Source organism: Hippocampus guttulatus, chromosome 3 (assembly GCF_054856545.1).
Source record: "Hippocampus guttulatus isolate MCC_2025c chromosome 3, RoL_Hgut_1.0, whole genome shotgun sequence".
Classification (NCBI taxonomy): Eukaryota; Metazoa; Chordata; class Actinopteri; order Syngnathiformes; family Syngnathidae; genus Hippocampus; species Hippocampus guttulatus.
In genome coordinates this window covers 21935335-22185931 of record NC_141263.1, presented here as the reverse complement: position 1 = coordinate 22185931, position 250597 = coordinate 21935335, and the positions used below count along the sequence as shown (strand labels likewise).

The 250597-nt window shown below is 43.0% G+C and overlaps 2 protein-coding genes and 3 long non-coding RNA genes across 8 annotated transcripts; 3 read left to right on the top strand and 2 right to left on the bottom strand.

The window, feature by feature from the left end:
- Nucleotides 1–44733: 44733 nt before the first annotated feature.
- fto (FTO alpha-ketoglutarate dependent dioxygenase) lies at nt 44734–179421 on the top strand. 2 transcript variants are annotated; one of them, XR_015100485.1, is made up of 11 exons: nt 44734–44901; nt 71977–72054; nt 72520–73528; nt 76217–76339; nt 80511–80590; nt 82156–82299; nt 89809–89928; nt 106861–107003; nt 176944–177084; nt 177697–178434; nt 178817–179421. XR_015100485.1 is itself a non-coding variant. In XM_086107438.1 (10 exons), the coding sequence occupies exons 1-10, from the start codon at nt 44860–44862 to the stop codon at nt 177701–177703; spliced, it is 1887 nt and encodes a 628-aa protein (XP_085963564.1). In that variant the 5' UTR covers nt 44734–44859; the 3' UTR covers nt 177704–179421. The 2 variants fall into 2 exon arrangements, 1 of the variants encoding a protein (XP_085963564.1); XM_086107438.1 differs by having other exon boundaries at nt 177697–179421.
- On the bottom strand, nt 157421–170154 carry LOC147207858 (uncharacterized). Of its 2 annotated transcripts, none has more exons than XR_015100487.1 (6): nt 169941–170154; nt 167877–169864; nt 165200–165269; nt 164652–164837; nt 163652–163726; nt 157421–157820 (listed from the first exon to the last, which is right to left on the bottom strand). It is a non-coding gene; the product is annotated as an uncharacterized LOC147207858 (long non-coding RNA). The 2 variants fall into 2 exon arrangements; XR_015100486.1 differs by lacking the exon at nt 157421–157820 and adding an exon at nt 159846–161116.
- Nucleotides 179422–207152: 27731 nt separating the features above from the next.
- Nucleotides 207153–230961, top strand: LOC147207856 (uncharacterized). Of its 2 annotated transcripts, XR_015100424.1 has the most exons (3): nt 207153–207760; nt 221790–221914; nt 230652–230961. It is a non-coding gene; the product is annotated as an uncharacterized LOC147207856 (long non-coding RNA). The 2 variants fall into 2 exon arrangements; XR_015100423.1 differs by lacking the exon at nt 207153–207760 and having other exon boundaries at nt 221032–221914.
- Nucleotides 230962–238173: 7212 nt separating this feature from the next.
- irx3a (iroquois homeobox 3a) lies at nt 238174–241469 on the bottom strand. The gene is made up of 2 exons (XM_086107704.1): nt 240980–241469; nt 238174–240080 (listed from the first exon to the last, which is right to left on the bottom strand). The coding sequence occupies exons 1-2, from the start codon at nt 241238–241240 to the stop codon at nt 239037–239039; spliced, it is 1305 nt and encodes a 434-aa protein (XP_085963830.1). The 5' UTR covers nt 241241–241469; the 3' UTR covers nt 238174–239036.
- LOC147207854 (uncharacterized) lies at nt 241350–247772 on the top strand. Its single transcript, XR_015100525.1, has 3 exons — nt 241350–241383; nt 246898–246998; nt 247162–247772. It is a non-coding gene; the product is annotated as an uncharacterized LOC147207854 (long non-coding RNA).
- Nucleotides 247773–250597: the final 2825 nt, after the last annotated feature.

Genomic DNA, 250597 nt, shown 5'->3' with positions numbered 1-250597 from the left:
GCCTACCAGCTAACCTAGCGACCGACCTAAACTGTGCCGCCTACCTAAACTGCCTGCTTACCTTCTTGGCTACCTACCCACCTACCGATCTACCTGCCCTACCCGATCTCGATAACAAAGCTACGTACAAAACCTACCGACCTACAAACACAGTTCAACTCCATTACTAGACCACTTTAAAAACAAACACCGCTGAAACAAAGCATTGGAAACGATGCAAACTAAAAAGTGAACAAAAAAATCAAGTTAAGCTCATAGCAGGATTTACCAACAACCTACTTGTATTAACCTGCCTCCCAACATTACCTACTCCATATCCCCTTGCTGACAAGCTATATTTGAAACTTATGAACAGGTACATCCTCATATCCACCCAGCAAGTACGCTATTATTTACCATAGCAGTCGAATGGTTTGCATACATCATGAGTTGTTATGACACGACTCAAGTGTTGTGTGCCTTTTATTTAAAGTGATCTCCACATTGGTCACAATCCCAACTTTGTCCCCCCGGCCACCTCTCTGCTCCATTTGTTCTATTAACCTTATCATCAGTGACACCCTAATGATGGGTGTGATTATGCATTCGGACGGGGTCCGTGAGCGACGGCGTTGACACGGTGTTGACAGGCTACTGCGGTGGCGTCTCAGGTGGGCCGCTGCACTGTTTGGCGCAGGCTTCATTTAGATTCGATTACAGTGATGTACGCCTTATGGGTGTCACTTCTCTTCCGCGTCACAATTTAGAGTGGGAGCCCGTGTGCAGTAATTGTGCTACCTGGGCGCCGCAGCCCTGATGGCAAATCAAGCGGCGGGGCGTTTGGCGGCACGTCATGGCTGCTCCTTTATTTGCCTACACTTGTCAATGCAGGAAGAAAAAAAAAATCACTCTATTAGAATAAGTTCGCTGAACACTTATTCAACCGCCACCCAGTGCAAGGTTGCATGAGCATAACTGTTCACCAAAACACGTTTCGACAATGGTTAATAATAATAATCTCTCGCTCATTTGCAGTTTACTTTTAGTGAATTCACTTCTTCATGTTTTTTTTTAACCAACCCTTTATTATTAGTAAACTTTCTGAATTTAATTCATTTGTGACCACACTTAACTCTAACCAATTGTATCTCAAATCAACATTTCCCACCGAAATGAATAGAAATACCAGCGATTTGTTAGCCCCCGCCCAAAACACAAACACATTTAACACAATCGCCTCTTCTGCTGGCTCCTGACGGTGCACTATCAAGCATATTTTTTTTTCATTACATAAGTTTGTGATGTTAATTATCATCTTGGAATGTTTTAAAAAAATAGTGTTATTCAGGAGAAATTACACTACTCCAATATTTTGCACCACTGTATAAGAGTGGCCATGCATTGGATTGTGCAGTTGTTCCTCATGTTGTGAGTGCACGTTTATAGTGTACATCCCATGTAAGCACATGGGTCTCTTGTGAGCGCACTTCCAAACGACACTTGTCATGTGACACTCATTCCCGCAGCTAAACAACATCTACGGGGAGCAGCAGAGCGATCACAGCCTCTTCTCTCATCAACATGGCGAACGCCTGTCTTCCGCAGCTGCAAAGCCTACTGGGTATTGCATATTGCAAATAGCCTCAAGCGGTGCACTTATATGCGGAGGGATGCAGAAAGAAGCGCGCTCATTTTGACTTGTCGATTTGTGTGCGTGCGTGTGTGTTTGCGTGTGTGTGTGTGTGTGTGTGTGCATGTGCCTGCATGTGTTTGTGCGTTGGTGGTCCACACATGAGCACCACATTGCATCAATAGCGGCTCTGGTGATTTGTGTGCAGGCATGGTGGCTTGATGGTGGCCGCTTTTAATCACGTCACTCCCACTGATGTCACAGTACCTGAACAGGAGGGGTCTAGGCCTAAGTCAGTACAATACAAACACAGCATACCTTTTTTATATAATGGAATATACCATTGGACCCCCCGTGGCTGAAGCTAGAGGGAAGCCATCTTATGTTTCCACTATTACAGATCTGTTTTCGCCCAAAAAACTGCAATCTGTGCATGTTTTACGCTAGGATCCCTTTAGTTGTTTCCTGAAGAATCCCTACCACATTAACGTTGGCACAAGCCAAAACCGAACAGTCCAACAAACTGCAATGACAGACCTCCGCCAATGACGCCACGGCCAAACAATCCTCAAAACGCAAGTAAAAATCGATATTGGTACACCCCATCTGTTGGGTGACTGCCCCTCTTGGCCCCAATTCTATTGAGCTGTAATATTCACTATACACTGTACCGCGTGAAGGCCTGAAGCTTCAGCCTCGGTCGACCACATGCTTCCGCTTAGTCTTTGTCTTTTCTCCGAGTGTGTCTGGATCACAGCCCAATTGGCAAAGTGTTGCGTGAACAAAGGCGACATCGGCGCACTCAAGTTGACTTTTTAGTTCCGAGCCGCCACGGAAAAAAGGAGACGAGACGCGTTCTGCTAAAACTGCTGACGCCTCATTCCCGGTTCTGTCGTTTTCTTTTGTCATTTCATGTTTTACCTCTCATCACTCATCGCCGCATTTTATCTCTTTGTCTGCACCCTTGTGTTTATCCCCAAATGCACTTCCTGCACGGCAACAGCGACTGTTACTCCGACTGGCTGGAGGTGGTGTGATTGCCGCTCTCGCTATTCTTTTCTTCCTGAAATGTAAATCTCATGTTTTAAAGATTCCTTTAATGGGAATCAAAGTCTAAATATTTCAATGGCGCTGGTTTATTATTCAGGAGACTCGCAGGCGTTTGCAGACTGTGAGGGCGAGCCACGTGGCTGCCGTCTTAGCGTGTGCAGGTACACGGCTTCAGCCGGCAATATTACAAGGATTAGCATGGCGTATGAAATATTTAGTGGATTTCTTCTCCCCTCCCTCTAAAACCCAATAAATCAAATGACTGCCAAATGTCATTACGGTGATGGTCCTTGACTGCTCGGGAGAGAGCGGGAGACCCCTTTTCATATTCAAATTTGGGGTCGGAAAGAAATGAAAGCACGAGAAGAGGTTCCGCACTTGACGGCGAGGCAGGAATCGGGGGTCTTCAGCTCGTGCCAAGAGGCATGGCGTCTGGCCTGTTTATTTTGGACTAGCCAAAGACTTTTTCTCCCCAACTTTTTCGGGAAAGGACGACCAGCTGTCACCAACTGTCGTTGGCATTGTCCCAGGCTGAACAGCAGAAAGACACGGATGACCACAGCCCCCCCCCCCCCCAACATAAAGAAACCCCTCCCTTGTTTGTGTTTGGACTCATTCATATGGAAATACAGAGATAAAACAGAAACTGCTAATTTGCAAACAAATCAGCAGTGGCCCCCGCAGCTGATCTCTTTGGGTTGTGTTGCTCTTGCGTTTGAAGCCTCATTCGTTCCCGATATGCGTCGGCAAAGGGAGTGAACGTAAAGGCACAGCATGCAATTTGCATTCAACATGACAAAATGATGTCAAAGCAAAGATTTTTTTTTTTTGGGGGGGGGGGGTGCTGTCCCAGGATTTCTTACAGAAACACAAAGACAGTGAGAGCAGTATTTATTCACACATACCTCTGATCGGACGAAGCATCCCTCCGCCTTCCGATCAAAGGCGACATTGTTGGATGCCGCTAAAAGATTCTCCTTAACGATGAGCCTGTGTCGGTTGTAAATGTTAAACATTCTATATTTATAATCAAAAACCCTTATGTGTTGACAACAGCGAATTCGACCAAGCCACAAACTCAAGACTTTTCTTCATGTGTTCACAAGATGTAATCATCGAAGATCTAATCGAAGCTCAAGACAGTCAGCAAAGGTCTGATTATCGAAGCTAATTGTTAGCTGTTCTGATCACTACATTGCTGTTTAAGTCTTGTCCTTGTCATTTTGTGTTGACTCACTGTTGAGACGCATCCAAAGCAGCGAGTTGCTCTCTCGTTGTGTCTGGCAACGCCGAGAATATCAGGTCACTTTCCTGCTTGGCTTTTGGTCTGTTTTACATGACAATTAGGGAGTCTCTGGCTCCCAAGTGCATAATTACATTTACGAATGTCAGCGCGAACAATTTTTTGAAGAGATCTGGGAGAAAAACAACAACATAGAAATCGATCAAATTTGAACTGATCATTGGTACATGCTTTCCAATTATTGATAAGAGTTGTATATGCTTGATGTGCTCATGTTGGTCATCTGGAATATAGCACACACCGTGTCGATAGTTTCTTCATCCTGTGTGGAGGTACATTTTAAAAATCAGTCATCGGTATGTGTGTTCATGGCTTATAATAAAACCAGCCAGACGCGTCAAAGATGAATCGCAGCTATCCTGTCCTGTCGACAAATGAAAACATCTGGATTCAAAGAAAAACACAGTTGGCAAAGCTAATATCCATTATACATCAAATTGATCACTTTGAATAAGTCATAGGTGTGAAATATTCATACCAAGCTGTCCAAACTTTTTCCTCCTTCCGCTCTTCAACGTTGACTTGACTTTCTTCTCCATTAATTATCATGCCCAGGAGGTTTTTTTTTTTTTCTTTTGCAGCCATCAGGCTGAATCATCTTGACAAGGCGGCATGGCCCAATTACACCACAGCTCTGCAAGACTTTGATGTGGCGGAAAAGCTGGGAGATAGGGGGCAAATCGCACCCGCCATTTTATGGTAATGATCCGACGGAATCCATCCGCTAAACTTTGCTTGTCGCTTGTTTAAAGGAGATGCTAGCGCTAATTACAGAGGTGCGCCGAGGTGGGACCGGGGGAGTGAGGAGGGCGACGCCCGAGGGCCCCCGCGTGGCGGCCGACGCCCGCCTCGCTAAGAGTGCAGCTCATAAATGTTGTAAATGAAAACGAAACAAAGTGGACTTATTCCCGTTTAATTATACATCCAAGACGGGTGAACAGGTCAGGGGGTCCCGTTGTTAATGAACACATCTGAGGAGCCGCAGCAGGTTGGGCAAGGCGACCGGCGTCTTAGGAAGGCGGTGTTACAAGGAACCCGCGATAATATCAGCCTGTAATTAACTTGTCACTTCAATTACAGACCCTCTGATTGGAATTGTCTTGGGTTATGACGCCAACCAGCCCCCTCCTTTCCCTCTGCCGTCTGTTTGCTTAATTAGTCTGACGAGTAGCCGCCACGCCCGCGGCCACGGAGTTTATTGTTGCGAGTGATTGACTAGCATGAAGCGGCGACGTGATCAAGGAAAAAAAAAAAAGAGCATGACTGATTGACTGTCAGACTTTGAGGAAAAACAACCCAATAGCTACCAAGATGGGTTGTTTACTTTTCGTGTATGAAAATATGAATACATGGGAAAATGTGTTTGTTCAGTTCATTCCAAAGTAACATTAGGCTTAAAGGCCGTTATTTATATTTTTTTCTTTAAGTTGACAAGAACTTAACATTGATGTACTTAACTCATTCACTCCCAAAGACGTTTTTAAACGTCTTTTCAGAATTGGCTGGTACTGAATAAGTCAAGTCAAGTCAAGTCAACAGTATTTATAGAGCACTTTCAAACAGCCATCGCTGCATACAAAGTGCTGTACATGGAGCAATTTAACATGCACAATAAACAGTAAGACAAATCGGTAATAAAGGCAGTAGAAAGCACCAAACAGTAAAACCAAGCACAAATCTAAGTCATGCTGAGTCGAATGCCAAAGAATACAAGTGAGTTTTGAGGAGGGTTTTGAAGATGGGCAGCGAGGAGGCTTGCCGAATGTTCAGTGGGAGGTCATTCCAGAGAGAGGGACCAGCAACAGAAAAGGCTCGATCCCCTCTGAGCCTCAGTTTAGTTCTTGGTACTTCTAATAAAGTCTGGTCCACAGACCTGAGGCGCCGGGCAGGTGTGTAGGGGCGGATGAGCTCAGAGAGGTAAGGTGGCGCGAGATTATTCAGAGATTTGAAAACAAATAAGAGGATCTTGAAAATAACTCTAAAATGAATGGGGAGCCAGTGAAGAGATGCCAGAGTAGGAGTTATGTGCTCCCTCTTACGAGTACCAGTCAAGAGGCGAGCAGCGGCATTCTGGACCAGCTGAAGGCGCTTAATGGAGGACTGGCTGACTCCAAAGTAAAGGGCATTGCAGTAATCGAGCCGGGATGTGACAAAGGCATGAATTACTGTCTCAAAGTGTTCATGTGAGAGGAGAGGTTTTATTTTGGCCAGCTGTCTAAGGTGAAAGAAGCTGGATTTAACAACGGCACCAATTTGCCGATCGAGTTTGAAATCAATGAATAAGTTAATGAGACCTCAGTTCAGCGAACGTCAAAGTCAGGCGTCCTCAGCTCACACTTGCGTTCCATTCCTATTGTGGCGACGTAACCAAAAGCAAAAATGATGACCGTCATAGTGATTGACATCCCTCTTAGCTAATGAGACACAATCTGGTTGTGGATGGTCATTTTATAAGGTTGGAATACTTGGAAATGCATCGATTGTGTACATGAGATTTCATCGAAATGAAAGATAATGAAAGATAATTCGTATAAATGTTATTATATTGATGCAAGCCAACGGGAACATAAAAGCAAATATAAATATCCCAGAGACAAATTGCAGTCACGGAGATTGCTTGTAAGAACAGGCTGGTCTTTGATAGCGCCTCGACTATTCATAAGGAAAACTTTGTCTGCATCAATAGGCATAAGAAAGCAAACATAATTATCTGTTTGCATTACGCTCAGAAGCAGATCAAAGATCCTCATCAGGCCTCAGATAGCGTTTTAAACTTTTTAAATGCACGTGAAGCTCTATAAATATACATTAAAGGCGAGCGAGAGCGGTTTGTCCTCGGCGTTACCTCGCGAGGACATCTCCTGGGAACGCTGGGGGCCTCTTTTTGTAAAGCGTCGTCGCTTACACTAGCGTCCCGTGTTCTATCACAGCGCTCGCCATACTCTTGGCTTTGAAATGGCAGCTTGCGAGGGACTTCTGAAGGCACGTCGAACATTTTTGACACAGGTAGAATCAACGCCGGGCCACGGCGGATTTGCGTTTGAGATTGTTTTATTTTCCTTGGAGGAAACATTTAGAACGAATCGCGGTTTCATGTGCAAGGCAAGGCGGCGTAATTCAGCTCAACACACTGAGCCTCATGTCATGTCGATGGTATTAATTACATCTCGTAAATATCGCTTTTCCGCCTTCACCGATGTCATGTTTTCTTCAGCTTGACGATGAGCGCAAACAGGGAAACATGATCGCTGCTTTTCCCGGTTGATTTAGCCTTTTAGTGGTTTACATGCCTACGTTGGTATTTATGATGTAGCGTGAGGTACGAGCAATGCATTCGTCGACAACCGATGAAGTAAGTCACCCTTTGGCTCACTTTGCGCGTCTCTATATTTTAATGGCGGCATGAGAGACGGTTAGTTAATTTTGTTTCTGGACCACAAATATGACAACAACTGGAAAATGTTCACATTTTGAAAGAAGATGTTGACAGTCGTGATTTAACTGCTTAACAAACTTGGGGTCGAGAACCCGAATGGGTCGCGGGCCAAGGAAAATGCTGTAATCCATGTAATTGATCATCAAGCTGGCGCACAATTTCTTGGAACATTCTTAAATTCACATTTCGGCATCGGTAACCTAATATATTTGACTGAATTTGAGTTCCAGGGAGGAACCGAATGTCAAGTAAGTTTAGGTCTTGAAGCATTTGGAAACCCTTTATGATAATCGTTGTCAGGGCAACAAAACCCTAATGCAAATTTGGCCCTTCAGTAGAAGGAGCTGGGGGTGAGCAATGGCTATGAAACTTGAGCACCCACTCAAAATGGGAAAATATGGCTGAAAAGAAATCTGATGTAATGTGTGTTTTTTTTTTTTGGATCGTTGAGGTATGTTGATGAAATATGTGTGATGTTATTAAGACACCAGGCAAGTTTGAAAGGAGATGTTGATAGCAGTGATTTAACAGCTTCATCTAATGAACCATTTGTTAGTTTGGCGAACCAAAATTGGTCCCTAGCCAAGAAAAATGCTGTCAGCTATGTTATTGATCATCAAGCTGGCACAGAACCAGGCGCGGGTGGAGGGTGGAGCCGACGTGCGGCTCAAGTGTGAGGCCATTCCACTCCCACTGTCCCCTTACCTAGTATGTTCTTTGTGTGAACTTTTGTCTGTCTCTGGATCATCTTTACGAAAGCTCATAGTGAGAAATACCAAACCGGTACTTGTACCATTACACCTGTACTCGTATATAAAGTAGTACAGCTGGGTTGCCTGCTTGTAGAGTAATGTTTGGTATGTTAATCATTAAACAGCCCGATTGTAGGACCCTGCTACAATATTTTTTTGCTGAGTAGTTTGACGGGAGTAAAAAGGAATCGCAAGTCACGTACACCAATCTGTTCAGGACATACCGAATACTTTGCTAAGTGTGGATTGTTATAATTAAACTTCACCATGATGGCCGTGTGCTAAAGCAATTAGCGACACCCCAATGACCATTTAAAGGATCATACTGGTCCACAAATCCCAATGCAAACAGTGGACATGTGGCTTTGTTTTCCACCGTCAGACTGAAGGCACTGCAAAGGCTCAATGATTTAAAAAAGGGGAGAAGAAAAAAAAAAAGAGAGCGCGGTTACACCCTTGTATAAAAACAGCGTTTTTCTGTGAGCGCCTGCCACGGGACTATGTCATCCACTTGAGGTTATGCTATCCTGGTCACTGAACACGTCTTGGCTACCAAGGCCCAGGGGTGGCGGTGGTGGTGGCTGCGGTTGTGCAGTCGTGATGAGGGTTCCTTGCATGCATGTGTCACTTTGCGGTCCAGGAAGCTTTGTGGGGGCCTCGTTGTGCCTGACATTGTCATTACTGGACAACGTACAATCGCTGCGGCGTAGAGCGAGCAAAACAAACCGAAAAGGTTTGCTTTCCCCCCCCCCGTCTCACTTTGGGATAGCAGCATGAGTGTGCACATATATATTTGAAGCAAAATGACTTTGCAGTCAAATCAGGCAGATGGCAGGGAAAAAAAATACTAATTCCCTTGCCAAATTATGAATTTAAGTTATTTTGTATTTGTTGAAAGGGAATCTTTTACAGTAGTTTGTAATGAGAAAATTGAAGAACAATAAAATAAACTGCATTTCATCTCTCTTTCTCTCTCTCTATATTTTTTTTAAAGTTACATGTAAACTATTGGAGGCATATTTTTATTTTTTTAACTAGCCATCAAATATAGCATACGTCACTGTTAAAAATCATTCGAAAATCAAATTGTTCAAAAAAGCAAAGAAAATAAAATAAGTCCAATATACTCCAATGCGTTTCACTCAAATATATTAAAGTTTTGACTCTTCGTCTGATCCGGCATTACATATTACATAACCTTAGCCAGATCAAATGCAACATGAAAATTAAGTATAGACTCAAGGTCAGGTTTAATTAGGCGTTCATTATGTCGATACACGTAACCAAATGACAACATTCGGGTAAAAAGATGTTCTAAAAGGAGGCCGGCAGCCACATAAGTCAATTAAGGCATATTTTCACACAAAAAAGTGCAAAAATCAACAACAAAAAAACTGTTCGGAACTGATTTCAATGGCCGAGAAGTATTTTGTAATGAACTATTAAAAAAATGCTTGTGAAATAGCCTCACATGCTCAGCCCTGCCCGTGAAGAAACGAATCCGCTGGCAGATGGCAGGAGAGACGCTGAAATAAAGGAATTGCATTTGCGGTTACTTGTTTATTTCCTGTATTATTCATCCTGTCTACATTCTGTTATTAGTTACAGTGTACTGTATTTTAGTTTGTAGAAACTCTCTCTGGCCTCTTTGGTTGCATATCAGCTCCACCACAACAGTATCAACCATGACAACAACAGTCAGGAATGTGCACTTCATGAATAAGGTGGCATGCAAGGTTTTATTTTTGTTTTTTTACGAGAAGGCCCCATTCAAATGAAGCGTGCGATCATGCTCCTCTGTGGGGCAATCCGGGCTGGCATTCAGCAGTCCAGGTTTATGATGGCTATTGTAATAACCCAGACCAAACTTCTCTTGCAGTCCTCTTTCTCCTGGTTTGGCAACTTTTATACACACTGCAAACATGCCTCCCTCTCTCTTTGCCGCTATCAATCTGTTTAATTTCCACCGACAGCATGCTTTGGCCCAGTAGCACGCATTACACAAAGCTTTGGAAAACTCAAGGAGTGTTCAAGGTAACAGGGCAAACTTAGTCAACCAAAGAACTTTTTTTTTTTGTGGTGTTAACTTATTCCTCAACACTCTGTCGTTCAAATGATGGAGGTTCGGCTATCTTTTGGTACCCACAGTGAAGTAACGAGCTATCACCTAGCTAGACTAACCTAGCATAACTGACTCACTATCACAGTCTAACTAGTTCTTTCAGTCATCCACCAACTCAGTACTTTGTAAGACATGTTTTATCTCGCTTTCTACAATATCGAGCTGTCTCTCTATCTAGCTCTCTATCAAGCCTCTGTCTATTCATCCGTCCATTCATGAGCTAGTTAGCCTAACGGTACCTCGCGCGTTAGCTCCTTGTCCTCTTCTGGTAACCCCATACCATTTATAACCCATCTCTCCACCTATTCACCTACAGTATCTTTCTACCTACCTACCTACGCTTGTGAATATTCTAATTAATTCAGGTCAGGTCATGGTCAGGATATTGATTTAATAGCTGGATTGTTCAGGTTGTCTTGGAATATATTCCCCTCTCATACCAACCAGAAGGCTTCAGTTCACAAACAACGCCTCTGCCACAGTCACTGTCTAGGTACTTACCCACTTAGAGTATCTGTCTAACTATCTACTTTCACTCTATCAGTCTATCTGCTGATGACCCACCCTGTCAACAATATCGAGATATCTTATGATATACACAAGCATTTTAGTCCATGCTTGAATTCTATAGCATTAATGTTACTATTGTGCAATAAGAAGTTAAAACGCTACCTTAAAGGGTCCAAGAGATGCACAAACAAGGGCCGAGTCTTAGCCCTATTGCAAGTGACATTGTCGTGAATGCACTGACACAGCATCCGCGCTCCACCGGGGCATGAAAATGTGCTGCTAAATAGGCAACGTAAACACGCTGATACATTCCATTTATAAGCCATCAGGCCGCAACGTTCGCTGACACCTGGAATATTTGCCCGAGATGTTGGCTCTCATTATAGAGCTTGTTAATGGCAGCATACACAGACGGTGACCTTTTGTTGAGAACTTTTATTCCATTCTCCGAGTTGCCGGGATGCTGAGGAAGATGGACGAGGTTCGGGAGGTCACCGCGGTCGCGGACTATCTTCCGTCGCCAAGATTTACAGCTGCAGACGGCTGAAAAACCTCAGCCCCGAGTCCTCGCCCGCATGCTTGGAACGACTCCTTCAAGAGCGCTGACAATTCTTTAATTTTGAATGCTTTAGTATCATGTCTAATGTCTTAATCATCCCACAAGACATAACAAATATATTGCTAAAAAACAAAAAACAAAAGAACAAACGCAGCAGCATTCCCAGAAAGCGTCATCCTTAGTCGACTCATTAGGCGGTGGCTAATGACCTTTTTTCCCCCCAGACGAGGTTTATTGGGCAAAATCAAGTGTTCAATTAAAGTAAACATAGGTGTGTCCAGAGGCACAATCTTGCTTGGTATCCAGAAATGCAAGCTACTCGTTTTGTGGTGCAAACTTTCAGGGTGCAATGAAAAACAATTAGAGGATTTACAGTCAAGTATGAAAGGAAACCGCCCGTGAACCTTTTGGGTTCACTTGGCTTCTCTTATAATTCCTTTCGCCAGAAAGGATTTACTGACGGCCACTTGCTACATGAACTTGCTGAGAAGTGATGTGGATCATGTTGATGATGTTTGCATCATGTTTGTGCTAGCACAGCTTGTTAGGCTCCTTTGAATGTTGCCTGCTGAAGGGTCAACACAATGACAGTCACTAATCAAGATGTGCAGTTTTAATTGAAAGGTAATGAGTCTTTTAGAGGGCTCTCCTGGAAGAAAGCCACACACCACTAGAGTGGTAGAATGATTAGCCTGATACTGTAGATTAGTGGTGTCAAAATTCATTTTTGTTGCGGTCCACATTGTGCTTGCAGTTTTCCTTGGAGGGCCATTATGACTGTGAAACCGTACAAAGGTTTAGTCGCCTCCTCGTATTTTACATATAAAGGGCACAGTTAATGGATAGTTTTGAAATTAAGAGCCAACCATAGTAGTTTGTTCAAATGTTGCTCAAGTTACTGTAACGCCATAGGAAAACGCTTACAATATCTCAACGTTAATATTTATTACATATGACAATTTGAAATTTTGATATGGATTTTAGGAAGCATCATGGAAGCTGACCTGCTTGATTTGCTTTCACGGGCCAAATAAATTGATGTGGCGGGCCAGATCTGGCCCCCGGGCCCTCAGTTTGACACCTATGCTGTAGATGGATAGACAGATGGATGGGTAGATACTTAGATGGATCCATTTAATGTATAATATTTCTACAGTTACGTGCTATACAAGTGGTAAAGAAAATGGATGTCAATAAAACATTTAACGAAAGAGAAGACATTTGATGCACAAGAAAATTGCGTTATGAGCTTGGTTATGGAATGAATTAAACTCCTAATTGCAAGTATTACGCCGAATCATTTTGGACCAGTTAAATGAATTTGATTCCCCCCGTCAAATATTATAACAACAAACTAAATTGTAATAACACTGTTTGGGAATCATTGCTCTACTCTTGACGGAATACTCAAATTCAGCTGTTCATTGTGCCACTTTCCTGGATCCTTGACGAGCGTGGGGAGGACCCGTTTCCTAAATACAGTGTGGCCCTTAGAAGACTTTATAAAAAATGATAATGCCCCTTCCTCAACCTAAAACATCACGAACCAGCACTCTTCCACACATCTGGACCTCCCAGCAGAAACAAACAAGTGTATAAATGAGTCCACTGTCGGCCCATGTACTAAAAAAATGATTTTTTTTCTTTCAAGTTCCCTTCACCCGAACAGGTGCCCTTTCTCACGCTTCCCGCCGCGACCACATGGATTTGTCCCACCTTGCCATCCGTCAATGTCCCGTCGCACCTGAGCGGCAGTGGATCAAAGCACCGCGCGCCCCGCCGACAACCTCGCAGTTGCCCTCGTGCGGACCCCCGCCCGCCTCCGTTGTGGCTCCTCCCTCGCTTCCCTCACACATGTGCTCCCAAGGCTGACCGCAAATCCTCCATTTATGTGCATTACGGCGTCTGGAGAGTGGAGTGACAGATCTGGAAAGTCTCTCCCATGTCCTTGTGGGCTCGGCGGCCGCTTTGTTCACTTTTGTTTGCGTCCTCATCCGAAACGGTGCAAAAAGCACGTTCGCAAACTTACGCAGAGGCTCGGGCCAGAATGTTTTGCAGCGAGGCCTACTTTGTCAGTGAGAGTTGCGCTTGTTGAAAATTGCCTACAGGGTCCACGAACAGCTTGAGGAGATGAGCGCTTGGTTGCTCTTCCATGCTGGAACCGGTGGCAGGAATTTCAGTTTGCAGATTTATTGAAACCCTGCATGTAAACTAAAGCGCGGTTGGGTGGATATGAATGTTTTTCTCCCCTTCATATAAAAGTCAGCAAAAGTCTGATTATCGGATGCCTCTGAAAGATTATCCTGAGAGGTTGTGTTCCATATGATACGCATTCCTCACAAATTTTATGTTGCAAAATGCTATTGGCTTCCGGAGATGGATGTTTCCAAAGCAATCTGACAAATTCTCCAGGACAAGTTTGTCTTTGAAAATGGCCAAGATGGCAATAAAATGGCCGACTTCCCAGGCCTTATCGGACATGAGGTTTTTTTTTTCATCCAGGACCACTTTTGAACGGGAATTTTCACCAGCATGAATGGAATGCCTTTTTAATTTTATTTTTTTTAATGGGCCTTTACTGTAATTGCCACACTACCATACATTCTCTTCTTTTAATGTGACGTCACATTACTTCTTGGTTATATTCAAACATGCTTCTCTCTCTTTTGGAATAAGTGTCACTGAACTGAGGTTTCTGTGTGTTACTCTGAACTTGTGATTTTCTTGGAAAACACCGGACACCCACTTTAAAAGTATGATATACCAAATGTATAATGATCTTTACTGGGCCGGGCATTTCATTCACGATGCAGATGCTTATCAAGAAAAGAGTTACTGTACTGCTTTTATAACCATCACGTTGCATAATGCCAGGTTGCAATGTCGCACTTTCCTCATGGAACGTGATACCTTCTGACGTACGCTGACGCTCACGGGAGGATGTACCCAGTGATTACCTTGGCGATACAAGACGAAACGCTAAATACGGCGAGCCAACGGCTAACTCGATTTGGATTATATTGGGTCTTATAATACAGAAATCTGCGCATATGACGTGGAGGAGAGCGTTACATTGCATTTCTTGTCAATTTACAACTTATCACTTCTTCGGAGAGGAGCCGAGCAGCCATTTAATTAATTTATTTTTCCCTGAAAAAGCAGCACAGCAAATGCCGCAAATGTTAGCAGTGAACATATGGGATAGAATCAAACATGGACGTGTTGGGAATTTCTTTCCTTCTCAAAACTCTCAGGCATGAAGTCCAAAATGTCTCTCATTTAGCCAGTTTAAGCATGCCAATGCTTTTTATTTGTGCACTTATCTTATAAAACAGGGCAAAATAATCAGCTAAAAGACATGTTTTTATGGGGCATAATAATTTTAAATATATGCATTGAAATATTCAAAACCGCAAACAGCTCTCTCGCCGGAAAAACTGGAAAGGTCTCCATTTTTTTTACAGCATTGTTTTTCCATGACTCTTGGCACAAATAACATGGGGCTGTTGTTTTGTGGAACACTTTTGCTATCTGTCAAATAATGTGACACGTCATAGGATAAATTGTTCTGTGCTGGGTTGGGTTTTGCCGACAATAATTGTGATAGAATCGCTCTATTTGGGAAACAGTGTTAGCTTTGTCCACATTTGTCATCTTACTTATTGTATGCTGTATGTATATTCAAATGTTAGGTTGGATATTGTTAGTAAATACAGAATATAATTTTCACATGCTGTAATTTGTATTCTTTATCATAACAACTTTAAATGATACCGCCAGAAACTTACTGTTGTCAATATCCCAAACATTTACATTTGTATTGTTGATTGTGCATTCCATATCTATTTTTATGTATGTAATGCAATGTCATATTTAATTCATGACATAGAGTAAAAAATACATACTATATGTGTCCATGCAAATATTTGTACAGTATTATATTTTATATAGAATAATTTAAAAAAGCCAACTCTCGAACCCAGATAATACTCAACATTTCTACACCTTAAAAAATTCCCAAGACGTATCTCTTCACACGTTTTATTTATTTGTACTACATGTGCAATTTCACTCATACCGAAAAATTTGTTTTCCACTATGTTTTATGTGTTTTTCTACTCCAGTAAAAAATAAATAAAAAATCAAATACAGTAAAAAGATGTCATCATATTGTAGTATTTGCATTAGCCTATATACAGTACAGTATGTATCCACATAGTTTTTTCTTTCATTGTATATTCTGTAATTCTAATTTATATTTATACATGACAAGACTTGCAAATACATTTGCTGTTCCCTGTTTATTACTTTTTTTTTTGCATTTTTTTGTATTACAGGTATTTCCATCCATAAGTAGTAGTATTATTATTTACCACTTTCTTTAAGTAACTCGAGCTAGTCCGAGCTGGTCAATCACGGGTACGGTACTTTTTATTTCTTTGATCGCAATCAGCTCTTACTCGTTCACAAATGTCTATGCATCCGTTCCTTGACTGAGTGCCCGATGTGTAATTGGCCTTGAAGAGACGAGCAAATATTATTGATCGTAAAATCATTTGTGGCATTTTTACAACAGTTCCTATGATATTTCATTTGGTTTTTGAATTGCACGGTGGACCCGATGCAGGCCGCGTGCTGCTCTCACGCATAAATGAGGCACTCTCGTCATGCCGACCGCAGTGGATTTAAGGGTGGCAGCGTTACACAGTTGTTCAATCCCTCACATATAACTCAATAAGGATCAGTTCCTCAGCAGAGAGCGTCAAGGCGAAAGGAAGCCATTGAGGGGAACACATTGTCGAAGCGTACAACAAAAGCTTTCCGTTTTTGCTCGTCATGAGCTTTTTGTTAAAAAGTTGAGAGCAGCTTGTTCTGTCGATTGTTGGCACGCTACCCCGGAATGGGTGCCAGATGTCCCGGTGACCAGTCAAAAAAAAAAAAAAAGAAGAGAGGCTGAAAGTAGCACCATTTAACGAGTGGCGCATTTCAAAGTGAAATTAGGCCCATTTAAACTTCGACATCACACAGAAAAAGGACCTACCTTCAATTTATAGGCCGATGTTAACCGCTCGAGACAAAAAGTGGGACATCTGCAAGATATTAAGGATACACTCCATTCTCGTCCATGATGAGAGCCGCATGTACAAATGTGTGCGTGTGCCCAACATATTTGTATGATACCACACTTTGAAATGGAAAAAAAAAATCAAAGGATTATTTTTTTTTTTTCTGTGAACTCTAAAGCAGCAAGCCTGCACAGCATAAAAGCTCCTAAGATATTGCAAATGATCGCAGGAAGACACGGAGCCCTTTTCCACTGCACACCACTTACTCGACTCACCAATATGTTTCCATTGTCAAAAATAGCTACTAAACGGGCACTGCAGCAAAGTGGAGACTATGGACTACGATACCGTAGCATTTACATCCAACGCGTGCAATTGTCATTTCTAGCCGTGTATCCTCATAGGTTGACAAATTCCTACGAGAGGACACTGAGGACGGCAAGAAAAGACAGCAAAATAGAGACTGTCACGTACAGTGCTTCAGCCTGTGTAATTGTTAAAATGTGACTTAAATAGTATTCAAGAGGAGAATGAGCGCAAGACAAAAATAAATAAAACTTGCCACTGCAGCAAACTGTATCCTGTCAAATTTGCATTTCGGTAGGACCACCTTGGCCTTCTACAACAACAAGAAAGTTGCCAGCAGGTACTACTAGTTAGCCCCAAGGATAACCTGAGTAGCCCATGCCTTTATGCTAAAATTTGCTCACCAGTGATGGGACACTGTGATGTACTAAGAAGATTTAAAACAGAAAAAGAATGTTAACATTTACTTTTTTTTTAACTTAAATTGAACATGATATGCATTTCAAAAAAGCTCATTTCAGAGCTGTAATTTTGATACCGTGATATTGCAATATTTTTGCTCACGGTTCGTGTCTTGTCTAACGGTTCCTAAATATGATTAGTAAAGCATTTTTTTGGGAGGGTGGGGGCGTTGCTGCCATTTGTCGCAATTCAAATAAAATTGCCATGACTAACATTTAACCATACGCGAGTAGAAATGACAACAACAATTATCCATGTTGGCTTGGACTCCTCTTGGCTAGCAAACATGACTTTAGAGCCAACATGCAAGATTCACCCCCCAAAAAGTACACTCCTCCATCTTTGCCCATGATGCTTACGCAGCCCCTCTGCTGCTGCACGTCCCCGCTGTGACAGAGGAAGAAGTCTAAAAAATGTGCGGCTATGCGCTTGATATGACGTCTGGCTTTCATGTCAAGCGGCTGGGTAAGGATGGTGACTTGAGTTAAGGCTCAAATCCGGACCTTAATACCTTCCGTGCCTCCAGCCTGGCTGCATTGCACTGCAAAGGAGGAGGAGGAGGAGGATGTCACACCTGGTTCGCGCAGGTGCTACTTCCATGCTTATCGTATCCGTCGTTGTTTTGCATACGATTCACAGCCAGGGTCTCATGAATAAAAGCTCGCAAACGTCACATGACCAAACTCAGAAAGCAAGGTGAGCCGTGATTGGTCATAACCTGAGCCCTGAGCAACTGTGATGTCATTTTCCGTGGACAGCAAGTGGCAAAATAAAAAGGCGTCGATTTTGCCGCTGTATTCATCTTCCACAAATGCAATATTAATCAGAATGGCGTCTTGAGACGAGTATGGACATACACTTTTGACTTGACTTTAAGACAGATTCTTGTAGAGTTTGCTTTCAGATCCGCTGTATATTCATTCTTTAAATATGCAGTTAATATAAATAACTTCTGGCAATGTATCAAAGGAATACTTCATCCATGTGAACAGAAAAATCCAGGCCAGTGAGGTGGCCAGAGAATGACCCCACCACGTACCTCCGCTCCTGGTTGGATATTATTCGATTGCGGTGGTGTGGTAGGTGATAATGAGGCACATTGTGCTATCGTGCCATGACAAGCACTATAGAAACCGACATTTTGTCAGCAATAAATCATTGCAGCTCTTGAATTGAATCCTATCTGCAGGTATGCTACACCTAAAATTGTAGCTGGTGAGTGTGTCGGCTGATGTGCCTCGAAATACAATGGAGAAGCGTGTAAATGATTCCAAATTGTTGCAACCCGTGTTCAAATTGAATGAATTCTGGGTAAATTTTGCATCACAACGAGCTACGTAGAACCTGATAACTTGTCACAAAGATACCGTTGCGGCTCTCGTATTAGATTCTGCGACCATCCGTAATGTAGCCAGTAAATGTATGATGCGTTATGTTATCATGCTACAGCAAGCGACGTCGGATTAGGTGTCACCAGTAAATCTTTTTGGTCCAGAGCATGTGCTTAACACAGGCAGCCGCAATGAAAAAGAAGGATTTTCAAAAACACATGCATGCATGACATACATGTTGAAATATTTGATGGCGGACCATATCATACACATGCTAGCACACGCCGAACGTGGCGCGTCGACTTCACAGCTCTTCTCCCGCTGAGTTTTAAGTGGAAACACGCCGCCCTGGTTGCGGCCCCCCTCGTCCCACACATCTGGAGGGCTTCATCCACCCACCAACTACCACCCCCCTCCCTGCCCCATCCTCCTACACGGTCCTCATCATCATCACCCGCCGTTGTAAATCTCCCCTAACTGTACTGGTAATTACGCCACACATGCTTACGCAACAAAGCGGTAGCCAAGCCCAATGACAAACAGAGCGTTGCTATAAATTAAGACGTTTTTTGCTCTAATTGCGCTCTCATAATGTCTGTCACTAATTGTGCGAAGGAGAAAAAAAAATGCCACAGTGCACTTTTCTTCCGTGGCAAACCTCGGTTAGGTTAGTCACTGGATAAAGTGATGGCTTCAAAGACCGATCGCGCAGTATTGTTATAATTAGCCAAAGCTCCACGCGCAGAAAACCAAAATCAGTCATCGGCCAGGAGGAAAGAATGATCTTAGACTGAGTGGTGGCGCTGTAAATCCATATCAAGTGTCAAGCACTTGCTCAATTATATTCAATTACAGCGTGCCACATAAATCCTCTCCGTCACTCCCTTCCGTTACGATGACGTACACATCGTGACAATTTCCAGTGCTGAGCTAGCCTTTTTGTCTTCGGCTAACCTCTGACTCTTAATATGTCGCAGCTTGTGACACGTCATGTAGCAGGCATGCTTCGGGCCACGCCGCCCAAGAGAGCGCACACGTGTCGTGGGTAAGGCTGATTTAAGACCAGACGGATGCGGCTGCCCCCGCTCGACGTGTTGTTGGCATGTTGATTTTGATGATCGGTGATGACCCCTGTTGGGCTCAACCCAAAAAACATGATCTCTTTTGGGGGTTTTCCGCCACAGACATTTTATATATTCACCATGTTCTGAAAAACCCAGAGAAACAAATCGTAAAATCATGTGGTCACTTGTCACTGGTTTATGTTAATTCATTGATATTTATCCATTTTCCGAACGGCTTGATCCTCACTAGGGTCGCGGGGGGTGCTGGAGCCTATCCCAGCCGTCTCCGGGCAGTAGGCGGGGGACACCCTGAATCAGTTGCCAGCCAATCGCAGGGCACACAGAGACGAACAACCATCCACGCCCACACTCACACCTAGGGACAATTTAGAGCGTCCAATCAGCCTGCCATGCATGTTTTTGGAATGTGGGAGGAAACCGGAGTACCCGGAGAAAACCCACGCAGGCCCGGGGAGAACATGCAAACTCCACACAGGGAGGCCGGAGCTGGAATCGAACCCGGTACCTCTGCACTGTGAAGCCGACGTGCTAACCACTGGACTACCGGGCCGCCCCATTGATATTTATTGGTGACAAATTACCTGATTTTACATTGATCCTACTCCATTGTGTCGATGTGTCTTTTAACGAAGAGTGAAGTCCATTGTGTTATCATGATAGGATGAGCAAAGTGTAAAATCAAGTGGCCTGTCAGAAACTTGTTGCGGTTCTTGATTTAGATCTTTTTAGTTTCTGCAGGTGTACCGAATGCTGTGGCCAATGAGGGTGTATAATTTGGGTTACCATGACATTGGGCTCCCCAATCGTTACAGCGCAGGTGCTGTCAAGCGTAAAAACGGTCGCATCATGAAGCCTCAATTAGCGTGCTGGGGAATTTGGCATTCGGCTCTATGCCATGCTGGGCATTTCGAGGGCATTTCTTTTGACACGCCCCTGGCACATCTGACAATTTGGTGGCTAAAAATGGACTTAACGTCGCCTTAACTAAGAACAGTCCAAGCATGCAACGGCTTTTCAACCATTACATTATTTCCTGTGGGAAGAATCGAATCCTAAAGATTCCACTGCAGAGTAATCTGCGAGAAACCAACCAAAACAGTTTTTTCCTCCATTTTCCCTCTATCCATTCACACCACTATTAAGGCAAGACAAGGCGGCTTGATTTGTAAAGCGCAATTCACATACAAGGTAACTCAATGTGCTTGACATAGTTACAAACCAACATTTAAAAGCCACATTTGCAGGCAAAATAAAAAAATTCCACTCAAAAGAATGTAACATGAAAAAAAAAGTTCTTTAAAAGCAAAGTAGATAATTAAAAAGTAGTTTAATAAAATTATTAAAAGAAGCTAGAGCACAAGAACATGATTTTGGTCCTGTTGAGAACCGGAGCTGCCGCATTCTGAATGAGCTGCAGCTGGTTGATGCTCTTCTGAGGGAAGCCACTGAGAAAACCGGAACAATCAAGTCTGCCGGAGATAAAAGCATGCATAAGCTTATCGCTCACATTCATATAAACGGGCAATTTCGAGACTTCAGTGGAATGATGGAGGCAGCCGAAGAGACGGGGAGAACATGCAAACTCCACACTGGGAGGCCGGAGCTTGGATTCAAACCCCCAACCTCACAATTGGGAGGCAGCTGTGCTAACCTTTCGTCCGCTGTTTTAATTCCTGGTAGATTTTATTTATTTGTATGTTGCCTTTTACGCCTGCCTTCTGCAGTTGTTTTTATTTTTTATTTTTGTTCTTACACGGAGGCTGCTCATGGCGTTGAATGTGTACAATCAAATGGACTTCTTGACTTTAGGAGCCAATGGACAGCCTGACAAGTGTTCTACGGAGCTGCGCATCTATTGAGGATGTCTTTGAAATGTACACTGCAGAGTAAGAAGAAAGCCCTTTGAAACGCTCGCTGAAAAAGAGACGGACCGGCGGGTTATTGAATGACGCCGGTCCGTATGTAAATCCTCGCCACCCACTTTTCCCCGTGGCTTCCACTCCCCGGCGAGATATCGTTATACAGAGCCACTTTATTGCAGACAAATCCTCTTTAATGTCCTCGCAACAGCTGGAGCGGAGATAAAGAACGAGGAAGCGGTATGGCACCAGCTGTTGGAAGTATTAATACAAAAATTAACTACTGTGTGTGCGGGTTAATTGCTTTCTGCTTAATGTGCTTTCAAAAAGCCTTGATTCCTCTTTTCTGTTACACAAACGGCATATCAGGAGGCCTGTGAAATTAAAGATCCCATTTAGTGGAAGCACTCCAAAAGCAACCCCCCCCCCCGCCCCCTGCCGCTCTCCGTCCTCGTTCTTCTCACGGCTCGGCGGCCATAATGGAGTCATGTGTTGAATCGCCGGAATCGTCGCATTCGACAGCTGCCGCCGGGCAGATTGAGGAAGAAGATTTTTTTTTTTTTTTTTAGGCAACACAAGTGCCGTTTATCCATCAAGAGCTCATGCAAAACATTTCCTTGAGGCGTATGTGTAGCAGACCGTCAACATCATACGCCCACGCCGGCAGTTGGGTGAAGACCACCCGTTTCGAACATGGGAGCTGGCATTCAGGGACCGAGCGCGTTGAGAGTTATTTTGGCCGTTTTCAAAGACCCTCTACTCCTGCAGCGATCAAAATGTTGAAAATGAAGCCACCAAAGCTAGTTGCATTTTCTCCTCAGTGATTTGGTCGTTGTGCCCATCATAAAGAGACCCGCCAAAATGTCTGCCATTTTGGTCCGAAGTGAGCATTTGCAGGTCTTTTTGCCCTTTTCAAAAATTAAAGGTCTCCCCGAGACTTTTTCTAATTGATTCAAAATTTTAATCTTGAAGACTAGATAGATGGTAAATGGTGAATTGCGGCAAGCCATTTTTAGGTTTGTCATGGAAAAGTTGGAAATGTAGTCGCTATTTGAATTTGTGTCAGCAAGAAACAAAGATTAAGTTTTGATGTGGATCACATGGAAAGAGTTAAGGAAAGAACAGAGTCACTGCTCCTCTCGGACATGCACAGGTCACGTCTCCGCCACATTTTAATTCCACGTTGTAAAAGAAAAACAAAAAAACACATTAATCAGAAGCAGATGATGTGGGAGGAATTTTAAGATGATATGTTTTTATAGTATAATTCTAGGGTTATTTATGCAGGACAAGTGCGAAAACACAAATCTGGACAGACAGACTCTGCCGTTGTCCTCTAGGTGGCTTAGTTGCACCGCAATCAGACGGCGTATCTGTGGCGCGGGCTCTTCTTAGTTCACGATCGGGCCACATCTTCTACATCCTCCCAAAAAAAACGAGGCCGGATCGGACAGTTGTTTGACACATGAGAGGTCGGCAAGAGGGCTGCCACTCTGCTCAGACGGGGCCAAAAAAGACGAGGCACAGGGGCCAGTTCGACTCTGTAAGTTTTGCCTTCAAATGTCAGAAAATAGTCGACATATGCCGTCAAGGTGTGTCCTGGAGGATTTTGGACAGAGATGAGAGCAAAAGCGAAGCAGTCGGGTTTTTACATTGTCCTGCCTTTTCATGTTCTTAAATGGCAGTACAACATTGAGTTAGTTTTCTTTTACACCGACCACACTTTCAAAGTACACCGCATTTCGAAATGAGCAGCGAAACTGATAATGCAAATAATATTGCGGGCAGTCTGTCAGCTTCACCAACTGTCTCCAGAAATTGGAAGTGAACTCGGACAAACGATGCTAAATAGAGGTGACAGATTCGAGAAGTACTGTACTGCTACGTCAAAGCAAAGCAAATGCTCAAAATAATCAGGAAATGTTGATGCCGCCCCCATTAACTCATTCAGTACCAGCCAATTCTGGACCAAGTCTGAAAAGACGTTTAAAAACGTCTTTGGGAGTGAATGAGTTAAATGGTTTGAACCAAAAAAAAAAAAGCTTTGTGTGATTAGTGCTCCTTTGGACGAGTTCCCGAGGAGTACTTTGCTGTGTCGCGTTATGGTGCCCAACGTTCTGTCCATTTTTTTGAACTAGGAGTGAGAGAATATTCTGTTTAAACCGACAAATCATCATACAAGAAGAACGGAATGTACAATGTACTTTTGGGGGGGGGGGGTTATTTGGCTTTTTTTGTACTTGTGACGGCAAAAAGGGTTTTGTGACGACTTTAGAAGCAGGTTTATGCTGTACTCTGAGTACAACGAGTACAATGACATAAATAATAAGCTACAATTACAATTGACATTAATCATAATGTGGTGACAAAACCCCCCCAAAACATTTGCATTTATTCTCATATTCTTAATATGAGGAGATTTGCCTCCTAAACACAGAGCAATGACATGTTAGCTTGTCCAGGTGAATTTTACTGCTTGGAGCGCATCAGCAATACATAGACACAAAGGAAATTGACTCACAGGCATTCTCTCTGCCTAGTCTTTTTGCTCTTACTGTAATTACATACTGCATCTCATCCAGTCGATCTCCGTACTGCCCGTCATGTCGTGGCACGGTGCGCTGTTGAACTGAAGGCGTGCAACTCCAAATTTAGACTTGCCTGTTCTTTAAAAATCCATAAAAAGAAAACGCTTAAACATCTGAAAAATGTTGTCACTTAGGTTCACGATATTACCTTTTAAAATTTAACAAACCTAGCTTATTATTCCTTTTTTTCCCCCACACTTGTATGACAGTCAAGAATGTTATTTAGAAAAATCTCTTGTAGCATTAAGAATAGTTCTATGATAGTGAATGTTTGACCAAACTAATTGAATGATTTCATAGGGGAAAAAAATGTTTTCAAAATGCAAACAAAGCAGCATTTGCGTTAGAGCTTCTCGATTATGTAGTCACAAACGGTCTCATCACACTGGACACATGTTGTATACGGACCCCATCCCCCGGACCCCTCGCATCCCTTTTGATATTGCATGTGTTGTGAACATGGAGCGTGTGTCAGCGCTGCAGTGGCGCCACCTCAAACTGTCATCGAAGCGCATGTCCTCAGGTGGAAAAACGACGTGTGTGAGTACGTGCGGCTTCCTCGATGATGACACGGCTTTGCTCTAAAATACTTTTCTCACAGCGCCGTGAATAAGTGAAATGTTGATGAAAAGCGCTCCTTTTATTTTTTGCTTTTAAGATGCATATTAAAACATGCACTGATGCATCTCACTCTGCACTAAATGATGGAAGAAAAACACTGAAATGTCCCGGCTGCGTAAACAAGTGTGTTTAAATGTGTCAGGATCAATTTCCGGTCAGAATTTTGATTCTGACGCTCTCAAGGTCTCTCAGGAGCGAGCCATGGAAAGTTAGAAAAAAAATACAGTCTCTGAAACTAGTTAGTTGGACTGTATTTTATTAACTTAAAACACATTTGACTTCCTTGAAGATAACACATTCATTTTGAAAATAAAAATACAATCCAGAAAAGAAGTGCACTGAAGTGGAGACGTTTTATTGAATTTTGGCATCATACATTTTATGTTCAGACAACTAACTAAAACTACCCAACTAACTAACAATTATAGAAAATATGTGTAAAATCTTAAATGAGCTTTCGGGGTTGATTTCAAATATATTTATTTCGGGATTGCGGTCGGTCAAACAGATGTTTGAGAATTGTAGTTTAATTTATGACACAATACTTAACAATCTTTTTTTATCGAACACTTAAATACTTAATTTATTTAAAAAAACTAAAAGTAATACTAAAACCAATAAAAACTCAACTAAAACAAAGCATTTTCAAAAAAAATAAAAGTGAACAAAAGCTAGCAAACTTGCTCTAAAAAGTATTGAAAAATAACTATATTTAAAAAACCAAAAGTCAACACAACATATAAAACTAAGAATAAAAAAATCCAAAACCCCTATTGCCCTGGTATTAAGTTGATCTTGTTTCAATATCCAACACTCCGGTTTTGCCCGACACGAGCGTTTGCTTGACTTGAGTGCAAATTGGTTGAATAAACCCCGCATGATCTTTTCATTTCCTCCAATAATCACCGTTGCTGGGAAGAAGAACAATAAGAAAAGGCCCTTTTGGCCTCGGCATTGATACATTTTTCACTCGAGCGCTGAGAGGATTAAATCAATTATGCTGATTTGCTATTTACTGCCCACCACGGCAGCTTGTAATTAGCTTATTGCTTTTGATCTGATGTAATGCAATGAAATGCCTGGAAGCTATTCTGGGAGACCCCTCCCCCCCATTCCCTTCCCCCGGACGCCATTGTCCGAACTGTTGACTCGGGTGAGTGGCCTCAGACAGAGATGCCCGTTGGCTGAAGAGACCACCCGCCGAAAAGGCCTTTACATACATGCGTAATTAGAACGCTCGACACACCTGATACCTGCATTGCGGGCGGGGTCTTGTGTGGTATATAAAGCGGCCCACCCACATCAATCACACACTCTCTTTGGAAGAGAAACAGAATAGCTTAATTGTTGCGCCTTGCCAATCGTCTGTATCGCAAAGCTAAGCCCAAAAGAATGATGCGGTGGGGTGGGAGGGGAGTGGGGGGTTGGGCAAGGATTTGCCCTCAAAGTAGTCCCAACCTACAAGTGGGGGGCCCAAAAAAAATTTCTTTTTGACAGGCCACTACCGTATTTTCCACACTAAAAGGCGCACTGGATTATGAGGTGCACTTTCAATGAATGGCCGATTTTGTAATTTTTTTTCATACATTGGGCGCACCGCATTATAAGACGCAATCTACAATGCATCCACTAGATGGAGCGACGCTCAAGGAAACGCCAACAGAACGATCAGATGTCAGTCAAACTTATTGAATCAAGCAGCGACACAGTTCACTTAGCCAACAGCAAGTTATAACATTGACTCGTTAACGTTGAACTCTCTTGCCGCTGCTCTATTTCCGTGTTCAACTGCGTAACCGATCGCCTTGAATTTGAACTCTGCGTTGTCAGCGTGTCTCGAGCACGGAGCCATTTTGGGGTCAAAATATTACCGTAATGACCATACACAAGGCGCATCGGATTTTAAGGCTTTGGAGAAAATGGAGGGCTTTTAGGTGCACCTTTTAGTGCGGAAAATACGATACTCATATAAAGATAAGATAAGATAAGATAAGAAAACCTTTATTAGTCTCGCAATGGAGAAATTCCCAATTCACAGCAGCAAAGTTATGAAAGGAAGAAGTAGCGGTACCTCGACTTAAAAGTTGAATTCTACTACTTTTGTATTAAAACTTTTGTTCTCACATAAATGAACCGAAATTCCATAAAATCGTTAATTCGTTCCGGCCCAACTGCAAAACACTGTTCCATGTTTTTAGTCAAGAAAAATAGTTCCATTGTCAGCGGCCGTTGAGAATCCCTGGTTTTAATGCCGTCTTTATTGACATACAAGTCTAATTAATTAAATGAAATAAAAGAAGAAGAAAATAAAAATAAGCTAAATGGTTTTGAATGTTGCATATGGAGGTCATAAAGCGTTCCATCTGCTTCCAACTTCGATTGCACACTACAATTTAGTGAAGCGTTTGATCCCTGATCATTTCCAAGATCGTCCACTTGTATCTCCTCGACTTTATCTGTCACGCTTCCAGTCTCTCCGTTTCAGTTCAGTGGCCATTTCCCTTTTTCGGAACATAATATTTGAAGCTGTTGTTGATCAATTACTGTCGTCTTGGTCCATTCATGGTTCAAACACCTGTTGTGAATTTTGCCCTAGAGGTCCTTGTTAGAGAACGGCAAGTTGTACCAAAAACATTGAAACATTGTACTGTTGGACACGTGCATATAAATGTGCATATAAACATTTCGAGAATGTCCCAATTAAGTTCAACCTGACACTATCCGCCGATAGCCGATATCGGATAGTCGATATCAGATAACATCCCCGAGTTTGGGGAGTCGTACGCTGATCGTGTTGGTGGATCAAGGTTGTCTTTGCGCTAAGGTGTTTGATTCATTCCAGTCGCACTTCATTACACATTTTCTTTCTTCAAAAGTTAATTATGTATTTATCATTATCTGGGGTTATTTGCACCCGAAACTAAAACAAACACTACTGTAAATGAGTAATGGGCAGTCAAATGGTGAGTACATTTTTTGGGACACCCTGTTTTTGGCTGCGCTTGAAGGCACGGCATGTGTTGCCTGACGGTTTTTTAGGACAGGGAATGCTTTCAAGTGAATTCCGTCAACCTTCTGGCGCACAGACGGACGGAAGCCTGAAACAAGAATGAGTTGGACCCTCCGTTCATTGCGGCAGTTTCAAGTGCTGCCCGTCGTTTCCCTCAAAGGGGGAAAACGGATCCAACATGACTTCCATTCAAGATGCAAGCCCCTCACCCCCGCCATCATCAACCGCCCTTCCTGATGTTATGTCCCAAACGGGTGCATCAGACAGTTCTGTTTATGAAGGAGGTCACGGTGCCACATATGGCCGCCGCATTAGAATACACAGCTGCGGCGGGCTAAAAATGCACTGTGGCTGTCTGTACTCGCAGCAATAAAATAAACGCCGAAAATGGCACGACGGACTTTGGAATGATGGTCGCATTTGTACATGAAAAAAAAAATCTTACGATAGTGAGATGGGGGTGGGGTGGGGTGGGGCGGTGGCGGTTGTTTGACTTGGCAGTGAAGCGACGCCCGGGATAAGTGTGTGTCACGGGGCGTTTGGCGGGGGAATGAACGTTGGTAAGTCGTCGGAAACGAGTGGTGAAATTAAACACGTGCAACGACAGCCACAGGCGCTCCACCAAGCCATCCATGTGGTGTTGAGTTTTCGACGGAAAGGCAAGCATGGCTACTTAAAAGTGCAGGAAAAAAGTGAATACATAGTTGAGGTTCAGCATCGGCAATTTTTTTTTATACCTTACCTCTGTTATTATTATAGATTATATATTATTCTATTATAATAATATTTACAACATCATGCGGAAAGGATCCACACTTTATCGATATGTGCCGCTGCTTTGGTTAGCAAAAGTGTTGAAAATAGCTCAGTAGTTAACTCAATTTAATAATGTGTGACTACTACTGTCTGTGACTTGAAATTGTGACAATTTTAATTTTTTGGAACCTTTTCTAAAAGTAAATGTAGTTGTAATGTTTTATATTTTACATATATAATACTGCAAGTATATTGAAGTGTCAGTATATGTCCTCCCGTCTTCCAGTCGACTCTCCCTGTGCTTGTGTTTCTGAGTTCAGCCTGTTGCCAGGTAAACCAAGTGTTGGATTCACCTGGCGCTTAAAGAGGGGCGGGGCTGCCACTGACAGGTGACCATTCGCGCGACGTATAAAAAGCAGCATCGCATTATGTTACGTTAGTGAATACAATCACTTCGTCGTCGGCATCGCCCAATGATAAGCTACGTGTGTGCTTTTCTTTACCAGATATGTAAAGTTAGCTTTAGATTCGATCGTGATCGGTTGCTTTGTTTGTCTGCTTTGCATTGTGTCCCGTTGTACTTTATGTTTGCCGCATCGCTATGCAATCACAGTCGGTTACCGTTCGCAATCGGCAATTTAAACAGCGTGGGTTATTCAGCTCATTTTTGCATAGTTGTCATGTTTGTCCAGCTGCAATTTGATGTTTAAACAAAGCAAATTGCGTTGCAGCTGGGCTTAATCATGCCGGCGCTCCACTTCCGGGTTGGACCTTTGGGACTTGTAGTTCTTTTGTTCGAGTCGACTTGATATGTTTGTGATGTATGGTTTCTTACGTTTAAAATAATGAATAATGATGACGATAATAATACATAGTGAAATCATGGTTGAATAAAGTATTTATTAAATGTATTGTTAAAATAAAAGTATTAATTGTCAATTCTATACATATTTACATCGTGATGCAGAAAGATAGATATATTCATTTTTTACTGCATTTATGTGTGCTTTAGGTCATTACCTGCAACTACTTCTGTTACATCTACTACTACTTCTGCTGCTAAGTGCTCCAATAAATGTGTCAAAAAAGTACAGAAAGAGTGATCCTTCCATGCTGACCGACGATCCCTATTCAGAGGGCTGTGAAAAATGGAATTAACTAAACACCAAGTGATATCACACTGAAAGCTGTTTCTAATAGTCATACATATTTGAATAACATCATAACATTTTTTTTTCTGGACGGGTTCTTTAAAAATGAGTGCTGCGTCACATGACTGTAAAACCCACTTGACCATCATCATGTAGTGAGTAAAGGAGGTCGGAGGGTCCAGCAGCTATCAAGTCAAATGTTCAGTTCCTGTTTGCAACCACGACTCAACGCTGTAAATCACGGGTGCTGTACATGGTTCAAAAAGCATTTACCGGTACTTCCCTTCCAATTAGTCATGTTGGCCCGAGAGCTGAAGATGCACTTGTAACAGGGAACCAGAGTTCACAGCCGAAGGGTCTCTTGTCGACGTGGAAAATGTTTGATTGGCGTTGAATGACAGCATGTCGTCCAGAACTTTTTTTTTTTTTGTAAGAGCGTCAGGCGCCGAAAGTGAGTGACAAAGTGTCGCTGTTTGACGATCCTGGCGGGATGTTAGTCCGGTGCCTGACCTCCATTATGCTGTTCTTCCATATCATCACTCAGACAGCATGAAACTTAAATATGTGACAGTGGCACCACAAAGTGTGAAAGAAAGTTCAAGCATGTTTATTGGGTGTATGTCTTTCATTGGTAAAATTACACTTTTGGAATTATATTTTATATATTATATTTTTTAAGACAGCCCAGACAGAAGAACATGGTCTATTTAATGGTAGCGTGTCAACTTGTGATGGACGAGTACAGATACCATGTATCAGTATTAGGCCGATACGACACTATTTTAAGGTATCGGATTCTGTTGGAGGCCACCAATACCTGCCACTCATTCTGAAAGCGAAAAAAAAAATCTGCCATTGCGTAAGTCCCCCTCGACAGTAGCTGGTGCTACACAGCAACAGTTTGAACCATTGGTCAACCATCATCTGCAACAGAATTAAGGTCACAATATTTTATCCTTGTGTTCAATCAAATTTTATGGAACAAAAGTATGAATGTTATTGGCAATTGGTATTGGTGAGTACTCAAAGAGTAAATACTCATACTTCATACTTGGAAAAAAAGCTGTATCGAAAAACCCTTAGTGTCAACAATAGTGTAGCATTTAAATAACTACTGCTATTTACTGTCTGGTTTTTTTTTCTTCCTGAATTACTGTTTCAAAATGGTTTATTTTCATTTCATAATTTTAATGTACAGTTTTGTCCTCAATTTTTGATAAATGTGTTCCTGGTGTCTCTCCATGAATTATCCATTGTGTTTCCAAGTTCATGCTGTTGCTGAGGAAACTACATATTCTTTTTACTAAGGCATCAAAATGGGCCAACGGCGCATTGTTTGGGTTCCGGCAATTCTGCCAATTATCTTAATAGGAAAGTAGTACAGTCGCTGTCAGGTGAATATGTTGAAGGGGCATCTTGACTAAAAGAGGAGCTTTGTAAGTGAGGGGAGGAGCAAAGCTTAGCCTGGGTTATTTGTAAACGGTCGAGAAAGCACATCAATTAATCGCAGATTGTCACTATTTGCAGCGTGGTATAATAATTAGCCCCCACCACCCAAAAAGCTTTGTAATTGTCGACAGATGACACATTATGGCAGCAAAGTAGTTGTATTCTCTATTATTTCCTATTAAAATCAGCAAATCACTGATAAGTTCTCCCTCAAAATGAACAATATTGTGAATGTGCATATGTGTCAGTTCATTGTGACTGTGTGTAACCTCAAAAGTGGTCAGTTTTTTTTTTTCTCTTCTCACCACAAATCAGCTGGAGCATCTCACACCTTGGGGGGATAATGGCCAGTGGTGCCTCTATTCTCCGCTGAGCCATGAAAACCTTCCTTCTTGTTTCTTCTTGCCCATTTCGGGTCATTTGCTGGCAAAGCATTTTGGGAGGAGAGGTGTAACCGAAAAAAGTTTTAGGGTTACCCATGAAAACGTGTAATGAGAACACATGTGCTGTGTAAGTATTGGAAGTCGTCAAGAGCAGAAAATAATAATTAAAGTGCAGGAGGAAAAGGAGGGTGTGGGGGTTTGGGGATAAAAAGCCAAGCTGTCTTTTCGCGGGCTGGGAGACCACTGTCATCATGTCTCAGGAATTAGGCAAACACATGCTGGTCTGCTGCTGTTGAAACCGAGGCGCCTCGCTCCGGCTGCGGTTTTGGGAACATGAAAGGCTCTTGTGGGACGAGCAAGGGAGAACTGGCCCTCGTTCCGGGGCCTCATTGCCAGGGGAAGCTGGCAACGCGCTCTCATTGTGGGGACGGGGAAAAGGAATTTGCTTCCATATTTCCAAGGGAGGATCGCAGCTCCAAACACAGCAGAGCAACAGGCTGCTGAGCAAACGCTTCTGAACAACGTCCCCCTTCCCCAACACCTCATACCCCTGACTTCGACCTGACTGAGCCCCAAAAACCCGAATATAGGCAGTCTGCTTTAACTTGGCGCCGCTGTCGTTGCTTAAGAGCTTGGCAGCTCACTCCCTTATTTGGTAAACAAAGCTAAATATGATATCTCTATTTTGGAGGATGCACAGAGGTCAAGAACCCCTGTACAAGCTGCAGTCTCCTCTGGCCTCGGGCCCCACTGTCCTTTTTCCAGCCACAGCGCACACACGCGCGCACACGACTAAACCAGACCTCCAGAGTGCTCCAGACATTCTTGGTGTGTCTTTAGACAGGCAGGGATTAGGTTTGTCATGTCTGTTCGACAGGGCACATGTCATTATGGTCGACTGTTTACAAGCGGCTCCTACCAGGAGATGATGGCAAACCTGGCGAGTGACAAAAAAAAAACAAAACTACAGAAACAATAAAGAAATAATTGCTATGGAATAGCAGCACTGGTTTCAGTTGTGTCGGAATGAAATTTCTCTTCATGTCTTTGAGGTCGACTCCAAACTTGGTGACTGGTGAGCTAATGGGTGTAGAGGTTTACAATTAAATGCGCCCACTTTTTTAAAGTGTTTGAATAGCCACTTTTTGGAGAGCCTATCCCAGCTGAATTGGGGCGAGAAACACACCCTGGTCTCGTCCATTTAAAAACCTGGCATACTGCCTACTATTAACAAGAATACAAACTTTGTGCACGTTTTTTTTTGTTGTTGTGTATTTTTAATGTGGTAGGCACAACCCCAATACACCTTCTACGCGATACAGATACTGAAAATTTGGTATTGATTTGATATCATGTTGAAAGCCGGTATCACCAATACTGGTACAATTACTTTTTTAATAATTAAAATTGATACATCATCAAATAGTTAATGTCATCATCTTTGTATTTAAAAATGTCCCCCCTACTGAAACAAAAATACACAAACATCAGTTCCAACACTGGTATCAATATTATAATACTTGGTAGGTTTTCACTAAACCTCCTTATATAGTGAAATAGAATTAGTTGACTTCTTAACTTACTTAGGGACAAGTTTTTGTTAAGTACATTGCTGCTTGTTCATCAAATAAAATAAACTGTATGAATATTATCCACTAAGTACATTGAAACTTGTCTTTCGCACTATTTGGTATGTACCAAACAACCAAGTGAGAAGTACTGTGCTGAGCAAAGTTTTAAGACCCGCACCAAAATGTTTGCATGGAAATCTGCGATGCATCAAACACAACATTCAATGCGTGTGTATTAATTATATATACCTGTATATATATTTAAAATGTCCTTTTATTTTTTTTAAGTATTTCAAAATACACTATTTTAAAAAAAAACAATCAAAAAAACCCCACACACATTCTTGAAGATAGTGAAACAGAGAGCTCACTCAAATGAAAATTGTGTTAGGGTCATCCTCACCAATGCCGTGAGAAAGACGAACATATGATGGGTGTTCCGATAAATTTGTTCAACAATTTTGTCAAAGTCAACTTACTTACAGATGCGTTATTTGATTCACTAACTAACTCATTCCGTAGCCACTTAGTGATACCCTACTTAGTTACTACACTGAAACTAAGAATAAATAAATAAATACACTGCATTGTGAGAGACTTACAACTACACACTAACAATGCAGTCAAGACGTGCTAACGTAGTGAGCCAAGAGGTACTGTATACAAATTGACCACAATAATGGCCCGGCCTGTAGGGGGCAGCATAGACTGCAGGATAAAAATATATATATGACAAGTCCATACATACAGGCACACGTTCTATACATGCATGTGCACACACAAGGTGACCATCTCGCTGATCTTGGGCTGGAGCACCCCACAACAATTGCGTCGGTTACGTTTGGCCCGCATGTGGCGTACAGAAGGTGTGTCTGTGTGTGTGTGTGCGTGTGTGTAGTCCTCCGGAGACAAATGTTTGCTTCTGGTTAAAGGCAGCCATGTCCCACATTTGCATGCACTTAATGACAATGTAGAGGGCCAAACTGTTGTACTCATTTGCCGACAGCATGTCGCTTTTCCAGTGTTTTTTTTTTTTGTCATTAACGACAGCGCGCGTGTCACACAGAGGCCCATTGGCCTGTTTCTTATTCATCAAAGCTGTGTCTCTAAATATACTGTACATACATTTTCAAGCCCACATAAAGACGTTTCAGAGATAAGCCACACGAAAACCCCCTCAAAAAATGCCCGTGCAGACATTTTAGTGTGCTATAACTGTTAATGAGGCAGATAGAAAAGCGGCCAAAATGTCCAGGAAGCAATGCTCTCTTCTCGACAATTTTGCAAGATATGTGCCACTGTGTCCAATAGAAATAAATAGAGCAACTCGAAATCATTTCTAGCGTTAAAAAAAAAAAAGTCCTCTATATATGGATGTGTTCTCAATGCAATCAAATACCATTCATGTGGTCAATTTACCAAAACCACCACTTTGCATGATAGAAAATACAAAGTACAAACAAACAAAAACAGAATACGCAAAATAATCCACAGACTCAAAAACAACTCCTCCTCTGTTCACTTGGCCATGCACAGGCCTATGCATGCACTTTACCCCATGTGTCACGATTAATATCATACTTTCTCTTGACAGTTCTTCATGACAATCACCACCTTGCCCGACCGAAATAAACAGGATGGCTAGCAATTATCCAGAGTTAATCCTTTGATGCTAGAACTGAGGTCTCGTGAGGTACCTACTGCAGTTTGCATGAGATCATGCATAATGACGTTTCAACTTACTGGCTAGTCCCCATATGTTTTGTTTATTTCTTGAATTTGGTGGTTGTACTGTCAAGTATTCACCTACATCGTCACAATTCAGCTATTTGCAGTTTTTTTTTGTGTGTTTTTTTTTTTTTGGGTGAAGGCTATCCTTCATTTTTTTGCTGAAAAACTCACCTGTTTGCTGTTTTTTGCTTAGATGAAATGCAGTGGGAAAAAGTCTTGCTTTAGCTCCATTTTATGGCATCTTGGTGGTAAGGAACTATGTTAGGTGCAAGGAAGCACTTTATTTAGTCAGGCCATAGCCCTGTCTAAAAAAAAAAAAAAAAGTGGGACTTTTCTGACATCTTGTGTCATCCCCGAGACAATTATTGTGGATTTTTGTTGCCTTGTCCCGTGACTAGGAAGATCCTAAAATAAATAAATCAATAAAATCCTGCACATTTTTCCAATTCTCTGACAAAATTTGCCAAGTTGTTTGCTTGGCTCAGCCCTCAAGAAAGTTGCATGGACACTTACCAATTATTCCTGACAACTACCATATTTTACAATGACCAGAAAAAAATGGAACAACGAGAAATAATCCAGTCTCCCCCTCAAAATGTCCCCAGCACAGGCATATTGTACGCTTGCACAATGTGTCATGATTAATGTGATCATTCTTCGATCATTTTTTTCACCAGTTATTAATGATAACCAGGCCCTTTGCACAATGGAAATAAAGGAAATGGAGGTTCCACTCTGTTCTTCAGATTTGGTTTTTCCCCAAACCTGCAACGAAATCTGATGTTTTTGGTTTTGGCCTGGCTCAAGTTACAAGTACATTTTAGAAGTTTTTTTTATTTTTAGGAATCAAAAACAAACCGAGATGAAAACATAACCTCCTTGGCAATGAAGCTCTGATGATCACAATGGAGTATCTTCACTGTCACTGCAGTACACTTCCAGTGTGCAAATTCAACGAGACACAATAGAGCGAACGCACGTCATGCCGCTTGCCGACGTTTCCCGAGAGTTTTACTCCTTGGCAGCTGCCGTTTCAGAACTCCTAGAAAAAGATAGTGAAAAAAACCCCCTACATAAATGCTCCATTGAAACCCCCGAAACGAATCTGTCATGCGTTGATTTTGAAGGTCTTGCACGGGGAGATAGGAGCCGTGCGTGCATGTATGTGCGGGGGAGCGTCGATGATTGGCGTTATCAATCACTCTTGCGTGTGTGTGTGATCTGCGAGGCCATGGATGAAGAAACCTGACAAGGTGCCAAGCCTCCATTGATGTCTGTGCGCGTCAAACACCCCAGGTGACTCCATGGCGGCGCTGTGCTGTGTGACACGCGGTGGTGTGTGTCTGTGTGTGCATGTATTTAATGCCTCTGTTCATGATGAAGCAGCGAATTATGAAGACAGGGTGTGTCATCTCATTCTCTGCAGCTTTCATCACCGCCATGTTGAGAGAAAAGCTCACTGGAGGCCTTCAGCCTCAATTCCAGCCTGGAACGGCGGTGCACGGAAATCATCCACAATGGCCTACTTCTCGTTCTCCATCAAAACACACACACACACACACACACAAAATGTGTGCTCGTTCGCTGTACAAATCCAGTATGTTGTCCTGCAAATTGCATTATAGCATTACTGTAATTGTGGTTGGCCAAGAAATATTTGGGGAAAGTCTGATTGGTGTGATGGTTGGGCATTGAAAATGACACCAGTCTCGCGATGTTTTTTGGAATTAGTCTGAATTGGGGCAGAGTGAAAATTTATGAGTTGCTGATGTACCTCCTTAAAAAGGTTTATAATTGCCTGTAGATTCATCAAGAGGGCAGCAAAGCACAACTTTTTTATTAGACAAGGCTGTGGCCTGACTAAATGAAGCTCTTCACTTGACTTCAACACAATTCCTTGGCACCAAGAGGCCACAAAATGGAACCAAAACAATGTTTTTATTTGGAAAGCTGTATACGGTAAAAAAAAAAAAAAAAAATCAAAGTAAAACTTACGTAACACAGAGTTGCCTATCCAAACATTGGAGGTTATTGAAAACATTCTGCAAAAGGTTCTTGCTGGCGTTAATGGTGCATTATGTGCTTTTATGTCGTTATTAGGGTTGGATCCCGAATCCATCCTACAACAAAATAAAACAAAGTGGCCGCAGCATTGAATTTCCATGCTAAAAAAACAACAACAAAAAGCCCTACACCGCTTGTCAACACACACTGTTGGCTTTGTTCTGGCATGTGGCCGTCATACTGTATCTGTGAGCTCAGCCCACCATCCATTACAAGGCAATTACGGCCCTGCCTTTAAAATAATTACACTCGCCGCACTTTGATTTCACTCTTGGAATAATAAAATACTTCCAACCACAATCTCGCCGCTATAGCGACAATTAAAGTTAAAAGTTGTTGCACAATAAGAGGCCACATGCTTTGGATTCTGCCCTCCCTTCACACACACACACACAAACCCAGCCTACAATGGGGGTTTATTTATTAGGAATTACAGAGGAGAAGTCACTTATCTGGTTCAGATGGAGGGCTCCTGACACACACACACACACATCTGCGGGCCAGCTGAGTTGGGAGCGGTCGTGCTGTCAGGCATGCATTGCATCGAGATACTTGTATTTTATTTTTTTTTGAAAGACAAACAAGCTCAGGGATGTGTTCCAGAACATTTTGTGTTGAAATGGAGGCCTGACTTGGTCTGGCATACACATGTTTTGATTTTTTAAATTTTTTTTTAATTGCTTGTGTCGTCTGCCTCTTATTAATTGTCCTTAATTCTTCGCCGTGACATATTTTGTGGTACAGCAAACCGCCTCCTCAAGTACCACCAATCAGTACCAACATTGAAATGCTGTGGTGGAGTAGGCTTTATCTCTAAAATATTAGTGAAATATTATTAAAAGCCATTCTGGCATTAGGGACAGTTTGAACGTTAATGTTGAGCTGAAAAATGAATGTTGTCTCATTACCCCAAAATATTTCTACCTCCTCTCACCTCACTACTTTGGACATGAGATGAGGCCCTCCATGCGAGACGTTATTTCCTGAGGCATTGTCCCATGTGACGTCGTATGTATGTACTGTATGTATACGCACACACCCACACACACACACACACACACACAATTGACGTGTGCCTTGAAGCGGTGCAACTGCAGGAACTGTAGCCAACCAGGATGTTTCCCTTGCCGTTACTTCAGTCTTGGTATCTGCCCACACCCTTTGCAAGTGCTTTCATTTTGCATTTCTGTGTTCGATCGTCTGTCCCATTCAATCAACACCTGAAAGTTTATTGGCACAGTGGCTGTCTGTTTCTTTTCCACTTGAGCGTAACTCAAATTATGACATGCAAAACAAAGCATAAACGACCAAGTGACGGCCCCTAACACGTACATTGGCGCACTCGTAAATTAAGATACCGCTCTACTCTCCCGCTCTACCAACAGAATCCATCGACGCCACTTTTATTTTTTCAAACTGGCTTACAGTTTGCTGTCCGGAGCACGTCTGTAGCCGAGCCGGAGTGCAGTACCTGTAGAACATCGGAACAAGTCGGATTCCCAGCATATAGGAGCAAGGGCCCCGTTTGCATCAAAGCGTCCAGTAACCAGAAGCTGCTGTGCGCCTCACCGGCCAAAGCAAACAGACATGCAAACACACGTGGCGATGCATCCACTAGATTTCCTCCCCGCTTGCTAAATGAAAGAAGCGGGAGGAGGAGGTTCAGCGGCGACAGTTTACTCGCGGGTAAAAGTCTCTGCCATCTTTGAGCAAAAAAAAAAAAAAAAAACTCAGAACAAACAAAAAAAAAAAAAACCACCGTGGCCTATGCACATGTTCAAATCAGACAGTGTACTTAAATAATGATGATCTCAATTTGCACACAAATTTACCACAACGTATTTCTAATTTTTAACAGCTCAGCCTGATGAATCGTGGCCACCTACCATCATGCATTTTTTTTTTTTAATCACCTGGTCTCGGCTACCTTTGCAAATACGTGGTGTACCTTTATGCCCCAAGAGCATCATAAGAATGAAAGTCAAATTCACGAGATGTCCTGACACTAAACATGCATTTCCACATTAAGAATGAGTCAGGAATGGAGATGATAGAGGGCGTTGAACCAACCTGTCAGTCAGTGCGATGCACGTTGATTTGAGGCAAAGTGGGCCTCGGCAAGAGCGCACACTAAAACAAAGTTCTGTTTATGACAAATTCATTTATATCTTTCAGCCTGTGTTCAACATACTTGTCACCATCTGCACACTCCTTCATGTCAACTCATTTGCAGAGTGGCTGGATAAATAAACATGTTTCAGCCTCGGGTTTTTTTTTTTTTTTTTTTTGGACGTTCCAGAGTTCAGTTTGGATGGATTCTTGATCGCCCGCCAAACTTGACTTTGCTTTAACATTCATCAGCGTGTGTCCCCTGAACAGAATCATGCGAGCGGTCACACGGTTAGGCCCGCGAACACTGAGTCAGCAGGGAAAACATGCACATTAAAAAGCAGAAAATCCCCAATAAAAAAAATAATAATAAAAAAACCCTCTAATGTGAAACAGTCCCCCATCAAAGCAAACCTTCACAAATATTTGCTGAACTTGGACATTTTGCTATTAATGCCGCTTGAGACATCGCTCAGTCATGCTGCACTTGATTTGCAAGCTCTCTGCAGCTTGGGGGTGGGGCTGCCAATGAGAGTTTGAAGAGAGAATAGGAGGCAATGACAACGTTGTTGCAGCCAGGATCTACGCACTTGGATTGGTCACTTAAAGACCATAAAAAAATTAAGCATATGACGCCAACTACATGGAAGCGCTCTATGTGAATCATTTGAATAGAGTGGTCTCTTAACTTTTTATTTGGTGTTTGACTATTTGTCCCAGTTAATAAACGGTTGAAAGCACAGTACACGGGTCAATGTAACTTAATGTTTGGCCCACAACTGAAAGCAAGAAAATCAGCGATGCTTATTACCCAAAAAATGAGTAAGTGTCAGCATCTGTAAGTCAAGGTACAATGTGTACATATACCCGTCACACCCTAAGTTGCCACCTTATAAATCTGCATCATTTCTCGACTCAAATGTGTTGAGCTGGACCACTTCCGGGTGACTTCGAGACACCAGATGATTTCCAGCCACATTTATTCGTAATTCATTTTGAACTTTTTGACTGAATTGTATCCAACACACTGAATGTGTGATTATTCCGAAAAGTGTGCAATAGCTGTCTGAGCCATTCCGACTAACTCTTGATGGTCTTCAAAGCAACTGCACGTGATTCTGTCTGGATCCATGTCGTTTCTTAGCCTGACATCGTGTGTGAGATTTAAACAAGAGGTTCTTTTGTGTGTCAAAAACCTCAAGTTTTTCAAGACGAGTGCTGAAGGATCATGGTATTCAAATCACGGCGAGAGCAAAGCACTTCATGATCCCGCCGTCTGGAAGCCATCCCGGGGAAGGAGGCGTACCACATCTTAGAATAAGACTGCACGTTCTTTGTGTTCGCTAACCAAAATGCTCCTTCCTGATCATTTTCGTCCATCGACATGCATTGAACATTGTACGCACGGTCTGAATGCTTTTAAAAGGCCCTTCCGTGCACTTTGAGCCTTGGCCGTGTGGTTGCGAGGGTTTTCAACAATATTGCAGCTTAGCGCGGGAAGCTTTTCATGGTGGTTTTGAGTCACTGTGTGTGTTATATAAACTAGCAGGTGCTGCTCATTTGTGGCACTTTGGAGGCTTGAGAAAAGCAAAGTGACGAGCAAGCTCATGTGGTAATGGACTTGAGCCCAGTGTGAGACTTCCTTTTAAACTAGGACAGAGTTATAGGTGGAAATCACCAAAGGCAAATACATGAATCCTCAGGTTTCAAACTGTTATAAAACTATAAAGTATGCAGAGGTCCAGAAAGTGAAAGCATCTGGAACAAAAATTATGACTTCTATTTTTTGTTTTTTTAATGTTTTCATTCTCTGTCTTACCCGCACTACCCAGTTTGAGTTGCATTTTAGTATTGATGCAAAATGACCATTACTCCTTTCAAATAGTGTGGAGGTTTTGCGAACCGACTCGATTGTTGAATTATACATTTGTTGTTTGATCGAATGTACATTACGTGGTCCGACTTGGTGACAATCAAACAGCGACACTTGGAAGAAAACTTTATCATCAAAAAAAACACTTTTGTGTTCTCAATCTCTATTTCAAGGCCAACTTTTATAAGCTAAAACCAAGAAGCCACCGGGCATGAGGCGCACAGGTAACGTGGAGCTACAAAGCGACCAAACGTGGGTGTGCTTCAAAGGCCCCAGACGAAGATTGTAGACAGGACATAAGTTTGAAGCATGGAGAAAAAAAAAAATCTCTTGGATAAGGACGTAATTGTTTTGCGGGGTCCCGCACATTAGCTCCAAAATACAATACAGGTTTTGATATATACTATATGGCTGCCTTTGATGTTAATGGAAACCAGCGGGCAGCAATCTGCTTCATGGCTCTGACAAATAACAGTTTCCTTAAGGCAAAGAAAAAGAAGAAGCATGGTGAAGGTTAGCATGAAAATGTACATATTTGCCCCATGTGTTCACTCCCTTTGGATCAACATCAAAACTTGTCGAGTGCAGTTACGGCGCTAGTTGTTAGCATGATTATGCGTAAAAATAAATAAATCAAGTTCTAAAGACAATTTTCACTCACGTTGTGGCGGGGTCGCAAGTACCAAGAAAAACAAACATGATGTTTCAGTGAAGATCCGGATATACCGAAATTGTCCAATGAACTATTCTCTCAAAATTATCGATCAACAGTCGAGGAAGATTTGACCTGGTAAGATTCTTAAAACAAATATAGCTGGCTTCAAGCCATCCGAACAATGTCCTAGCATATTTATACTACATACAACGATATAATTATGGTATATGTCTTTGTGAATTTTAAGATGAACCCACTCTTAACTAGTTGTAAAATCCCAGTAACATTTTATCATTTCTTATTAGGAGTTGTAGCCTTAGCGAAAGAAATGCTTGGAGCAAGTGACATGTTCTTGGACATAAAAATGCTAAGTGGTAAGAAAAAATACCTTGGCAGACGGTCACTAAATCACGTAAGGAATCCTCATCACAGGGTCATCCGGCAATGATGAAATGCACAATAACACAAAACATACATCCCGTCCTGAGCGCTAAATGCTTTGGCCAGACATTCATTGGCAAGACATTGTGTATCCATACCACACATGTGAGCGTGATCAGAACTGACTTTACCGTACAGTGAACCCCCGCAGGTGGAACTAGAGCACAGCTTCATGTGTCGAACCAAATGGACAGATCTCGTTAAAGGAGGTAATCAGCTCGTTCAAATCACTCACAGGGCCTCTGATCGAGTAAAAAAAAAAAAAAACGACACCGCCAAATGTCTCCATGTGCCTGCTGATTGACAGCGAGAACAAGTGAATGATAGTTTGATGTGCACTTGAGGGATTGTACTTCAGAAAGATGCTTTATGGATGGAGCAAAGCGGTATGCAGTTAACAGGTTTCAGACATGAGAGAAACACAAAGAACATTGCAGTTAAGCTTGCGTGTTTAACCCCAAACAAATTATGACAAAGAGATGAAAATAACATTTGGGAAATATTACTTTTTTTCCCCTCATGGCTCAAGAAAAATAATAGCCTGCTAGTCTGTACATATGTGCCACTAAGGCACTACCAGATGTTGGTTAGCTTAGCTTAGCTGCTTCGCCCTGCATCATGAAAAACAACAGACTGACCTGTGGCTTCATCTAATAATTCACAGTTATTAATTTACATTTCCAAAACTTTTACCTTTTGGGGATTTGTGCTGTTTATGTTTACAGTACAATATGTCCACCTCATGAGGTACCAAATGTATGTTAGCTTAGCACAACATGCTTACATTACACTGGTTTGCATCGAAAAACAAAAAATGGCAAATACTTTCGAGAACAAAAGTGTAGATATTCCTAATATAGGACAAGAATTATTACTATTGCTGTCATACAACATGCTAACAATCATGGCTGCGAGCCCTGACCGGATAACTACAAGCCTTTAATCTATGTTTTCATTAATAAAACCCATTAGCGTTTCCTCCCAAACGTACAGAATTTACACTTTTAAAAATTAGGCTTTTTTTTTTTAAAGCAATCCACCCCAATTATGATCAAAGAAACGAGGCTCAGGAATAAATCCCAAAACCTCCGTCACTGGGGCCTCGTTTACACCAAGTGAACGTTTTATTATACACAAATAATTTTACATGCCCCATAGTGCATGCGAGACTTTTCAGCCAAACCAGGCCAGCGTTGATCCACAGAGAATTTTTGAACACCAGAAGCAATGCCACGAGTCAGTCTTAGTGAAGAATAGGAAAGTAGAGATACACCACTCCCACTCGTGAATTGCTTTCTAAAGGAGAGGAGGAAATGTTGGTTATAAATAGGAATCAAAAGAACCCTGCTTTCTGTTTTATCAGTAAAGGCATGCCGGACATCTTTGAGAGCTTTTTGAGTGTTTTACTAGACAGGTGAAAGAAACATGTGCATTGCATCAACACAGCAACCCTGCTTGCTTTGGTCAGCACCAGCCATAAAAGAAGAGCGATTACAAAGCGACCTAATGAAGACGCTGATCAAAGTGTGTTATGGTAATACGTAGCAGGTGGTTCAGACCCCCCCTTTCTCTCGCTCATGGATTTCACATGTGCTGCCACAAGAACAATGCACAGGGCACGTTTCAGGGCTATTTAAAACAAGTATGGAGTCAGCTGGATGACCCCTCAAAGGGTGCGTTCCAGAGCAGTCATATACTGTATGCCAAAAAAGGCCTGATGTGGTTCAAGCAACAGTGACTGGATTGGAGATGCCTGCACATTTTGAAATACAGTTGGCAGGATGCACAAAAAAGGCTGCATATATTATTCAGATCCACTACTTATTTCTTTTTTTAAACATCTGTATGGAACATCCCACAGGTGAACAAGCTAACTGGGAACAGGTGGGTGTTTTGATTGGGAAGAAAAGGAGCGTCCGGGAATAGCACAATAAGACAATGTCACATTTTCATTGGAATTGGGTTTGTAATTAATTAATAATAGCATATAATATTACTTTGTATATTCATTTAGGTAAATACATTGATCACTGACACAGATTTCCTGATTATTATTGCTTACAAATAGGAAACTGACAGATATAAATATGCAACACATTTTCATAAATCTCTGCCGGTGTTCACATTTTCAAATGAACAATTAGGAAACCGCAATGTTGCCAAAAAAGAGTTGTAATGTTTCAAGAATAAAGTAATACTCTGATGAAAAAAACGAACAAACAAACAAAGAGTGGCGTTGTGTTGTTGTGAGTAAAAAGTTACAAGAAAAATATTGTAATATTATAAGACTCAGTGCAATAAAAAACTTCAGATGAATAAAAAACTGAAAAGTAAAGTTAGGACGTCATAACTGAATTGGAGGAAAGACAGTGCTGGTTTCCAATTCCAACCCTCAAACTCAGAACTGTGAGGCAGTTGTGCTAACCAGTAAGGAAATGTGCTATGATATTCTTTTTTATTTAATATCCTGCATTTTAATATCTATAAATGCAAATTAAATTTATACATTTATATAAAAAGACTACTACAAATACTCTTACTAGTACCACTACTAATCACACGTTTGCAGTCAATACACATAACACGCATCTTACTACGTATTTAACTTTGAAACATTTTTAATGATATTTGAGGTCAGTTGAGTCGGTTTCACATTGGCACAATGGTCGGCGTTTATTTGGTGAGTTGATTTGTACCCGCACTCTCACCGGTGCTAAGCAACATCTGGACCGTGCCGAAGCGACTTCCGCCTTGAGCGAAAGTGCATTCTGGAACTTGCAGTTCTCTTTGTTACGCCTTTGCCTCGCTTTTGGCGAATCCCTCACTAAAGCAAGCGTATCTCGGCAAACGTGAACGATAGCACCTAATCAAAAATAACCAGGCACGAGTCACGCGTGTGGCGTTTTCAGAAAGCTGAGAATCGACGCGAACGTAAGTCCTGACGCACTACAAGAACCAGCGTAGCTCCGCACGCTAAGTCAGGCGGCGTAAACACAACTCCAGGAACATGAAAAGATCGAGTGACAGTGAGGGGGAGAAGAGAAGAAAGGTACTGATAGCGTTTTATCTCCATCGCGTCTGGCACATTTCTCACGGCTGCGCGCTCGATGAATGTCTAACGCTCCGAATGTGACGCTACTCGCTGCTTTGTGGAGGCTAGCGAGGGGCGGGAGCCACCGCATACCTCACCTTGCCTTTCTGCTTTATTATTATTATTATTTGTTGTTGTTGTTTTTTTTAACTCCACTTGACGACCCCAACTCTCTTCACACACGACAACCACTATCACCAGTCAGCACAATGAGCTGCGTTGAAACGTCTTTTTAAGAATAACAAGGTGATGGCTAGCTAACTGACGGATACGTGCAACATCCTTCATCCTCCTCCTTCTCCTCATCATCATCCTTCTTTAGACGGGGAAATATGACACCGGCCTCAGTCAGCTTCAGGGAGAGAGATGGCATGAAAACAGTCTTAGAAGACAGACGATAAACAACCAGGGAGATTGTGTTAACGTATAAAAGAAAGTGTACAGAATGAACCAGGTGATTAGGGAACTAAAGCAACAGTTGAGTTCAAATGAAAGCCGTGCTTAGCATCGGCTCTTCGGGAGTTGGGGGGGCACTGCATTAAGCATGCTGACCCCTAAGTTTGTTGCAGTTTCCCTTGCAAGACGTCGAATAATATTCGAATTCAGAAAAATATACTTATCTGGTGTTTGTGCTGTATAAATTTGTGTACTTAACATACACCAGTCCACTTATTTGACAAATGGTAAAAGTTTCCTCTTGCCCTTCTGTGTTTTTTTCCCCACAGTCATTTGGTGGTCACTTTTAAATCATTATTGCCATTTATTTGCAAAGGCAATGTTTTGAGTGTAAACTCATTTGAATGTCAGGCATTCTGTATTCTCCCCTGTTCTTGGGTAAGTTTTCCTTACGGTACTCCTCTGGCTTCCTCCCATATTCCCCAACCACATAAGAAACCGGGAACGATAGCAGACGGCCAAGCCAATACGCGAACCTCACCTTGGTCTATTTAATTTTTCATGTGTTAAGAAAAATCACATTGTCTTGTTTCAATAAATTGCTTTGTGTGTAGATATGGTATGTAAACTTCTAATTAGGAAAAACACATTTTAAAACATAAGCAGCCATTAAAATTACATCTTTACACTTAAGGCATTCTAACATTAATGTTGTGCAGTAACCACCAATTCATATCCACCATTAGTAGTCGTGACTCCCAAATAATGGGAAATATAATTTTTGAGATAATAATGAGATGTGTTACTTGTCTACAGCTGTTGTAAATGCAGTACAAAACGATAAAAAAAAACAATTGGCGAATATTTTCCTGATTATCTTGGCTGACGTTACTTGGGTGACGTTACTTTTTGTAGAAAACTGCAGAAGTAGACTGAAGTCGGCAAGCAAGCAAAAAAAAAAATATATATATATCTCCATACAAAGTTTTACTTCTGTTCCCCTGGCCCTGAATTTCTGGATCTACTTCTTGCTTTGCTCAGATAAGACCATATGCTTAATGACTGCTGCCCACGTGCTGTTGATTCAATGACTAATAGTTGACGGTTTCACTCCTCTCAAGTACCAGCTGTGAGTGTGATTTTTCGAGGCTAATAAATGAATATGGCTGATATCATAATAACCGCTTAGGACCGCCTGTAGCGTGTGTTTGTGTGTGCGCGCACTTATTTCACAAGCAGTAACTTTGTCGTTTCATGAGATGAGATAAAAAAAAAAAAAAGAACGGCCTATAATAGTCTATCTTGTCTCTTATCTCCTGACTAGACTGTTCTTCTTTGCCCACATGTGTTTGGATTGTGAAAAGTATGTCGGACGCGCTTCCTCCTGTTTACCAAAAAAAGCCAATGGTGGCCAGATGAGCCGTCGGGGTCAGAGCCAGAACTGGTTCCAGCTGGCCCTCAGGCAGACCTTGAGGCTTCTCTTCCCCGTCTCTTCTGCTCGAGTGTATTTGCTATCAGCGGTTGTATAACGACACGGGCAGGATGCTCTTTAATAAGTTGGATATTGTGGTTGTCATATGTTTTCTTTCACTGTGAACTTTGTGCGCTACCGTGGCCCGTTGTCATTGTGAGTTTGGGAGCAAACACACAAGCCGAGAAAATCCCACCAGACCAGACTTCCTGTCTACATTTTTATCAGCTACTTTGGGAATGCTTACAAGTCAAAGCTGCTGTACAGTCAATATGTAGTTAGACACCTCCAAGTTTCAGGGCTCAATTTTATCCTCTAAGGGGCTATTTATCACGGAAAATGAACTTCATTTGTGGCATTCCTGTGCTCCTCAAGTGTGAAGTTAAATGACCAAGTATCTGTTTTGTCAGCTGTTTTGTTTCTGAAAATGTGTCTCGAAACAACCCATTGTAAATGTTGCTGGATTGTGATGTCACAGTTGGGCAAATTTATATTAGCTTATCAAGAGACTTTTGCTAGCGTTAGCCCTCATTAGCATTGCATGCTTGGCAGGAGTCATAACTCTTATTATTAAAAAAGTAATCTTTTATGATTATATCAACGTATTATGGTGGACACAAATTAAAAGAGTGAAATTCCTTTTATGGTTATATTACACACAGTGAAAATCTCTGTTTATTTCTGTTAAGTTACTGTTTGCATACAATGAACACCCCAAATTCACCATCTTTTATTTACTTATCTCAAGAAATTGCCAAAGAAGTGATTTCAATGTTTTGAATTAATTAGTATGTTGAATTAATCTGCATAATATCAGTGTGTCACTTTAGAAATAAACTATTGACTTTCCGATGAGTTTCTCATTTATTAATATGCATTTGTAAATATGAGTTAGTACAGTACTCAATATTTTATATTGATTATACGTCTATATGTACAGTGGAGTAAACACTTCAATCCTCCTCATTAGTCCATAAACAATAATACATCAAACCAATATGCATTAACAATTATTACAGATAAACAAAATGGGTGCAGTTTAATGCATGACTTGATATGAACATTAAAAAAATGTTAATTTTGTTTTATTTTTGGTTTGTTTTTATAGTAGAATTGCACCTTTGCCATTAATGTTGCGTTTTGTTTTTTTACATTCGCACTGGCTTTCTTATTTCATTACACTTGACAGCCAATCATGTTAAATATTTACAATTGTTCATTTATTGATTCAAAAATGAGCATACACTATGCATGCAGTTAAAAAGTGAGCAAAGTATTTCATTGGTTTTTTTATCATTATTTTCAACACGAGGATGAAGAGGGTTGACCTCTGTTCCTTTAACCCAATGTTCTGATGTTGGTTTTTTTCCTTTTAAATGTAAGTTGCCATTCGGGGCCTTGATGACAAGTGTAATGTGCGGCGTCCAAACAGGAAGTGTGTGCATGTGTGTGTGTGTGTGTGAGCAGCAGGCTAAGTAATGCTCGCACAGGGTCACCAGATGTTCCGAGGTCTGGTCCTCCCTGCTTAGATCAGCCTCATTGGTTTGCTCGGGTTTGCGGCAAGCTGTTTAGGCTTCTTTTTCTTTTTTTTTTTTTCAGTTTGCAAACTCTCATTAAAACGGTTTGTGCTTCCCTCGGCACTTCTGTTAAATTAACAACTAGCGAGGTAAAAGCTGATTATGTGGCAGTGCGTCCCGGACACGGTTAATCAATTCTCGCCGCGCGCAAAACGCTAGCCGGTGAATTAGTGTAAAGCGAACGATTTACGGCGAGTAATGCTGACGTCCTGTCATGTCGGACGTGGTGTTTTAGCAAGAAATGGCGGGGGGGGGGGGGGTTCTGATTCGGCTCAATCAGCACTTTTGTCTCTCTGTCCACCATTTTTCCCCCTCCATCTTGCTCGCTTTATTAATGAGCCTGTAATGGAGAAATAGTGTGAGCTGGTGACATAAAAAAGGCTAGCATATAAGGTCCCAACAGCGCAAGATTTACACCCCGGCTTTTTGTGGAATGGCAAAAAGGGGAACAATTCGACATGGGGGGGGGGGCTTCATCAGACCCCCACTGGTTGAACTGTGGAAAAGCCGGGCCTCCCGAAAAATACGGCTGTGCCAGATAATGACACCATTACACTAATGGAGCTGGCAAATGAAGGAGAACCTTGATGCCCTACTTTATTACCGGAGGGGGTCGTTTGCTCGCTGCATTCCTAATGGCCCTGAGCACACAGTATTGATCAGGCTATCATGCTGCTAATCCTCCACTGAATTACTTATCACCTGCAAGGTGTCGATCCGACGCTATGCCCCGTTCTGGCCTTGCCGCCGGGAATCCAGCAGGGGACCCAGTGGGCCATTTATCCACTCTTGATTTAAGGCCGAACGGGGATGGTGTCCGTGAGGTCTTCGACGGGCCGTGGGCCGGCCAGCTCAATTACCATCCCAAAAAATAAAAAGAAAGGCAAGCAAATGAAGCTAACAGCTTTCATTTAATTAAGGAGAAGGCGATGATGTGGTTTCCCTCCCCTTTATGGCCCCGTTGGCTGCTGTGGAAGCTGTGAGGTTGGATGTTGTTCTCGCTAATTGCGCTGTAAATAAGAGTGAGGGCAGATGCTTTGCACCAGTTCTTCGGTCAGCGTTTATTACAAAGGGCTTTACATCCATAACGTTACTTCCTGTTCCTATTTTCAACCACATGACTCTGGAAAGAAATCCGATGATATTGCAGAGTGCTTGTCAGTCAATCAAAGAATTGGTTTGAACCGCTCAGAGTCACAGTGATCTGCAATCGATCCGACTCACTTCGGCCAAAAGGCACGCCGGACTGGTCGCCAGTGAAAAGTCGAGTTTGTTTTAAGCAAACCTGACACGAATGAACTGAGCCTCACACTCGGTTTCGAGTTTAATTAGGTCAGCATCTGTTCTGTTCAGGGTCGAGGTGATGTGTAGTCTGTCCCAGTTGATTGTGAATGAAACGCAGCTACACCTTGAACTCGTTGCCATTCGATGGTAAGAGTTCGTTTTAAGCGTCGCACACTTGGCAAGTGTGAATGAAGCCTCAAGTTCAGTTACAATTCTGATTACATCAGTAGTTCTACGGGAGAATGGAAGATTGTGTGGGATTGACCATGGGAAGGAGGCAGCGAATGGCGTAGCCCAGGGGTGTCAAACTCATTTCACATTGTGGGCCACATGCGGCATCGGTAGATGTCAAGTGGGCCGGGCCACTAAAATGATAATAAATAAATAACCAAAATGTCATGTATTCCTTTGTTGGCAAACGCTTGTCCCTTCTCGCGACATACAAGTTCAGCCGCCTTCATCATGCATCGTTTAACAAAGTCACTATCGGAATATGGCTTTGATGCTAATGCTATTTCTGCAGCTTTTACTGCTGTGTTGGGTCTGTCTCAGTGACAGACTGAGACTGCTGTTGTCTTCTTCTCTGATCAAAACAATGTTGTCTTCTACTCTGATCAAAACAGTGTTTCCCCTTAGCGGATGATCTATGAATTGCTGCTTATTAAGAATATTCATTCCGTGTCTTCCGTATTTTTTCACTTTTAAATTATCCTGCGGGCCTGGTTGAACCTCCTTGGGGCCGGTTCCGGCCCGCGGGCCGGATGTTTGACACCCCCGATGTAGCCCGAGCCCACCGTCATTACAAATGAAAAGGAGGGTCAGGTCAGAAGCCCTGGGTGTGCGACCTGTCATATCCTTGGCGCCTTTACAAGGCCCTCGTGTGCATTAGGAACCATGGCATCTTCACATCCGCGGAGCCCTCCACGCACCTTTGGCCTCGGCTAATCAAAGGCTTTAGCTTAAGGGGGGCATTTAGCCCCCTGTTGGCTCGAGCCACTCCACGAGAGTTAAAGATATATTTATATTTTCCCATCTGAAACTACCTGGAGTTATTGATCCAGATATTCAGTCATTTCTTTCAGCACCAGCCATCAATATTGTGCAAACATCCGTCCACGCGAGGCTTGACCTCAGCCGCTCCCCGCCTCTATTCCCCCCCCCCCCCCCCCCCCCCCCCTCACTCCCATTGGAGTTCAATGATATACTATTGTGAAAAGTAAAATCAATGAATGAATTATGAAGTTTTGGTGATATAATATAGTGCGAGCCCGAGTCCTCGGGCCTTTCATTGATCTCCTCAGTGAGCGTTGATTAGTCTGCAGCTCATGTTTTCCTCTATGTGTTTTTACCTTGTCCTGCTCACTTTGAACCTTTTTTTGACAGCGAAGTTAACAGATCGAGTTGATTAGTCAAGCCTGGCGAATTTAATTCCGCCGCCACTAAAACCAGGACGACATTTGGTCGTTGGGTGTAAGGTCGTCATATCTTTTGTCGGGTCGTGCTAATCAGTCGTAAGCCAGCTTTTAGAGCAAGAGCGGTAATGGTGGTGCGGATCATGGTGACATTTAGAAATCCGTTAGACAATTCCCGAGAACAAAAGGAGCCGCTAAGTTGGCGTTTATGAGGCGTGTGATGAGTCGCCGGCGATGACTTCTTGTTATCAACTCGAAAGGGTCAGGAATAGCTTCCCGTGCTCAAATGTGGGAAACCATGCGCGTCGTTCCTTCATTTCCTGCCACTTTTTTTCTTCTCCTTTTAATGCAGCTTATCCATGTTGGACGCATGACATTTCAAAGGAATCGTGATGTCTACATTTGGTTTGCATCTGGAGAGATAATAATCAGCTTTTCAAGGCTCCATCTGCATTGTTTTGTGAAGATGGTCTGCCACCATCTCCCATATGCGCCTTTGAGGCTTTGTGATCAAACCACACTCTTAAATGGAAAATCAGATACCCCGTGCGAGGGTTTTTTGTTGTTTGGAGTGGTTCTGCCTTGGTGAGATGTCACAGTAAATCAAAGTGTCGTCTGCCAGCAGTGATTCTGCAAACATTTTACGACAGCCGCTTCATCAACTCTTATTTGTTTAAAAAAATTAGTAAATCAGTGGTACACGAGCAATTTTCTGAATGTGCTGAACTCCTGTTTTTAATATTATGCAGAATAATGCAACCCAAAGACAAGTTATCTCAGTGCTGGAATATAAGCTCCGTTTTGCCTCATGTGCTTCAAAGTCGTACTTGATCAAAATGAACATAATTTTTGACAATCGATGAATCAATGACAAATGTCCAAGAGAGTGCAATGTAGTCTAAAATACATGATGTCCAATATTTTCAACAAACATTTTTGTACAAAAAAAAGCTTTTAAATTGAAAGGGGAAAAAAGTCATTTGCTGTGGCTAACCCTTTTTTTTACAATTGTATGACATCAAACCATAGTCATTATCTTTTAAGTGTTTTTTTTCCCCTAGTTGCTTTGCGAGACCCGCAACACAAGCAGTTGCTTCTCTCTCTTTTTTTTTTCCCACCTCAATGTGAACCGTAGTGCACACGGATTGATGATTGTTTTCAAAACACATAAGGGAGGGGAAAAAAACTTAACACACATCAGAACAAGATTTATCGTTCAGAAAGCATCCATGAATCTGACCCTAAAGCAGTCTCACAAAGTCCATTTGTTTTCTTTTTGAAGGACATATATATATATATATATATATATTGTCACATTGTTTTCTGAATGTGTGGATATGTCTACCTGAAGGAAATGCATCACGTACACTGTACAATCATGCGAAAAAGATTATAACGTGTTTTTCGTTTTTCAGAACGACTGGACATTTGTTGTTTTATTTTCACATTTTATTTGTGGATCACAGTAGTTGCTCATGTAGAACTCTGGGGATGGGGTTGTAGCTGCCAGACAGAGAACCTTTCTGCTAAATTGTGATTTCTTGCCTGAATTGGGAAAAAAATATTACTTTAAACTTTTACTCGTGAAGAAACATTCGTGATGTCATTTTAAATTCTGAGTGTACCTTTACCTCCTGGATGGTTTCCTCCCATAGCAGTAGTCAGTCTGATTATCTAAACAGCTCTTGACAGCTTTTGTGTCTGACAGCCCCTGCCGAGCACCTCCTAATGGTGTTGAGACATTAGCCACACATGTCAAGAGTGTTGGCAAACAAGGCTGCGACGCGGCTCCGGCAAACCGGCCGACCAGATCAGCCGTCACATTCGATGAGATTACGTCGAACGTGACCCGCCCGCGTCGGGGTTCATCTGTCATGCGCGTGTCCCATCACCGCAGAGACACGGAATAATCAGTCTAATCAATAGATGGCAGTGGCTCATTGGGCCGCTGCTGAATAAACATGGGACTGACCTGCTCACCTCCTACAAAGACGCAAGAGCCTCCGGGGGGTTCATTAGCTCGCCGAGGCTATGATCCGCCTCAGACGTTACTTTCCATTTTCTGTTGGTCTGCCAATCTGATGCCGGAGTTTTGACATCCGTAATTGTGAGCCACGGGTTTGGACGGCTCTTCCAATGCGTCATTGTCTGTCCATATTTACCGATCCGTTGGACAGAAGCCCGTTCAAAACCGCATGTGTTAGCAAAGACATCGTCTTACTTTTCAAGCTATTTTCCTTACTAATGACTCACCTTTCCAATGAAATACACTCTGCTCCGGTGATGCCCGACATGTGGTTTTAATGGAAAACGCGAAACGCTGATTGCCAAACGCCGCAGGAGACCATGTTCACGAGGCGGTGTAAAGAGCAACTGTTAATTTGTACATCATAACTTCTCGTCCATAAACGTGAGCGATGAAAGCGTGTTGAAATACCTGACGTTGGACTCGTCGTCCCAGACTGGATTCTGATCATGAGAATTAGCTTTGCGGGTACCGTGGCATTGTTTAAAAGCACCACAGGTAATTGTTGAGATAAGAAGGATATGACTGTGAGGTTATGCCGGTGTAATGCGAATACTTGCCAGGATTGTTGGTTTATTTGTTGAATGGGTGTTGTCACTGATGGTATTGCGGTTTACTTATTTGACTTTCATGCATGCAGCAAGGGTTTAGTGACTGTGTTCATGCGGGTGTGAAAAGTCGTCAAAGTTGATGTGCCCCGTCATTGACTAGCAACCGGTTCAGGGCGTACTTTACATTTCACTACACGTCAGCTTGGAAAGGCTTCGGCTCCCCGCGTAATTGCTGAACGTTGAATGAAAAACAAGCATTGTAGCCACTTTTGCTGCATTAGCTCTACAGAGTTAATACAAGGCTAATTTAGTCTTCCTTTACATCTGGCTTTTTCACCTTGCTTTTTTGCATTTGAGAAGTCTTTTCCTCCTGCGTTCAGGTGGTCTCGTTGCATGTCTCAGTGATTCTTTGTCTCTGCTTCCCCACCGTGTGTTTTTTCCTCATCAGTCTTAAGTTCTCCTTGCATATGCGCAAGGGCCAGTGACAACTTGACTGGCACGCTGTCAAGGAAAGGTACTGCCTTTCGAACGGCAGAACATCCGATCGGCCCTTTTCTTTGAGCATGTGTACGTGCGTAGCTGTGTGTGTGTGTGTGTGTTTGTGTGTGAGAGAAAAAGAAGCATGTGGGGGAGTGGGGGCGGATGGGCAGGGGGTTGCGGGGGGGGGGGGGGTGTTGGGGCTTGACCGGCACGCTTTGCATGTTCTTCTTGAGACAGGTGCTCCTGGGTGAGCACTGGTGCATGACAGTTGCCTTTCATCGCTGTCTTCTCTACACTTAACCCTCTGACCAGCCCCCTCCTTTCCTTTTTCTTCTTCCTCCTCCTCGTCTTTGCCTGACCTCCTTTTATTGGCACTTCCCTTGGCCCGTCCTGAGTGATGGAACGCTAAGGTTGGCTGGTGGGTGACCGGGGGGTGCTCCGTGTGAGGTTTGGCGCACCCGGTGCGGCGCCGACACTGTCTGCCCGATCCCACATAGACGATAAACATCCACAACTTTTTTTTTTTCCTTCTCAACTGTCCGTAATTCCGTCCACCGGCGCTGTCAAGCATTTTATCAAACGTGCATAAGCGATGAGTTACCCTCCCCGATATAAAGCAGGGAGATTTTTTTTCTTGAGCTCTGTTTATTCAGATGAGGCTGACTTGAGAGGGGGCCAAGCGGGTCACATCCACTTGCCTGGTTCAAGCGCTCCTGAATTGAGGCTTGTCTCCAGCGGCATGCGGAAAGAAAAGAAACACAAGGCGGGGTGAGGAGCGAGCATGGCAGGCCTATTTGTGTGTGTGTGTGTGTGTGTGGTGGGGGGTATGCGTATGCGTGTGTGGGTGCGAGTGCGCCATGGCAGGGGCTGGGGTTAGGGAGTGTAAGGGTTCACCTGTCAACCCCTGCGTCATGCTTGCCTCAGCCCCGTTATGTAGAGGGCATCTTGGTCGCGGAACTTTTTGAAGCGGAGTAAGTGTGGCCACTAGGTTGGCCTTGACTCCTGAAACTAGTTGCTTATGTTATGAAAATTGACTTTTTAATTGCTTGGACACAGAAGGTTGGGTCTCTGATGTGCCTGCTCATTCATCAGTTTTAAATGAAACTAAACAACATAGTCAATCTTTTTTATCGACCTATTTCTGAAAAGGGGTCTGCAATGAAGCGGTTGTGTCTGTCTGCCCCACTGTGGCGTAACTGTAGGGCAAACATACATAATTGGCATCCATGTGTAAAGGGTTAAATTAGCATGTGATTGCTTTGGGTACGCACAATTCATTTGCAGTCTGGACAAGGAGCAGTCAACATCTCCTGCTCTAGAGAAGTCTTCCAAAGTCCCTCTGTAATAGTCACTTAAAAAAAATAAGCGCTCTTGTTTTGAAACACTACCCATAATTTCTTGGAAAAGCAAGTAAAGAATTTCAGCATTTTTGGGGGGTAGGATATTGTCAGATTACAATGGTCAACACATTTTTACTGAACGTTCTCATCAGTGATGCAAGTGACCTTTTTACAGTTTTTTTTTTTTTGCACTGATTCCAAATCTGTACGTAAGATTTTCATAATGAAAAAAGAAGCACTACGACTACCACTATTACTGCTAGTAGTACTACTAATTATATACAGTCAAACCTCGGTTTTCCAACGTCTCTGTTCTCGACCAAATCGGTTTTCGACCAAAAATTTCAAGTTTTTTTTATGCCTCGGATTATGACCGAAAATCGGTTCTCGACCAAACTGAGCGCACTTGAATGCGCCATTTGACTCCTCCCGCTTTCCTTACACGAGGAAGTGACGTTTCCTTGGGTAGACGAGGAAGTGACGCTTCCTCGTGTCGCGTTCTATTGTGAGCAGACGTCTTCAATAAAGATTTTTTTTTTTTAAAAAGAGCGTGGTTTCGGTTTTCGAACAGCCTTCTGGAACGGATTATGGTCGAAAACCGAGGTATGACTGTGTATATATATATATATTTCACAGTTTCCCTACAACAGAAGTTTCACAAGTCACGTATAATTCAACTGACACAAAGTGGGAGCCGCATTCGTCGGCATTTAATAGTTGTTCCACTTGTTGTCAAGAGTGTCAGCGACGCCAGGAGCTTAATCCAACAACAGCGCCGCACCGTTCCCGCCCTCCCTGTTATCTTGCCGACGAGTGGACTGCTTCGTCGCAGTCTTTGTCACGCATAGGGGGTGGCATTGTCGCATATGAGATGGACTCACGTAAATGCGGTGACAGGCTAGTGTCTTGGCTGAGTGACAGCACGGCGGGATTGGGCTAATCTGAACGACTGACTGTCCCCGTAACTGGTGCGGAGTAGTCAGCTTCAGCGGAGTTATCGGTGTTTGTAAGTCCTTCTGCTGCGCCGGGATGACAATAGGGATTAGTGCCAAGGTTCTTTAAACTGTTTTTTTTTCTTATTTTATATTTGAGAGGAGGGAAGCCCCCCTTCCCCCTTCTTATCGTGGTCTCTGCAGGATGCTACTGCGAGTTTTTCCTTGACTGTCAATTAAAGAGGGGATCATTAACTTCAAGGGTATAAATGTTCTAACACTGGTATTACGTTGCGAAGCTAAGTCGCTGACAGATGTTCCAACTTTAATTCTCCGCTTGTTTTTTTTTTTTGTCCTTTAATTAATTTATGTATCGCTTCTCTGGGCTTTTAAATATTCCTTTCCCCCTGCCTGCTCTTTTGTTAGCCTGTAATCTTGCTTGCCGCGCTCGTCACAAAAATGATTGGGCCCTGCCGGTGTTTCACATGTGGTTCAATCGGCTAATGTATTCATTAACTGCAGAAAACCGAAAGGTAAACAGTCACTGTGTGTGTGTGTGTGTGTGTGTGTGTGTGTGTGTGTGTGTGTGTGTGTGTGTGTGTGTGTGTGGTAGCCGAGGGAGGATGAAATAAAAGCATGTTTGCCTCTCCTGGTTCTCCAACAAGAGGACCGCACTACTTAAGAGTGGCACTTGATGAAAACAAAACACCTTGTATCCCTGTACAAGGTGTTTTGTTGTTGTTGTTGTTTTGTGTGGAGGTAAACAAAAGAAGCACACTACTTTTGGGAGTTTGACGCACGAGTGGGAAGGCAGTTGCAGTTCTTTTTTTTTTTTCCCTACTCTGATGGGAAGTGCGAGCGACAGGAAACAGTCGGTAGCGGGCAGCCTCCTCGTCGAAGAAGCAAATAAACGAGGCGAGGCTATCGGGGGAAGCGGAAGAGACTGCTAATGGGCAGACTCTTCATCCACCGACGTCACCCTCCCCGTTTCTCCCGTGACAGCTCCTTTCCTTTGTTCTCAACCCGCGGCGGGCCGCTCTCTGCCGGGGGATCCATGACAAGTTTTAGCGGGATGATCAAATGCAGCGGTGACACCTGATTAGGCTATAGCTCGTGTTTACAGTCCCCCTCCCCGCTCCTTCCTCGTCCTTATCCCTCCTTCTTAGACAACAAGGGAGACTTCACCTTGACTAATTAAATTTGCACCTGCAATGCCAGCTGTGACAGCCACTGGAGGGCTGCATGTATTTATGTCACTCCATACATACTTCCTGTGACGCTCATGGAGGCTGAGTGCGCACTGGTGTGGGTTTCTCCGATAGCCGTCTTTATTGTGCCATGTCTTCGCCGTGATTTGGGGCAAAATAAATAAATAAATAAATAAAGGAAGGTTATTACACCGGTGACGGTGGTATAATAGGGAGCCACTCCAGAGGGCACTGTTGAGCAGCCTTGTGGAAAAAAAATGGGAGTGCATAATATCATTACAAATTTTCCTATCTGCATTACCCGATGTTTATATTATATTATACCTTGTATAAAACACAATGAAACATAACGTGAGAGAATTAAAAGAAAACCTGGCTTTATAAAGTGCAATTAAGCTCAGGTTCTCCATTTTCCACCCGGTTAGTTGAATGTTCCCCTCTTCCATGCTCTTTGCGAGTGTTTTCATTTCATGTTTGAATCTTTGTCCCATTCAATAAATGGCTGAAAGTGTATCGGTAAGGGGCGGCCCGGTCGTCCAGTGGTTAGCATGTCGGCTTCACAGTGCAGAGGTACCGGGTTCGATTCCAGCTCCGGCCTCCCTGTGTGGAGTTTGCATGTTCTCCCCGGGCCTGCGTGGGTTTTCTCCGGGTGCTCCGGTTTCCTCCCACATTCCAAAAACATGCATGGCAGGCTGATTGGACGCTCTAAATTGTCCCGAGGTGTGAGTGTGGGCGTGGATGGTTATTCGTCTCTGTGTGCCCTGCGATTGGCTGGCAACTGATTCAGGGTGTCCCCCGCCTACTGCCCGAAGACGGCTGGGATAGGCTCCAGCACCCCCCGCGACCCTAGTGAGGATCAAGCGGTTCGGAAAATGGATCGATGGATGTATCGGTAACTGTTGTCTTTTTAATTTCACTTCACTTGAGTGTCAGCATGCCCAGGGTATCATATTAGCCTTTTTGTGAGGTGCATCATGAGTCAAGTTGGGGTTGCCCTGCCTGCTGGCCCTGTTTTCAAACAATACTTACAGTAAATTCTTGATTAGATATGTCGGCCGACCGCTGGACAAAGTAGAGAAGTGCAGCCGCTTTGTGGCCAAAATGCACGAGTATGCTGCATCAGTGGCCAATCAATGTACCAGCTTAAAAACACACACACACACGCACGCACGCGCTCCATTGCTCAGTGTATAGAAATTTTGATTGAAAGCAAAACTAATTATATATGTAGCGGATGAAATAGTGAAACAATAATCAGTGGCCAAAGAGCACTTAGGTGCGTAATACTCAATGAGTCCGTGAATGGGATCAATCGAATGTTCACAGTAGGAATAAAAAGAGCAAAGATGATTGATCAGTTTAAGTGGATAAGACTCAAAATATTGAACATTGAACATTACCAAGCAACAACCTGTTAATTTCATCACATTTATAGATTTTTTTTTTTTAAAACAAGTAAGTCAGTGAACTTAAGGTGGCGCAACACGGTCACGTGGGCGTGCTGAGCCATCGGGCCACCGGGACACCGTTCATGTCGAACCCTGTGGATACCTGCTGAAACTTGCTTGTGGCTCAAATTTTGTTCCACAGCACAAAACAAACCAATGAACAAACAAACAAACAAAAAAATTAATCAAGGGAGGGTTTCTAACACCAAAAACTCAAAGGTTGGGACCCTCCCAAATCGAGATACCACTGTACATCAAACTAGACTGTGCTTTAAGATGGTGAAATAATAATGTAAAATTATTTGGTGGTCTAATGGTTTACGTGTCTGCCTTACAGTTCTGAGGTTTGATGTTTGAATCTCAACTCTTGTGTGGAGTTTGCATGTTCTTTCGGTTGCCTGGCTTCCAGTTTCCCAAATATCGAAACGGCAAACAAAATAGATTTTTGCATGACTATACTTTCAAGCTCAATAATTATAATAATTGAAAGCGACACAACTGAACAATTCTCTCTCAAAAGAATGGAGTTTATGTCTGAATTATTCTCATCAGGTCATCTCTTATGGGGCAGAGATTGTCCAGTTGCTTTCCATAAAACTTCATACACATGTGACAACTGATTGCTTCATTTGATGAATAAAATATTTGATGGTGAGTCTGAGTGCAGATCCTTAACGCGTACGCCAATACCCATTTACTTTTCTGAAATGCCAATATTGGCCCACTTAATCGGCAGCCCAGTATTCGACTGTATATCGCTCAGGCTTCTGTTTATTACAGCATTGCAATTTGGGATATGCTATTGCTGACGATAACAAATACGTAATTGAGTCTTATAACTTGCGATGCCTTTGAACCCCACAGTTAAAAAGAATACGTGTCTTCCTTCTCGCTCTGGGGGCTGTCATTTGATCGTTCATTAACATGGGCACGGACTCTGTTTGTGTAAGCGCGTGTGTATCTGTCTAAAATCCTTGTTGCGAATAGATAGAAGCCACCCACTGAAGTGAGTGGGACATCAGTCACCGTGTTGCTGGAGACGGGGCTGGGTAATTTGTGGCTTCTCTCACCCATCTATACCCCACCTCGCCCCCTCACCTCACGACCTGCCTCCCCCATCCTCAAATTGACCCGGCCCGACTGCTGGTCATGCTGTATTACATGGGTTAGATGAAGTAATTATTTCTAGGCCACTGACTACAAGCAAGATTAATAGTTTTTGAAACGGCCATAATGGAGGGCTGACCCGTCGTGCCATAAGCATTATTTCAAGCTCACCTCCACTCTCATCCCTCTCACCTCTGGGCACCGACCGAGTGTGATTTATACCTTGGCTAATGACTAGCGCGGGGCTGCAGCGGGCCCCGCCCTAAGAGTTTTACCGTCGCTCCAAGAGTGCATTGATTGTATCAGAGAGAAGATGCCGTGTCATTGTAATAATTTTGTTGACAGAAAACGGTCCAGGATTCAGTCTGAGAACAACGGACAGTTTAAGTGGGGTTTGAATTGCTGCAAACGGCATTGTTGTCGAATGAGCCACAAAGGGACACTTTCTCGTTACACATCAAAGTGCCGTCTTCTTTGCTGTCCCGCGTGAAACGTACCAAAACAGAAATGGGGTGTTGAAGTCAACTCACAAATTTGCCGACTTCGAAGTTGAATCGGAAGCGGGATGACAACCGTGCGTAAGGGGATTGAAGTTTCCCACCTCACTCATCCCAGCGCACCATTTTTTGTCGAAAGCCATTGCCCTTAAATAAGTATCTGTTTATGACTTAAGCACAAAGTGTGATTACTTTTGCCACCTCAACCTGGGATAGTTAACAGCGTCTTCCATAGTAAGATAAGCGCAGCTATTAAAAAATAGTGCATTTTTAAATCCTTTCATGTTTTGAATGTGATTTTTGATAATGAACCAGCTGCCGATTTTTATTTGGACATCTTCATATCCTTCATTTCCACCTTCTGTTCCAGTGTCTTGCCTGCTCTCGTCCCATTCCTGATGTTCTTAAGCTTTGATGGCCAGACAGAAGCTCCAAATTGACACTAGGTGGCACTTGGACATCATTCTATCACTTATGCCCTGCACCCCCTAGCCCCCTCCCACCACCCTTTTTTCCACACTCCACTCCACTCTATCTCTTAAGTACACCTCACATGTCAGCGTGTTTTATTTTTATTGGATAGAGGGCAGTGTGTAATGCATTCACCTCCGTTCCTGCCAGCTGTTAAATGCCCCAGAACATGGTCCGGCCAGGCTCCGCCCCGTTAACCCCTCTGATTGGCTGTAATAATTAGCAGAAGTGAACAGTAACTGAGGCGTTTGGCGAGGGACAGCAAGAGACTCGTTGAAGTTGTACGTGACTGAAAACCCGGCGCGGCCGCTAGTCTGCCGGACCCGAGCATTCATTTTAGGCTTTAATATTAACTCTCAACTTATAACGCATGCATGCAGTGCGCCACCAGCAATTACATTTTCAAATGGCTGGGTTTGTAAACCTCCAGCGTGTTAATCTGTCACCATTCAAGCTACTGGGAAAGAGTGAAAAGAGGATTAAGCCATTCAATTCCTGGTAGAATATTTCCCTTTGTTCGGAATGAGTGAAGGAAAAATAAATAAAGAAACGAAGTGGCTTGTCAAGCAAGACGAGCGGCCCCGCAGCCTGCTCCGACTTTTCCAGCTAAGGCCACTATGGAAAAATTATCGGCTTCCCGAGTTCAGGAAGACGACGTGCCGGCCGTGTAAACAATCCCAAATGATCCTGGTTTGTTAATTCAATATTAATCTTAGATCACATCATAATGCCAGTCTATCTGGGTCAAACATGGGATTGAATCAGACCTGTTTCGGCTGGCTCTGTTTTGAAGCGTATTTATTTTTCTTCCTAGAGGCTTAGGTGATTGTCAGCAGCTGCTTACTTGGTAATAATCTGCAATAAAAAAAATAAATAATAAATGCGACAGAACGGGGCTCATAGTAATAAATAATTCAAGAGTTTGTCCAAGCTGTCCCCGTGAAACAGGATATCAATGATAGCCGGGCGGCTTGTCACAGTTTGAAAGATAAGCAGCTCAACAATGTTCTTTGGCAAATTAAGTGAGACCACATATATCTTTATCTATGCATCGTATGATCTTCCAAAATATGCGTCTCCGAAATGGCCTTTTTATATCGTAGCATAAGGGTAAAGTCTTGGAATGTTTTTTTTTTCAGACGGCACTGAATAAAATCTGGTGTTTAGCATAAAGTTACAATCGAGTGTACAATAATTGTTACAGCTGTCAACCAGTCTTAGCGCTGCATTTACCCTTGACTTCCAACCTCTGTTGGTTGGATTGCACATTATCTTTATCCGAGATGAGGTACTTGACTGCGCGGTGTCACACAGATCTAATACGGAGCCAAAAGGACAGTGAGTCTGGAAATCGTCATTTGAAGAGGTTGCTTGTCACATGATGGGTTTGATCAGGCAGCAGTGCAGTACGCAGAGCCGGGTCTTTGCACTGTCTAACAGTGGTACTGGATTAGAAGCACAAGCCACTTCGCCTGTGATCAGTCACTCAGACCCAGAGACACATGGGGGGACTGAAATCCCACTTGCTCGCTTCATCCGCGTCGTTTTCCGGCTTCCTCGTCAAACCTCGTCCATGGAAATTCACGACTCATCTGCTGACAGTTGATTGTCGAAGACAGTAAACTGCTGCTCTTTGGTATGATAAGGTATCGTCAGTCTTGCAGTACCCAATGTGCTACTGTACTGTTATCGAACATTTTCAGAATTTTATTTTTTATTTTTTTTTCGGTTGACAGTTGGTAGATAAGTGCGATGTATGTTTTACAACATCCACATTGCAAGACGTGGTCTCGTTCTGCCAGTAAGCTTCAGTAGAGTAGTGCTTACGTATGTGCAATGGAAGCTAGCAGACGTTAGCTGAAAGCAGACCGCTTTGGGCTAACCTTGATCGCCGCGGGTAGATTCATACTATCGGCAGGGGGGAGCGACACTGTGAAGCGTCATTGCAAGATAACACTGTCCAATAATGCGTAGACAGCTACTGTGTACTTATGAGAACTTTATTCATCAAAAATACCACGACACTGAACGGCACAGTGTTAATACGTCACATGGTCGCGGATCATTGAAGTGTAGCTAATGGTGAGTGATATTTATGATCTGACATACTGCAACAATGGCCTCACTCGCAGTCCCAAAGTCAGATTGATTTGGGAAAAAAAAAATCACACTACGTACTATTGCGACAGTCACACGACTGAGCGAACTAAATTTCCTGCAGCACTGATTGGACAAGCGATGTAATGTGATCATCTGGCGTGGGCACGTCATAACTAATTGACATGTTGAGTCGGGTTTGTCTTAACCTCCAAGGCAAAGGCTCCGTCGAACCCCCGAGACCGGTTCGATTGAACCCAGGTTGAGAATCACTGCCCTAGACTGTTTATTCTGCAATCACGCAACGTCAACTTCTTGAGCAAACGCTCCACCTGCTCGTTGTTTTTCTCAGCGCCCGTTTAAAGTCACCAAGCCCGGGCAGTTGACTGGGCAGAGAATGTGAGCTTTGGATCCGGTGACCTCTGTCCTGTGGTCCTTGGATCTGTCCTTGACCCTTCCTTTGGGCCAATCCTGGAGGACACCTGTCACCCTCGCTGCAAGGCCTGCATCTCGCCGTAGCCAATTCAGCCCACCCCCCTGGGCCCGGGCTCCACTTTGCACGACCGTATTGATTTTTTTTGGGGGATGCTGGCGAGAACGGGAGTGGAGGAATCGAGTGAGCTCTCTAAAGGACTGACTTCTCCTTGACACCCCAAGGCGCGACGGCCCTGCAAGAACAACTCAGTGGCCCTGGTCCCTCGTGGAAAACAGCTAATCACAGTCTTTCAATCAACTCTCCTTTTTTCTATCCCATTCCTCCCTTGATCCCTCTTGCTGCTTTCCGCCAGACATCCCCCCCACCCCTGGATCCCGCCTGAATACCAAGGGACTGTGTCTGCATTAAAAACGGCCATTCCACATGGAAAGCAGCTGACCTCATGAAAGCATGCTGTAATTCGAAGGTGAAAACTAAAAAGCTTTTACCCCGATCGACATAATCCTAATGGAAACATTACGGCCTGGCTGAAAAGTAACAGCAAAACAGATACTAGGCAGGGAGTCGCTGTTAGGGAACTCCTAGAAGTGGCGCTTGTTGCAACTAGGTTATGAGTTTGAATCTCGTCGACTCGGTGAAATATCGATGTCGGATATATGCCATTTTTATCTCTCACTGTAAAGCATTGTACCAGGATAAGATGGAGCACGATTGCTGTCTGATCTCTGTTGGCTTTAAAGTGCAAAAAAAAATTTTTTTTTGGATGGTGCACTGTATTATGGATGGTTTTCTTCCGTGATCAAAATCTTCATGCACAAAATGTATCATGATATTGTTATTGGTAAAATACCAGAACAAACATCCAGACACAACTGAGCAGCGGTTTGTGTGAATTTGTGCATGCATATATGTAGTAGGATAGAGACAAAATGCTGATTTTACTACAATTTTGATAAACTCATATTTGATATTGATACTGTTGGTGTACATTTTTTTGTTTTTTTTTTGCCTTTGTTGTAAAAGAGGATTGTTTTCTCTCTTCATCCATCCATCCATCCATTTTCCGAACCGCTTGATCCTCACTAGGGTCGCGGGGGGTGCTGGAGCCTATCCCAGCCGTCTCGGGCAGTAGGCGGGGGACACCCTGAATCAGTTGCCAGCCAATCGCAGGGCACACAGAGACGAACAACCATCCACGCCCACACTCACACCTAGGGACAATTTAGAGCATCCAATCAGCCTGCCATGCATGTTTTTGGAATGTGGGAGGAAACCGGAGCACCCGGAGAAAACCCACGCAGGCCCGGGGAGAACATGCAAACTCCACACAGGGAGGCCGGAGCTGGAATCGAACCCGGTACCTCTGCACTGTGAAGCCGACGTGCTAACCACTGGACCACCGGGCCGCCCGTTTTCTCTCTTCAATTTCATAAATTATGTATTATGGATGGCTTTTGCTCTCGATCATGAGCAAACATAACATTCTGATATTATCCATGGCCACAATAATGTATTATTATTATTATAATTACAATAATGTTGAATGATTTTGAGTATTCAATTCAGCTTGGAAGTATGTTGATCACTTTTGGTGTACCGTAGGTGTCAAGCATCTCATCGTCATGTTTTTGATCTAGAGCATCAATGAAAAAGTTCTGTAAAGGAATACGTGGTCACGTCTCTTAAATCGCCATCCGCTCTCTCCATATCTCCTCTCCAAATTTGACACTAGCGAAAGGTCACATGCAACATATTTCCCCCTTTGAGGTGTAGATAAGTGTGAAATAGATGTTGACACAGTAGTCACAGTGAAAAGCACTTAAACGGAATGGCCATGCGGCAACAGCGCCCGCGTCTGTCTTTGTGTATTTGTATTTATGTTTGAAAGATCTTCTGCAAGGCTGTTAGGTGCGGCGTGTTCAGAAACGCACAAAGTACGTGTAAGAATAATAACTTTGTTCATATATACAGTATGTGTCGTAAATGAAACAAAAACATATCATATTTAATCAAAATACATCATATTCACATCAGACGTTGATTATGAAATTATGTGCGAGTTGAAATTGTACGGCTCTGACCAACCAAGGATGGGAAAATGCTGACGTTACTCTGGGACAGCTCGCTGGCCCTTTGAGGCAGATTTGAAAAAAGTTATTGATCCTCAGGTTTGAATGGTTAAAGATAAAGTCCTATTGATAGTGTCGTTCAGGTTACATCGACCGGGTTAACCGATTCTAAACACCCCCGGCAGATTGGATTAACATGGCTGCACAAACCGGCTGTAATCTGATTGGACCCAAAATAGAAAAATAAATAAAACCGGCTGTAATCTGATTGGACCCAAAATAGAAAAATAAATAAATAACAGGAAGCAGTGCAGCCCAAAGAGACATTCTGAAAGTATTAGAATAAACTGTTGGTAATAAATGACTGTTATTTAATGGGACAAATATTAGAATTTAGTTCCGGAAATATCGGTCAGAAGTTCGGATGTCATCAGAGCAGGTCTTGCTTGCTCGTCTTGCGGATTCACCGTTTTATTGCACTTTTACCGGCCCCAAAAGTCATTTAACAGAATTGTTTATTTTCTTAATATCCAGTGAACAGCATCAGCGGTTTTAGTCGGGACGAAGTTACAGAGGTGGGTACAGTGGTGCCTAATTTTCAAGGGGTGTCACTCAAGGCAGATTTTTAACCAAAAGACTTTGACGTGCCGTTCCATCCTTGCGTTATTATGAAGAGCATTACATAGATGACACGGTGGCATTATTCAAATTGACTAGCTAGTCTGAAAAGTAGCTAAATCTAGCAACAAAAGTTTGTAATTTATTTTTTGATGTAGGACACATGAGGTCGGACAAGATTTTTCCCACTCATGCCGACTAAACTGGAAGGATCTTGCGATAATGGGAAAAGCTGTAAAAAGCAAACACATGGCTAAGGAAGAATGCGAAGATGTTTGATGTTTATGGCCCTTTAATGAGTTAGCTGTAGCATGGGTGACCTTTTTTCAAACTGGAGTGGGCGCTGTACTTGTGGCAGTCGCTACGTGTGAGGTTCCATGAGTGGGAATCTAATTAATGACCGGCAGTGGTCCCCCGCCCTCCTGCTGGTCCGGTAATGTGCGCAGATTGGTGTTATAAACAGCACGTGAAAGGTCTGCCCAGCGTCGGACGGAATGACTGGCCCTCTTGTTCAGGGAGATGGATGGAAATGTTCTAATATTAATGATCACGTTTCCCTCCGCCGACGAGCGGAATGTTCAACGCGGTCGCCATCCGCTAACAACAATTAACAGTCGGCCTGTCTGCTATTTGTCACCGTGAACCTGTGCTACCCGTGTTCATAAGTGAATTTAAAAATGATTAACCCTACTTCTTTATTGATTCGCAAGCGCTGCTCGGGCATTCAGCTTAAAAGGAACATCTCGTATTCATATTTATGGCTGTTGTTTCAAGTAGCGAGTTCTCATCATGTTGTATGTTTGTACGTCTCACAAACATGCTAGCTTTGGTATAGTATATGGTTGTTTTTCATCAAGCCCTTATCACAACGTATGGATGACTTTTAACTTTTATTTTAGGCCATGAAAACAGGACGTGACAATAATTTTGCATGATTAGCATTAGATTAGCATGTTGCTAATCTAATTTCCAGTAGTATTCAAACACATTTCCTGAGCTGTACAGATTGAACCAAAGTAAAAAACATTAGAGATTGCTCCTTTAATTACCTTGGTGAAATAATGTTAAGCATCTTTGGTCCCCTAAAAAGCACCATCTAAAAGTAACTTATGAATAATTTTAATCAAATGTCAATCGTGTTTTTAAAGCATAATAATTAAGACTGTTCAAACTGTTACTGCCACACTTGTTATCCCAAAAAGACAAATTATTGCTGTTTCACTTCCCTGAAAAATAAAGATTTAAGCCTGTATATATAATTTTATATAATTAAAAAAAAATTATATACTGTACATAGTTGAGCATTTTATAACAAAAAAAAACCCATTAAGAGGGTGTTGAAGAAAATAATACTTTGAGGACTTCTGTGAATTTGAGGAACGCTGGATTGTAATTGCACTGCCGTACTGCAATTCAACTAGTTCTAAACTACTATTCTATGAATGATCTGCTTTGGTTGAAAAAAAATATTGATAAAAATAAGTACAAAAGGTTAGCACCCCCATAAACTACTATTGATATTCGCACCAAGTTCAGAAGCACTTTTTTTGTTTTCGCAGATCAACCTGGACACATCCATCTGACCAGCCTATCGCACTGGCAGTGTCATTCATATTCATGAGTTGGTCCTGGTCTGGGTTATGCCGACAGTTAGTTACACATTACGGGGTGCAGGCGGGCTCAACACCACCACATTCCAGTGAGTCATTTATCTCTTTGCCAAGTTACCCATCACACCGAGCTCTAAACTACCTGCCAGGAATTTTATAGCCGAACGGTTGCATGCAACATTGTTGACAACTCTCCGTTTTGGGTATTCCGTTGCTCGATCTCTAAATGTGTACTCCAGAATTACTACAGATGTTAGATCTTTGTCCCAATATGTGGCCTGTGTCTATTTGTTGGCACATCAGTGTGGCAGGCCCATGTTTGTATGTTAAGCAAGTTCTAAAATGTCTTAGGTCGTGCCCTACCTTCTAAACAGCAGACTAAATGGACACCCTTCATCACACATTTGCAGCTCAGCAAATGTTTAATCCTGCTCAAAATTCAACATGTGCACATTGTTAGGTATCCATTGCAGCAGTTAAAGACTGAAACAAACTCGTGCTCACGTGTATTTGTCGTTTCAGGGATTGTTGTGCCATCTCGGGTCTTTGTCATATTAGCAACATGTTTTGTTTTGTTTTTTAAATTTTCTTGAAAAAAAATCACACAATCACCAAATGACAGAATGGTTTCTCTACTGTGAATGTTAAACATGAACCGTAACCTTTAATGTTGAACACAGTGCTTTCCTGGAACCTATTGGTTGTGCGCTGATTTAATCGGATTGAGAAAAAAAAAAGAATTGCTTAGTGGTCTGCATATCGTTCTAATGGTGTTTGTGTGAATTTTCCTCTGGGTACTCCAGCCTTCTTCCAACATCCCCAAACCACGTGTGCTAGGTAAATTGGACTTTTGACTCTAGAGGGTCATTCGGGTTCCACTTGATATCATCCCTTATTTATTTCTAAATTCAAATATGGAATCAAAGCTTCAAGAGACTTTCGTCACACACACAGAAATGTGTGCAGATGGCGGATGACCACTGACATTCTCTGTTCTCCCAGTTGCTTCACACCGGCTGCCTACATTCTGCCAGCCGGTGCCAAATGGACCCAGAAGGAAGCGCCTTTGATGCGAACGGGCTGCCCCTCTGATTCATACTTGAGTTTTTCAGCTCACTTGTCAAAACTGTTGATTCACCGTCACTTTTGCACAAGATGAGTGCTTTCTGAAACGGGTGCCACACAAGCACCAATGGTGTGCTCTCCAAACACGGAGTTCCTTCATGAAGCTGACTCTCAAATCGCGTCACCTCTCGAGCTTTCTTTAGATGTGTTGTTGGTCCAGGGTGACATCATCCCTTGGTTGCGGGATTATCGTCTATTTTACTGAGAGGTATTTGGACACCAAGGTGGAGCTGGAGTGGCGTAAGGGCTAGCGAGAGCCAAAGACTATAAAGTAACAAACCCAACATCACGCTGTGATGAAGGATTTATGCCTGGCAAATACCCCTTTTTTTTTCCAGTTGATTTTGACATCTAATGGATAGTTGCCTCACAAGAAGTTCTGTAGTTTATGCTTGCTTATTCTCCACCTGCGTTGGGCTTCCTTTCATCGACTAAAATCATTTCATTTTGGTTATCCAGAGTGTAAATTGATGTTGGTGTCAACGTGTCTTAATAAAGCAGGATTAATGAACCAGTGTGTCAAATCAACGTATGAAGTCATCCCAGGCCTCACTCTACCACGAACCTGCAGTTCATGATGTATTAGTTAGATCAAGGGAAGCCAGATGAGATTGACTTCTCCTCCCTCAGAAATTACACAACATCCAGCGTGTTCAACCTTACCGACGACTTGGATACGAAAGGCTTTTTTTTTTTTATCCTCTGAGGAGGCAGAGCTATCTGGCTATTCTCAGCCGCCGATGCCAAATACCGGACATTTATCTACTCTGAGAGCTTTGAAGAAAGTGTCCACTTATATGTCACAGATGGGGAGGAAAAATATTAAATTAATATACTGTATAACCGGTACAAAATGCGATATCTCTTATGGGCTAGGATCAAAGCAAACCAATTGAGTCCTATTCTACCTAATATGTTTTTCTGTGATAAACAGTCCGTCTGAAGGGATAATCCCATCAAGCAAGCGAGAGATTAAAAAAGGAGGGAGGAAAAAAAAATACATCTGATATATCACTCAGCGCAGAGATGGTTGGCATGGCTACCGTGAAGCAATATTATTATTGGATTGGTAATCTTACTTCTTGGGTCCTTTTTTGTGTGATTTTTAAAAAAAAAAATTCTTTCACAATCAGGTGCTTACACCAAGACTGCGCAGACAGACATGCTGGTTCTCCAGTTTAAAAAGTCCATCCAGTGGCAACGTCTTTCTGTTGCATGGAATTTCTGAGCGGCTTGATGTATTTGACGCTCGTGTGACAGCCGCGCTCATATGCGATCGGGGTTGAGGCACTGCCTCGTCTGCCAGCCCTGACCTCACGTTACTTCTAAGTCGCCGAATGAAAGCACACGTTGGTGCCTCTGTACACATTTCACAAACTGAAGCTATATATGCGTACAGTATATTGTGCACACAAACGGATACACATGCAACACTGGCTCACCGCCTCACCTTGATACCGCCGGCTTCTGTTATGAGGCGGAATTTGACATAAGACGAATGTGTGTCAAGTTGTCAGTTCTCTTCCAACCGGCCTTTGAATCTGTCTTGGCCATGAATAGTGCATGTTGTTTTTCAACAATCAAACTGTCTTCAAGTCGGCTTCATTTTTTTGCCCCCCCGACCCCCCCACCCCCTTCGCCCCCGCACACTCATGTGCATCCTTTAAGAAAACTGTCAGCATGCGTTGCGTTGTTCAGCCGTAAAGTAAAGACTCAGCCTTGAAGGTGAATTCACCAAACCGTTGAAGTAGCCTGTCATTTTCACAGGTGTCTTTTCAATGTGATCCATTTGATTCATTCTAAGGCAATAGATTCATCTTTGCAACCGTTTGCAGAATGCGAGTGTGATGGTATTTTACACTGAAATGTCCAAAGTTCAAAATTATACTTGGAATTAATCACGAGTCCAAACTGCTGCCACCATATTGACTGTAGAACATGTCTGTGAACAAAATTTCATTAAAATCACCCCAAAAATCAAGACTTTTAGTACCATTTTCCTAGTGTTGCTAGAATTAGCCTTTTTTGACAGTGTATCTCATCTCATGCTAATGAGCCACTGCTCATCCGGTCTCTTCCGCCAATGCCAAGTATATGTTTTGTTACCTTGACAACGAGGGCCAGGGCTCGGGTTTGGAGTGTATGGAGTGCATGTTACGCAACATTTTTTCTTTTGGTGAAAATTCTGATCGAACTTTTACTACCTTGAAGATGCTGCCCTGCATTTCATTCTTACATGAGTACATGAGGTTTTTGCCAATACCAGGTCAGATGAAATGTGAACCAGTAGTATAAATGCAGATGAAAAACACACAGGTTGAGTTTTCCTTAAACTGCTTCCAAGGCTCAGAGATTGATGCGTGAGCCTTTCATGTACGACCCACAAAAGATGTTAAAAGCCAGATGAGGAGCTGTAGGTCATGAGTGAGCTCTGAACCCAACCATGAACATCATGTACACACTTTGTATATACTGTATATATATATATTTCATCCACATCGGCGTCAGATTTATGGGTTCAGAGAGGAATGTGAACCAATGAAAGGTACTTTGATTCATTGAATCGTTTGGTGTTTTTTTTATTTTTTCTGTGGATGTTGAATTGAAAAATGTTCTGCGGAGCTCCACTGGCAGCCTTCACTCAATAATAAAACAAATTCACTTGTGGATAAAAATGTTTGGTGGCTAGTTTGTGATACAATGACGGCCATTTTCAAATTTATTTATTTTAATTTGTTTAAATCTTTAACTTCTGGAAACTGTATTTTGTTTCTGTCGTTCTTGACGAGCTCAAAATATATCCAAACTTTCGATTGGTCCTGCAACGTAGATACCTAATTCAAATTGTCTTCTCCTATATGGTCTTTTTGTTTTACAGAAGAGGAGGTTATTACAGGAGTTGGGAGACCAAAAGATCCCCTTCAAAGGACCTTCCAATCAGGGCTTTCAGCAACTGGTGAGTCAAGAACATGGCTTTCTTATACCGATGATTATAACGGCACTTTCCGTTTCCCCGGTATTTACGCATTTTCAATGAATTGTTTTATATGCCATGCCGAGAACTTTTTTTTTTCAACCAGACATCTAATTATGGCTCTTGTGCACTTGTTAATAAAAGACTAGAGTGAGTTCCGACCTATGCACAAATTTGAGTAGGAACGGAAATTCCTTGTAAACCGAGTACCCCCTTTCCACGTAGGTAAATGTTGACTATGCTGTTTATAACACACTTCTGATGCTTCAATAAACTTTTTGAGGTGGGTTACTCTTCACCTCTGACTGAATTGCATTGAGGTTTTTGCATGGACTGATATTTACTTCGTAGCATTCTGGAACACAGTATTATGACTCTGTATTTATGGTACGGGATTGGATAATATGGACATGAAGCTAATCTGAATTTTTCTTCTGTCTCTCTCAGTGGGACTCCAGTTACTCCGGTCTGGTTCTGAGGAGAGCCTGCTCGTTGCCTGCTGAGCTCCACTGCAGAGTCCAGGCCGCTCTGCTAACCTTGCGCAAAAAGGGCTGCCTCTTGAGGGATCTGGTCCGTGTCCGAGACCGGGACGTCTTCACGTCCGTGTCGCGGGTTCTGCTGGGTGAGCCGGGCCATACCTACCGCTACCTGGACACTAGGCTCTTTGCCATCCCCTGGCACAGCGAGGACTCGGAATTTAAAGGACAAAACTGTTGCGACCCTGGTCTGAGGGCAGCCTGCAAAGCCTTGTGGGAGCTCAACAGCTTCTTCTGCTTGGACGTGTCTCAGTTGAAAGAAGGAGACAGACTAGCACAATGTGCGAAGGTGGTTCAGGAGACAGAGACCAAGGCAAGCGATGAGGCCGATGTGGAGTCCAAACACAGCGAGGACTCCAGGAACAGTGAAGTAGGGGACTCGGAGTCCAGGCAGAGCGAGGAGGGGGATACAGAGTCCAAGCACAGCGAGGAGTGGGACGTGGAGTCCAAACACAGCGACGAAGGCTGTCCGGCATCAAAAAGGGAAGGCGAGTGGGAGACGGCGTCCAAACACAGCAGCGAGGAGGGAGAATCCTCACAGGGCAAGGCGACCGATTCCGGGTTGGAGCACAGTGAAGGAAAATGTCCCACATTGGCAGTCAAGACTGCCGGTCTCCCGCCAATAGGCGGCCGAGGGGAGCTTCATGTGGCTCATCTCAAGCACAGCCTGTCCGATTACCACTTTGAGGATAAGGGGGAACCTGAGAGTTGCTCTGAGCACAGTCCTCCGCGGGGATTCACAAGATCAGCTAAGTTCAATGTCACCTTACTCAACTACATGGACCCGGCAGCCATGAGCCACCTCAAAGAGGAACCCTATTACGGCATGGGGAAAATGGCCGTAGGGTGGCACCACGATGAGAACCTGATCAGTCACTCGCCAGTGGCTGTTTACAGCTACAGCTGCCACGACGACAAAGGTAAGTGTCAACTGTGTTCTAATTAGACAGGACACTTTAATCTACATCCCATCAGGCCGGCGATGAGATCCATCACAACAATAACCCGTCAAGTTATCGGCGTCGCTTTCAAGTGGATCAAATGCTGCTAACCTTATGTGTTGCGGCGCACGGCAGCATCTGTAGACGCGGGCCCCTGGCGCAGCCGCCATCGGATTCATCTGTGATAGTGTCAGGGCATTAGCAAATGTCATCAGCGGCTTGCTGCTGACAGCCTTATCGAGAGATCACAGACATCGGTATCTGAGTTCAATGGCGCAGCCTTAACAAACAGCCCTTATCACGCACGCCGTATCTCATCTAAATCATTTCCCCGAGAAATGATCAATGCGCAATTATCTGATAGGGAATAATGAACCGCGCTTTGATAAGTGTTTCTCAACTGTACTGGATGGATAAAGTCACATCTCCTAACCAAGGGATGCGCGCTATCTAAGGAGCTGATAGAATTCGCTGATTGACTTCTCTGAGCGTCTTAGCCAGACAAGTTTGCTTTCTAGAGCACACGCAAAATAATTTACGGATGAGCAGGGCGGTCATGGCGAAAAGTACAATATGTAGTTCAACACCTAAAGTTGCCGTGCAATTCTATACAATGTTTAAATTCCAGTGCAGGGTTTCCCGGTTTTGCAGCACTTCCATTTCTATGACGCTGATGCAACCACTATTTGTCAATCAATCAGAATGGGCTAATGTGGGAGTAAAGGCCTTTTCTAGCTCTAATTTACGGTTGCTGTTGTTTATTTAATGACCTTCTCCACCTTTTCTTCGTGTTTTTTTTTTTAAATATTTTTTTAAAGCCTTTAATCGTGTGAATGTCCCCATAAGACGTTATTAGACATTGCACAAGTCTGAAAGGTCGGACATACAGGTGTGTGCGCAAGTCGAGTCAAACTCAGGTGGGACGTCAAACGTGGTCCACAGCTGGCTTTCCTTCGCTGGGGTGTCGTAAGCAGGAACACCTGCCGGAGCGTTCCGCTATAACCATTTGCTACGGGCCATTTCAATTTAGACCTTCAAAACATTGCGGCCTAACACCTCACCGCGCTTTGCAGCTGCGTCTCTTCCAGCCTGCAGAGACCAAAGGCTAACCAGAGCTTTATTCCGGTGGTTGACTCAAGAGTGTTCCCAGGACCAAGATGAAGAAATTAAACTCTTTTAACCATAAGGCCTCTCCATGTTCAGACGGCTGGTTGCCTAAGGGAGCCATACTGCAGCCTTGAGATCCAAAGGAATCTGCCGTGGCTGTGTTTTAACCCGCACGGAGGCGGATATTCCACCATTGCCGAGGCCTTTGGGAATTCTGTCATTACTCGGCTCTCAGAGCACAATGGAGGGAAATTAAGTTACTATTTATCCGTGCTGAGCAAAAAGGAAAAGGCAGCTGCGGGGCAAAGAGGCCCGAAAAGACTTTAGTATCGATTGGTGCTGAAGGGTGTCGGCCATCCAGGTTAAATCTTATTTTCTGAGCATGCCGTCGTAAGAACAGCGAGGAGAGGGGAGAACAGTGCAGGCGCTTACTGTGAACGGAAACGGGAACATCATGGCCTCGCCGCCATCCAATAACACCCATCGCACAACATCAAGCCAAGGCTTTTATCCAACAGTGTCCAATTGCACGCCCTAATGATAGCCGAACGATCTTGTGCAGACAGCCAGAATTAACCCGCACTGCATTCTGTCCAGACTTTCTCGAGTTATTGCGTGGTGCTTGAGTTTTGTAGGGGATGTCGCGCTTCAAAAGTGTTTAAAAAACAAAACAGCATTCAGGTTAAACAATTGGCTTGGTGGAGAAATCCTGTTAAAATCTGCATAGAATTAAAAACAAAAATGTGAACAGATTTTGATTTTTTTTGGGAGCAAAATGTCATCGTTCAATTAAATCGTTTTGCCCTGTTTGTGTTTTTTAGGTTAAAATCAAAGAAACGTCCAGCATATGGTGCTTATCAGTGGACAACGGTCACAATCACACATTTTGATTTAAAATATTTCAGCAAATAATGATTCATACTTGTTACATGTTTTTTTTAAGGGATATCATGAAAGAAAATGTATACATCTGAAAAAAGCCTTTTTGTATGTTCCTAATTTTTCTCTGAACCGATCTGATCTGAACACTCACCCCGACCAGTCTGAAACGCTCCACATTCATAACTCTACCATTGCAGAACATTCACATAGCCTTTATTAAATTGGATTGGACTGAATTTGCATATTTTGAGAAAGCCTCTGAATCTTATTCGGTCATGACCTTTTTTTTTTTTTTTGTCACAATGTAATAAAAATAATATAAATGTTTCTACTTCCTCATGCCAGTTCCAACTCCAAGACATAGAGTCACCAACTAAAAAAGTGCCTTAACTCAAAATTTATCCTTTTCAGCTTGAAGGTCTTCTTAAAAAATGTGCTTCACAAACGACTTGAATTTGAACCCTGACTGACAGTCCTCGACTTTTATTTATTGGGCCCGCCTTTACTCTTAAATGGTCCTCGTATTTTGATTTGCATTACGTTTAGAGTGGCTACGATAACATTACAAAACACCAGGCTGCGTAAATGTGCCTTTATATTTCAAGTTTGACACTTCTCACTGCCTGAAATGCGAGCGTACTTTTGTGTCGTAATGTCGGCCTTTGTTGTGCTTGACAGGCGAGAGCGGCGAGGGCAGCAGCGAGAAGGCGAGCTGGAGAATCGGGTTGAAGGTGGCCTGGGACATCCACACACCTGGCCTGATGCTGCCTCTCCAGTCTGGAGACTGCTACTATATGAGAGGTACTAAATCTCAACAACACACACACACACATATATACATGCACCATGCAGCCACATTCAAAAGCATTTTTCATATTTTTCATTTCTTCAAGCGTTCACTCCCTAATGACCCGTACCGGCAGCCATGACCGTGTAATTCACTCGCTTTTTGTTCTATTCTCTCCATTTAAACTTGACTGCCTGCCGGTGAAAGGCATCTGATGTGTTGTGAATGTGTGCGGGAGCAACTGCGAACTTAAGTTCCATGAAATTGAGTGTATTAGCGGAGGTTAGGGAAATGCTATTTGCTGAAGCCAGACAGATGGAGTGAAAGTTTCAGGGTGTAAATCAAAGTTCAAGGCTCGGGTCAGATTGCTGTACTGGGTAGTAAACACATTCACACATATTAGACGTCAACAAAGCCAAAGCCAACTGTTTTTTCTTTTCTCAGGAGAATTTTCTTTTCTTTTCGAACTACAAATTAATTGAACACTTACATAGGTGTGATTGATTGGCGACTTTTCCAATTTGTACCAACAACCCCTTGCCAAAATTCAGCCAGGATAGGCTGCAGCTCACATGTGAAATGAATGAGGACAAATGGGCTTTTGGACACAAGGCAGGAACAATTTGTCTGCCAATCGCAGGGCGCATCGACATACAAACATTCACGTTCACACCTACGGACTAATCTAAAATGTACCAGTAAGTTCCATCAAAATCTTTTCTGGTTTGCCTTGGTGGAGATATTTACTGTACGAAGTGCATCTTGACTTCTCAATAAAATACATCCATGCGTTATCTAGCAAGTTTTTAAAGGGCCCTAAAAGGATACAAGAGAACTTTTGGGTATGTTGAACTTCCCTTAAATAGAGGGCTCCTTTTTATCCATCAGGAAATTTAAATGGGTTACAACTGTGAATGGCATCATGAAGTGCGTTAATGTGTACGCTTCACGTTTTTCCATTTTCATTAGTATTGGGGAATTTCTAACTAAATTCTCTTTTTTGTACCCAAAATTGAGCCAGAAATGAGAAACATTAAACCAATACCCCCCCCCCCCCCACCCTCAACAATTCTGTTCAGTAATAGAAATAAATAATAATTCATGAACAATTTTACAATAATTTCACATAATAATGAATAAAACTGTTTCACTATTTTGTTTGGGTGGGGGGTAGTCCATCAAAATTAATGGACAACAACAATTACAATTATCAAGACAAACATTTTACATACGACTATTATTCTTTCCATAAACAGACAGTCACATAATATGTGTGCAATTAGCAATGCTGTTCATTTAAAGCAGCAGATGGAATAAACCTTACATCGGGTGCTGCTCTCATACCTTTGTTGATCACTATACCATCAAAAACCAATAATATTGTTCATTGTTATATTAAAAATAAAATACCTCACCCAAGAAAAAGTCTCAGCCACTATTTGCATCAGTAACATAATCAAATTTGCTTGTCTTACAAACATGCCATGATACATAGCTCATATTTTTTTTTCGACAAGCAGGAAATATGAATTGAAATGAATCTGTGACTCCTTGAAGCCACCACATTCGCACCACCGCCTGTCCCTCATATTCGTCTTGACAGGGCTCGAGGCCGACCTTCTTTTTGCAGCATTGAGATTTACAATAGAACCGTCAGTTTCAGGCCGGGGCCCGATAATAGAGTGATGGGCCGTTGCGCAGACCGTTCTAATGGGACTTGACTGTCGCGGATCAGTGGGGGATTTATGCTTCACTCGGTGAGCACGCCCTTGAGAGGCTCCGACTGCTTTGCGCCGATAGCGGCTCGCGCCGGGGGGGCCTCGGCCGTCTGTTGCTTTGTCGGCCCACCTGAATTAACTTCTTGGCACGAGCCACACATGCAAAGGTTGCCGGTGCTTTTTCATTCGAGACAGGAGTTCTCGGCTCTCCGTGTAAGAACCGTTGGCAAACTTGGCGTTTAATGTATGTCGCTCCATCAAAAGACAATGCGATGAGTCCTTTTTTTTCCTGGTGTTGGATGGAAACGAGGCAGGGGACGAGAGGAAGGTGGGTAGAACTTGGTACATCTGGCTCATAGCTGAGGGGTTCATGGTTCAAATCTCGGCATTGGCCTTCGCGTGTGGAGTTTGCATGTTGTCCTCTGCATGTTGGGTTCATCGAAGACATTGGTAGGAATGTATAACGCAGGTCATTTGTAATTCTTCTCTTGAGAAAGAAGACTTCAGATAGGTGTCAATTGGAGCAGTTGTATATTTGAATGTATGTCTAAATATAAAGTTAAATAGTAAATCTCCTGGCATGTGAAATGATTGTGCGGCAAAATACTGTCAATTGAACCCAGTCAAATTAAAGTGTTTCGAATTATTTGGGCCATGGCACTGGAGTGCTGTTGTCGTTACTTTGTGTGATTTTCTACGATGATTGTATTGAATTGTTTATTGCATTTGATAAACCCACAGTGAAGCAGTTTGGACTAGTGGTTAGCACATCTGCCTCACAGTTCAGGTTTGTGCTTTGAATCTCACTTCCAGCCCTCCTGTGTGCAGTTTGCATGTCTTCGCCGTGCTTGCTTGGGTCCGGCTTACTCCCATATTCATCGAAGACCCTAAATTGTTCATAGGTCGGATTGTGAGAATGAATTGTTTTTTTGTCGATACGTGCCTTGGTTTTGGCGACCACTCCAGAGTGTAACTGGCCTCTTGCCCATCGTCTGCCGGAATAGGCTCCAGAACACCCGTCATCCTAACTTGTACGAGCGCTTTAGCAAATGGATGGATGGATGGATGGATAGACAGAAATTGACGGACACCGCGATGCCTTCCCTGCACCATTTGTCTCCCGGCGGCCCCTTTTCAACCGCTAATGTCTGAACCACTGGAGGCAAATTGAATCACCATCATCTCCACCCAAATGGAATTTAGGGAGTTAAAAAAGGAACAATGCAAGTCTTGACACCGGGCCTGTTCGATAATCAGATTCCGGGCTCCCAATGCACAGAGGAGGGTGGGGGTTGAGTGCAGACATGAGTTGACCCAATATATTTAAAAGCCTACTTTCTGGAAAAAGGAGGACAAGTGGCAGCAGGCGCAGGGGTTGAGAGAAAGATAAATACTTATTACAGTTATTGAGTTTGCCTCAACTCCCCTCCTGATGCCGCCAACGCATCCGGCGTGCCAAGAAAAGAGCAGATTGATGGAGATAATTTGTTATTGGATATAAACAGTTTTAAAGACGCCGAGTAATTCCGCCTGGGGACCTAATCCGTCACAATCTCATCAGAGTGAGGGAGGGAAAGAAATGGCGGCAAAGTTGTTTTCTTTGTCGCCGTCTTTTTCCCGCTTCCTCTGTTCCTACCACACAATAATATCGTCCTCCCAAAAGCACTCGCCTGTTTGACTTTCAAATCGCAGGCATTAGACGGTGTACTCCCCGCTCCAGGCGGGTGTAAATACGCACATGTGCCGCCATCGACAGCCCTGTCGTGGCTAAATTAATTATTGGTCTATGAGGCAAATAACAGCAGTAGCGAGGAACATCTATACTCACAAGAAACACATGGCGGGATAGGCGGGAAACAGCAGTAAGGCCTCCCTGTAAAGCTCCCGCGATATTGGACAAATGTTTGTCGGTATGGCGCTGCCGTTTTCGACAGATTGAGTGTGATCTGCTGTTGTTTGCTAATTAAGCGACCGCAGTATAGTTCTGCTTGCTCCTTGTGGACCCAACACAGTCTGTCGCGCAATACCCAAAGATTTGGGCCTCTTTGATGCAGGTGTATTGCACATTTTGTTCTATGCATTGTTTTTGTACTTTTGCACCACGCTCAAACTGAGTTTGCCACTTTCCAAAAGTCTCGTCTAAGTAACGTATATTATCTCTCAACATCAAACCCCAACCGAACTCCAGAGGTTTGCTTTGTTCCCACAGAGCAGAAAGAATGTATGCCTGTAAATAAAAGGGTCCAGCTACCCTCATGAAAAAGGTTTCTTTTTACTCCTGGCAATCATTACAAATTTAGGATTTGACGCCCACCCAAAAGAAAAGTAATCAATCACTGGGCGCTTATCTATTGCTTTGTTTGCCAGCTACAATCATCGTCGTCAGACAGCAGTCTGAAGAGAGTATCACATCGTTTTCTTGATATTAATTATGAAAGTCTTGCTTGTTCTTTTGTCTCTTTGCCAGATAACCTGAACAGCACCCACCAGCACTGCATCCTTGCCGGTGACGCCGCTCGCTTCAGCTCCACCCACAGAGTGGCTGAGGTGAGACCCCCCCACCCCCTGCCACACTTCAAACCTAACCTCAAAATAAAATCAAAAGAGGCTTGATTGTGATTGCAAAAAAAATAATAAAAGGAACATGCAAACAATCGTATCACGTTTTCACAATGATGGGACATTTTCATGATACTTTCTTTGATTCCATACCAACTATTTGTTTTTTTTGTCTGTCTATTGTTTCAATAGCACAATCTCATGTAATAATGAGAATATACTGTATCAGTCCAATGATTACTGAATGTGAAATGACATAGTACCTTGAGATAAGAGCTTCATTTTTTTCTGTGACCCAGATGGTAATCAAATTTTCTTTTTCATATATCAAATCAATTTTGCCCATTCTTCTGCACTGAAATGCAATTTCCTTGTTCCAGGCACCCCAAAAAGCACCATTATTTGTTCCAAATTTTTAAGAAAGAAAAATGGCAATGCATCATACTGTATATTATAAAAGCATAACAGAAAAAGAAAAAAAACCTTTATAACGTGTAAATTGAATATGAAGGAAAAACAATGTTTTATAAAGTACAATAAAGCCAAAAGTCAGACATTGTTTTGTATTTGTCGATGTGTGCTTCTTCAGGCATGCCTTGATGAGTGACGTCAGGAGCTCTGCCACGAGCTCCGATTTGCCATTTACCATCTGGTTAGCTCAATATGAGTGGCTCCTCCCAATGAATGTTTGCATTTTTCATTTGTTTGACAGTTTGTTCCGAATTAAAGTGCATCAGAGGCAGTGACGCTTTTTATTTTTCACTTTATCAGAGTGGTTGCGTGTCTGAATCTTGTTTGTAATAAAATTTTGGGTCGTAACGTGACTTGATACACTCATAAATTGGGGCACTTGTAAGTCAAGGTACCACTGTAAATTGGAAACTCAAAGTTCCGACAAGTTCCATTCAGCTTCACTTGCTTAATCTGTGTCACAGACAAACTGTTGTCATCCTCAAACATATCCGTCCAAACAGTGGGCTTTCGCTAACATGACGACTTGTAGCTTTGTGAGCTGTGTGAGCAGCTACGTGTTCTCAAATAGACCAGACTCAAAAGAAGAAAGCGAGCCCCTGTAAAGACAGATATTTTCACTCATGGAATCAGCACTTCATCACCAAACCACAAAAGTAACACACTGATGGCGTGATGGAACTTCCCACACTGCAGCTTTGCTTACCTCTTAGCTTTAACATCATAGTGCTTCACTGTAGTTGTGGAGCTGATATCTTAGATCATTGTAATAACCAACTGGTGGGTGCCATGGACGTGTTATTTTGTTAATCAGACCCACTTTTAAATCACAATGGGCAAAATTCAGCACTGCTTGCTTCAAGAAACATTTTCAGAGTGGCAGATGATAGATATAAAAAAAAAAATCTACATGGGTATTTAATCTTGATAGTTGGGAATGCATACCAGAGACTCAACCATTTGTATACAAATAATATAAAGAAATACATGTTGCATAATACTGTATTTCCCCTTTAATGACTTAATTTGTCAATTGTCAACAGTGCTTGTACATCACATTGTCTCTGTACCCACCCCATCAGTGTTCCACTGGGACTCTGACCTACATCCAGTCACGATGCCAAGAGGCCCTGTGCAACCTGCACGCGGATCCGGAGACCGGCTCCCACAGCCTGACGACCCTGAGGCCGGCCACCATGCAACACTGCGAGGAGATCCACAACGAGGTGCGTGTGTTCTTTAGTGGCCCCCGCATCACATCACAGCGGTGGAAAAAGTGTCACATTTTTATGTGATTGCAAAGCCGCCAATGTCACCGGTGTCGTATTGTTTCGCCACATGGAAATCAAAGGAGGCTGTTTAGTCCAGGGGAAATAAGGCTCTTTTTTTTTTTGAAGTCCAAGTGAAAACAGAACACTTCAAAGTTGTCAAAATTAATAGCAAACATAAAATACATCTGTTTTACTCATAAAAACATAGATTGGAAAATAACTCACTAAAGCTGTCTGAGTGACGTATGTTTGTTGTTTGCACATGATTTTGTGTGTGTGTGTGTGTGTGTGTGTGAGTGAGAGGAGGGTTGGGGGGCACTTAAACCACAACTTAGTCCTTGAACTGATTAGCAACAGGACATTTATTTCGGTTTATTGATTTACTGTGCACCGAATACAATTCAGTCCATAAAAAGTTGGACACATCACATATAAATACACATTTGTTGATTTAGCTTTTTTTATTGTTCATATTTCCATGTCTATTTGTATCCGTAATTGTTTTGATCATTGTGTATTTATTTCTGAGGTGATTCTGTTGGTGATAATGGTGGTGATAATCGTTAGTAACTGCTTCAAGGAACGGTCACGTGCGTTACGGTATCTGACACGCCTATCTTGTCCTTGTTTGTGATCTCGACTTTGAATTTGTGGATTACTTCAAGCTGCACTTTTTATTTTTATAGTGAAAGGCGATGATGTTTCTAAATAACTGCCGCAAAGAAAGATCACATGCTTTGTCAAGTCCGATGCTGAGCAAGAATGTGTGGATGTTCAACTTGTGTTCCGATTGTTGGAGGCCCGGTGCTAGCATGTTAAAGCTGCCAAAACAGAACCTTCTCGCTCTCCTCCCTCCACTTAGCTGCTTGTTTCCCTTCTGGGAAACAACGCCTCAAAGTCCAGTTTGTTCTAATTTTCCTCGGCCTGTGATGAATTGTATGGCAACAGCCTCTCCATATGTTATCTAACGATGGAGTCTTACCCCGTTGCTCCTCGCGAACCGCCTTTCACTCCCAGCAACGAGCACCTCCAACTCTGAGACCCCCTTTGTGCTAGCTCGCCACAGGCGAACAGTTAATATCGCACTTCACCTCTGCGCCTTCCACGCCGCACCCCTGAGCTCCCCAGGCAAACGCATCCTAGCCAACGCTAGCATCCCGAGACCCTCAACGGGACGGCATGACGGATGAGTCTGCCGTGAGGTTGTTTAAAGGTTGTAGACAATATTAATTATTCAGTCCAGCCAAACAATAGGGCTGTTGTTTTTTTTAGATAGTACACTTGCTGAGTTAGCAACGGCTGCTAGGTTGTCAGGATTAGCAGAAATGAGTACACTGCTGTGATAACTAAAATCTAACCTAGATAAATGATCTCAAATTAAGATATTTCTTCTTACTAGGTTGTTTTTTTTCACTTAATCTAAATAAAGTTTCATAACTTAATGAGATTTTATTTCTGTTTCTGGGTAAGTTTAACTACAAACCCCCCCCCCCCAAAAAACCCTGCTATAATTTTATTGGTGTTGGTAGTCTAAGTACACTATTTTTAAAGCATCAGTGCATGGCAGTTTTTGCATCTAGCTATTAGTACTTGCCAACTCAAATTTTCCAGTTCTATTGGCAGATATATATTTTTAATTAATTAAATATCCCAATTTGTAATAATTTTGAAGACAAAATCGAAATGCTGTTTATTCAAGAGCAGTTGCTTGTTAATGTATGTGTTGAGGTGATGTTGTGGGTGGGTAGTTGAAGGAGCTGGCGGGGCCCCCCCTCTTGGCATTTGCAATGATCGATGTGGCCATTTGTTTGAAGTTGCCCACGAGAGCAGAACACCCACTTAAATGATGTATTGTTAGCGCCGTTATTTATGACGGCGGTCCACGTTTGGCGTGCGGCAGGCTGCATATTGCGCAGGTTGTGTTTGACATGGACGACTGCAGTGTGAACAAGCCTGAGACGTGCAGGCATCCTGACCCGAGCACTGCCCTGTGGGCCCTTTTAACAAAAGAAAGCACTAACAGCAAAGCTAGCACCTGCTAACGAGACGGTGGCAGTACAGGGTGAGGTAAGCTCGTGGCCGTTGGCAAATATAATTTATTTTAAAATATACATAAATATCACCAAATAAGCATGAGCTTTTTGATTTTAGTTTCTATTTTGGAAAGCTGACCTGGCCAAAATCGTATCTTTTTCATTCTTTTTTAAAACCCTTGATCACGTGGATATTTGGGATACCTCAGCTGGACAGATTTTTAGCATGCGGTCCATTATTGTATTGGTTGCAAATACACTGAAACATCATGGCTATTCATTCACATTGATAATTTTCAGCATTTACATTTTAACACTTGACGTTTCATGCTCCAAATGAATACGAATAACCTACTTAGTCATGGTTCTCTTCCGCATTTAACCTATCTTCAGGTATGTGCTGAAAAGCTCACTCTTTTGCATATATTTGTGCTCTTGAAATGCCACAAGTGCCGGCAAATATCAGGCGAATGGAAAAGTAACAATTTATGTCAAGGAAGTATTGTTGGAATGAGACATTTCCATTAAGAGAGACCAAGATATTGGGGACAAGCCAAGTTAAGTGTAGCTTGTAACTTGTTATGGGAAGTAATAGAGAGTCTCCTTCACATTTCCAGCATTAACAATTTGTTTTAAAAAAACAAACAAAAAATCATTTTCAAATTTTTACTCCACCTCGTTTCCAAAGTAATCTGCGATAGGCTCCAGCTGTGAATCGAATGAGCACAAGGGTGATTGAAAATGGATGATTGTTTTCAGGCCACAAACAAAGCCAGTGGTCATAAACAGTCCAAATTGTATCCATCCATTAAAAAAAACTGTGTAGCCTAACACAAACAGCCCCTTGTTGTCACTGTTTGGTCACACTTCCTTATTTACTAAACTAGAAGGAGGGGTCCAAACCCAGCGTCACCACAAAGCCGCCGTATACATGTTTTACCTTTGAAATGCTAATCCCAGACGCAAATGCCTTGTCCCATTTAAAGCTACTGTGCCACCTCCCAGGTGGGTGTGTGACAGAAAGCCCTCAGGGATCCTTCTTGCTAATGATGTTGGTAAATATTGAAAAGCGGGGGGGGGGGCTTCACCCCAACAGTCATGTTCATGGGAGAAGTGCACACGTGACCTTCAAGGTCTCTTTGCTTCGGCTTTGAAACGCCTCACCTGAGGGGCGTATGACATCTTGTTGTAATCTCTTAAAGTGTGTTTCCTGCTGATCTGTGCCAGATGCAGTCTGTAGGTCACAGTTATTATTATTTAATTCATGTGTTCATCCTTTGTTTGCTGTATTGCACAAACGCAAGGGCGAACCAGTGGTGTCCTACGACTCCTAGCTTGTTGTGAGGCTAACAGAAGGGGCCAAAATCAAAACAAAATGTTGTCCTAAAAAAGCACAATAAAGGGATCTGATCCATGATAAATTTAAACTGTCATAAAAAAAGTTCAGATCCAGATTTAAAAGTGTTGCATGCCCTCCAAAAGTATTAGAACGGCAAGGTGATTCCTTTATTTTTGATGTCTCCTGAAGACATTTTGGTTTCAGATCATGGTATTTACATCTCGATGTGTGAAACAAGTCAGCACAGAGCACCTTTTATGAGAAGTCGTCCACAAAAGTATCGGAACGGACATTATGAAGTAAACCTGAAGTGAATAATTTAAGATTTGGTGGCACAACCCTCACTTGCAATAACTGCCTGAAGCCTGTGACCTATTGACTTGACCAGACTGTTGTACAGTAATCCCTCGTTTATTGCGGTTAATGGGGACCCAAACCACCCACGATAAACGAAAATCCGCGAAGTAGCGTCCAATTAACATAAACAGGTAAAAAAAAAAAATGAAAACGGTCCGCGAGAAGCCGCAAAACAACAGCGAGTCACATAGAGCAACATTTACAGTACTGTACTCCATGTAGATGTATCTGCTGTTTAAGCGCTAGACCATACATGACCACGAGGTGACATTTTGTGTGTGTGGGTGAATTTTTTTGACCTGATCTGTGAGGTCCTTCTGGGTGAAAGTAAACACAAGTCGGCGGAATGGGATCGATTCAACTCTCATCAGCTCCCACCTCAGGCTCCCCTCGTCCCTCTGGAAATTGATCGGGTCCACTAAGGGAATACCATAAAAAAAAAAGAAAAAGAAAAAGCCTCATTAAATGGGAGGGGAAGAGAGGAAAGCCACTTGTCTTTTTTGACCACAATGGGCAGCCGGGTGGCATAACGTCTGACTAATGTGGAGCTTGTGTGTCCATCACCTAGGGAGATGACAGCAAACGCCTCGGGGGAGCCGCTAGCATAAAAACCGACCCCAACAATCTTTCTTTGCACCCGTCCACCCTCATAGCGCCCAGCTGGATGCTCCAGTCCAAAATGTCACTACTCCACAAAGTCCACTGTGGCTCAAAGCGGTTTGTTTTCTCCGAGCAGAAGGACAGGCAGACAATCAGAAGACAGAAAAGGGAGGAAAGGATGTCCGATATTGGGCCTCCGCGGCTTTGTTGTTTGTTTGAGCCGCGGTGATCGAAGGGGAGTGGATACGGGGGAGCATAAAGGATGACATTTCTTTGAAGGCTGGCTTGTATGTAGCCACCGAGAGGCTTCGGCGTGGTGCCTACACGGCCCGGTCCTTGCATGTCATCCCTGCTGGGATCAGAGTGATGATCCCGTGTTCTGCCTCTACACTAGATAACACATCACATACTACAGAAAAAAAAGAACACTAGAACCTGTGGAAGCTCCAAAATCGAGCTTCCGATTTCTCCGGTTATTTTATTATTATTTTTTTACCCATAAAAAACGATGGAAATAGAAATGCCATTGCCATCATACAACTTTTTTTTTTACATTTTTCTGGCAGTGTCTTCAAAAACCTTTTTACATTCTGCCGTTATAAGTAGGAAAAAAGTAAAACTAATAGGGTTTTTTTTTCTAATTATGGACTTCATTCTTGTAAAATTACAATTTTTTTCTCGTATTATAATATAATAGAGTATTTATCATAACATTAACGGCTCCCTGTTGTGGCTGAGTCTCTAGTGCAAAGTGTGGTGTAAAGGATTTAACGGATGGAATTTGTTTTCATTTGGCATTTTCGCAGACGAGCGCTATTAGAAATGGGCGCTTGCGCCGTTGCGGGCATGAACACACTCGGCGCGCAAGAGGCTGTGCCAGTCTTTGACATTCCGGAAGCAGAAATAGACTCACTGGAGTCCATGCTGCGAATTGAAGTGCACAAAATACATTTATTAGGAACTGAAAGCAGATCTCTTGGTTTGGTTTAAACTTCAACTGGAAATAGCAAAAAACAGCTTGAAAATGGCCCTCGTCCTCTGAATGAGGAATTATGTCATACTATTGCCAAATTGCTGCTTGTTGTAAAAGACGCTGCCACCATGTAGTACTTGTAAGTCATTTTTGTTTGCAAAAAAAGTCTAGTCATTTGTATTTTGAGGTACAACTTTATTTTTCCTTGCAACATTGCATTTTGTATCGCTAAATCACAACTGTATTGTCAAAAGATTACAACTTTTTTTTTGTTAAATCTGATTACAAAATAATTACTTGTCTGGAATCGTGAATGCATTTCTATTGGTTACACAAAAATGGCAAGAAATTGTCATTATCGGAAATATGACTGCTTTTTTTGTTTTTCTATAAATGTCACCTCATCTGCCAAAGCCTTGTCACTGTTCGCTTTGTGAAGCAACGTAAAACAGGGCCTGTTGTACAGGCGAACAAAAACTCCTTTGGAAGAACTGTAAACATAGTAGTTCTCATAAAGAGAACAATGGCGTTCTGCTACCATTTGAAATGTGTGCAACTCCACTTTTTATTGTGCACTTGTCAAAATGAAGCACCGCTTGCTTTGTGTTGGCTGCCGATGATGCTTTGTAGGACGTTTTGGGGGAGGACGGCGTGATCTTTGCGTTGGCAGCAATTGGGGGAGGCCCGTTGACATCCGTGCTTACGCCCGCAAGTTTTTAGGCAGGGATTCAAACAAAGGGCACAGGCAGCATTGTCGCGAAAGAACAAACGCGCGGAAACCCGCATACAGTTCGAAGCACCTGCCGATATGCCGTGTCCTTGCAAGGATTAAATCAGCACTTCAAAAGCGCGGGAAACATGAAAAAAAAAACAGTCGTGCATCGGTAGGCGAGGCTCTCATCTGTAAACGAGGCGGAGGGAGAGCCCGATGCAATGTGTAGTAAGTGGGCGGAGCCTTCTGGTGTTCAAGCGGGTAAGATTTTGATGACTGTGTTGCATTTAAGCCTCTTAAATCACGTTATTTTGAGCAATTGTACAACAATTGGGGAAGAAAAAATATCCAATTTTAATTGGGAATCAGAAGTTAAGCACGTTAAGCTGAAACGGTCTAATCATTTACTGTCACAAATTGCATCATGCATTTCAGAATTTTATTATTTTTTTACAATCAAGTAAGAAATCTTAACTTGAGTTCACATTTACTTTTAAATTTAATTAAACCACTATTTTAAGTCACTTTGAACAAATATTTTCTCAGTTTAAATTTAAACTAAAATAAAAATATATATTTTCCCCCCTATTTAGAGCAGAGGTCCAGACTAATTTGTGTGTGCTCGGAGCACTTTGGCCCCTCCTGAAATTTTAAGGGCACTGTAAGTTGACTTGCAAAATAAATATTAAATGAATTATCAGTAAATTACCGATAAATGGGCTGAAATGTGGAGCAGAAGTTTGTCGGTAATAAAAAATATTCATAAAGAGTATTTTAAAAAAGAATCAGCAAATTAGCTGGTCGTACAGGTGCGAGTTGATGACAATTTTAAATAAACTGTCTCAAATTAGGAGCAAAATGCCACCTTTTAGGGGCAGTCTGTTGTGCTGATTTCGAGGGAAATGATAGAAAAATGGTTGCCCTGTTTTACATACTTGACCATTCTCAATCATGGCAGACATGCAACAGATCACTGAAAATTATAGATTGAGTTTTTCTAAAAATTATAAAATCAAGAACAGGAATGAGCAGGAATGCTCAGAGATGGGCACATCGGAGGAAAACACCACTTTTGGGGGTGTCTTTGGTGAGGAGTTAGCATTTTAACGTGGCTCAAAGCTCAAGTTGATTTTGCGTGATCAAGGCCCCTTAAAGAAGGTTAAAACATGAAATCCTGTCTTACATTGTTTCACACTAATGCATTTAAGTTGACTTTGGTGATGTACTGTGACAAGGTAATTCATGGGAGGGAAACGGACGAGGACCGCATAGCAGGCTCGTCCTTAAATTGCCGTGATGGGATTAATGCGTCCTAATTTAATGGTTCATGGTTACACCAATTGTGTTTAAAAGCTGAAAAGAAAAAAAGTGCTTATTACTTACAGTATATACTCCATCAAGAGTGTAAAGCATTGTGTTTGTGTGTGTGTGTGTGTTGTCTTGCGTGCAGGTGGAGTTCGAATGGCTGCGACAGTACTGGTTTCAGGGCCAGCGCTACACGCGCTTCTGCAGCTGGTGGAGCAAACCCATGGAGGAGCTGGAGAAGGACTGGAAGCTCATGGAGACCATGGTGAGGTTTTGAGCTTGTGTTGACCGACGTAATTCAAAATACCGTATTCTTTGGAGTATAAGGCGCACCTTCAATGAATGGCCGATTTTAAAACTGTTATCATTTATGGGGTGCGCTGCTTTATAAAGCGCATAGAATAAAAGTGGCTGCGGTTGCATTATGCATCCATTAGATGGAGCTACACTAAAGGGGATATAATACAATACAATATAGCTTTATTTCAATAGAGCTTTCACATACACTGCAGCTTTAACAAAGCGGTTTACAGAACATTTACAATATTACGTCCAAGAAATCAGAACATTGATCCATATATAAGACGTATCGATTTATAAGGCGCACTTTTGGCTTTTGACAAAATTTTATGCTTTTAGGTGCGCCTTATATTGCGGAAAATACGGTACACTTGCACAGTCTAATGAAATCATAAACAAGGGCTGTATCAAACAACAACAGAAAGTGAATAATGCTCACTTTTGATTGACAATGACATTCTTGTTCTTTGGAGGGGGACAACCTTTTTTGGAATGTTGCAGAACAGTTTTAAAGCACAGCAAGCTACTAATTACCAAACATCACTGAAAAAAAAAGTTCTTTCGTCTTTTATATGCCCATAGAATTGATAGAAAATAGAAATGGTTGGATCTGCCTCTTTTACAAAATTTGCATATTAATAATAATAACGACTTCAGGCATTCAACTTGAGATATTCCACGAAGTCGTCAGTATGTCAAATACAAAGCATGCAACTTCAAAGGTTAGATGTGTTTATTCCCAAAACTAAAACTTTTCTTAATGTCGTCCAAAAATGAGCAAAAACCTTCCAAAACCGCTCATTTTTATATATTGCTGATAAAAGTCACTCAGATATATTAGCATTCATAATTGTCACTTCCAAAAAAAAAAGTTGCGATGACTGTTGTGTTTACAACTCCACAAAGATTTTTAGAGGCATTTTTTTTCTCCGAAAGCTAATTTCTAATATTGCACAATTGCAGAGTGGGGGAATTTTATTTTTAACTTTGGGAGTGTACAAAACCCAGAATTTTGAAATTGTATGGAATTCAGAAATTTGGAATTTTAAAACATCATCCTTTTATTTACCAGATAAGCATCCCAATTTAAACAGCAACTAATAATTTACCATCAACATAAAAATACCCTCAAAACCATCATTTCACATAAACCCCTTCGCCAACAAAAACAGTCTGCTTGTGATTGTAAACACAAAAATCAACACGAATGACGTTTCACCCAATACATGCCCATCGTCCAGGGCATGGGCAGAGATGTGTGCATTTGTGCGCGTCTATATTGTGACATGACGGACGGGCGCCTTCTTAAAGACGTGTCATTTGTTTAATCGCAGCCGTGCAGACGCTTTTATTGCGGAGGGACGCGGCTATTAGTCAGACACCACTGTAAAGGAATCACTTTGGAATGTCACACTCGTAATTAAGTCTCCGGCATCGCTCTGTACACATGTGCCACACACATTTACACACAGATCCGCGCATAACACAACACTTGGTCTCAAAAGTGTGCGTGTGTGTGTGTGTGTGTGTGTGTGTGTGTGTGTGTGTGTGTGTGTGCGCGCGTATGTGTTTGACAGACTTGATGCGAGAAGCAGCAGGGGGCACTCTTGTATCATTGAAGCATCCTCGAGCTTCCGTTGCTCTCTCCTCCGGCTTTCTCTTTCTCTCCCTCTCTTTCTCCTTGTGTTTCCTTGAGTCTCTCACCCACCGCCGGTGACTTGAGAAGCTCTCAGTCTGTGTCAGTGTGCAGAGCTGAGCAGTAATCACATCTAATGCTCAGGCGGGGATAAAGACCGAGAGCACCTCCACTCTCTCTCTCTCGCTTTCTCTATTCCCGCGCTTTCCAGAGCTCTCTCGCCCTCTCACTTTCCAAGCACTGCTTGGCATTGAGTTGGTGGGCGGGTGAGGGGTTTTTTTTGGGGGGGGGGGGTCATGAGCTAAACTCATCTGGAGCGCCGCCTCTGGGGGCCCTAAGATGAAGTGAGTGATTTGGAGGCGCATTTAGAGAAGGGCATCAAGTGAAATGTGAGGTCTCTCTCTCTCTCTCTCTCTCTCTCTCTCTCTCTCTCTCTCTCCCTTGCTCTCTCCTAGTGTTGTAGTGTCACCCAGCTCTTTCCGAATATTGTGGAGGAGTCAAGTAAGCCATAGCGGGGGTGAATATGTGTTTACATTCGGAATTCGTCCATATGCTTCAAAGACCTCAGTTAAAAAAAAAAATTCTTATCAGTTTTTATGATTAGAAATAAAATAAAAACCAATATGAAAACCTAACATAACGTATATCTTTCTCGTTTTAAAATATTGATGCAATACCAGAAATTAAAAATAGTCAAAAGAGCAAAACAAACTAAAAACAACAACTCTCCCAAATAAAATAATCCATAATACACATTATGTATATTTGAAAAGGTGAATATCACCTGATATTATCCTACAACAAGGAAGCATTTGCAGTTTGTGTACTAATTTAAGGTCATTCCATATGTCATTAAAATGAAAAATGATCAAATTCAACATGTTAAAAAGGGTATACATTTATTATCTCTGAATGAGAAGTGAGCAAATTTAAGGTCGGTATTAAAACTAATTGTATTAAAAAATATTTGCACAAATTGAAGAAACAAGTCAGATTTAGGCCATTTAGTCAACATGAATATAACTTGATCCAATCGAATTTAAGTTCAGTGAAAAAAAAATGTACAGTGTATGTATGTGAGAAAAGAGAACAAATATAAATGACGGAGACAAATAAAGTTATTCATTTTTGTAAACCGAACCGAACAATGTGTGTTTTGTACACATTTGAATGTCCTCCATGCAGTAGTCTCCAGCTAATACAGGGAATTCAATTAATATTTTTTTATGGCTAAATAAATGCAGCAATTATATAGAAACACTGTAAATATCTTCTATATTTTCTTCTCATATCATAGAAATGCTTCATAGTATAGATAGATGTAAATACGAATAAAGAAGTGAATTTTCATCAACATACTGCAGGTTTGTTTATTTGTTTCACGTCTCCCCCTATTTTGTCCATTCACAGAGCCGATGCAAAAATAATATTGCCCGGCGCACAAACGTAATAATTCAGGCGGCGTGATGAAAGACAACATTTATTGCTCTGGCAAGCAATATTTACATCCCCGTGCATCGACCTCTTCCATACGCTGATGAAAAGCACTTCATGCATGTGACTTATAGATTTTCCTCCTTTTGGAGAGTGTGAGTAAGGGGGGGGGGGGCTGTGGTGAGATCACAACACATTTCTCTTGAGTTATTTAAATCAAGCTCAACCCCCCCCCCCCCCCGCCCCCACCAACACCACCACCCCCACACCTCTGCATCACACACTCACGCGCACACATTCTTTTATTGCATTTATTTGGTAGCCAACACCTGGTTTAAAGCTGCTGAAATAACCTACACGCCATGTGGTTTTCTTTAAATAAGATGCATTTTCTTAACAATAATGTTGTAGGGACCCTTTGTTTTGACAAAGTCCTCCAACGAGCGTACTAGTGATGAAACCATGCAATGATCAAAGAAATGTTGATCACAATGTTATATGATGAGCATTTGGATGTTTAAGCATTTCCCCGGCGCTGTGATATGTTAGGGGGCTGTGTCAAATCCTCCGAGGGGGCCGTAAATGGTCCATGTGTCAGAGGTTCATAAAACAACATGAAAAAAATATTTTCCCCATCTTTTTGTCATCTTCATCGCAACCGGGGTGCGTTTGTTAAAACTGCGATGGTGCGCTTGCGCCCAACCTGGCCTAGTCTACGGATACTGCCTGTCCCTGGGGCGGCCTCTTGCTTCTTGTCTTGCAAGTGCTCCCTCTTTCCATTTGAATGACATTCTAGAATAAAAATAAAACCTACCTTAATAGATAGATAAATATCCTCTCTCTGCCTGTTGGGAAGGAGCTAAGTTTGGCCTCGCTCGTGGACGCAGGAAAGTGCTCGAGAAGGAGACTACTGACAGTCGTCCGTCAATCTGCAAAGTTGTTTTGAGTCATGGTGTTAACTTTACATTTGGCTTTCATGTTATCCCCACTTGAATCATGAAATGGACATTTGTGGTATAGTGATTATTTCGCCACGCAAGCGGTTCATTTACTACCTGCGGCCAAGAGGTGCTGGCATCTTTAGTAGACGTTTCCATGAAATGAGATTCAAAAATGTCATTTCCTCAAAATATTTCTACAAAATATTGACCTGTCTTACTGGTTTCCTCAGCATGGCCGTCACACATGATGTCCCTTTTATAGCAATGATGCACAATAGGCAGAGTAAGAAGTTTGGCTTGATGCACAATATTTATAAAAAACGGTGTGCTCTTTTTTCAGCACCCCCATCGTCCTCTTTATTTTTTTCTTGCTGTCCTCCGTGTGTATATGAATGTGTGTGTGTGTGTGCGCGCGCGGCGCCCGCATGCCATTGATACTAATGTATGCACTCGGTGTGATTTTAATTGATTTAGCAGTTCTCGCTCGGCACACTACAGCTTTTCCCCCCCTAATTTGTCACTTTCCCCGACTTCAGTGGCGGCTCGTCTTGACTTCAAAAAGGCGGAGCCGGCTGCGGTGGCGAAATCTCTTCTTCCGCTCTCCCTCGCCTTGACAGCAGCCTTGTTAGAGCAAACTCTTTTTATATCAAGGAAATATTAATAGACTTTCATAATCATAAACGGGTTCCACTCCAGCCGGCGGTACCTTTGTATACATCAGGATGTAACAAACAGGAAGTGGTATCGGGGGCCATGTCTTCCTCTACGCCACTCACCCAGCCTGTCACTCCGTGTTTTCTATCAGATTGGTCATGCCTATAAATACATTTATCTCTCCATCCTATTATCTTTTTTTTCTGTCTGGATGTAAACGAAACTGTTCCACAAGCTCCGCCATTGACAAATGATCCCCAATCACAGGGTTACTTGGGGTTTCAGTGGAGGTCAAACCCCCTCATAAGTCATCAGATTTGGATTTTTAGGGTACATTTTCAAATAATAGTATCTTGACTTACTTTTGTTTAAAATTAGTTCCGTTGTATAGGAAATCAAAATTCCCTGTTAAATTGAATTGAAATTCCATTCCAGGTCCAAAATCCACCACAACTGTTTTTGTTACATATTCATACTATACTTACACTGTGAGCGAGTGAATATTTGTACGATTGACTGAATGGTACAACCCCCCCCAAAAGTTGCCGCACAATCAATGTACTGCTGTAATGCGAATGTAACTTGCATGGGTCCTACTCCTTTCGGTCTTCATTGGGTGAGTGGTTTAGCAATATTTTAGTTTGATATCATCTCATTTGACAACGTTTAGCTTCTTGTAACATGAGGATCACAGTTAACTCATCCAGTACCAGCCAATTCTAGACCAACTCTGAAAAGACGTTTAAAAACGTCTTTGGGAGTGAATGAGTTAATGTTTACATCTTTATTTTTAAGATCACCTGTTTGGTTAACAAATGATTTGGTTCCACCAGTCTGACCAAAATATAAAGGACGTGTTTCTACATTCGTTTTAATTAAGGGGAGCGTCTGCCATTGACATTCACCAGATTATTTGGGATTGAAAAGTGGGAGGCAACTTTGTGTCCAAGCTAATGTCATTGCTACACCATTCAACGGTTTTGGAAGTAAATAACCTTGAAATAAAACTGAAAGTCGGCAGTTGTAGCACATGTTGTTTGTTTCATTTCAAATGCATTGTGGTGTTTTTTTTTTTTTAGATGCCTCGGAAACACTTCTTAAAAGTCAAAACAGCACCATAATTTGCGACGTGATACGAGACTTGAACAAGTCCAGTGAGTCCTGCCAATGCGACGAGTCTGATAATGATCATTGAAAAGGAACTGGAACCCTGCAACAGGAATTGGTCATCTCAGTGACAACTTGAAAGGATGAGGGTTTGACTTTTTTGTTTTATTCAATTTCATTTTAGTGTGGTTTAGCCAAAACAAAGTGTGTGTGTGTTTTTTAAATGAGAAACAAAATATATCATTGGAAAGAAATGTGGCCTTTGCTTCGAGGTAGGAGACATTAATAACACCCCCCCCCCCCCCCCCCCCCATCAGCCATTTTGGTTTACAGTGGAAGCCAGATACTTGGAAAGTCATAACATTTGCACTTCAATCCAATTTCTCCGCAATAAACAAGATCCGTGGTGGATCTAAGATCTCGTGAATACTGTTCTCAATCTCCATTTGTTGCTGATGGTGGTAGTAAAGAGCTTTTTTTTAGTCTTTTATTTTTTTTTCTGTGAAAGGCAGATCATTCCTTGGAGCCTCTGCAGCAAATTGGTGAACCAGCATTGTGGTTTTTGATGGCACTTACATAAAAATTGTGACTGCCGCGTCATTGTCCGAGGGAATTGTACTGTGTACAGTATTGTGAACCCGAAAATACAAGTGCAGTGTTTTCAGATGTATTCCTTCTGATCCACGCACACACACACACACACACATATTCTGTTATTTTCAGTTGCATAGCTGAAGGGCTGAGTAGTTTTACTTTATTGTAGTTTGACCACGTCGTGAACTTTTCCTGAAACTTGTTAGATAGGAATGTCACAATGGAAAATTTTAAATCACAGCCTGCAGTTAACTTTTATAATGACCCATTAACTTTATATTGTTTCCTACTGGAAGAACTAGTTTTCGAAATAAAAACAACTTCAAAGTCTTCTGGTTTTTGTCCACTGCATTAATCTCACGTGTCATGAAGGTTGTGAAGAAACAATAAATGCGTGTTAGGGTGAGGCAGAGGAGGGGGAGTGGGGTGCGGTGCGGGTGGGCTGGTCCAGAGCGGGGTGGGGGGCGGTCAATGTAAATGTTATTGCACCGTGCAGCTCATTTGATCAAAGTCCGGGAAAAGGTTAAGCGAATCCAATCTGGTTTTTGTACGGGAGAGTGGAGACACAAGCCCCAGGACGGCGAATGGATTATCATATTGGTGCTGATAGAGGAGCGCGGAGGGGGGTGGGGCAGGGCAGGAGCGGGCAGGAGGGGGTGCTCGTACGGACAGTTTACCTCTGCCCGTAATGCGTTTAGACAGCAATTGGCCTTAATAACCTTTATTGACTCCAGCGGGTCAGTGCCAAGAATCTAATTATCAAAGTGTATCAATTTCATTGGAGTTTGGAGTTTGCCCGCCTACAAATAATTATTTTAAGGTCGAGCCGGGGGCAATTAATCCCCTCTCCCACTTATTTGATGGCTTTGTAAAACATTATAAATGTTATGCTTTCTGTTGTGCGGCCCAACATAAATAATAAAACATAAAGCAATCATTGTTTTTCTGTTTTTGGAGAGCTCTGGGGTGGGGGGGGGGGCATATGTTGAAAAAAAACTGAGCAGTTGTTTACTGGCACTCATTTTTCTTCCTTAATTTTTGCCCACTTGTGTTGCCAGACAGATTTTCTTTTTTTTATTTATTTCTAATGCATTAAAAATATGACGCAACAATCAAACAAATCACATACTCCGTTTTGGCGCTGACTGTTAAATTTGGGGGGATTTTTATGTGATAGTTTTATGTTTGATGTTTTGGTCAGTGTTACCAGACTTTTTTTCCCCCCTATCCATTTTCATATCCATTTTCACACACATAAAAACATAATAATAAATAAATGAAAATCCAAATAATGACCTCAGTGTGGAACAAAATTGTGACGGTCTGTGGGTTAAAATGTTTGGGGATTTTTAAATTATATAATTTATATTATTTGCCAGGCAGAATTTTTTTTCTTTCTAGTCGTTGACATCCTACTAAATTTATGAAAACAATACACACACATGCTCTTAATTGTTGCGGGTTGTATATTTCTTGGATGTGTGTTTTATATCACCACACATGCCCCAGTTGACAAATGTTTTTTTTTTCTTCCCAGAAATCTGCCCGACAGTGATGAGGAAATACCACTTAATTTTGCTAAAGTTGATATATATTATCACTCTTACTCACTTCAAAGTAAACATTTTAACATTACTTTTCATGCAAGCCTTTTTTGCGCCTCACAGCCGTTCGTGGCTGCGCCAGTGGCTTGCTGGCAGTGGACGTGAGAGGACCTATCAAAAAAAAAAGATCCATCCGCCCCTATTTATTTTTTCATACTCATTTCTCACAATAATCACATTACTTGACAGTCACACTCGATCATCGCTTAGCGATGCGTCAATAAGTGACAATGTTATAAGCTGCAGAAACTTGGACCCAATCGAGTTGAACCGGTCACAACAATTTAATGGAAGATGCTCGGCTCTGGTAAAGTCGTGATGGTTTATACTCTGATGAGAATTGATTTTATGAGTCAACATTAGTGAATGTACCATAATGTGAGCTGCACTTTTTGGAACAGGGGCGTTGACTGAGTACATGGATTGGCAACAAATGTCCATGCGTTAAACATGAACAGTGGCCAAGCATGGATCCAGCCAGCAAGTACGGTTTTCAAAGTATTCGTTGTAGTTTAGAGGCAGACATTTTTTGTGTCGACCAAATATTGCAGTCAAATTAGCCGAGTTAGACACATTTTTTTGAGAGGAAAAAAAAAAGAAGAGAAAAGGTTGACATGGATAACTACGGAATACAGGTGAATGGTTGAAGCAAGAAGGGCTGGATGCCAATCAGGACCCAAAACAAATGAAAAGGAGTACACTCCAGCACAAGAAGAAATAGAAAAATAACATATCGACAGTCACTATTTGTCTACATATTTTTATATTTCCTTTTGTCTGAAGGCATACCGTATATCTTTTTTTTCCCGAGCCAGTCACACACATGCGGTCCATATGACATTCCTGAAAACATTTATTGAGCATCTGTTCCTTATGAATGAAACGGTATTATGGTGGCATTTGTAGGATCATTGTTTTTTAAATTTTATATCATTTTAAATTTTTTTGTTATATTTGTGTCACTAGGTAGATTTTTCTTCCATCTGTTCACACAAGTATCTATTTATGCCTCATTTCGTTGCCTTTTGTTATTTGTCCCGCTGTTTATTTTAGAATGTATGCTGTGTATCCAGCTTACACTTTTGTTTGTACTCTTGCGGAAAAAAAATAACATCCAACTTTGTTATATATGTAATACATTTGTTTGTGTTTATTTGTATCGTCTTGCAATCAATAATTGCACAACCTTGTTTACTCACAACCTCCCTGCATCGCCCCAGTCAGATGCCAAAAATGTTTACCCCATGGTTGTTGTTATTATTCATTTAAATTGGAAAACAACACGACCAGGTTACGGCAGCAGTTTACGAATATGAATGAAAAGCAGCCCGGGAAAGAGAGAAGGTGGAAAAGTGAAGGTATTTGCCATTCCCTTTGAAGTCCCCATTCAACAGGGTAAGCTGAATTTTTCAGCAGTTGCCTGATAGTGTTCTGCGTAAACGCTTTAAACCCCTTTGGAGAATTTTCACAGGCAGATATGGCGGTGGCGGCTCCCAGGGAGCATCTCTGTTACCTGGAGCCAATGGGACGCGGTGGCTTTGTATACCTCCCGACGGGCGCGCTTGTTGTGAATGGCAAATGTCACGCTGCTGTTTGTGTGTTGTACAATCACAGTGAGTTCAAGTTGAACCCTGCCACTCTTTTACTTACTGTCATGTGCTATATACATTTCGATTAATGATATGGAAAGATGGAAATCCCGAATGCATTAATAATGCGGTAGAAAGGAAACGTGGGTCGTTTTTAAATCAGTAAGGTACTGGCATGTTATTTGCAGTCAGTCTGTTCTGCATGGTGGTGAAGATGTAAATTTCCCCAGTGTGGGACAAATAAAGGATATCTTAATGTTCGCACATTTCTGCAACATATCTCATTGATTTGTTTAAGATTGTATTGGAAAGGTTTTTGCAATTATGTAATAAAGTAGCACAGCGCAGTGGCTACAGTGATTAGCACGTCATCCTCACAGTGAGATTTCGGGGTCCGAATCTTAGCTTCGGGTCTTCCTGTGTACCTTTTGTCCCTGAATATGTGTGTATCTTCTCCTGCAAATGGGAGCTTGAAATGTTGCTTACCGGCTTGACTGGCGACCAGTCAAGGACTTTGGGTGAAACTCAGCTTTCGCCTAAAGTCTGGTGGGATAGACAACCACAACTATACCGAGGACAAGCGCTAAAGAAAATGGATGGAGGGCCAATCCAATAGTTGCATTGTAATCGCAACACGCGTTTGTGTGTTAACTAGATTCCCAAATAAAGTCTGTTTTGTTCTTCGCGCCAAGGTGCGTAGAACTTCCCACGATGGGCTTGCAGCGGCGGAGGACTGTTTTGGCAATTGGCCGCGCATTTGAGCGACATCATCAAGTTTGTGTCAGCGTTGCGGGCTCTGGGTTGTGTCACAGTATGAAAACAACAAGGCTGTAAAACATCACTGTCATTCAGCGAATGAACATGAGCTCATTTGAAAAGAAATATGATTAAGAAGAAAAGCACTTTTGCATCTTTTGTACCTGCGGCTGCCTGATCCAATGTGGAGGACAGCTCATCCCCGGCCGCGAGTGGGCAGTGGATGTTTATTGACGGCAGTTTGGATCATTTATTTTGTTTGTCCGCGTGACAATGTTGTCTTTTTTTTCCCTTCTTTTTTTCCCTGTATCTGCAGGATTTAAAAAGCTGGCTTGTCACGTCGTCTTAGAAAACAAATGAGCACGTTACCGAGCCTGAACTGCCTTATCCGCTTAGCAGCTCGCTCAATCTACCACATTTATTTGCTTACTTATTGCCAAGTTCATCAATTTCAATATTCATAAAACGCCATGAAATGAGGAGAGAGAAAGGAAACGCACTTGGAGGCTGGGACCAGTTTTTGTCTCGAGGAGGAACGCCAAGATCCTTGGTGGTTCTCGCCAACGTTGCCCAAACTGGTTCCTGGTGAACCTCCTCTTTTTATTGATTTAGGGAGGCCCGAGTTACATGGGTGCTCCAACATAAGGGGTGGGGGATAGACAGCGGCTGAAGCACGTGAACTTGTTTGACTATGTGTGTGTGGGGGGGTGGAAATTACTCAGCACATGTGTGAAATAATTTGGAAGAGTGAAAGCATCTCAACATCAACGTTATTTTGAGCCAGAATCTGTCGACATTCTTGCTCTTTCCTAAGGTCATGTAGATACCGTTTCTCTTTCTTAATGCTACAACTGTCCTTTATTAGAGAAGTGAATCTTTCGAGCAGGCAATTTATTTTTGCGACGCAAGCACTTTCTTCATTTGCTGAGAATGTATAATAACTAAAACATATTATAATTCCTTCACTTATTTACCAACGTATTCATTTACTTCCCTCCGTATGGATTTGATGTCTTGCCCACCACCCCACCACCCCTTCGTTCATCCGTCACCCTCCCCGCAGCCCCCCCCCCCCCCCTCCTTTTTACTCATCCTTGACCCTGATCAGCAAGATAAGCCTTAAAGAGGAGGAGAGATAACATCCATTAAAGTGGTAAAGAGGAATTATGGGGCAGCGCAGATTAATCACCGCTTTGCTTTAATCACATTCGACTACGTTGGCTGCAGGGGATCAGCTTATTCCTCCTGTGCCATACCTGCACGTGGGAAAATGAGGGTTTGTGATTAAAAAAAAAAAGACAGATCCTTGTTTAAAAAAATATATATTGTTAGGGTTTGGGTTAGAATATATTCATTTTAGCTCTTGGGTGCTGATCAATCATCCTCCAACCCACCAAAGAATGGCCAAGAAACGTAGTGTCGTAAAATAATCAAAAAAGACTTTGTAAAGTATCATTTTCACATGATCTGTGAACTTCCAACTGGGTTGGGTGAATAGTTCAATACACCTTTGTCATGATTAGGATGCCTGAGAAAAAGAACCCACGGCGACCACATGACGAAACAAAAAACGGACAATGCCGCATGCCACAAAGGACCTCTTGAAAGATATAATTGGATTATGGAGTCATCCACTCCATAAAATGGCGTCTGCTTTAATCTGGCAAAAGGGGTTAGCGACACTGGCGGTTTTTACAGTGAACGCTGCATGTTCAACATACTGTATACAGTGTACGATCCGAAAATAACGCAGTCCTGGAATACTCGAGTTGATACGATCTGATTCCATCAAGGGGATTAAATGGGAAATCCGGGAAAATGCACTTTAGACTTGAGTTACGCCGTGTGACTAATTATCGTGAGGAATGGAGGATCTAATTAGATTTGACTTTAGTTTGAAAGGAAGAGAGAATCAATTTCAGGCTACTTTCCATGACATTTGCGATTGCTTCTGACATCGAGTTTAACCTTTGAATAAAAGCTGCACACGAGGTTACGATCGACTTCGGAAGATGGGGAAAAAACACTGTTGAACATGACGCAAACCGCGCCGCGTGTTTCTGCACTTAATTAGAAAGGGGCATTCAGGAGTTTCTCAGTACACCTGATTCATTATGCCTGTTGGATGTGAACGCTCCCCACCCAACGAGGCTGATGAGAGCTGCTTAAGGGTGTTTATGAGACTGTTAGCCAGCAGTGGATGCCGCCCCGCAGCTCTCGCCCAAATAAAAGAGCCATTTATTACATCTAACATGACCCTCTCATTATGCACAAATAGGAATTAATGAGCGCTATATCGGGCACTCCCGGTGGAGCCGAAGCAGGCTCGCTTTAAGGACTAGCGTTAATTACACCGTCCTACATCTTCCCCGTTTAACACCGCGCCGTCGGATCTCTCGCTCTCTGCTCGGGGATGCACATGACGGCGGAAGCGGTTCACCGACTAGAGGAATGTTGCAAGTTTTGTATTATTTGTGATTGAAACTGAAATGCTATGGATTGTCAGTGGATGTCCTCACGCGGATCTGATTGTGCACCATTTTAGCTGTTGGCTGTGTTTGTGTCGGGTTTTAACGTATCAGCTAATCACGACATAACCTCAATGTGTGAATTAGTCGATAGTCTGTCACTCACCAATGCGAATACAGTAGTAAAATCATAATTTCACAAAATATTTGTGAGAAATGTACTTCCATAAGTTTAAAACAATAAATGCAAAACAGCAATTACCGTGGTGACATTGCATGCCGATCGAAACCTTAAAACAAGGACCCCCTCTTTACTGCATCCAAAATTTTATCTAAAACTTTTGGCAGGTTTCTTGATAACATCTAAGTACAAAATCACAGCACATTTAGCGTCACCTTTTGAGGGACCTTTTATATATAATATATAATATATTTAAGGGAAGCGGATCAGTCTGATGCCAATAAGCCACTGCTTATTTCAGTCGGTTGCACAAAACTGAATATATATGTGTGTGTGTGTGTGTGTGTGTGTGTGTGTATATATATATATATATATATATTTATATATATACACACACACACACACACACATCTCCAAATCACCATCAATCACAAATGAATCCCATTCCCACTTTTTTCTTATTGGTTTAGCAAACCCGCAAGCTTAAGACATTGGTATCACTTTGACCTAACCACTCCAAAGCACAGAATGCTTGGCCTCGGGCCCAGTTAGCAAAAAAAAGCTTTTTATTGGCAAGGGGGTGAGGTGCTGATCCCAATCTGCTATCCAGCAAGAATCTGGACAAGGCTTTTCATACACTAAAAGAGAGAAGGAGACCTTTACAAAGGGAGCAGAAGGGGCTTGAGTGTCTTGCTCATTGCAAAATATCTCTGCCCAACTCGGCTCGCATTGTCCTGCATTCAACTCTCACAAGTGTCCCTGTGATGGATGGATGTTTCATGCTCGTACGGCCAATGAGGAGTGTGCAAGCATATGTAGCCTCTTCCTGACTCTGAAAAGAAGTAGGTGGTTTAGCCATTAGGGCCAACTGAATCCACACCCCTTTTATTATGAGACTCAGAACAAAAAAAAAGCCTTGCAAGAAATACGCTGGTGAATTTTTATAGGCCCCCAGTGGAGCGACGACCCTGCAACAGATTTGCCTTTTCTTCTCTTGTGCCCCCAAGAAGGGAGTGACTCAAAAGCCCAGGAGTTCTGCTCCATTTGATCCCGTGGAAAGCTTATGTCCATTCCAACCGGCTTGTATTCTGGACACAAGATTGACTGCCTTTGGGCCCACAGAAAGCCTCTCTGCCCACTTGACTGTGTTACAATGCCTTCAAACAAAATCACTTGTCAGGAGTCTTCCCTTTTTGGGAGTGCCTTTAAAACCCCACACCCAACCACCCATTCAGCCCCCTTTCTCTTCAAACATGTTACTCTGATGTTGCAGACACATTTTTCTAATGTTTTACACTCCACATAACCTGCTGTGTTTGGTGAAACCTATTTTTCTCCCAGTGACATAATTGATGGGCCCAGCAACTTTGCATGGGAGAGTCGAGCACAAGGCCTGATGTCAAAAAGACATATCAACAAACTACTTCGGAAACACACGTTAGAGGTAGTATGCGTTATTATTTGGCATGATTTGATTTCCAAAGAACAGCAATGGATGAATCATTGAATGAACGAATGAACAAATGCATTTATAAATTACGACACGTCGGGAACACAAATCAAATCTGGCAAAATTTCTGAATATGCACTCAGTTACAAAGGTAAATGCTCATTTTCCCACCATGCTTAAGCCAATTGATAAGTAACTACATAAATAAATAAATGAATACACAAAAGTTCAAATGTGGGAACTGGACAAATAAAGTAAAATCTCTATATAAATAAGGCTGTATTGTATTGTACTCCTTTTAGCGTAGCTCCATCCAGTGGATGCCTAACGCAACCACAGTGCGCTCTACATATTTAAAATTGGCCATTCATTGACGGCGAACCTGATACTCCGAAGCATTTTATAGTGCGGAAGATACAGAAAACAATAATGCAGAAATGGCAAAAGTGCTTGACGATTTCGTAACCAGCAGTGGTTTACATTACCCATAGGATGTCTGCCGAATATCTTTGTCATCCCCCGCTGTCGAGAAACAAGAAACAATATCTAATAGTGCCCGCTAGTCGTGTTTCTTCGCCCCCAATGGAAAAGCATTAATAGCAAGTTGAAATATGAACCTTCTAAAATCATATGACAGCAAGCAAATGATAAGACACAGGAATAAACGTGCACACATACAGCCTCACACAAACACACACCAACTTCTCTAATGTCACAGAGCAGTCAATGCATTTTGCCATTTCTTTCTTCCCGGGCTTAATATCATTTTGCTACCAGTGGAGAGTTTGGCCCTCAGGAGGAAAGTACCTCAACAGTGGCGTGCCACAAACACACACAGATCACACGTCTGGACAACGACTCGGTCTGACTGGATCACGGTGTGCCAGTTGTTTATGTTTGTGAGCTGAAGCTTTCCATTTACCCGGCAGCGAGGTACCTGATGCCTTTCCCCTCCCTTCGGTCAATGCAATATTGGTATCTTGTATGAGACAACACAGAGGCACTGAGGCAGGGAAGAGGTTGCCAAACTCTCACTTGTCTCAGCTTGGTAAAATCAGATATCATTGCAGCTGAGCTTGTCATAATTCTCCATGGACAGTTTTGTAAACTCTAGTTTGAACATGAAGCTTTAGTGTTACATTCGAGAGCCCAAATTATCTCATTACTGCGACTAAAAGGACAAGTACAAACGTGATCTTCTACATGGTAAATATGGAAATATTGGAGAAGGCAAAAGAGCACTGTGTTGTATGTTTGCTGTAGAGTGACAACACTTGTCTTATTCCTTTATGTTAACGTTCTTGCACTGTTGTAGTGAAAATAAAAAGCACCCCCCCCATCCATTATGAAGTCTCTGTTGAAGGACCTCAATAGCAATGCCTTTCCTAGCATATCTCCTCCGCCTGGAGGACATGTTTTGATCCAAAGTTACAGTCTCCATAGGCAGAGTCACCAGCACTCTTTTCATTCGGTCACTCTAATATTTGGTGTCTCCTCTAAGTCAAATGTAATCACTCAAGGAGACACTTATTTTTGTTTGTTTTTGACACCTGTCTTGGAAAGGATGGAAGCGTCTGCAAATCACACCGCAATCTTTTTAAAACACACACACAGAGACAATCAAACCTTTCTTCAGTGAAAATTAAGACAGACAGTTTGATTGTTACCACCCCCCCCCCAAAAAAGGCAAAGAAGAAGAAAAAGTATCCCCCACCCCTTTGGTTGTTTTTTATTTTTTTAGTTAGCTAGGAACACTCGCCAGGCGGTTCACTGTTAATGGAAAGAAATGAATGCACTTGACTGGTGGATATGACGGGAAGAGAGTGCTCTTAACAAGGCGTCACCGTCAGTCAGAGTTACAGATCCATCACTTTCACAGGCGCCTCCGAGAAGGCCCCCCCTGACATTTTTTTAAGGATATTTTAAAGAGCCAGAAGAGTCTGTGAAGGATAGAAGAAGTGAAAAAGGAGGGGTGGGAGGAAGAGAGGATTTGACTGTGGCTGACAGCGCCGCATTTAATTTGGGCTGCCAGATCCTTTTTCATTTGACTCCCTCTCAACCGGCTTAAAAGCGACGGAGGACTTTTGCCGGCAACGGTTTGCCAGGATGCCTCCGATTAGCGCTGATGTGCCACGTCACACTTTTAAGCCAGCCTGTAATGCATGTTCAACAGGGGGATACTCGTACATTACACTGTGCTGTGCGAGGCCGTGATTAATTGACTCACGCTCTGATGTTGGATGTAATTTGCCCGTCCTCTGATGTGAAACCGACTGAAATGCCAGCCTTACTGTGTGACGCCATCCTGCGGGTGTCTCGGTCGACACTTGGGGCGAATGATATGGATAGCTGGAACCGCTTAAACAAGTTTTTGGGACACCACACTCATTCAAGCGTGCCTTACATGACCAAAAACTGGACTTCAAGCTGGACCTCAAAAGTGGTTTGTCCGAAATGTTCAATTTGTGCTTTTTGCCTTTCAGACTATGCTGTTCTTGGCTAAAGTGGAGGAAGAGGAGGAGGAGGAGGAGGAGGGACAAGTGGGCGAGAGCAGGAGGGACATGGCAGAGACGCTCCTGTCTGCATTGATCGACAGACACCAGCAGAGGCAAACATGGAGAGACAGGTAACACACACGGCGTACGGACAATAAACGCAACACAGTGACACAGTCTTGGAAAACAAAAACAAGTAAAGATGGAATCATCCTGATATAGGATTGATTGCCCGAGTTACAGCAATTTCAATGTTCGCAAGTTGAAAACACCAAACCAAATCTTTCAAGGTACATAGCAACCAGCATCTTAGCAAAAAATATATCGACCCTCCCACATTCAGGAACTCTTGAAAGAACACTGGCAAGTAAATTCCGATGTAAGTTACATCGTCCGAGATTTTAATCCTTTAAAAGATGAGGAAGTTTGACCTCACATCATCAACTTGGATGGTCCCCTTCAGCTTACAATTCAACTCCTGAGTCATTATCAGCCAAAGGTTGGTTGTTTTCTTTTTTTTAAATTTTTTTATTTTTTTTTATTTTTGGGATGATGACAAATGCCCGCAATGGGAAATTTCATTTAAGAATTTTGTGCCAGTTACTCTTTGGAGCAATCTGTGACCAAAATGTTTTTTTCATATTTCATCATGAATTCATCTGAAATACAAACGGTCCGCGAGAAGCTGCAAAACAACAGCGAGTCACATAGAGCAACATAAACAGGACTGTACTCCATGTATATGTCCAAAAAAATATTATTAGTTTTTAATATGTTTGAAAAAATCCGCGATACACTGAACCCGCGATAAACGAACCACGAAGTAGCGAGGGATAGCTGTATATGGTCAAATAATTAATTTCCCCCATGTGGATTCTGCATGCTGCATCACGTTTGGTGTTTTGATTGTCCTCCCTGGGCCTGGCACCTATCACAGCTCACACAGCGACACGTGTGTCCTGGATAAGTCTGTTCACTTCCTTCCCTCTAGATAAGAGTGCAGAGAGCAGCACACTGGTCATCGCTTTAGATAAAGAATGGCCACACTCGTGGAAAACACACATGCACTGATTGTTGTTTTAGCTGTTGCTTCTCACCACTTCGAGTCTTGTATAAACTAACGACGTTCACATATGATTTCCCTGCTTATTGTCTCGCACAGACTTGACCCATGTGTCAAACACACACACACACACACACACGCGCGCGCGCGTGTCCCCAAACACACTCCTCAGAAAGACACTGTCCAGGACCCGAAAAAAGATTTTAACCTGGAACGTATTAAGAAGACAAAAATAAAAATAAAAAATACATCCGAGCTTCTGAAAAATGACACACAATGCCCAAGTCTCCCCACGTTGGCCGTCTGTTTTTGGACATGTCACCCCCAGTTGACCCAAAAAGGTGCCCCAGTCCAGATGAAGCTTGTAAACAAGCTGTTTCCACACACCTTACTTCGCCGCGTCGACGCCCACAACCCTGATGGCGCATTCCAAGGCACGAGTGCTGAAAGCTACAAGCCATCCCAACACTATCCACCCTGCACCATCTAGAAGTCTTATCTCTCTAAAATTTACCACCTTCTAACTTTAGATTTGACTTGAACACAATTAGTCTTTATTTATCGAAATTCTAGTCACTATTATATATCCTTGAATGTGGACCTCTTAAGACTACACTGCTGGGTTGAGGTCATGTTATTTTGAAAAAAATGTATCTTGTTTGCAGATACAATTAAGTGGATGCTATTCTCCTGGTTTTGCCTCCCTCCCCCCAAAGTCTCAATAAGAGAATCGATGAAGAATTGAATCGTAAAAATCTTATTGATTACCATCTCCGAACATCACTTTGCCCTGCGGTAGCAAGTACGTCTTGTAGCATTATATTGCACTTATGCTCCTCCAAGGTCTAAAATGTCCCAATTTGCAGCTTTCTTGAATGCATCATTTGATGCTGACATGCAGCATCATCACAGCACCGGACAGGAAATGCTCCATCCTTGTCAGCGGGGGCAGACATACGTTTACTCTAGCCGCAGTGAAAGAGTGATTAGATTAGTTTTCAAGGAGGCCAAGCACCCAACACACACACACGCACACAATGTGTTTGAACTCCAGCTGCTCCCGATATCTCCTCTCCCCCTTAACAACATTGAATACCCCGACACCCTCCCCTCCCCAACCCCTCACCCCACCCACACACACTTGCGAAAAAGCCAAGGGGTCATCCTTTCAAGTAGCTGTCAACAGATAGCATTTACACAAAACTAAACACATGGCTGGGCGCAATGTTAAGTGAGACGTACTGGTACTGATTAGAGATTACCAACTTGATGGAACGCAAACTTGACATACTATTTTTGTGTTTTTTCTTTACATGTATTTTCATTTAAAAAAAAAAGCACTCTCTTATAGTATCTAGGGCATTTGTGGATTCTCCAGATGATGATAATGATGATGATGATCATTATTGTTGTTGTTGTTGATCATACTGGTTATATTAGTACTAGTAATATAAGTTGTGCTGTTATTATACTATGATCATGTTCCCGATGATGAAGCAACAAGTTGGCTTTTATCACTGTACTAGCTCCTCTTGTTCCCTTCGGTTCTGTTCAGCAGGAAATGCTGTTTGTTTGTTTGTTTCTTAAAAAAAAGCAAGATTGATGACTGTAGCTGGAGGCACATAAATGTAAACAAGCACAGATTGATTGTGTGTCTCGCTGACTTTTGTAAACAGCGGCTGAAACTTGCACTCTGTGCACTAACATGTGGGCCTGTTTGCTGTCTTTTTTGGCTTTGTGTTTTTTTATTGGTTCTTTTTTTTTTGCACAAAAAATAATTCGAAGACAAAAATATACGTGTTTTTATAATGGTTAATTCCGTGATAGCATCACATTTCAGTAAATGGCCCCATTGACCACTGGAAATAGATGTATTATCTTTTGTGCGTGTGTGTGCGTGTGCGTGTGTGTGTGTGTGTGTGTGTGTATTTGCGACTAGAAATAGTAGAACAGGTGAATATATTGCACACGTAGCGTGTATTGTAGAGCAAGACGTGATCTCCAGGGAACAGGGATAGTTGGATCAGAAATGGCATATCCAAATGTCAAATAAAAAATTTGCATTAAAGATGCCGGTTGCTAAAAAAAAAAAATCACTTCCTGTCTACACAGACAAAGATAAATAAGGACTCATTGTCTAATTGATGATAGTAGGTCATCTTATGACAAATAAACGCCTCCCTCAAGGGTGCCTCAGTTCCACGTGAGGAAAAAAAAAGGTTGTAGGTTAAATCATGAAAGATTTTTTGGTGGTTGTCGATAATATGATGAAGTCGAGCCTAATTAATTGATTAATCGATAATGTCATTGACTGGTATGGCAAATAAATAACTTCTACACTGTCAAGTAGTTTACCGCCCCCTCAAAACAGTGTAAGTCAACACACTGCGATTAATATGGCAGCACCTGGCAACAAAAGTGAGTACACCCCAAGGTGAAAATGTACAAATTGGGCTCAAATTGCTTTTTTTTCTCTCCCTGCCGTTAGTGTTACAAGGTGTCAGGTGTGAATGGGGAACACGTGTGTTAAATGTGCTGTTATCACACTCTCATACTGGTCAGTGGAGGTCCAGTTTGGCACCTCATGGCAAATAACTCTCAGAGGGTCTGAGAAAAAGAATTGTTGCTCTACAAAAAGACACACATCAAAACCATCCACCTTGAATCCAAGCACGTCTCGACATCTCCACAATTGACTGCTAGCGACACGCCAGGAACCCCGGTGTCTATGTTTTGGTGAATAGAAGCTACTTTCAAAGTGCACGCTGCTTCACCACACTATTAAATAGAGGATGGGGGTGAGAGTTTGTGCATGCGAATGGAAATGTCACTGTGAAATGAATGATTTGGACTGTTGTCACAAACCATCCCACCCCTACTTATGTAACTTAGCTGTACTTAAATGTTCACAATGACATTTTTTCAAGGGTCCGAAACCAGTGTTCGTATCGCTAGCTAAACTGCAAGGTTAGCTAACCTCTCTGTGGGGTTTGTAATGATGAATGAAGTGAGACTTTGCCATTGTGTCTTCATTTAAAGCGATTCAACCCATGCGTTTTGCCATCCTATTTTTGACTGAAGCTTCATGATGAGGTCACTTCCAGCCAACCCTTGGAAAAAAAACCCCCAGAGGTCGAGCATCGCCACAAAAACAAAGCAAAGTGCTCTGTCACAGCGGGCGGACAAACACCGAGGGGAACAGCTGCGAGTTTTGTACTGACCATGCAAACTGCTGTAGGCTTTGTAAGGTCATTATACGATAATGAAAATCATTACAGAATTACATGGGGGTTTAGAACATGAGAGCAGCGGGGAAAAGGGGAGGGGAGGGTCCCACATTGGGTTTGATAAATGGACTGTGAAGGTGCCCATCTGGCTCCTCTCTGTAGCTTTTTCTTCCTGCTCTTTTATCCACTCTCGTCCTTTACTGGACCTATTTCACTGCCCGCCTCTGTTCTCCAGAGGGCCACTCTTTTAAAAGAGAGCAGGCCTCCAGTGAAAGATTAACAGAGTGCAAACCCACCTCGCCTCGGTGCTGGAGAAAAGAGTGTGTGTGTGTGTGAGATGAAGGGGTTGTGTGGGGGGTGACAGGCGGAGGTGTTTATGAGCCAAGCGGCGTTTGCGCCTGACTTGGCAAACTCGGTCCTCCCATCCTTCAGCTCTGAGAAAAGACAGCAGATGACCTTTGACGCTGGAAACAGTTGGACCCGGATATGTGAATAAAGACGTCGCAGTGGTCATTTTCAGCTCAGCGCTCAGTAATGATGCCTCAAAGTGGCGAAAACAATGTTACATTGTTCTTTTTTTTTCTGCGGCAAACAATGGCCGTCTAAACCGAGTCGATCATTTGTGGCGTTATAAATGTGCAAAAAGACACATTTAATGGAATTCTACAAGGTTGTAGCCACAAGTGAACATCTGCCATCGCCTGTGTTGCCACTTAGTTTTAGTTGTGTCATTTGTATTAATATCTAGCCAAAGGAAATGGAACCAAAAAAAAAAAAGGCCAGCAACTGTGCTTCACCATAATTTAGTTTGTGAATGCTCAGCTTGACTGTCAGCAATCAAGCAAACATTTTCCTCAGCCTATGACTTTGGCTAAACTGTACATTTTACGTAATAGGACAGCAGGGTGAAATTCTGCTTACCATTTCTTCCTCGCTGTCAGGAGTTATGGGTTTGAATCTCTGTTAGAACTGTCTGGGTTTTCTGGCAACTCAGACTTTCTGATACATGCCATAGGTGAACTTCTTTCGGTTCTTTCTAATTTGTCCAACCGTGTGAATGTCTGCATGTGCCCTATAACTGACTGGTGAACAGTCCAGGTTGTATGCTGCCTCCAACCCAAACTCTGGGCTGGGATTCGCCACAGCATCAAACATTATCGAAAATGGATACATGCATTCGACTAAACAGGGCGACCTGACTGTGTGTCGTCCATAACCTTGAAATTTCCTAAAACCCAATGACCCCCTGTCCAGCTTGGGTATCTTTTTATTTCAAATGCTACGAGTGAATGAGGTCTTTACTCAAGGACAATGGCACCATCAGCAAGTGTGGTCAAAGGAGACGAAAAGAAGGTCCACGTCTCTCCCAGCTGCACTCATCACTCAGCTGTCCAGCTTGACCCCCGAGCTTCCATCGAGCTTTTTGTTCCCGCGCATTGTCATCCCCCTTGTCTTCACCTGGACAGGGCGCAACTCTATAAAAGGCCCGGTCTGTCATCAAAAGCGGGGGGTCACCAGGGGCCAGCGAGGGGCCAGAGTGTCGACGTTAAAGCCGTGCCCACTCGGGGATGACCCTCACTAGTGTCGTTTCGCCCCTGAGGGGATGCTTAGAGACCCAGAGGGGCAGGAAGGTGGGTGGGAAGAGAGACCTCCATTGGCTCACACTTCATTTCTGGAGTGCTGACATGTCCTTTGTGCTGTTCCTTTCAAACTCTGCCTCCGTGCCTATACATGGCTGGGACAAAGACTTGGGAGACAATGAAGATGCCCCGTCCCTGTTGGGATTTTGCCGGCCTTGTCAGTGTCGTGTCCACAATTAAGACGCACACAGCCTTATCTAATGTGGCTGGCGTTTTCCTTTAAGCAGCCACAGTGTACTTGCTGTAAAGCCACCGATGATTCATCGTCTTCAAGACTCTCATAGAGTGGAACGAAACCCGTTCCTGCTTGATTTCCCAGTTGTTCTGACCCATTGTGATGCAGTCAGTATTCAGGTTAACGTTAAAATGCTGATTTCTGAAACCATTCGGGATGACCCGTTTATGGACAGAGTTGCTCCTACATTTGAAGAACTCGATTTAAGAGGTGATGCACGCATGTTGTAATGCAAATGGACATAATTTGCTTTTGAGCTGCATCTCAGAGCATCGCCAGGATTGTTTACCTCCTGGCAAATTGCGCAGCAGACATGTATATGTGTGTCTATTTACCCGCTGTGTCATTTTCGCCGCAGAGACAGAAAATAATGTGAAACTGCCGTGGAGAAATCATTGCATTCAAATAACGCTCGCTACTTCCCGTGCTACAAAGATGCATGATTCCTTGCGGAGAGAACAAGGGCATGCACAGAATACAAACGAATGCCTCATTTGAAGGAGGTAACCTGATTCCGTTTACATGACACAACATAAAAATTAGAAAAGGGGTAAACCAGGGGTCATATTCGGGTTTTTAAAAAAACGATTAGGAGCATATTCGGGCTATATGCATATTTACATGGCCTTTACGAACTGCCAATATTCCGAATTTTAAAGGGTTATTGACTGATTGTAAAAGTAGTCACTGGAAATTGTGCAAATTATTTTCGAAGTGGATTGTTTGACTCACATGAAAGTGTAAACAGTGGTTAACCATTGTATGGTGAAACAAAGATAACATAAAACTACTCATTACTAGAAGATAGATACATTATGAATCGGGGAAATCATTTCTTTCTTCTTAATTTTTTTTCGCCAATCAATATTCTTATCTTGTGAAGGGCGGGCGACCATTCCCGGGTGTATCCTACTTATCTTCCATCCCCAGCGAGGATAGGCGCCCGCTTACCCGTGACCCTACCGAAGCCAAGTACTGCAGAAAATGGATGGATGGAATTCTATGACCTGGTTGCACTTGAAAGATTTTGCTGAGATGAAGAATGGTGCGAGTTATCAACTTGTCAGCAGGCAACTACAGGGCAAGCATAGAGACACTTAAAAACATACACACCGATGGTAATTGACGGAAATGTATCCTTTTCTGCCTGCATGAAAGTGAGCCACATGAGCCACCTAAATCTCTGGCATCTAATTTGTCTGTCTTTATCTCAAACACGTCCATGTGGTCCCCGCTCACGACGGCCACCGTGGCCCAGCACCGAGCTTGATTGTAAATTATGGATTCTTCTGCGCCCTCCGGGTGAGCAATCATTCAGTTATGCACGACACGTCTTCACCTCGTCGTTAGTATCGCTTCCAGGCTGGAAAGTACACCGGAATGTGTGTCACTCTTTCAGGAATGTACTTTCAACCGTTTGACTGATGATGCTGTTCCTCTCCTGACACACTCAGACCATGTATACTAACTCGCAAACAAGTCAGTAAGTTCTAGGTATCTACATTTATTTGTATTTTTCAGTACGGAGCATGAAGTGTTTTTTTTGTGTTTCTTGTAAATTCAAGTCTGAACCATGATCTTCAAATCAAGGCATGGAACGAATCGTGACGTTTGGCGTCTCGTTTCATCTCCAGTAATTAACCATCCAAATACATGTGTTCACTTGTTGCGTGGTCAAGGCAATGGAAGGAATGATTATGACCCTCGTGTTTGTTTCCTCGCATCTGCTTGCCTGAGTCATGAGCTGCAGTGCCATGTGGGAGTTAAAACGCCACTAAATGTCCCACAGATATTTAAAGAGCCTGACTGCACAGACGCTCACCCATTAAGATCTTTTTTTTTTAATATGGAAACAGTATTTTGTGTTTGCGGTGACGAGTCGGGCAGAAGGAACGGGTTTAGGCTTGTTTTACGGGGAGTTGGGGAATATAAGAACATTCTTGCTGGTTAAACCCAACATCCCAGGACACTGGTAGAATATCTTTGGGTTTAGGATGTGTGGCAGGCAATGTGCACCAAATGTCAGGAGGGAGTGTGGCACTTGCGGGGTAATCGGTGGGTGTGCTCTCATAAAAGATGCAGTCCGTATTGTTGCGGCGTCCCTTGTTGTACAGCTCCCAAAAGTTGTGTTCCCATGCAATGGCACGCTTCCATTACTTCATTGGTAGATTGCATTATTTCTGATTCGCATAATGACAAACACATTTTATTTCCGACGGAATTCTGTCGCAAATCACAATTTTCCCACCGAACCCCCCAAATTTGACATCCATTGTTTTTAGACTCATCGCAGGCAAAATGGTAATCAAGTTCGGATTTTGTCACTTCTCTGTGCATTTTCAGAAAGCTTTATCGACGGGATTAAAGCAAAGGAGGAATAACATTTACTCCGTGAATACCGCATGGATCTTCATGACATTCAGACGTAAACAGAACATGTGGTATTATTTGCTTTCGTTCCCATTCGTTTCTTTGTGCGACGCCTTCCACCCCTCCCTCAATTCTGACATTGGATTGTGCAGGTGTAGCCAAAATGGTTTTCACATAATTTGTTGTTGTGAAATGAATGTTAGCCTTTGCTGTTTAGCTTCAGAATCAACCAAAGTCATGTCCAGTGCGTCCTATAGAGGCATGACCACATGCAAAAATGTGTGACGCATGTTCATCACCTCCCTTTTTTTTTCTTCTCTGCCACCTCACCCGGCACACATACATACACGCGCAGACATGCGCAAACACACACACACACACAAACACACACACACGTTCCCCCCTCTTTAATTATAACCTACAGCACCGGAGCGCTTCATTTCATAGGCAGCATATTGTCTCTTCAAAGCTGGCAGCCAGGTCATAAATTATCCTGAAGGTGAGGATGGAAGTTGGAGGAGATAGTTATGAAAATTTCATCTGTCTGCCGTAGCGGCCGCAGCTGCTCCTGTCACCAGCCGTGCACTGGAGAAATTACACTGGGTCAGCCTCACAGTGCGTGTGTGTGCGTGTGTGCGTGTGTGCGTGCGTGTGTGTGTGTGTGTGTGTGTGTGTGTGTGTGTGTGATGTAAATACGTACTGTACATGTGAACAGTAGCACCACTCGTATCGTGCTCCGTTCTTGTTTGCCTGTGGGGACAAAGTGTGCAATGAGCCCCACCATTTAAGACCGGCCTGTCAGTGTAGGGAACATCTCTGCCATCCCTGTCACCTCAGGGTCCTGAAGCGGGGGATGGGGAGTGGGGGAAGGGGGAGGGGGGTCTGGGACTTGGCGAGAGGTGGCACGAGCTCATTGGGCGGTCCCCAAGCTGTCTGTGTTCATTACCGCAACGAAAATGGGACGTGGCCGGCAGGAGGCCCGACCTTTAGTCGCCACTGACTGTGATCAACCGCCACTTCGCGAGTGTGCACGAGCGACCACGTGGGTATGAATGAGTGTGCTCTTACTGTATTTTATCATCAAATTGTTTTCACTCTCTTTCCAGTGGTTGAGCAGCCATCCAAGTGCCCAAATATTATTTTTGAGCCCAATCCAGACTTGACTTGGAGCTCTGCTGTGGCGCTTTCTTGACACACAACAGCGCCTCAGCCTTTCCGAGTGGTAATTAGAGAGAGGATAAAGAAAAGAAAAACACAATAAAACTCCCCCTCGCTCACCCACCGATTCCCCCACCGCCCCCTTCCCCAATGCCAATCTGCCAGTCTGCAAAAATTCTATTAGGGGCAAAGTCCAAAGCTGTTAATTACAATTCTAACTAGCTCGCCTCCTGACGAATGGATGGCGATGTCGGATAAAGGGGATATCAGCGATTTCACTTCCTCGTACAAAGGCTCCCTCTGAAATGGGTCATCAATCCCGGAGTGATAAATGTCTGTTGGAGTAATGACTCTCTTATCGGCGGCGGATTACTGCAGATATTTGTAATTAGTGTTGCCACACAAGTCCCCGACAGATGTTTTTTGCAGGCGGCATAATATTGAAACCTCGCTTTGGTGCTAGATGGGAACTTTGTGAGAATAATAGGGCTAGTTACAACCATTGTCGTGCCAGAACCGGAGGACTCGGAGGCCGTTTCGTCTGTGGGAAAGCATCTTCGGCTACAGGTCATGTGACTAGTTAGCCTCGCTAACTTAAAAAGTGTCCTCTTTTCAGCTGAGGTTTCTACTTTTAATGAGAGCTTCCTCAATCCACCTCCCCGACTAATACTTTTATTTACTGGTTGAATAAAGCCATCTGAACAAATGACAGTTTGAATATCTTGTGGATGACTTTGGATTGAGCAGCACGGATGCCAAGTGGTCAAGAGTTTTGAGGTTCAGGCTTCAAATCTTCAAAATGAGTATCCCTCATTCCCATATCATAAATAATTTCTACGAGACTGATGTGTCTGGATTCCATCTTGCTTTTATGTTTCATGGTCAACATACACAATGTCCAACATACCCACCCAGCTACCTCCAGACACATGGAAAGACCCCCTGCCTCTGACAGACGTGTAAGCAGATGCAGCCAGAGCCAGTAATGGCAGGTGATTATAAGCAGCACACGTGCCAAACTAATTAAACCCCTGGGTTGACAGCAGCATTTGGTACCCCCGGCATCCTGGCATGGCAGGCATTAAGATAATTGTAGCAGCAGCACAATTCACCTGCGAGAATGCAGCCAACGCGGTCATTTATATTTTAGCAGGATGTTGCTACAGAAGCTGGGCCGTTGAGTCACGGGATGTGTGTGGTAAAACCGTTTCATCAGCTGGGCCCTGCCCCTATGAGACAATGTCGTTTATATATTACACTCGGATTGATCAATATGTGCCGGGCACAAGTTTGTACATGAATGTCATCTCCCGGTAATATTAATACTTGATGACATGTACAGACTGGATCATGTCTGATCCAGTCTTTCCACTCGTACTAAACACATGCATAAAGATGTTCTCTTTGGAATTTTGTTGTATATTGTACGAAGTAATTGTGCTGTTATAAGTAGAAATCAGACATATTTTGGCCTTTTTGAACAGGGTTTCTCATGGACATTTTTAAGTAAGTCAGTCATATTTGGTCATTTGGACACTGCATCCCTCATTTTTTGGCTCCTTATAAGGCAGAAAAATCAAGTGATTTCTTCCATGCAGTCGTCAAAGAAAGTAATAATAATGTCATGTAAAATATTTTACACAATAGATTAAATAGCATTAAATGAATTCATGTGAAATGTAATTTTTAAAAAGTATTTTAGTTGTTGTTTTCAATATTATGCTATGCTAGTAACATTGAGATATTTATAAACAAATACTGTACTTTTTTTTTCATCTTTTGAACAGTCCCAAAATATTGTTCCACTTTTTCAAATATCAGTGGCCACATAACATATTGATACTTACATACCTGTCAACCTTTCGGAGCGCCAACCTGTATAAACTACCAAAAAATCCTTATAAAGAGCAAAAAATCCTTATCACATACCAAAGCATTTTATGTCAAAATAACGGCACAGAAAAAAACCCACGAAATTTTAAATGATATTTATTGTAGATCTCTATAATACAATGTCTGGTTAATGTCTAATCATCATTCTACTTAGTGGCATTACTGTGTTCAGAGTTGTATTCCGGAAATGAAAGCATTCGAGTAGACGAGCACCGTTCTGGGCAAAAGCAAACGGAACAACCTGTCCTGGGGGGGGGGGGACGGAAATTTTCAGAATCCGTATGATTTGTGCGATACGGCCATATACGTAAGATTCACCACAAAATCCGTATGAACTATGGCTAAACCGTATGAGTGGACAGGTATGTACTTATGGCACAATTTTGACAGTTTCACTTCAGAGTGTACACACTTCTGTTGCCAACAGTTTAGACAATGGCTTTTTGTTGAGTTACCTTGACAGGACAGTAAATGAACACAGTTATACAGGCTTTCCAATGACTATGTTGCTTTTTTGCAAAGTTTCATTTCTTCAGTGTTGTCCCGTGAAGAGACAACGGAACTTTTAGACACATACTTAAGTATGTACAGACTGTTATGATTCCCAATCTTTTAAAACGCATTTATCAAAATAAAAATGAGTACATTCTAAGTAATCATACGCACGCAAAATTAAACTGCACTTTATAACCTCCTCTTGAATCTTAAAGAAGTAATATGACGGATATGCCACTGGACTTTCTCTTTGTGTCTCAAGTGGGTCGCGGCCAGACAAGGACAGCGGCACTCTTTAGTCCTCTCGCTCCCCAGGTCGTCACTTCTCCAGCTGGTGGGTGGGACTCCTGCAGTCCTCCTCTTAAAGGTCACCTGTGTGCATTCTGTGCATGGCTATGCGTATACCTCTCACACTCGCACCTGGACTGTTAAGTAAGTCGTGATACATTCCAGTTGTGTGAAGACTAGTCAGATGGATTGATTCATGTGATTGCCTGGCGCTATGCAGCGGGCGTGGCCCGGCCCAGGTGCAAGTTTGCCACGCTGCGCTCTCAAAGTGCGCGCTCTCCAGGTGAGAGGTAAATATGATATAGTGTCAGCTATTGTGACGTTATTCGAGGAATGCGAGAAGCCTCGGCGTGCACTGTCAGATTTATGCGCTGTGGTTTTGACAGTGTCATTGAGTAAGGCCCCCATACAACCTTTTTGTGTGTGTTCCCATGCTGCTAATCAGTGGGGGAATCTGTTTTCCCACGGAGCGGCCGTGTTTGAGTGTTTTCCTGCATACAGGTATGGTAATTGTTTTAGATGAAAGCACATGTAGGTGTTGCTTTACCTGCATGGCAAGAAGGGTGGGGTAAATGGGCTTTCCACCTTCAAGGTACTCAAAGCGCTTGAACAGCCTCGTCATTCACTTACCGATGACGCAGCATCAGGAGCAGTTGGGGAAGTTAGTGTCTTGCTCAAGGACACTTTGGCAAGTTCGTAGGGGCTCAAATTCAAAACACGCACCCAGATGATCTTGTAGCATATCTGATTATCTGTCACGTCTCAATCATGTGCTACATCACGCCGGGTGGGATTTGGTAATTTAGTTATGTCTTGTTGAAAAAGTCTCTTTTATCCGAAAGTAGCAGCAAGCAATTAATAGCGCGATGAGGCCTTCTGTTTCAGGCTAAAGTGGACAACCTGTTGTCATTTGGCAACGATTTGAATTCTCACTGACCAAGTGTAAATGGACGTGTATCGGATCACGCCGAGACAAAGCTGTGTGGCTACAGAAAGACAACATTTGTATTGTGACCTCCTTTTTTTTTTTTACACCCCCCTCCACCTCCCCACTTACCTCTCGTGCCCGTATCGCCATCATCACTAGATAGAAATATCTCACTTTGTCGACGTGCTAATGAGAACAGACTCGGCAGCGGCCCTCGCAGATGCCTATCAAAGGGCAGAAAACAAAAAGGGAGTGTAAGTAAATACAGACTGTAATTAGTATGACAAGGCTGAAAGAAGAGATAACGCACGGCGAACCGCTTCCAGGCTCTTTTATTATTATTTTTATTTATTTATTTATTTATTTTTCCTCCTTCCAGAAACCCACACTTGCAGGCTGGGAACAAATCAAAAGGTTTTAATCAGCTTGCTACAGCACATAATGAGGAGCCACTAAGCTGCTGCTATCCACCGCCATCGGCCACTTAATGCTCACGTCTTCAAAGAGTGTCGGCCTCTTTTTAAGCTGTGCATTCAAACCTAACAAGTCTATGTTATGTTACGGCAAGAGACCTGCAGTACTGTGTCGTTAAATGTGCTGTTTTAGTGATGCTATAATGACCGCGTATGACGAGAATGTCACTCGGCGCGGCACAAACCTCCAGCAAGGCAGTGGAAAAATAAATGCTCGATGTGTCAGTTTGGAGGCACTGAGTTCAGAAATTTTCAATTGAGCAAAACATGTCAACTCATGAACCTGAACCTACCTGGATTGAACTCCAGAAACCGAATTTTTGACCATTCAATATTTAAACATTCAATATTTCTCACCTAGCAATGCAATATATATATACATATACACACACATATATATATATATATACACACACACACACACACACACATATGCTGCGACAATTATTACTGCAAGTACTGCTACCTCTACAACTATAGATTTTGGCAGCTGGGATGACAGCCATCCTTACTTAGTCTGCCTGATTTTTTTTGCTTTGTGTCATTTACAAAATGTATTTACAATTAAAAGATATAAAAAGAAACAATTTGCTTTAATTTAAATATGCTGTCAAACAAAATAGCAAATCCATGTCAAATTAAAAATGTGTTTTCAAGTAACGATCTGATTTGTCAAAAGTAAAAATTGTATGTGGTATACTTAACAAAAATGCTGAAAGGCAGTTAACTAATATGAAAATATAAGGTCCAGCAAACAAATGAATTGCATTAAGACATTGAAAATGACAAATTTTGTTTGTTTTTTGAAAATGACAAATTTTGGTCGACTCGTCAGCACATCCGTCTCAGAGTGCATCGGTGCAGGGTTCGATTCTGGCTCCGGCCTACCTTTGTGGACTTTGCATGTTCTCCCCATGTCTGCGTGGGGTTTCTCCTGGTACTTCAGTTTCCTCCCACATTCCAAAAACGTGCATGGCAGGTTATTGGAACGCTCTAAATTGTCCCTAGCTGTGAGTGTGAACGTGGATGGTTATTTGTCTATGTGTGCCCTGCAATTGGCTGGCAACCGGGTCAGGTTGTCCCCCGCCTACTGCCCGAAGACAGCTGGGATAGGCTCCAGCACACCCCGCGACCCATGTGAGGATAATGTGGTGGAGAAAATGGATGGACGGATTAAAATAACATTGGAATTATTTTTGTACGACGTGTGAGGAAATTCTCTAGTAACCAGGCACCATTGCTGGCTTTACGAATGGGGTTTGTCATCAAGCCAACTCCTTCAGTTGGCTATACGTATTGATTAGTTTGGCATCACTATGCTTGTGTGACTGAGACAATGGGCATCATGTGACATGTGGTGTGAATCATAAATTGCTGACTTTTACGAGGACATTGTTTGGTATATTTACTTGAATTTTGGGGTATACACAGTAAATGCTAGTGGGGGATTGCCAAACGCGCGACAAGCCGAATGGGTGAGCGTCATTTACTCAGCCGCTTCATCTGGGAAAACATATGGTGCCATTTGGAGGCCCAGACTGGTGCACGCTGTTCTGCTGTAATTAGACTGGCCCAACAGAGCAGCTACACAAGTGCCCAGTGATAGCTGCGAGATATGCAGTGTATAAGTGCATCACCATGCAGCACAGGGGCCAAGCGCACACATCCTGTTAACAAAATGTTCAACAACTTTGACACAACAACTTTGGCAGCCCGCACATGTGCACTGCGGGCAGTGCATGGGGAAAAACACACACAGGACCTTTATTTAGTCTATTTACTGACATCTGAGGCAGCAATTAGGAATGCGAGTGCTTTCTTGTCACGTGTTACGCCTTGGGTGTCATAAAAGAAAATATGAGTAAAAATAATACACGAAGGAGAGATATTGCTTTTGGAAATGTCCAAGCGGCGCTCGTAGCAGCAGCTCAGTGAATGTCACGTTCGCATTTAATGACCTCGAGGCCACAAATACCAGCCGCGGCATATATGTTGTTTTCTCCAAAATTAGTTCATCTTTCTGAATATTTCAGGGAATAGTCCCACATTGCAATCAAATTTCGATTGCCTGTTAAACTTGCCGCCATTTTTTTACACTTCTTATCCTCATTAGGGTTGTAGGTGTGCTGGAGACTATCCCAGCTGATTTAGAGCACGAGGCAAGCCACACCCTGGAATGGTCACGAGTCAATCACAGAATGATTTTTCATGTTTGTGAGTGATGTGGAGAAGCAGTGAAACGTTGTTCCAAAAATGAAATACATCAATATGTGGTTTTATTGTTATGTTATGGGCAGTATAAGATAGCATAAAGTAATTTTGGACAAAAGGACAACATACACCTGTTTTTCAAGATACTCAGACACTGGAGAAAAACTCCCAAGTTCCGGATACTAATGACTTTTCTTTTTAATTGTCTTTACCACTGCAAAGAGGTGTGGCGGGCGGGGTGGTGCTGGGATTGCTTACGTTTGGAGAGCATGAGTTAAGTTGGCATTGTTATGGGGGCGTCATCTGGGCCGTTGTTCTGTCTAATGTTGGGCGGGAGGGGGGGCAGCTGGCGGCTCGGCGGGGCGGCCCAGTTAAAGATACACCACTGCGAACCGTCGGCTGATCCAAAAGACGCAAGCTAATACAGTACACACACCCCAAGAGGGACTACAAAGGGATGGTTGGCGGGTTTGGAGAAGGGTCCAAATTTGGAATGAAGACATGGCTGCCTCATTTATAACATGTGGCAGCACCAATCTGCCATCCTCCAGTAAAGAAAATGCAGTAATTTAGCTGCAGTTCAGTTTGTGGCCACCAACCATTCAGACAAATAAAAATTGTCGTGATCACAATGAATGTTTGGTCTCTTGAGTCAAAATGGACTGCAGATGCATTCTCGCTGTAAAATTGGGTGATTTCACCACCCACATTATCATAGCCGTTATAATTACTGTATTGTCCGCACAAGTGATAAGGTGCTTCGGATTATAAGGCACACCTTCAATGAATGGCCCATTAAAAAAAAAACAATTTTCATGTACAGCATTATATACCTATTATATCACGATATAAGGTACATGGAATTTATGCAAGAATCATGGCTGCAGTTGCGTTATGCATCCACTAGATGGAGCTACGCTAAAGGGATACAGTACAATCCAGCTTGATTTATATCGAGATTTTACTTTTTTTGTCCAGTTCCCACATTTGAACTTTTGTGTATTCATTTATTTATTTATGTACTTACTTACTTATCAATTGGCTGAAGCATGGTGGGAAAATGAGCATTAGCATGAGCTTTAACAACCACTGCATCAGTAACAAAGCGCTTTACAGAGCATTTAAAATACTATGTCCAAGAAATCCGAATATTGATCCATATATAAAACACATTGGATTATCAGGCAATTATTGCTCTATAAAGGGTTAAAGGTAAGGAAATGTTCTTTTATAGGACATGTCGTCTTTCTTAGTACCAAAAATGCCACACTGAACAAAAACTTGTGTTTTTAGCCTAAAACAAACTGTAGAGTATTTTTATTTTTATTTTTTCATTTTTTTGCTTTGAAATGCAGGAAAGTTTTACAACAGCAAAGCTAACAACATTTCATTGAATTTCCCAACTTGTGTCACTGACGTTTGTTGGCTGGAAATTTAAAGGGTTTTTTTTCTGTGTATTTACTGGCTTAATCTTAACCAATATGTATTATACTGTAGTATTATAAAGCTACAAAATGATATTTAAAGTAAAATAAAAACATATTTACAAGGTATATCAAATATTTTTTCTCCAATATTCAGGGAGTGCCTTTTTTGAGTGAAGCAGTCACCAATTTAGGTTGTGCTCCGCCTCTGACCCAAAATCATGGGATGGGCCCCGGCTCACCTGTGACCCTACTGAGGAGATGCGGTACAGAAAATGGATGGCTGGATGGATGGAAACATGGCCTTTCATAGCCTAATATGTACTGACAACAAACCTTTCAAGACGTGCTCACATAAGTACATAATGCACGATGTACCGTCTGCTTCCATAGGGGACTTTCATGCTGCTTATTCTCTCGTTGTCTGACTAGCAAGCACATTTGCATATGCTGCCATGTATATTTCAAAAGCATTTAAGACGCACATCACGGCTGGTGAATTATGCATTGGGCCGCCACGGCGGAGGCACTTGTTTGAACCGTGTCCTTCTTTACTCGTTACAATCACAGCCCATTAAAATACACAAAGTAGACGGCCTCTAAATGGACTGGCGGTGATCAGCGTTTTTGGGACCCGACAGGTTCTGGGGACCCTCACCTCGTCCTGAAGGGTGATAATATTAAGTAGTATCATTGTAGACCGTGTTGTCTTTCCAGATGCGCGTTTGCACTGGCGCTCGTTAACGATGGCGGGAGACGAGTCGAGTGAATAATTCAAAACAGGCATGTCTCACAAAATGATGCAAACCTATGCACGCCTTGACAGTGGGACGAATGGAGTGTTGAAGTAAACATGGCCTAAAAGGCTCTTATGCATTATAGACAAGGGTTTTGAAACACTTTTCTCATATGCAAATGGTACACGTAGTAGCTGCAAAGGTTTAATATCAATCATTCGCATTCATTCTGTAGTTCCAACTTTTGTGTTGGGCTCTTTATACTGTATACACAGAAGACCATTGAGTTGCGGTATGTAAGTCACAATGAAATACATTGGAACCCCTCAAGTGGTGCGTGCTAATACTGATAATTGGGCCCAATTTAAGCATTTTCCCACCCCTGTGATCAAAGTCAGCAAAGGTCCGATTGTCAGATGTATCTAAAAGATTAGCTCAACTGCAATTATCCTGTGGTGTGGTAGGATGGCCAATTAGCAAGACAAAAAGAGGAGCAACCATAGTTGTGAGCGTTTGTATGTGTCTCACAAGTCATTTATCACAATGAAAATGTCAAGAAGAAAAGTCTGCAATGGCAAGGTAGTCCAGCTAAGCTTACTGGAAACCTAGCTTCTTCTACCTGCTCTTCTACCATTCTAGCTTCTTTTTTTTCTGTATTTTCCGACAGTATAGATGCCCCGTGGCATCATCCACGGACCTTACATACATACTCACCCTATTCATGCTCTGACGCGGTGGCGATTCCGGTTCGATCCCAGAGTGGGTGGCCGCCCGAGGGTAAAAAACGTATTGTTACATCTGTGTACCTCACTTAGATTTGGAAGTAATCCAATACGGGATGATAGTTGATGTGCGATTGGCTTGGTTTTAAAGACATTTCCTTTTACATTCCCTAACAAGCATTTTAAGGTGAATTGAAGACGAAAATGCCCATAGGTGTTCATGTTAGTGTGAATGCTTACCCTGGCGACCAGTACAAATTGTACCTGGCCTCCTACCCAAAACCATACCAGCTCACATGTGACCATGCAAGTGCAAAATGATCATTTTAAAAAAAGCCGAAGGGAAAAAAAACCCACATTCAGATGTTTTGGGCAACTTTCAAGGTTTATTTTTTCATTTTTTGCCATGGTTGATCAGACCAATATGAAAGGGGCCCCCTCTCTTTTCCTTACCTACCGTCGATGCCACTTCCTCATCGGGCCCGCCACACGTTGAAGCCGCTATTTACGGGCTTCCTTTTCAGCCATCGCTGTGTGGTAAATGATGATAAGCTGAGTCTGTAATAAACAATCTCGTAAACAGCTCTGAAGCTCAGCCTTTAATTGCCTCAGGGGCTTGTAAGAGCTTTATAACACATTTATTACCCTCTTTAATGGCCTGCTAGATGTGAGCCATAACATAAGCAACACTCGTTTAATTTCCTGACATATATTGGCTCCAGGTTATCTTTTGGTTATTTTTGCCAACTCTATTGATTTTTGTACCTGCTCCTGTTTATGGCCCTAATGCATCGTGACACCAGAGAAGGTCTACGCCTCAATTATTTTGCCACTCTGTATTCCGAGTGCGCCGTGTCTAAGGCAGAAACTATTACTTTGTTAGCCAAAAGCACACATCAACTCAGAGCAGACGAAAAGGGGCCAGCGTGGGGAATAGAAATATTTGATGTTGAATCTCTCCCTATTTACAGGAGGATGGCTGAATAAACGTGTTCAGAAGCTGGAAAGCAGCATTATGACCCATAACCCCGAGGTATTTGAAATGGAACAGCGGGACTTACTTTGAAAAAGAATTGGAGATGTGCTCAGGGCTCACTGTTTATACCTTGATGTGATTTGGAGTGAAATATTTATTTTATATGTATAAAGGCGTGTTTATCTTTTCTTACGTGTTTTTTTATTTTTGCCCTTGTCTGATGGCTGGCTTTCGGAGACTGAGAGGCTATTTAGTGTTGTCTTTTGTTTTATTGTCGACAGTTGGTACAATTCTGGTTGGACGCTAGGGCACTTGGCGGCGAACTACCTTAAGTCCGTTTTAATTGAACTGTTGTTAGTTTTCCCTGGTCAGCTTTGAACACAGCAATTGAAAACTGTCATCATCATCACCATCATCATCATAATACATTTTATTTGTGTAGTGCTTTAAAAAACACTCAAAGGCACTTTACAAGGTTAAGACAATTAAAAAAAAACAGAACAACAATTGGACATCATGGAAAAAAAGAAAACACAATAGTAACATTAACAACTATATGGGTGTGTGTGAGTGTGTCTGAGGTGATGAGGGAGAGATCTCCAGAGGGTGGGGTGGCGATAGAGAAGCCTCTGTCTCCCCAGGTCCGGCGCTTGGTTCGGATGGGAGGAGTGAGTAGGTTGGCATGGGCAGATCTAAGATTACAGGCAGGAGTATGACGGTGAAGTAGGTCAGTGAGGTAGGAGGGGAAGAGGTTGTGAAGGGCCTTGAGGTGTCGGAGGACTGGGGTGATGTGGTCTGAGTGATGAGACGGGCAGCAGGATGTTGGATGTGTTGAAGTTTGTTGAGGGTTTTGGTGGGTAGGCCATACAGAGGATGCTATTGCAGTAGTCGAGTCGTGAGGTGACAGCAGAAATAAATTGTGTGAAAAGAAATTGAAGCCAGTTTACAAAACCAATCATCCGAGTGGGACCAGAAAGTAAACACGAGTGTGAAAACATACTCGTTGAAGTTCGTGTGACACTGTTAGCGTTTCCCCGTGTTTCCCTGTCATCCCCGTTCACTCTTCAAACTTGAGTTAACTCGGTTTGTCTTGCACAATCCACCTAATCATGAAATGATATTTGAGGGCCGTAATAGGAAGGAGCGTATTTCAGCACGAGGCGCAGATATTCGATCAAAAAAAAAAAAAAAAGTGCCCTCGCTGCAACATTTTCCCCTATTATGATTTATTAAACTAATGCTGGGGCCCGGGAATCTACTTTTGCTTTCATCGCCGCGCTCTCCAAATACCAATTTCAACCGCCTCCTCAATTATTCTTTTGTCTCGGAAAAGAAGCAAGGTATCAATCTTTTATGTTTCGGGGAAAAAAAACTGATGAGCGCTATCTAGCTGGGTTTTTTATTTTTATTTTTGCAATGTGTGTGTGTGTGCGTGTGTGTGTGTGCGAAGCCATGTCTAGGATAGAAAAAAAAAACACGAAATTGCAGAGTAAATCAATACCGGGGCCACTAATTTCAGGGGTATCCCCTTTCAAAGAGCAGAGCTGAATGTTGTTACGCCGTATGTTTTCCATCTCTTACTGTACTGCGTTTCATTTCAGGCACGGTTGTTATCGTAGTTGCTGTTGTTTGTATGTTATTTCAGCTTCTTTCTCAAGTAGCTATTTTGCAATTTGGACAAAAGCACAATTTAGCGCCCATCTGTTTCCAATGTGCTCAACGTGAGACAGATGGGCTCGGTGTATTGAAGCCATACCAGAGTCCTGGCAGGTTGCAGCGGTTTCGGTCATGAACATGCTAAATATGAGACTACGGGCTGATTTCATCACGACAAGGCCTGTAATGCTATTCTTTTTCATAAAGTTAATCTGTCGCGCATTAGTCTCGGCGTTGGCCTCAAATGATTACAGCGCTGTATGTATCCGTGCCGAGTCTTGTCCTTCGCTTTGGTGTTTTATTTACAAAACTATTTAGATAGCATAAGAAATGTCAGTTACATATGGAACAGTCTCGCTACCTTTTACTCAGCGGTACAGTACAGTGTACCGTATCGCTGAACGATGCTTCACATTTAACGTGGAAATGTAGCAGCTCTCCAAGTTCTTTGAGTAGTAGTCGAATAGGAAGTCTTTGGTGCTTGGATCTGCGAAACGAATTTATAAGTGCAACCCGACGGCGTAGTGATGAAATGCTGACTTCGTGAGAGGGGAAATGCCTGTTTTTATGAGGGCTCATGTGCACGTGCTTTTTAAAACCCAACGCTAAACAAGTGGCCAAATTCAAGGATTTTCAAAATATCCGTGGATCTGTGGGCATGTGGCCTGGCAAAGAAAAAAAAAAAAACGAAAGAAAGAAATGCGTTGACAGCAGCTGTAAACAAAAACCATGGCTTGAGATGAACATTCCATTGCTTTTCTTCTTCTGACATATTTTTCATCAATTGACATTGTCATCGCACACCCCCCCAAAAAAAATAATGTGGGTCCCGCTTCCAATGGACGAAACACCTGTGGGAAGGGCCAAAGGAGTCAGGCGCAAAGTGAAGCCAAGTGGCAGCCGAAGGTGCGGGATCCTTGGCGGTCCAAAACCCGGCAAGAGAAGCTGACTCTTGGGCCGTCGAACGTCACCTCTTCGGCAGGGAAGCAGCTCGAGCTTGTGTGCGAGCTCGACAAGTTCTGACTAGATAGAGTCGGGTTCAACTCAGCGTGCAGCTTCATCTCCGGTATAGCAGTCCTCTTGAGAGACTTTGGGCTCCTTTTCACTCTGGAATTGCCCCCGGTGAGAGCAGGTGTGAAAAGCCATTGATCCCACCATGCTAAGGTTCACAGCCTTTGCAAAAGAATTCAAATGTTTTTTTTTTCCTACTGTATAACTCACTTCTGTTACCTACAGTCATGCCGGATGACCCGGCCCAAAACAATTCTTTTACAGGAAAATTGAGCCGCTTTGAGCTTTTTGATAACAACTCACTTCCTGGAGGATAACCTGTGAGCTTGGCTTCCCATACTTTAATCCCTTTGATTAGGCGCCAGGGCTAGATAGCTCATCCCTTTTACTGTCTTAATATCCCTACTGTCTAAAGCTTGAAAGCGCCGCCACTCACGGCTTATTGTGAGCGCGGTTTGAAGCCCAAACTCCCTCTGCTAATTGCCCCGTGTTCAAAGGTCGGTACGGTAGCCTCCTTCCTTTCTCTGTCCTTTTCCCGTTGTCCTTCATCCTGTTTCAGGTCAAGATGGCCTCCGTTCTTTTGTACTGTGTTTATGTTTTGTGATTAACAGCGAGGATGTACATGGTACACCGCTGCACCTCTATCTGCGACTCCCCTTGAGAAAGTTGACAGCCAGGCCAGGGACTTCGTGGGGGAGACCCACCGTTACTGGAGCACATAGAGTGGGACTTGTACAAGGGCATTTTAGGTTGCTCGTCAGTCACCAATTTGTTTTTCTTTTGGAATAAATCTTGCATTGTCACCTCATAAGGGCAAAGAAAAATTACCCCATACATTTCGAGTAAAAATGCTGACATGGTGCATTCTAATCATATAGTCTTACTGATTTGCTTTTGTCCAAAACTTCTAATCTCTCCTTTATTTTGGAATAAGTAGCCAAATTGATCCCCGCAACATTTTCATTTGGAGACCATCACGGCAACTAGAAGTTTAGAAGAATGGAATACAATTCTGTTCTATTCTTGAAGTTTGACGGCATTTGTCAAGTATTTGAGATGGCCTCAGTTATTTGTGCCACTGGATAGTTTTCAACTCCCGCCTTGTGAATGATTTAGTTCCCTAACAGTCAATACTTTATATTTTTGTCGAGAGGTTATTGGCTGTGAATAAGCGTGTGTCACAGCCTTTTCACAATCCCTTATGAGCGAATCCCATCGCCTCCGTCTCCGCCTTGCCCCCAGCAGGCCCGAGCTCGGAGTTTCTCCTGATAGCCATGAAAGGATTTGGGCTGGATGGGCCAACCCGACCGGGCTGATTGCTTTGAATGGCTAAAGCCGTCTTTGAAAGCAGCGGTGGAGTGGTGGAGGGGCGGAGACGTTGATGAGCGCCTTCTCGCCCGAGCCTGTGTAGTCACTGCCTCTGGGAGGGACCCTTGCTAATACCCCGGCATTAGATATACAGCAGGAGGCAAGGATCACCAGTCACCCCCCAGCCACTCATGCCCGGTGATACTCACAACAACAGACAACTTTTTGAGTTGCATGAAAGTTGAGAATTCATCAAACTTCAAGTTGCCGTGAGTTACCCGGGCTTTTGCTTGGTATTTCACCTTGTCCTCGCACGCTCATAAAACACCTTGAACATGGGCAATGACAACTTACAGCTTCGGACACAGGTGTCCTGGTGTGTGTTGTTTTTATCTCCAAGCAGGCCCCCGGGGTGCGCTACCTGTGCTCCACACAGGGGCAGAGGGAGGGGGGCAAGGGGGGTGGGGGTGGATGCCATCCGCGGCATTCTAGCTGTCACCAGTGGGCACCCCTGAGGCTTGGGCTGCTGTTCTGTGACAGGGTGGACTGCTTCTCCTTTTGACGGCCGATCGCCAGGAGCATCCAGGTCTGAGCTTTACGAGTTCGTTCACGCCCACCGACCATGACCCCAAAAACGGTTACCTCTTGACGGCCATTTAGGCGCGTCACGAGAACAGACATATTGACTTGAAGAATCCCCAGTGATTAACGTGGAAACGTGAAGGCTCGAAATGACGAGCGTTGCATGTTGATGCACAAACAGCATGCAACAGCAAGGCCATTTTAATAACAAACCTCGGGAATAAAAGATGGCTCGACTTGCAAAAAAAACACAGATTAAGAGAAGAATTGACTGATGGAAAGTTTCACGTACGACTACAGCCATGTCAAAACAATCCTTGTTCCCAGGGGCCTAAAAATATGACTTCAAAGTTTAGTTTACATGCCACAAAAGCCTTCATTAGTCCTGCAATGGGAGGATTCCGGTTTTCCGGCAGAAATTTACTAAGGCAATTTTCACAACAAGCTGTGAGAATTAAGCAGTGTTTGTGGAAACTGAATTGAATGAATTCTAACTGCAGTACTACATTGCACTGTCAGGCGAAGTTCTCCTCCTGTCAAAATGACAGCTTCTCAGGAAATCAAAATTATTTTTTTATTTATTTAAATTACTCAATACCAGTACCAACATGGGTATCTGCATTATCAAGATTTGGATCGATCACTTCACCACAATCGAAATCACATATTCTCCAGTCTCATCAATTTGATCAGACGAAAGCGTACAATTTTCCAAAGCTTTTTTTTTTCCCTCCCAGACTTCAAAAACAACACCATCGGTTTAACCGACAGCTAGAAACGACAATGTTTTGACATTTCATTTCATAAGAGTTCTTGGGGGCATTGTATTTGGATGCGTTTGGAGAGTGTATGTGCTTCTTTTTTTTTTCTTTTTGGTTGCAGCAGCAGTCACATAGCTACGGGTGAAACAAGCTTATTTTGTGTGAAAGACAGATGGGGACGGGGGGTAGCTGCTTAAGTAACCGTAAATGAACGATAACTGAGAAGCAGAGCATCTTTATCATGTGACAGCATCCATCAGGAATGGACGGCCTAGTGGGTGCGCGCACGTTTGTCTGTGTTTGTGAGCATGTGTACCCTTTGACACCTTTTTATGGCGATGGTAAAGGTGAATAAAATGCAGATAAACACCCGTAGGTAAAGAACAAACCGGAGGGGCGGCTACCATGTTAGGGTGGGAATTTACTTTTTTTTTTCTCCTTTTTGAAAGTCCTGGCCTTGTGTGTGTTTTTTTTTTTTTTTTTTTTTTTTGCAAGTCGAGCCGTCTTTTATTCCCGAGGTTTGTTATTAAAATGGTCTTGCTGTTATAGCTAAATGGTTTCTGTGCTTCTCTAAACACTGGCGAGGCATTAGCTCGCACTCGGGTTACAAGGCTTGGCTCCTAATGAGAGACTCGATGGCGCAGCGGGGGAAAATAAGGATCAGAACCACTGCCCCCACCCGCCTTACTCAATACCCAAACTTGCGGTTTACCTCTTGAAACGTAAGCACACGTGTCTGTGCTTTCTTTTCGGCTCTCTCGTTCCCACCGCCCGCTGTCGCGACGCCTCTCTCGTGCAGCTAAACTTGATCAGAATTGATCGTGCAGCTGCAGATCTGTAAATAAATAGATTAGCCACAGCGCCAAAAGGTGGCCTGACAGCCAAGCGTCGATGCCTTGCACGGTGTTTAAAATTAGCTTTCAAGCCGTGCGGCCGGAGAGACTTTCCATCTGCGCCGGCCGAGTCCAAGCCGAGCGAATTGATTTTGGCTTGTTAATGTCATAATGACACTTGTGACGTCCACAACAGATATGTTAACATACTTGCTGGAATGAGTTGGTAGTCTCGACTGATTCTCTCACTCAGTCAGTTTTTGTCCCTGTTTCGTCTCTGAACAGCGGATCCTGTTGTGTTTAAAAAAAAAATTTAAAATCTTCCTGCTGCCAGTCAGTACGTCTACCTCACAATTTTGAGTTTAGGTTTCAGATTTGTGGCGTTTGCATGTTTTCTGTTCGCTAGTTTTGTTTTTTTTGGGGGGGGGTGATTTCAAAGAAACATGCTGAGTAGGATTGAGCAAACCTTGGTCTAAACCAGGGGTGTCAAACTCATTTCACATTGTGGGCCACATACGGACTCGGTACATGTCAAGTGGGCCGGACCATTAACATTATACCATACTGTGCTAAGAATCACCAAAATATCATTTCTTTCCTTTGTTTTGGTCTCAAGACGCATTGATTGGCGCTTTGATATAATAATAATAATAATTGAACCTCCTTGGGGGCCTGTTCCGGCCCCCGGGCCATATGTTTGACACCCCTGGTCTAAACAATAACATGACCTCAAGTATGGGAAGTTTAACTTGAAACAGTACTTTGCAATTCCAGAGAGGTCATCCCATCAAAAACAATGTGTTTTAATCTATAAGTACTCTCGCTAACCCTATAAGCGACCTGTGCACTTTTAATAACACTCCTTAGTTGCATTGGCAAAGCTCAAACTATTAAATATCAACATTAATTCAACACAACCATTAAAAGCCAAGACCCTGACAGAAACACACCGAAGCCGAGAAGAAGCAGAGCCTTGTCACTAAGCAAAGACTCTCTTCAGTCTTTCTACGTGGAGGAGGAGGAGGACATGATTTATGGAGGAGCCTCCCCCTTGTAAGGACCTGAGGATGATCACGCACCTCTGTCGGAAAAGAAGAGTGGTAGGGCAGTAGGGTTGGCGGCGACGGTGAGGGCGAGGGGGGGGAGTTCTTCTGTCCCCGGTGCTTCTTTTGCGCACCTACTGCCGCTCTTCTCATTTCAATTTCTGTTTCTAGTTGTGATGGATTATGAAAAAGCAATGGCGGACTGATGGCTGCTCACATTCTCCTCGCTTTCATTTTCAAAGTGAGCCATTGTTAAACAGTTTATGTATTCTCTTTCTGCCCGTGTGTTTATTGGAGGGAGCGAATTAAGTCTGAAACCATCACCGGAGGTTGTCTTTGAAACTTGAAAGGAAGCCCCCCTAGCACAGGCGCCACTACCTCCACTCCCTCCCCGACACCACTACACAAGCCTCGCACTCTTCTCGGCACAGTTGTCACACGGTTGCGCCGCTATCTGCCGCGTTATTAGTTATTACTTTATCGCCTCCCAGAGCTGTCAGAAGACACCCTCCCGGAATATACAGCAGGCGTGAGCCATCAGTCCTCATTACGCCACACCCTCACGCAATTTACACCCAGCTGCCGCTCACCGGGCATGACAACATGCTAATGTGTGTGCGTGCTTTTATGCAGATGACAGTGGCTGCATGCGCATGATAGGAGTGCACCTTTGAAGGGGGCGCACTACTACGTACGGGCTAAAGTCTCAAAAGTGATGAAAGAATCCACCCAGGCTTTTTGTGGGTTTGTTTCAAGGAAGGTGTGGTTTGGATTTCTTTATGCGCAGCCCTGATGCCTGCATGCCAGCAGGAGGCAGGCATAACTTTGCAAGTTGAGACACTCGAACCGTCAGTCTTAAGTCTACCTCGAGTCGCACTCGGGTCCTGCCAAAATGGACCTTTTAGTCCTGTTGAAGATTCTTAAGTTCCCCTGAAGTCTACCTCCAGTTTTGCAGCTGCGCAGTCTTGATTGGGTGCCATGTTCAAATTCTGCTCATACTGAAGTATTTACTCAACCGACCCAAGTCATACGGAAGTCCTAATTAAGTCTAAACCTCTAGTCGTGTCATGTTCAACTGTTGTTCAAGTCCTGTCACAACTCTTTCTCAAATACTGCCCAACTTGACTTCATTTCCTACTCAAGTGCTTCTAAAGTCCTCCTCCAGAACCACTCTTTGCACAGGTGTGCGGTAAAACACCCGCAGGCACTCTGGGCAGAACATGGCCTAGCAAGTCAGGCTGGATGAGTTAGTGTTTTTAGCTGAGATAGAGATCAAACACAAACGTCACTTGTGTGTGTGTGCTTTTTTTTTTTTTTTTTTTTGGAGTGTCGTATAAACATAATGAATTATGTTTTCATCCAACCTTTGTAATATTTTGCCTGAGGTGTTTGTCATGAACAGATGTTGGAGTCTCATCATTAGTCTCGGAATATGAAAATGGGGTGAATCAGAACTCCTTTGCACAGGCATGTCATCAAGCTGATCCCTTCGGCAGTGACTCAAAGTGGCCACATTAGCACCAAATAGTTCCCAAGACTTTGGGTTCGCAAATAGAACACATTTCTGAACATTTCTGTCACGACGGGATTGTTGATGTTAGGTCATCGTCACGTCATGTCGCTGTGAACATGGTTTTATTAATCATGACTCGGCACACAATCATCAGTGGGTCGTCAATCATTTGGGCTGCCTTGTTTGTTTTGAAAGGGGGAACTTCCTGGAAAAAAAGATTCGTCAAGTAGGTTGATTGGAGTAAACAACACCACAAATGCAACAAAGAACTTTTTTCAGCAACCGTCATCACTATAATTTAATTTCTCTCATAGGATCTATCTATCTATCTATCTGTCTCCCTGTCTGTCTGTCTGTCTATCTGTCTATCTGTCTATCTATCTATCTATCTATCTATCTATCTATCTATCTATCTATCTATCTATCTATCTATCTATCTATCTATCTATCTATCGACAGTCTTGTACCTCCTACCTACCAACCTTCCACTGTCACTGCGTGTGTGTGTGTGTGTGTGTGTGTGTGTGTGTGTGTGAGAAACAACCTTTTAATATGCCTTTTACAAACCGAGAAGTTCCTCATTCGATGCGGGGGTATTTTCAGGTTCCAAGAAACCTGAACCAGGAACTAAGAAACCTGTCACACCACCACATCAACAATTATACCTTGACACTGATAATAATGTATGACTAAAGTGAAGCAAAGTGTTTTATCTGGAAATAAGTTTGAGATTTGGGGAGTGGAGAGTCTTGATAGCTTTTGCAAGAATATTGTTTTGAGGTGAATTACAGGACAGGTTTTCTGGTTTTTCACTGCAATTGATTTAGGTGGAAACAAAGCGACGTGAAAATATGTAATGACCACGTGTAGGAAGTGGCAGCGGTTCAGGCATGTGCCGAAAGTCACACGTGTGTTTCTATTAGCTTACCACTGATCATGCCATGATGTGAAGGTTTTTATGTTGTATTTTTTTTTTGGTTTTGTTTTTTTTCCCCCCAAATGAAGTAGAATAAGTGAAATAAATTACAAGGCCTAAGCAGTGTGTACCACAATTTGGGTTCTGGCATTGATGGAAGGTCCGGTTCCCCTGCGCACCCCATGAGTGGAATGCTGTTTTTGAAAGTTTGAAAGTCAGCAGTCTTTGGGCTTGACAGTGCTTTGTTGTGAAGGGAAATAAGCCTGAGGTTTTTTTCATCTGGTACTGAAGGTCAAACAGCGCCAAAGCTTTGATAGTGATCTACAAACAGTGTGTACAAGTCAGACAGGCAAAGATATATATTTATACGTTTAAGAAAGTCTGAATTTGGACGAATCTTGCCCTGCCTCACCATCAACATGTAGAAAATACACAAACGTGTGTCTTTAAAGAGGGAAAAGTAACAAAAGAACATAAATAACGTGAATGTCACTCAGTTGAGTGCTTACCTCAGCCAAGGCCAATCGGTCTTCCATTATAAGGAAGGGGAATTCCAGAATAAGTCACGATATTAGTTGAAATTTAAAAAAAAGTATTTCCCTATTGTCTCCAAAAGGTGCTTTTTTTCCCCCTTCTAATCACGCTTAAGGATGATAGATTGGCGAATTAAGAGGCAGTCAGACCACTCGCCATGTTCATTACCGCACTCACTGATGTTTTGTCAATTGCGCGACTCGCTTTTGTCTTGTATGCTTTGGGCGATGCGTTGAGCAACACTACTGGGAATTGTCCGTAACCCTGTTTACATTGGAAATAGCCAGTAGGGAAAAAAGAGGAGGGGAAGGTTGTGGGGGGGGGGGGGGGGGGTTAACTACTACTATCCACTGATTAATTATGCGCATGCTTGATTGTGACGTGTTATCTGCTGCTATTAATGGCCAAGGATAATCACTCCGGATCGTAATTGCAGCCTCTTGACTTAGCGAGTTTCGTGTCCAACATCCATCTTAGAACTCGCCAAGGTGGATCACTTCATTTAAATCTGCAGGATTCTCCAAGTGTTTTTTTTTAAGTAATGTAATAATACGACAATATGTAACAATTGTGTTTGTAGAATATTGTGTGTGTGTGTGTGTGTCTATATGTAAATATAGACACATATAGTATAGACACATATAGTATAGACAAATATAGTGTGTGTCTATATGTAAAATTTGAAAAAAAATTAATTATCTAAAAATTGAATTTGAATTGCGTTTTTTTAAATTAATCTTGATATCGTTTAATAAGAGTTGGTTTCATTTTGGCTGGCCTTATTAGAACGCAATTGCTTTGCTGCACACAGTTTGATAAGAAAACCTCTATTTGTCTCACAATGGAACATTTCCCAATTTACAGCAGCAAAATTATGAAAGGGAGAAGTAGAAGAACAAAAGTACATATATACATACACACACATGACAACTTCATGACTTCTTAAAAGCGACATTCCACAATCATCCGTCCTTCCATCCATTTTCGAACCCGCTTATCCTCATGAGGGTCGCGGACCACAATCGTGAAAAGCATACATAAGGGCAGGGCTCCAGATGGTCTTCTTTTTGAATTTTATTTACAGTATTAGTCATATCAACAGTTACATTTCACTTCATGCTGAATTAATTTAATGACAATACCATCTCCATTTGTTGCCATGATGACCAATATCAAGGTGTATGATGATTGGCGAACAAGCTTGGACACCTTGCCTATTAGCATCTGTGCTAATGCTATTATTAACAGTGTACCGTACAACTTATTTGTCAGTCCACTCTTCAATAAATCCAGATTTACCACTGTCCAATTCTTATACAGTCTGCACCTGGAAGGGAGGGGAGTGGGGGGGGGGTTGCCCCGGAGCCACAACAGCTGTTTCTTACCTCTGCTTTCAGCGAGGGTAAGGGCGAAGAGATGCTTTCAACCCTGTCAGCCCCATGCACTTTATGCAAGTTTGAACAGAAAGCATCGATATTACCGCTCACTGCTGGAGGTTATGAAAAATAATTAGAGATCTGCGTGACGGGCAAAAAAAAAAAAAAAGAGTCTTTAGAAAGTTTTCATAGTTAACTTTTAATTCAGCCCCTAAATGAGTATCATTATTCTCACTCACGTGGTGGAGGGAATTTATATACGCAAGCTGTGTGTGTGTGTGTGTGTGTGTGTGTGTGTGTGTGTGTGTGGTGGGGGGAACGCATTAAAATATGAATGAGAAAATAGCAGTCGGCAACTCACTTTTAGGCATCGTTGAAACAAGTGACAAAGCCACCAAAATGCTGCTTTTGCGATGAAATGTGTTTCCGCAAATGGAAATGCTTGTTTCATGTCACTCCTGCCTATTAGAGGGGAGAATATAAGGAAGATAAATGGGGAGTTTATTTCTCATTTTTATCTCATTTTGCCACATTTCTTTCATTATAAACTCGAGACGCCTTGTTAGAAAGGGAAAATCAAATGAAATGGAGCCTGGCTTTTCTTCTCTCTTTTTTTCTTTTTTACCCTCTCCTTCACAGTTTGCCTAAAATGAAATATAATTAGAGGGAAAGGGGAAACTGTTAAAGGGGAATACCGAGTAATCACAGCCTTAAACGCCACTGTTTTTTTCCCCCTACCCCGTGTCACACCCAGCCAGACAGTATTAATCCTCCACACAATGTCCCACTGTTTTATTTATTAATAGGGCACGAGCACCACACATTACAAATGGTCTTGTAATTATTGTGTTGGGCGGAACTGAGAGAAATAATCAGGCCAAGACACCATTTTAGTTTTCCTGACACAAAATTGGGTGGACATGTCCATCATAACAGGCAGGACATGCAAAATTCTCAAGGACCTGTGTCCCAAATTGAAGACAAAGATGGCCGTCTAGGTTTGAAGAAGCTATTTTGGGTGAATTCCACAGCTCCTTCTTTGATGAACTCCTCCTCCAGAAGGTGGCTGATCACCACAATTTTAGATTTCTATTATAACAGACTGCAAGGAAAAGTCGGAATAACTTTTCCTGGAATTGAACTAGAAATTGGCATTTTGGTTTATAGAAATCATGGTGTGTGAATTCCAGGGCCTGTACCTTGACAAAGTCCATCCATCTTCTACTCGCTAATCATAAGTTCTCCCAAATAAACCCCGATGGGAACGAGATATCCGACACAGAGGCGTCATGCTAAATTGCCTATTTTTATGAAATAATTCTATACCATCTAACGTGTGCAAAACATAACATCAATGGTTCATGATCATTTTGATGCTTGCAAAAAGGGGCCCATTCATCTCTGCTTGATCTTTTAATGACTATGCTCCACTTCTCCCACACCTCCTTGGCAGTGACGTTCCCAATGCAAACCACAATGTTGACTGCATTTTGGCTTTTCTCCGTGACTGGAGCGGAAGTGGAAATAAGATGACGATTGACTCAGGTGCATGAAAAAGGGAGTGACATCTCAAAGAGAAGGCGTTCAAAAAAAAAAAAAACAACCCAAAAAAAATGTTAAAGGCTTGAAGAGAGGTCGTTTTACTGTAACTGCCCTTGATGTGGCTGTGTTTGGAGAGCACTGGCTAATAAACGTTTAGTTTTAACGGCACCGACGCCTTCGTCACAGCCTTAAAAAAAAAAGCCCCCCTTTCATTTGGGTCATTTATGGCTCTTCCTCAAGCCGTCTTCCAGTGGACCGCGGATCTTTGTCTTACTCGAACACTCCGGGCAGGCCGAAAAAAATTAAAAGGGTGAACTGAAAAAATAAATAAGCGATGCCGGTGTCTAACCTTGCCAAAGAAACCTGTGAACTTGTTCGGGCTGATGGGGCAGCAGCAGAAAAAGTGAATATGACATTTTCACCATTTAATCGAAAGCTCAGCCTTCTCTTGTCTTACTCCCCCCCTCACTTCTGTTGCCTCTGTGTTCCTCTTATACAGTAATTGTAAACACAGCAATTATGGATTGTGTGAGACTTAATTATAGCGTGTGCCGAGCCCTGAGGGTTCGACGAGGGGGGGGAAAGCTCTGGCGGAATGTAGCGGCTGATAAAAAAAAAAAAAAAAAACGCCAGCTCATCAGCGCGCCACCATCAATGACGCCAGTGAGCCCCAGTGAGTGCGGACCGCAGGGAGCCCTTCCCAAGCGCAACGTCCCCTCCCGCGGGCCCCCTCACAGCTAAAGAGCCAATTAGTATTAGGAGGGAATTAATCCGAATGGGACACAGCCACTCAAACAAGTTATCCCAAGGTGAGGGGGAATTAAAGCAAATGGCTTATTGGCTCCGGCTGCTGTTGTCGTTTACGTCGTTTGCCACCTTGGCTCGGATGTCTCATGAGACGAGCTCGGCCTGAGACGACACTTGTCTTTTTGCACGCTGGATGTGGATAAAATGTGAAGCCATGAAAGAACATTGACAGTACTCACAAGTTCATTCAAATGTTTGTCAAACCACGACAAGAGTCATGACGTCATATCTTCTCAAAATGAGCTGTACCATATTGAATTGAATCGTCTATCCCACTGAGTCGAACCTCATCAAATGGTGCCACTTTCAAATCAAGCCGTCCTCGAATCGCTTTGCAAGCCTCGTATCGAAAACCGAATTGAATCGTCTTTTGTAGAGATCCACATCCAACCCTAGAAACAACAGAAACACATTCAGGTGATGTCAAACTCAACCTATAATGAGTAGGCAGAATTTTCCAGCATCCGTCCATCCCGTTCCAAAGTCAGTTGGAGAGGTTTTAGACATTCAAGGCCCCAGCCCCGATGTCAAATGCAATCAGGGGAAGGAGTCCCATCGTGATCCATGCCCAGTTTGAGTATTGATTTTCAGGGAGTATGTCTCCATTAAAGTCCTGCCCGGGGCTGTGCGTGGGTCAGCGGGGGAAGTTGTGGGCTGCCGCGACCCCAGCTGCAGTTTACAATCGATTCTGCCAGACTGGGAAAGCCGAAAGTCCCCGGGAAGCGAGCGCGAGGCACACCCTCCAACCACCCCACCCCACCCCACCCGCACGCGATTAGGCTACATTAGCCCTCTGGTCAGAGCTGTTCCAGAGGTTGCAGTAAGTTAATTAGCACTTTCTTATGATATCAGCGATGACAGCCGGCATTGATTTACCGTTACTCTATATCAGCCTCAGAGACCCGAGCACCACGGCGGCGGATACTCGCAACCCGCCTCCCGCTAATCGAGTGCTAACCCGATCTGACTGCTAATATGCTAACTCGCCGTCAAAGCGCGCTGCGAGTCGCTGTTTGAAATCAATGAGGATTATGCAAAGCGCGCACGAGTACAGGATGTTTATTTGGTAGTTACCCACCACCCCCACTTTCAGCCCACTTTGTTTTTATAGCTTGTGACAGTCGCTGTGTTTTGACAAGTGGAGGTTGCCCTCTTACAATACCCATCCATAGGCTCTACATATACAAATTGCCTCTTTGCATACACCTCGTGAGGCTCCAGATAGAGGCTTCCACTTTGACATGCGGATGCGTCCTCTTTTTTTTTATGTCGATGACTGCTTTTCGTTGTCAGTGCGCCTTCTCCTCAGGAGAGAACACAAAGAGCCCAACGCTAATTTCTTATTTTGGCAATTAACGCATGATGGTGTCAAAAGCGGGATTGTCTTTGTCTCAGTCGCCTGCCGCACAGGCAACGTCTCTGCCGCATCTTTCTCTCTTCCGTAATCCCTTTGTTGTTTGCCTGCCATTTTCTTTTATGTCTCTCGCTCTGTTCTTGTCATCCTTCTTTTGCGGCCCCCACTGTCCTCCCTTTGTTCCGGTGGATCACTCGCACTCTTTGTTTCTCTCTCTCCCCCCCTCTCCCTCTCTCTTCTTAATAATGTTTGTTTTACGCAGCAGTTAAACGGCATTACATTTACTTTTTCCCGCCGTGCTTTTCATCGCCCCATCTTATGTGCTTGGGGGCCCGTGGTTATGGACGAAGCACCTTGTCTGTCAGTGACTTTGGCGAGAATTAATCACCTTTCAGGAAAGCGCTCTTGATGAGGATTTAGGAGATGCTTGTTAGAGATAGAGCCATCTGGGTGTCTGATCCATCAGTACACTGACAGGAGCCTCGGGCGGGACACCGGGTATTGAGGCTTGCTCTGGGCTCCTGGTCCACCCCCCCCCCCCACCCCTCCCCTAGGTGCTAATGGTCACAGGGAATTGAACTACTTTACAATGTTGCACGTTCTCTCGCTACTTGCACAGGTTTTTTTTCCTGATACTGCGGCTTCTTGCCACATTCCAAAAACATGATTGTCCACTTCATTGATCACTCTAAAATTTGCCATAGGTGTGGATTTGTGTGTGAGTGCCCTGCGCTTGACTGCCGACCTGTTCAAGTTGTACCAAGCCTCTTGTCCAAATAAGATGAGATATGCCCCAGTATACCCATAACCCTTAAGTCCTGTAGAAAATGAATGGAAAGCAGAAAGAAGGGCCATTTAGTAAAAATAAATGGTGTTACGAACGCAAAAGAAGCGCAAGAGCAATAATTATCCCATGTTATGCTTTAAAAATATCATAGCATACTTTCATACGTCATAACAACATACGCCTCTACTTAGTCCTAAATAACTTACTGGCGAACAAATAATTTCCTTGTTGATTATTTCCATCTGTCCATAACCACGGTTGCCTTTGTTTTCGTTTATTATTTTACTTTATGTTAACTGTTTGTGAAAGCGCTATATAAATCAGCATGTATTGTATTGTATTGTATTGTATTGTTGTCGTACAAACCCAAAAGCATGCAACAGGCAGTCACTGTCGTGCCTAAATGCCAAAGTGTTTCCACTTGTGGTTTGTATTAAAACATACGCGTCAGAATGTCTTCCAAATGACGTCTTTGGTCATGTTAGTGTTAAAAATCAACATTAAACTCGCCACTTTCATGTGTCTTTACATGCTAAGGAAGTCCCGGAACGCCTTTGTCGAATCCAAAGTGTATGTTATGGCTTTGTGACAAATCCCCGACATGACACGCTAATCAGATAAGCGCTTCAAGCCCCGAGGCTAGCGAGGCTAGCAATCGGACAAAGAACAGACTCTGGCGGGAGGAAAAGAAACATAATAAATATATGTAAAATGTTACAAATTATAAGTGCTCTGCCATCAAGACAGTTTACGTGATGTGCACTTTGTTTCTGAACCCGGTCGCACATTCCTCGGGTAATTTACAACACGCCTCCGAGCCGCTTGTTTAATTTTGCTTCTCCTTTTTTTTTTTTTTTTTTGATGGCATATCCGCATATTTTTCTTGTTGAGCAATGTTTAAGGTAGGGATCGACACAACGGTAATTGCAGGTTTTGACTGTGAGTTGGTCTCGAGTTAGCAGACGTCAGCGTTCCCTTTTTAGCCCAGGGAAAAGTGAGAATTAAAAAATATCAAGCAATGAGCAAAACTCGTGCTGCTTTCCCGCTTCTCTATTTCACTGGCGCTGAGGCAGTCATGTGGCTCCAAAAAAAAAAAAGTTTAATTAAAGTGCGAAAAAAAAAGTACAACAGGAAAACTGAATCCAAACAAGAATGTATAACTGGGACATATTTTTTTCCTTTTCGAATGAGGACACATCAGCATGTAATTGCAGCAGCATAACAAACACAAGCCAAAATTAGTCTCTCACAATAAACTGACAGGGGTATAAAAACAAGGCAGCGTACATGAATGTGAGATTATAATGAGGCATTGATTGTTTGTTCTCCCTTTCCATTTCGGCTCCCTCTCAAATTGAAGGCAGCCACTTGTAAACAATCCTACCTACTGTATGTCTTTGCTCTTCTCATTAGCTTGTTCTTTTTTATTTCCCACCCACACCCCCTCCTCACATGTCATCAGAATTAGATTGTCACTTCCTGCCCGTGGGAGCGTTTCCTGTTTTTCCTGACCATATTCTGGTCCTCGCTTACCCAACCGACGTTATGAAGGAGTGCTCCTCTGGGGATGTTTGTTTGCACGCTGCACCTTTAAAGAAAAGTGCCTTTTTGCGGCAAGACAGGAATGTTCCCTTGCTTGTTGTTTAACTCCCAGAGTGAAAAAGCCCAATTACCATGGGGTTGCAGTTCCAAGCCAGGAGAGTCTGGTGAGCGGTTCGTGGATTTTTTTTTCAGGCCCATAACTCCAAATTTGAGACCGATTGGGCAAATTTTCGAGGTCAAGTTTGACTTCCAGAATGTCTGCTTCGAACCAAAATGGTGACTTCATGGGTCTTTGTGGCGCGACTCATAGTGGACATTACCATCAAATTTCTTATTATTATGAAATAAGCTTTTGGTTGCTGAATTTTTGTCAAAGATTCAGAGGTGCTCCGTTGAGCCATTTTTGCAGGGTCAGGCCCACAGCTCTGACCAAATGACAATTTTCACCAGGACTCACATGATTTGGCGACTTTTCCTCATTCACTGCCACATGACAAGTACAATTGTTTTGTTGGGTTTTTTTTCAACAGAGATGGGTGGGGGGTGTCTGATGCTACTCCACTGTGAATTGGAAAAAGTCAGAATCTTTTTTATTGTGTGTGTGTGGTGAGACAGTCTCCTCTTTCCTATGGTCGTTCGGTGTACCGGTGTGTATATATAATCATTGATTTCAACATCCTGTGTCTTGAAAATGTCAAAATCCTCCTAAACTGGCTCGAGGTGAATGGGTTTAAGAATAAGAACAACAAATAAAGAAGAATGATGTTCGAGCCTGAATAATTGATATGGCAATGAAAATAATCTTTTCCGTGGTCAAAGTACGAATGGTTGTCTGGCTCAATATTTGTGATTGATTAGTGACTAATCCAAGGTGTGATATGCCTCTGTGGGATCGGCCCCAGCTTCCCTGAGGCTCAAAGCGATGCAGAAAAAAAAAAAAGGACAACGCTTTAGATCCAGGACACGATGGTGTGGGCTGAAATCACTTCTTTCATTTGTTGTATTTTTCGTTTTTTCTGTTCGTTCACATTCACAAATATAAGTCAACTTTTATCAATCTGTGGATGTTGACAATTACCCTGCTGGCCATTGAAGGGGACTCTTGATACTGTAAGGTCCTTGTACATACCTTCCACCCCACAGTATGTGTGGCCAATTAGACTTTGTGCTTATGAGGTGGCTATGTGCATTACTGTCAATTATGCCCACCTCGCTCATGTTGACCATGAAAGTGATGTGACATTCGTCAGCAATGGCAGCGGTGGTACAGGAAGTCTGTCGTGCACGGTTTCTCTGTGGGCGCCTGTAAATGCTGCCTGTCGGCTCACCCGCTTTTAGGAGAGCGAAACCACATTTTCTTGCCGCCATCCAATTAAATGAGAAGAAATGGCTTTTATTGAACATGCTTTTTCGCCATCTTACATTTTAGATCAGAGTGCAGGCCTCAGCCAGAGCTTAAAACATTTGTCACTTTTTTAAGAAATGTGCAAATGTTTAGTGTCTGGCAATCTTAAGATCCATGTTGTGCTTGCAATTGAACAACAAATTGTAGAATCGAATTTGAGTGCACGACACATGATAAGATGTGACTCTCATGCAATGTTAAAATCAATGTTTTAAAACAAATATCATTGCTTAAAATTTTCAATCTACATCAGATTTGACTAAAGACCGTTGACCCATAATATGGTTGATAGATAATATGTCAAAGTCAGCGCATTGACAAATTTGGTTATTTGTTGGCTCGGTTATGAAGTTCTGCCTGAAGGAATGAAAATGCAATTGCTGTTTTAACTGTCTTTCTTGGGGTTATATACTGTTGAATCCTTTGTTTGTCTGTAAAGGGGACCAAATAATCATTTCCTCCACTGTATACATGCCCGGTTGCTTCGCCGCCACTGAGTCAGCAAAGCTTTCATTTTGCGATGTACAGGGATTGCAAGCAACACTGTGTTCTTCTTTCCACGTTGATTTGCGCGCCACTCCGCCTCCCATTCAGCGCGGTGGCGTCTAATGGAGCCTCTGATATGAATAATGAGTCCATACACCGGTAATGTTCTGTGCCGAGTAACGGCTGCATCGCTTTCTGTCCTGTTTAACTCAGCTGGCGTAAGATTAATGGCGGCAGTGCGCAAAGACACTTCATTGCTCGGCAATGAAAATAAAGCCGCCCCGGGGCTGAAACGAAGAGCAATGGCGTCCCGGGCCTGAATGAGTGACGCGCCATGAAATAAGCAAAACTTAGCTGTTTACCCTAAGCCTGGCGCTAATTGATGCGTGGTGGAGTTTGTTATTTTCGAAGCTGCGATTAGGCCTCTCGCTGTACTCTGAGATCCTCCGCCAAGACTCTCCCTCAAATTACACTTGACACCGTGGAGAAACATCTAATAGAAGTGTGTAATGGGCTCTGATGACAAACTACACGCTTGGAAGACCATGTAATCTCCCCCGCAATTAATTAAAAGCGAGTGTGTGTGTGTGTGTGTGTGTGTGTGTGTGTGTGTGTGTGTGTGTGTGTGTGTGTGTGTGTGTGTGTGTGTGTGTGCTTCCCCGCAAACACCCACCCCACTCCCCTTAGCCCTTGCAAACAACCAAAGCAGATGCCAGAAAATGACGGAAATAACACCGCCTGTCAGTGGTAAAAAATGAAGGCCAACAAAGCAAGGTACTTAGAGCTGACAGCGGGAAGGCAGATGCGGGGTTACGCGTGTGTCACCGCTTCTCGGTATCCCGCTATGGGTCCTCGCGAGCGCAACATCTGTACCGCTGCCCCGCCTAATTAGCCACAGGAACCCAAACACTTGCTACGAACTGTCTCAAAAGTCCAAGGAGAAAATGAGTCCACCTAATATTCAAAGTGTGCGGAAACGGTACCTCAATTGTAAAGCATGTTGTGGCAAGCACGGATAACAGAGCTAATGTTAGCATCAATGGTCCGAATATGAGCAAGACTAATTGGTTACACAGCAACCGGCTGAAAGATGAGAAGAAATTTGGTTGGTCCAGACAATGTTGTTTTTAGCATGACCGCCTTCCTTTCTAGCAATAGCTTGAATACACCAACAAAGACTGTTGAAAGTAGAAGTCGAGTCAAAAATGTTCTTTACAATATGTTCTATGAGGTCATATTAGTCTTAGCACTATATTCTGATTAATATTGTGTTTGTGGAATATGAATTAAGCAGCAAAATCCACACGTTTTCAACCTATCTCAGCCGGCGGCCATTTTGCCACTTGCTCTCGATTGAAAATGACGTCACAGCGCCTAAGGGCTCAGTTTGCAAACGACACATGACCGAACTAAAAAATCAGGTGAGCCGTGATTTGTTGTTACCTTGGTCGATAGTGAGAAAGTGTGATGATGATAATGCGACGAAAAGCGCTACATGTCTCTTTCCTGGCGAATCACTACAATCCGACTCAGTCGACAATGTGTTGACAATAGTAACAATATAAAACCAGAAAAAGAGCTTTGCTTGATCTTAAAATGAAGCAAATTGCCCTTCCCTTGTTGCTATATTTAAAGTCGAGAGCACCTTTTTGTTTTGTTTTTTTCCAGTGATTGACTTCTTTTTACACTCGCATGCCTGTTTAGTATCTTCAAAAGATGAAGTGTAACAAGTGTTTGTATGTGTTGACTTATCCATCAAGTTAAAAAATAAACACAACCCTTTAAAAACTGCATTTAGCAATTATTAAGGTTTTATGATGGCAACTGTTTGACAGAACTGATGGTCTGCATTTTTTCTGGTGAGGTTGATTTAAGATTGATTGCATTCGTGATGAGAGATTCCAGTGGTTAACAGTTTCTAATACTGTAGTTTGTTATAGATTACACTCTTTAGCCATCGAAGCTGCTTATGTTCTACCCCAGTATCGATCGGAAGACAGACAGAGAGACAATTAAGTCCATGATGGACTTTGGTAATTACTTTTCACGACTTACATTTTGTGCACCGATGAAAAATTTGACACGGTATTTTGGGGCCGGCTGTCCGCCATTGATTTGAATAAAGGCATTTATACATTGTCTAATGAGTTTTACACTTGGCTGAGTGGCAAATAATCACTAGCTGCTTTCTGACCCAGAACTTCTTCACACCTCCTTTTCTTTCCTTCACTTTTTTTTTCCACCCGGTCTCTCTCGGCGCACACGCGAGAGCTAACGGAAATCAATTGCGCTGTGATTTGAAGACGCTTCTCACCGGTCCAATTGATTCCTTTGCCTGTTTTGCTTTAATATTTATTTTCGCTAAGCGTACGCTAAGTGTGCAGAATGAATCTAAAGGGAAAACCACGAGTGTTATCCTCCTCAAAATTGCCAATTAAGGCCCTAACCTGGTCCTTGAGCAGTGTATCGTATATACCTGCTTGCAGCAGACCAAAAATGATGGACTGAATATGTTTCCAGGGAATATTGCCCCGCCACCCCCACCCGACAAAGGACCAATCCATCTTGCTTAGAGAGGCAATTTAAGGTGCAGTATATAAACTAATATTTGTGTATAACCTCAGTCAGACAATACAAATGATGGGATGATTTTTCATCTCCTTATGCATACAGGGAAATATGAAAAATGGAGCTTTAGGAATATTTGCGAGGTCTGCGAGGCGGCTGGCTAGGCCGCCAAGTGCCCTGGGCCACGCTCCTCGCCTCCGACTGAAGAGTGATGAGAATATTATACCCATCTGTTTCCCTTCGCCCACCATCCCCGTTCGCAACCCTCCTTCATTCACCGCCACACTAATTCACAGAGAAAGGGCAGAAGAGAGGCGACATTTCATGGACGGGTCGCTTGACAACTGACGATTCTTTTATTTTTCCTTTTTTTTCCTTTTTTGTTTTGTTTTTTTTACCATCGCCACAATGTTCTCGCCTCAAACCGTCTGTCATCGTTGATGCTTTTAACTTGAGACACGAAAGCCTGCCACACACCGAGCAATGTGGCCGAAAGAGATTGAACTGTCGCAAAGTGTGAGGGAGCTAGAAACTGACCAAGAAAAAATGGATGTATAATGTTGACTGCATTGACTTGTTTGCAACTCCTGAACTGTCATTCAAGATAGCATTTAGCATTAGCCAAATTAATAACATAGCCACCGGTCACCAGATTGACTCGCGACGTTCACATTTTTTATCCTTCTGTCGGAAGATCCTCTCCTCTGCCCAAAGCAACCCCCGTGTAGTTGCATGGCAAACAAAAGCCAGCAAGACACAAGACACCGTTCTGAACCTAGCATTTTTTTTTTTTAATTGACCCTTTCATTGATATTACTACGGTATGCCAAATGGTCTGTAAAATATTGTAGGAGAAGAGCCACCAAAAATATACAGAAAATAATATGAAAAACTACAAAGTACAAATTTTAAAAAGGACATCCGCTAATTACAAATGAAAGACAATAGGGCACGCTATCACATCATGTCAAAGTCAGAAAAAAAGTCACGTGTATTTTAAAAAGGAATAGAGTTTGAAAAGTTAATATACCTCATAAGAGAAACTTGAAAGTTTGTTTCGAATAGAGTTCAAATAGAGGGATGTGGAAAAACACAAACAGGGCCAAGTGTCTTTGGAAAAACTGCTGAATCTTACAGTATACAGCCAACAACGTCAGTCCCCACTCCCTGCCTCCCCCCTGACAAGGAGCTGGTGACATTTAGCCCCGACGCTCCCATCGCCATCTCCCTGCAGATTTTTTTTTTTTTTTTTAGTTTGAGTTTATTGCATCGGAGCCTCTCGTGTTTTCTCTGCAAAACCTTTCTCTTTGCTCTCGATATTTCTGCATTATGTGCCTTGGCCCTCTGCCTCTCAATATGTCTTTTCTTCCCCCCCATCACCACCTCACACATTTTATTTCATTTTCTCCGCCACTGAGTTTTTTTTTTTTTTTTTTTTTTTGCATCTCGCATCCGTATTTGCTCCTCCCTTCGTTTGTCTATGATAAATCGGAGGTGTGAGCGGCGGGCGGCGAGCGGTCGCGAGGCATCCGTGGCGCGGCTGATGAGATAAGTGGTGCTCAGCTCTCTGGCCCGTATGGAGATTTATTGAGCCGGCCTAAGCGACATGCAAGCCATCACTCTCTCTTGGCCAAATAGACTCCACCGCCCGCATGTGTTTATTCTTATTGCAGAGGGGGGGCTGGAGGAGCCCCTGGAGGCCTTCGTCGCCTCGGAGGAAGCCCGCGGATCATCGCCTTCTATTAGATCACCTAAAACAAGCCTCAGCGTTGTGACACTGATGGTCCAATTTCTCTCCAGCTCTGTGGACCACATAGTCAGATGTAATAAGGTTATGGTGTATAGTGGCTCCTCACATGCATGTGTCATTGCTCTTGCTTGTTTTCAAGGCTCCTGCTGGAGCATTTCTTCATATTGACAGTACTGTGCAAAAGGCTACCGCTAGCATTGTAGCTCCAAGGACCTTTTTTTTTTCTCCACATATATGTTTGCCATCAACATATGACGGTCGATATGAATGTACCGGTAATGTTTTTTGGCGACACGGCAAAAGGTACACTTACTTGAGTATCCACCTGTTGCCATTCATCAACCAAAATAATGGCTTGGTGTTCAACTATACAGACCCAAATGAGTATACAGACCAAATAAGTACATTGAGAGGAAATCATCATTTGCCTTGAGATTTGTCCAATGTAAAATATTGTGTGCCGTGGCGCAATAAAGGTCAGGAAACACTGAGCTGAGTGGCCGGAATTCTAACTAGTAATTTTAAGTGTACTTCGTAAACCAACACAGTGCAGCCCATCCTCTTGCTATTGGACGTCGAGGCCATTATTATGATTACTATTATTATTAGTAGTAGTACAGTAGTAGTAGTAGTAGTATCGGAGTAGCTTTGCATTGTTGTTGGCTGTGCAGATTTTAACATCAAAACAATACCTCCCGCTCTTGGTGAATATCTGCTGCAGACAACACTACTTTCAGATGACCACATTAATATGTCCTTGCTTGTGTCCCAGAGCTTCAGGCCCGTCATCATACCCCCTCATAGATGACTGTCCTCCATCCCCGAAGTCGCCCCAAAACATCCACTCCATTCGCCCGTAAAGTTCTTCACAAATTGCTTTTAACCCTCCTCACCCTCGAGCCGGTGTCCGAATGCACACAAACTGGGAATCGCGGGGAGGGTGGAGAGTTTAGGGGTGTGTGTGTGGAGGTTAGTTCTGGAGCACTCAGGTTTTGTATTTAATCATAGCTGGCCGGATGAGGCGGCTTTTCTTTTTATGAAAGGTATTAGAGGAGCGCTTGTGTTTTCACTCAGCTTTACACTCTGCCCCTTCAGTCCTTTTCCTCACCTGACCTCTTTTGCCGTGGAATTTTATAAAGTCATCCCTCCACTCTCCATCTCCTATCTCTGAACGGGCTCACCTCCGTCCGGCAAGCATTGTCATTTTGCTGCCCGGCAGGTCCGATCGGATCGTGTTGTAGAAGCGGGATTTTCAGGCGTGAAGGAGCATCAAATGATCTTTTCCCCCATTGAACCTTGAGATAGGGGAAAGAGGGGTGGGTTAGTTCTTTTGCCATACATTGTCAAAACACACTTGGACGGCACACTTTTGACAGAATATGTGGCTGTGCTGCACTCTTCTGCGACTCCCTCCCGCTAGGGTTGATCCGTACTACTTCTGCTTAAGGGCCTCAATGCCTTTGATCTAGCTAAAGGAAAAGGGTGGAAGCATCGGGAGAGTTGGATGGTTACAAGGCCTTTCAACATGGAGGTTGCTCCCCATTCCGCTTCATGTTTGCACTCCCGGGAACTCCACCCATGCTTCACTTGCAATACAACCAGCAGACACGTTGGTCATTAAGTAGATTGACAGTGATGGTGCGGCCGGCAGAGCACAGCCGTTTGCCTCCTTTGAAATGCAAATCAGTTTCTAGAACTTGTGTGGCTAGTACAGAATTAACCAAAAAAAAAATATGCTACAAGTGAAGGTGATTGGACAACTGCGAGGATGGTGTGGAAATCACATCTTAGCAGGCTTGTTATTTCTTTCTTTCTTTCTGAGGATTTCCTGTCTTTGAGCTAGCGGCCAACGTTGACGGTTGACTACCCCTATGATGTCACAATTATGGAAATGACAAATACTACACGAAAGTATCGACTTCCCATTTGGTTGTTCCAATTTTGAGGTTCCACTGTACCTTTCTTTGTCCATTTCGAGGAACGTATTTCCCACATTTTTACCACGTTAGTGCACAAACTGCAAGAAGTCAAAATTAGCCTGGCCCCCTTTGTAATACCGCCAAGGGGCTCGAAGCAGTCATTATGAATTATCCTTAATTACAGCCATTTCCTAAACTAATAAAGCTGCTCAATCTTTACTGCAAAGGTTAGTTTAGCCCGCATGCATAAAAACCACAGAATGAGTGTGCACCTGTCTGGTTGTGCGTGTGCATACATGCATCTGTATGTGTGTGTGTGTGTGTGTGTGTGCAGGTAGATGTGCCCGCTCATGCATTCAAGCATACCTGCTGGTGATCTGTGAACGTAGAGCACAAGAGAGCTGGCTGGCAGCGCCCACAGTCCTATTAATTTGGTGTGGGCTCCCTATCAGCAGCCACAGATGCCTATAGACACTTAAATGAGTCTCCAGTGAGCAGTGGGCTGTCTCAAGCAGCCAGCTTGAGCCTAATGGGCTGGAAAGCCAGCGTATGTGACGGCAGGAGATGAGGGCCTTATTTACACAGGCAGACATTAGTGGAGGGACGCTGATTCACTGATTAACACGTCAGCTTCCTCACATCGTCACCACCCGACTCCTTTTCCGTTCCTTTCGTACGTCTTCAAATCCCTTTCCTCTGCTGTGGACCATTTAAAAAATCCATCCATTCATTTTCCTGACCACTAAAGGGGTCCCAGATGACAAGAGGTGGGGTACACCCCGGACTCATCACACTGCCAGTCGAGAGGCTCAATTTTTTCCAGTTCACTTCAGTTCCTCATGGTACGGTTCTGCACCGTTATTCCCTCTAGTAGACACTGCATCTCAATTTGCCACCTACTTTTTTTCTGATGGAATTAAATCGTCGAAGCATGCAGGGGAAGTGGTGAGGACACCTGCCCCACTGTCAGGAGATCTGGGTTTGCATGATTTTTCTCTCGGTACTCTGGTTTGCTGCCACAGTCAAAAATCATGCATGTTGGGTTAATTGAAGTCTCTAAATCATCCGAATTGGTGTCAATGCGAGTCTGAATGGTTTGTTTATCTGTATGTGGCCTGTGATTGACTGCCGATCCCTCACCAAAGTCACCTGCAAGAGAGTCCAGGTTACTTGAAACCCTAATGAAGAAAAGCAGTACAGAAAATGGATGGATGAAGAAAAACATAATTTCCGTTCATGGATACGATCATTCATAATAGGGACACACAAAGAATTAACTGCTGAGCCCACTTGAGTTCTGTTGTTAACTAAAAAAGCAGCACATAAACAGTCTCATGTGAACTCAACCTTAAGAAACCAAAATCATAGCTCTGATTTATGCAGCACATAGTCAGATATCCAAAAATGCTAAACAATGAATCGAACAAATGAAAACATCAATTGTGAGTCTTCAATTATATGGTGGACGAAACCAGAGTACCTGAGGAAAACCCAAATGCCACATGCAAACCTTTTATGGGAAAGGCCAGTTCGGAGAGAGAGATCATGAAAACTAGAACATCGAAGCGCTAGAAATTCAGACGTCCTGCTCTGATGAGACAATGCTAACCTGCTCCACTGTGCGCATTTGAATTCACAAAACCCAGATATCAACCTCCCTGTCTTGCCCTTCAAGCCAATGCATGTACCCTCAACAATAGATAGCCAGTTTCAAGCGCGCACCGAAATGAACGTACACAAACTTTCTTGGCCAAGCTGCTGCTCTTAGGAGAAAACATTTGTGAGTGATAGCCCCCGTGGAAAGATAATGCTTCTCATGCTGTGTTGAGTAAGTCACAGATGGAAGAGAGATGACTTTTTGAATGGTTAAGTGGGTAAACGCGGGATCGCGAGCTCATTCGGCTCGCCTTCAAATGCTCAAACCCTCACCTCCTCCTGACTGCTCCGCCACCACCTTGCTGTCGACTGGGATTGTTTATTGAAAAAAAAAATGGCACAGCAAGGCTCCGGTGATAAGAAATGTGCGGCTAATGCCGTGATTTGTGTCAGTCACGCCACACAATTTGTTACAATCGTGCTACTTATCGCAATATAATATGTTTATTCTGGTCAATTAAGTGGCGCAGGGGGAAGGTGACCGCGTTTCAAGGTGTCATATTTGAGATGGGACGGAGGCGATGGCCCGATCAAAGGAAATGGAACTAATCTAATTGTGCTGTCGCCACAGCTTCATCCGCCGCCATCTCGAGGTGATTGTATTTTGTGAGGAGAGAGCGAGCACAGAGGTACAGAGGTGATGTGGGCCAGACCCTCTTTCAATGTCCAGTGCTTGTGACCTTGGATTTTTATTTTATTTTTTCTAAATGAGAATATTCAAAGATTTTGTAACTAATTTTCCCAGAAGAGAGCTGCAAAAGAGTCATTGAACAGTGATATATTTTCTTACTTTTTCAGTTTCTGTTCATGCTACAGTGAAACCTCGAAATTCGAATGCCCCAACCAAACTTTCTGAAAACACGCCCTGCATGAGAGACATCAGCAAAAATGTCTTGTCAGCGCAGCAATTGCAGTTACCCTCCTTACAGTCCCCCCAAAAATATGCACATTAGGTGCAATTCACAAAATCTTGAGAAGTGCCATTAGTTCCAACTGCCTTGTCACTGAAATGGCACTTGAGGGAGCTTTTTGGTGGGGTTCTTCTCCAAAGATATACTTTTACAGTCCACGAGTGTGATTCTCAAAAATGGTATCGATTGCACCCACTGCGTTTTTCTGAAAATAACGCGGCCGGAGCCCAATGTGAGTTGCTTGGTATGGCTTTCAATATCTGTCAAAATTAGGCCCACAAAAAAGGAGCCAAAACTGGTGTTTTTTGCAAACTGTAGGAAGCAGCCATTTTCTTTTCAAACTTGCACAAGAGATTTTGTCAATGTGCTCCGAAAGTTGGGCCACATGTATGAGAGCTGGGTCACAATTCTGAAAGATTTGGATCTGTGTTTTTGTCAGCAAACCTTAATGACTCGCCGCAAAATAATTCAACTCCGTGATGTCAGACCTTGACGAAGCGTCTTCACAAGAAATGTCTTTGGCAATGTGAGCTCCTGTTCATCACTGCTTTAATTTGTAGTTATGTTGTTTTGGCTTTGAAATTCCCCACCATCCGCGGTCACCCAAGTTTCCCAATCCGGACAGCGATGAACCTAATTCAACTGTGGCTTCATCGGGGGCTTTTGTTGGCCCGCTTTGGCACGGACACTCTAGCATAGCGTGAGAGAACATAAAAGTGAGGCAGGCAGCACAGTCGGGGCGTGTAGCGAACCAGTGCTTCCATCGATCCGAGAAGGTTCATTAGGTAAGTGCTGACATCACAGATTGATGTCTCTTTCAAGCAGCGCCTGCCCAGCAGCTGACAAGGAAAATCAGCACTATTGAGTCCCTCAGTGGTCTTTCCGTGCGAGTGTGGATGCGAGTATGCATCTGTGCGCATATATTTGAGGAATGTCAGCGAGCACATGTGCTCCAATAAAGTGAACATGTGTGTAGCAGGATTTGGTGCTCCTGATGTGATTGTGCACCTTTGTGCTTCCCTTCATCGCCAGATTAAATAGGCTCGTCTTTGTGCAGAGGTGTTCGGCAGCGGTGTTCCTCGTTACACACTCAGCCATGCGGCTAAGGAGCCTGTCAAGCTGCTGCTGCTGTTGCTACTTTTCCACCATTGACCAAACCTACCATCTGTCGGTTCCTCATCACGATCAGAAAGTTTTAACCCATTATCCGCAGAATTATTCATATCATAGCCAGACTGCAACATTTGTTGAATAGATATCTTCTTGATCGAATTGGTAAGTGGCAAAACGCCGTGAGGTTAATGGTGTGTCTTACTAAATGCATAACTTGGTGATAAATTTGTTAAAGATTTGTATGTGACTGTCACACTGCAGATTCTGAGTCAATCTGCTGTATTTGGTGACACAAAGGAGTAGCCTATTGTTAAGTAAAACTATTCAGAAACACAATTTCTAAATAGTTTTAAATTATGAGAAAAGTCACATTTTAAAAACGGTCCTACTATCAAGGGATCATCATCAATATTGTTAAAATGGCCTAGTAAGATGGAAAGATGGATCGATGATGGGCTAGGGGCTGCTTGGATTTTGGCTAGATGGACAGATGGATGGATGGATGGATTTCTGGGCAGGTATGTGGACAGATACAGCAAAAGGATGTGTTCAGAAAGCAACCCGACCCAGTTTCTTGAGTTTGTTACATGCTGTAGTTTCACTCGTAAGTAAAATGAGCACAGTTTCAAAAGGATCCCACTTTCTCTGAGCAAAATCCAAAAGAAGTGTTTGGACTGTGCGGAACCAACGGCATTCAAACCCTCGCGGGCTGCCTCCACCACCGCGGGGCATATCCCCATTGGCTGCCTCTAGGAGATTAAAGAGAATAATTGCCAGCTGATTCGCTGTTGAATTTTTCATGGAAACGTTGTTGCGCAGGGGCCGTTTGTTTTATCAGCAGGCGTAGTGAGTTTGGCACGTTTAACTAAAATAGATGTACCTTCACTCTTACTTGTGTTTAGGTCAGCTAAAAAGTTTCTTCCATGTGCAATAGCGCTTGTCCTCATTTTGGTCTCAACTGACTACGTGAACGGTGGCGTACACGCTGGAATGCTCGCCAGTCAATCGCGGGGCAGATACGGACCATTCAAGTCTATGGACAATTTAGAGTCTTCAGTGACTTAGGTATTGGGTATGTGGGGAACCCCTCCCCCCCCCCAAAAAAAACATGCATGGGCAAACTACAAACTTCACACAGGAGGGCTTGAGTTGAGATTGCACCCGTGATCTTTTGACTGTGAAGCAGTGTGTATTCGAACATTATTCAGTGCTAGCTCAGAGTTTCTCAGAAACTGCTAACATTTGGTGTTTGAATCCATTCTGTGCTGCACTCCGATTGGTCAGTCTTTGTTTCGGGGGTGTGGTTTAGCCAAGGATCAACTGTCGGAGTCAATATATTTGAGATTTTTAATTTAGGTCTTTAGCCCAAAAAAAAAGACTTCAATTCTACATTATGTGAATGAATATTCTTAAATGACGATTAAAGCTCATAATGGGGAGAGGAGGCTCGATTTAAGGACAGCAGCAATTGACAGTCAAGCGGCCGCTGACACTAATCTCCCGCTGTAAGTGACCTACCTCCTCTTCCAAGATTTATGTGTGTGTCTAGCGTGTTTGTATTAAGGTGTGTGTTGTGTGATGGTTACACCACACGTCTCCTCCGCGGTTCCACTTCAGAGGTCCGGGAGGCGGTGAGCTTCTCATGGCTGTCACGTTGAGGTGGGAGAGCAATCATTTCCTTGGACAACAGTCCCGTCCTCATCGCTGCTTCCCGCCTGCTCGGATTAGTTCCTCCCTTAAAGAGAATATTTGCATCCACAATATTCTCACTTTTTTTTTTTTTGTACTTCTGCCACACAATCATGTGTACATTGTATCAGTGCCATAGCTTGGTCGCAGAAGTCCAATGTTTAGCCCAAAAAAAGGGTCGATCATAGCACTGTTGCAACTGAGCGTTTAAAAAGATCCTTAAAACATACCGCTACGGCGTTTAATGGTTTAGAGCGACACCCAAGACACAAATTTTCACAGCAATGTAAAAATATGTCATCACACGACACAGGAAAAAGCAAGCACTTACTGTTTTATTTGATTTCATCCCAAAATTAACTGTAATTCTGATTTTACTCCAACATTTGCTTCAGCTAATGATTGACTTAAGCAAACCACCACATTTGGGTTAAATTGACAACAGCAGCATGTTGAAGACCTTAAAACATTTTTTTCGTTACTTTTTTCCGTTCACATTGTACCTTGTCTATGCCTTCCGTCGTAATCCCTTTCCCGCGTACTGACACATTTTATTACGATTGTCAACGAGAGCAACCATTCTATTGTCGGGTGATTATGACAAGGCGCCTTACCCTCAGCTCACCAGAGCAATTAAAACTCTGTAAATAAGGCTACCCATGTAGTCTCGGTCCAAACAAAGGAGTCCCACAGGAAGTTTTTTGTTTGTTTGTTTGTTTGTTTGAAGACAAACTGACATGGAGGAGAAGACGCTTCTTGTTAATTAGCAGACGGTCCCTTAACCCAATACACGGGGCAACTTTTTGGTGGATGGAGGGGGCACAATCACATTGGCACACATTTCCGACATGAGATGAAGTTGTTTACTTTTGTGTAGCGACTCGTATTAAGCCACCGCCACTTTTGTCTACCCCAAAGATAATTTGGGGCGCTAATTGTGCCGGCTACATCATCTTAGTGGCGGAGAGACAAGACAGGATCCCAGAGTGCGACTGACGCGTTTACGAGAGTGGAAGGCAAACACATGAGAGTGTGTAAAGAGTTTTCATTTGACAACAGAACAGTTCACACAGCATTGATTGTGATGTTGGCGTGGGATGTTTGTCATAGTTTTAATGTAACTGATGACTTCTTGTGGCTTTGCTGGCCTGCCTTCACTTCAAGCTTACCAGTTAAAACACATCTTGACCAAATGAGCAGATTATGATGTACTGTAACTCTTGATGGATGCAATCACATTGCATGGTTTAAGTGACCTCATTCCAGTTGTTTGCTCTCACTCCGAAACACAATGTATCATGCCAGTGTGGAGAAAAAAAAATGAATGTGCCCGTAAGCCTAGCGACACATACGTGTAACTTCAAGAGTACGTTCATATTCAAAATAATCGAACGGTGTAACTTGAACTAAAATTGGCACGCATGCAAACCTGAAACCCTGTTGAAAAATCAACATCCTGGTTCATTCCAAAAAACATGCTGGGTTAGGTTTATTGATGACACAAAATTGTCCATAGGTGAATGTGAATATGAATGATCTGCCATCTGTACCCTGTGATTGGTTGGCAGTCTTGGGTTTACCCCGCCTCTCTCATCTAAAGTTTGTTGGGCTAGGCTCTAGCCCACCCTCCATCCTAATGGGAAGTGCTGTAGAGAATGGATGGATCGATATGAGTAGTGTTGATTGTTAACACTCACCTCACCTGTAAGTCACAAATATTTCCATAGCCAAAATTGTGTTTCACAGAGAGACACATTTTTTGGGTCATATTAATTTGTTTCATCTCACAAAAAGTAACGGAAGCGCTCCTTCATGCCTCATTCATTAGAAAAAAAATCCCTTTCTTCGTCAAAACAAAAGGGTTCTTTGTAGTTGCACGGCAAGACATGTGGAACATGTCATGTACTCTGTGTCAGGATGTGCAGATACCGTTTCCGCCGCCGCTCCCGCCTCGCTTCATAAATTACTCAATATCGCAGTTCGGGCCGGTAGCAGCAAAGGAAGGCACGTCATAGAGGGAGGGACCATTGGAGGGATTCCGCAACCGCCACCAAGCCAGCCTCTCTCCGAGGGGCTCACCGCAGGCTATATGCCTTAGCAAGATCCTGTTTACAGGCAACCAAAGAGGCTGCCGGCCAGCCATTTCCATAATGGTGCCTGCAGACCTCCGTGAAATAAAACTTAGTTCCTCTCAGCCGGAGATGAGCTACGATTCTGATTTCACTCTGCAGTTTGTGCTTGTGAACTTCACATCACTGGTTCGCAGTTCATTTTCTTCTCATTATGTGCAGAAGTGGCTGCATGGTAACCCTAGTGGTTAGAACGTTTGACTTACAGTTCCGAAGTTCTGGGTTTGTATCTCGGCTCTGGCCTTCCTGTCTGGAGTTTCCATGTTCTACCCATGCTTGCTTGTGTTTCCTTTCAATTCCTCCAGCAGTTTAGTAACATGCTTTCAATGCATTGAAGGCAAAACCGACCATTGGTGTAAATGTGAGTTTTTAGTTGCTTGTCTGAACAGCGACCTGCCAGGCTTCTCATTCTGTAGACAAGACTAACATGGGGGAGTCTTGTGTATGTTCCTCTGAACGGGTTGTAACTGTGCAGCAAATTCCTTGTGTGTTTCCTGCATACATGGCCAATAAATCTGATTCTGCCCAGTGATTGTTTAGCGACAAGCCCAAGTTGTATCTGGTGTCTCGGGCTGAAAATGATGATGCACTGCAGTCGTTTTGCCTGTTTTCAAGGATTGTAGTTATTATTATTCATCCTGGTTAGTGTGAGGGGACAACTGGTTACATGCTGATCCTTTTTAAGGATCGAAAGCATTAGCATGCTGTGACAAAAGGCTATTGCTGTTACTTTTTTGTGGCTTCTCGTCAGCTAAAAGAACACTTGATAGCCTACAAAATTTCATTATGTTCAGGAATATTTTGCCGTTGGGTCACAGAGACTTTTGAGGTCAGTGGAACCTCCAAGGACTATTTAAGACTCGCAATGTCCACCGATGTGTGATATTTATTCCCCTTTTTTGTTCCTTTTTTCACTTTTGACATTCAGTTGATTGTCGTCTCAGCATGCGAAGCCTTCTTCTTCCACCTCTTCCTCTTGCCTTGTTTTCTGACGTGCGTTTGCACGGATTTCCTTCTGCCTGAGCCGCTTGTGTACTTGCCATGTACTTGCCTGTGTCTGTACATCAGTGAGCATCTGCTCTCTCAACACGGTCCCCATGGCCTCAAATGTCAGCGCAGGCATCTGCCAGACAAGTGCACACGGTGCATTGGGCTTGTGTTTGGCCGTCTCCTCTGCCTCCCCGCTCCACTTCTTCTTGTCAATTGATGTACGCTGTGATTGAAAGTAAAAAAGAGGAGGAGAATGTTCTTGGATTTTTAGTGTCCTCAATCAATCCCGGCAGTTTTTAGATGAGTTCCACCCGAATGGAATTGTCTCTTGGGGTCTTTCTCCTCCTGTTCTTGTGTGAAAAGACCACCGCCATGGAGTGAGTCTTGTCTGGACCATGATGCATGTACTCTCGGGTATCATGGGACGGCAAGAGTGTACACGATTTGCTTTTATTGCGCTCCATACACTTCAGTGTCACATTTTGAGCCCGCCCGTTGTTTTGGCGTCATCCTATGTGTGGATGCACACTATCCGTGCAGGCTCATCCATGCAGAATATATGTGGGGTGAGGAGACAAGCATGAAGGTACCACATGGACCACACCCCCCCAGGAGGCGCCCGAGGGGCAGCGGCCCCTCAAGCTCTCCCTCTAGCTCACTCAACTCACCTCTTAGATGCCGCTATTGATTTGTCCGCTGCAGAAGAAGCGCAAGTTAGCGGCTTCGTTAAGTACTGGCCCTTTTTTACCTTTACCGAACAGTCAGTTTTATCAAAAGCAAATGGCACTTGGGAACCGTTAGGGGGCACTGTGTGGCTCTGGAGGACACGACGCAAGAACTGGCTCGGCTGTCTTCACCTGAGGCTACGAGAAGGATTGCAGCTCTGCAAGCTTGCAATCAGGCACTTAAGTTGTCAATCTGCACTCTACTTTAAAGGAAACCCATTTTCACCATTTAAAACAGTTCCCAGGTGTCTCAATAACGTGTCCGTTACATGCATTCGCCACAAAGAATGAAGAAGAATTATAGTACATGTTACGTACACTATTTCATGTCATGCTCATCAGCCCTTTTTTTTTTCTCATACAAGATAGCTCGCCCTCATCTTTCCACAAATATTGCTGAGTCTGCTTTTCAGTACCCTGAATGCATGGGACGGCTTCATCACCAACAGTTGTCCACCGCTTGCTTCTACTTGCGAAAGTAGAGCCCAGAGTGTTGGAAAAAAATTGGAGAAAGCAACAGTTCATATGCCACACCGTGTGTGTTTGGTGCAAGGACACATGACCAAACAAAAATATCCTCCGCAACCAATGCATTTAGAAAAAAATATTGTTCATCAGAAGCGAAAGCTGTTACCTAGTGTTAATCTATGCCGCCAACAAAAGTCAATGCAGCTCTGCTTACCTAGTGGCTTTGACATGATATTGTGGTTGTTGCACCCGTAGAGGCCGGTGAGGTGTTTCAGCAATGTCGTACCTACAATGTAGTCCTCCAACTGTCATTTGAAAGCAGCTTTGTGTATTGAGCCACCCTGGTTTCTCAAGTCATGGGTGCAGAAACGCTGTATGCTTTGCTATTGACTCCGTCCCCAAAGCTCCTGACTCTTTTGAAAGCAGCACCTGCAGAACTAAATTTAGACAGTTTTCCACTTAACGTGATCCGAAGGGCCCTATTTCTGGAGAGTAACTTTTTCAGCCAAGTGTGTGTTTCTGCCGCATACACACGCAAGCCGAGACAACTCCGAGACGAATCGCAAACATGCCAAACCTACTACGCGTCTGCGGCATCTCTGTACTGGCTCAACTGATGCTCGTCTTCAAAAGGGCCTCTGGCGGATAAAACACACGCACACATAAAACACACATGAGCGGCCGAGTTGTGAGGCATCGCAGGTGCCAGATGAGATGAGCGCAACGACGCTGCTCGTCTTGTTTCGTAACCAAAACGCGCGTTATCCTGAGGAGATAATTGGTACCTCGGTGACATCCATTAGAAGGAGGTTTCGGTTGAGATGTGAAGGATGGTTGTTGTAACACGTCTTGTATTTTAATTAAAACAACCGCCCAACAGTTGTCAGCAGCGTTTCATGTGCCCGAAAACCGAGAACAGGTGTGAAGCTGTAACAATGAAGGGAGAAACCACAAGTATGTGTGTGTGTTAATTGGAAGACTGTTTCTTGACAAGGCCTTGCGACACGCACATCCCCGACAGAATGCAAAACAGTGCACGCTGTGGCGTAACACAAACGTCACGGTGCTCGCTGAATATACCCTTTGTTATGAGAGGAAGGCTTGGTGAGAAAATCAGCCAGGAGGGCGGTTATAAAACAGTAAAGACAGCAACGGAAGCATATTGAATTGCATCCATTGCTTACAAAACAATGATATGACGGAATATTCCGAAGGTTTTTTCAAAGTTCCAGGAAATACGCTTTTGTCACTTCGATAAATTTACACTAAATTATAGGCCATTGTCCAGAATTAAACATAAATAAATAAAAAAGAAAGAAAAAGTATTCTATTTAATTTTAAATGATGAGAAAATGGTGATTAAAAAAGCCTCTTTGTTTCATGAGAGGTTTAGTGACATCGCACGCCACTCCATGTCGTAAATAACATTAGCGTGTGTTTATGACTTGATGGTGCCCCTACTGTGTTGACAGCTGCCGTATTAAATATAGAAGATGGACTGTACTCCAACGTGCTGTCGTCACAGCACACTGAGAGTTAGCTTTAGCGTTAGCGGCTCCACTTACAGGACATGCGATGTGGGAGGACTGGAACTGATTGGAGGGGTCAACAAATGCACAGGCCTGGGCAAGGTCCAAGTCCTATGTATTGACACACACACACACACACACACACACACACACACACACACACACACACGCACACGCATATTGGATGCTTTGATTTAACCAGAGGCGCAGCCGAGCCCCATTCCCCCTCATCAAAGATTCATAAAGGCAAGCTTCTCAATGATTTTCTGTCTCTTCCGGTATTCACAGCTTGTTGTCTGCACCCCCCCCCCCCCCCCCTGTCTCCTGCCAAAGTAGTTTCTCTTTTTTTTTCAGTGGGTTCCATTGGCATGTTTAGATGTTTTTATTTTTTTATTTTATATTCTTTATTCATGCCCCCTTGCACTTGCTAGGCAAATTAAGTGTCTTATTGAGGACTTTCCCATAATCCAAAATGCATCAAATTTAGCATAATGGTTAAAGTGTGCGTCAAAAATGCTGAATTTGGAAAATTCTGTCTCCAAAGCTGGCTTCACTTCGCGACATGAAAGAACATATTCATCCTTTTTTTTGCTTATCCTCATTTGGGTTACAGGGGGCCTATCCCAGATGACTTTGGGAAAGAGGACCCACATAAAACTTTGAGAACCCCCTTTGAGAAACCATTTTTGCCTTTTTGAAGATCGCTTCAAAAATGAACTCGTTTTCGCACCCCCCTTGAAGGAAAAATGGTCCACCTCCCCTTTTCGCACCGCCTCACGCCCTCCTTCCGCTGTGCTTTGTCTTCCGCCTTGCTCATCAGCGCCACGCTGCATCCAAAAGGAGCTCATTCGGAGCTTCAGTCACCAGGCCCTGGGCGCACCATCTGTAACCCCTCGGAGTCCTTCCTTCCCTCTGTGTACCTCCCGTGTAGCATGCAGGCTAACGAGCACATGCGAGTCAATGTGTGTGTGTGTGTGTGTGTGTGTGTGTGAAAAGCCAAAGCACCATGCCTCAGCTTGTTAGTCTTGCTACTTACCAGGCTTAGCCAGATGAGGGCCACTCAGCCCGGATCTAATTCCTTCGACTCTCTCATTTCGCCTCTCAAGTGAGCGTCTGCGACCTTGGCCGTCACCCGGGCTGATGAGCTGGCGGAGGAGGTTAAACTGCGGCCGTGGCAGCTGAGTTTGTGAGCTAGTCTTTGGATCAGTCGCCATCTGGGATTCTGCAGAGGCCAAGGAAGAGGTTATACCCATGCTTACGGACCCACAACTGATCCTAAATCAGCAGTGAAGGCAGAGAATTTGGTCAAGGCACGGCGTGTTGGTGGATGGTTTGTTGCTTCTGGCAAATCAAAGCCCATATCAGCCTCCTAAAATAGCTTAGCTCGATACAGATAATACGCATATCTACTGTATATAGAGTGCTGTGAAAAAATATTTGCCCCCTTCTCAAATTCCATTTTCCCCTCTTTAATGTTAAAGATCATTCAAAAAATTAAAATATGCATGATAATCTAAGTAAACATAAAATACATTTTTTAAATGGTGATATTTTTATGAGGGGGGAAAAAATATTCAAAGGTACCTGATCCTTTATTGCTTGGAAAGCGGAGATCATTTCCACTGGCCACACCCAAGCCCGATTACGTCCAGAACTGTTCAATCACAAAATAAATTAAATAGAACCTGTCTGACCAAATGACCTTGGACAAAAGATCTCAACAAGCTTAAAATAAAAAATGTCGCGACCCACGGAAATTCTAGAGCAGATATATGAAAGAAAGAAATTGACATGCATTCGTCTGACAAAGATTACAATGCCTTTTCTAAAGCTTCAAAATTCAGTGAGATGCTGAAATAAATTATGAAATAAGTAAATAGATAGATAAATAAACAGCATGAAAAAAATCTGCAGACTTCACCATTTGCATTCTGGAATGGAGTAAGTGTAATTTTAAGAAATTTAATTTCTCCCCTTAAATAAGTGTAACAATAGTGGAACCCCCATATTTGTGTTTAGCTATTTACTAGATTCATAGAAAATGGACTATTTCCATTTTGAGGGAAGTTTTTGTCGCTGCAAATAAAATTCCTCAAACAAAAGTGATGAAATGGAGGTACCTTTTGAAGTGTTGGCTGCTGAACACAGATGGTATTGTTTTGATTGAGGTTTGTTGTCAGATATTTTCTCTAATGACATAATTACACTTCGGGGGGTTTTATTGGGTTTGTTTTTTTTTTGGTTTTTTTAACGGTAGACCACCAATAATTTGAATTTGGTCAAGAGAGTGTGATGCGTTTACCTTGGCCCCAAAGAAAAAAAACTATATATACAACGAAGGAAAGGCTCGTATGCACTGATGCTCCAATACTGGTAGGACAACTTTTTCTTCACACAATCATCAGTGTGTTGGAACACCAAACAAAACTCCCATTTAATACCTGTTAAACCGCAAACAGGTGTTTTGAGCAACTTTCTGTGAGCCATTACACAAAGGTTACACAAACGCACCGACTCATCCGGGCAGGCAGGTCCACATGTGTTCGCCAACGCCCACACACACACACACACACGCACGCACACACACACACACACACACACACACACACACACACACATGCGCGCGTGTACACGTACATGTACACACATCCATTATACTGCATTCTTGCGCCTCAGGGCCCAAGCTTGGCTGCTCCTCCAAACAAATTGTTGGCAGTTGACAGCATTTTAAATGCCCAAGCCCTTTAATGACACTATTTACTAACTAAAACAAAGAGTTGATTCACACATTCGGAGCTTATGGCGCATAGTAAACACAATTTGCTCAACAGTATGCCAGAGTTCAACAGTGCGAAACAAGTGCGCCTGCCCTGACTTGACATTTCCAGAATGGGTTCAGCCTGTACTGTAAATAATCCAAAAATACATAACTTTGACTGTGTACTCTTGAACTCCACTTTATTTGCCAAGTCAAATGTCGCGTTAGATCTAACGCTTCCACTCATCGCTATAGCTAACCTTTATCATCTGATATTTCATAGTGGCAGATAAAAGGTCATCAAAGCCTTAATTATTGGCAGGGAAACTGATCAAACAGAGTATATCCTGTCATTGGTTCATTAGTTCTACATTTGTTTTACATTTATGTTGAAGTGTTTTGTTTTTATTCTGAAATTATTTAATTGTTATATTGGAGCTTCTATTATATGTTTGAAATTGGTTTTCTTTTTTTTTCTCTCTCAAATCCACGTCCATTTTTTTTTCAATGAAACAGTACTGTCAGACATTTAGAATTTAATTACGTTGAGAATGTTTTTTCCCCTTCTTCACTGCCTTTACTGCAGATTAATTTATGTAAGCTTTTTCTTTTTGTGATAATCATTTTGAGTTGGCTTCTTATTGCACAAAGAATTACTGAATCAAAGTGATGAGCCCCTCCAATATTGTAAGAATGAAGTCGTAAAATCCTTCAGTAGCGTAATATTTAAAGGGATGTCTTTTTTTTTTGGTATTTTTTAAATGAACTGAAAAAGTAACAAAGCTGTTTATACTTAAAAAAAACAATTTTAAGAAAAACAGTATAATGAGAGTTAAGTCCTAATTTTCCGAAACAAGTCCCAATATTGCCGCAATGGTTATATTTGGGGATGAGAATCTGGGAGTCTGACCTGCCATATATTATTCAGCTATAAATATTTTCTTCTGCAAGGTGGTTCCAAAATTTGAATATGTAATATCAATAATAACTTGCAGTTATCGAGAGTCATGCATCTCTTTAGAACTAATGTCTTTAGCTTGTGTCAGCACAGTGAATGCATATTCCTAAATTTATGGTCGGGGACCCATGCTTGGATTGGTCGTGTCCAATCTTTTGACTTTTAAAACTCACGATTTGTCCTTCCTACTTTCCCACTGCCGACATTTGCTGTTTTTTTCCCATTTTCAAAATACTCATGTTGTCTCATGTCGTCTTTTTTACCCGCAGGCTAATTTCCAGGTTCCAACAACCACTTCAGTGTGTCTGTTTTGCCTTTGTGGGTCACCTGAACATACATATTTCGTAAACATGATAGCTTTTCAAGTGCAAAGCACTTAGAAAGCCTCTCGCTTGACACAGAGGGCTTCATAACTGAACAGCACGTCCCCTGCAGCAACAGGGATGTAACCCGACAATAGAAGCTACAAAAGACATATAATTAGCGAGGGCCAGCTTGACCCACTGCCCCACTGTCACCCGAAGACAGTCGAGGATTGTGCCTACCTTATCATGTGACCGCGGTCGGGTGTCATCCAGTGGCTGTTGGGGCCAGCCTCATTCATCATGGGTGCGATCGGCGATGTTTATATACCTACAAGGTGTTCATGTTTGGCCATAAAGAAGTGCAGAGGGAAGAGTTCAAAATGATCATTTTACAATAGCATCGCAACAAGTCTGAACAGAAACTGCATGACTTTGCCCTGGAAAACTGGAAAGCATTCTCGCTTGGCTCTCCTCACCTGGATTCGGGGTGATTGTTTTCCAGGGGAGACAGCAAATAAAATAAAAATAAAATAAAAACACGCTAATTTGAATGTATCAGTCGAACGAGACATGCTTACAAATAACGATGGAGGACGAGGTTCTCCTGCGTTTACATCTCAACACATTTTATCCAAGAGCAGACAACAAAGAACTGATTATGAGATGGCTCTAAAAGGTTATCTTGAGGAATTGTCTGTGTTTTTTAAATTTCCCGATCTGCTTTGGAAATGATCGTTCAGGGCAGACAATTGTGACGTGTGTGCTGTTTATTACCGTTTGCCTGCGGTTGCGGTGAAGATCAAAATTGCTGAGCATGGTCGTAACGCTCATTCAAATAAATGTCAAACATTTATACAGTATTACCTAAATTTGACGAGCCCGCACTAGTTTATGTCACTCGCGTGGAGATGGCACCGGGAACAACTGTGCTAACCTATTGTCTGCGGGAGTTGCTGGCAGACTTTTTAATCCAATGTCTGTTCCGCGTGCCCTTTTAGGCACCTACTTGAGCTAGCATGTTGCTTGGCACAGGTGTTTTGAAAGTCCCTGTTTCTTTCCAAGGCTCACAGGCACAAATAGGCACACACCTTACTTTTCTCTCAAAAGCTTCTTAGAGCTGTCCAGAGCCTCAAGGGGTGATCCGTCTCTTCCCCACTTGTTGGAAGAATAAACAGCCAGGAGCGCTCTATGTGCTTGTCCGTCTACAGCCTTTTGTCTGTTTTTTTTTTTTTTTTTTTTTTTTTTTTAACTGGAACCTGATTACGATGGAACAATACTTGTCTGCTCGTAAATTTTGCCACTGTGTTTACATTAGGGCCACATTCCATCCGATAGCCTAAGGAAGAGCCGGAGCAGGCCGGGGTGTTTGGCAATTTGTTACGCTGTTAAGCACCTAATGGACGTCCACCTGTTTTTTTGTTTTTTTTTAGCGGTAGCTGCAGTTCAGGGGCCTTACCTTCTTTTCACTTCCAGACTGCAATAGTGTTTTATGGCCACCAATTATGGGAGGCTATTTAGAGGCTACCTGGCTGGCTGTGTGTGCGATTTTTTTCAATTGCATGCGGATTAGCACGCTGTAAGACAGGGCAGGCTGCCAGGCCACATCAAGCGCTCAGGGTGTGAAGGAAGCCAAGGCTGCTCAGGTACAAGGCTCCTTACATGCGTGTGCCAGCTAGCCCGAGAACGTTCCACACGCTGGACCAATGAAAACGCGGGGGTCGTCACGTTTCCCAATGGCATCTGATGCCAATAACGAGCCTCATTTGTTTCATGTGGTTTAACGAGGAGCCTCGACTTTGGCTGGGAAGATTGGTGGAGGAGGGGCGTGGGGACCTCACAGACTCTGAATCAGGCTGCACCTCCTTCTGAGGTGCCCAAGTGCCTCCGCGGCAGCTTGAGTGGTCGCGCCGTCTCTGACTTGCCGGTGCATTTCTGCGTCATGTGCACAAGCGCTGATTAAAGGCAAAGCAGTGCATTAGATGTTCGTTTTATGAGACGTGGCTCTTTAGAGGGAATCAAAAGAGAAATTAACATATGTCGTGCATTTGGAGGACTACCCTTTTTTTCCGTTTCCCTCCGCCACACGAGTGCTCACCTCAAACCATCGTAAACGTACAGTCAGTAGCCGTCTGCAGATGCAAAGGCATGTGATGGATGCGAACGAATGTTTAAGATGTGGCCCTTCTCACACTGGCAGATGGATGGTAAAGATGCTAGCTGGAAACTGTCTGGCAAGATTGGAGGACAAAATAATTGATGGTGAAAGTATGAAAGTATAGATGGATGAATGGCTGGCTGTCTTACTGTCTGTTTAGTCTATTATGGTTGACTGGTTGGTTGGTCGGTCGGTCGATTGGTTGGGTTCTGGTTGGTTAAGACTGATTAACAGGTCGGTTGATGGCTCTGTTGAAAACTGGATAGCTGAATGAGTGGTGACTGGATTGATGTGAAATGAATAATGAAGAGAAAGTTGTCAAGTGTAACTGGCTTTCTGGGAAGTGGTTAGTTGATTAACAGTTTGGTGGGTGGATCGCGAAGGTTTCGCCTTGCAGGTTAGCCTTGTTCTCAACAACTTGCTGTGTTGATGCCCTCTGCTTGACTTCGCCAACGTTTTGGTGCACCGTTGACAGATTTACACACGGCTAAATGCTACCTGTCTGTCCGTCCACCCGCCTCCTACTGCATGACAAACGCGCGTGTTCACTCGCGTCTCGACTTTCATAACTGTTATAGAAATACGCTTGGGTAATTTTATTCTTTGGACTCACATTGTGTACTTTACCGTCAGCGTAGGCTTGATTTACAAGAAACATGCCTGCTTTTTCACAACTCATCTGATTACATTCTCAGCAATTGGAGCATGAGGGGTTGCCAAGGCTGTAAATGCTCGCACCTGCACAGAACTGTTTGCCAGTACTAGCACAAAGGAACAGGTGATATAAATTACTCAAATGCAAATAGCCGGTCACCGGATGATATTCTGAAATCAGGCCTTTTGCTTTATAGCCGCTCTATGAATTGACTGGGATGGTAACAGGTATAGAGCTGATTACTTATGCAAATAATCATTGCCTTCGTTTGACTTCCTGTTAGCAAGATCCTGAAAGCATTTGTGTAATCTCCGTCATTCATTCAATGGTAATCCCCAAATACTTCAGCTCAAGAAAACGAGACTACTTCTTTGTTGTTGATGTCTTACCATAGGGGTGTTCACATGGCACACTTTTTGCTCCGGCGCTGCAGCGATGTATTTTGTTGTGATATATTTTGCACCGCAGCAAATTGTGTGGAGCGTTCACACGTACAAAGCCGCTGAGCATGTCTGCACCGGCACGCGTCGGTGCAGCCCCACTTGCGTTCACACGGCAGTTTCTGCAGCCGAGCAAAACGACAGAAAACAAATGAGCTGCCGTGTTGGTTCTTTTTAAAACGTATATACAACTCAAGCGACTACTGGACAGGCACGTCCTTCTCCTTCTCGGTCTCCGTGCCTTCTGCTCGAGAGTGACCGCCCCCGAAAACGTAAATCAACGATGACTTCAATGACACTCAGAAAAGCAAATACGTAATGCGCCAAACAGAAAATCAAGAGAGGAAATCACAAAATAAATTATATGGGGCGCGGGGGGTTGTGAACACACAACAAAGGAACAAACTACACAAACAACTCCGAGACAGTCCAGTCTCCTACAAAAGGAAAGATGTTACCAGCCAGTCTTACACACCAGTCTTGTGTCGTTATTAAACAAACACATGACGGAAGTCCGACAGAGCGCGAAAGCAACGCATTCTCGCCGTACGTAAACTCTTCACAAGCATTTGCTCTGGAGCAAATTTAACCCAGTTGCGTTCACACGTGCAAATTTACACCAGTGCTGCTTCGCAAACAAGCATTTGCTCCGGAGCAAATTTTTAAACCACCTCCCTGAGGTGGATCAAATTTGGTCCGGTGTAAGCTGTTTTACGGGGCTACGCCGGAGCTAATTTGCACGTGTGAACGCTCTACTGGGGCAGCCCCGGCGTAGCACCGGACCAAATCTTGCCGTGTGAACACCCCTCATGACTCCAAAAACACTTCTTGAACCAAGAAGAATTCCAGGTGCATTTGATTCAATTTTTACGAGGTACCGAAGAAGTTGATTCAATGAAGGCATGTTCCAGACTTAATAGACTAGCAGATGGACTTTGTGCTTGTTGAAGACCAACCAGGGTGGACTAAGGACCCACAGGACGGATTTAGTTGACCTAATCTCATAGCTGATATGGAATCAGAAAATGAAAGTCTCAGACTTCACTGTGTCGGGTTTTCATGACCTTTCACTAGTTTGGCTACACATTGCAAAAAAGGGTGTATTCTCCCTCCTGCCCCAAAATCGGCTGGGTTCGGCCCCAAGTCACTCTTAACCCTGAACAGCAATAGCGATAGACAAAGAATAGATGTTGAAGACTTGATCATTCATCCATCCATTTCTATCCCTCTCACCCTCAGTGCGGTGACTGCTATCCCAAAGAAGTTGAGGAAACTTAAATCCAATCCTTGTCGATTTCCAGTGGGGGGAAAAAAAATATTCTGTGCTGAGGTTTTTACTTTGCGAAATGAAAACACCTCTCTTGGTACACTCTCAAAAAGGCTATTCATCAGTGACACCTCCACCTTTGTCCCGAGAGTCATGGCCCCGTCCTGGTCCCGTGAGGTTACAAACGACCTTGTCCAGCCATAACGCAATCAGTGTTGTCGCCCGTCCCTGCACCGTGGATTCTTTTTCACTTGGCCTGACAAAATTGTGCATTTATCAGTGTAATTACGCCGCTCGCAAGCACTGATGTTGTCTATTACGTCCATTTCCATCCTCTTAAGAGCTGAGGGCCCTTTAATGTATGTCCGCTACCCCCCACCCCTTCTTGAGTGGACCGCTGCACAGATTACCCAGCAGCAGCCGGAGATTAAGCGTGGTGGTGGTGGTGGGGAAGACAGACCACTGCGTGCTCTCCTCGTAAGAGAAAGACCAAGCATTCTGTAACAAAGGCAACCTGAGGTTAATGATTTTATTTACTCGTTTCTCCATCTCTTTCTGTCTCTCTCGTTTAACTGAGTAATAGAAGCCAGGGATGAAGAGGGGCTGAGGAAGGGTGAAAATCGATGAGGAGCGCATTACAGTAAAACGTATTGATTAGGAGACCTGCGAGGTAGCCAGTGGTCTTGGAGATGGCGGAATGATGCAATGCTTAAAGGAATTTATCCTTTGACTTTTGCATTAACCTTTATTGACTGCTTTGCCTGTCCATAATTAACACTCACTTTAGCTAAAGTGGTTAGTTTGAGCGCAAAAGGGTTGGGGTGGCGGGGGGGGGGGGGTCCTCAAGGCTTGATTGCGAAGCCTGCGGAGCGCCCACTCCGGCCGCGGTTCAAGTGCAGTTTGGGCGGAGGTGGAGTGGCATTCGGGGGATGCCTCTGTGGAATAGAGACGATAGAATCCCAGATACCTTTCACATTAGCATACCATTTGAGCATGAGCCTGGCCTGGCTGGAAGGTTTCAGGGCAAATTGAAATGACTGATTGTATTGCCAATCTCTCTTGACTGAGCGCCAGATGGGATAGTTCGGTCCATATCTGACTGGGGTTAATCCATGGAACAGAGTGGACTCCCAAGAAACCACCACCTCTTTTTGTTTTTGACCTTAGCATTAAGGCACGCTGATGTGCCTGCCACAAGTGAACCTTTTCAAGTGCTTGCGGAGTGGAGGCCATCGCAATCATCTCCCCAGAGAACTTAAAGGCACCTCGCTTGGTATTGACTTTTATGTTTGGGGAGAACTGGCGAGTAAGAATACCCTGACTGGAAATGTGTGCTTGATTACATTTTCTATACGCTTGTCCTCACTAGCATCGCTGGAGGACTCAGGCATTTCCCAGCTGACTTTGCTGGAGAGACACGGTACACCCTGGACTGGTTGCCGGCGAATCGCAGAGCGCATGTGGACCACCAGCAATTCACAATCACATTCACACTTAATGGTAATTTAGTTTCCAATGAACCTAACATGCGTGTTGATGGAATGTGAGAGAAAGCCAGAGGACCAAGAGAGAACGCGCACTAGCACGGGGAGAAGATGCCAACTCCGCACAAGAATGCCTGCGCTGAGATTCGAACCCAGAGCCTCTCTTTCGTGAGGCTAACTCAACTCGTTAACTCAATGTTCGTCAAATCGTGAACGCATGAGAAGTTTAGTTTAATTTTATTAGGCAGTGCCACTTAGACTTAAACAGTATTTACACTTCAGAATGTTGGTTATCCGTTTCAGCCCCCATAAATCACAATTTTTGTTGTTGTTTTAATAAATTTAAAAAAAGAACATTATTTGAGATAAAAATAAAATTAGAGTGTAAATAAACTGGTTTTATTAATTGTAATTACTGTATGTTCGGACAAGTTGACTCACAACAACAACTTGTATTGTAAGTTTGTATGACATCAGGAACATGGCTTGTAAGTCTTTGTGTGAGTTTCAGGGTGTGAGTTTTGGCCTACACTCGAGCAAGTGTTCTCATTTTGTACTTTCAACTGTTCACGCAATTGAGTCAATGGCTTGAAGCTCACTTGTATTTGAAATTTTGTCTCTCACCAAGCAACGGCTTCATACAGTGGCTAGCTTCTTATTGCACTTTTATGTTGAGAGTCAAGTTTGGAGAATTCTGAACCAGGCTAAATCATTGGCAGATGGTTTCTCCCGTGGCCCAGTGGTAACGTCACGCTGAATTCAGCAGAACACACCAGCGCCATCTTGGTCACATTTGACTTCACGTCAGATATAAACGCCAGCCATGTCTTCCTCTCCTCCTCCTCCTCCTCCTCTTCTCCCTTCTCCTCTTTTTTCCTGAAGTGGCGCTTCCTTTAATTCGCGCCCTAAATAAATGATGAGAACATTTAAACACAAGGCTCATTGCAAAGCCCCAAGGTCGCCTAATCGTATTATTTTTGAAGTGATGTGCTACATAATGGTACTTAGCGCGTGTTAACAGATGCTATTATCAGGCCTCGATCCAGGGCGCCCAAGATATATTGGAATGGCGCGATGTTAATGCCGTTCCCGCGCTCACCGCACCAAAAAGGCAGCACTTAGGCCGAGAGCCAGTGAAACATTAAGTGGCTCACGTTAAAATATATAACCGCAAATTGTGGCAACCCAATGTCCCTTCACCTCATCTATAACCGAGCCCAAAACCCCCGCCTCGCTCTTGTCTCCAGTGTGTGGGGGGGTGTGCGTGTGTGATAGCCAATGTCAAGTGACACCAAAATATGCATGATTTTTGCCCAGCGAGTATCGAAAAGCATGACTCCACCAAGTGTGGTTTGCTTTCTTCTGTTTTTTTTTTATTTTTTATTTTTTCCCCGGAGAGGGTTTGGGGGGCGGTTATGAGGTGATGACACCATGAGCAAAAGTGTGACGATAACCATACAACTGCAAATGGAACTTGTGAATGTTCTTGTGGAACGATTAACGTCTTTTTATGCTTTGACTGTTAACTCTTGGAGTGCCTTTGACGGAAATCCTGAGGAGAGCGTCAATGTCAATTGCCGTCAAAGATGTTTTTTAGGAGAATGGGCGGAGAAATGTCTTGGCTAATTCTGGTTTGATCATTACACTGGAAACCCCCGACCACCACCAATTATAGACAGCAGATTGTAGCATTAGGTGTTGTGTTTGTTTTTGAAAATGGCGGATCTCTGGAAAATTGACCATTACTAGCAGCTCGTGATTGATCAAAGAGTTTGTCATGTGAATCTACTACCAAAGATGTCACAAATGAGACAAAAGATGGCAGATATCATTTAAATTTTCAAGTAGAAGAGATAATGTGATGTATAGACACACACACTTATACAAATACTCATGTATGGCACGATGCACACACAAACACACATACACACACACACACACACACACACATACACCCCCTACTAAATACTACTACTACTAAATAGTGTGCAAATAGTTTGTAGTTTGTCAAATGTAAAATTCTTACACGGGGAATTCATTATCTTGCCATCAAAATCACATTTTCATTGTTGTTGGTATTTTATTGAAGAAAAGAACTTTTCAGATATTTCAGGCATCACTACAGCAAAAATTATGAGCATAAAAGTCACTGCTGTGCATAAAATATATACATCCAACCCCCCAAAAAAGTTGTTCTCTGCATTCTGGAGTCCAATATTATTGATTTAGATGAAACCTAACCATGTCCTACTGCTGATTACTGAAAATGGAATTACTACTAAGTAAAAATAAACAAGTTTGTGTGTGGGTGTACCTGTGTGGTGAAAGAAGAGAGTCTTATCTTTCATTTGGAATTTTACATTTTCTCTGAGCCTTGAAAGATGAGTGGGAATGCTCTAAACTTTTTTTTTCCTAATAGCTGGCATTGAAAGTGTTAAGAATGGACACTAACTGCGCTTCAGAAAGCGTTACACCTCTGTTACTGAAAACAAGACCTGGACGGTCAACAAAGGTTCCGCGATGGAGCCATTTTGGGGAAAACTGTGTGGAAATTCCTGATTTGAACAGATCCTGTTGCACTGTCGAGTAACTAACACAACTGACATAGACATGCCACCCAGCTCGTCTCCCACTTGCACCCTGGGGTTAAAGGTCCATCTCATCTGCCAAGAGGCAGCGGGGATGAGAGGTCGGGGGGGGGGGGCAGATTTGCAATGACAATCCACGAGCAGCACAGTAAATATTTACACTGCTCTGACAAAAGATATGACCTAGGTCCGCCAAGGCCGTCAAGCACTGTCACATTTACACTTAACCCGCTATTATCCGTCACAGCAAGTCTTTCCATTTACGTCACAGCTTCCTGTGTTGTTACGAGACACACTTTGCTGACTCACCACAGGAACAGTGGTGAGAAACTCATAAAATACAATGAAACATAATACGTAACAAATTTCCCACTGTGCCGAACAGTTCAAAAGATTGTCAAATAAGTGCATGTGAAATGTACAGTACGTGTGTGTGTAAAGCTCTTTGGGTCGTCACCGTATGAAGATATGAGGTGCGCTCCATTTTAATCAAATTTGATTTTTCATCTGTTGGACTATGACATGTTTACTTTTATTGAATTTATTTTGGGCGGGGGGTGATGGACTGACGATAGGTGGACTGGTGAATGTGGTTAAAATAAAATGACTGACTCACTGTCAGACTGTTACAGTTTGGTTCAGCTTGATAATAATGGCGGACTGATGATGACGGTAGGAGTTGATGGGTTTGTTCGTTTTCTGTGTCCTGTCGCCTTAGATGCCACTCCAGCCTGGCTCAGACGTTGCCCCCCGAGGAGGCCCCGGTGGACCGTCCCTTCTGGGGCGTGGATGACCCTGGCATGCCGCTGCCCTTTGATCTGGCTGACATCATCAACAGAGTGGAGTCGCTGCTGTGGAGGTGACGTTTCAAAAAAGGGATTTAATTTAAGTATATGGAGTATTCCGTTTGTTTGTTTTGTTTTTTTAATACTACGCAAGTCAAATTTACGCAGAAACTCACCCTATACAATTTACTCCGAATTTCCTTTTGAAAAACCTTTACGATGTTTTTGGGAATTTCTCCATTGAGAGACAAATAAAGGTTTTCTTCACTTCTTCACTTCACTCAAGTAAATTTCACTCCAAATTTTATTCTGTGAAAAATGTACCGGTACTCCAAATATTCTCTTCTAAGTGTAACTTTTATTCTCGACTGGGGCCAAATGTAGTCTTTTTCAGAGTAAAAGTGTACTCAACAAAATTTACTGTGAATGCCGACGTCTGGTGTGATGTCACCCACGATGGCAGTCCGTCATCAAGTGTTGCAAAAAAAAAAAGCACCAAAAGCCAAAGAATATGGAAACGCATACGGAGTAAAGCCCATTGATGCTTGCTGAGCTCACCCATGCGCTGAAGTTTTGTATGACTTTTGAGTGCACATTTATGCGGGATTTTTTTGGGGGGTGCGGGGGGGGGGGATATCTAACCTTTTGACCGAATGCATTTTATTGATGTCTTCTCCCTGAAACAGAATGTGAAGGATCCATCAAGGCCTCATGAAGGACGTGCAAGCCAATGGGCAAAAATCAGAAAACCAACTTACCCTAACGACCCCGATGTCAGCTGAGGGGGGAGGAACCACCGACGACAAACCCGTCGCGATCCCGACCCGAGAGGAATTTTTCATTGCTTCATCTCCATGCCCCCCGCATCCCAAACCCCCGGTCCCTTCAATATAAACGCATCATAGCGCTTTACTGACATGCTAGTAACGCAAGCTTAACATCAAGCTACTAGTGTAACCACACGTACAATACGTAGCATCTGCATTTCAGTGTGTGACTATTTATCATGTCATCGTATCACCTAATATCATGTAACCCAGCTTTGTTTAGAGAGGGCGTTGTCAGTATTCACAGTAATTCACAGTGTTCAAAATGCATCCCATGGTTCTCCATTGAGTCCATTTTGTTCCCGGACTGACCAAAGAAGGAATCCAGTGAACCTGCAAGTATGTCCATTTTCAAGGAAAGCCGAATATTGAATTTGAATTGCAGCTGACCTAGGAAAGCGGAGTTCCCTAAAGGCAACAGACAAATCATCTCATGTCCTAGTTGACGTTCTACTGAAGTCACACTAGGCATCTTTTCAGATCTTTTTTATTGCAGCTCAAAGCAAGAACTCGTGATGTTCAATGCCGTCTGACCGACACAGCCGAGGAAGCTGAAAGGGCGATTGAATGCATGGGTTCGAGTCAGCACCCTATCAGGTGTGACTTTCAACCCAAACTTTGAGTTTTAGCGTTCTTTATTACAGCAGGACTCATGTTGAGTTTTAATTCCCAGACTGACCAAGAGGAAGTTTAGATTTTGACAAAAGAGGGCAATGGCGCAGTGGGACCATTTTCAAACGAGACCCTGCAAGAGAATTTGATGCTAACTGATTCCAGAAAAGCCCAGTCAGCCTCTGGTAATGTTCAAGTGCAAGTAAGAATTTGCCTCTCCGAAACTATGACCTTTAATAGCATCCGAACCATTTCAAGCAAAATAAATGCGAGCATTCAGTCGGCCCTTGAATGAGTATATAGTATATTTCGGCATTTTTTTTCTTTTACTGTTAGATTAAGAATCATGCTGGTTTTTAATTCCCAGACTGACCAAAGAAAGAAAGCAGTAAATTTCCAACTACGAGGACAAGCGCAAGCCTGCAGGAATGCCCGCCAGTAGTTTGTTCTCAGGCCGCCACGACTGATGAAAGGATGTGCCGAAAGCACAACACCAGAAAACAGGCTCCTTCGTTACAGCTGTTCAATTGTGTTTCATTACTCAAAAAGTGTGTCAAGCACCCCGGAAACCGTCGGGTGAAACAACAATCGGACAATTCGGACGAGATTCTGAAAAGGGGACAGACGATGAGGCAGCATAGCAGATCTCCACATTTGATTTATTTTCTGTCGCGAAGGCAATGAAGTAGACGATGCTGTTTCCTATCAAAAATTATGATTGCACTCCTTGTTTTTTTTTTATTTAATTTCTAAAAATTTTAGTTGTTGTTGATGTTATTGGTTGCCAAACACTGTTTTTCCTTCTTGCTTCGTCTTGCTGCACCTTTGCTATTCGTTGATGTCAGAGAGTTTTGTTTTGTAGAGCGGCATTAGCGTCATACGCATCCCTCTGTGCTCTCCCTTTGCCACAGCTTGTCCGTCTGACACAATAGGAATGGCAAAAAAATAAATAAAATATGGCAGTTTATCCGATATTTGTGTTTGTGTCTCGTTCTCTCTTGTGATCTAGGGAAATTCAACTCAGTATTTTTCATTTTCATTGTGAAAACAATCCTGATCGTACTTCGTTTAGCATCTCCTGACAATGCTGCGTGCGAGTAGATGACAAAAGATCTTATTAGCCCTTGATGTCAAGTGACAAATTTCACCACGGGTAATATGCTGGCGTCTATTTTTTTACGCTGCATGGTATCGACCGATCGATCATGTCCGACATCTTTGGCAGCCCTGCTCTACACTGAAGACTTACCTAGTATGATAATTACTTTGAGAATTTTCTGGAGGCAACACTAAAAGTGCTATCAGGGGCGGCGGTATACTTCGAAGTGCTGTCACCTGCCGTCTCCTGAAGTGCCATCTGTATATTTTATTCTGTGTTCTTGAACAGGTGTTTTACAACCATCCGTCATTCTTTGCCCGAAACTGCTCACTCACATGGCCTGTCTTCTAGTCACATTTGTGTAATAGGACTCTTTAGGGTTTTTTTTGTTGTTGTTGTTGTTGTCTTTTTTACTGTGGTCTTGGTGCTGTCTGTTCCTCAAAGGTTCAAAGGACACGGCTGGATTAGCGTTGAGCGCTACATCACACTGATTGATGGATTGACTGACGGACTGATGTCACTGGCAGGGATGAAAAGATGCCTAATGCTCTGTGTGTCTCTCACCAAGAACTCGCGTCCCCCATGCTGCAGCGCCAATTCCTCCTTCCCTACGCACACACATGGCAACCTCTGAGGTCACCCATGTTAACTACTTCCTGTGGTGGCTGCATGGGCGACTGAGTGATGGATGGTCGCAGTGGCCTCTCCCCTCAGGGGCCGACTTGGACAAAAGGGCCCCCGCTTGGAGAGACAATTACACAGCGCTGGTGCCGATGGCCACAGGTATGCATTGTTGAGCCCGGTGGGGTCACAACTAGCCGGGCCACCATTGATTAGGCCCAACAATAGGTGTGCAGAGAGATAAAATAACACGGTGTGTGCTGGAGAAAGGTATCGCTTTGGGGTCACGGTCCAGTCAAATGTTACACCTGAAGGCAGAAACGGGCTTATTTAGGTTACATGAGCACATTCATTTTCGTAGTTTTAAGGGTTGGCTTCAAATCCATATAGCATACCTGTCAACTTGTACGTTTTCCCCGTATTTTATACTTTTTTTTATCATTTCAAATCATGTACTGCGTATTACAACTTTTATACGGGGAAAAAAAAACGATCTCACAAAGACCATTTTGGCTCAAATCCAGATCGTCTCACCTGCCGCTAGCCAACGACAATGCAGTCGTCGATCGCTACAATTGTCACGGCAAACCAGCAAAAGTAATCCTCAATCGTTTTTATCATCGCTGCGTCCGGTCGGATTGATAAAGCATGATGTGCGCAGGCGTGGTAAGCCGTTGTATGGGATTTTGTTGCTTTGTAAGGGGAATCGTCATCATTTATAAGGGCAGCTATTAGCCGAGGTTGACAGGTATGATATAAATTGGAATAAATTATTATATCTTATTAAACATTAGGTTGTAACTTTCAATTTATTTCCTAAACAATAGATAAGCAAATCTTTTATAACCATGAACAGTTTTTTTCCAAACTAATACAAATATAGCGACACATTTGTTAAGTCTTCAATTCAGTGAACACTGGCCCATGAAACTTAATTTATGCTCTAAAACAGAGAAACCTTTATCCGTGGTGTGTTTATGCAGAGAAAACAAATGGGACCCTAAATTTAATCCTTCCTATTTACAAACTATTTCACACCATATGACATGTGTACAGTTGTCCGTGAGAATGTTTGTTTAAGGGGACAGATGAACGCAAAACGTGGCTCATGTGCGCAACAGGTTTCTGAGTGCAAACCAGTGCCGGAGGGCCCTTGAGGGTGCGTAGTGGGTGCCGGTGAGCGGGGGGTGCACAGAGTCAGGAGGTAATTGTAGGAGAGTCAAAGATAGCATCGCAGCTTTGGGGCGGCTGTCAGCGCCGCGACAGGCCACACTCATTTGTCAGCGGCGCAGACAAACGCCAATCGGCGCTGACCAAACACCACGACTTGAACGACGGCATGTTCAGCAGCGTTCCTGTTTGGTCCACTTCTGAGGTCACGAACGAGGCACACCGCAAACAGTTTAGGTCAGTGTGGACACCACACTGGGATCACTGAGAGTTGAATTATTACAGTCATGCCGTTTCATGAGGTAAAGGAGAGCCACAGTTGTTTTGGAACAGTAAAACAAACACGAGCAGTCTCGAGAGTGACACCTTTTTCTCCCTGCCCTCTTGTTACAGAATTGCAGATGCCCTGCATTTCTCTCTCCTGCACCACCCGCACACCCATTGAGGGCATCCCGTCTCACTCGCTGAGCGTCGCGAGGTGAGTTTGCGCCCCGCCATTCATATGAGCAGGATTAAGTGGATCATTTTCCGGCGTTAGCAGACGCTTCGCCGCCAAGTGGTCTTGATGTCAGGCCAAGCATAATTGAGTCATCTACATCTCATCTAAAATGGATGAAAGGACTTTTTGATATCACCCCCCCCGCCCCCCGCCCCCCAATAAAACCCCACTCATCACTTCCTCAGTGGAGGAACAGAACAAAAAGAATATCGAGGATGGGTGTATTGAGTGACGGGAAATATTGCCACAGTCACTTTTGCATATTCTTTGACGTTCTATTAACGTAGTGAGGTTGAATTTAAAGCAGTTTTTTTCCCATGCATTGAAATTACACGTTAACCTTAATTTGTGCTAATTTTGACTGCCCTAAAAGTGAAAAATTAAAATGACCGTATTTTACCATTAGGTGCACCGTATTATTAGGGCCACATCAATGAACATTTTTTATTTTAACCGTTTTCATACATAAGGCATACTTGGGTTATAAGGTGCATTAAATGCGCGCTTGGGTTATAAAGTGCATTGTCTTTGTGAAGCTTTGTATGTTTACTAGTTTATGCTTTGTATGTTTACTAGTTCATTCTAATCATATCACGTGTTTGTTAGCTAGCTTTTGTGCTATTATGCTAGGTTAAGACCGAACACAAAACATTGCGTAGCGCTGCATCTTGCTTGCTTTTGTTCACCATACAACTACAAGGGGAATTGCTTTAAGTGGAGAAGAGAAGGAAATCACATGACTAAAAAAAAAAAAAGGTTTGAGCATCACAATCAAGTCAATCCGGTGACCGGTGGTTGTTTTATTCCTTTGGCTAATGCTAAATGCTTTCTTTTTTGACAGTCAAACAGCTGTAAACAAGTCAGCGCACCGAACCATTAGCCAAACATTTGCTCGGTCTCGGCAGCTATTGGAAACTGGCTGTGTCGTTTTCGTCACTGACTTGCGAGGAGAACTTGGCAAATGTAGTCCCTTACCCTTTAGTACCGTTATTACCTTTCTTCATTAATGTCCTGGGAAAAAAATCACATGGTTCATACTGACTCATGGCATTCAATTTGGCTCCAGTTTACGCGACCAAATATGTTTCAGAGCGAGGCCCGGGGCATCCATTGTCGCGCAAGACTAAGTTACCAAATAGGATTCCTTGCTTTATTATCACCTATCATCATTGATTGGCTGGGGAAAATCATACAACTGCCGTGTTGTCCATTTTGGCTCAAGTGTTGGGGGAAACTTTGTCATTGCACGGTGGGCAATAGCTGGCGGTCGGGGAGGTGATGAATTCATCAGGAAAACGCACCCCTTATCTGCTCCAACCTTGAAGAGGAATTGCCGGTTGTCTCTCCTAAACACTCACACTCACATACATATACTGGCACAAATATCCCCAACGCTGCTGCTGCCCCCTTGATTGACAGCTCTTCAAATGAGCATCTTGAGTAGCACTGGGCTCTTGGCCTCCAAGTAAGTGGGCCGTCAAATTACATCCAAGGGACCGGCTGGCCCTCTCTCCCTCTGGCAGAGGTCTATTTATTTGTCTGTTTATTTGCTTGCTTTAAATATTTGGTGGCGATGGTGGAAGGGGGGTGGTGGGGAATATTGAATTTTTGTCCCCCGGTCAGAGTCCCCTCATATTTAGTTAATAAAGAGCAGAGGAGGTTGTTTGCCCAGTGAAGAGCAGCAGGATACGGGACTTTATTTAAGGAACTCCTCGGAGAGAGCCGGTGACCTTCTTCTCATGGAGGAGCGAGCTTGTGTACACTGTGCTGTCTCTCCTTCTACCCAATCTATCCATTTCTTCTCTTCTTTCCCCTCTGCTTATCTGTCACTTTTCTCTCTGCATCCTTCTCCAGTTCAGTTAAGTACAAACCTCACCCCCCGCCCACCCCCGACGGTGTTTGTGCACAGCTTTGACTCCACTGTCTTCTCTGGGGTCCCGTGGGCTGCGGCCAGGTTTAAACTCTTAATTGCCTCAGTGCTGGCTCGCTGCAGAACAGACGATCGCTATGCAAGACAGAGCGGGTGGGATGCGGGGGGTGGGGGTGTGGGGTGGTAATGGTGTCGCACTGTTTCAAACAGCTCAAGTCGACTCGAAATCTATTCAAAAAGTGCATCTGGATTCCAACATACCTACATACATCCCCACCTACTGTACCTACTGGATGTACTTAACCTACTCACCTACTTACATGCCTGCCTGCCTACTTAACTAATATTAATAATAGGTATAATAGTGCAAATGTTTATCTATGTTTCCCCCGCGAAGAGAAATTTATAAATATTTCAAAAATATTTCGAGCTTCAAGAAAATCTATGGAATTGATTTCATGACATTCTCCATTCTCCACAGGTACAGTCCCTCACACATTCCCATCAGTTCCTTCCCTGCCTCTCGTTGTCCGACACGGACGCATTGGACGTGCGATCGATACTAGCAGCTTGACTTCATGCTGTCAGCATAAATATACACGTCAGCTCAGTTGGATGTGTGTGGCCCTCGGTCGGCCTGAAGGCTATGAGACCGCGCCCCTTCTGACTGAGTGTAAGCTGTCCCCATACGAGATACAGGCTGACCGTGCCCCCGGCCCTCGACTGATCGATAAGTTGTATACTAACTTTGTTGTATACTACGTGTGCATATACGTAAATGTGTTGACAGCTGTCATCCCTCATAAGCAACCAATCAAGTCATGTTTGTGTTACTGCCACAACAAAAACAACAACCGGAATATCTGTGTATCATTCATCCTTGGCAGAGGAATATCAAAAATTGTGATTGATTACTCTTTTTGTAATCCAACACAAAACTCAAAAACGGACTGATTTTTTTATCCAGTTTCCCCGCTATATCATTTTTTTTTTAATGTATTTATTTTTAACCAATCATTTACTTTTTTTTTTTACAGCGTAATTTCAGACTGTAATGCCTTGGTCGTGGGAAAGGAGAGCCACTGTCGCCAATGTACTTTTTGTGAATGCCGGAAGAACAGTAAAACTCACAAACACACCGAAGCACACATGCAGAAGTTGTCGTCAGCCACACAGGCTCCGCCTCTTAAAGGCATATATATACAGTATATATGTGTGTGTGTGTGTATATGTATAAAGAAAATTGAAAGAACAAATGAGAGGCAGATTTGCGGAGGAATGCGGTGAAGCTCCTTTTGGCCCCATGCTAAGGCTTTTTATTAGCAACTTAATGCCACCGCCTCAGCGCTCATTGATCCCTCCTTAAAAGGCTATGGCCAGTCAATACAAACTCCTCTTCGCCATCCGTCTCGATTTACCAATAAATAAAATTGACAGCACCGACTACTTCACCCAGGGCTCGTAAAAGCATGCATGCTAATGTGGCTGTGCTACTCCGCCCTCCCACTTGCTAACAAACAACACTCCAATCATGCTAATTGCTCTCGTTATTGCTGGACATCAAATGGCATGCGTGTCATTTTATTTTTCACATGCCACTTGCCATGAGGGTTAAACCAAACCTAAAACTACACTAGACAAATGAACAAGGCTAAACTTGAGAACATTTGAGAAAAGGCTAAATTTGAAATTGCCATAAATGATGAAACTCCAACAACTCCACAAGGTCCGGACTTGACAAAATGCCTTGCCTTTCATAAAGGGAGCACTCTAACCAGAACCAGGAGCACCATGTGCTGACAAAAAAATGTGACAATGCAATAACTGCTCAGATTTACTTCCAAGTCCGTTTACTAGCTCGCCTCATGTTCTCCATCTGACCAAGACCCGCTTATCGCTGCTTGCATCATTCATTTTGTTTCATTTTCTTTCTTCCCCTTTCATCGTGTTATTAGCTTCATACAAGTTCATCTTATTTGTCATATATGACTAAGAGGAGGGGGGGTCCAAACCCAACTTTGTCATCCTGATCGACTACAGATCACACATAACAGGCTCGTTTGGAAACAACCTACATGACGTATTTGCCTAAAAGCGCTTTAATATTTTCCATGCATGCCCCCCCTCCCCTGTTCCTCTTCCATTTGACACAATCTGCATCTAGACACATTAATATTTGTATGAATAAAGCAGGGAGTGTGGCAAACAAAATCAATATTTACAATGAAGGGAAATTCCTCATGTGGAGTTCGATATTTCAACATGTGCAGTGACCAGCCTCAATAGATTTCATTTGACTTTATGAATTCCACTGCAAACCATTTGTTATGTGTATTACACACACAGGGCGGCCTGGAGCTCGAATGGTTCGTGCGGGGTTCGATCCAGGCTGTGGCCTTCCTGTGTGAAATTTGCATATTCTCCGAATGCCTGCGTGGCTTTTCTCCGGGTACTGGTTAATGGAATACTCGAAATTGTTCTGCGGCGTGAGTGTGAGCGCGGATGGTTGTTCGTCTCTCTGTGCCACTTCAGGGTGTCCCCCGCCTACGGCTGGGATAGGCTCCAACATGACCCATGACCCTTGTGAGGATAAGTGGATCAGAAAATAGATGGCTGGATGGATGGATGGATGGATGTATTACGCACACAAGTGTAATAGTGATGGAGTGCTCATCACATCTGCTTCACAGTTCTGCCATTCTGGGTTCAAATTTCTCCTCTGGTCTTCCTGTGTGGAGTTTGGATTTCCTCCTTGTGCTTGCATGCGTTTACGACACACATTCCCCAAAACATGTTTCTTAGGTTTAGTGAGGACTCCAAACTTTCCATCGGTGTGAATGTAAGCGTGAATGGTGGTTTGTGTTTATGTGCCCTTCCTTTGGACTGCCACCATCCCAGGCTGTACCCTCAATCACACCTAAATTCAGCTAGGATAGGATTCAGCTCAAAGGAAGACAAGCGCTTTGTAAAATGGACGATGGATATGTATTATCCGGAAACTCAAGTACACACATGCACGCATATACACAGGCTTCTGCAAATTAAATCCGGTCTGACACTGATTTGCTGAGTGAAAGGGTGACGCCGATGTCCATCGACTCTCAACGCGCCGCATAACAGAGTACTGCTGTGTCAACTGTGACCTCCCCGCCCTCCGTCCCCTCTGCGACTCAGGTGAAACGAAGGGGCCAGGGGTCAGCTGTCCAGTGTGTCAGGCTTGCTGATCAGGAAGTGTAGCCCCTCGCTTCGGGGAGTACACAGGGAGTGTCATGTCGCAGACACATACTCGCACTTTGACATAAATCTTCCGTGCTGTTACACGCGGCCGAGGCCAAGTCCGTCAGAGGCAGGAAGGGAAGACGGGAAGGGAGCAAGGAGGCGGGGGGTTAAAGGGGTGGGTCAGAGGGCACCAGAAACTGCTACTCCAAGCTGAGCCGATTGTTTGCCTTCTCTGCTACTGCCGCCCTGTTCAATGCAAGCACTCCAAACATCTATCACAAAATTGACAGAAAGGCCAACAGCGTTACGAACGCCATCTATTAAGATCGGCTCTTACGTATTGCAAGAAGAAATGGGGATGCAGTAAACAATAAAAATAAATAAATAAACAAACCATTGTGAGATCCGATACAAGTTGTTCCACACAAAAAAAATAAAAATAAAATAGAACATACATACTGGCGCCCAGTATAATTTTTCACTTCTTCAATTTAATTTGATTTATTGTAACGATTGTAATCCCCCAAATCAAAAAAGAAACATCGGGTCATGAAAATGACAAAAAATTGAATGTACTAATAATTCTGGCTGTTATTGTTGATATTCGTCTCAAGTTCCATTTTAAATGTTTATCAATGTTGAATTGACGATCTTATTCTGTTAATTTATTCATACTGATTTGTGCAGACGTACCTTATCGACACACTGAAAAGTTTAATACTGGTCAATATACACCAACAGTATTTTACACAATATACTGTAGTTTGTTTGCCACACTGAGTAACATTGAATAAAATGAGCAGATAACATGAAATGAATACGTTTAGATTTTATTCAAGACTCTTATGAGACCGCAGTGTCCATTTTTACTGTACTCGGTGTCGAAGCTGACGTGAGAGCTAAATGAATCTGTAGTCGTGACCAAAGCGTGCTTTCTTTTCACCTCCAGTTTGTTTTGACTGCGAGTGCTTGTTTTGAAGATAGAGGAAGACCCGAGAGTGCTGAGCGAAAGTGTTTTTCCTCCCATCTGCGGCGCACTTTCGCCGAGAGTCCAATGCAAAGGTTCATGTTTGTTTGTCTCAACCCTTGCTCTCTATCCATGGCTCACTCCCATTGTAGCCACATCCAAAGTGTACCCCCGCTGCACTGAGCCAGCCCTTTCCTTCCATCCTTTAACCCAAAGTCTTAGGTTCGAGAGCTCACTGTTGTTCTGAGCCACCCCGGCATCCTGGACGTGCTATGCGGGGAAAACAACGGCACGGCGGCCCCATTTCCTCCCCCTTGTCTCATTGTGAAGCATCACTGTTGGCTGTCCGGATCAAGCCGGCCCAGAGTTCGATGCCGAGTCCCGTCTACAAACAGACGGAGGCCCGCGCATTAAAAGGCTCACAGCGGGGGGAGGAGCCTGTGTGTGAAGTTTTACTCTGCAAAGACCTCGGAGAGGCTAATGTTACATATAAATGGTGTGTTTAAGTCGTTCCCTGCACATGTTATATACTCAAAAATCATGTTATGTGTTTCCGGTCTCACACTGTCAGAAATAAGGGGACAGTAACGTTCCAAAGTATCATGATTGCCATTTCTAGGTCAAAAAAGTGACATGTTGGTTTGATTTGAAGGGGTACAAAAATAATTCCTTTGAGGGTACCACATCGTTTAACAAAATGTAATACCCGTACAGTACGACAATGATTTTTTTTTCTTTTTCTTACTCGTACAAAAGGAGTTCCTTACTGTGGCCAAAAGTATCCGTACAGGAAAGTGACACATATCGCTTGTGAAGTGAAAATGATGACCCTTTATTCATTCTAAGAAAAAAGTTTCAAGGTCTCAGAGCCTTATATGCCTCTTTATCTTTGATAGAAAAAAAAAAGATAGGTGCCATATTCTCAACATTTAGCACTTTCTCCTCTGTTTTCCTCTCCCATTCTTGTCTTCCTCCCCTCTGTCCGGGGAGTCATTATTGCTTTGGTAAATATTTCATAGGCTTCAATATCACCTGCCAGCCTCCTCCCCGCTCTTGCGCCAGCCGAGGATAGACAGATCAAAATAAAAGAAGAGCTGGTGAGGGGGATGCAGTGGTGTCTGCTCTGCTCTGCCGTTTACCATTTCCCGGTGAGAAGCATCTTTCTCTCTCTCTCTCTCTCTCTCTCTTTCTCTGCTCTGCAGTCCTTCCTGGAGATGGGAAGCTCCCCTGGATGATGTCATATCTGTGCTCAACATCTTCTTTTCTGATGCCTCTTTGATGTCCTCAACACCGCCCATCATTACGTCAGAAGTTTTCTGACACGCCGGAATTGACTCGGAGAGGCGCGCGAATACTAAGCTTCTTCTGACCTTCAAGGGGATGGAGAGTCTTCTTTCCTCCTTTTGCATTCTTACATCCATCCTCGTTTTTTGTTTTTTTTTCACAAGCCAACCTGTTTACTTCCAGCACTGCATGAAAGGCTCTGAAGGGACTGCAGGTCTGACAATGAAATATTAAGCCCAGATATTAAAGTTGTGGAAAGCTTGTTTGAGTTTTCGACCTCATAAATAAAGTGGCCAAAAGTGGCCTCTTATGCGCCTGTATGGAAACTATATGGCTGTGTTGTTCGTGCCCGGGGCTAAAACCCTTCCAGGAAAGTTCCAGGCCTTAAATATGGATAAGATGTGAAAAGCCTCTGGACACACTACCTATGTAGTTTTGAAAAAGAAATGAAATATTAAATGCCTATGCCATCTTGGGAAACGCAATGCTAGTTGACAGATAAAAAACAAGCTGCTGTCACTATCACTTTTGTTGAAGTGATAAAAGCCTGCCCACACCACAAAGCAGTTCTTCATCAACTTTAATACACAGATAATCTCTGCACTAAAGTGGATTTATGAAATCAGCAGCCCTATAATTTGTAACGTCCAAGCAACGTAATCTTGTGTTAATTCAAAGATGCAGGGGGGGCGGGGTGTACAAAATTTCAAGTGCTATTTTTCAGGCGGCACTCCCAAACTAAAAAAAGTTGTCATACCAAAATGGAAAAAATGCCTTAAGTGGAATATCAAAAGCAATACAAGCAATAAAGTCGGTGGACTGACGATTTGTAATATGGCTAGGGTTTGGGCTTATCATTTTCCATAAATTTTTTAATGAAAAAAAAATCAACAATTCTATTTAAATAAAAACTCTAAAATGTTTTCTGCTTTTACAGTGCATTGCTTTTTTTTTTTTTGCAATGAATCCAACCAAATTTTGTTCAATTGTGTTAAATGCTTTAAATTATTTCTTTTTTCTGATTAAAAAAAACAATTGTGTTAAATGCTTTAAATTATTTATTTTTTCTGATTTAAAAAAAAAAAGGTATGCCAAAGTCCAAAGGTCAAAATATTATATGACACCATAAACTTGGGGACAATGGACTTTTTTTCATCGAGTGGGGACATTTCCACTTCAGATCTGCTGCTGGTGGCTTGGAGTTTTTCTTCACTTTTTCACAAGTGCAGTATTCTGACTACCAGTAACTTACTTTTATTGGATTTATTTCATACAGAATTATAAATACAGGTTCAGCTTCAAAGTGTAGTATGTCTGACAGATGGCGACAACAAATCCACTTTATAAGGTATTTTTTAATGTCAAATGCGCTACATTTTCCAAATGGTTTTTGTACGACATTCATTGCTCCGTGATTTACAGCCAGCCTCTGAATTAGTCAGTTAGTCACCTCTCAATGAGTGGTTGTGCACAAATTTCCAGGTTATGCAAGGCAGGTGTGTCTGGAACTCACCTTGGAATTTCCTTTAACATCAAAGAAATGTGACTTTTCATTTAGTTTCAAGTGTAATGAACTATTCCTCACTGCTCTTGGGTGACTGGATGATGGAGTCACATGGTTTGACCCTTTCCAAAGGAGTTACCTTCCACCCAATTTGTGTCCAATGGTCACTCACGCTTCCTTCTGATCCCCAATGCGTGTTCTCACGTTGGTCTTCCTTGGAGCAGGAAATGAAGTGATCCCCGTAACAACTGTTTTGGCTTCTGTTGAACTCTTGAATCTAATGGGACCCTCGCCAACTGCTCCAATGTGTTTGCATTCCCAGACTCCCCTTGGGATAGCGAACCCTCCAACCTGCCCCCAGCTTCCGGATAAAATGGTGAATAATGTCTCCTTTATATATATACGGAGGGTGGGGGGTTGTGGGGGGGGGTGTCCTACTAAGATGGTAGGGCTATTAGGATAAGAGGGATTGAAGTCCAGATTTTCTTTTGTAGATATTTAAGTCCATTTGTATTTCATTTGTGCGAATGAAGATAGGGTCTGGCTCAAGCCGGGGCGTTGAGTCCCGAACGCTAATCTGCAGGTGAAAAATGAGGGCGCAGGGGACTGGCTACGTGATAAAGGCGCCCTTGAAGACAGGTTTGTCTGTGGGTTGAGCTCGGGTCATGGACAATTTGTGCTTCGTTGAGCCTGCGGCTGGATTTACACGCTCTAAGTGCCTCTTTCTGATTTAGTGTCAACTTTTTTGAACTATGTGCATTTGGCACCTTAAACAACCCAAAATGATGCACACTATGTATGTGAGCAAAAACAAAACAAAACAAAACCCACAATACTTTTTCATAGTGAGGACTCAACATAATTATCGAATCAGCATATCTAGATAAAGCTAACACTGATCCATCCGCCCGTTTTCCAAAGCGCTCCGCGTTTAAGGCTCCACGTGAGCTGGAGTGTATCCAACCTGACTTCGGGCAAGATGGCGTACATGGTGGCGTACACATGGGAGTGTTCACCAGGGAATTGCAGGGCACCTCTAAACAACAAGCACTCACATTCACACCGATAGACAATTTGGAGTCTTTAATCATCATGCATGTTTTTGGTTTGTGGGAGGAAAACCAAAGCAGCCGGAGGAAACGGGAACATCACGCAACCTCCAAGATTCCAACCCTCAGACATGCCTCACCACAAGTTCTCTTTGCTGCCTGCAAACACGCGTTGGAGTAGAAACAAACTGTAAAATGGCAATTGAGAAGAACAGGCTGCTACATGTGATCAGATAATCACGTCTTTGTCTCCAGAAAGGACAACGCGGTGGGTGGCTTGTAGGATGTTTAGCTCGTAGTTCACATCGTGCTCTTAAATGTAGAAACCTTATGATGCTGCAAAACCTTTTGTACTTTCATGGGCAAGATTTCCACAAATTTGTATATACGGTATGTATTCACAAACAAACATTATATGCATTGACTTAAAAGACAAAACAGTAAATTACTGGCTGCAGGGACAGCAGTGATTTACTGTTGTTTTACAGTCCACCTACTGTAATTCATTTTAACACTATAGTACGACATTTTGAATTAGAGTATATTACCCTGAGATAATCTTGGACGGTGCGCTAATTTTATTTACAATTGTACTTTGGATTACAGTAGAGTTACTTAACTGCATTACTGGGTTTTTTACAATACACGCCTGTTTTTATAAAAGTAACAACGCATCTGATTTATAGGCCGCTTCTCTGTCACACACTCGAATCGCCCACAACGGCTATAAACTACTCGCACATTCACAGTGTTGTGGGAGTAAACGATGTCGTCACCGCAACAACACATGACTCGGACAGAGCGGGATTGAAACAACAGACCCTTCGGGTCACTGGACGTCCTGCTCTACCTCCTGAGCATCGGCCGTGCCGTAACTTGATGTCTCTTGTATTTGACATAAATGGTGCACCTTCTTGTACTACCTTAAGCTTATATTACAAATGCATCCAGTAACATGTGGTGTTAATCGCCTGTTTGTGCCAACTGAAAAAAAGTAGCCGTGTACGTCTGACGGCCATTTTGAAAGTATCGATAAAAATCTGCTGTTCCCGTCTTTGTGTCTAGACTGTCTTGGGTTTGCCAAAACAGCGCTGCCGCGGTCTCTGTGGTAAGATACTGGAAAATCTGTCATTTGCAACAATGCATATAGTTTTATGCTGTAACATGACAGTTATCTACTGTTCCTGTTAACTGTTTGAACTGACATGCCACAGATGAACATTGAACCCATTTTAATGGCACCGGTACTTTACAATTATTATAAACATCAACATACTGTTGAAAATTCACCGCATTTTGACACAAATATGTTACAATGTATTTATGTATTCCGCTCATTTAATTCATATTAATACTTGATAAATATTATTTTTTTAAAACTTAAACTAATACTAACACTCATCAAATTGGAATGAAGACACCGACTGCTGTATAGAAAACATATCGCTGGAAGCGGATTCTGAATTCAAACAGACCAACGTCCCTAACGAGAATTCTGTTTGTTTGCCATTTCTTTCAGAGCGCGTATATGGACGTCGTCAACATAAATTAGCGGACAGGAAGAGCTCCAACAAGTCCTGTTTCAGATGCCAGGGAACATCAGCTTCACTGATCTTTCAAGCTGCCTGCAGGGCAGTAGAGGTTGTACAAGAAACACTCGACGTATCACAAATGGTAAAGAACAACAACATCAACGTGCCGCGACATGAGACTGCGGTTTGTTCAGTGTGCACCCCCCCCCCCAAAAAAAAAAAACGGTGTTAGTCATTGTATGCGTTTGGCGCATGCAGACTGAGGGTCTTGTTAGCTGTCAGACCAAAACTTTTTCCTCACATATTGATGCGGAGGGGTGAGGGGGGGGGGGGGGGGGGGGGGGATCGGCTAAATTATAGGTACAGACGAAGAAAGAACACTTGCAAAAGTTTCCTCACGGGTGCCTTTCATATTTCAACGCTGCATGTGAAAACTAGAACCAACATGGAGGCAATCCCCGATGCATTTTCCTTATTTAGTTTTCTTTTTACTCGGAGTCCTTTCCTTTGGTCTCTTTGGTCTGGTGTGGCTATTATCCACATCTCGCAGTGTTATCAGTGTGTAGCTGCCTCCTCAGATCAGGCCAGCGATAAGTACCTAAATAAATGGATTGCCCAGCCAGTGGACATAGGTCAAGCCTTGTTTCTCCGTGTTATTTTTTTCCTTTTTCTGTGTGTGTGTTTGTGTGCGTGTGTGCGTGTGTGCGTGTGCGTGTGTGCGTGTGTGCGTGTGTGCGTGTGTGTGTGTGTGTGTGTGTGTGTGTGTGTGTGTGTGTGTGTGTGTGCGCGTGTCTACGCTGTGTTTGTCTGCAGGGGAAGTGCAGGGCGCAGGCACGGACAGCCTCAGCAGTCTAATGAACTTATTGATTTCAATTTCAGGCCTGCGCTCTCCGCTCGCCTCGCACTCCTGAAGCATCCATCCATCGCTGGAGATAAATTAGTAACTCTTGTTCCCAGGGAGGTTTTCTTACTTTTGCCAAGCTCTAGTCTGATACGTTGGAGATTGAAGTGGAAATATATTGTCATATGGGTCGTTTATTACTCAGCGGGATTACGCAAAAACTAGAAGTTGATTTCCTTGTGTAGCAGGATGGTACCCGTATTGGCAAAGATCCATCTTGTAATGAGCAGCCAGTAAGAATTGAAAGGTAGCCCTTCAATTTTTTAGTATTCAGACATCCGACTCCCTCTCTGGTTCTCTTACATAGCATTCATTTATTCATTCATTCATTTTTCAAACCGCTTTATCCTCACAAAGGTTGCAGGGGGTACTGGAGCCTATCCCAGCCGTCTCTGGGCAATAGGCGGGGGACAACACCCTGAACTGGTTGCCAGCCAATCGCAGGACACACAGAGACGAACAACCATCCACGCTTACAATCACACCTCGGGTCACCAAGTGTTCAACGAGCCTGCCATGCATGTTTTTGGAATGTGGGAGGAAACCGGAGTACCCGGAGAAAACCCACGCAGGCCCGGGGAGAACATGCAAACTCCACACAGGGAGTCAAGAGCTGGAATTGAACCCGGTACCTCTGCACTGTGAGGTCAACGTGCTAACCACTGGACCACCAGGCCGCTTTCTTACATGGCAGGTCTACATTTTGATCTTGATACACTGCGTATTAAATCTATACAGTAATCCCTCGTTTATTGCGGTTAATGGGGACCAAAACCACCCGCGATAAACGAAAATCAGCGAAGTAGCGACCAATTAACATAAACAGGTAAAAAAAAAAATATATATATTTTTTTATATGTTTGAAAAAATCCACGATGCACTGAACCCGCGATAAATGAACCGCGAAGTAGTGAGGGATCACTGTTTTATGTATTTATTTTGCGACGCTACGTTGAGTGATCACCAGCATGTTTCAACATGGTACTTTTTTGAAAAGAACATGACTTTGAAAGTGCACGCACGTGTTTTTTCCGGGATTAGTTGACTGTTTAAAGTTGCATTAAGCAATTGGTTGAAAAGTGGTGGAAGCTTGTTTAGAAATGCTGTTTCTAAATGTGTTAAGGGCTCCCGTGTGAGATGCATGCTACTTTCCACGTGACTCAGCGCACACCTGTCGCCTTGCCGAGGCCAAGCTAAGCAAACGACAATCTGCACGAGTGTCGTCAGTCACTGGTTGGGTGGGGGGTCAATGAAGATGCTGAGTGAGCTCCTCCCAAGGGTGGGGGGGGGGGGGGGGGTTAGCAGCTGAGGACTTTCCGTGTTTATATTTGTGAACGTCTCGACTTGGTTCGCATGCACGGCCCGATCCAGCTCGAGTATCGCGTGCGTGACATGTTTCCACGCAAATTTTGACGTGAGCGCATGCGGCACATTCCCAAAAGCAGCCACTTGATGGAAAAACGAGAGGCCACGGGTTCCGGGACAGGAAGCCTAACGAGCACTGTGGGAGCGTCCGTATCCGATACCCCTGATGATGTCCACCGACTAAACAGTTAAAAGGTCCGGTTGCTATATGTAGACAAATCCGATACTCTGGGAATGACAATAGCAAGGCTGCGGGTCCGTTTTTCCAACGTGCCGACGCGGGGGATTGATGCCGGGCGGCGCAGCTTTTAATAGGGCTGTCAGAGTCGTATTGTTTATGTCGTGTTCCAGATTAATCCATTCTTCCTTTATGAGCCTCTGCAGCCACCGTAAATTGCTGGCGCGAAGCCGGTCCGCCGTTGAGTTACGCCTCGGGGATCAGTGCCACACACAGGGCGGAAAATAAATCATTTCCCTCGGATTTAACGCCGAGCAATACCTGGGCCCTTTGTAAATAAAGCCATAGATGTTTTTACACCCCCCCCCTCACCCCCCTGCACCTCCTCCGTTCATCCATTCTCCCTCACTTCTGCCTCCGGGGTGCTTATTGAATCTGGAAAAGCAGAAGGGTGGGGTGAGGGGGGGGGGGGGTGACATGAGAGAATACGAGAGAGCAGAGTTGAAGGACTACCCGCGGAGAAAAGGGAGAAAAATAGTCGGAGGGAGGATGAAGAGACACAAAAAGCAGCGATAGAGAGGATGTAGATGTTGGCTGAAGCAAGGAGGGGGCCGCGGGGGGTGATGTATGTGTGGACTCCTCTGGTTCTGTGGGCTTCCAGCTTCAGATCTGTCAGACTGTCGAAACACAAAGCGGAACGCTCGGGCGCAGCCGACGGGTTTTCCCCGACACGGCCGGCAGGAAGACCCGACCCCGGTGGAGGGGCCGGCCACTCTCACCGTGGCGCTTCTGCGTCCATCAGAGTAAAAAAAAAAAAACGTACGCCTCCGAGCGGGCAGCGCATCCCAAGATGCGGCGACAGGAAGCTGAAGTGCAACGCCAGCCAAAGGGAATGCGGAATGTGCTGTCATGACTTCATGAGTTATACATGACGTGCAATATGAAAATACTTTCTGTGTGTGTCATGTTGTCTCCCCCCCACCCCCACATTTTTTGAACCCCCTTGCCCACCACCTTCTCTGCCACGTTACTTCCAACAACTCAAAGTTGCCTTTTTCTTTCCAGTATTCCCCTTGGTGTTCAATGTTCATCAAGGGATGTTAGCCAAGATGACACAAACGGTCACGTTGTTTGGATTCATTTCTTTTAAATGTCTCGGAACTCCTCTAAGACGTTACCCGAGGCTGAGCAATCCCGGTTACGATCATTTTTGTTGTTTTTCAAGTTTGTAGTCAAAGAGACATTCCAGCTAAAAGCTCAATGTGGCTGCAGATTTTGTCGACTTTCGTCCGAGAAATCTTTGTTCAGAACACGTTCACTGTAAGGATGGCAATGCTTATTGGTGGTTGAACCTCAGGGGCGTGCAGACGGTGCAGACTGAGATCGTGCTGGAATTGAGGGGCATCAACTTGGGAAAACTCCCATCCGTCGCAACGGCTCATGGTTTCAAATTTAGGTTTAAAATAAGAGTTATGGTTTCAAAGTATGGTTTTAAACTAGGGTTAGGGTTTCAAATGAGGCTTTCTAGCTATGGTTGGGGTTTCAAACAGTGGCGATTGCTCTCGGACTGCAAGGGAAGTTCGACTTCCCCTAAAATGTCAAAGAATAAGTGATCAAATATATGAATGTAAATTTCATTGTGTGTACATGTCATTGACTAAATATGCGCTACAACGTGCTCAACTTTTGTTCCGAATCAGCTTCTTTTTACTGGTTACGACGCGACTCCCTTCTCATTCATTCCCGCAGCTTCGCTGCGCTTTAAACGGCGGACGCTGAGCGTCCGCAGAGCGTCTGCTGCCCGGACGCCGAGCGTCTCGAGAGGTCAGGGTAGGTTGTCCCAATGCGTTGAACGGAAACAAGTCATTGGATGCAAGCTGGTTTTTGTCCCGCCCACGGACGCTCGGCGTCTCTGGGACTGGATGGCATTGGGAGGGTACCGGACCTCCAGGCTTTTCTGCATCAGATTGGATGATCTGTCTGAGCCTGTGTGCCAGTTTGATTGACATCGAAATGAGCCAATCAGCGACCTTTTAGTGTAGGCATCCGTGTGAGCAATTCTTCAATTCGTATTCTGTTCTGAGTTGAGCGGGAGACTTCTCCTAATCATCTTAGCGACACTCTTTGTTGTAAACAACTTGCGACAAATTAATATTTTATTTCTGGCGGGTTTTATTGTAGTTCCTGTAGTTGTAGGACACTAATTATTAATAAGTCTTTTCCAGGGACTTAATTAGTAATTAAGTCCCTGGAAAAGACGCCTTGTTGGTATGACAGGGTCACAGACCTTTCTTGAAAAGGAACAGAGAGTAGAGTTCACGTATAAATAAACGGACACATTTTATGATGTCGGCCAAAATTGAGCTTCCCCTCTTTGACAGATCCGCCACTGGTTTCAAAGTAGTGTTTTAAACTACAAAAAAAAAAAAGAATTGACTGAACATCAAGTGGCTGCACAAAATCAAATCATCTGGATCCAGATCCAGTTTTTTAAAATAGATGTAGAGTCTACTTAGATCTTCAAAGTGGGATTTCAAACTCGTTTTAAGGTTTCAAAGTAGGTTTGTGAACCTTTTTTTCAAAGTAGTGTTTCAAAATGGGGCTGATGAACTTTTTTTGGCGGATGGCTTTCACCGATCGCAGATGAAAGTGAATGTTGAAGAGGCATCCTTCTGCGATGGACGGCCATTGTCTTGGCAAAAGTGACGTAGGCACCCCCTTCCGACCCCCCATCAACCAATAATTTTATGAGGTGGATCAAAATGTTTCCGTTCTGCTGAACTTTTTTCTTTTCTTGTTCTTTCACTTTTTCCAATTATACGTATCATTATCTTATATATTCCACTTTTTCGTGTTGAAGTTACATTTAAATGTCTTCAGTCGGGAACGGCGGCCAGCGTGTAAACCGAATTGCCCGCATCCTCGCGGGACATGATTCTACAGCTCTATCCTGGGAATCCTTCACCTACACCTCCACAATGGCTTTCGCAGTTTTACCGTAATCTGTCTAACTAGCAAGAGGCAAGAGGAATGCAGCCAGCATCTTAATACGTCTGCGTTTCGGCTTTGAAGAGCGCACGTCACATTATTACATCAACAGCTCCGACACTAATTCATCCCAAACACGAGCATTTAACCTATCCATTATTCATTTCTTCGACAATGCCAGGGGGCAAAGAAATCAGTACTGTATATCTGGCCAACTCCGCAGAGGCTGATGCATTATTCAAGGGCGTGCCCGGCTAAAAGACTGCTCGCCTTGTTCTCGACTGCTGGAGGCAACAATCCTCTCACAAGGACAATGTTCCTCACGCCGAAGTCGAAGTTGCATCACCGTGTTTGCTCAGACCCGCTCTTTATCCAAACACGAGGCGCAAACGCTGTCCGTTGCTGTCAGTCTCAACCAAAAACGCTTTGACTCACGGCGAGCAAACAGACATTGATACTGTACAAAAAAAAAAAAAAACTGTGGGCGAAATATGGAAAGTTTGCATTGACTTTGATCTTTTACAGCCCAAACTATTCATGTCTTTGAATATGTCCTGTTTTTTTTTTTTCTGGCTACACGATGCTTGCTCCAACCTGGATGTCCTACGGCTCAGTCTCTTAATCAGGGGTGTCAAAACGTTTTTCTCCGAGGGCCACATACAGAAAAATATTGTGTTTTTGTTAAAAAAAAAACTACCTGAACATATCTCAATGAAGCAAATAGTTTAAGATTGGACAATATTTTGGAGTGGGGGAGAGATCGTAATCCACCAGAAAATATCAGCCGGCAGCCGAATGACATCTCGACAGTCGCCGCAGTGTTCTGATGAGAAATGTTGTGACTAGTTTCATTCTAAATACCTGATTTGCATGTTTGCATAGTTAGAAAAGCTTGACAGAATAAAAAAATTAATGTATTAGTTCCAAATGTCATTTTTACGACCGTATAAAAATAAACAGTGGACCACAAATGGCGCCCGGGCTATAGTTTGGACGCCTACCACCTCTCTTTTGTTTGTGTCGAACTTCAAGTCGCCTACTAAAAATTTGCCTTTGTTCCATTCAGCTCCTTCACGAGGAAAATTGGCACTCTTACGTCAAGTATACGTCAGTGTGGTGAACACGACTTCCGTTTAAACCAGAAAAAAATCAAACATTGCTAACTTTCATTGCTAAACTCAGACCCAAAAGACACTTTTTTCCTTTTTTTTCATCTTTGAGCACACAAAAATGAGGTCGGCCCTGTTCGCTCATTTAGAATCAGCTTCCATAATATGATCTCTGTAAAACTTAAGTTGCTGCAGGTGTACGGTGGGAGGAGCGATAGCCTCGGGGCTCACAGCACTACACCGTGAGGGCCCCGCCGAGATTACCCATCATCCAGTCTGGCGGCGGCGGCTTTTTCAAACGGCGTCCTGTCTGAAGTTGCCCTTGGTTCTACATGTGTAGTGGTAATTACGAATGAGGGTGGCTAAGATCAGTACAAAACCATCAAACGTTGTACAGCTTGCTGCTATTGTAATAAAGATCAATAGGCAGGTGGCGTCCGTGTTTTTTTCTGAGGGAGAGGTGGCATACCCCTTCTCTTTATCTCCTTTCTCTCGCTCTCTCTCTCTCACTCTTCCTCTCTCGCTATACATCGCTAATGCGCCACATCCCTTTTAATTGCCGTTTGTGATGTGAACTACTAAAAAAAAACGTCACCCTGGGAGACGGAGACGCAGGCGGCGGATTAGATTCAATTCGACTCCGTTTGATAGTCGAGGCCAAGGACCCTCGCAAGGAGTGCGGCGATACAGAACATATCCTGTGCCGCATGTACTCCGTTTGTGAAGCTCACAAAGCATCTAAAAGGTCACTCCCTAATTGCAACACAACCACTTTTCCCTCACACTTTTTCTTGTTGTTGCAGCACAGCAGGCTTGAGGTCATCTGACCAGAATTTGGAAGATGTGCAAAAGAAGCTGCAGATCAAACAGAGTTCTGTCTGACAGTAGGAGATAAAGAGACTGTCAGCATCGCCTCAGAACAAAGCTGCTCCGGCCGTGAGCTGCTCCCCCGACGGCGGCGCTGCGCGGAATGGAAAAAGGTGGGTAAACCAAAATCATGCCTGATACGACAGTCGAGTTTCAAAGTGTTGCGTGTATCGATCTTAGGGAGGCTGTTAGCGATGTGGAGGCATGACAAGCTACACACACCAAGCCGATTTGGATTTGGGAAAAATTCTACATCTTCATCAAATCCTTTCAGTATATGAATGATCACAGTCATTTACATCCATATGAATGCCCCCCGCACCCCCCCCCCAAAAAAAACTCAAATATTTTCATTCATCACCAGAATCATCACTAACCATGGCAGTACTGACGGATCTTCCCCGTCCGTGACTGACGGTGTCCCGTTTCGCTGACGAATGACAGAAACACACGGCGTGTGTCTTGCCCGTGTTTGTTCGTGGGTGTGAATTTACGAACTTGCGAACTCCATTGACTTCTATGGAAACAGGTCGTCGATAACATAGCTAGCCAAGTCACTTTTTGGTTCCTGTACGGAATCTGCCATTAATAGTTCCTTCCCAAAAGTAGAAGGAGAAAGCTTTCGTTGGGTCATTATAGATCGTGGATAGATTTATAAAAAACAGGAACTGCGATGAACTGACGATGACGAGTTGTCGGATCGCTGAAATTTACTGATGATCCCAAAATAGCGGTGATGTATTTTAATTTAACGGTGACGGAAGCGCGGTAAAAATAACGTTGACAGAGTGATGCACTGATGCTGACAGTTTTAGTTCGGCTTGAAATAATGACAGACTGACTATGACGAACGGGTGGCCCGCCCGCTGGCGAATGACGGACCGGCAATGTTGACTGACACGCCCATTCTGCCGTTTACCTAGACACCGTTGAGTTCCAATCGAACAGTCCTAGTCGCGGTGATGTTACAGACGAGTGATAATTCCTTCGAGCGCTTAGACTGGCTGTTTGGGACCGAGTAACCGGACCTGATCAGCAAGAGTTGAGCAGCCTATATCGAACGCACTCCTCTTGCTCGTAACGCCTATTGCTCTTTCGATCATTTGCGGCACAAAGACACAGATGTTCAAGATATTCAAGAATCAATACGACAGAAGTGTGATCATGTCTGATGAAGAATTGATATGCCACAGTATCACTTGATGACAGGAGCACAGCAATTTTTTTCAGTATGAAATATTTGACTGATTTAACCATGAAATGTAATACAGGGCGGCCCGGTAGTCTAGTGGTTAGCACGTCGGCTTCACAGTGCAGAGGTACCGGGTTCGATTCCAGCTCCGGCCTCCCTGTGTGGAGTTTGCATGTTCTCCCCGGGCCTGCGTGGGTTTTCTCCGGGTGCTCCGGTTTCCTCCCACATTCCAAAAAACATGCATGGCAGGCTGATTGGATGCGCTAAATTGTCCCTAGTGTGGGCATGGATGGTTGTTCGTCTCTGTGTGCCCTGCGATTGGCTGGCAACTGATTCAGGGTGTCCCCCGCCTACTGCCCGGAGACGGCTGGGATAGGCTCCAGCACCCCCCGCGACCCTAGTGAGGATCAAGCGGTTTGGAAAATGGATGGATGGATGTAATACAGGGTGGCTATACGGAATCGAATATCACAGTCGGAGCGAGGGATCTTTGTCATTTTCAGTTCCAGGATCTCTTTCTTCAACGAGTCCTTTTCTCATTTCATGTCATATTTTCATGCATTGCGGTTTTCCAGGGAAGCAGTTTGTGGGACAGAGCAATGCACCCATTCATCCATCCAATCTTTGAATCGCTCGTCTTCGTGATGGTCACGCTTCATTTTGGGTGAGAGCTGGCAATCATAAGACACACACCATCGAAAAACAACTATTCACATTCATATCTTAAAACGTGCAAGGTCTACGGCACTCTTCTATAAGATAAAAGGGCACATTTAAATTTTAGAGTGGCCTTTTATTGTGGGGGGCCAACGGCACCCCTGTGGAATATTATCCTGTCTCATCGACATCTTATATGCCACACCAATGAGGAGGAAAGAATTTCTCTCAAACACTCCGACTTAAACATATTTGTGTACAATATTTGACAGAAATAGAATCAAGCATTTGATCTTTGAGTTCCGCTAATGAAAAATGAAAGCAAAAACAATAGTGCGGCATGGAAATTTTTGGTCAGTGTAGTGATGTCCCTTTTTTTGTAGAAATAAAGCTCCGCGTTTTGTACTGGTGTGCACGTGTGTCCATTTTATTTTAGCATACACGAGCCTCCAGTGAGTCAATCAAGCCGGTAAACTTTGAGAGACCTCATAATCCTACGGCATTGTTTTTAATGGCTACTCCAAAATACTTTCCAGGATAATCATTTTATCTGATAAATGAGGATTTCAAACACTCTTATCTGCTGTGCGCTTGGACTTTTTTTTTTTTAATCCTTCCATTCTGTCTGGTTGTTTTTTAATTGATTTTGCAGCATGGGGGGGGGGGGGGCTTTCTTCCCGAGATAATACGCAGGCAAGAACGAGGTCACGATCCTTAAACGAGGGAATTTTACTGGCACTGTGTGTTTGCTTCGCTGTGTTTACGGTCCTCCTTTCGCTTTTTCCTCGGCAAAGATCCGTTGTTTGAAAACACTTTCAGTTGATGTCCTACCTCGAGGCTTGGACCAAATCTTGGCGTATTAGGATCAAAAACACTGTCGGCGCCGTTCCCTATGTCTTTACATAATTTGGTCATTGGGAGCGCAGCCAGGCATGGAAATCAGACCGCTGATTATCCAATAATATTGCGACTGGAAGATGTGGATATATATTTAAAAAAAAATAAAAAATAAAACGTAAAATGTGTTCCCGCATCTGAGCTGTGTTTGGCCGAGATAACGGCTCATCCAATGAGACGGCCACTCACCTCTCCAGTGGCGGCTCGGCTCACAGGCCTGCTGAGGAAAAGCTGCTTATTCCACATGCAGCCTAACTGCAGGTCTCAGGTTTGGAATAGTTGTAGCATAAACATCGGCCTATGTGGTCTGTCGGGAGGGGGAAACCTTGTTGTAAGAGAGCAAATAGATTTTTGAACATTCGCCATGGAGGTTGTTTTCACTCCACGCGTGCTAATTGGATTGCTAGTTAGCTTGTTTGTCTCAATAGAAATCTGTGAAAAATTAAGTTTTCCTGACATGTTTCATTCATTTTTGAAAATGTGTGTGTGTGTGTGTGTGTGTGTGTGTGACAAAGATGATGAGACAAACGAAAGTGACCCAAAAGCTGAGACAAGGAAATATGACGAGACGTACAGTATGTTGCGCTTGCCTTCACTGTGACTACGGTGGGAGATGAGGAAAAACCGGCGTGTTAACTGTGTCTACAAATGCTGGCAGCGGACACCATGAAGCCAAATAAATCAAGGTGCCACTTAAAGACATTACCTCTGAATAATGTTGACAAGGAACTGGAAAGGTTGTGCAACCTCAAAACTGTCATGTTTCGGTTTGTGACCAAAGGGGGCACTGTAGGGCTCTTGCTGCAGCTGCACACCTGTTGGTTGTTATGTAATTAGCTGTATAAAAGGACTCCCACCCGACCACTCATTGTCGGGTCATTGTTGCTTGTTTGTTTGCTTCTGTCATCATGTTATCACTTTGATTTTTGCTTATGCCATGGTTTTGTTTGATACTTTGGATTCTTTGTGTTTTCCAGACTTTGTGTGTTCTGGATTTCATTTCCTTAGTATTTTAATACAATTCTTCAAGTACAATCTGCTCCTCCCTCCTGCCTGCTTTTTGGGGTCCACCACCACCGCGTAACATGACATAAACATGCTCATCGCAGCCATTAATCCTGACTTCCTCATTTTGATTGAAAAAAATGAATTATGTTATTCATTTTTGTTTGATAGACTAAAGTGTTTTATGTATTCTGTTCCTGAGTTAATGTTGCTGAACTGAATTTGACTTTATTATATTTATTGATTTATTTAATTTTAGTTTTCAGACTGGTGTAATGGTTCAAATGGTGCAATAAGTTGGTCAAATGTTTAAACGAGGATTTATTTTTTATTTCAGGCAAATTGATTCATTGAAAGTCTTTTCTAAGCTATTCTTTGCTGTAAGTTGAATTATGTCTGTTTCATGAATGTTAATAAGGGTACAATGTAAAGCAGAAGTGTACTTATAACAATTTTAGACACGAAGGATAATTATTGTGGCGGCGGAGAGTGTGGGGGTGGGGGGCCCGAATCGTTTTCTTCTCAATGGGGAGGCGTAACAGAAAATAAGTGAGAAGCACTGATGTAACCCTTTAGTCTGGCATGCGTGCATATGACTGCCGTGCTAATAAACATTCCTCTGGAATGAAGGCCCGAGTCTGTGGGAATCCCGCTTGCAATGGCGTGACATGAGCGCCCTCCCATCCTTCCCACAGGCACCTGTCTGGAGGTGAGAGGTCACCCTGTCGGGACTAATCCCTGACAGTAACCTGACCAAGCCGAGGGATCGCGGTGGGCGCACATGCGTCGGCAGCGCCAGCCGTCCCTTAATACTCCTGCTAATCGCATTTTAATTGAATTCCGGCGAACATGTAAAAAGCTGGTTGAGTTTTGTTATTCCATTTCCCAAACAGATGTCCGCAGTTATCCGTGTAAAGTGATCTGCTGCTCTGACGTCGTCTGTTTGTCCAAACGGAGTAGCTCATCTGGATGGGAGGAAGTGTGGAGCATGACAATATTGCTTTTTTGGCGGGCGAATGCTATCTTTCCAAAAATTTCACACACCTTCCCACGTTGGCATGTTTACGCTTGCGATAGTCCCGCTATGCTTGAGTGAGCAGTGAAGGACACATACTAGCGCTCAGCAATATTTTTATGCTGCCTTCCTTTCAGCCATGTCCACACTGGTCATGGCCATGCCTGTTTGGGCTGTAGGAAGGGAGCGAAGATTCTTGCTTAAATGGATTCCAACATGAATCTGCTACTATGTGCCAGAAAATATAGTCACTTTTTTTGCTAATGTCAACATTGACGAAGTTGAAGTCGTATGAAGATTTAGTAAACATGAGCTTTAATACCAGAAAGGGTGCGTAATTTTTTATTTTATTTTATTTTATTTTTGTAGATCCGGATAATGTGGAGCCAGAACTCAAATGCGCGGTTGCTCACATTTGCTGTTGTCCTCCATGAAAAAGATTGTAGCCTACAAACTCGGAAATAAATCAAGAAAAAAACCCAGAAATGTGATGCTACAAAATGTTTTTCCTATTGTCAGATCAATTGAGTCTGTGTTTTTGGTGTTTGGGTCACAATGGAATGGAGTAGAAGTGACACAGAGCTGTCATCTTACATCATCGTCGATGTAGCCTGACGACGAGCAAGCGGACAGATGGACTAACTCACGTTGGTTTGGTGTTGTTATGCGTTGCAGACATCTGAATTCCAGTTTTGTGATGTCAAAAAGAACATTTGAGATATCCGTAACTATGTTATTCCTATTGACAATTAGCATTTTCAATATCTGCAGTGCCATTTCGCCTTCTACAAATGACATCACCTTTGCCACTCATAACATGGGGCTTGTCATTGCAAAGAACGACAATTCACTTCCTGTTCCTTCAAATATGATGAGGGTGGTTGCTTGAAAACTACATTTTGGGTGAAAAAGGTTGGGCACCCCTGATTTACTGTATAGTCTCGCACCTCGAGGTGACTGGGGTGTTCCAGGCACATGCCTAGCGCATGTTTGATTAAGCACCTCGAGCTAAATGTTTGCTGTCTCCATCCCACTTGCTTCTTACATAGCGCTGCTCTGTTATTAGAGCCACTTTGCTCTTTGAAAACAAAATTCAAACCCAGACGCCTCATTTGATCATTCAGCCGTCATTTTAAGTGCTTTGGAAATAACTGAGACCGCCGCGTGTGGTGCGAGGGCCCTAATTGCTGCGCTATTACGCAGACCTGTAATTCCACTTAAACAGACGCGAGAAGCAAAACAAATATATATCTTTTTTTTTTTTCGCCAAAACAAAAGCTCACAGTTGCCTTGCGTTCGCAGACGGGCCTTTTAGATCCGCCCCCTCCAACACCGTCTCTTCCCTCGCAGCTGTCGCACGAGCCTGTTGGACGTCCTGGATCCTGAACACACAAACCAGAAGAGATTAGTGTGCCATGTCGACCCACTGCTTCCGCAGATGGCACGGATGCTTTTAGCTCGCTCCCCGTAGACACACACTCATTGATCTTTCATACTAAACTCCTCGCAGCAGGACTCTTGATACTGTTTTATTCATCGTTCTGGCATTTACTCGGTGGGCCAATAAAGTTTGACATGTGTGGGTTTTGGCTGTAGGGGGCACTGTGGTTTCTGTGGAGCGTGCTAGCCTTAAATCCCCCAGCTGTCAGAACTGTCATGTGCAGTTAAAAACCTCCCCTGACTCGCGTTCTTTCGGGTCCAAATGCCAGCCATAATTCACCAGTGTTGTCTCTCACCTTGACGCACACCCAGTAAATGTGTAAAACATTCCTCTGGGATTTGCCTCCATTTTAATAACCGAACATTTTCAGTTTGTTTTGCCCCGGCCAGGGCGGAGGGGGGGAAATTTGGGCAGTATCAGTTACTAATTTTTAAAGATCTGCCAGGACTAACCGAGAGATCTCCTCCAAAACCAACACAGGGGACAAGCCTTTTTTTTTCCCCCTACGGTGGGACTGAGGGGAGTTTTCGTGTTTGGTTTCTATTTTCTGGGAATCCGCAGCAATCGGCTGGTCGGTGGTGGCGTAATTCAGTTCTGGCAGGCTTCCACAAGATTACCTGTGTCTGGTGATAGCATGCTGATTCACCTGGAACAGAGTCGCGCTGAGATTTCACAGAGCCCCTCATGCCAATACAAGTCTTCTCGGTTTTCCTAACAGACTCGCCCTCGGCTTTTGGCCTCTAGGAGTAGCTTGGTCCACTTTTTATGACACTGGCAAGTGTTGAGATGTGCGTTTGTGGAAAAATGATGGATTTATGACTGCGACCTGAGTGGAGCGGCCACGGGTTTCCAGCCTGGGTGAACAGTGGCCTTCAGAAGCAAGTACTGTGCATACTGCATTTTTTTTTTCCTTTTGCTTGCCTCAGTCTCCTTTTGAATGAAATTATCTTACCATGACTGACTGTCACACATCAAGAAGTAAGCTGCAGTTGTTCACTGTTGACACCACCCCTTACCCGTCCGTCCATTCAATGTCAATTTTTGGCGACCTAGAAAAAGCGACAGGCTGACTCTTTATTGATTTGTTTATTTTCACAAACCTCAGTTGGTGTGTTATTCCTCTTCTAAATTATAGGCTTGAGTTTCTGTTTATATCCTGTCACACGTTTTTTTGTTGTTATTTTTAAATCACCCGTGATGCAATTAATCATGTCATGTCAATGCCTTATTAGTGAAGCTATTCAGTGTGCGTGCATAATCATTATAATTATAACTTTAATCATTACATGAAGGAGCAAGGATTATACTCTCCGGAATGCATGACATATGAAAAGAAAATAATGACGTTTTAAATGGTGGCTATGCTGTGAAACGTAACCATTGTAGTTGTTGACATCAGCTGTAATCGGATTAATTTAGGGCTGTCACAAACAAATCTTTTGAGAAGCAGTAATACTAGTAGGGGTGGCCCAGTGTTCTAGTGGTTAGCGTGTCGACCACACAGTGCAGAGGTCGTGGGTTCAATTCCGGTTCCGGCCTTCCTGTCTGGGGTTTGCATGTTCTTCCCGGGCCTGCGTGGGTTTTCCCCGGGTACTCCGGTTGCCTCCCACATTCCAAAAACATGCACGACGGGCTGATTGAACACTTAAAACTGTCCCTAGGTGTGAGTGTGACCACGGATGGTTGTTCGTCTCTGTGCCATGCGATTGGCTGGCAACCGGTTCAGCCACCTACTGCCTGAAGATGGCTGGGATTGGCTCCAGCAGGGTGGATAATACTCGCGATCATATCATCGACTATTCAGGTGGTCGTTTGCCTTTGGCTTGTTCGGTGAGCTGCACTTTATGAAGGGCATGAAACGGGCACTCACACCTCGAGTCATGTGCAAAATGAATCCAGCACAAACACCAGAGAGTGCATTCTAACTACCCCCCCCCCCCCCCCAGCCCTAGATTAATTTGTCTTTTTGGGAATTTATAACCTTTTAACTTTTATCTGCAATAGGTGCGTTTGTGTGACTTAAATATCGGTCCAATATCAATCACCATGCGATACATTCATATATATGTATATATGTTGAGAATTTTCTCTGATGTCATTGAAACATACTGACTGTCCACTGAACTTGGCTAAGAACCACTTATTGGTGCGTGTGGTCTGTGGGTTTGTGAGTGTGTGTGTGAGTGTGTATTTAGTAGTAGACAGGACCCTTAATCACTGTTTCTCAGTCCAGTCCGTGCCCCGCATGCTCGAAAACTGAATGACATACAACCCAGTGGAGCACTCATTAGAGTCTATGTTTCACAAGGCGAGCAAAGGACTGTAAATCTCTCAAACCTCGAGCTTGTTGTTTTAACTGGCTCAAACAAGCTGGTCTCTGTCTACATTACCACAGCTTAAAAGTGGATGCCATGTCGTTTTTGGCAACTTTGGGGAATAAAATGTGACCGACACTGGAACCAACTGTTGGTAGAGACAAAACCACATGACGATTAAAACTTGATGTGTTCGAAGATGCCCGTGCAGGATTGAATACAGTCCGTTCGCCAGTCAACCTCGTCTTTAGTGGGATGTGTAGCAAAAACAAAACAAAATAAAACGAAAAAAAGAAATGATGGGAATCGAAATAATCGTTTAATTCTAAAGGCAAATGTAAAAATAAATTCACCCATTATTTAGTATAGGGGCTTCCTTGGTTTGTGAACTAGTTTGCGCGGTGGCGTAGGAAGACGTCATCATGCGACACAAGAAAGAAGGCATGTTCTGTGACTGCTGTACTGGCTGTTCCCAAATTATTATTTAAGTTTATGGATGAAAAATCTTTGTCAAAACATATTTATTTTAATTATATGAACCACGTTGTGTTCTGATGAATTCAGGCTGCGTCCCAGCTGCAGGAACGGAACTCCATCATTAACTGATGACGAAAGCACAATGTCACTTTTTGTATTTTTTTGGGGTCAATATTAATATTTAAATGCACCCCAACCCCCAAAAATGTATCTCAACTTTGTCAACAACAGATCTTTTTTTTGTTGTTTTTTTCCGCCAATGAACCTCAATCTGGACTTGAAACTTGTATTTTTGAAACCCTCTGCTACTCTTCAACTCACAGAAGCACTGTAAAAACACGCATTGATGAAAAGCTGAACAAGCAAGTTTAGTATTGTACTGGTACCGATTTTTTTTTTTTCCCCCAGTGGCTCCGAAATCAGATCTAAGGCCCTCCCAACCCATCCCATGTGTAAGTTTTGTTTGCTCACGTTTTCCTTTTCTTCAGTAGATCGCTTCGTCGCGACCATGTTATAAAGCGCGGCAGGCCTGCTGTGACCAGATCAGAGATGTGCTCCTGATTGTGAAACTCCCTTTTAGTCACCGACGGACACGGTAATAAATGTGGCCATAAATTGAATTTAGGGCAGGAGTAGGAATATTTAAAAGAGTATTTGGACTGATTGTCTCCAGCCGACATGGCAGCGCTTCAGTGGGATTCTGGGGAGAAACTGATCCCACGGTACTGCGGTTGGAAGGTTGAGTGGAGGGTGGAGAAGGATTTTTTTGGGGGGGGGGGGGGGGGTGGGGGGGGATTGATGCCCGGCCAAGTAAAATAAAGAGCGCTTTATTGCTATTGAGAAAATCATGTGATTGGGTTTGCTCAGATAAAAAGAGGGAAAGTGGTGCACGTCTCCTGGTGTCAGTGCACGCTTGCGTGTGCATGGATATTAAATGCATCACACTTCAAGGATAATAAAAACATCCCCAGCACCTGCTTGGTAAAATTCTGTCCGAAACTGGTTGTATGCATTTTTATATGTATTTTAGTTGTTGTCTCTTTGCCATTACAAAATAAATGTACTGCAAATTTCTCGGTGTATCCTGTCGCCATCAAAAAAACCCAAATATTTATCCATCCATTTTCCAATCCGCTTATCTTCACAAGGGTCGCGCGCGGGGGGTGCTGGAGCCTATCCCATCCGTCTCTGGGCAATAGGCGGGGGACACCCTGAATCGGTTGCCAGCCAATCGCAGGGCACACACAGACGAACAACCATCCGCGCTCACACTCACACCTAGGGACAATTTGGAGTGTTCAATCAGCCTGCCATGCATGTTTTTGGAATGTGGGAGGAAATCAGAGTTCCCAGAGAATACCCACGCAGGCCCGGGGAGAACATACAAACTCCACACAGGGAGGCCGGAGCTGGAATTCAACCCGATACCTCTGCACTGTGAGGTTGACGCGCTAACGACTGGGCCACCGGGCCGCCCAAAACAAAAACATTAAAAATAAATAAAGAAAGAATTTAAAACAGCCCCGACAATGTTTTTAAAAACAATATAGGGGTTGGGGTTACCCTTTCTTACTGTCATAAAAGTGTAAAAAATAAGTTGGTTAAAATATTCACCAGCTATATAAACCCAACAGAGACAGAATGGACAGGGAACAGTCATTTTCACGAGGCTCTTGGTTATGTGATATTTACAGTAGCATACATATGCTTAATAGAATGATATTGTGAGTGCACCTGATACTGAATGATATTGTTCACAGTATATTGAGAGGCCTGACTCTTTTATTTGCACCGTTAAATTCACTTTCTGATGGTGCTCGTCACACTTCGCAAGAGCATCACGGAAATGGAAGAGCAAAACGCACTCGTGGAGTCGGTTCTTTCGATGCTCACATGCTAAAGAAAGTCCCACAAGGTTTGCTGCCGTCACACTGATGATGGTCTGATCTCCAAATTCTGTTTGACTTTTGAGACATACTTTTCCTGAATATTTTGGTTGAACTTCAAATCCTACCAATCTATTTATTATTAAACCTGGAACCTATTTGAATGCTTTTCTGTCTTTTAAGGACTAATAGGAACAGCATGATTGAAGTCAAACCTGCGGTGAGTGAGTGACCTTAAAAAAAAAAAAAGTACATCAGTGGAACATTTGTCAAAATATATCCATTTAGATTGCTTGTTTTTGCCAGGATTTGAAGGTTATTTTGTCTGTTCATATGAAAAGGATCCCGACAGAGGGAGATGTGCGTGTCCAACAGGCAATAAACATCAGTGAGTTGGATTTGAAGGTTTCGGTGTTCGGGGACGTGCTGGTGATTTATTGTCACAATTCTTTCTATGATAGCCACTTTAAATTGTACCTTGTTTTTTTTGCCCACATTTTACAACGTGTTGCAAATGTCTCCTATCACTTGACCTGAAAACAATCCCTAACCAGGGTGTTATGTGTTCAAATCTGCTGACTGACAATTATTATTAAAAGGAGCACGCAAAGAAACTTCGCAATGTGTTGTCCCGATTGGAGCAAGTTTGAACTTTGGCACATTGTAAAAAAAAAAAGACTCGCGGTCTTGCTATGACAAAGAAGTGACCTATGAGAGAAATGAGATTTTCAAAATGAATTGGCTTCTCGGAGAATTACACTGGATAGCTTCCTACTTACAAAAATAAAAAAATAATAAAACATTTTTTAAAATCAGTTCGGAGTGCTAAGCTAGTACGCTCATACACACACATTGGTCTTTGAAGTTTGGATATTAAAAATGAAGATGATGGAGTTCATTCATGTCTTAATGCCAATTTCGGAGGAGTATTCTTGCTGCACTCTATGAGACAACAATGTGATACTGCACATACTTGGATGTCGGACAGCGACATCGAAACTGTAGCCTAAAAGGTCACAGTATTGATAGTCGCGCTATATAAAATATGCCAGACAGTGACAGCGTTGATATTCCTATCAGTAACTGTATCGGATAGTGTCGCCAAAAACGGTGGTTCTCAATCTTTTTGTACCAAGTACCAAATAAAGAAGTGACCTCAAATATTCAGGTAAAATATATTGCACATTGAAGTGAAACTAAAATGGTACCTTAAAAAAAAAAAACATCTAAAAGATTTCATGCAGGTATATTGAACTTTAAGGTTAAATATAACTGAACTGTATATGGGCAGTGATTCTTTCTTGTACCACTAGATGGAGTCCAGATACTACTAGTGGTACATCAGCGGGGAAATGCCAGCCCAACATTATCGTGATAGTATTGATATCTGATGTTAATGCATCGATCTTTAAAAGTGACGGAATCTGATCTTTCCGTTTCGATATGGAACTGTGAGAGTATTGCCTCATTGATTCGTTAGTGTGAGGGATAACAATGCAATACTACAATTGCTTGGATGCCAGACAGCAGAAGTATTAATAACTGATGCTTTTGTATCGGTTTGAGATTATGATACAATACCGCCCATTGGACTGCAACAGTATAGAAATCCGATGCTGACATATTGATACGGTACCATAAAAGATGGCGACGGGATATTGCGCCGTCTACCTCTTTTGTCCCGCCCCCATGAAATATTTTTAGGATGAAGTTGACGAAAAGAACGTTAATTGACTAAAATAGGGAGGTCTCAAACATTTCTTGGCCCTCATAATAAGCACATCTCAGGAACACGTACTGACACAAACAAATTTGACCGCGAGACGTTTCACTCCCCCTAATCCAGCCGAACTCCCCTTGCACCTCATCTCGCCCCGCGCTAACACAAACCTCCTCTTATGTGGCTACCCTTTCTTCCCCCGCCACCCGCCTTCACCGTCCACATTGCTGACTTGGGAGTACATACTTCCACTCCTCCGGCCGCCTTCTGCCAAGATTTATTAGCCGCCTCAACCGAAATGTCATTTTCACCATGTTGGTTTTAGAAAGGAACTTTTTTTTTTTTCTTTTTGGTCTGGGAGGGGGTGAGGGAGAGGTGTTTTAGACTCGCTCACTTCAACTTCAATGGCCCTAAAAAACAGAAGAGACAGCCTTTTGAAATATCGGCCTTTTTTTTTTTTTAAACTGCAAGTGGGTGTAACGTCTGTAAGAATAACAGCGAAACTGCCACAAGATAAAGGCCTTGCTGGTGGTGGTGGTATTTCCACGGGCTGAGGTCATCACTAATTTCTGGCAAAGAACGTCAGTTATGCAACCAACACTCTGTTTTTTTAATGCAGTTATCCACTTTGCCGCTGTACCCTCATGAAGCCATTTATTATAATTAGGACTGAATGACAATTAAGTACGGCATCCTCTGCGACTTGCCAGACGCATCGACAGGGAGTGCAACGCCGTTTTTTTGTGCGAGGTTATAATTAGAATGACTTATGCCTTAAAAGACACGCCATGAACAATCGGCTTGGCGCGTCACCCACAGGCAAACTTTTTCTTCACCAGATAATGGTTTCCATGATATGGGAAGAAGCAGGGGGAGTAAACGTACCTTATAAAACCCAGGAAATTGCACGTAATAGAAGGGATGTGCTATTCTGTGGTAGCAGCCAGGAGAAGCGTAGACTTTAAGGAGACGCACGCACACACGCGCGCACACACAGTTAATCACAGCATTTGAAAAAGACACATACAGGACGCTTGGAAAATAGACAGTGAGTTCAATTAAAACCAATTAGGCACATTTTAAACTGAAACCCAAATGTTAAGCCAAGACTGGTGAACGCGGTGATTAAATCGTAAAGTTTTTCACGAGTGCCAAACTGGGGTCTGACTCATTTATGACTCGGTTGAGGGGGGAAACCTTCCAGACCCGTTGTGAAAACGCAGCCCAAATGATAGAGCTGGCAAACACATGTCGAAGTGTGACTCTGGGTGATTACGTTATGTGTCGCACCAGGATGACAAGTTGTGGCGTACCCTTGTGACTGGCCAGTCTAAAAATACAGACCACAGAGCCAACATTAATGGACTGGCTCGAGCATTGTAGCTTAGCATCAGCATATAGCATGAGATGCTTTCATGGCAGTGATAGGCACGCAATTCAGTCTGAAATAAAACTCATGAATTACTAAGTGGAACTAAGGTGAAAAGTTTGAATCATTGTGTTACTCTTTTTTTTTTCGGTTAAGTATTGTAGCTTGGCATTCCTGACCTCGGTGCAGAGTTAGCACACAGGCCTTAATTTTGTCATCGGATCCTGATTTTCATATCAGTGCAAGGCTTGATGTGTGTTTGCCAATTTGGCAGCCCTGTTGCGACCGAGTTGGGTGCCTCAACACAACAGAAGGAGTGCCTTGAAGAAGCGACTGGCCGAGTCACAATTTGGTGACAGAAATGCGAGTAAAACCTTATCCCTGCTCAGACCGCATCAAACACTGGCACGGGTCGAACGGGATATATTTCATTCATAAATGTGTGAACAGCATCAAAACCTCTGAAATCATTGAATTGTACTTTTAAATGTTATCCCGGTGTTCGAGTGGTTAGCGCGTCAACCTCACAATGCAGAAGTACCGGGTTCGATTCCAGCTCCGGCTTTCCTGTGTGGAGTTTGCATGTTTTCCCCATGCTTGTCTCCGGGTACTCCGGTTTCCTCCCACATTCCAAAAACATGCGTGGCAGGCTGATTGAACACTCTAAATTGTCCCTAAGTGTATTTGTGAGCGTGAGTGTTCGTTCGTCTCTGAGTGCCCTGCAATTGGCTGGCAACCGGTTCAAGGTGTCCCCCGCCTACTGCCCGAAGACGGCTGGGATAGGCTCCAGCACGCCCCGCGACCCTTGTGAGGATAAAGCGAATCAGTAAATGGATGGATAGAAATTCATCCCTCTGAGCGGCACAGCGATGGGAGCACACGAACGATCAGAGGTGAGGAGGTAGACAGCAAGTACCTTACCCAAGGATACGAATTTTCTTTACCCTTGTCGAGCCTCTTAGTTGTCCCTGACTAGCGCGTCACATTAAAAGAGAATGAGCCATTTCTGAAGTCGGCTTTGACCACTCCAACAGTGACGGCACACTCCCACTTGTAGATTTGCCAGCCAGTGCTTCTCCGCAAAATTACAAACATCAGGTCTAACCTGCCTCAGCGCAGAGATTCGCCACACGCCGCACAACATTTTCACCCGTCACAAAACGAGAGACCATAGAACGTGTGGATCCTTGTCATGCCATTCTTCTTTTTGACATTATTCCTGACAAAGCCTGTTGTTATTGACCGAGATCCCAAAACCCGACCTAATGACGTATGTTAACAGGCTGACTTTTGTATATGGGTGATTCCTGTTGGTTTTTACTCTCTTAGCTTTTTTTTTGGGGGGGGGGGGGTGGCTGTAAATTGGCTCAGACAATCAGCTGCCTGTCGAACTGATTAAAACACACGTCCACAAATCTAAGAACAATTCCGACACTCAGGAACATTTGGTACTACTCACATTTTTCGGGCAGAAAGAGCTGTGTTTACCGTGCCACGGCTTCTCATTTTTCTTGCACTCTCCCCGCAAAACAAATACTGGTTAGAGCTTCATTGGCTGCTGCGACGTTCATATTTATTGTACCACTTAAACGTTACAAAAGTGGAGACACGATAATAGACTCCAGATTTGGCCTTTCTTTAATTTGTAGCTCTGCGCAGAGTCATCTCATTTTAGATCGCTGCTCGTGTCATGGGGTTATATTGTATTGACTCTCAGTCATCTGGATGTGCTTTTGCTGTCCTCAACTGTGCACGCTCCTTATCGACATCACTGCTTCGCCGCAACCTCACCATCATGTGGTTCATCCGCTTTTTTTTTTCCAGTCTGCACTTATCTTTTGTATGCAAATGATTTGCAAAGCTATTTTAGCATCTTTTCCTTTTTGTTCTTCTCTGTCTGTGTCTGGAATTTTGCCAAGGATACTAGTTGCTCTTGTCTCACATTTAATGACATGGGTGTTACCTTTTGGTTGTTAATTAGCCTAAATTAAAACTTAAAAACTAATCACAGAACTTTGATGACTTGACACATGGATTGAGCAGACTTCTGATCTTACCTAGTATCAATTATTTCTGGTCATCTTTTAACCCTTTTGATCTATTTATTTCTTTGATACACCAAAAACCACAAGAAAAGAACGTGATCATCAGGGAACGGCTGTTGGAGAGCGGTATACCTCAAATGAAATGGCCTGCGCTTTCTCCAGACCTGAATCCTGTTGAAAACCTGTGAGATCAGCTGAGGCGCAATGTTGAAGCTCTAAACTGAACCCTAGCAGATGTGCTACTACAGTACTTTTTTTCCAAACTGAACCTTGTTTTTTTTTTTTTTTTTTTTTTAAAGTCAGTACTGTGAGTCAAAATGCAGCGGATGTTATAACATAGACGGAGAGTGTCACTACACTGTAAAAAAAATAATTGTATTGTTTTGGCCTAAAACAGTAATTGTTGAGACAAAGTTAAAATGTAAATTGGTTATGTTTATCGCAACGATATCAGCACAACAAAGCAAGAAAGTTGTTTGCTCCCAAACACCTTGTTTTTCAAGGTGTTTTGTTGTAAAATGTGGGAAAACCAGTTTTCAGAACAGCCAAAATTAACATGTTTGGTTGAGCTGGCCAACTTCAAATTTAAGTTTGTTCACTTGAAATTTTGACTTCACCCCTTTTTTTTAATAATAGCAACATCGGATTGGGGAGGGAGGGGGCACAGGGAGCAATCTTGACTGGGATTAGGATGATTACCGAGAAACACCTGTCTATCATTGACTGATCCTGCTCTTGCCATGCACCCCCACCCCACCCCCATGATGGATCCCTGGGCCCAATCATAACTTCCTGCTTGCTATTCCCACTCGTTTTTTTTTTTTTTTCTTCCCTCCCCTATATTGTCTTACTCCGCATGTCTGGCATTCTGTAGGCGGGTGGGTGGTGCAGGAAAAGGGTGATCATAAAAGGGGGTGGAAGGGGCTAGTGGTGGGTTGCAAGACCAGCTGTGTGCCAGCTGCATGCGAGGGAAGCTTTTAGTGACGTGCAGAAATGACGCCCCGCCCCCAAAAATCGGCAAAGTCATTCAGACGGATCACATGTCAACACACGTTTACACAAGATGTCGACAATTATTGTTCCCTGCAGGTCGTCCTCTATATGTCGCTAAGTGCGACACAAGGAGGCAAACAAGTCATTCGAGCGCTGTACGCACGCATGGGTTTATCTGGACACTCTAAATCGGCCGGATGCCACCCTAGGCCTCTTGAATATGAACAATTAGCAAACAGGACCCTTCCGCTCGGCCATCTGATTTGTGGGCCTACTTGGTCATATGCCTGTAATTCACTCTGACATTTAATCTCCTCACTTGTCACACTCTTTATTGTGTATTAGCATAATATAAACGCTAATGGTGAAGTAATAATCAAATGGGAGTCATTGTCATCTTTTCCGGCCCGTCCCGCCACTGCAGTAATGTCCACTGGTTGAACCAATGGGAGACAGCTGACAAGTGTGAGGCTGTTGTCTCCAAGTGGGGGGCGGATTGGGTTTGTGTGTGTGTGTGTGTGTGTGTGTGTGTGTCCTTCCCAAACCAGCCCAGGGGAAATGGATGACAGTTACACCAGCCTCCAGCCAATTAACTGTCATCCTAGCTGTTGGTTTAACTCACTGACCTTACCTCTCCTCGCTGCTTTGTCTTATCACTTCCGGAAGAAGACGGCCTCATCTGTGTATGTAAAGTGGACCGCTGACCTTCAGGAAAGTGGGGAGCAAAGGTCAAAGTTCATCCACTGTATATTTATCTCCATGGCAAATATGCCAAGTGGACAAGTCTTTAGCGGGATTGAGAGGGAGCCATGTGTTATTACGTCCAATTACCCCTCAATCTCCCGCTCAATCTACCTGTGAAATGACATTAGATATGCTTTTTCTCATGAGCTTTTCCAGAGGGGGGAGTGGCACTCTCCTCAGATGGCTCCCATGGGGGCTTTAGGTTAATATCGCCTGCCCTTAAGTCCTCTGCTAATTGAGTGTGTTTCGTGGATTGGTAAAAGTGATGTACATTTCGTCAAGAATTGTGAACCAGTTTCGTTTTGTGCTATACTTGTCAGAGTAGTTTCAGACAGTTTCTGCTGGTATAATTTGCCCTTAGTTTGTGCTATATTATGAAGATTTTGTTTACTACCGTTTCAGTTAAAGTGGTGTTTGTAGTTGGGCAATATCTGGATTGGCACATTTTATATTTTTGTCTCGATGATGTGCATGCTTTGATGAAAAATCAGCTAAGCACCAGTTATTTATGATTTGACGAGTACTTTTTTTCACTGCATTCTGTTTTGTGCACCCTCTCCTTACTTGTTTCTGAGTCAGTCGCGGCAAGCTACGAGGTCGCCAGCGTACAAAAAAAACGGTATTTTTTTTGAAGTGACTTCATGTGTATATGAATAGATTATCGACAACGAAAAAAAAAATATCATGCAGCTCTGATTGGTTTTGGTTCACTTCTGCAAGGCAAAGTATGATGGCCCTAAACAGATAAAATTAAGTTATGTTCGTGGAGCGCAATAAAAACTGTGATAAGCTAGCATGTTTTAATAAGATCTGCCTTGCACCTCTCAGATACTGGAGACAGTTCAATAGGTCAGTATCATGACTGGTTCATTTTGGCTCATGATTCTCCCCACCTCACCACATTGTACCCATGATTCCACTCAGGACAAAAGCAAGCACACCCACGCAGCAGAAGACAGCAGGGTGTGTTCACACATAATTCTCATGCTTCTTGTCTTCAGTGAAACAAGGGTCAAGTAATTATTTGAGATCAAGTAATTTAGTATCTAAACTCATTTAGAGGCACTCATCAACACAAATGGCACTATTTTCGTGCACGGGGCGTGGGCGCAATCGGAATCGTATTGTATTTGTTGGTATTTTCTGAGATACGTGCAAACGGGTGCGGTGTAATGGAATCCTTAAAACAGAGTCAATTGCGCCATTGTGGGTGTGAAAACAGCCAACTTGTTTTGTCGCTGATGGAAGCAGCTCCTCTTCATTCCTTTTAAATGTACTGCACAAGGGGCCAGTGGATTATTCCTCGACGTGGTAGAAAAAGACATTGATTTGATTGACAGGTTAAGATGCGCAAAGTATAAGGGACTCCAAGCAGACCTCCACAGGCGGATGATATAATATTGGCTCGGGGAGATCACAGATCTGTGAAGTGAGACCGCCTTCCACCCCGATCATTTGTGTCTGTGTGTGACACTCCTGCCCTCGCCCCCTCCTCACCGTCCTCATAGCTGTGCCACAGCCAGTGGGATGAGTTATAAATATAATAATAATAATTTAATAAATAAATAAATAATAATAATAATAATAACAATGCATTCAATTCATTAATATCTCAGAGGATTGAAAGGATTTGATAGATGTTGTGACATTTGAGTGAAATATAATGACACGAACCGCATGTATCGACAGAGGTCAGAATCTGTTTGTCCGTTCCCCGATCAAATTCACCAAAATCACGTTACTCCGCCGACTTTAACGGGTTTCCAGCAAGCGTCATGCTTCGACCAATGTCTGTCACCAAGATATCAGATGCGGCAGGCATCATATCAAAGGAGCCACCCCTTGAATGCCGGAATGCCTAGCATAGCGCAGAGAGATAAACCAAATTCCCGAACAGGCACAACAAAGCTTGCGCTGGCATGAAAATCAAGATGCGGCATCTACAAAAATAGAGCCCAATATATTTCCGAACAAAAACTTAACTGACATGTTGATGAGTCACCCTTCTAACTACATCACTTCTCATTCCAATTAGTTCAGCATATTGTTCGCCTGATAATTTGCTGTTTGCACCGTGTGAAGTCGGGGCGCGGCTTGCTTCGCACATTTTCATTACGCTGGCATTCGCTGTCATACTCGAGCATGTGGCAAGTCATGCCAAACTCTCTGATGTTTTTTAATTTGTCTGACGTCGGTTTGCTCTCATTAGTACTATTAATGAAATTTTAATTAATGACTTAATTGAAGTAAAAGTTCACTTGAGTGTTACATGAAACTTCCCATGGACGATGAGAAAATATGCCAGCACAGATCACATCGCATGAGCTAATCCATTATTTATGGCTCAAACCTTTCAATTATATATATATATGTACTGTATATATTTTGCGATGAATGCAAATGGTCAGCAGGTAGTTCAAGTGTATTTAACGTTGAGTCCAGTGCACAAATTGTTGGTCCCCTCCCATTAACGGTGGCAAACCTTACAACGCTCACTGAAATCATTTTAAACTGGACAAAAGCAATAAAAGATGCTAATCTGTTGATTTTTTTTTAGCTTGATTTTTTTGTGATCCAAAAGATTTATTTCACAACACACCAGGACAAAAATGTTAGCACCCTTAAGAACTTTCAAAGCACTCACTTCCATCAAACAAGTTCAATAAAGACTGTAAGACTTTGACACCTTTCAATGGGTATTTTGGCCCAAGGGTGCCTTCTTCAGATGACGTTTCAGCTCCTTCCAAAGTTTAATTGGATTTAGATCAGTGCTTTCCAGAATTGGCGTTGTGCCATTTTGCGATACGTGTTCCTTTTGGGACTTTCTCCTGTTGGAATGTCTATGACCTGCGACTGAGTCAAGGCACGCTGTGCCGGCTGTAGCAAAGCAACCCCAGAAAATCCTTGTTTCAAAAGAAGGTACAATGGGGGTTTCTTTCCTTGATTGTGTCAGTCAGTGTCGAGCTTGTGTGACTTGCCAACAAGCAAAATCTGGTCCATTTCGTTGACAGTTGTGGGTTTACTCTTTCTCGCGGAAAGTAGAAATAGTCGTTACGATTGTACTCTTATCAATGTTTTATCTTATGTTCCGTTGTGCTGTTATTTAATATTAATGTAAAACGCTTTGTTACAGCTTCAGCTGTTATGAAAACGCTATATAAATGAAGATGTACTGTGCTGTATTGTATTGTAACACCAACGTTGCCTCTGTTGTGTGGAAACAGAAAAGTACAACTGTACTACTTGATTTGAAACAAATAGCCGACTCGGTCATGGTCTGTAATCTGTGCAGAGTGCAGTGAAATGTGTCAAGGTATTCTTCAACCAAATGTGCTGCCTTCTGTCAAACACTTTCATTTTAGCCACAAGTCCTCCACAACAGGATCAAGACCCCGAATGCCGCTAAGAGACGCATAAGGCATTCTGATGAGCCCTGATCTAAACCCTTTTGAACATCCGCGGAAGGAGCCGAACGATTGGAGAGAAGGTACGTTTCAAACCCTAGACAGCTGGAGCAGTTTGCTGTCAACTCGTGAGCCAAAATACCTGACGGCAGGTGCACAAGTTTGACAGTTACAGAAATTAACTGCAGCGGCAGATAATTGCTTCATAAGGCACATAGTGTTCCAAAGAAATTTACATTTGAAATACGAATATCATGTAACTACATCTGAGGCAAAACTGACTACCCAGTCAGCAAAGGCATCTGGCCCGGATTCGGCATGAAGCTGGCACAGCTGGCCTTGAGTCGGCACTGGCATAATGCATGTGGGCCGAACACGGCCCAGGACTGGCAAAGGAGGCACTGGCTTGACTCTGGCAAACCAGATGAGGGCCAATTGTGGAGTGAAGTATTTGGGCCAGAAATCAATTTACAACTCCGGCCCGTATATGGCCAGCCAGTATTGAGCCACCCTTAAATGCAGTTTCAGATTTATTTTTTTAACACACAGCCTTGTTTTACAATTGCACACCGATGCGGAATTCCATTCATCACACACACACACACACACGCACACACACACACACACACACACACACATACGCACGCACACACACACACACACCACACACACACACACACACACACGCGCGCGAGGTTCAATCAGGCCCGCAGGATGATTTAAAAATGAAAAAAAAGCATAAAAAACACAGAATTAATATTATTAATAAGGTGCAATTCATTGAGTATCCGCTAGGGGACACCGTTTTGACCAGAGAAGAAGACAACAGCAGCCCCAGTGAGACAGACCCATGACAGCAGACGCTATCAATAGTACTCTCACATTTACACATTTAATAGCACTCTCCTTAGTTTGTAAGGTGTAGGCAGGAATTACATTTAGATTTTATATGCACGTGTAAATGGTTTAAAACTTCCTTTCTTTTTAATCTTGTTTAATCATAAAGTGCATTACTATATTTTTCAATACCAATTACTTGTTAAAGTTTGTACAATCAATGGGATCAGTTGCAATGCATATATGTGAATGATAAAAGTAAATTGCACATTTGTTAAAGGAAATGTAAGGTGCTTCATGAAATGTTTTGTAAAAGATACGTTCATTAAATTTCAACATTTTCCAAATGTTCTTGTGCTTCTTTATACCAAAACAAAGGAAAGACATGTTGTTTTGGTTGTTTAAAGCAAAGTATGTTATCATTTTAATGGTCCGGCCCACTTGACATCTACCGAGGCCGTATGTGGCCCACCATGTGAAATGAGTTTGACACCAGTGATGTATAGTAAAGCGTTTTTAGCCGAAAAAAACAACCATGTACAGAAAGGCGTTTTTAGCCCAAAAAAACGACCATGTATAGTAAGGCGTCTTTAGCCGAAAAAAACCCAGACCATGTATAGTAATGCGTTTTTAGCCCCCAAAAAAACGACCATGTATAGTAAGGCGTTTTTAGCCAAGAAAAACGACCATGTATAGAAAGGCGTTTTTAGCTGAAAAAAAAACGACCATGTGTAGTAAGGGGTTTTCAGCCGGAAAAAAAAACGACCATGTATAGTAAGAAGTTTTTAGACGAAAAAAAACCATGTATAAGTAAGGCGTTTTTAGCCGAAAAAAAGCGACCATGTATAGAAAGGTGATTTTAGCCGAAAAAAAACGACCATGTATAGTAAGGCGTTTTTACCTGAAAAAAATGTCCATGGAGAGTAAGGCGTTTTTAGCCGAAAAAAACGACCATGTATAGGAAGGCGTTTTTAGCCGAAAAAAACGACAATGTACAGTAAGGTGTTTTTAGCCGAAAAAAACGACAATGTATGGTAAGGCGATTTCAGCCGAAAAAAGAACGACAATGTATCGTAAGGCACTTTTAGCCGAAAAAAGAACGACCATGTATAGTAAGGCGTTTGTAGTCGAAAAAAACGGCCATGTACTGTATAGTAAGCCGTTTTTAGGTGAAAAAAAACGACCATGTTTAGTAAGGCGTTTTTAGCCGAAATAAAGGACCACGTATAGTAAGGCGTTTTAGCGGAAAAAAACCCCAACCATGTATAGTAAGGCGTTTTTAGACGAAAAAAACAACAATGTATAGTAGGGCGTTTTTCGACCAAAAAAAGACCATGTATAAGTAAGGCGTTTTTAGCCGAAAAAACCGACCATGTATAGTAAGGCGTTTTTAGCCGAAAAAAACGACCATGTACAGTAAGGCGTTTTTTGCCGAAAAAAAACACCATGTATAGTAAGCCGTTTTTAGCCGAAAAAAACACCATGTATAGTTAGGCGTTTTTCGACGAAAAAAACGACCATGTATAGTAAGGTGTTTTGAGCCGAAAAAAACTACCATGAAGAGTAAGGTGTTTTTAGCCGAAAAAACGACCATGTATAGTAAGGCGTTTTTAGACGAAAAAAAACGACCCTGTATAGTAAGGTGTTTTTAGCCGAAAAAAAACGACCACGTATAGAAAAGCGTTTTTAGCCGAAAAAAAACAACCATGTATCTAGTAAGGCGTTTTTCGCCGAAAAAACCCACAACCATGTCTAGTAATCCGTTGTAGACAAAAAAACGACCATGTATAGTAAGGCGTTTTTAGCTAAAATAAACGACCACGTATGGGAAGGCATTTTTGGCCAAAAAAAACGTCCGTGTATGCTAAGGCGTTTTTAGCCGAAAAAAACAACAATGGATAGTAAGCCGTTTTTTGCTGAAATAAAACAATCATGTATAGTAAGTCGTTTTTAGTAAAAAAAATAAAATAAAATTACCATGTACAGTATAGTAAGGCGTTTTTCGACGAAAAAAACGACCATGTATAGTAAGGCGTTTTTAGATGAATAAAAACGACCATGGATAGTAAGGCGTTTTTAGCCCAAAAAAACGACCACATATAGTAAGGAGTATTTAGCGGAAAAAAATGACCATGTATAGTAAGGCGTTTTTAGCCGAAATAAACGACCATGTATAGTAAGGCGTTTTTAGCCGGAAAAAAACACCATGTAGAGTAAGGCGTTTTCAGCGCAAAAAACGACCATGTATAGTAAGGCGTTTTTGGCTGAGAAAAACGACCATGTATAGTAAGATGTTTTTGGCCGAAAAAAAATGACCATGTATAGTAAGGCGTTTTTGGCCGAGAAAAACGACCATGTATAGTAAGGCGTTTTTAGATGAATAAAAACGACCATGGATAGTAAGGCGTTTTTAGCCGAAAAAAACGACCATGTATAGTAAGGCGTTTTTAGCCGAAAAAACGACCAAGTATAGTAAGGCGTGTTTAGACGAAAAAAACCACCATATAGAGTAAGGCATTTTCAGCGCAAAAAACGACCATGTATAGTAAGGCGTTTTTAGCCGAAAAAACAACCACGTATAGTAAGGCGTTTTTAGCGGAAAAAAAGGACCATGTATAGTAAGGCGTTTTTAGCCGAAAAAAACAGCCATGTATAGTAAGGCATTTTTAGCCGAAAAAAACGACCATGTATAGTAAGGCGTTTTTCGACGAAAAAATACGACCATTTATAGTAAGGCGTTTTTAGCCGAAAAAAACAACCATGTATAGTAAGGCGTTTTTAGCCGAAAAAAACGACCATGTATAGCAAGCCGTTTTTCGACGAAAAAAACGACCATGTATAGTAAGGCGTTTTTAGATGAATAAAAACGACCATGGATAGTAAGGCATTTTTAGCCGAAAAAAACAACCACGTATAGTAAGGTGTTTTTAGCTGAAAAAAACGACCACGTATAGTAAGGCGTTTTTAGCCGAAATAAACGACCACGTATAGTAAGGCTTTTTTAGCCGAAAAAAAACACCATGTAGATGAAGGCGTTTTTAGACGAAAAAAACAACAATGTATAGTAGGGCGTTTTTTCGGCCAAAAAAAGACCATGTATAAGTAAGGCGTTTTTAGCCGAAAAAAACGACCATGTATCGTAAGGCGTTTTTAGCCGAAAAAAAATACTATGTATAGTAAGGCGTTTTTAGCCGAAAAAAAACGACCATGTATAGTAAGGCGTTTTTCGACGAAAAAAACGACCATGTATATAGTAAGGCGTTTTTAGATGAATAAAAATGACCATGGATAGTAAGGCGTTTTTAGCCGAAAAAAACGACCACGTACAGTAAGGCGTTTTTAGCCGAAATAAACGACCATGTATAGTAAGGCGTTTTTAGCCGGAAAACAACACCATGTAGAGTAAGGCGTATTCAGCGCAAAAAACGACCATGTATAGTGAGGCGTTTTTAGCCGAAAAAACCGACTATGTATAGTAAGGCGTTTTTAGATGAATAAAAACGACCATGGATAGGAAAGCGTTTTTAGCCGAAAAAAACGACCACGTATAGTAAGGCGTTTTTAGCCGAAAAAAGGACCATGTATAGTAAGGCGTTTTTCGACGAAAAAAACGACCATGTATAGTAAGGCGTTTTTAGCCCAAAAAAACGACCATGTATAGTAAGGCGTTTTTAGCCCAAAAAAACGACCATGTATAGTAAGGCGTTTTTAGCCCAAAAAAACGACCATGTATAGTAAGGCGTTTTTCGACGGAAAAAACGACCATGGATAGTAAGGGGTTTTTAGCCGAAAAAAACGACCATGTATAGTAAGGCGTTTTTAGCCGAAAAAACGACCAAGTATAGTAAGGCGTTTTTAGACGAAATAAACGACCATGTATAGTAAGGCGTTTTAAGCCGAAAAAAACACCATGTAGAGTAAGGCATTTTCAGCGCAAAAAACGACCATGTATAGTAAGGCGTTTTTAGCCGAAAAAACGACCACGTATAGTAAGGCGTTTTTAACGGAAAAAAGGACCATGTATAGTAAGGCGTTTTTAGCCGAAAAAAACAACCATGTATAGTAAGGCATTTTTTAGCCGAAAAAAACGACCATGTATAGTAAGGCGTTTTTCGACGAAAAAATATGACCATGTATAGTAAGGCGTTTTTAGCCGAAAAAAACACCATGTAGAGTAAGGCGTATTCAGCGCAAAAAACGACCATGTATAGTGAGGCGTTTTTAGCCGAAAAAACCGACTATGTATAGTAAGGCGTTTTTAGATGAATAAAAACGACCATGGATAGGAAAGCGTTTTTAGCCGAAAAAAACGACCACGTATAGTAAGGCGTTTTTAGCCGAAAAAAGGACCATGTATAGTAAGGCGTTTTTCGACGAAAAAAACGACCATGTATAGTAAGGCGTTTTTAGCCGAAAAAAACAACCATGTATAGTAAGGCGTTTTTAGCCGAAAAAAACGACCACGTACAGTAAGGCGTTTTTCGACGAAAAAAACGACCATGTATAGTAAGGCGTTTTTAGATGAATAAAAACGACCATGGATAGTAAGGCGTTTTTAGCCGAAAAACCCCCACCACATATAGTAAGGCGTTTTTAGCCGAAAAAAACGACCATGTATAGTAAGGCGTTTTTAGCCGAAAAAAACGACCACGTATAGTAAGGCGTTTTTAGCCGAAATAAACGACCACGTATAGTAAGGCGTTTTTAGCTGTAAAAAAACGACCATGTATAGTAAGGCGTTTTTAGATGAATAAAAACGACTATGGCTAGTAAGGCGTTTTTAGACGAAAAAAAACGACCACGTATAGAAAGGCGTTTTTAGCCGAAAAAAAACCACCATGTAGAGTAAGGCGTTTTCAGCGCAGAAAACGACCATGTATAGTAAGGCGTTTTTAGCCGAAAAAAACGACCACGTATAGTAAGGCGTTTTTGGCTGAAATAAACAACCATGTATAGTAAGGCTTTTTTAGCCGAAATAAACAACCATGTATAGTAAGGCTTTTTTAGCCGAAAAAAACCCACCATGTAGAGTAAGGCTTTTTTAGCCGGAAAAAAAACACCATGTAGAGTAAGGCGTTTTTAGACGAGAAAAACAACAATGTATAGTAGGGTGTTTTTCGACAAAAAAAAGACCATGTATAAGTAAGGCGTTTTTAGCCGAAAAAAACGACGATGTATAGGAAGGCGTTTTTAGCCGAAAAAAACGACCATGTATAGTAAGGCGTTTTTCGACGAAAAAAAAGGCCATGTATAGTAAGGCATTTTTTTCCGGCTAAAAACGCCTTACTATACGTGGTCGTTTTTTTTTGGGCTAAAAACGCCTTACTATACATGGTCGTTTTTTTGGGCTAAAAACGCCTTACTATACCTGGACGTTTTTTTCAGCTAAAAACGCCTTACTATATATGGTCGTTTTTTTGTCTAAAAACGCCTTACTATACATGGTCGGCCGAAAAAAACGACCATGTATAGTAAGGCGTTTTTAGATGAATAAAAACGACCATGGATAGCCTTACTATACATGGTCGTTTTTTTCGGCGAAAAACGCCTTACTATACATGGTCGGGGTTTTTTCGGCTAAAAACACCTTACTATACTTGGTCGTTTTTATTCATCTAAAAACGCCTTACTATACATGGTCGTTTTTTTCGGCTAAAAACGCCTTACTATACGTGGTTGTTTTTTTCGGCTAAAAACACCTCACTATACATGGTCGTTTTTTTCGACTACAAACGCCTTACTATATATGGTCGTTTTTTTGCGCTGAAAACGCCTTACTATACATGGTCGTTTTTTTCGTCGAAAAACGCCTTACTATACATGGTCGTTTTTTTCGGCTAAAAACGCCTTACTATACATGGTCGTTTTTTGCGCTGAAAATGCCTTACTATACATGGTCGTTTTTTTCGGCTAAAAACGCCTTACTATATATGGTCATTTTTTTCGGCTAAAAACGCCTTACTCTACATGGTCGTTTTTTTCGGCTAAAAACGCCTTACTATACGTGGTCTTTTTTTTCGGCTAAAAACGCCTTACTATAGATGGTCGTTTCTTTCTGCTAAAAACGCCTTACTATACGTGGTCGTTTTTTTCATCTAAAAACGCCTTACGCTATATGGTCGTTTTTTTCGGCTAAAAACATCTCACTATACATGGTGGGGGTTTTTCGGCTAAAAACGCCTTACTATACTGTACATGGTCGTTTTTTTCGTCGAAAAACGCCTTACTATACATGGTCGTTTTTTTCCTCGAAAAACGCCTTACTATAGATGGGTTTTTTTTCCGGCTAAAAACGCCTTACTATACATGGTCATTTTTTCCGGCTAAAAACACCTTACTACATGTGTTCCTTTTTTTTCGGCTAAAAACGCCTTACGATACATGTTCGTTTTTTTTTTTGTTAAAACGCCTTACTATTCATGGTCCTTTTTTTCGGCTCAAAACGCCTGACTATCCATGGTCGTTTTTTTTTTCGGCTAAAAACGCCTTACTAAACATGGTCGTTTTTTTCGGCTAAAACGCCTTACTATACATGGTTGTTTCTTTCGGGTTAAAACGCCTTACTATACATGGTCGTTTTTCTCGGCTAAAAACGGCTTACTATACATGGTCATTTTTTTCGGCTAAAAGCGCCTTACTATACGTGGCCGTTTTTTGTCGGCCAATAACACCTTACTAAACATGGTCCTTTTTTTCGGCTAAAAACACCTTCCTATACATGGTCGTTTTTTTGGATTAAAACGCCTTACTATCCATGGCTTTTTTTTTTCAGCTAAAAACGCCTTCCTGAACATGGTCAGTTTTTCGGCTAAAAAAAACGCCTTACTATACATGGTCGTTTTTTTCGGGTTAAAACGCCTTACTCTACATCGTCGTTTTTTTCAGCTAAAAACGGCTTACTATCCATGGTCACTTTTTTCGCCTAAAAGCGCCTTACTATACGTGGTCGTTTTTTGTTGGCCAATAACACCTTACTAAACATGGTCTTTTTTTTCGGCTAAAAACACCTTACTATACATGGTCATTTGTTTCGTCTAAAAACGCCTTACTGTATGTACATGGTCGTTTTTTTTGGGCTAAAAACGCCTTACTATACATGGTCGGTTTTTTTCGGCTAAAAACGCCTTACTATATATACATGGTCGTTTTTTTTTTCGTCTAAAAACGGCTTATTATACATGGTCGTTTTTTTCGGCTAAAAACGCCTTACTATACATGGTTGTTTTTTTGGGCTAAAAACGCCTTACTATATACATGGTCGTTTTTCTCGGCTAAAAACGGCTCATCGTTCACTTCAAAGAGCCGGCTCTTTGTACTGGCTCGTTCGCGACCGACACATCACTTGTGAAAATGTAGGTGATTGAACAGTCAGACGTGCTGCCAAAAAGAACCCTTTCTGCACTGAATACAATGAAATTAATTTTGATTCCGTTTGCTGCAATACAAACCGGATACTTCATACTTGACCATAAAGTTAATTTAAAACTTAGTACCTCAATTCAAAAACAAAATCTGATGTTGAAAAAAACGTCGTTTTGTATTGTAAGATTGAATATGAAAATAAACAGAATTTAATTTTCAGTGAGGATCAAATACAGTTTCAAAGAAAAAAAAGTCTATCCTTTCAAATTCAGATTGTACAATTCAGATTCAGTTATTCAACATGATTCAGAGTAAAATATACAAATCCATCCATTATCCGAGCCACTGACCTTCAATTCACGTAATTCAAATTCAGTATAAACTATTTAAAAGTTCTTCACGTTTAGTTTTTGGTGGGAAATATTCCGCCCCACAGCATCACACCTAGTTTAGTTTTGGTTGTAAGTGTCCTAGAGTGTCTTGAAAGACGCTTATAAATGAAATGTATTATTATTATTATTATAAGAAATTTCAGGGGTTATTTTTACTGACCATTCATTGTTCATGACATGTACAAATGTTTGTTTTCCTAACACACTGTCCATTCTTGTTTTCTTACAGTTCTTACAGCCGCTGTGAGACCTAACAACCTAACATCTTGGGCCTCAGACCAGGAAATTGATGTCACAAACAAAAGATGGCTACATCTGGCTCCTGATCGGGATGGTGACAGGAAGGAGATTATGAGAAGAAAAGAGGACATGGAGAGCGCAACAATTTGATGGACAGAAAAATACCGTTCAAGAGTAAGCTGCATTCCAATTTGGACTTTGTGTTCACTGTTAAATAAAGAAAAGTGCATTTTTCCAGTGTATGTGGAGTTATATGTGAGGTTCACAAATTATGACAATAAACATATTTTTATAACAGTCATTTTTGAGACTTTTTTTAATGTGGGTCAAATATGGGTCATGAAAGATGTGGCTTAGTTGAGGTTGAATTCAGGCTGATATCAGGAACCTGTTCTGGCGCAGCGTCGGGCCGGAGTAGTGTGAGATATGGTTTTACAATGCGGCTCAGATCTGGGCCGAATGCGGCCCACATCATGGATGCCAGACGTGGGCCACTGCAGGACCGTCATTCATTGAGGTATGTGGGCCGAGTGTACGTGCCGTGTCTGCCCCAGAGCTGGGCCAGACCAATTTTGCTGACTGGGTAGCTAACTAATTTACTCACTAAATGGGCTTTGATCAAAATTCTAACAAAGGGATCTAGAGTTTAAGTCCAATTTGACAAGGTTTTACAACTGTTCATTTTTTTGGGCCATTTTCCCTTTCATCTTCCTTTTTTTGAATGTTTTGTGGCATTTCCAAATCTATTTTGGAGTCGGGATGTTTTCCTTCAAAAATGCACGTGACCCGCTCTTGCCTGACTGTGTTCTGCCATATTCTGACGCATAAAATGCTGTTTGATTGCAATTGAATGTCATTCAGATTCTTCATCCTGGAAAAAAAAGGAGAGAGTCAAACATTAAGTGAACATGAATCGATAAACTTCAGTTTAACATTAAACTCTGTTTTTACACATCTCATTAGAATTTGAGATTGAGTGAGAAGTAGCGGTTATTTCACTCTGAAAAATCTTTTTTTCAGTCTTTTTTTAATTACAATTCTGTTGGACCACAAAAATAACACTTTTTTTTTGTTCCCCCCCATCAAAGTTCAGTTAGATTATTTTAAAATATTTTTCTAAGTTGCAGGGTGCCAAACATTTTTGACCTGTGCTTTGTCTTGCTCAAATCCCAGTCCATGTGGAGATACAGTGCTCTTATCCAGAATGCAGAACAGATGCATTTACTCTTCGGCATGAATGTGTGCAGAGACTTTTGGTTGGACCCGAGAGGATCAATAGAAAAGTTAACACCTTGGACACGGGCAGCAAAGCCCTCTCACCTGCATTTATCAAACCCCCCACTTGGCATGCGCGGTGATGTCACGTCGTGTGTGTGGGCCGTGCGTGCATATTTAGTGGTAGCAGCAATGCGTAAACAAGTGTCCGGGTCATGTAACAGTACAAGAATAGCGTGCTATCCATGTTTGAATGAATTATTGGTGCTGATCCCGTTGCAACATACTTCATGATAAATTCGGCGCGTCCACTGCTTCTCGAAGCTTCTATTGTTTGGCTGATAAGGCGAGTGCAGCTCCGCCGGGCCGGCCGAATAACTTCCTGAGCAAGGTTTGAGCCTGAACTGAACCAGTTCTCAAGAACAATGATTAGCCAGTGACGCTGTTTGGATACACATTCCTGCCTCGTGCGAGACTTTTCCAATCGCACTTCCTCAAACATGCTTGAATATGTGAGAAAACATCACAAGTGAGATAAATCTGGAATCCTTTCAGGGGCAAGGATATTGTGCTTTCTCATTGCTCATTAATAGAAGACAATGAAAAAGCTTGAGTTCATGCGAAACAAAGACATGCTCTAAAACTGGTTAAACCAACAGTTTGTAATTTTAATTTGACAATTTTACAAAAATCAAAGGTGTCTGTTTGTTGGCACAGCATTAAAACAAGCAAATGGTGAAAAATACATTTTATAATGATAACATTAATTATGGAATTGCTAAATTTACTGTTTGACAGATGTATGTGCACCTCTGCCAAGGAAGTTGTGTTTTATTTTTTGAGTTTTTTATGCTCATTTTGCTTGCTCGCAGGATTACAAACTCCAAAGGGCACATGAGAACCCGCTACATTGGTGCAGATCCGAATAAAGATACACACCTCCTGAGCGATGTCGAGATTTTACATTGAAACATCATTGATTCTCTGGAAAAACTAACTCACGGTCAGGTTTATTCGAACTATGGCTATCTATCTATCTATCTAGCTAGCTAGCTAGCTAGCTAGATAGGCCCCGCCCCTCCTCCTGCCATAACCTCATTGACATGATCATTAATAGGAAGTGGAAGAAGACTCTCTTCAATAAAGTCTATTAATCACTCTGGAGGAGTTGGTTCATCGGCTCACCCTGCGGCGAGGGTCTCCAATCAATCAAAGGGGGCTGCTAATGTATTCATGGGAGATGTAAGACAGGACTTGCTTGACGGTGTTCCTGAGCAGGAGGAATTTATTAAAGCAGGCCCGGGAAGGACCGAGTGCCGGCTTCCTCCTGACTCTGTGCCTTCTGCCTGTGAATCAAAGGGCACTCATCCTCTAAACCTATGATGTCCATACAAATATTTGCAATGTGTAAAAATATGTCCCCTCATTAACACAGATGAGCGAAAGCCGAAGGCTCGGCATTTGTCAAGGAGGCTCGTAGTGTCGTACAAGGCCTCCGCTGTGTCGGCCCGTGTAGAGACATCACTCCCTCGCCATCCTCTCGGCGGCCGGAGAAAATGTGTCTTATGAGTTGACACCGGGCGGCGAAATTCCGTGCTACACCGCCGACTAATGTACAAAGCTGAGAAAGAGCAGGGCCCGCGGGTTTGGCGGGCCTCTGACAGTGACGTGTGAGCTGGGCGGGGCCCTCAGAGAGGGAACTTCGGGCTGGTAGAAAGCATGTGGCTGTTGAGGTCAGGAAGTTTGCCTCAAAGGCAAATTGAAGCCATTTATGGGACTGATTAAAAAATTTAAAAAAAGAAATCACAATAAATGCTTCATAATTTTGGAACCATACAAATAAATAAATAATGATTAAGTATATGCCAGTGCAACAGGTGGCGCTCTAACCCACCATCATGTTGATTTGAACCAATCCTTGCAATTTCATGAGAATTAATTCTACGAGTGTGCTTATTCTTTGGCTCTGCAAACTCTGCTAACCGGTGATGGCAAAGTGAAAAAAATGAGAACGACCACCGATCCAGTACATGTGTCGGTCTTGGGTTGCTCAGTACAAATTGTCGAAGTCAAAAGTCATAATACAAGAAGATGAACAGAATACACTGAGCACTAGAAAGAATGAAATATGCCTGGCGCACAAAAAACAAAAACAAAAAAAAAACATTTTTCCGAGCCCTTACTTCAGTGTTTTGCCTCTCTTTGGATTATTATTATTTTTTTGTTATAGGTCTGTGCAGGAGGGTATCTGTCATGGCAAACAGTAAAAATTGCAACGCCATCTTTTGAGCCAGAAACGAAACTGACTGAGTGGTAGCAAAAGCTACAAAAGAGCCATGAGTGAACCTGTTTAAATTGCTCAATCCAACTCAGCTCAGTAAATTTAGAAGTGAGGTGATTTTACCCAGTCAGTGGCCAATTCAAAAAAGCACATTGATGATAATAATAATAATAATAGCCAATCATTTAATGATGACTCACAATTAATTTACTAAACAAAAACCTTGTCAAACCAAAGATTCTTAAAAAAAAAAAAAAAAAAACCTGGGACAAAGCCATTCAATTACAGTGGACCCGAAATGCATAATGCATCATTTCGAAATTTGCTATTATTTATTTTGTTTGTCATAAACCACTTAGCTCTTGGAACAAAAACAAAATTGAACATTGTAAATATTAAACAGTTTTACGATTGTTGGACCTGAGTGTCATCTCATCGGGGATGAAAAAGTCCCTCTTCACACATCCTTGTGGATATTCTCATTCATCCAGGTCAGGTTATTTCTTTCTCAGGACACCTGTCATCTGGGCAGGTTTCATCGGTTCATGCAACCAGGCTTGGTAAGGACCGCCCACCCTCTACTTGGTGTGGACACCCAACTATTTATGCCCCAAGTTGGAGACACAACCCAGCAATAGCTCCCAGATTACAGAATAAATGCTCAGGTTCATATTTCAGAGGCATCCGACAACCAGGTCTTTGCCGACTTTGATCGGAACACGGGCTTAAATGCACAATTTGGCCAACACGAATGAACACACTCCCAGTTTGGTTGTGGTGGATGTCTGCGCTCCACTGAGTGCCAACGTCTAGATAGTCATTCTAAAACAACTCTAATAGTGGCATCACTTAAGAATTAGGACTAACTTGGACGTGACGACTGTTGCGAGGGTAAAGTTAGCCGCGCTGAAGCTCAAAGCCGTTTTATGGAGGCGAGCGTGCATAAATCCCCTTTTTGCAGATGCTTTGTCCCGAGGAGCAAGTGAAAAAGAGGCCGTGCTTGGCTTCAAAGCCGCATTTCCATAATTGCCCTGTAACTTGGGCCTGTCTGGAGGGGCGGGAGAGAGAGGGGGGCTGAGAAAAGCGCAATCTTTCAGCTGGTTGAACGGCAAAAGAGTTCACCTACCCTTCAAACGCCGCCCCCCCCCCCTTCTTCCCACACACACCCACACTCACACATGCCTCCTCCGTCCGTCTTTGCCTCCGGCCTATGGACTCATCCCCTTGCACCCCCCCTTTTTTGTTTTTAAACCCCCACTTGTTGCCCGAAAGAATTTCTCCCGCTAACCTGCCTGAACAAAAGGCATGAAATTGGCAAGCCTCCCTCTGGAGAACGTCACTCACTCCTCTGGGCCTTTTGTCAACAACAACAACTCCTGGGCTGTTCTTTAACTTGGACGCTTTCTCTCACGTTCTCAACTTAAGGGCTGTTTTCAACTGGTTCTTTGGCCTTCAGAGGTGTACGCTCCAGCGGTCGAGGGGGCCCCTGTCGGACAGTGGCCCATAAAAGGATTAGTTTGCCGCACAAAGACAGCGGTGGGCTTCTCAGCCTGACTGGGGCCACAAAAGGAGGTGATGTTTGTGTGTCTCTGAGAAGGGAAGGAGGGGACTTGACAGAAAGGGTGCATGAGGTGAAAGCATAAGGCTGATCCTCTTTATGTGGAGCTTCTTCCAAGGTGGGGGGGGGGGGGGCCGATGCCAACCCCCCAACTCCTTTTCCAATGGATGGCCCCAGTGTTTATTTACTCCGAGCTCATTCACACGCGGGAGGCCCTCTGATGGCTCCATCGGATCCCCTTTTCATTCTGTCCGAGGCTGGATCAATGAGCACTTTTTGGGAAAGACAGATTACATTTCCTTTTAATGACGCCAACTCTTTTTTTTTTTCCAGTCTCCTAAACCAAACCAAAACATCTGTTTTGTTTTTGTCTTTTTGGGGGTACAAACTTTACAGCCAATTAGTGTAATGTTCAATCACATCAGTGATGCAACATCATCCTGACGAGAGCTGTGATGACCCAGAGATAGGTTTTGGCTTGCAAGAGCACCCAATGTAACTTAAAAAAGATGTAAAACCTCAATTATATAAAAGAAGAAGCACACGTTGTCATAATATCAAATAATATACTTTCTTTATATGTTCAGATATTCAGAATAGCTTTATAAATGGTTGGTCCCATATGATGAAACACACACAAGTACTGTATATATTTTTTAATATCCGTATTAATAAATCCCTAATTTTATGCATCAATCAGAATGTGTCCCTTATGGTCTTGTTTGACCATGCTGGAACAAATATGCTGTGAAAGTATAATGTGTTTGCAATTTTTGCAATATAGCTGTCAGGATTACCCTCAGATCAGAAAATAATTTCCTGTCCACATGTACCCACAATAAATGACCCCTCCCCCAAAAAAGAATAAAAGAAAAGAAAAGAAAATCATTCTGTTTAATGTGGCGCCAAAGTGGCCGTTGCTTCAGGGGCAAAGAATGGAAAAGGGGGGCTGGGGCGGTCAATCAGCTGATGCCAAATGTGAATATTCATGATGGTGCTCTTCGATGAGCTTCTCAAGATGGATAATTGATTGGGCCGACGCATGCGTGTTTCGAGCCAATGTTGAAAACGATTAAGAACACTTGTCAGTGGTCACGACTCCGTTTTTAAACACAAAACAACTCGGGAAATTAAAAGCGCATTGAAACACTAAACGGGGCGGTGGTCGAATATGGAATCGTTTTCTGTTTCGCCAGGTATATTTAGCTGTTATTGATATATTTTTTTGAAACCAAAACTTTGCATGAGGATGTAAAAGTCTGAAGCGCGTTTGTGTACGACTGCTTGGATATCTTTGTGAAATTCTATGCCCTGTGAACGCAGCATTTCACCGCTGTTTGATTATTATTTTTTAAAATATATTATTTAACTTTATTTTCAACTTTCGTTCATCCATACTGATGTTGTATTTGACTTCAGAATCAGATCAGTTCTTTCTTTTCTTAATTTTATTCACATCATTTTAAGGAAAATGCGTACTGTACAAAGAAATTCACCACCGGTTTTTATTTGAGATATTACGACCACCTTCATTTGAAGGTGATTTTAACGTAAATCTACGACCCCCCCCCCCGCCCCCCCTCTCTCTCTCACACACACACACACACACACACACACACACACACACACACACACACACACACACACACACACACACACACACACACACACACACACACACACACGCACGCACACGTTTGCCTTTAAACTCTGAAGTCCAAGATCAATATTTAGGAAAAATAGTTCTTTTTGATGATTCAGGGGATGCTTTTGCCGATTTTTTTTTGTGAGTTCTTTTGAAGCACTTGATTCCCAAGATTGGCTGCGTAACATAAAACCGCATCATTAGAGTCAAAATTACTCCCCCCCCCCCCCCCACCTCCACCCCGTCACATTTGGAACCGCAACAGCCTGTCGCAGATTTTTAAAAGAAATGTCAAATATGAGGGTGTTCAGAGCATGCATAAGCATGCAGAGAGCGTGTGAGTGTGTGCCCTTGTTGCAACTGGGGTTGTGTGTGTACAGCAGACTGTAGAGGGAGCTCCAACACCAACTTTAAACGCCCTCATGCACACTCCCGAGGGGCGCAAACACAAATAAATGACGTTATTATTAGTTTTACACCTACGATAAATTACAATTACAGGGGCGTCGTTAATTGAGAGTGTGTATGAGATGGGTGTGCAGTACAAATGGAGCATGATGAGATCCGGGAGTTGCATTGTGAGGATAAAAAAAAAAAAAAAATCACCTTGAAAAGAAAATCAAGCATGCAGTGCATTTGGAGAAGCGTTTCCATTTTTTTTTTCATTTTTAACACGAGCATTGTCCCATAATATTAATATCTATTTGTTTTGCACAGTATTGCCTAACTAGCTTTAAGTCCCTCGACTGTAAATGTAAATAGAAGGCTTCTTTTTTTTAATGGAAAATTGACTTTCAAGACAAACTGTCCTCTTTAAAGTTGCAGCAATTCGTTTATTATTAGCCAAAAATATAGACTTTTCTTGTACAATTTTGGTTCACAAGTATGTACATATTCTTAACTTTATATACAAAAAAATAACATCAAATCCTTACAGGTAAAAAAAGAAGAGGGGGCAAAGAAAAAAGAACACTCACAGACTACACACAGGATTCATACATTATTACATTAGCTTTTTTTTTACACAGGACATGCTTACAATGTAGCTTTACACAGATGGTATTATTATCTATTTTACAATCCATATTCAGATAGCAAAAAAAAAAAAGAAAGAAACGAAAGAGGCCTGGGAGTTAAAAAAAAACGAAGACATTGCAAAAGTGACAGTTGCATTTTGAAAAAGAAAGCGACAAATCAAGTTTGTAAAAGACGATGTCAACATTATTTCTTTAAAAAATAAAGTTGCTGTTGAGCCAAAAGGCACTAAAGTTTCCCTCTTGAGTGGCCACCAAAAACTAAATTGTAATGACTTCTTATTAATAGAACAATGCATTGGACTGTTGCTGGCTAACATTGTAAACATTAATAATAATGCGAAACAATTGGAGCATGGTGCAAGAACAAGAAAAAAGAGGGACGTTATTCATTGTATTATTTTTAAATGCTTTCTGATCTGCGTGCGCGTGCGCACGCACACGCACACACACATACACACTCACACACACTTTGTGTGTGGCCCACAGAGAAAAGGATCCATCACCAGGCAAAAAACGGGACAGTCAAGGAGAGAACGAAAAAAAAAAAACGAGTGAAAGTGGCCTTTGGAGTCTTTTGCTCGTCCACACACACACACACACACACACACACACACACACACACGCACACGCGGTGATTCTCAGTGTCGCGGACCGGTACCTGTGAGCGCAGAGTCCGCACCGGGCCCGGCCGCAGCGCCCTTGTCGTCCGTAAGCCGGCCGCCTCCGTACAGCGCCAGGCCACCTCCGGCCTGGTTGGCCAGGCCCAGGTAGTGGTTGGAGTTGAACAGGGCCAGCTGATGCGCCGAGAAGGCTCGGTTCGTCCACGACTGGATCTTCCCCACGGCGGGACAAGACGCAATGAGTCTGTGCGGGGCCATGAGGCCGTGTTGCTGGTGTGAGGCCGGGGGCGTGGGAGTCACTTGCGGCGATTTTCGCGGGTTGTCCGGGGCCGCGGCCGTCTCCGCCAAAGACCAGATCTTTGGTTTCTGGGCCGGCGCTTGGCTGTTCTCCGTGGGCGGGGAACTGACCGGACCCGAGTTCAGTTTGTCCGCGTCAGGTTTGATCTCCAGCGGAGACGAGCCGCGGTGGTGGATTTGGAGATGGTGGTGATGGTGGTGGTGGTGGTGGTGCAGACCTCCCTTGAGAAACCTCTGCTCGGGTAAATCCTCATAGCCGTCCGAACCTTCCGAGTCGCTCCTCGCGTCAATTTTGAGTTCCGAATGCAAGTCGTCCTGCTCGTCTAGGTCGTCCTTGCTCTCGATATTCTCCGTGTCGATGTTCTCCAGGTCGATCTCCTCCTCGTCCTCCCGCTTGTCGCCTTCCTCGCCTTCGTGGTCGCTGGGGTAGACGTTGCCCTCCTCGTCGGTTCGGTTCCGCGGCGCCCACGTCATCTTGTTCTCTTTCTTGAGCCTCCGACGGGCGTTAGCGAACCAAGTGGAGACCTGGGTCAGGGTCATCTTCGTGATAATGGCCAGCATGATCTTCTCACCCTTGGTGGGGTACGGGTTCTTGCGGTGCTCGCTGAGCCAAGCCTTCAGGGTACTGGTGCTCTCCCGAGTGGCGTTCTTGGGCCGGGAAGGGTCGCCGAACTGGTACTGGCCGTACGGGTAGAATGCCGGATGGTGGTGGGCGAAACCGGCGTGCTGAACCCCGGGACTGTCTTTCAGTTCGTACTGGGCCCCCTGCGTGCATTCACAACACAGTTACACTCCGATAGGCTCCCCTCCTACTTTATTCGACACGTTTATCACGACACTTAAACTTCCGTGCGCTTCTTTTTTTTTTTTTTTTGCTTTTCAACTCCAATACAATTGCTTTGAACTTCGTTGAACATTTGATCAACTTTTGTCTCGTTTTTTTTTTTAACTTAGAAACTTCACTCACTCGTCATGAATCAGTTAATACATTTTTTATGCATACAACGACTTGCAAACAACGTGTACTTTTTTATCGCTGCATTCCAATACTGTACAGGTTTATTACGACTTTTAAACATGCGCACGCTATATAATTTTGACTTTCAGACTCCAGGCCAGTCTCTTATAGCACATCAACTTTCGTGTACTGTATATGTTTGTGTGTTTTTTTCCCCTATTTTTAAACCCCCCAATAAAGTATTTTTTTATGCATTGTTTGTTTTATTTTGACACGTTTTACGCAATTCTTAGACTTGTTTTACTTTTACGATGCAGCCCATCGAAATGCATTATTTGCTTCAATGATGTGACATGTTTATCACCGTTTAGAAATATGTGATTATTTTGAACCGTCTGATCGTCAATCGTCCCCCTTGATCTCACTTGCACATTTTGTCTTCTTCTTTTTTTTCCCCATTTATTGACGTAGACATTTACTTCACTTTAAGACCCCTGATTCCAGCCGTTTGCGTTGTTTTCGTGCATCATTTAACGACGTGTTTTTTTTTCTGTAAAGGGTTACTCCGTTGTGGTCTTAATTTTTAAACCACCGAGAACGAGTTCTCCGCAAAAGTTGGGTGGCCTCCTAAGTGGCAGCAAAGTAGCAGAGAAAGACAGATTTTCTTTTTTTTTTTTTTTTTTTCTTTCCCGAAGTGGCGACTCACCAGCTGGTTGAAAATAGAGATGTCGTTGGAGTAGGGCAAGAAGGCTCCGTAGCCCTGCGCGGCCGCGGCGGCGAACGGCGCTCCGTACATGGACGACAGCACGTTGGAGAGCGCGCCCGAAGGACTGAGATCGGCTGCGGCTGCAGCGGCAGCCGCGGCGGCGGCGGCGGCGGCGCTGCTCCGGGGGTTGCCGGCCATGCCCTGGCGCTCCGGAGGGTACACGGGCCGGATGTATTGGTAGCCCAGCTGGGGGAAGGACATAGCGGCCGGCGACGGAGGCAGGAGCGAGCGACAAGTAGGAATATCCACTTTTTGGTTGTTGGTCTTGTTAGAGTGTGGGAAGCATGAGGGCCGAGGGAAGGTGCGAGAGCGGAGGGAAACCAAGAGTATTTCCAGTGCGAATGGTGCGCTCTCTTCTTCTCCTTCTTCTATTGATCTGGATGGACTAAGGTCAGGTCCTTACAGATTGCTTTAGATTATTGGGACTCCCTTGCTCAGATTGACATTTCTAGTCCTTTGCAAACCACGCCCATTTCTCAAATCGCACCCCTCTCTCTCTCTCTCTTTCTCTCGCGCGCTCTCTCTCTCGCTCTCGCTCGCTCGCTCCGCACTTCCCTCCTTCTACACGGATAAAATAAATGCACTGTCCAATTTGAATACACTCTTCAATGTCACCACCACTGCGCTACTCCTTTTTTCCCCTTCCTGTAATCACAGTCAATAAAAATGCTGATCATGTATGTCCTTATAAATGGTGCGAAAAAAACTATTCTAATGAAACTTGTATGAGAAAATTTTTTTGAAAGATAATGTACACGTTTTGACAATCCAACAAGCCCCCCCCACATGCTATGAGTGAGATATAGTATTAACTTTGCCCCACGAGATCCTTTAATAAAATAATAAAATAATGCATGTAACACTAAATGAATGAATGTACTATAAATACATTTAAAAGATGATATTCCAAATCAAATCTTGAAACTTGAAAAAAAGCTCCCACCTGTTTTAACCCGAGTCCCCGTAGACGCTGGTTTTAACAAAACATATCATATCAGGTGACTAAAATAATTCACATTGTTGCGTTTTCTGATGCAAGTCACCACGAGTCGACACTTATAAAGTGCGGCAAGCATCCACTTATCGTTATAAACATCAACTAAAAAAATAAGACTTAAAAAACAATGAAAGGAACTCTGAGTAATGTTCTTCTACATATTTGCTAAATACTGTATTTCCCGATTAACTTTGTTTAAAATATAGAAACAAAGCAAAGCAAAAACAATTATTAACACAGTAATACCAAAATACAATTCCCTCCAATTAAAAAAAATCTTTGCTGTCCTTTCTAAATGGGCCTTAAATCAAAAACTACCTCTACACATTAAGTGTGTTTCATACTCAAATGTCGCGCATTAATAACAATATTTAATTCATGTCTTTGGGAACAGGTTGCCATTCTGCCTCCCACCCCCACTTTAAAATCAAACATTCCTCCCCCGACGAAGTGGCCTTTCCCTTTTTTTTTTTTTTTTTTTGCAGGTGGTGTTGGAGTGGGTCTTTAAATCATTCCTGCAGTTGGAAGGGGGGGGGGGGGCGAATATACAGCAGATCGACACTTAAGACATGAAAGAGCAGCCCGGTGACGATCATGAACACTCTTAGTGGAAAATGTGGATTGGAACACTAGCACACGCGCGCGAGCGCTAAACGTACGGAGAGTTGCTGCAGGAGATTCGGGACATTTTTACATGGGGGGGGGGGGGGTAGGGAGAATTATAGCTGCTATCATCCCTCCCAGACAATGATCTGTTGCTTCCCAAAAGAAGCTTAAAACCATATTCCACAAAAAAATAACTGAGATGTTGTATTAATAATAACAATATTGCATAAAGACTTTGAGCAGTATTCAAATAAAAAGGGGGTGATTGGAGAAATCAGTCGAAAAGAAAACAGATGCTTCCCTTCCTACCCCCCCCCCCCCACACCTCCCCCCCTTCTCCTAACACACTTTTCTATATTGCTTCGCGGAATTCTAATTTTTGAGCGCCTTGTTTGCTGGGGAAATCGTCTTATTGACACGAAAAGTTCCAATCGCGGTGGGGATTTATTTGTGCTGGATTATAATACGCGTTTCTTTCAAGAATATTTATCACTACACTTAATATTATTAGATTAAAAAAAAAGTCGCCTCCCACTTCTCAATACACGATCCGTGTGTGTGTGTGTGTAGGCGTGTGTGTGTGTACCATACAACCCGGATTACGGGGTTATTAATTACAGCGGCTTGCTGGTGCCACTGGACCAGAATGGTAATCACATACATAGAAGTCGATGGCACAAAGCAGGGGGGAGGAAAAGAGAGAGAGAGAGAGAGAGAGAGAGAGAGAGAGCGAGGGCGGGGACCTTCACAGCGAGGAGTTCAGCGAGGTGTCTGACGAGAGGGCTGTCCGCTAAACAGCGCTCCAAGGCCGGATGCGCACCGTCTCCAACCCCCCGCCCCCCCTCCTCTGGAACCATGGTACCACGACCCCAACCCCAAAGCGCCCCCGCACTCCTCACCCCAATCCCTCACACATGCGCCACGCGCACGCACACACGCATCACGCGCACCTACGCACGCAGTGATTTACTATCTCCAATCAAGCGCACCACTCACTAACTTAACACTTTCACACCCATTCGGGCAACTGGCTATAAATCGACACAAGCAACACAGTCCGCCCCCAAAAGGCACACACACACACACACACACACACACACATTCACACGCACGCGCACGCACGCACGCGCACAGTTAAAAGAAAAGAGGACACTCATGCTGGAGCGCTCTGACATCTAAGATGGTAATTATGCACATGACACAATTTCCACATGCAGTCAAGAAAAACGTGCATGGTGGCTTCTGATGCAACACACACACACACACACACACACACGCGCACACACACACACACACACATATACTGTACATATTACACGAAAAGTCAGCATTTTACCAGAATGGTCAAGCTTTTACAACAAACAATTAAATTTTGCATGGTTAAATTATAATATCCTGAAAGAATTGTAATTCCATGCAAAAAAAAAACACATTGGAATTCAGGAATTAAGTCAAACTTTCATGAAAATTATTTCCAAAACAAAATTGTTCGCGAGAAAAAGTCCACATTTTACACCAAAAAAATTGTCCTTTTCCAAAAAGTTGTTTGCAAAAATAGAGTTGAACTTTCTCAGGAAAAATATGTACTTTTACAAAAATAAAGTCAAGATACTGCAAAAATAAAGTCGGAATTTGGGGAGAAAAAGTAAAAAATAAAATAAAATAAAAATAAAGGCCAGAATGGCCGCTGACATTCTCATGAAAAAAAAAATCATCATTCGATAAGAATAAAGTTGTAAATTTGCCATTGAAATATGGTGCGACCAGTGTGAGATCTTGATGAGCTTCATTTGAATGGACAGAAATTGTACCGGTTCAACACAAGTGCAATCAAAGCTCACCATCAGTCGATTCGTTCTTCATTTCAGGACATGGACTTGCATTTTGTTGGCCTAACACACCAAAATGATAAATGTAGGCCAAGTCGTATGCAATGACACATTTTGTCGGAAATAGAAATAGAAGAAAATTCTCTCATTGTGTAATCTGAAAAGTCCCCATGAAGGATTTCAAACGGGTGTCCCATTAGACCCAAATAAAGCCCCAATGAATCTTGCTGCGTTCAAAGCGCATTGGGGCTTAATCCAATAAATGAATTAGTCATAAATTAATTGTTCTGGGCGACGGAAGCAAGTGTACTTTGAAAACGTATTTAAAGTTATTTTGTCTTTACTTTCAGGATTTATGAAGATGGAGTCTTTTTTTTTTTTTGGTTTCTAATTAACATTCCCCTCGCCAATCATGCGAATTAAAACTGCTACCTTTGATTTGCATTTGTAGCAGAGCAAAGACTCCAGATTCCAATTTCGACATCCAGACAACATTTCGCTAAAGATATAAAGACGCGCTCACATGATAGTGAAATATTTTTATGCTTTATTTACAGTTGAAGCACTTATTGCAGATTTGCAGGTGAAATCTAGCTGACTTTTGGGCATGATACACTTGTTGGCGAGAGGCAAACCTTTGAAGTGGAAGTCCAGTCAACACTTTTCTTTATGAGATGTTATATGAGGCCCAGCAAATCTCAACACAGCATTCTGGTTAGCATTCTGTGATGTCATTTTCAGTCGACAGCAAGTGCAATACTGGCCGCCCCCTGAGGTGGACAAAAACGGGTGGGTTTTGCTCCTAATTCATGTTAACAATTATTAATATTAATCCGAAAAACATGTTAGACTAAATTTTACTTTTATTTTTTTTGACTTTCCTATCTTAAAGATCAAACCAGAGCTTTTCTTGGACCATTCCCATTGGCAATTACCATCACTGGCTCACCTTTCTAGTGTTCACGTTGATGACCTATCAATGGCGCTTAAAGAGTTAATGAGCCAGACTGTAGTTCCACCCCAACATACAAAGATATTCTCTCAGTCTAGACTTTACATGCCTCCTTGATACCAGTTTCTATTGAAACAGGGCTTTGGTGTCACATGATGGCATTTGAGAGCATTGGAGAAAGAGTGCAAAAAATGCATATATGCAAATTTCTCTGCAAATAACAGCAGTTTGTCTCCCCCCCAAAAAAACAAAAGTGGATTTGTGACTCGGCGGGGTTTGGTGCGGGTATTTTGACACACACATGTCATAGACAAGGACACCTGGGAACTGTTTTAAACTGTGATCGAAATTAACAATATTTCTCCTTTCTCTCAATATTATACTCTATAACATCGCATCGATAAAAAATGATTTGCAAGACTTGTATACTATGCAAAAACTGCGGCCCGTGGCTCATTTTAAATCACAGATCCATAAATCACTACCTTGAAGTGACACTCGCTTCAAGTAGCACAAGTCATGGTGTTATTGTTTTGTTTGTTTCCCCTCAGCCAGCATTGTCTCGCATCACTTTTCCTGTATCGGCGGCACCATGCATCGATTTGACGATAAAGTCACTTTGTAAAAGCAGCGAGTAAGTCTACGGGCCCCGCTATCACTGTATTACACAGCGAGGGTGCACATAACAAGATGAACATTGATTCGGCATTACGGATGATCGATAATGAAATAAGTAACTTCGGAGGGTGTGATGAGAGCAAATTAAAATGCATGCCGCCTCGATGCTGCCAAGCTGAGAGGTGACAGTGGGAAGGAGGAGGAGGTGGGGGGAGACAGGCCTTTCATTCCGATGAGTGTAATTAGTACATCTGCTTTCAGGTTGCCAAAAACAATGACAGCTATTGGCAAGACCTTTATTAAATGTGCAGGCCATTTCAATGAAGGAATATGTGAACATTCCGAACAGTCTAGTGAGGTACATAAACCATGAAGGTTGAGCGATAAGGGATTGACATCTTTTCCCCTAGGCAAATGCTATTTCAAATGAGAGATGAAATGCTAACATGTTAGCTGTTGGTATGCTAAGATATCGTGCGATCGCAACATGAGTGCAAAAAGTGCAGAGGCCGACTGAATACAGTTTGTCCATCTTTTCGTGTATTCAGGTACTGTTTCAAATGAGAGTTGGTCAAATGTTTACATGCTAGTAGTTGGTAGGCTAACGTGCAATGAATAAGCTAGCTTGTTGCCCCTTGTCGTTGTCTCCACATTATGCAGTCTGACCAGTAGTACGGAGCAAGGAATTCATTCTCAACGAGGCTGGTTTAAGAAACTGTTCAGTTGTTGCTGGTTTGGTTAGCAACAGAGTGTTCAAATAGGCTCAGCTATCAGAAATTGAATATACTGTACATGTGGAAAGAACGATGTCAAATAGACAGAAATATGGCATGACACTTGCTACGTTTCTTTTCAGATTTGGAGGAAGGAGGCATTTGGACGTCTATTTGAGGAATGCTGTTATCATGGATCACACCACAATGACCGAGATGACTTCTCTGCTGAGCATGCTTCTTCGTGAGTTATTCATCCCATTGCATTCTCAGAACCTATTTGGCAAGAAGCGCAAAGTCAAGTCTTAAGAAGATGAGATGAGATTCTGTGGTTATCCATGAAAAGTGCAAATGCAACAACCGATCCCATTCCTTCATGGAACCCTACTGTCTATTATCTATGTCAGTTTTATGTTAGAACATGGCGACAGCAGTCCAACGGCTCAGAGTCCAGACACCGGTTGCTTTCCCAGCGACGTTGGCTTAGCGGGCCAGCGGACAAAGCCTCCACCGTCTTTCCAGCTGTTGCTGCTGCTGGTTGGAGTCTAGTGAAGAGGAGGCAGCTGTACAAGCACAGCCTCCTTATCTTCTGCCATGGACCTTGCAGGGGGTACGAGATGAATTCACAAAGGACAATAGCCATGAATGGCCTGTACTATCGTATATCGCAGAGATATAATCAAACATTAAATGTTATAGGAGATATAATGCCGCCTGGAAAAGGAAATTTGATGACCACAAGTTTTACGACAAACGCTGTCTAGTCTGGTTGGAAGACTTGATGTTGTACAGCAATGATTCCCAAACACCCATGGGGGTGTGAGAATAGCGTTTCGTACTTGTTATGAGGGTGGGCATGGGGGTGAGGTGGTGCACTCTCTCTGTCGAGATGTTGAGGAGGTTCAAAAAGTCTCTCGTAAAAGGCCTACATTAAAAAGCAGTTGTGTAGTACGCCCAAGTGAGAGAGAGTTTGAACCTTATTATTGCATGTAAATATATGACAGCAAGGCCCCCCACCGAAAAGGGGATGCGTCAACTCTGTCAGTTGCGTGGCTTAGAAAGTTTGAAATATAAGGCTGTTATAAAAGCTTTTCTGCACTTTTTTTAAGAGAGAGAAGGGGTGCACCAACTATTGAAAAAATGCAATTTTTATCCTTTTTTGAGGGGATACGAGGGGGAGTGGAAGCGACAACTGTTAGATTATAGAAAGGGGTGTGTGCCTAATGAATTTGTGAAAGGCTGTCATATATTACATGTGTCAGAATTATCTCACGATCCTTGGTCAATAAATTCCATATGAATCATTTTGCTTCGCTTCTTAATGGTGAGGTCATTTCTGGAGAAATTTGAAAGTAAAGAACCTGGCACTGAAAGTTTCCTGATGTCGTGGTCATGTTGTGGGGCTTACTGGCATTTTTGACTCAGCTCCAATGAGTGGCCCAGCATGCCTCAGGGCTGAGGTCAGAGGCGACTTTTATGAACAAACACTTCTCGCCAAGAGGGGAAGCGTTGGTAATGATTGGCATGCCATAGCACAAGCATTATGATGGCAGTGGCAAGCTCTAATACCCAAGCACGCGGTGGATTGTATTTTGTAATGACAAGCATGAAACAAATATTTTGATTTTTTTTTCAGTGAGGGTTCCTCTCACTTCTTAACAAATTACAGCCAAAGTCATTAAGTCAGCTCCATTGGATGGTTAAAATCAACTCACCAGGAGTTTTCACATGAAAATGAGTGGAATTACAAGTAGGAAAAGCGATTTGGTTAAATTACCAGGAAAAAGTTAATGCACCACCAAAACAAAAGGAAACCCGTTTTGACGTTATGATACATAGCGGTTAGCTTTTTCTACATTTGGGCGACAGTACAGAATGCTCAAAAACGAGATATGTGACAATACACACTTGTATGTGTGTATGACTTGAGCATTTTTGTCAGTTAAGTTTAAACACTGGTTAACTTATCCTAGCATCACATTTTTTTGTTGAGTTGGGAATTGTTTCTTAACGAGACAACTTTATTCATGACAGCGTATTCTATTCAACCCATTTTTTACCGTTTGCATTTTTAAAAATGAACTTTTATGCTCTTTTAACGTTAGTATTGTTCCCATAGAGATCCAGATGGCCTCATACCCAGGTGTCTGCTTGTTATGCCAACGTATAGTTGAAAGAAAAATTGAATTTGAGTCACATAAATGTAACAATTTCACCTGGAAAAAATGTACTTTTTTGAAAAAAAGATTTTTCCTTTGAGTCCCGAATAAATTTTTATGAGATCACGTAGAAAATAATTTCTCAAAAGCCTCAAAGGATAAATCCAACGTGTTTCTTGGAACAAGCCTGTAAATTATTCTACAGAGCAAATACCTTAAAAAAAAACAAACAAACGAAAACCTTGACAGCAATCTTCCTGTCACATTGAAAGAGACAAATTCATCATCATCTTGAAATTCCATGCTTCAAATAGTCCGGCCGTGTTCACATCTGAACAATACAGGAGGTAAACCTTCATTCAAAAATTGTAGTTCTAGTGCCAACTGCCTAAAGTGACTGCTGCGGCAGCTATGTAGTCACTATGTTGTTCAATCAGTCAAATACTTTCCAATTTTAGGCTGCAGTTGACACAAGATCTTCCAATGTAGGCAAACAATCTACAATAAACAAGCCTTTTTGTCTCGTTTGGGGTATATATGTGCGCCAGCACACACATTTGTGCAAACACACGTGCTTACAGACGTGTGTGTGTGTGTGTGTGTGTGTGCGTGTTGTACAACAAGCACTGGAGCACGACTGGACCCAGCTGTCAGGTCACTGCTGTCACAGCCAATAATGATTACCCTCTCCCTGCTTCTCAATCCCTGCTTCATTACCGCCAAACGCACAGGAGATCCGCCTCCTGTAGGAGAACAATGCATCCATGAGTGGGCCTCATCATCACCCCACGCCCACTCTTATCAAGCCTCGGAGGGGCCTCAGCCAGAACCCATTTCGCCATGTGAATATCTGCTTATCTCTCGGTATCTGTTTTTTTTTTTTTTAAACTCGTTGAGAAACACTCATTTGACATTTTCTCTCCAAGTCCTGAGATGATTCCAGCGTCCTTCTGGTGATGCTAGATTATACGCAAATCAATACATAACGCTGCTGTCCGATGACATCATGGTATACCAGACTTGCCCTGGCACGAACATTTTGATTCCTGAGCGCACAGGGGCCAGTCTGCGAAAATAGGGTCCAATATCTTTTTTTGTTAATGCTTTTCTCATTATGTTAAGAGTTTTAGACTGCAGTATCAAATGAGTCTTCACTGCTCTTCATTCACCTTCTCTTGTCTTCAAAACCAAAGTGCATGGGCGTGTTGTATTTAAGACACATGACATGTTTTGAAGGTGGTCAATGGAGACAGAATTTTGATTAAAATACTTCATTGGATTCATCCATCTATTTTTAATCTGCTTTATCCTCACAAGGGGCGCGGGCGTGCTGGAGCCTATTCCAGCCGTCTTCGGGCAGAAGGCGGGGCACACCCTGAACCGGTTGCCAGCCAATTGCAGGGCACACAAAGATAAACAACCATCCGCTTTCACAATCACACCTACGGACAATTTAGAGTGTTCAATCAACCTGCCATGCATGCTTTTGCAATGTGGGAGGAAACAGGAGTACCCGGAGAAAACCCACGCAGGCACAGGGAGAACATGCAAACCCTACACAGAAAGGCCAGAGCTGGGATTAAACACACGACCTCTGCACTGTGAGGTCGACGTGCTCACCAGTAGACCACCGGGCCGCTTTATTGGATTCATTTCATTCAGAAATAAAACACACGCTCTCCTT

Excerpts from the sequence above, each read along its gene's own strand:
- fto (XM_086107438.1), top strand. The coding sequence starts at position 44,860 with ATGAAAAGATCGAGTGACAGTGAGGGGGAGAAGAGAAGAAAG. Across the intron at positions 44,902-71,976 it reads AGGGGGAGAAGAGAAGAAAG|AAGAGGAGGTTATTACAGGA; the intron begins GTACTGATAGCG and ends TTTGTTTTACAG. Across the intron at positions 107,004-176,943 it reads AGGCAAACATGGAGAGACAG|ATGCCACTCCAGCCTGGCTC; the intron begins GTAACACACACG and ends CTGTCGCCTTAG.
- irx3a (XM_086107704.1), bottom strand. The coding sequence starts at position 241,240 with ATGTCCTTCCCCCAGCTGGGCTACCAATACATCCGGCCCGTGTACCCT. Across the intron at positions 240,081-240,979 it reads TCTCTATTTTCAACCAGCTG|GGGGCCCAGTACGAACTGAA; the intron begins GTGAGTCGCCAC and ends GAATGCACGCAG.